General features: G+C 56.3%; 4 protein-coding genes and 1 long non-coding RNA gene across 15 annotated transcripts; 2 read left to right on the forward strand and 3 right to left on the reverse strand.

The window, feature by feature from the left end:
• The first annotated feature begins 18,631 nt into the window (after positions 1 to 18,631).
• Positions 18,632 to 34,832, forward strand: Lrpap1 (LDL receptor related protein associated protein 1). The gene is made up of 8 exons (XM_046423548.2): positions 18,632 to 18,870; positions 24,581 to 24,725; positions 27,713 to 27,837; positions 28,932 to 29,052; positions 29,682 to 29,840; positions 31,604 to 31,686; positions 32,859 to 33,035; positions 34,448 to 34,832. Exons 1-8 carry the CDS (start codon positions 18,655 to 18,657, stop codon positions 34,508 to 34,510), a joined length of 1,089 nt encoding a protein of 362 aa, XP_046279504.1. The 5' UTR covers positions 18,632 to 18,654; the 3' UTR covers positions 34,511 to 34,832.
• A 5,033-nt stretch (positions 34,833 to 39,865) lies between these two features.
• On the reverse strand, positions 39,866 to 71,010 carry Dok7 (docking protein 7). 3 transcript variants are annotated; one of them, XM_046423544.2, is made up of 10 exons: positions 70,850 to 71,010; positions 70,734 to 70,779; positions 62,864 to 63,094; positions 60,909 to 61,109; positions 53,234 to 53,353; positions 51,087 to 51,206; positions 49,152 to 49,879; positions 45,669 to 45,711; positions 42,874 to 43,026; positions 39,866 to 42,537 (listed from the first exon to the last, which is right to left on the reverse strand). In XM_046423544.2, exons 1-10 carry the CDS (start codon positions 70,901 to 70,903, stop codon positions 42,401 to 42,403), a joined length of 1,833 nt encoding a protein of 610 aa, XP_046279500.1. In that variant the 5' UTR covers positions 70,904 to 71,010; the 3' UTR covers positions 39,866 to 42,400. The 3 variants fall into 3 exon arrangements, with proteins under 3 accessions (XP_046279500.1, XP_046279501.1, XP_046279503.1); XM_046423545.2 differs by having other exon boundaries at positions 70,874 to 70,998; XM_046423547.2 differs by lacking the exons at positions 70,734 to 70,779; positions 70,850 to 71,010 and adding an exon at positions 63,838 to 63,868.
• Positions 71,011 to 77,014: 6,004 nt separating this feature from the next.
• Hgfac (HGF activator) lies at positions 77,015 to 84,023 on the reverse strand. Of its 6 annotated transcripts, none has more exons than XM_046423444.2 (14): positions 83,858 to 84,022; positions 83,194 to 83,326; positions 82,927 to 83,023; positions 82,713 to 82,792; positions 81,946 to 82,068; positions 81,654 to 81,785; positions 81,342 to 81,452; positions 81,046 to 81,220; positions 80,698 to 80,783; positions 80,103 to 80,358; positions 78,839 to 78,978; positions 78,472 to 78,612; positions 78,234 to 78,382; positions 77,015 to 77,256 (listed from the first exon to the last, which is right to left on the reverse strand). In XM_046423444.2, exons 1-14 carry the CDS (start codon positions 83,969 to 83,971, stop codon positions 77,077 to 77,079), a joined length of 1,917 nt encoding a protein of 638 aa, XP_046279400.1. In that variant the 5' UTR covers positions 83,972 to 84,022; the 3' UTR covers positions 77,015 to 77,076. The 6 variants fall into 6 exon arrangements, with proteins under 6 accessions (XP_046279400.1, XP_058428430.1, XP_046279398.1 ...); XM_058572447.1 differs by having other exon boundaries at positions 80,103 to 80,382; positions 80,701 to 80,783; positions 83,134 to 83,326; XM_046423442.2 differs by having other exon boundaries at positions 83,134 to 83,326; positions 83,858 to 84,021.
• Positions 84,024 to 85,704: 1,681 nt separating this feature from the next.
• Positions 85,705 to 200,955, reverse strand: Rgs12 (regulator of G protein signaling 12). Of its 4 annotated transcripts, none has more exons than XM_046423449.1 (18): positions 200,878 to 200,955; positions 178,883 to 180,836; positions 161,312 to 161,428; positions 129,001 to 129,022; positions 106,494 to 106,663; positions 105,866 to 105,958; positions 105,080 to 105,223; positions 103,918 to 104,097; positions 103,497 to 103,650; positions 101,612 to 101,688; positions 99,863 to 100,057; positions 99,576 to 99,649; positions 98,964 to 99,090; positions 97,686 to 97,782; positions 96,190 to 96,269; positions 95,619 to 95,772; positions 93,555 to 94,121; positions 85,705 to 86,147 (listed from the first exon to the last, which is right to left on the reverse strand). In XM_046423449.1, exons 2-18 carry the CDS (start codon positions 180,737 to 180,739, stop codon positions 85,942 to 85,944), a joined length of 4,314 nt encoding a protein of 1,437 aa, XP_046279405.1. In that variant the 5' UTR covers positions 180,740 to 180,836; positions 200,878 to 200,955; the 3' UTR covers positions 85,705 to 85,941. The 4 variants fall into 4 exon arrangements, with proteins under 4 accessions (XP_046279405.1, XP_046279406.1, XP_046279408.2 ...); XM_046423450.2 differs by lacking the exon at positions 200,878 to 200,955 and adding an exon at positions 200,476 to 200,634; XM_046423452.2 differs by lacking the exons at positions 161,312 to 161,428; positions 178,883 to 180,836; positions 200,878 to 200,955 and adding an exon at positions 138,557 to 138,987.
• Positions 91,531 to 93,459, forward strand: LOC131423371 (uncharacterized). The gene is made up of 2 exons (XR_009224839.1): positions 91,531 to 91,654; positions 92,561 to 93,459. It is a non-coding gene; the product is annotated as an uncharacterized LOC131423371 (long non-coding RNA).
• Positions 200,956 to 214,935: the final 13,980 nt, after the last annotated feature.

The following is a 214,935-nucleotide window of genomic DNA, read 5'->3' on the forward strand; positions in this document are numbered from 1 at the left end:
TGTGATATGTGTGGTTTGCATGTATTGTTTGTGTCTGTGGTTCTTATTGTATTGTTTTTGGGTCTATTACTTGTATGGGTATCATTTGTGGGGGTGAGTTGTGTGTTCGTGTTTAGTGTGTGTATGGTTTGTGTGTGTGGTAATGTGTGTATTTTGTGTGTGTGGATAGCTTATGTGCATGTAGTTTATGTGTTCAGTGTTTGTGTGCTGGTTGGTGTGTTTGGTTTGTCTGCGTGTGATTTGTGTATCATTTGTGTGCACATGTTTGTGTGTACGGTTCATATATGTAGTGTATATGTGGTTTGAGATGCGGGTCGTGTGTATACACTGTGGATGTGTAGAGTCTGTGTGTGTGGTTTCTGTGCATGGTGTGTGTGTATGGTTTGGGTGTTGTTTGTATGTGTATGTGTGTGATACATGTGCAGCGTGCAGTGCTGTGTGGTGTGTGTGTAGAGTGTGTGTGTGGTGTGTGCAGTGGTGTAGTTTGGTGTGGTGTGTGTGTGTAGGGTGTAGTATGTGGCTGTGTGGGTGCACACAGACACCCAGAGGGAACAGAAGGCTAAGGGGGAGTTCTGTAAACTGGGCCCACTGTGCCGACCCCCACATGCTCTCTTTTCCAAGAAGCAATCTACCCGCAGCCCTGCTTGCCTCGTGGCAGAATACATCACATTCCTCAGCAAACTACCTGTTATCTGCAAGAAAAATGCAGGCCTGAAATCATGTCGTAAAAGGAACCCAAGTTACCCTGAAGGGAAGACCAGATCCTGAAACTCTAGGAGATAAGGATAATTCCCCTAACCATAAAATCTGTCATCTCTAACAGGCTCCAATTAGAACCGGCAGCATGGGCAAGGTGACCTAGAGAGGTCAAGGCAGCAGGGACTTTTGTCTCATGTCATCCTGCAGTCAGTCAAGTCAAAAAGGTGGACCTGGGAGGGACTCTGGAAACTTCCCTGGGACCCCAATAAATCTGGAAGGCAGGAGGGGTGTGCTGTCCCTCTCCTCTCTGAGAGGACCCCCTCTCTCCCTTGAGAGTGTCCCTTTTCCCTTCCCCATCCCCCTGAGAAGCTCATGCCTGTTACTCTGAGTGATGTTTCTGGATTCTTTCCAACTTGATGGCAGGAATCCGAGCCTGAAGTGGGGCCTTTGCACTGCCTGTTTCCCAGAAGTGCCCGGCCTATACCACTTCTTCCTGCAGAAGGTGGCACCTCAGATGCTCCTGCCCCTGCCCCCTGCCTTGAGGTTCCCCACTGGAGCCTCAGCCCCTCGGCTCCCAGGGGTCTGCCCCTCTGGGTGCCCAGGGTGGGCCTCACATCACAGCTGTGATATACAAGGCTGCGCAGCCTCCACCGCCTGGCTTCCATCTACAGAGAGGCCGCTGGGGAGCCCTTGCCAGTGGAGGCCTCTGGTTAAAGGGTCAACGCCTATGTGACCAGGGCCTTCGTCCCTCGCGGCTGGACAGCCCCCTGCTCTCGCTGTGGGAAAGTGATGCTGTCACACTCCTGGCTGGTGGCCAATGCCGAGTGATGACTTCCGTCTCCATACTTTTCGTTCGCTCTCTTTATTATGAACGTCTGTCCATACTTAAGAGCAATTTGTCTGTGTCTGTCCACAAGTGGTCATTTTTCTATGGAGTGTCTGGGGCTTGTCCAGTAGGTTTTAATGGTTTGTGCACCCAGGGAACAGGAGGCAGAGGGGCATCAGAAATGACCAGAGGTGACATCCTCTACAGAAAGGCTGGGGACCCACTGGTCTCTTTGGCTCCTGAAGCAGAGCAGAGGGAAGGAAAAAACGTCACTTCGGGGATCCAAGCCCAGGCCAGGCCGGGGGCGGGGCCAGCCACACCCACTGCGCGACCCCACCCCGGGCCAGAAGCCCGTGAAGCAGCCTGGGCACCCCAGGTTTCTGGGAAGCCAAAGCAAACCCTCTCCAGAGAAGGCATTTTAACCCCAGGCCTCAAAGCAATCCCACAGACACACCCAAGGAGCCAGGGCCTGGGCACCAGCTCCGCGTCACTCCAGGGAGAGGCTGAAAGTAAGCCGGCAGACACCATGAGAATCATCACCTGATAGGAGGGGCTACTTGTCAATGAGAAATAGACGGGCTTTAAACATCAGTCTGTTGCGTGTGTTTAAAGAACTGAAAGATCAAAAGCACAAGGGAAGGGCAGAGACCACCCAGACCCAGGAGCAGAGTTCAGGAGGCAGTAGACATTAAAATCAGGCTGAATCAGACACCCCAATGGGCCAGCCGGAGGGAGGGAGGAAGGGCTCCCAGAGCAGGACACAGAGGCCCAGGCCCGGGACTAAGAGGAGCCCCCCGAGCTCCCAGCCCAGGCCACCAAGGGCAGCGCAGGGGCGCGGTCAGAGGAGGATGGTCAGAGGAGGATGGTGAGCAGTGTCCAGTCAGGGGCACTCCTAGGGGACACTGGTTTCAGAGGTAGGGGAGCAGGACAGAAAAGGGGGAGCCAGGCACAGCTGGGAGTCTTCAGCTGGTCCCACAGGAGGTGCTGGATATAAGGCCCACCTTGGCGTTTGGACACCCAAGTGAAGGAGTGGCCACTAGTCAAGGGTGACCCTCAGAGGCCTGACTCCCAGCAGAGAGCCACACTGGCGAGGAGCACCCCCTGCTGAAGTTGTAAAGGGCCCAAAGTTCTGGGTGGCTTCTCCACAGCCAATGGAAGCCGGAGATGCTGGAGTCCCACCTAGGAGGCCGGGGAAGGTAAAGGCCCATCTGGGGTTCCAGACTCCCAGATGCTATCGAGAGCACCTGGCACCCAAAGACCCTCATTGAAGGACCAGTAGGGCTGCCCTTCAAGGGAAAGCAGCACAGCCTGTAAGCCCCATCTAGGACTGGGTGGGGAGGGAGAAGGGAGTGAGGGCCACATGGGGAGATCCAGGGTCCCACTGTGTGTCTGCCCCACTCCCCGCAGGGCTAAGAATGGGGGCCAGACGACCACACACCAATCAGATGCCAAGGACTGGAGCAGCCCCAAGTCCCCAGGCATGGTCAGCCATGCTGGGTGCCCAGACGACAAGCCCTCAGGGACGCTGGCACCAGGACATGACCTCATCCTGTGCTGTTCCAGGGGTCTTGTTAAAGGAGAGTGACCCACAGGCACAACTGGAGGACCCATGGCAGAAGACGCCTAGGGGCACCGCCGTCCCAGGCAGGACAGACAGAAAAGGCACACTAGGGAAAAAGACAGGGAACCTGGATGAAGCCTGGACTTCGGCTGCTGACAATGCACCAGGGGGTCATCCGCGTGACCAGTGTGTCCTGCTAACATAAGGTGCTGACGTGGGACCAGCCAGAGTGGTGAACGTGGGAACTCTGCACTACCTTCACAGTGCTCAATGGATCAAAGCTCTCACTAAAAATCAAAGTTTAGAAACTAGAGTGTAAAATAAAACAGAATAATTTTGTTTGGTGAGCCTCCCGGGTCCTTGCAGAGCCCCTGGGTTCCCGTGGCCACAGCGCGAGGGGAAATGTAGAGGGTGCACCGTTGTCGGTACAAAGGGGCTCTGGTCAGTTTCCTTAATCCTGGGGGCGAGCTGCTCCCCTGGACCCCAGAGGCCTTGGGAAGAGGCTCCCAGACTGTTCCCCCCTCCCGAAGGGTGTCCCCACTGCACCCACCTGCTGCCCTCTGGCACAGTGACGAGGCATAGGTGGGTAAGAGGCTGGGGAGCTGGGCTCCTCCCCGTGCCTCCTCTTGCCCACCACTCGTGGCCCACCCGCCGTGGCAGGGAGGAGTGGCAAACGGGGGTGGGCTCCACCTGAGCTGCATTCACTGCCCTCTGCAGCCAGCAGGGCATGGCCCTCTCTGCCTGAACCTGGGGCCAGCTGGTCCCTCCCACTCCGGAGCTGGCCTTCCCTCCAAGCTAGGACCTCTGACCAGGCTGTTAGGAACAAGGGCTGAGCTGCATCGTGACCTCTGAGGGCACCTCCTCTGTAGAGAATCATTAAAAATCACTTTACAACTGTGTTGCTACAGAGATGAATATAACCTAGGCTGCATTATATTTCATTCTGGTTAAAAAAAATTCAAATGTTTTTGTGGCTCCTAAGAGTCTCGCAGACCCTGGGGCCAAGCCTCCAGTGCCGACGGGTGGCGGGGGGCTTCCAGCTACCTACTCCTTGTCCTTTCCTCAGATGGGAACTCAGAACAGAACCACGGACTGTCTGCTGTCCCCAGAAACTCTCCATCCCTGGTCCAGGCTGGGCACGGCCAGGCCTGAGTCACCAGACCAGGCGACTAGTCTCCCTGGCAGCCAGAGAGAGCTGAGTGGCGGCCGAGCCAGCCCAGCGCCCAGAGGGACTGAGGTGCCCCGCGGCCACGCCTCACCAGACCTTCCCCAGCCACCCCGCTCAGCTCCAGGCTCTGGCAGCTACACCCAGCCCAGCTTGGAGCTGCCTTCAGGCCCCAGTTGAGGGTTCCCTGTGCTGATGGTTTGTATTTCCCTCCAGGAGAGACAGAGGTAGGAAGAGGGCATGCTTGGTGGCCATCTCACCGCTGGCCCTGTACCTCTGGGCCGTTGGAACAGCTCTCCAGCATGGCCTGACCCTGGCAGCCAGAGGAAGTTCCGAGCCTTCACCCTGTGCTCTCTGAATCTCCCAGGGTCCCCTCGGGGCCCAGCCTCTGGATACCTGGTACCAAGGAGCCCGCAACACAGGACAGTGAAGGGAGAAGAAGCTGGACACCTCCCAGCAGCCAGCTGTTCCTGGCCCCCTGCCGTGCAGAAGGACTAGGGAGAGGACACTGTCCCCAAGCCCATAGCGGCCCTCAGCCATTGGCCCTTCTAGTTCCGCTTTCCAACTCTTCCGTTCACCGACTGGCCCCAGAGGACTCACGAGGCCCAGGTCCCCGTCACCCGACCGCTACCTTCACCCGGCAGGAACCCAGGCAACCCTGCGCAGTTCAGGTGGGCCTGTCCCCTTCCTCCTGGACACCTGGCTACGCCCTCAGGGGTTCTGAGGGCCCACCTCGCTCTGAGACCTCCGTTGTCGGGTGGAGGGTGGACTCTACCAGCCCTGCAGACACCTGGCCTCGTCCGCGCCTCTGGCTCTCTAGTTTCCACCCACTCCTTTTTGGTCACTCCCCAGTGCCCTGGTCCCCTATGGGAAGGGACAGCCTCACAAAGTTAGGGGCTTCGCTTTCCTCCTACCCTCATATAGGCTTCGTCCAGACTCGCCTGCCACTCCCCTGACCCTCACCCTGACCTTAGGACCATCCCCTATTCCATCTGCCAGTGCCTCCCATGACCCCTTCCCAGGTGGAGGTGGCCGCTACTGTCTGGGATGCTATTCCTCACACCAGGAGCCCATTCACATCCGCCTCAAACCCCCTCCCTTGTCTGCCCAGTCACAATGCGTCTCTCTCTCTCCGCCGGGGATTGGAGCCCTCTGGGTGGCGGCCTGAGGGCCCAGGACAGTTACCAGGCGCCTTCCATTCCCCAGCGCTCTTCTTCTTCATCACACTCCAGTGTCATTTGGGTAAGTGACTTCCCTCCCCCACACAAGTCTACTCCTAGAGACAAGTCTCCTCTCTGGAACTTAGATCTTGGCCCAGCACCAAGATTCTTGCCCATCCCTTCCCCTTGGTGAGTTCCCTCTCAGGCCTTGGTTCTCAGACTGCAGTCGCCATGGGGAACCCCCAAATCCCACCCGACCCTCCTCTCGGCTGCCTCCTCGCCCCCTTAGCCCCACTCTGTTTGGACCCTGATCTAAAGGCCCATCGACCAATTCAACCTTCCAACCTTCATGACTTTTTCAAGTGCTCAGGAAAATGGAAGGAATCCCTATGAGCAGCTTTCTCCTTTCTCCACTCTAAGCCTTCCCTTGGCTCCTCTTGCTCCCCGCCCAGCTTCTACAGCTCTGGACTCCTCCAGAGACCCTCCTTCTAGACAAACTAGGGACCCAGAGCTCTCCTACATCGTGAAGCCCTGGGCAGCACCTCCCTGGCCAAGGATTCCAGACCAGAGTCAAAGACCCAACCGTGAACCACCTTCGGTCACAGGACTTCCCACCCCTCACCCAAACTGGGCGTTCTAGAGTCAGCACCACCCGGCAGACACCCCACACCCCTAACAAGGGTCCAGACGCCACCCCTTCCCAGCAGGAAGAAGCTACAGAAGATTGATCTACGTCTCTGTCCCTTAAGGGGCCCAATAACAAACAAAAAAGGGGGGAATGTGAGGTCCTTGCTTACATCTGGATGGCCATCTTAAGTGGCAGCTGCCATCTTCCCACCCAAGGGCCTTTCTGAGAAAGGCTCACCACTCCCTCTTACCAACCCCATTCTTAACCGGCCACATTAGGACCCACCTGGCTCTGATTCCTGAGCCTCCCCATGAAAGTCCCAGAACTGAATCCCGCGTGGCCTCTCTCCTATGGAGACGTGGCCTTTATGTGCAGCTCTGACGGACCCTCGTGTGGATCCCTGCCTGGTCTCCCTCTTTCGCTTCTCGCTCGCCCGTCTCCCGGTCCCTAGCTTTCCTTCCCATTCACTCTGAGGATGGCCTCCCCACACCACATGCTGACAGATGTCCTCTTGCCCATAGCCAGGACTCATAGCGGCTCTGAGCATAGCGTACACACTAACGGTCCCTGCACCCTGAACAATAGGAGCTCTGATTGACTCTGTTTCAAGCACCTCATTTTAAAAGGAAGCAGCGCCTGGTGCACTTTTCTGACGGCCTGCGTGTACCATGGCAGAAGCCATTTCCGTTCCCACTGGGCGCTCGTGGGGGCTGCAGCCTCTGCTCACGTCCGTGCGTCTCTGAGGGCCGCTGGGGTACCCAGGAGCTCCAGGCTCTGTCAGCCTTCCTGTCCTTCCCCTTGTCTTACGGAGCTGGTGCTGCCGGGTGCCTGCAGCTTTAGCCTGCACTCTCGGGTCACGAGGCTGCAGAGATGATCTGTGCCTGGTGGTCATCTGCACAGGTGACTGACAGGTCAATGCTATTGAAAGGAAAGCTGAGTGCTCCTCCAGCTCCCCTGAGACGACAGGCTTGGCCTGCCCCACGGCTCCAGGGGAGGCGCTGCGGTCCATCAGGAGGCTCGGGATGAGAGGAAGCACTGGCCAGAGCCTTTACTGGGGCTCCCGTGGGAAAGGCACCGCAGGTGGGAGAAACAGGTCAGGACTGGCAGTTTGGGTCATTCTGGGGGGCTCTGGGGCTGTTCCCAGTTGTCCAGCACCTGGACCTGGGCTGCTCTAGGGTGAGGTGAATTGGGGCCAGAGTCAAAGCCTGCTCTGTGTGGTTCTGGGCATGGGCTCCAGTTGTTGGAAAGATGAGAGCAACTCTGGCCACGAGTTTGGCTTTGTGCTTAGTGGATACAAAGCAGAGAAACCCCAACTGTAAGAAAACAGGGAGGAGGAAGAGCCAGAGGGGCTGGTGGACAGGAGGGTGAACTTGGATTTCCTCTCCTCCTTCCCTGAGTAAATCAATCCTCAGCCAAAGCCAGGAACACTCTCCTGCACTCAGGTCCTGTGGACATCCCAGACACGGGTGAGCACCTGATGAAACCCCATTTCTCTTCTTAAGAAAGTCTCAGCCACCCGAGAAGAGAAGGGCACATTGCTCATCTGATAAAGCCCCAGAGCTGTAATCCCAGTTAATGAGGAGACGCTGAAAGCCCGCCCTGCCATGTTGGCGAGGAGACAGTGCTCACCAGCACCACTGCTGTCCAAGGTCAGCCTGGGCACAGCAGAAGCACCCTGAGTGCATTAGTGGAGTCAAAGTCAGAAACAAAACTCCCTGTCCGCACAGGTGACATGACTGCAAGTGCCAAAGTGTCAAAGAATCCACAGAGAAACTGGGAGAATTTACAAGGAGTTTAGTAAAGTTACTGGATTCAAAATCCATATGTACAATTTAGTTTATTTTCATGCATTCTCAATAATGTTGGAAAAATAGAATTTTACAAAAAGTCCCTTTTAGTAGCATAAAAATATCAAAAATCTAGGAATAATGCATATGTTAGTCAGCTTTCCTTTGCTGTGACAAAGTACCTGAAATGATCAACTTATAAGGAGGAAACGTGTATTTAGGCTCATGGTCTCAGAGGTTGTGATCCATGGTCACTTGGCCCTGTTGCTTTGGGCCTGTGGTGACATTCATGGTGGCTGGAGTGCATGGCAGAGGAGCTGTTCGCCTCAGGAAGCAGGCAGAGAGGGGAAGGGGCTGAGGTCCAGTGTCCCTTTGAGGGTGCACCCTCAGTGACCCCAGTACTCCCACTCTGCCCCACCTCATCCCGACCCTGTGGCTCCACAGGCTATGAGTAAGCCTTCAATACCTGGCCTTTAGGGAGTATCTAAGATCCAAACCATGACATCCACAAAATCACTATAAGGAAGATTACAAGATGTTATTAAATAGATGCTTTAAATGTATGGAGATACCATGTTCATGGATTAGAAGACTCAACATAGATATTCCCCAAACTAGTTCTATCCAAGTTGATTTATAGAACCAAAGAAATTTCTACCTAAACCCCATGTTTTTTGTGGAGTTTAAAATTAGTATGGAAGTGTGAATCCAATCAAGTGAACGTCAGTTGCACACCAGGTACTGTGTCTTGGGACTGTCCGACATTGGGTGCCTGAGAGAACACTGCAACCGTTCTCTGCCTGGTGGAGCCACATGCTCACAAGCCAGACACACAGTGAACAATAAGTGATAAATAAGCAATTCTACAGTGTGGGAGACAGACTCAAGATGCTGGCAGGGTGGGCTGGATTGCAGAATGAGCAGGGAGGCCGGAGTTGGCATCGCTGAAGTGGGCATTTTCAAAACACAAGATCAGCAAGGCAGTCTTGAAGAGAGAAGAGGTAGGGACGCGTCCTGTCAGATATAGGACAGCGTGGAGTCCGCACGCGGAAGACGAGGGAGGAGTGAGACTTTGCAACAGTGGCTATGGGCCGACAGGCTGTGGCCAGGAGGGAGAGTGAGACGAGATCCTACATAGAACTGTCCTCCACGATCAGTGTCAAGTGCGATGGAGGCTACACGGGAAAGGCCAGGAGAGCACAGTCCGAAGATGACCTGGGAATGCATGTCTGCCCTGGAGCCTGGGGATTTCTTAAGAAAGACACAGAAGCACAAAGAGAGGAAAATCCTGACGATCACAAGCATGTTACCATGTCTGTTCTTCAAAGGGGACGGTGGTACGAGTGGCACCTTGGGAGAAGACAGTCGTGACTGAAACCCCCAAGCCCTGGTGTCCAGGGTGTGTGGAGAACTTCAGGAAGCCAGTGGGAGAGGAGGAACCCCAACGGAGAACCCCCAAGGAACTGGACTGGGACTTCACCGGGGGGCAAATTTGAGCCAGTGACACAAATGATAAAGGACTCCAGTGCACTGGTCATTGATTTGTAAACTAGCAACTGCAAATTCACCTACAGTGGGATGCTGTTCCAGCCCACCAGTGGGCAGCAGGCTGGGCGGGGGGACAGCACTACACTGCCCACGGCAATAGCTTTGGGAAATAACGCTCAACTATCTGTCAAAGCTGAGGAAATGCAAACCATATGATCCAGCAATTCCATTTCTAGGTAAATAAATGCCCCCAAAGAAATTTAAGCTCATGTACACCTGTTCTTAGCAGCATCGTAGACAATGCTGCTCAGAAACAAAGCACACCTGCAATCCCAGTGACTTGTTTCGATATAGAATTCTCCACAGTGTGGATATGTTCTGTGCTATAATAGCACTTTGTGTGGGGCCACAGCTGAGCATCTCTGTGGTTCTCACTTGGTCACCATGGACTGGACAGGACTGGCTGGAACCCAGAGGGTCCACCACTCCCCCTTGCTTCTTGTTGAGGGAGTAAATGACTCAAGATTTTTTTCAAGTTAAATTGAGAAGTGAGCCTGGAGCAGGCCCTAGGAAGATCCTCTGGGGCCTGCTGGTCTTCCCTGGGCCCAAGCCCCATGCCAGGGCTCCAGGTGAGAAGCCAGCCCTCCACCTCCACCTGGCCATCTCTGACCTGACAGAAGGCCCTTCCAGACTCTCCTCACTATGCTGACTGATGCCCAGAGGTGGAGAGAGCTCTGAGGGTAGGAGGAGATCCTCAGATTCTGCCCACAGCACCCCATGAGGGCTGCAGATGCTGACAGGTTCCCTTGGATCAGGGATCTCGGCAGCTACTTCAGACTCTCGAGGCTCTGATGCCCTGCTCAGGACCCCAGCCAGATGTCCCACCTCCTTTCTGTCTGGGGACTCTTGTTAGACCTAAGAGGCTCGGGGGCCAGGCCACACAGGTGAAGGGAACCTCAGCATTTATACTTATTTTTTTATTTTTAATATTAAAGGATAGTTTAGCCCAAGAGCAACTCTGACTTTACAGTCATTGCAGTATGGTGATCATTTCCTGGACCTCGCATGTAGCTCATAGATTTACATAAGCATGTGCAGTTCTTTAAATTCTTGCCCCAAACTGTGAACCAACCTTTGGAACATATTCTACTAATGTTATCTTCTGTCTTATCATCTACCCTCAGGCCTCTGTGGAGTTCTACCTGCATTAGAAAGGAGAGCCCCACCTGTCCACAGATGGCTCCTGCCTGCTGAGCACAGATGCTCTATAGGTGACCTTGGGCGCTCCTGGGAGGGAGGCCTCTCCTTGAGAAAGGAGAGGTGAGATGCCTTTGCTGTGCGGTGGGACACTTCCAACCTGGAGCAGACCCGTGCACAGGGGAAGCAAGCCACCCCCCTGGGTGGAGTCTTTCATCTGCAGTTTCTACAGAGGCCTTGGTGTGTGAGCCCTGGGGCAGGGCCTTCCTGGGTGTTCTGCCTGACACACAGCAACTGGCCAGTAATGTGACCTAAGGTCAAATCCCTGAGCGTGGAAACAGGCTTAGAAACAGGGATCTAAACCGGAGGGGCAGATGAGAGGAAGGAGGAGCCACACCAACCCAGCCCCAGCCGGAGCTCACAGCCTTCTGACCTGGAGGAGTGACCTCACCTCACCCTCTAACCCTCAGCCTCCCCTGTGAAGGGTGCAGCCCTGCCCTCACCAGATGCTCCCTGCAGAGTGCTCGCCCTACCAAAGCTGGGGGTACCTGGGGCACCTGTTGTTCTCCCACCCTGAGAACAGAAGGCCTGCTGCAAATGCCTCTCAGTCGGGCTGCTGAGCCCAGGGAAGCCTGTGACCTTCCTGAGGCCACACAATGCCACTCTCCTCATCTGAAAAGGGGCCACTCCTGTTGGAAGTGAGGAAAGGTCTTTCCCTTGTTGACTTGGGCACTGGGCCCCTTAGCAAAGCTTGGGGGCTGTGGGCAGCACCAGGTGCTCCAAGGACAGTTCCTGATGCAGCAGCCTGAGCCCCCACCTCACCCTGGGCCAGGGCTCATTAACTGCAGCTCCCAAAGTCATATTCACAGAGGAAGGACCCACACACCTGTCTCTGTGGGGGAGGCCAGGGAGTGGAGGAGGATGAACTCTTACAAAGACAGCAACTTTTTTAAAAATATGTTTTCAGTAATTGCTGTTCCGTGTCAAGTTTCAGCCTGGTGGGAGTTTCATGTCGGAATTACTAAGTAGGAGTTCTTAACAGACAAGTTAATCACCTGTGTAGGGGCGAGGTACAGAGCCAGAGTCCCTGTGCCAGGGGAGGGGCTTCCTGGGGTCTGCCAGCCCAGGGATTCTAGGCAGGGTGGAGAGCCACCGCGGGGGTGGGGAGCAGGGGCAGGAGGCAGGGGTTGGGGGGACCACAACCCTCCACAGCTGCACACCTTGCAGGGAGGCTTCAGGCCCACCCTGTGCCTTAGGACGTCCATGCCCACATCTGCAGAAACATGAGGGAGAACATCCTTTGACCTGAGAGGCCTGGAGCCTGGGACAGGCAGTCTAGAGCCACCTGCTCTCTCCCGACCTCAACTCCAACCCTCTTTAGCAGCAGCAGATGCCACCTGGGTGTCTCCTGGTGCTGTTCTGGATCTGAGGCAGGTAAGAGATACTCACCACCTATTCCAACACCACATTGTCACCAGGGGCTTTGTGGCAGATTTGGCATATACTATGACAGGACCAGGAAACGAGGGAGGAATTCATCATGCATCCCTCTACCTATCCACCCACCCCCCCATCCATCCGTCCATCCATCCGCCCATCTGTCTACCCAACCATCCACCCATTCACCCATTCCACATTCGTTCATGGAGACCAACTCTGAGTCAACCCTGGGCTAGGCAAAGGAGACCAAGGTGCAGGAAACACAGTCCTTATGCTCAGAGAACACTTAGGCCAGCGGCAGGGAGCCGTGGACAGAAGCACCAGAGGAAGATGCCAAGGCCAGTATGTGGTCCCCTCCTGTGGGGACAAGTGAGGGCCAGGGATGTTTGTCTGATGGAGAAAAGACTTGTGGGAATTTGCAGTTGCCACTGAGAATGTTTGGTGTCTACCATAACAGCTGGGAGGGGCAAGGAAGGTCTAAGGGATCGCCACGGGGGGGGGGGGGGGGGGGGAGGGGGTGGGGGGGGGTGGTGTCTGGTATGGTAGAATAGAGCAGCAATGCTCAGTCCCAGCTGCAGGACTGTGAGGTGTGGTACTCAGGACTTCAGCTGGAGAGAGGAGGTGCTATCTGCTGAGTGGGTGCTCGGAGCTGTGTTCCTGGTAGACTTTATAGCTCTAGGCCACAAAGTCTAGGGCATGGTCACGGGAGTGGGTAGCTGAGTAGCTCTGAGGTCCAGATCATCAAAGCAGAGCACCCAGGGTTTTAGAGGCTCAATCCCCTGAGACCTGAAACCACCAAAAGTGATAAGAGAGGAGTACAAGCTGTCACCTGTGCACCATGAATTGGAATGCATGCTGCTGTCACACGCAACTAAGTAGAACAAGTAAATTTTTTTAAAAAAAAATTTTGTTTAGAAAGAGGAGAATTACAAAAATGAAGATTTGAACTGTCGGTATTTTTAAAATTTGAATGTTTACAAGATTTTTTTCTCATTTACTTAATCGCTAATAATGTCGAACATTTTTTCACACATTTCTTGCCTATTTGTACTTTATCTTTTGAGAGGTGTCTGTTTTGTTCATTTATTAAATGGGTTATTTGGTGCTTAAAAAAGAGAGATTGAGAAGTGCTAGAGGTTGGTGCTGAAGAAGGCCAAGGTACAGCCGAAGGTCTGGGGTATGAGGAGGATGCTCACTGATGGTCACGAGCTCAGGAGGGCACCGGGGAAGGTTTTGGCACAGTGGGATTCACCCAGCCATAGCTGAATGGACTTCTGGGTGGTGATTGTGGGCAGGTGGAGCCTGACTGGAGGAAGTAAGTGGGGGGAGGGGGAGTGGCCTTGAACTATATTAGTCCTGGTCCCTTCCCTCCCTTATCTGTGTCCCATCTTCCCGCAACCCCAGGAGCAATGTTTCTCAGCCATGACCTTCTTCCACCATGTTCTGCCTCACCTCAGGCCAAAGCAAGGCAGTGACCATAGACTGACACCTCTGAAACCATAAGCCAAAATAACCTTTTTATCCTCTAAATGGTCCTGGTCAGGCATTTTGATCATAGCGATGACAAGCTAACACAGGAGAGGTGGGAAAGGGATCAGAGAGGGGATACACAGAGCTGCATGGTCAGGGGTCACCTGGGGGGTCTGAGCTGGACATTCAGAGAAAGAAGCATAATGAGATTAGCCCTAGGGTCTGGAGTGGCAAGGAGTGGTGGGAAGCAGTGAGGCTCTTGGGTTTTGCCTGGGGGGGCAGCTGAGGGTAGTCTTACTTCAAGGACCCACTTGGGGTGCTGGCGGAGGCCTGGAAGCTGGGCCCTACATGTCTCCAGGCAATGGTGGCTAGCAGAGGATGGTGGTGATCTCAGTGCCCACCCAGATGCCCTGCAGCAGCTGGATCACCTACCCCCAGCTGCCCGCTGCTCACAGCTGTCTCTGTGGGGAATTGCCTCAGCCAGAGGGAAACTGCCTGACCTAGGAGGTCAGTCTCCAGCATGACCCAGTGGCCTACTGACAGGAAGGGGACACACAGTGGCCCTGGCCCCAAACAGGGCGACTGGGAGATGTGATTCCTACCTCTTAGGCACCCCTTGGATGAAGCTGAAGAACCCTCACACCATTGAAGCAAACAAGTTCCCTTCACCTGGTCCACTCCACCCTCCACAAATCACCCACCAACCCCATCTCAGACCCTGCTTCCTACACAGAGCCCACCAGCTGCATAGGCAGAGGCCACGCGTGACCTGGGCTTTGCTCTCCCTTGGGGCCAGCCCCTGCTGTGGTGCTGTGCTCTCTCCCTGGCCTCCCTCACCTGGTCTGCAGCAGGACTCCTCCGGGTGTCCCTCCACCTGGCTGCTGGGAGCTGCCCTGGGAGCTCCACCTCCCTGCCCTCCCTTTGAGAGGTGCCCACCCCATCCCAGGGCGTCCACTGCTCCGTGTCAGCTCTCTCTCCTCTCTCCTGACCCCTCTTCTGAGAGCTGGATCTACTTGGCTAAATGCCCTGGAGAGCTCCACACACATCCAAGGGAGGGTACCCTCCCTGCTTAAAATGTAAAACCGGCCTCTCTCTTCCTCCGAACACGCTCTTCCCCACTGTTCCCTTGTCCTGGGAACGTCCCACCTGCTGCCTGGCATCAGTCCAGACTTTAGTCACTGAATTCAGTCCCTTCTACCCTCATATGGCTGCTCCACCTTCACCACCTTGGGGCGTCTCTCTCATCCAGGTCACCATCATCTACCACCTGGTCTCTGTGCCTTCTACATGAATCTGACCTGGCCACCCCCTGCTCAGGACACTTCCAGGGCTCCCCATTTCCTCTGGACAAAGTCTTCTCTCCAGCAGCACCCTCAGTTCCTCCAGGCCAGCCTCTGCCTGAGCACTGCCCTGCCTCCTGGCACTGTGTTCCCACCACAGGACCTGCCTCGTGGCCACCTGGCACTCACCTGTCCATGGTGCCTCCCTGCCATTGCCTGGTGAGAACAGCATTTATATTCCAAACTCAAGGACAAAACAAATTGTTCTTTGGCTGTAGTAGGATGAAATCCAGAACCAGTTCTCATCCACCTGACCACTCAGCAACAATACTGGGGGCTCCTGAGAGTTGCAGATGCAGGTGCCCACTGGACCAAGTGCCCTTCGACAGCTGGAGTAAGCCAGCCCCCGACACCTGCTTCTGAAGATCAGACAGTCCTGAACAGCGAGGTGCATTCTGCTCGGAGAGTTCTGCTTGGAGACAGGCCGGCAGCCCTGCTCCTCTCCTGGAGCAAGAAATCAGCTGGCCTGTGGCCCCTTCCTTCACAACTGGACAGCCTCACTCTCTGTCCTCATGGGGGCTCTCCCGCTGGGGCTTTCTCAGGGCCATGCTTGTCCACTTTCCACATCTTTCCCCTACCACTTACAGAGCCAGGTTCTACGCAGAATCCTCAGCACCCAGCAGGGGCTGGGCATGGTGGAGGCTGGGGCCTCGAGACAGTTGAGCTGAATTGAGAAAGTGAAAAAAATGTTAAGCCCTATAGGATGAGCCCAGGAAGAGAGTAGGCCCTCACCTGGACCCCTACTGTGTGTCAGGCCTCTGTACTCTTGCATTAACTAAGGTGATTTTGTAAGATTTTTAAAAATATATAATGTATACAAATTAGTCTTTCAATGTGAACACCCAATTTGAAGAATGACAGAATGCACATGCGTACCCACCACCCAGGTCAAGAAATTATACATGGGCAGTACTTTAGAAGCCTCTCTGCACATCCACCTCCTGCTATCCTCCTTCCTCCCCTAGGCCAGGGAACCACTATTCCAACTTGAATCATCACCTGCCTTATTCACAGTCTCATCAACTGTGTCTGCATCTCCTACCCAATGGTGCTTAGTTCTGGAAAGCTGAGCAGGGCACCCAAAGGTGGCTGTACAAGAAAAGGGGTCCCAGGACCCTACACCACCAGAAGACCAGGTGAAAGCCAAGGAGAATGAGGCTTTCATTCCAGTCTGGCCTCCATTTCTCTGTGGGTTCTCAGGGGCCTTTCTGAGGATATCAGGAGCAAAGGACAAAGGTGACTTGTCAGAGCCAAGACATTTGAAGGCTCTGATGTGGTCCAAGTACCAATGGTCAACAGGAATATGCACAAGAAGGGGCCAATCTGGAGCCTCTTCTTCTGTAGCTCTCAGGACTATGGTCAAGAAAAACATTATGTCAGGAGAAATGGGTGGCCTCTGCAGTTCCAAGCATCAGGAACTGGGGAACACGTTCACGTGAGAATTTGAGCCAGGCCCACGTGAGCATTCTGTCTTTAGGTTTAAAAATGTGAAATAATGGTAAAGACAGCATTTGACCTGTCTATCCCTTGAGTAATCTCTGCCACAGGTCACCCTCCATGACTATCCTTGGGGGATTCCTTTTCTTCCCTCTCTCATACGGGATCTTGTACTTGTATCCACGTCTTCCTCTTTCTTGTTTTCTCACTTTGGTGGAGCACTTGTGTGTGTAAAATGTCTTTTATTGAAAGACTCTCATTAAGTACTCTCATATTTTCTTGATAGTTTGCTTGGTTGGGTGTAGAATTCTAGATTGGAAGTCATTTTCCTTCCAAATTTGCAAGTTACTGCTCTGCTGCTTTCTTACTTCAAGTGTTGCTGTTGAGAAGCCTAAAGACATTTCTGCCTTTTCCATGTAGTTATTTTTCTCCTTTAGAGCTTATAAAAATCTTTTTGCCTACAATGTTCACAAAAATGTGTTTGGGTGTTAGAGGTCTATTTTCACTCATTGTGAGCAATTTGGTGGGTCCCTTCAACCTCCCAACTGTTCACCCCCTGTAGGTCTGGAAACTTGTCTTAAATCATTTCTTTGATAGTTTATTTCTCCCTATTTTATCTGTACTTTCTTTGTGAAACTTTGTTAATCAAATAATACTTCTCCTGAATTGGAGATCTAATTTTTTCCTTATTTATTCTTTCTTATTAATCATCTCTTCCTGATTTTAATCCACTTAATCAGCATTTTCTTCAAAATCTTCCTATCATTCTATTTGGCTTTTGGTTTCCAAAACTCACTGTTCTCTGACCTACATATATTATTTTTATATATTATACATAACATTATACATTTTATACATATATTTTCTGTGTGTGTGTGTGTTCCGTGGGTCTCTGTGAGGATAATAGTGATGGTCATTCTTCCCAATTTTTCCTGTGTGTGTTTTTCCCTTTGTTTGGTCTTGTTTTGTTGTTTGTGGTGCTGGGGGTCCATCTCAGGACCTGTAAGGCAAACCCTTTACCACCAAGCTACACCCCCAGGCCCTACCTACATGGTTTGTTTTCGCCCAGTTGCTTTTTTGCTGTTGTCTGTTTCCATTTCTCTTCTCTTTCACATGAGGAGCTACCCTTAAGAGTTTTAGAACCCTTAGCTGACTGCTCAAGACACGGAGTGAGGGGTTTAAAAAGCTGATGGGAAGCTACCTGCATGGTACCTACATCTTCAGACAGGCAGTCTAAACAAACAAGCAAACAAAACCAGCCAGTGTCCACACACCCATATGGCTCCCACTTGGGAGAACAGCTAGACAACATTGCCAGACCCCGCTGCATCAGGTGCAGCCCTCTGAGCAGACAGGGCTGGCCTATTTTTCACCTCCCCTGGGGTTCCTCAGTGGCCAGCAGGAGCCTGGGATGCTGTGTCCAAGTTGGGATCCTGGACACTGTGTCGAAGACGGAGCCCTGGACGCCGTGTTGAAGACGGGGGTGGGGGGGTTGGGGGGTGGCTGGCTCCCAGAAGCACCCACCAGAGCCCAGCTGCAGCTGGTGAGGAGCGCCTGTCCTTCAGACCTGAACCAGGGTCAAAGTGAACATCCGTTCTCACAGGGTCTACGCTGATATCGTGGTCAGTCTGACCTAACCTTAAAGCGGGTATTAACAGCGGAACAGTGGGCTAGCTGCTGGCTCCCAGAGAGGAAGGCCGAGCCTCCCCTCCTTCCTGGGACAAACAAACAGCTGGACAAAACGACACGATGGCTCTCAAGACAGGGCAGCCCTTCCTGGAAAAGTATAGGACGCAGCTTTCCCCTACAGACGCCCACCCTCGCTTTGTCCTCAGCGCCCCTTGGCCCTGAGACCGTCAGGATGTCCTCACCGCGGGCTCTCTCGGCCCCCAGGCTCTACTAGACCCTCAGCCCCTACTAGACCCTCAGCCCCCTGGCCTCCGCATCTGTGGCTCCCTCCTTCCCTCTGGCTCCCACTCTGCCCCAGGGCACCGCCAAGCCCCGACGTTCAGTCGGTGGATCTACTGAAATGTGGCAGGTGGGGACAGCGGCCAGGTCACGCACACTGGCAGGGGGACTAGGCTGAGGGAGGCAGCGCTGCGGCAGGTGCGCGGCAGGTGCCCCCCACCCAGCCCCGCCTGGCTGCCACGCGCCCTTCCTCTCGGCGAGGGGCGGCCCCTGGGGTCCCAGGGCGAGAGAGCTACGCCCATGCCCGGCGGGGACCAGCACACGGGCGGAACCTGCCGCGCCGCAGGGGCCGCGGACTCTCCAGCGCTCGGGCGGGCAGCGGCAGAGGACCCCCAGCCCTCCAGGCTCCGCCCCCGCCCGCGGTAGGTTGCTAGGAAACGCCCGGGCGTCGCCCAATCAGCTCACTCCCAAGAGGCCGCGCGGGGGGTGGGCGGGGCCTGGGAGTCCGGACAGGCGGGCGCGAGGTGGGGACAGCGCCGCAGACGAAGATGGCGCCGCGGAGGCAGAGGGTCACAGGGCCTTGCGGGCTCCCGCTGTCCCTGCCGCTGCTGCTGGCGCTGCTGCTGCTCGGGCCCTGGCCTGCGGCGACCCACGGCGGCAAGTACTCGCGGGAGAAGAATGAGCCCGAGTCGCCCGCGAAGAGCGAACCCGGGGAGGAGTTCCGCATGGAGAAGCTGAAGCAGCTGTGGGAGAAGGCCCGGAGGGTGAGCGGGGGCCGGGGACGGTGGGCTGGGGCGGCCGTGCCAGTCAGCCCTGGCCGGGTTCCTGCGGCCCGCAAGCTCTGCCTCCGCGAGGTCAGGTGGGCACCTCCACCTCACCTGCCTTAGGAAGGGGACCCTGAGGCAGCGAGACTTGCAGAAGTCCTGGGAGACCTTGGGTGTAGCTGCGCCGCCTTTAGTGCAGCTGGAGGCCCGCCCCCAAGGGTACCCACCAGCTTGGTCCTCGCGCGCCAGCCTCCTCTGCCCAGCGAGCTAGTTATCCCGAGTGAGGCAGAGCTAGCCTTTGGCCTTTTGCAGGCCTTTGCCATTTGTTCCACCCTACCCCTCCCTTTATGGAGAAAGAATTAAAAGAGGTGAGGTTGGACACGGACGTTTCCAAGAACAGCAGAAGTCCCAGGAGCAGGCTGGTGCTGGTTAATTTGGGTGAGGGATACAGAGAGGTGGAGGGTAGGTCAGCTTAGAATTCTTGAAACAAAAGGCCCAGGGAATGCTAAACTGGAAGTTAACAGGTATCTAATCAGATCTCTTCATTTTGGAGATAAAGGTACCAAAGCCTAGAGGGGAAAAGGCATCCCAAGGTCAGCCATCTTCCTAACTGGAATGACCCTTGGCCAGCCACACTCTACATTAACATAAAAGCTATTTCATTTTTTAGGCATGGGCTCAAGTGTATGAAAATAGTTATTTACAAACTAAGACTCACTCTTCTGGGTCTCAGGCTCTTCATCTTTAAGTAGAAGGAGGTCAGATTAGCTCTTCCTTTAAGTAGTCCAGTTTTAGCATTCTTGAGTAAATAATTTGCAAGATAAGAATAAATTCTGGAAGAGAGCAGACTCTCTGGCCGTGGAGGAAGAGTAGTGAGGGAGGATTGGTAGGCTGGCTGCAGGGGACGCTGCAGGAAGGGGAGTTGTGTCCAGTGTGTATAGCCCTGTAAGCCCTTCACAAGATGCTCCTGTCCCAGCTTCATTTGCAGCCAGTGTCCTGAGGTTCTGCTGGAGAGGACCTCGGTGTATAGTGTTTGGCCTACAGAGATAGAGATGGAGACAGCACTGTAGGCTAGAGAAGCATAGTGGTTTCCTGGAGGAATGGGCCAAGGACACAGTGGGGTTGGATGTGGCAGGATCATCTGAGCAGCAGGGACCAGGAAAGTCTAGAGCTCAGAATGTGTTTTCACTGGCCCCCGCTGCCCACTGTGACGGGTGTGCTGAGCCAGCCACTATTGGCTGGGTGGAGTTTCCTCCACAGGGTGAGGTTAGAGAACCAAGAAGACACTAGTCTGAGTTGGAGACAGTGTTGGGAAAATGTACTCTGGTGCCCATGAACCCAGAGGCTCCCCTTGCTTTGGGAGCTGGCCTAGGCCTTCCACTTGCCCATCTAAACATGCCCCAGGCCAGCCTCTGCATCTGTCAGCCTGGGTGCCTTTCTTAGACCTCTGGCAGGTCACCTGTCCCCATACTGCACTGCAGCATCTCTGGGTTCTCCTGTGCTTCTCCCATACCTGATTTGCTTCGGTATCAGGCCAGTCTATTCTCCACTGTCTTCTGTGGTCACTGCTGGGAGCCAGCTCCCCTTGGCCCTGTGCAGGCCTTGGACCACATGACCTTTCTGGTCCCTCTAGCCCTGAAATTCTGCAGTCATGTGTGCAAACCTTTTCCACTGAACCGAATGGGAAGTTCTTCCAGGGTGGACTTCTGTGTTAGGGCATCTTGTGTGTCTTCCCACTTCCAGAGAGCCTTGCTGGTTTTCCTTCTAGACATGGAAGGGTGGTGGTAGGAGCTGTGGCCAGGTACTGAGTCGCCTCAGGGCAGCCAGGAGGAGTGTTCTGCTCAGGCCCCTGTAGCCTTGGGTCCAAGGTGGGCTTAATGCTTCTACTCCTACTACTAAGAGCGCTGGATCCTGGGGTGGACAAGGCAGGTGAGTCTGTGGTCAGCTTGAAGAGGGTGTTAATGTGAGGCAGAAGCTCACATCACTTCTCACCCACCACCTACCTGCTGCTTTAGGTGGGAGTGAGGGGTGCTGCAAGGCCCTTTTTGAGTTGGGGTCTCTTTGTATTCTGTGGCAGAATCAGATGGAGCATGGGGGACCAGCGTTCTCAGCCTCGTGACCTTCCTTCACTGGCCAGAAAGATTTTGTCCTTTCTTATTTGCTTGACAAAAGCATTATGCATTTTTTGGCTTTCTAAATATATGGTTGTATCATAGCAGACAACACTATATAGCATGTCATAGTATCTGAGGGTCAGATAATAAGTGTGACAAAGCCATGTGCCTCACCCTCATTCTGACCCTCTTCTTGAGGAGGTCAGACCCACCCTGAGACTCCTGTGGGGGCAGAGGTGAGAAGATACAGAGAGTGTTTCCATCCTGGGAGACAGTCCATCCTAGCTTCGTACCCTGACTGAAATCACCCCGTCCCCACTTCCCAAATGTCCCTAAGCAAGCTGAGTTCTGTGGTGTTGTGACACACCCAGTGTGTTGCAAGATGCCAGACTCCCAGCCCAGGGCTGTCCTTAGCTGTGGGGGAGGGGTGCTTCTGTGGCAGCTGCCATGTGCCCACAGACACCTGGGGCTTCTCTTTCTGAGGAGCAGGCTTCCTAGGTCTGAGTAGCACCCCTGCAGTAAAGGTGCACTGTCACCCTCAGCCTGGGAAATGGGTCTTTAAGCTCAGAGTTCCTATTTCTGACACAGATGAACATCTTTCACCTCTGACACAGCCAAAGTAGGTATTGTCCTTAAAGGTCAGGTGTGCAGAGCAAAGGACCCAAGAAGCCCATCCCTGTTGCCAGATGTTTCCATTTCCTCCTTCTTCGTGCCCTTGGAAGGGCCCTGTGTCACACTTCTCCAGGGACTCCGAGGAAAGGGTGGTCACAGGACTGGCCATGGCCTTCCTGCCAGCAAGCCCTTTGTCGAGGGACTGAGCAGCATAAGAGGGTGCTGCATGCCAGCTGTCTGCAGCGGCTTGCTGCTTGGCCAGTGACTGCCTAGCCAGCAGCAGCGAGGTTGCCTCGTGGTCAAGCCAGCACGTGGGCAGCACCTGCTGCCCTTTGGGAGTTGAGTGGCCATCTTGGCAGCATGGGTGCTGGGCACACCACCTGCCCTGTCTGAGCTGTGCTCTGCACATCTCTGCTTGGCAGAACACACAGCCCTGGCCCCAGGGGCCAAGGTTTGAATGGACTCCAGAGACTACACATTCTGGGCCTGGGTTTCTGGGGACGGGGGATTGAAAAAGCAGAAGGGTCTGGAAAGTTCCAGAGCCCCACTGGCTCCTAGGCACACAGAGGATTCCTGGGTGGCACTGGGGCTTCCAGGGAGAGTGACAGGCAGCTGGGCAGCTCCCTAGGGTTTGTGCTCACCCTCCGGGCCATTGGAGGTGGTGTCTAAAGGGCAAGTTCTGTCTTTCCATGCTCTGGGCCGCCCCCTGTCTGTCTCCTGGTTGTCAGTTATTTACTCCAGGACTTAATATTTGACAGAGTCTGCTTTTGTTGTGTTTGTTTATTTTTGCAGTGCTAGGCATTGAACCCAGGACCTCATGCATGGTAGGCACGTGTTCTCCCCCAGCCCTAATGGATTGTTTTTTGCATTTACTTCTCTTTAACTAGTACTTCAAACTTGATGTGTTAACGTCTAACTTTAAAGAGAGAAAGGAATCCTGAAGTGAGAGCCAGGTGTTTGCACGTGACCTGCTTATCTCCCTCCCAAGTGGAGCTGACAGCTGCTGGTTTTGTGGCTCTGGGCACTGTACCTTCAGCCCTGAGCTTGTAGGCAGCTATATGTCAGAGGACAGTGGGCATGTCATGACATTTGAGAGATTTGGGTGGTAGGTTTAGACACTGAGGTTTGGGCCTGAGAAGAGAACAGGTGACCCTGGAGCAGATGGTGGCCCCCCTGTGCAGTTCCGCTTTTGCATCTCACAGTGTACCCTCCCATGTTCGCCCACTGACTGTCTCAGAGCCCTGGGAAGGTGGGCAGGGGGTGCGAAGCCCACCACAGTTTGCAGGTGAGAGTGCTCGTGCTTGAGTCTTGGAGGAAGGCTGTGGCCCAGGTCCTCAGCTCTGCCCTCCAGCGAGGCACCAAGCAGCATTGGTGAATACCTGGACCCTCCCCAACAGCCCCAGAGAGGGCAGATCTGGCGTGAGGGCACTACCAGCCCTCCCTGCAGAGCAAAACCAGAGCCTCGGGCTGGGCTGTGGCTCAGCAGTAGAGGGCTCACCTAGCATGTGTGAGGGGCTGGGTTCAATCCTAAAAATAAACAAATAAAATAAAGGTATTGTGTCCAACTATAACTAAAAAAATATTTATTAAAAAGTAAATAAAAGACCTGTCTATTCTTGCTCCAGAGTTTTGTGTCACAAATAGAAAATAAGTAAATGTGGGCTTGGGATCAGAAACAGGACAAGGGGGAGCCGCTGTGCTGTGTGGTGGCTGGGCGTGTCAGAACAGAGTCTGGCTTCCTCTCCTGTCTGTCCCCACTCCACCCTGCCTCCAGGGCCTGTGTCCTGCTTCTCTGGGAGCCCACAGATGAGATGCAGTCAAGTCATTCCAGGGTCTCAAGGGCACGCTGCAGATGGGCATCCAGCCTTCAGCAGGGGCACCCGATAGAGTTCAGAGGAGAAATTATTGGACAGGCAGGGCCAGGTCAGAGGGTGTTGGAGACAACAGAGAGAGGGGTTCAGGGTCAGCAGAGAAGTCATTCATTGGAGAGTGGGTCCTGGATGACAGGAGGGAAGCACCAGCTGTGGAGGGGCGGAAGATCCCCCAGACCCTGCCCCTTTCCCTGCTGCAACCGGCCAGGCAGGACAGGTGGGTTATACCTGCAGGGTTGGCTTGCCAGCAGGTAAATGAGGGGGTTATTATTAATATTATTTCCACTCGAGATATCTGGGTTCCCTTTCAGAAGTGTCCTGGGCTCACAGGAAAGCCTGATACACGTAAGAGATGGGGATTAAGGGCCCTGGGAAATGAAGTAGGAGAATCAGAGGTTGCAGTTGTTTTGGAGGACTTGTAGGGGTCTCTGCTGACCGTCCCCCTCCCGTTGCCCAGGACAGGCTAAGCATCTGGTAGGGAGTCCAGTTCATACCCACTGCAGGTGCTCGGGATCTGTGTTCCACATGGCCTGGCTCTGTCTCAGACGTGGCCAGTGTCCTGGGACAGTTGTAGTTCTGCTTGATTCTGGTTTTTTAAATTTTGTTTGGAGGACTGGGGGCGTGGCTCAGTGGTAGAGCACTCACCTAGCCTGTGGGAGGCCCTGGGTTCAATCCCCAGTACTACCCTCAAAATATATATGTTATTTGGATTTTATTTTCTGTAAATTCAGTCTTCTCTGTGGCACTTTCAGTTGTTTTTTCATAGTTGTGCAGCATGAGCAAAAGGTAATGCGTTTCTTTACCAGGCCCAGCCCCTCATTGGTACCCTGTTTCCCTGGTGAAACTCGCCGTGTACCAGCGGGGAGGGAGGGAGGGAGGGTGCCTGTCACAGCAGCCCCAGCCTCTAGCAGCCGCCATCAGGGGCAACCTCTCCATGGACTGGGGTTTCTAGAGCTCGGGCCTGGGTGGAAGGCCGGCTGTCTTTAGAACCTCTTGCCCATGGCCCCAACTCTGTCCCCTCTTGTCTGGGGTCTCCTAGTTGCTCCCCTTCTCCCAGGTCAGCCTCGGGCTGTGTCTGCCTTGGTCACACATTGCTCTGTTCTTGTTGGGCAGCTGCATCTCTCTCCTGTGAAGCTGGCGGAGCTCCATGCCGATCTGAAGATTCAAGAGAGAGATGAGCTCAACTGGAAGAAACTGAAGATCGAGGGCCTGGACGAGGACGGGGAGAAAGAAGCAAAGCTGATTCGCAATCTTAATGGTGCTTGTTTTTCTTCTTACAGTGGGGGGGCGGCTGCCCAGCCTCAGCTTGCAAGCTCGCCCCCAGGGGCACCTTGGCCGTAGTCTCAGGCCTGTCTGTCCCCTGAGTGCTGTTGGCACGCTGGAGGAGGACCAGGATCAGAGTTCCAGACACACAGATGCCCCGGCGGCTGACGGCCCCGAGCTGCATGGCCTGGAAACAGGTTGGGGACACGGTTCACCCAGGCAGCCCGAGGGGGATGCAGGTCCCCTCCTCAGTCCAACAGGAGACTGTTCCTCCTCAGGCCTCACTGAGGTGCTGACTCCGGTCCCCCCTTAACAGACTCAGGGACGGATATCCTGTGTGGAGTTTTCTGCCTCCAGAGCCAGTGCTGTCCCCAGCCGTCCCTCTCCCTGCTCAGGCCTTCAGAGCTTCGCCACAGTACGGTGTCTAGGTGCGCCATGGCCCAGCCTCATTTCTCCCATTTTACAGGCCAAGTTCAGATTGTGTATCAGGAACACAAAATCCACATGCAGCAGCAGAGGGCCATCAGGCTAGAGGAGACACACCTGAGATGAGTCGGGACAGATGCACTTCGTGCAGCATGTTGGGGAGGCCACCCTCTTGGGCAGGGCAGGAGCCTGCTGTGGAGTTTCCCGCCCCAATTCCACCCCATCAGAAGGAACTGGGCATGTATAGGATGGAGGGCCCTGGAGCTGCCAGAGCCCTTCCCTTCCAGAGGAACCAGCCCTGCCCTGGTGGACAGGAGTCCAGGCCCAAGAGATAGAGGAGCCCAGGGCTCCAGGGAGGTGGGTTAGTGACCATCTTCCCCCCTTGCTGGCTGGTGTCCTCATTGGGAGTGGCTTCTTCCAGCCTAGTAAAGTCCAGGCCCATGACCCATGTAGGGCAGAGTTTTCTGCTTGGATGACACTGGTCTCTGGTGCCTGGCACCAGCCTTAGTGGAACTCTGGAAGCTGACCCTCCTGAGCACTCCTGGAGAGGTCTTGTCCAGGAGGTGGGTGCTTGCTGATGCTGGCCACTCTCATGGCCACACAGGCCCACTGTCTTCCAGGTGTGGTCTGTGGACCTGCTCTCCATTCCCTGTGCCATGGTCGTACAGCACACCCAGGGGGACTGTGTCATGCAGTGTCCAGACAGGAGCCTGGGATGAGAAATGGGTACAACTGGTAGGAGCACTGGGGAACCCCATCTCCACCAGCTCTGCCCTGGGCACCCTAAGGACGTACCTCACTGAACTGCCTCATCTAGACTGACAGTGGCTCTTTTGGCAAAGCCCACATGGGCTCTGTCCTGAGAGGGATGGGTCCTGCCTGCACAGCCCTGTCTGCACCTATTGTTCACCCCACACACAGCCCACGGCCACCTCAGGAAAGGCCAGACTCCGTGCTCTGTGAGGCCTCCTGCAGCCTCAGCATTCTGGGATTCCACCTGAGGCAGAGCCCAGCACCCAGAACCCTCCTCAGTCCTGGTTGCTGAGCATAGCCCTGGCCATTTACCTGTGGTCAGGAGTCTGGTGGTTCCTGTGCCCTCAGCCCTGAGCCACACCCCACCCTCTTCTCTGGCTTGGGCTGCCAGAGCTGTCCAGGGGAGTCAGGAGTGTGAGGCCTGGGGTGGCTGGGCTCTTCCTGGAGCTGGGAGCAGTGGTGGCCTGGGCCAGTCAGCCGGACCTTGGAAACAGGGCAGGCACTGGCTTTCTGAGGCTGGGGTGGCTGAGCAACCTTTACTTAATCAACATTTTTGTTTGTTTTATTTTTAAAGGCAGGGTCTCCTACCTGTGTTGCTCAGGCTGCCCTGAACTCCAGGCTCAGGTGTTCCTCCCACCTCAGCCTGCCAAGTAGTTTGGGCCTGGCTTAAGTCATTTTTAAAGTCGTTCTTAGAGATAAAAGTTGCATGTGATGGAATCCAAATCTTACCACAGGGTTTGACAAGTTTTGCTGTGTGTGTGCCCCAGTCGGACCCACCCACCCACGCCTAGGCAGCTCCTGACCACTGTCTGCAGTGGAGTGAGGCGTCTGTAGGCTGCCTGACACTGAGAGGACCAGGGATCCTGGATTGTAACGCCAGAGTGCTCCTGCTGCGCATGCTGGAGGCCCCCAGCGGCCAAGCTTCCAGACGCATGGAGACCTATGGTCTCCTGTCTGATCTTTGGAAACTCCCTTCCCCTCTTCTGGGCCCAGAAGAGGGGAAGGGAGTTTCCAAAGACCATATATAGGCTGGGCCAACCGGATGGGCTGTGGATTCCAGGGGGGCCTGGCTGGCAGGGGCTTGCCCACAGAGCCGCAGTGGCTGAGTGCTGGCATGTAGGCTAAGGGGTCAGAGCCCTGACTCTGAAGAGCTGCTTCCTGGGACAGGAGACCAGGCCCCAGGCCCTATTTGCTCATGTCCAGAGCACCAAGCCTATCCACAGTAGGGTCAACTGTCTGGCCTTCCCTGCTGTGTGCTAGTGACCAGAGGTACATGTCCTCATGGGGCAGAAAGACTGGTGTACGAGGCCAGTACGTCCCTTGGGCTGGGTAGCAGCAGACATGCTGGCTGGCCTCCCCTCCCAGCTGCCCCAGAATCTGCCAGGAGTTCTGGCTCTGCCTTTCCCCTGTAGATGAGCACATCATCAGGGTTGTCAGGCTCCCTGGCCATTGCCTGACCCCTCAGTGGACTGTCTGTCCTCACTGGGGTTGGTCAGAAACTGGGAAGTACCACCTGTCCTTGAGACCCTGTGGCCAGTGGCCCGTCCAGGCCACACCTGGTTTTCCCACAAGCCACCTCTGTGTTCAGGAGGACGTTAGCAGGGTGTGTCCACGGGAGGAGCCAGGCCTGTCCTCCTGGTGTTCGTAAGCACTGGGGGCTGGTGTGCGTGCTGGTCCACTGCGTCTTGCATGGCCACCCAGCAGCCAGGGTGAAGAGAAAGCAGGCCAGCGCCGCCCCGGGAGTCTCTGAGATGGGTGGACTGTTGGTCAAAGAACCGTGTGGAGTAAAACCCTCCTCTCTAGTTATCTTGGCCAGGTATGGTCTGGACGGGAGGAAGGAGGCCCAGATGGTGCACAGCAACTCACTCAGTGACAGCGCCCAGGACGACGGGCTGGGGGACCCCAGGCTGGAGAAGCTGTGGCACAAGGTACCCATCCGTTTTTCCATGACCGCTCAGACCTGCCCTGATGTTAGGCATAGGGCATGGGGGGTGGGTCTCGAGCTGTCGCCCTGCAAGGCCCCCGTCCCTTGCATGGCGCTCACTGGGTGGGGCCCCTCAGGAGAACGCAGCTTTCTTGGGACAGTGCTGCTCTTTGTGATGGTTCTCCTCCCTGCAGCTCAGCCTCTGCTTCCTCTTTGGAACATGCCTGTGCTCTCTACAAAGCGATTCTTTTGGCTTACAGCTCTGAGGCTGAAATGTTAAGAACGTGCTTAGCAACGTTATTAAATTGCACAGGTTAAAACACAGCGTGACTCATTTCTTTCCATTTATCTATTCATGGTGGTGCTGGGAATCGAACCCAGAGCTTCTCACGCTAGGCAAGTGCTCTACCACCAAGCTACCACCACCCCGTGGCCGCGTCCTCTGCCTTAATTGGCCTGCAGAGCTGCTGCTGTGGGAATGCCCCTCAGCCTGGTGTGTGTCCGTGCCCCGCGCGAGTGGGCTCTCTGTGCTGTCTAGGAAGGCGGGTCTGCTGGGCTTGGCCTGGCATGCTGTTGGGGCTGCAGACCTCAGAGTCGGGTGCTGGGTGGGGCCAGGTCTTGGGGTGTGATGGTCTGGCTGACCATATCAGGGTGCTCTCTTGCTTTGGCTCCCCTTCCACCCTGGTTCTGAACAGCTTGTCTGGATCACGCTGATTTGGTTCAGGGATTGGAACTCTGCGCCAGCCTGTTGTCCTGGGTTGTGGGGAAGGGGGCAAAAGGCAGATGGAATGGCAAGGTGACCAGCCCTGGGCCCCCAGGGAGATGACTTTGCTGTGTTCACCAGCCACAGCCAGGAGAGGGAGTAGGTGTGGGGGACCCTCCTCAGGGTCCTCCTCTCCTCACCTGGCCAGCATGGTCACCATGCCCCACCAAGTCTGGGCACACCAAGGAGGAGGGACCTTGCCCAGCAACAGCTATTCTCCCTGGTTTGGGTTTTATTTTCTGATGTACACACCTGCAAAGAGTCTGGGGGCTTATGGAGAACAGAGGGATGGCATACCCCACCAGGGGACTTGCTGCTGGTCCCCTTCCCTCTAGGCGAAGACCTCAGGGAAATTCTCCAGTGAAGAGCTGGACAAGCTGTGGAAGGAGTTTCTGCACCACAAAGAGAAGGTGGCTGAGTACAACGTCCTGCTGGAGACGCTGAGCAGGACTGAAGGTACCTTGTCCACCTGCCCCACCTGCGCTGCCACACTGCTCCATGCAGTGACCTGCCCGGGGCCACCCGCTGCCCTTGTCTTAGGTTTCCACCCAGTTTTGTGAATGGAAACAGGTTTGTTGTTGTTGTTGTTTAATATTTTATTAGTTGTTGATGGACCTTATTTTTATTTATATGTGGTGCTGAGGATTGAACCCAGGGCCTCACATGTGCCAGGCAAGCGCTCCACCCCTGAGCCACAGCCCAGCACTAATGCTCCACTCAGAAGAAGCTTTGGCAGCAGCTCTGTGGCCACCCTGGCCTCCTCTCCCAGCAAGCAGGCAGCTGCTGCCTCCTGACTGGCCAGGCCTTTCGCCCTCAGAACTCCCCCAAGTAGGGACCCTGAGAGAGAGCACATTGGAGGGCTGGTGGGGCTGTGCCGTCTTGGGTGGCCTCCAGAGCTCTGGGTGCACTGACGTCCACCTGCAGTCACCATGGACCCAGGTGGTGTTGTTTGAAAGGGCCCATCAACTGACATCACTGTCCCCAGAGACAGCAACTCTCCCAGGGGTGTGGTTTTCGGCAACGCAGTGGTCCCAGTGCCAGGCCCTCGGGAGGCCCTCACCAGGCATTGTGTTCTGATTCCACAGAGGTTTATGACAATGTCATCAGTCCTTCTGATCGGAGCCAGGTCAAGGACGACGTCCTACACAGCAAGCACAGTGAGCTGAAGGACAGGCTGCGCAGCATCAACCAGGGCCTGGATCGCCTGAGGAAGGTCAGCCACCAGGGCTACGGCCCCACGGCCGGTAAGCTCCGTACGCGACCGGCACCTGTCCACGGATGCTGGCTGTAGCAGTGGAGGGTGCATCTGGCAGGTTGTGTTCTCAGTGCTTGGGGGACTGGCCCAGGGGCTTGGGGCCCTTGTCACATGTGCTCCTTGACTGTTAGAGAGAGGCCGGCCCAGGGTCCACTTTCCCAAGCTGTTCCGTAAGCATGGGTGCCTCTGCCCGGCCAGCCCCGTCCCTGAAGCTGACTCAGGTGGTGGAGCAGTGGCCCCAAGGCACAGCCCCTCCCAGCAAGCCTGGCTGCTGGCTTGTTGCAGCTGTGTCCTCCAGGTGGCAGCAGGCTGGCGGCTCTCCACCAGTCTCTTCGTTCTGGGTTCTTGTCTCACGAACCCGAAGAATGGAACCCATAGACAAGGAAGAGTGAATGCTGATGCAAAGACGTGGGATTTATTGGAGTGGGAAGAAAAGAGGCAGCTCTCCCACAGGGCGAGGGACAAGTGGGCTGGCCCTTGGGTGTGCTCATCTAGGGCTCTACGGAACATTGGGTCAGTGCTCTTGGTCCAAGTTCTGCTGCCCAGGTCTTGGAAAGGATCGGTGCTGTTGGTTGGCCATCAGTCTGAGCTTTCCTGAGTCTGGTCTGCCCCCACCTGCATGCTCTTGCTGCATATTGGGCCTGGGGCCAGGGGGCGTGGGTCAGCCACCCTGGTTTACCTTGGCCCTGGCTCACTGAGCCTCAGGCCCATGCCAGTGTGGCAGGCTCCACGAGGCACAGCCCGTGCTCCCCCCATGCCCACCCCATCTGCCACCCCGGGACAGGGGCTTGGCTTCACTGGGACACCACCTGCAAGGCCTCCCAAGACGAGAGGCGGCACCCAGCACAGGGACGCACGTGTCCTGCAGGGCCAGGCCCAGCTCCGCTTGGTTTTGTTCTACTCCTGCCGTCTGCGTGCCCTTGGGCAGGAGTGTCACTATCTCTCCCCCACCTGGACACAGCCTCCTGTGGAAGTGATAATACCACCTGGCAGATTTGCCATTCCTGGGTTATTAGGAGCCAGAGGGCTTGGCCACAGTGGGCATGGTGGGTGGTGATGCTGACCCCTGCCCCACGCCCCCCTCAGAATGTCTCCTCGTGCAGCTGCGTCCGGCCAGCTCCTTGGTTTCTCCTGCCCTTGCACCTTGTCCTCCAGCCCTCTCCCCACAAGCCAGGGCTCCCTCGGGTCCTGGGCAGGAAGGTCAGCCGGGAGGAGGAGTAGCAGGCACCATGTGGCTCACAGGCAGGCCAGGTGAGCAGAGGCTGGTGACCCATGCTGGGCAGCTTCACTGTATCCCCAGTGGACCCAGCAGGGTCAAGGAGCCACCTGGTGTGCTTAGGAGCAAAAAGGTGAACAACCCAACCCCCACTCTGGACCTGTCTCTGATGGACAGCCCTGACCAATGCCAAGTAACTTATGCACAGCCCCCAACCCACACTGCCCCTCAGAGGCATCCAGGAGCAGCTGGTGGTTCCAGTCATGGGCAGGGCGGCCCAGGTTCTCAGCCCAGGAGAAGCACCCTTCACCAGGGGCCACATCACAGCCAGTCCTTTGAGTGACAGACCAGGTGCCCAGTGTGCCTCAGGAATGCTCTGAGCATACCCAGGCTTACGTGTGGTTGTGTCCAAGCCTCAGCTGTGCGCTGACACCAGGCAGTCACATACACGTGTGCACACCCTATCCTAGGGCTGAGCAGGCTCTGTGGGCGCAGACACAATGCCCCTAAGACAGGTGGCTCCTGCTCTTTTGCAGAGTTTGAGGAGCCCCGGGTGATCGATCTGTGGGACCTGGCCCAGTCCGCCAACTTCACGGAAAAAGAGCTGGAGTCATTCCGGGTAAGGAGGCCCTGCTGTCTGTCCCACTGTGCCCACTGTGTGCCCGCCTGAGTTCCTGTGTAGGGCGGGGCCTGCATACTCGTGTGTCTGTCCCCACCAGCTCCCTCTGGCCCTCGTCCCCTGCTGACTTCTGCAGCCCTGGGTCCTGGTTGGTGGCCAGGTGGGGCTGTGTGCTCATGAACGTGCCTCTCAGGCCAGTGCAGCCCCATGGCCGAGGATGAGCCATGTCTGTGCCTGGGTGGTCTGCCTGGCTGGCCATGCTGTGAGGAGAGGACCACTGGGCACTGAGAGGGGAGGTGGCCCGTGTATCCAGTGGGACAGGGGCTGTGGGAGGTGGATGGGGCGAGGTGTCCAGAGAGGAGACGGTAAGAGGCTGCTCACCAAGGAAGGGGCTCTGGTTCCTTTGAGCCATGGGAAGCTAAGCAACTCGTCACTGTGGGCTGTCCTGGCAGAGCCGCTGCAGGCTGGCGGGTCACCTGAGGTGGGGGACAGGCCTTTGGGAGGGCTGCTGGTGCTGAACCAGGGGGCTTTGGGGGATTGTGGGGGCCCATGGGACTCTGTGTCGTCTGAGTGTTCGGGACGTGTTCCATGTGTGCACCTGGGGTGGCTAGGCCCAGAGGGGGACGGCTGCCAGCAGGGAGAGTGGTCATGCACACCTGCCCTCGTGGCCCCGGGAAGAGCCCTTAGTTTCCGCGGGAGAGTCGGGTCGGTCACCCGTGGGGAGAGGGCCTTGGCCAGTTGGAGATGGGTAGGGTGACCAGGATCTGGGAAGATGGTGCAGGAGGGGGCGGGGGCTGCAGGGAGGGAGGGAAAGGCACATGCAGAGGCGACCGAGGAAGAGCCCAAGCACCAGGTGTTGGTCTGCAAATGGGCCTGGGGTCAGTGCAGTGAAGAAAGTGCAGACGGGGACCAGAGGCCCAGGGTGACACCAAGGTCCTCGAGGCCATCAGGCTCTGGTGGGGCGTCCCTCTCCTTTGGAGACCCTTAGCTGTGGCACCGTGGCCGCTCCCGCCCACACTGCCCTCAAGCATGCTGCTTCATGACTGCCGGCCACAGCAGCCTGAGCCACTTCCTGCGATGACCCGGCTCCCAGTGGGACCATCCTTGCCTAGAGACAGGCCCTCAGGTGCCCAGGGTCACATTGGAGAAAAGTGAGTGTCAAAACCTTCCAGGAGGAGCTCAAGCACTTTGAGGCCAAAATCGAAAAGCACAGCCACTACCAGAAGCAGCTGGAGGTCTCACACCAGAAGCTGAAGCACGTGGAGAGCTTCGGCGACAGCGAGCACGTCAGCCGCAGCAGGGAGAGGCATGCGCTGCTACAGGGCAAGACCCAGGAGCTGGGCTACAAGGTGGGTGCCGCCTGGCCTGTGCCTGTCAGCCCATGCAGGGCCGCCCCCACCCACATGGCCGCCCCCCACAGGCTACAGGGCAGCTGCCCTGAGAGGCCTCAGGAACCCGCGTGCATGGAGCCTGGCCTCCTGGCCCACAGAGTGCAGGCCCTTGCTGGTGCGACCCAAATCCGCCACTGCTGTGTCCTGTCCAAATCTCGCCACACTGAGTCGAGACTGGGATGGTGCTGGAGGACCACTGGTGGTGGACCCACAGAGCAGGCACCTTCCTTCCTCCCCCAGGAGCCATTCCCACGGGACACCCTGGGCGAGCTCAGTGAGCAGGGACGCAAGGTGGTGTGGGCACTGAGGATCCAGCACCAGGCCCCATGAAACCAGGAGAGACTTTGCCCAGGGAGTGGGGCTCAGGCTGGGAGGGGACCTTTTACTGCCTGCAGGGTCTGAACCACAGGGCTGTGCTTCCTCCTCAAAAATCGGCAAAGCCTGAGAAGTTAAGTCATGCAGAAGTGCCAGGAGGGGCTGGGGATGTGGCTCAAGCGGTAGCGCGCTCACCTGGCATGCATGCGGCCCGGGTTCGATCCTCAGCACCACATACAAACAAAGATGTTGTGTCCGCCGAAAACTAAAAAATAAACACTAAAAATAAAAAAAAAAAAAGAAGTGCCAGGAGGAGGGGGCTAAGTGGGGAGGAGCCAGGCGCCCAGTCACCGGTGCCCATCACTGCCATCTGAGTGCAGGTGTTGGCAGAGGGCTCGCCTGCCAGGTGCAGTCCTGACTTCCCTTCCTTCCACGGAGGGCAGTGCGGCCTTGGCTAGGAAAGCCTGTCACCAGCCAGGCCTGGCAGCACACACCTGTGTCAGAGGCTGAGGCAGGAGGATCATAAGTTCAGGGCCAGCCTGGGCAACTCAGGGAGCCCCTGGCTCTAAGTGGGTTGTGGCTGTAACTCAGCGATAAGCACTTGCCTGGTGTGTGCAAGGCCCTGGGTTCAATGGCAGCACACAGCCGTCAGTTGTGCTGGGGACGCCAAGAGGAGACCTTCAGCCAGGACTGATGCTGAGCCGTGGCGGGGGACAGCCAGCAGGTGGGGCTCTGTGCAAAGTGCAGATCCCTGGGCCTGGAGGCGGGGGACGGTCCTGAGGGCCCTTGTAGCAGTGGGTCCAGGGTGAGCTCACCCTCCGTGCAGACGCAGCCCACCACAACGTCTCCCACTCAAGCTTTTAAGAACAAGGTGGACGCTGGGAAGACCTATTCCGCTTGTCAGGATGGTCTGCTTCCTGGGGGCACGAACTGGACAGTGTGTGATGAGGAGGGCAGGGCGCGGGCGTCTCTTCAGTGTGCTCCTGGGGTGCGCAGTCGCCCTGGGTGTGGCACTCCTGCCCTTCTAGTCCAGCTGATCATGTCCCTGTTTGCAGGTAAAGAAGCATCTGCAGGACCTGTCCAGCAGGATCTCCAGGGCACGGCACAATGAGCTCTGAGAGCGGAAGCCCCCTGAAGGTGCCAGGGCTACGGTGGCATCGCCTGCATGGACAGACTGGCCGTGATGATGGCAGGCTGATCCCAGGTGCCGTGGCAGGGAGGATGTTTCACAGGCCCAGTGGAACCAGCGTTCTCCCTCCCACATCTGGCCTGGCCTCTGGGTGGATGCCTCCTGTTGTCTCAAGCAGAGGTGGCCATCATCACCCTGGATAGGACTGGAGTCCAGCAGCCAGTTGGACAAAGGTCTCGAGTGCTGCTCGGTGTGGTCTGCATCAAGACCCTGTGACTCTTCCCCTGGAAACATGTACAGAGTCCTGAGAATCAGAGTGTGGTGTGTCCGTCCTCCCATCGTCGCCTGGTCTCGAGGTTTGTGGCCACGCACTGGCCAGAGCCAGCATTGCTGCACTACTTCAGCACTTCCCCAGGGCCCTGGTCTCCTCCTCCTCTGGCCCAGGTGGCCTCTGCTCCCCAGGTCTCTGCAGTCACTCTCCCCCCGTGCCTGGCATGGTTTCGCCTTTAGAGTGGAGGTTCCAAGGCAGACGGCAGAGGAGGAGCCCAGGATCCAGGAGGAGGGCCTGAGCCTGTGGCCAGGGTGGCTCCTTCTTCCTCTCACCTCTGCAGCCCTGGGGACTTGGGAGACCCTGACCGGTCCCCACACCCAGCTTCAGGGGGCGTGGTCCCCGTATTTGAGCCTGGAAGAGGCTGGCTGGGTCTGGCAGTGGCTAGGTCTCAAGAGTTGAGATCTGTCCCTCTGGAGGGTCATTTAGTCACGATTTGTAAGAAACAGAAGAGGGCGAGCCCGCAGGCCAGAGCACACAGGTAGCAGGGCAGAGCGAGCACAGCCCCCGGGCCTTGGGCAGTGCATAGTCTGCTCACCCACAGGTCCAGGCCAGCTGGGTGTGTCCCCCCAGGAAGTGCTGGGTAACAGGCTGCCCAGAGACCTTGGCAGCATCCGAGGCCAGGAGGTGATTGTCTGCAAGGTCTCCACATCTGCCTGTCACACTCAGGGCCAGCCACATACTCAGGTACCCAGCCAGTGCCCCACGTGCAGAGACTGGCCCTCGTGGGGTTCGCAGTCCAGGGTGTGGGGGTGCATGGCCTGACAGGGCTGGGCCTGGGACGTGGAGGAGCCAGAGGACACCGGGGTCAGTCTGCCCTCTGCAGAGCCAGCAGCAGGGGGCTCGCGTGCCTTTGAAGTGTGCAGGAGAAACAGGCTGCTTCTCCACGGCTGCTGACCTACGGCCCCGCCACGAGGGTCAGCACTGTGGCCATGTCCTTTTTCACATTCTGAAAGAAGGAAAGCACACCAGAGTGCACGCACACCTGGGCGGTCTCCCAAAGGCTGTGTAGAGCCTCCTCAGCATGAGGCTGCCCAGGTGTTCGCTCTCTTCTTCTGTCATTCTGACAAGATTTGCCAAGGAGCTTCGTCTTGGGTCTCCAAGTGGTCGGCATAAAATGCCCCGTGTCCGTAGTGAAGTGCTGACCGTCGCCTGTGGGTGGGGCCCATGGACTTCTGCTCCTGTTACCACTGAGGCCCCTTTTCCTTGCTGGTGCTGGCTCTGCTCTCCTTGCCTACGGGTCTCCGATGGAAGCGTGGCCCCTCAGTCAGGATGTGGAGGCTGATGCCCCAGGGACACACCCAGCAGAGGAGCGTCCACCTGTGCACATGGAGCTCTGAGCACTGGCAACTCCCCTGCCAGTGACCTTCAAAGTAAGCACAGCTGCTGCAGAGGTGAGCGCATAGGTCACACCCTTGGGCCACTGTGCAGTTCAGGAAATCTGAAGCCAAATGACAGACACCTTTAGAAACTGAAAAGGCCACGTGGGTCAAAAAAAGATCACCTTTGAAATTGAGAATCTCCTCCAGTGGCTGTGGTGCGCACCGAGGAGGGAGGACCCGGCGTCGACACTGGGAGGCCACCAGCCTCAGAGGCTGTGCGGGAAGGGTCAGTGCTGGGCGGGTCACGGGGACTGACTCCCACTGGAGAAGCCATTTGCCACAGCAGACGATTCACATCTGGGGCAGTGGGGACCATTGGGGGCAGGGGCAGCAGGAGCCCAGGGAGCTCCCTGTACCAGGACTGGGCTGAAGGTGCTCTCTGTCCAAGCATACACGGGCTCTGGTCCTGCAGGCCATCAGGTCCCAACCGGCCTCAGGCGAGAGTCCGGGGGGGGGGGGGATCTGGCCATAGGAGGCCAGGATCTTCTGGGGGTCAATACCAGACCCCTCCCCCACCCTGGGTGTGAGAGGGAGAAGGGCGTTTTAACAGGATCTGACCAAGGGCCCACCCCAGCTGCCCCTGGATAAGCGCTACTCACTCGTGTAGGAGCCTTGACACAAGCCCAGCAGAGTGCTCCTGGCCGCCCTGCTCTGCCACCCTGCAAAAATAACCCTGAATAACCCTCGAAGAGTGACCTGGGTCCCGCTTCCCACCCAAGCCCCAGAGTAGCTTCTCATGGATCCTGGGCAGCCGCTCCCGGTTGGAAGTAACAGAAAGCCGGCCCTGCAGGGAGGACTGGCAGGGAAGGCCAAGCTGCCGCTGACCCCTGCAGTGTCCATGGTGGCCCGTGAGCTTGCTGGCGATCATAGACGGGACGTCCTGGAGGGTCTGCAGCCCTGGTGGCCCCTCTAGACTGCAGAAGAGAGAGAGGAAGCTCTGGACTGAGGCCGAACGTCCCAGGGAATGCAGCTGGGAGTGTCTTGGGGGAAATTTAACTTTGACCGTCCACAGAAACCACGCGAGAAGGGTCCTGATCGAGTGAGACGCACGTTCACAGGAAGAAACCCAAGCCCAGGGAAAACTAAAACTGGGTCTCATCAGAATTTAAAATCTCTGCTTATCACGAGATGTTGAGAAAGTGGTGAACTAGAGACTTTGGACACGTCCACCGCCTGAATCTGAGGGGACTCTGCCTACGCAAAGGCCTCTGCAGCTTAGTCTTCCAGATGGACAGGGAAGCACACAGGCCCTTTTCCATGTCCACGTGGCCAGCACCGCGTGAAGAGGCGCTGGGTGTCAGCAGTTTCTGGGGGGGAGGCAGTCCTTCCGGTCACCACAGCCCTGGGCTGGACGTGCCTGGACGCAGCTCTCTGGTGCCATGTGCATAGTAGTAGGAGTCTGGAGACTGGGCCACTTGAAGATCAAATGCCGCCCTCTCTGTGACCTGCAGTCCACTGTGGCACCCAGCAGCCTGCTCGTGGTGGCCAGAGCTTGGTGGGTGGCCTGCTAACACGACAGCCTGGACGAACGTCAACATTTGCTGAGCTGGAAGAAGTTACCACGTCTCCAGCAGTGGGTGCCAACGCAGTGGTACCCCCTGCATGGGTATTGGCCAGGACGGTGCACAGGGACTGGCAGGTGGTAAGTCCCAACTGAGGAGGTCTCGGGTCGGTGCACCCGTGAAACTAGGAGGTCATAAGAAGTGTCACAGAGTCGGCTCTGAATGTTCAAATGCCTGGAAGAGAAAATAAGGTGCTCCGAGGTTAGAGAGTAGGGGGACGGTGTCACCGGAAGACCAAGGACAGGCGAGTGAGGCTCCAGAGGGCAGCCGGGGACCCCGGGGCCTAGGCGCACAGGGGATTCCAGAGGGTGGAGGTCAGACTGACAGGTCACTGTGGAAACAAGTCTCCAGAATGCAAGGTCCCGGGTAGCATGAAATCGCAACTGAGGGTTTGAGAGCCGTGGAGGCGAAGACCGTTCCCAAATAACAGGAGGGGAGAGCTCCAGGCCAGCTGTCAGGACGGCACTCGTCCTCACAGTGACCCCAGGGGTTCAAGGACAAACTGCAGCCCAGAATGGTGCCCCGGCCAGCAGTTAAGGGTGTAAGGAGTCAGATTGTATTTCCAAGCAATCTCAGACTGACCCACGTACCACGTCTTGGTTCGCTGCTCAGGAAGTGCTCCCTGAAAGACAAGTTTTGGGGACCCACTAAAAGGAAGCCCACCCAGGAGAGGTCATGGGCCTCCGGGGCCTGGAGCAGCAGTGCAGATGGCGCCCAGGAGCCTGGACAGAAGAGCAGGCTGCAGAAGAGTCGCAGGGCAGGTTGTGCAGACCACCTTGGGGGGCCACACCATGAGAGGGCAGCGAGCGGCAGCGTGAGTGCGTGGGAACCGCTCTCAGGGGAACATGCCGAGCAGCAGAGGGGCACAGTGCCTGCCTGAGTCACAGCGAGCACACAGAGCAGGGCACCACCACAGGGAGGCCGACAGCGCCAGGCCAGGGCTCCCACAGGCCGTAGCTTGGACATGTTTGTATAGTGACAGATGCAAATGCCAGGGAATCGTGAAGCCGCTGGACGTGGGAGCGGGGACTGCTGACTCTTCAGTTCATGAGAAAAATAGCTGATCACAAGACACGGGCAGGCGTGGTGGCCATGCCTGTGGCCCAGGAAAAGGAACGGGCCTGGGGCGGTGTCTCGGTTGTAAGGCACCTGGTGAGTCAGGGCCAAAGCACGCGCACGGTGACAAACCGCACCATCAGCTGAGGTTTTGTTTGGTCGGCTTTTAATTTTGTTTTGGGGCCTGGGGATTGAAACCAAGGGTGCTCTACCACTGGACCACACCTATTTTTTGAATCAGGGTCTCAAAGCTGCCCAGGTTGGCCTCAAACTTGAGATCCTCCTGTCTCTACCTCTCGAGCTGCTGGATCACAGCGTGGCCATGGGCCGGCTCAGGTTGTCCCTTGGTCCAAGAGGGCACGAGGCAAGGGAGAGGACGTCCCGGCCAGGGAGTGCTCCTTCAGCTCCAGCCTCTGCAAACGTGCCCCGCCTCGCTGGCTGTGAGGACGTGGAGGTCACCTTGGCCCTGATGGCCGAGCTTACATGGACCTAGTCTTTGGGAATCTCCCGTGCTCTGGCGCTGTCCACGTTTACAGTCAGCTACGAGAACAAAATCTAGGAAAGTCAGAGATGTCAATCTTCCCAGCCTGGCACATCCTTCGCACACCCGTCTGGCCCTGCGGGGTGAGCTGCCTGCCCACATGGGGCAGGCGCGAGGAGGTTCCACACAGCTGCCTTGTCTGCAGCACAGAGCACCCGAGTGTCCAGGCCACGGTTGCACCTGAGCCCGCATAGAGGACAGGCCACTGGCCTGCTCTTAGACACCCTCATCGTGGGTCTTCAATCCACGTGAGACAGTGGTTACCTGGAGCGGCATGGGAATGAGCTGCCCTAGGTGTAGCTGGCGGTCACCACTGACGGGGCTAAGACACAGCCCCTCCCACTCCCACCAGTTCGCGGGGCCCTGAGCACGTTCTTTAGACCCGACTCTCTCTTGCTCACGTTTGTCAGGTGAACCTCCTTCCCACCCACCACCCCCAGCAGCCTCCTCCCCAAATAGCTGTGGCCCCGTCCCCTGCCAGGGTCCTTCATCCCTGCTCCGGCAGGCCCTCCTGGCCTCTCCTGTAGGCAACACGTGCCAGCTCAGGCCCACCTGGGTCCACAGCCCTATGGCCTTGGCTGGCCAGAGCCTCAGATGCCTCCTTATAAAGTGGCAGGATGCCAATTTCTGTCATGGGTATGAGCGGCTCTACCCAGGCCTGGGTGTGTGGGCGTGATGTGGCTGTCTCCCCTCTGCCTGGGAGTGTGATGTGCAGCCGGGCGGCCAGCAGGGGGCCAGAGGGCAGGTTCAGCTAGGCCTGGCCTGGCCAAGGTGCCACAGGGAGGGGCTAAGCACACATGGGTCTGCAGGAGGGCTTCTGTGAGGGAGGGTGACCTCTAGCTCAGGCAGCCTTAGGGAGTGCTGGGGACCCTGCCAGCCAGGATGACCATTGGAGGCCAGAGCCACATGGCCAAATGCCTGACCTTCCTCTAGAGCTGGGTGGGGTCTGGAGCCTGACCTCAGGGTCCTCTCTGCAGAGCTCTTGCAGCCAGGAGGTGGCGCCAGGGCTCTCAGGTGACCATGGAGATCCCAGGACCCTGGCCTTCGTCTTGAGCCTGGGAAGGGGTCCTTGGTGGGATTCTGGTCCCTGGGCTCTATTGGATGCCTATCTGGCAGTGACACACTGGGCTGGCCTTCACATTCCCCTCCTGTGCTGTGTCCCTCCATGTCACCTCATCCTGGTCTTCCTGCCCTGGGTCCTTGCAGGCTGCAGACCCAGGCCTGGTCCCTTTTGAGCTGCTCCACGGGAGGACTGGAGCACTGGGGCCAGGCACACACAGTTCCCATGGTGCAGACCCCAGCTTAGCTCAGAGTTTGCAGGGACACCCTGCCTGTCCCCATGCCTGCCCTCCATGCTGGCTTGGGATCCCATCAGCAACTCCAGGAGTATCAGGGCAGGTGCCTTGTCCAAAAGGCAAAAGGGCAACTCAGGTCAACTTAAGTGCCCACAACCAGTGACCCACCAAGCCAGCATGGCCGTGGATGGAGGTGACGGTGCTGTAGACCAGGAGGCGGCCCTGCACACGGTAGTGGGAGGCCCCAGACAGGCAGAGGGTCCGCACTGGGCCCCCAGTGGACAAGATGGCCACGCTCATCTTTAAGAAGATCTGGGCAGGGGCAAAAGGGATCTTCTAGGCCGGGCGCCTGTCCCCACCGTGTTCTGGTGGGGCAGCCTCCAGGGCCCCCCTCCAGCTGACCACAGTTGAGCTGCTTCCCCGACCTTGGCTTCCAGAGTCCACCTGCTCAGCCCTTGTCCGCTCAGGGGACATGTGCGGCTGGCAGAGCAGGGAGGGATGACCTTCCGGGACCTGCCGACACCCGGAACCCCAGAAGAAGAGGAGCGCCAGCTGCCTTTGATCCCCGTAGGACCACTGGGGCCTCCTGGGTGGGGAAGGGAGGGACAAAAGAAGAAATAGGACCAAGACTGGCTGTGGCTGTCCTAGGGGAGCCCCTCACCCACAGCACCAGCACTGTGGGCTGGGGCACACACAAGTTTACACCTGGAAACTTCCCGCCAGTGTCTGAATCACGGAATTGCCACAGACTCCCCCAAGGCCATGGGCGCATCTGGAAGAAGTTCCCACGAGGAGACCTGAACTCAGCTCCACTGAGGGGGAGACAGCTCCCTCCACCCCTACCCCAGAACCCCCAGCCCAAACATGAACCCACCTTCAGGGAATTACACATGTTGAAAATAGAACAGGGCCCGGCGTAGGGCACACATGATCCCAGCAGCTCTGGAGGCTGAGGCAGGAGGATCGAGAGAGACCCTGTCTCTAAATAAAATGCAAAATAGGGCTGGGGATATGGTTCCGTGGTCGAGTGCCCCTGGGTTCAATCCCTGGTACCAGAAGTAAATAAACAACGGGAGAGTGTTGAACTTCATATGACACAGAGGAGCCCTGAGGTCAGTCAGTCCTACACAGGTAGGAGTCCCACTGGCACTGACCAGTGGGACAGCCCTCCTGTTCTTGCTGTGGCCTCCATCCCAGGGCACAGGGCATGTGGCCCAGCAGGTGGGAGCCCTGGGGTGGCTCAAAGGCCACACTACAGGGAGCCTGGGGCAGCAAGTCTCAGGAGCTGCCTGCCCTGTCTAGGGACATGCCTTTTCCTGGGACGCGGCTGTCACCTGTCATCCCAGGCTGTGGAAGCTACTCTCGAACTCTCCCCTGGCGACTCCAGCCCCAGGTGGTAGAGGTGCTGTCAGGGGCCTGAGCAGCCTCAGCAGCCCGTGGTCCAGAGGGACGTGTCAGGCCAAGGGAAGGGTCAGCCCTGGACGCCAGTGAGGAGGGAGACCTGGCCAGAGGGAGGATGGGAATGAACCAGCGCGGGCCCAGGTCTTCCAGCTGGGTCTGGGCACGAGACCAGTCGTGCCCTCCCCTGCAGCTGGGAGGCCAGGAGTCGGCCTCGACCCAGCCCACAGAGGCCAGGGCCCCTCACAACGAGGGCTCCCCACAGAGCGCACGGCCCACCTGGCTGGGCCAGACGTCCAGCTGTCCAGGTCTGGGCGTCACTGCCGGGCCCCCTTCCTCCACTGCTCCCGCTCGGACAGCCGTTCCTCCCGGGCCTGCGCGTGCTGGGCCCCCACCCGCTGCGCCGTCTCCGTGGCCGCCAGGTCGATCTGGGCGTAGTGGGCGGGGCCGGCCCCTGCGAGCAGCCCGCCGGCCGTTAGCAGAGAGCAGGCCAGGGCTGGCACCCGCCCAGCTGCCCAGCCCAGCCCGCAAGTGCTCATCCCCTCGGTGACAGGGGCTGGACGGGTGCCCTGTTGCCACTTCCTTCCCTCCCACACCAGTCCCCCAGCCAGACAGGACCCGGGCCTGGGCCCGCAGCCTCAGAGGGGCTCAGCTGGACGTTGCTGGGGGTCAGGGCTGCCCTGGAAATGTCACCTGGGCACCAGTAGGAAGAGCTCCCTGGCCAGGGCTGATGTGCTGGGGTCAAGCCCTGAGGCTGGCCCAGCTCTGTGGGTCTCCCGTGGGGACCCACCTCGGACGCCCAGGCCGGCCTCCTGCAGCTCCAGGCCCATGTAGTGCAGCCGCTGTCTGGAGGAGGGGCTGACGGGGAGGTTCACGTAGGTGGGTGTGCTGCTGCGCCGCCTCTCCAGCCCTGGGCTCTCAGCAGCCACAGGCCCTGGGGGTCCTGGAGAGGAGGGACGGTGAGTCCTCTGAGGTGCCCAGGGCTGTGCCCACCCAAGGACTGTCCAGCAAACAACTGCCCCTCCCACCATGGCCCAGCCCCTCCTCCAACCCCCCACCTCTCCTGGGTCTTGGACCTAGCCTGACTCCCCCATTTCCTGGACCGTCCACCTCTGGCTGGGCCCCCCCCATCCTGAGACCACCTGGCCTCCATGGATCCCCGACACCAGCTCTCTGTGGGTCCCTCCACCCTCACTCTGTCCTCCCAGGCCTCCAAATCCCCCAACCCAGGCCAGGATCACGCCCCCGTCCTGTCCTCGCCCGACCTTCTCTGTGATGTCCCTCTAGGACCTCCTGCCTGCCACAGGCTCTCAGGACCCCTCTGGATAGGTGAGTCCCCGTGGGGACTTTTCCTGAGTACAGCTGGGACAGAGGGGACTCTCCGTGCCAGGCAGGGAGGGCTTGTGGTTGAGTCCCAAGTTAACAGGCTGCTGGGATGCACCCTGGCCCCTTCTCCACAGGCTAGCGTCCCACAGGGAGGACCCTGGGCCACAGAAGACCTGTCCCCAGGGTCCCTGTGGGGCAAGGACAGCCACATGGGATGGGGTGGACAAAGCGCCACTGAAGGGGGTGGGCAGATGAAGCCGTTCCCTCGCTCCGTTCCTGGAGGGCCAGTGTCCCAGAGGCACAGCCAGGCCCAGGACTCAGACCAAGGCAGGCCCTGCCCCAGAGCACAGCACCCCAGGCCCCGGATTCAGCTGGGGACTGCCAGCACCCGCAGTGGGCCTGCTTCTGAACCGCCTGCCCAGGAAAGGGGCCTGGCTCTGCCAGTCTCTGGCCAAGGGTGCTGGGCTGCCTGACCATGTCCCTGATACAGGCCCCCTGGCTTCTGCTGTCCATGAAGTGCCACCTGGAAGTCCACACGTGGGCCTGGCCCTCCTCCCGTGACTGCCCCCAGTGAGACTGGGTTGGATGTGCTGCCTGCTGGCTCCCAGGGGGAGGCTGCGGCAGAAACCCCAAATTCCCAAGCCACACAGCCAACGGCCAGGACAGGGACGGGGCCCAGGTGGGTCAGGTTGACCACCTGTTTCCACCTGAGCAGCCAGGAGTCCTCGCCCCACCCGGCTCTGCCCAGGATCCCTGGGGACCTCTGCTGTAGCGGGACCCTCTCAGGATAAGACTCCTTTAGGAGGACGTGCAAGCTCTGCCCGCCCCCCGGCCCTTCCTCTTCCTGAGGCAGCCCACACCTGCGTTCCTGGAGGGGCGCAGCTCGGGGAAGGGCGCTTGCTCGACGCTGGAGAGCGAGCTCCCAGGAGCAGCCCCCAGCTGTCTCAGACGCAGCCTGCACTGAGCGGGGGCGGGACGGTGGCCTCCAGCGAGGACTGGACTCCCCACCACCCTGATGCAGCCCTGGGCCCGACAGCAAGGAAGAGACCCCACTCAGGCCCACCAAGGCTCCAGAGCAGAGAGCAGGAGGGCAGGCCCGGGGCAGACTGCCACGCTGTGTGCAGGGGCACCAGGGGCCTGAGCAGAGCCGAGCCGGGCCTCAGCCAGAAAGGGTGGCTTCTGCTCGTCATGGTGACCACCTCATGGGAGTCCTGGCCGAGCAGACTGGTCCCCTGCTGGAGATCTGCTCCCCAGGGTGCAGGGAAAGTGCCCTGACACTCACACCCTGTCCTGGTCATGTGACATCAAGCGGCTGCACAGGACCTGAGACAGGAAGCTGGCTGGCTTGGCGGGGGCAGTTGAGTGTCCTTCGTCCTTGTCAAGCAAGGCCGGGCTGAGTGTTTCCAGTCTCAGAAAACCTGATCCAAGGTGAGGGGTTTCTGTAAACCCTCTGCATTTGTCGAGCGGGGACTCCATCTTGGGCACAAAAGTCTCCTCCTGGGACACCAGCAGCCATGGAGGGAGAGCCAGGGTCAGCTCGCTGCCTGCCTAGCCGAAGCCCTGTTTGCCCCCCGCCCCTGGCTTCGAGGACAGGCTGGGCCACACAGTCCCACAGCTGCCGCAGACCATCCCCACACCAGGGGCTGGACCCAGCCTTCCTTGGAACAAGGGCAGGTGGTCTGGAGAGGGAGACTGAGCTAAGGGGTGCAGGCTAAGAAGGGGTGCATAGCAGGAGGGCAAGGGGCCTGAGCGGACGCCTGGGCCTGTGGGCAGGTCTATTAGAGGCCAAGCCTGGTCTCAGAGCCTTTGAGGGCCCCAGAGCTGCCCTGCCCCTCACTAAGTCTCCAGGATACATGGCCTCCCCGGCAGGTCTCCCTTTCCCCTGGCAGCTGGTGACCCCTCGGGTCAGTGCTTCCCATCTGTTCTCTGTCTGCTGAGGGCTTAGGAACCAACTGCCCCAAGGCTGTGAGTCCCAAATTTCAGACCACGGTCCAGCTGCCCACGGGCTGCCCCAGCAGTTGCTGCTGAGAGATGCCCCCGCCATGCTCAGGGGCCACCTACCTGGGCTCCCCCACTGCCCCCTCCTGTGCGAGGACACCCCACTACCCACTTGCACCACGCTGCCCAGGGCCGGCCAGCCACATACTGCCCTGCCCACCAGGCCTGACTTTCCAGCTGGCCTGTCAGCTGCCCGTCTAACGCCCGTTTCCCTCTCAGCAGGGCGCTGTGAGGAGCTGGACTCCAAAGCCAGGTGCCTACCTGGATGGGTCATCGTGGGTCCAGGGGGTGAGGCAGCCGCTCCCTAGACCAAAAAGAACACTGGTCAGTGTGTGCATCTGACTCCCTTCATCCTACCCCTGGGCCCCAAAACCAGGACAGAAACCCCAAGAGGGACAGGTCAGGGGGACTGGGCTGCCTACAGGGTAAACCAGCCTGGGGGGCAACTCCTTATCTTCCAGGCTCTGGGATCCAACTGCCCACTAGCCCTGACTGCCCTGCTGGGTGGCTCCAAGTGACAGCCAGCAGGGGAGCTGGAGGCCTCAGGCACTTGGGGACAGGGGCACTCTGAGCCGACTGGCCAGTATAGGACCCCCGGGGCAAATCCAGTCCCCACTGTGGCTGACGACTTAACTGGGACACATCAGCCATCTGGGGCGAGCAGCGCTGAACAGCTGCGGCACAGACGCGGGGTCCACAGTGGCCACACTGCACTCAGCCTGCGGCCCTGCTCTCAAGAGCTCCTGGTCTAGAGAGCCACCTGGAGCCCCCCGTGACGTGAGCAGCCCCCGGATGGGCAGAGCATGACCAGGGTACAGGCAGACCTGGGAGGAGCTGTGGCAGGTGGACCACAGCACCGGACCCCACGTCCAGCTGCAGACACCCTGAGCCCTCAGGGAAAGGGCCCTCTCGGTCCAGGACCCCAGCCTAGGTGGCCAGAAAGATCCCATATCCCTAACCCTCTGATGGGCAACCTGGCAGGAGTGGGAGCTGGAAAGCAGGCCAAGGCACCCAGCGCTGGCCCAGGCCCATGAAGTGGGTGGTCCCAGACCCAGGCTGGAGCCATGCCCCTGAGCGAGCTGACTGGCCAACTGCACCGGCTGCTGTGGGCTGGGGCCTCAGGACGAGAGGCCGACACACACTAGCCTCTGAGGGCACCTTGATGCAGCCGCCGGCCACCCGCCCCCAGAGGCCCATCAACGGGCAGGACCGAGTCCTCAGCAGCACCCGCACATAGCATTCACTCGGGGGTCCAGTTCTGCAGGGTCAAGCCAGACCCTGGTGTGGGTGGAGCGCAATGGGGACAAGCACAGGCAGGTCACCTGCTCCCCACACCTGCAGCAGAGCAAGTGTGACTGGCAGGTGGCTCAGGAGACAGCGTCTGCCAATTGGATGTCCCCAGCCCTGAGAAGCCCCAGCCCACCCGTCACCCTCCCATGGGTGAGGAGCCAAGGCTGGTGGCTGGCTGCTGCTCAGCAGCGGGCAGAACCTTGGGCAGCTGAAGACCGGCCAGCCAGTCACCCAGGGACAGGGAGTGAATGAAGGCAAGGTTCCTGCTTCGTCCTGAGACCCCAGCCCTGCCCTGCAGGTCCCCGAGTCCTGGGAAGACTGAGGGACACTTGAAGGGGCACCTGGGTTCTCCTAGGCCACTCATCTCACAAGGTACCACAGCCCCCAGCAGCCCCCAAGGGCCTCCTTTGAGTGCCCTCCAGCCCAGCCCCCACCTGCCCAGGACCTTAATACAACTCAGGTCTCCTCAGACTAAGGGTGGACACGAGAGGCCCTGGCCAGACTCCAAACTCCCACTCCCTCCCTACGGCTGGCCGTGGGAGAGGGGGCTCAGGGGCCACAGTAGCCAGGACCAGGCTGTGGCAGAGAGGGCCTCACTTCCAGGGCCCCAGCTCCCCAGCCTGGGAGACCCATTTTTTTCTGCAGGAAGACCACCCTGGGTGCCTCCGGGCGACTCCTGTGACCTCCAGTGGACCCTCAGTGCAGCCCAGTGAGGCAGGCCCTGTCACCCCATCAGAGGAAGAGGAAACTGAGGCTCAGAGAGGTGCCGTGACTCGTGGGGCCACCAGCCAGCAGATGGTGTGTGTGGTCCGAGCTCAACCCCCATGCCTGTCCTTCCCAGGGGCCGCTGGGGTGAGCCCACTCCCCACGGCAGAGCAGGCTCGACAGAACGGGCAGCGGAGGCAGAGCCCCGAGGAGCCCCCACGCCAGACTCACAGGGCCCGGGAGGTCAGCAGCCTTCCTCACCTGGGTGCTGGGAGCCCCGTCCTGAGCCCGAGGGGCTGCGAGGACCCCACTGTGGTTCCCAGTGAACGTGCAGGAACGCGCCACACGGCACACAGCCGCACACCTTGCACACCCTCCACACACCCAGGCCCAGGCTCCCGGGAGCCCCCTCCCCGCCCGCTGCACATCCCTCGGGCCTCAGCTGCAGTCTGAGGCTTGGGTTCCCTAGGGGGGGGGGGGCGGGGAGGCGGGGAGGCTGGCCACACAGAACAGACGAGGCAGTAAGAAAAGAAAGTTTTATTTCCAGTCGGAGAACGTGTACAAACAGTGTCAGGTTCAAAAAAGCAGAGGAGCAACAACAGGTCAGCCGAAGAGGAGGTGAGAGGCAGGCTTCCAGGCAAGCTGCCCGAGGGTCCAGCCCGCTGCGGACGTGCAGGACACAGCCTCCAGGGTGTCCAGGACAGCGGGCGCGGGCAGCCTGGCGTGGAAAGCGGAGCCGGGACGAGGAGCCACAGCACTGAGCCCAGACGGCCTGGGGCACCGCCACCCAGCCCTGACCACCAGCTTCCTGGTCCCAGCCAGAGGGCACAGGGGGCTTTTGTCCACGTTCTGAATTTATTTTAAATGTATACTTGTTGGATTATCCACTCGTTTGCTGACTTGTTTTGCGGTGCCCAGGGCCCTGCAGGTCGGGCAGGTGCTCTACCACTGAGCCACACCCCACTTCCCCTGGGGACTTTCAAAGGGACCCTCTGGAAGGCTGACCTCAAGAGCCTGCGCCGCCTGGAGGACTCGGGCTCCACTACCTCTGCCCTGCAGCCTTTGCCCAGAGCCCGGCCAGGGCTCAGGAGAGCCTGGCCCCAGGGAGCAGAGGGGGCGGCCACAGACTCACACCCCAGAAGCCAAGGAGCCTCCTGAGCGTCAGTTTCCTCCCCGGGGCGGGACGTCATGCCCACCTGTGGGTGCTGCCAGGTAAATATGAGAAGTGACCACACACCAACGGTGCCCAGAGAAGTTCCCCTGCAGAGACGGCTCCCGGGACTGGTGTCCCCAATGCTGGGGGGCGATTTACAAGCAGGGTCTGTGCACTGCAGAGATGACCCGGAGTGGGAGGGAGCAGTGGTCATCCAGGAGTGAGCAGGGGGCCGGATGAGGTCAGTCCTCAGCAGCAGCCCTGGCCACTGGGCGCCAGCACCACCTAAAGCCCCAGTGCCCGATCCTCACTGGAAGCTGGGCCTGGGGGCTCTGCCGACCCCGCCCCGCCCCGCCAGAGCCTCGCTTTCTAGAACACACGGTCCAAGTTGGACCCTCCACGGGCAGCCAAAGCCCCTCCTGGGGGAGGACAGCGGGGACGCTGCCCACCCCACCCTCTCCACAGGTCCAGGGGCTTCTCAAAACGCGTCAGAGCGCTGCCTCTGCAGAGAGGCCCCCTCCGCCTCCTCCTGACCAGGGGCTAAGTCCAGCCCCTCACAGCCGCGGGCCGCCCTGCGGTCAGGGAGGGGGGTTTACCTTGAGTCCTCCACAGACTGGACATGCCGAAAAGAAAGCTGGAGGTGGCCCGGGGTGGGGCCCGCCTGCTTCCCAGGGCTCGCCGGGGGCTGGGCTGGGCAGTGTGGCCTCACTGCCTGGGGCCTCTGTCGCCTGTCCCCGCCGTCTTGTGCCCAGCCAGCCGGAAGGACACCCGGCCAACGCCTGACTGCCCAAGTCCGTGGTCGCGCCATGGTCGGGGCCACCCTGGGAGGCTGCGCTCGGGTCCCGGGGGGCCTGGCGCAGACTGCGGGGCGTGTCATAGTGGTGCCGCAGAGAGGTGGGCACCTGGTACTCCGCCACCCCGGGTGGGCAGGCACACAGGCTGGGCTCAGGAGCCCCTGCGGCTGGCGGCAGGCTGAGCAGCGAGCCGCACTCTTCGCCGCCCGCCCGCCACACGTCCAGGCTGCTGTCAGCGTAGGACGAGAAGCTGCCCGAGTAGGAGGAGTGGCTGCCCGTGGCGATGCCGCTGTCCGAGGAGCTCTGGCGGCCGACCTCCTGCAGCTGCCGCGGCCGCAACGGTTTCGGGGGCAGCCTTGAGGCACCCAGCGTGGCCTCCCCGGGGGCCTGGGCAGCCGCCAGCCCCGGCCCCTCCTGTGACGAGCCTGCCAAGGACGAGGACTGCTCCGGCCACGGGGTGAGCCTGCTGCTGGCGCTGGTGTCAGAGTGGCTGGCCTCGGAGGAGGAGCTGGACAGGCTGCGGTCGTCCCCTAAGACAGAGCAGGGCTCTGAGGTGCTGAAGGGCACTGGACAGTAGAAAGCAGCACCCAGCCTCCCTCCCCACACCCTCCCTAGAGCCCATGCCTCTGCCTGCCCCTGCTGGACCAGAAGTCCCCTGAGGACAAGGACGTCCCTGGGACTCCCGCCCTGCTGCCCTCCTGCATGGCCAGGCCCCTGCCTCCCCTAGTCTGTGCCCCTGGGCAGCTGAATCCATCTTTGCATCCTCCCATCTCAGCTCAGCCAGGCTGACGTCCAGGGCTCCAGAGTGAGAACTCAGGGTGCCCCCCGGGGGAGGGGGCAAGAAAGCTCATTACAACCCTGGGCTCCTGCTCAGGGGGAGGCCTGGACAGGAGGGGACAGGCCCACTCTCCCTCTGTTCATCCCAGAGGACAGGCAGCAGAGGGTAATGGTAAGGCCACCTGAGCGCCCATGCTCCGGCCTGGGAAGACTGGTGTGGCCACCTGACAAGCTGGCCACCCTCACTGGACTGCCCACCCCTCTGTCCATCTCCTGCCACCGTGGCTGAGGAGGAGCCTTGCTCCTGCAGCAGTTTCCTCTGCCCTTGAGACTTTGTCTGAGCACAGACCTTCAAAGGAATGTGCAGGAGGTCTGCACCCAGCACGTGGTGGGCAGGGTCCCCTCAGCACCTGCTGCCAGCACTTACCAAATATCCGTGGGGTAGTGAGTGAGCGAGTGGGTGCACAGGAGAGAGGGAAGGAGTAAGCAGGAGGGAGAGGCATGGATAGGTAGGTGGGTGGGTGGGTGGGAGGATGGATGAATGAATGGGTGGAGGGGTGGATGGATGGGTGGGTGGATTGGAGGGACGGGTGGATGGATGGGTGAGTAGATGAATGGATGGGAGGGAGGATGTGTGAGTGGGTGGATGGATGGGTGCATGGATGGATGGGTGCATGAATGGGTGGGTGGGTGGATGGATGGATGGGTGCATGAATGGGTGGGTGCATGGATGAATGGGTGGGTGGGTGGGTGCTGGATGAAGGGAGAAGGAAGGAAGGAAGGAAGGGGCAGGAGGGAGACCATGTCAATGGAGGGATAATGATTGGCCAGATGGCTGCAGGTTCGGGGCAGAGAAGGAAAAAGTGACAGTGGATACATATAGACGGCTGCCTGACCCCTGACTGGAATGGCAAGCTCAGAGTCCAGTCCCTGTGGCCCAGGCCAGGCCACTGGCCTTACCTCCGCTGCTCGGCCGGCCGGAATGCGAGAGCATGCTCAGCCGCTTCTCCAGCTGCAGGGCCTCAAGGGCTTCTTGGGCCGCTCGCTCCTCCAAGGTTGAGGAGCCCCCGGGGCCCGGGTCTGTGGCAGAGAGAAGGGTCAGTCCCAGGCCACATGCTGCCAGGATGTCCCTGGGTGCCTTTTGCAGCCACACCCTAATGCAGCACCAGTGGCCACAGCTGAGTGGGAATGGCCCCTGGCATTTTGCCAGAAGTAATGGTTGAGAGGCGAGCCATTAAGATGATGTGCACCCGGGGTGGGGGGCGTTCCCGGGGAGTTCCGGTTGGTGTGTGCTGTGCCTAGGAGGGCTACGTGGGTGGCGTTTGCGGGAGTTCGGAAAATAAAGTTTGTTCCTGCTTGAGTGGCTCGTGATTTGTGCCCAGGCAGACTGCGGCAGTGGTGACCGGCTTCAGCCCCAGATCCTCCTGCACTGCAGCCCCAGCTCCGGGCACTACCCACAGAATTCCCCCTTCAGGTCCCTGTGGCCCATCCTGGGCCCCTTGGGACAGTCATCCCTCTGCCCACCTTGGGCCCCTGTGCCCATGGACAGCCCCAATCTCCAGCTTGGGTCCCCTGTCCATGAACAGCCCCCTGAGCCAGCTGTACTCCCTCGCCACCCCACCAAGGTATCAGGCTCTCTCCCAAACAACCGGCCCTCTCTGTCCTGCCGACCCCCTTCCACAAGAGATCTGCTCACCTGGTCTGCTGCACCCCTTCCCAACAGGGCTCCCCCTCCGTCTCAGTGAGACGCCACTCCAGCCCTGTGGCTGCCCGCTGTGCTGGGGCGCTTGGGCTGAGCCCTGCTTGGCGCCCCAGGCTCCTCGCCACCTGCTGACCCTTGGCACTGCAGCTCTGCTCATGGCAGAGGCCCGGGGATTCGACCTCTCTGGCCATCACCTGTGTGTTTTCTGAACCTGGGAGGCAGGAGCCTTTTCCCACCCAGGCGGGGTGTCATCCCTCGTGGGTCCCACGTACCTGCTGCCCACAGCCAGCCCACCAAAGCCCAAGTCCCTCCTGAACCAGAACCCTGGCAGCCACAGAGCCCCGTGTCCAGACTTGAGGGCACCTGGCAGACATGCTGCCTGTGAGCAGGACAGCAGGGCCTCTGGGGGAGATGCACTGTCCACTTCCAGGCCCTGAGCACACACCACTCGGGTCGGCCTGCAACCTCAGGGCAGGACACCAGCAGGTGGCGCTGCTGCACTGTCCAGGCGAGCCCCAGGGAAGCAGGAAGGGCCCTGGCCTGGGCACCCGCCCTCCTCAGCAGCTCCCCACCTGCAGCTGCTCTGGGGTGGGCAGCTCATTGTTGCCACTCGGTCCTCGTGGGAACCTCTGCTCTCCTGCCCACAGAACGGGGCAGCCAACGTGAGCTCTCTGCCCACCATGTGGCTGCAGCTAAATAATGGACAAGTGCTGTCCCTGCTGGGGCCAGGGGAGCCAGAGCTCATCCTGCCCCGACCTGCTGGACCCTGAAGGAGCCCAACCCTGCTCTGGGCCCCTCAGTACCTGGACCATGTGGCCACTTGACCCAGCAACGTCCCTGATTAGAGTCCGGCTGAAGCAGGACACCCAGCAGCAAGCAAGGAGCACGGTGGGACAAGAAGCCTGCTTAGTGCAACCCTGGTGCCCACCCTGACTGCCCACCCTGACTGCCCACCCTGAGACCCACGCCCCAGCCAAACTCCGGGCTGCTCCCGCCTCCACACGGGGCCCAGACGAGCTATCCTAACCTGGAGCCACAGAGTCAGATCAGCTGCTCACGAGCCAGCGACCTCAGGAAGACTCCTCGACCACCATGGGGGAGGCCTCCAAGATCACAGCCCTGTGACGGCCCAGCCAGGGGCAGCTGTGGCTAAACTGTCCCAACTGCTCCCTGGGGCCAGGCTCAGAGCCCATGGAGGAAGGATCTGCAGGTGTGATCCACACCCCAAGACACACTAGCTGACCCCTCAGAACCCCAGGCTGCCCAGCAGCATGGTGGCACCACCCAGGCCAGGAAAGGACAGCCAACTAACTGGGTTGAGTCAGGATGGCCACTGGACACCAGTGGCCCCACCCCAAGCATGGCCTCCCCATCTGACCTCACCAGGCCACACTCCCGCACACACCTGGGAGGGCTGGCCGCAGCCCGAAGGGGCCCTTGGTTGGGGAGATGCCTCTGACGATGCAGTCGAACAGGAAGCTGATCTGCTCTCCCTCGGCGGAGGACAAGAAGAAGACCCCTGCCCCTGCAGAATGAGGACAGCGAGGCGAGGTCAGCCTGGCCCAGCACGGGGTGGGGGCACAGGGTCTGCAGACGGGGTGGGGCTGCACATCCAGTCAGAACCCACAGGACCCGGCTCCCCTGGCCTGTGAAGCCACGTCCCCAGAGCCCTGGACCTGTCCCTCTGCACCCAGGAACCCCACGCACACTTCAGACACACGTGCTGTCACGGCGGCCACAGGCTGCAGGCACCAGGCCTGAAGGGCTCCCCACAGAGCCATCCCCGGGGCACGGGGCTGTGGCTGCATCTGGGCACTGCCTGGGGACACGGCAGGGCAGCTCAGGGGCAGCCCTCTCCCAGGCCTCACTGCGCAGATGGTGCACAGTGATCCTGCACCAACCGGGTGTCCTGCCCTGGACGCACAGTCCAAGGGTGCGTCCCTCCACCAAGGCCGCCTCAAGCCGCCCTCTGCCACAGGCAGTTGAGTGGTCAGCTCCAGCCCTCTGTGCCTCGGTTTCCTCGAATGCACCAGAAGACCAGAGACTCCTTCTAGAGTGGTTCTGAGGTGGAGGAGGCGTGTCCAGTCAGGGCTCCCTCCGGTGTCCAGGAGCGGGGCTCACATCCCAGAATGGCCACCACTGACCCCAGTCACACCAGTGGCCCTCACTTCAGCTCCTCACCCACACAGAAGGCATCCGCCCCACAGACGGCCTTCAAGTGGCCAACGCTGACCTCCCCACGGTGAGCAGCCTCCCTTCTCCCCAGCCTTGTCATAGAAAGATGCACCTGAGGTCATGGCTGTGCCTGGGCTGCCTCCCTGCTGCCCACTCAGTAGAAGGAAGGACCCGTGCCATCAGCCTGGGGTCACTTGGGCGGAGGACCTGCTTGCAGAGGCCTGGGCAGTGAGTCAGCAGGGAGGCCCCAGGCCACGTGCCCCGCCCGGCTCGGGCGCCCAGCCGGCCCAGGGTGAATGGAATCCCTCGCTGGCCGCGTGAATGGGAGGCCAGGCTGGCGGCACCCACCTGCTGAGCCCGGCACGTGGAGCGGACACTCAGCACAGTCGGCACTGGAGAAGCCCTCCCCTGGAGCCTCTGCCCAGGGCCCAGAGAAAGGCCCCAAAGCTGCGCAGGACCAGGCAGGGGCAGTCCAGACACCTCTGTGTTCAAAGCTCTGCCTCCCAGTCGCTCTCTGCCTTCACTGAATGTGGGCCGTGAGGTCCAGGGACTTGGCCCACCCCCCAGGGCTCCCGGGCCTCTGGGTGACCATGCTAGGGTAAGCAGGGGAGAGCAGCCCCCACAACTGTGGACGCTTCATCGCGTGATACCTCCAAATCAGGAGACTTATAACAGTACCATTCTTGCTTTATATGAGGAGACTGAGGCCCAGAGAGAGCAAGCTACTTATACATGGTCACACAGCCCAGGTGGACGCAAGCCCAGGTCAGTGGGCCCACTGAGCAGTACCTGGCACCACAAGCTTCTAGTCCTGCTCTGGGCGAGGGGCTGCTATTGACAAGCAGAGTGGCATGGGTTGAGGTGGTGCCCTCCTCGATACCCACCCAGGGGGACAATGGACTGACTCCGAAACTCTCTGATGAATAGGACTTTCGAGCTGGGCAGTGGAACAGGAACGTGCCCCAGGAGGGCAGGCCAGCAGGCCAACACAGGCCATCTCACGGGCCCACTCCCTGGCACCCTGCTCCCCCGCCACCCCACCCGCATGAGGCTCCGCCAGCCTGGCCCAGCCCTCACAGAGGGCCTGGCCTCTAGTCCCAAGCTCCCCGACAGCTGGCACAGGCAGCAGGACACTCAGTCCCCCGACTATAAAAAGCCACATTACGGAAGGGTGAGCCAGTCCTGCGTCCACTCAGCCTGCAGAGTCCTGCCCTCAGGAGATGGTCACTGGGCAGGCCCTGCGCACAGCAGCCGCCAGTCCGGGCCCCAAGTGCCCATGTGGCAGTCCCACTAGCTACCCCACCATGGCGGCAGGGTTGACTCCAGGGGCCTGGAGGACGTCCATCTCCGAGGGCCAGTCTACCTGAGCCCTCAGAGCAAGGCAAGGCCTCCCAGGACAATTGCCACCAGCCACTGTGAAGCCCCCTCTCGCCACCCACCCCACAAACACGCCCAGGCTCCTGTCACCCCCACCAGGAGGCGGACTCACTCCCCTTGGCTCCTGGACTCCCGTTGACTGAGGCTCAGGTCACAGAGCGTCCGAGGCCCGTCCCCAGCCCCGGCCCTTCTCGGGAAGCCAGCAGTTCACCCAGGACGCTCTGGGGACCCAGCACTTTTCCCCACAAGGCGCTTCGTCTGTCCACAGTCCCAACCCAAGGCCGACACCTGGTGGACAGGGACCACATCAGAGTGGCCCGCGGCCCCCGGTGCCCTCTGAGAAGCAGCCGCCCCACGAGCGGCCGCCTACCCTGCTGCAGTCACCCTGGCCCTGGCAGCCCACCGCCAGCCCGATGCCACGGCCCGAGTGACCGAGTGACCCCAGAGTTAAGGCGGCCGTGGGGTCCACGGGCGCAAGGTGGCTCCTGCCTTGTGAAAGGTGGGGAGACAGAGCCGGGGTGGGAAGGGCCTGGACACGCGGGGCAGAGCGCCAGCCGCCCCGGCTCTGAGGCAGTTCCTTGCAGCCACAAGACGGACACCCTGCTCCGGCCACGAGGGGAGGAGCGGCCACGGGGGGAGGAGCGGCCGCGGTGCTCCCTGCCGGGGGTCATGCTGCAGGGTCTCAAGAGCCTCCTCCGCCCCTGGCCTGAGAGCAGGTAGGGACGCTCCCCTTCTGCTGAGGAAGGCCACGGTCCCCTCCAGATGCCAGGCACAGCTTGCACTCATGATGACGATGACTCCTACCCATGTGCTTCCTTCCTGAGCACAGCATGGCAGTGCCGCCCAAGACCCTGCCCGGCTGGGGGCCTCCGTGGACCCTGCTGACCAGGGTGGCCTGCTGGCCGCAGGAGTCAAAGGTGGGCCTGGCTCTTACTGTTCCCTGTGTCTCCCAAGGGCCTGCTCCCAGCCCATCCTCCGAAGAGGACAAGTGGCCCGCCTTGGGCAGGTGTGGACAGGAGGGACAGTGGGACAGGAGCCTGGGGGCCTGTCTCAGCCACGCGCAGGAGTGATGCAGGAGCTCAGAGCCCCCTTAGCCAGAGACCACCACCCAGGTACCAGGGGCCACTCCAGACACTTGGGAGGCTGAAAAGTGACCCTGGAGTGGAGCCACCCAGGGGGCTGAGGTGACAGAGGGTCCTGTCAGTCCCTCAGGGGCTGGCCTGAGGGTCTGCCACATAATCATAAGGTCAGAGCACAGGCTGGCGCTTTGTGGGCACAGCTCATTCCCCCAGCGTCCATGCTAGGGAAAGAGAGAAGCCCAGAGAGCCCGAGAGGCCGGTGGATGCTCAGACCAGTCACACAGCATCTGAACCTGATGCGACTGGGCTCTGTGTCCACACCTGACCCACCCTTGAAGACGCGAGCTAGGTGCACCGCCCACACGGCCCCCGGAGGCTACACAGCCTTTCTTGGAGGGCAGGGGGACACTCGTCCTGCCCCTCAGGCCACCTTCCGCACAGCAGTCAGACTGCAGCCAACCGGCACCAGGGGAGGCCACGATAGCCGGCAGGTGTCGGCACTCCCAGGAGCTGGTCCTGCTCCATGGAGCCCCGCCTGCTGCCTGCTGTGCCCAACAGGGCCTTTTGTTCCTCGAGAGGGACTGGGGGGGGCTGGCCTCCCCTGCCAGCGCAGGCTCACCATAGACAGAAGCCACCTTGGGGAAGGGGCAGCCGCCACAGTGCTGTCCTGGGGCTCAGGGACAGCCTCTGGGCAGTCACAGAGACTCGGGGCAGCCATGGCCTGCCCATGTCAAACCGCCCCCTGAACACCCAGGCTGCCCTGGCCTCAGTGTCCTTGTCTGCCCAGTGGGATGGCCCAGGGGGCTCCCCCCTGGACGACAGCCAGCTCCGAAGACCCCCTGGACACTGGGGCCCTCAGGCAGCCAGGCAGCTCTAGGCCTGGTGGACTCTTGAGAGCCCGGCAGAGAAGACAAACATGGGGACAAAGCAGGGGTCCAGAGCCCAGAGCCCTGAGTCAGCAGGGCCACCACTCTACACAGATGGCCTCCTTCACAAGTGTCATTTCACAGCCAAGAGCAAGGGGCCGGGGCAGGGCTTTGTATGGCATGTTTGCACCCGCACCTGTCCCCTGCCCAAGGGCAGAGCACCAAATGGGGTGGGGGCTCCACAGGAACAAACTGTCCCTCCCAGCCCCTGTCCTGGACCAGCACCTCAGCAAGAGCCCGTCCCCCTCCGCCCGCCCTCTCCCTGCCCGTCACCACCTGCTCAGTGTGCCTGGAGCCCCAACAGCTGCTCCGGGGTCAGCCTCACCTGCTCGCGCTGGACCACAACCAGAGCCTTCCTGGCCCCAGCCTCTTCCTCCAGACCTGTCTGCACCTGGGGCCTCCCACCTGCTGGGGCTCTTCCCTGACACCCAGACAGCCCCACGCAAGGCCCGGCCACAGCCAGCTCCCGCCCCTCCCAGCCACCCTTCTCTTGCAGTCCCCCAGCCCGTGGCCCCATGGAGACCATGAAAATGTGCTTCAGGTGTCAGAGTCACCCGTGGCCTCAGGTCTCAGATCATGACCTTATAATATGCCACCAACCGCCAAGTGACTGTGACCCTAGCAACATGGTGCTCGGCACAGGGTCCATACTTAGAAGTGGAAGTAGATCAGTGTCCTCTTAAGTGTGTGCCCTGTCCGACCCAAGAGAACTCATCCTGGGGACCCTGTAAGGAGGAGTCAGGTAGCAAGAGCGTCCGGGTGGGATCCCCGAGGGGCAGTCACCAAGGTGCCTCTGACCACAGGCTCGGAGCAGCCTGGGATCTGCCCAGGTGGCTGGATTGTTAGCACCCCGGGGTGATGCTGGCCGTGGCTGGCTGGGCTCACGTGGTGTCGAGACCCCCGTGCAGCCCTTGCTGGGGTCCTGAATGGTCCTCTCTGAAGAACCTTCTCGCCACCCCAGTGCCTGGATCGCAGTCCCCTGTCTCCCAAGGCCTACCCTCCCCAGGGCCCACCTCTCCGCTGCCCACCACTGAGCCTGGCTGGGGGTGTGGCCAGGAGCCTCCCTCCACCTGGGTAAACAGGTAAACAGTGGAGAAAAGTAGCCGCCAGGCCAGCGTCCCCTCTGCCCTCTGGATCGCTGTCTGGGGTGGGGGCTGGAAGGCATCGTTCCTGGAGGTCACAGGGCCGGGCCGGGGCCGGGAGAGGGAGAGGATGTTAATTCTATACCCCAGGGTCTTCTAGGAGCTTCCGATGACCCCTCCTCCCTCTCCCGCTCTCTGGACACAGATGCTATGTTTCAAATTAGAGACATGGTGTCTGAATGGTGGCCTGTAAAAGATGTGAAAGGGTCTTTGCAGATGTCATTAGGGTAAGGATCTCAAGGAAACCACCTGGACCACCCAGGTGGGCCCTAAACCCGGTGACACTGTCCTTACAGGAGACAGAGAAGACAAAGGCAGAGGCCGTGTGACCTGGCCACAGTTCGGCAGGCTGTGAGAAGGCGGCCAGTTCCCCAGAGCCCTAAGTGAGGTCCTGCTGGCCTTGGATTTGGGATTTCTGACCCCAGACTATGAAGGTCACCGAGTTTGTGGTCACCTGCTACAGCAGCCCCAAGACATGGACAGATGCCCCAGGGCCCTCCTAGCCTGCAGGTCCTCTCCAGGATGGCCAGGTCTGCCCACGTGTGGCAGGTGACGACCCTCGGCTACCACCAGCAGCCCACGCTGCACCCACGTCTCTGCTGGGCCGAGGGAGTTTGTGGCATCTCAACCCCAGTCCACCACCAGAGCAGCCGCCAGCCTGTCCCACTGGAAGGAAGGAGCGAGCAGAGTGGCAGGGCCCTCAGCCTGCCCTCAGAGCCACCACTGGTGACCTGCGCACTCCAGGGCTCAGCTCTCAGTGACCCATGGGTCTGAGCAAGGCCTGGAGCTGGGAGAGACAGAATCCCAAGAGTGTCGGAGCCGGGGCCAGGCCGCCCGGCACCCAGAAGATTCAGTTGCAGGCAGATTCTTGCAGCGCGGAGCTGACCCAGGGCCTTGTGCAGCACAGACATTCCCCTCAGAGTTCACCTGGTTTTCTGGAAGCCCACACGCCGGGCCTCTGCCCCAGGAGCCACTGGTCCATGCTGGGTGGGTTATGGGGGAAAGGGGCCTACCCATACCAAGAGAGAGGATTCCAAATTCTGAGGTCTAGAGGAAAAACACCCAGGGGGCCCTACTCCGTCCTGTCCAGGACCAACCAGCAGGTCTCCAAGGAAACAGGCCCCGCGCTGCCCTGTGGGAGGCGCCTCACCAGCACCACCACTGACCGTGGCAGCCGATACCTGGGAACTCCACGGAGAAACAAGGACACAGTCTCCCTGCTCAGATGCTTGGAGCAGCCTCCAGGAAACCCCCGTCAAGGGGCTCCCAAGGAAGAAGAGGCTGCCCCGAGTCTGAGCCATTTGGGGCCAAGCAGGCAGCACCCAGCACCACCTGCGTCCACATCTGCATTCGCTTTGCCCAGAGATGGAGGTGCTGCTACAGCCTGTGGCCAGTGAACCCTCATGGACCCAGCCGCACCGAGCCAGGTATGTGGTGCCTTACGAGTACCAGGTGAGGGCCACGCCCTTCCCACCCACCTCCCATGCCAACCGCACTCCTGACGCGGCCAGGATCTACTCCCTTTGCCAAGAAGCTACGAGAGTATGAGCAGGGTGGCTGTGCACTCCAACACTCCTCCACCCAGAGGGGTGCCCATCAGGGCCCGGGAGCCCAGCTGGTGCCAGGCACACACTCACCAGGCCCCACTCCTCCCACAGAGCACGCTGACTGTGGTCACCCAGGCCCCACAGGAGGCCAGGCCCCAGGAGGCCACACCGCATGACAGCCAGCACAGACAAGCAGCCTCTCTGGAGAGGGGACGAGGGTTCTCTTCCCTCCTGCAGTGCCTGCAGGTCTGCACGTGCTGATCCATCTGCCCAACTCGGCCTGTCCCCACAGTGCCCCAGTGGGCACCTCAGGATCTGAGTGAAGTACCCTCCCCTCAGTACCCACCACCCACTCAGCCAGACGCTGGCCCTGCTTCCCCCTGGCTGGTCACTCAGCATGGATCAGGGCCCGGGTGTCCAGCCGTCACAAACCTGGGGCCCAGGCCCACCCCTTCCCACGGCCTGGCCATCCCACTGCACAGAGGACAGCTCCAGGTGGCCCAGGGGGCCAGTGGCTGATGTGTCCAGGAGGAAACTTGGTCCTCAATGTGTTTTCTGCATGTGGCACCCACGGGTGGCTCACTGGCCCTCGCAAAATGCTTCCATTAATTTTTTTTTTTTCCCATTCAATCTGAACAGGAGGCTCTGCCGCTCGGTGACCTCACACACAGGCCAGGAATGGCTGAGACCCTGGGCCTGGCTCTGGAGACCCAGAGGCCCTCTGCTCCCTCCCCCAGGCACCACAGGAAGGAGAGCAGCCCCAGGGCCAGGCCTCCTGAGTGTGGCCCCGGGGTGGATTCCCCCGGGTTGGGCCCCATGCAACCACGTACTTACAGTAGCCACACCTGGTCCCGCCTTCGAAGATGAATCCACTCGGCACAGCCCCGTAGCGCCGGAGGTCAGGCAGCTTCCACTGCCCCACAACGGCCGGAGGGATGTCCCTGGCCAGGACCAGGACGTCATTGCAGAGGTGGAGGGTGGCCGGGCCGCTCTCCAGCTTGGTGCCGGGAGCCACTGTCACATGGAACCTGTGCACTGGGGCGGCAGGGGCAAAGCGCATCACCCAGGGAGGGTGGGCACGTGGCACCCAGGCCTGGGCAGGGGAGGCCCCGGCAGATGCTCTCCTGGCCAGTGGACCACCCAGCTGGGCAGCACAGGAGGCAGTGGGGCTGCCTGCCACGGCCCACTGACCTCCCCTCCCATCTTTCAGGGGCTGCCTAGGGTGAGCTCTGGGAGGGGCCTGACCTCTGGCCACCCCCTCCCGTGCCAACCACACAGTCATGGCCTCAGGGGGCTCCGGGGAGGACAGGACCAATCAGCGCGGGGTCAGGACCTGTGCGCAGCGCACCTCCCTGGAACCGCCCCGCCCTGGCAGCCATGGACTGGGAAACCTGCGCTGGAGGCCAGCCTGGCCGTGGGTGCTCAGGAGGCCACGAACCTTCCTCTGGGTGGTGGTCCCCTCTCCTCCCCTGGGGGAAGCGGGGTGCTCCTGGCCTCCCGCCACCCCAGCTGGGCCCCTCCCCTGCAAGCTCCTGAGAGGAGGACCGCCGTGAGCTCCCCCCGCCTCCCTCTCTCCCCAGGCCACCCCACCTCAGAAAGTAGACCGCGCCCTGAGTGACGGCCCCCTGCCTGCGGGTGCCCAGCCCTGGCCCCAGCCCACCCCATCTCCTTCCCCAGCCACAGGGTCCCCAGCTCCTCCAGGCTGTGGCCTTGACCATCCCCCGGAGCCCACCCCCCCGCCCTCTTCAGGATTCCTCTCAAGGTGTCTCCACAGGTGCCTGGGCAGCCCCCCTCCCCAGTGGGGTGGGCACTGCCCCACCCAGATAATGGGCCATGGCAGAGCCACGCCAGAACCCCACTGTGAGCTTCCTGGGAAGGCAGGGTCCTCTTGCCAGCTGCCCCGGGTCTGGCCCCAGGTCGGGCAGGGTGGGCAGCTCACGGTGGGCCTTGAAGTGTGACTGTGGTGTGTGAGAACTGAAGTCCTGCAGAGAGCCCAGGAAGGACACCCAGGTGTGCAGACGGACGGGCAGAACCTGCCGTGGCTGACAGCCTGGAGTTGGCTCACCCTGGAGGGGCTCACCTGGACGGGTGGCCCCGGTCTTGGTGTTTCGGAGAACAAGGCCTGAGAGGCTGTAGTGCTTGTCACTCGGACCTTCAGTGCCCAAGGCCCGTGCCTCGCCGGGCTGAGTCCTGGCTCTGCCATCCCCCTCCTCGCGCGGGGCCCGGCTCAGGCCTCCCCTCCACACTGCAGAGCCCCAGGGCCCCAGCTCCAGGTGCCCTTTCCCAGGGTGGCCCAGCTCCGTGAAACTCCTCTGTGGGCAGCTGCTGCCTCAGGCACACGAGCTCACTGCCTGTCCACTGGCCACTCAGCCACCGCCCTCCTCCCTGCCCAGCCGTTCCCACCCTGACTCTGGCTCCCGGGGGGCTGGTGGCTCTGCTCTGCACAGCCCAGGCTCACATGGCCCAGGAGGAAGCGAGAGCAGGACTTTGGGAGATGATGGGTGGCAGCTTGGACCAATGGAGCTGGGCCAGGGAGCTTACAAACCCCGCAGCCCCCATAGAACCCACCCCGATCCTTGGTCTGATCACCCCCAGGCAGGGTCTGGCTCTCCGGGACCCCTCATCCAGAGCACAGAGCTCAAGGCCCAGCAGGACAACATTTGAGGTGTCCACTAGCTTCCCTTCATTTGTGTGCAGTTCCGGGTCTTGTCTGCCCCTGCAGTCCCCATGGGAGAGGGCCCCGGTACTGTGCGGGAAGCCCTCCCCGGGGCCTCCATCCGGGCACTCACCCTCACCAAGCGCATAGCGGATGCGGGCATCCCAGGCGCACATGGCCTGGCGGCTGTCGAAGCCCAGCATGACAGCCTGGGACAGGCAGACGATGGCCAGCGTGTGGACCAGACCCTCATAGGGCAGGCCAGGCTCCAGGCCACAGATGTCCTCCAGGGTCAGGCTGCTGCGCTCCCGGAGGCCCTTGGCACGGTCAGACTTGTCCTTGTAGGCCAGCATGAGCAGGCAATCTGCAGAGGAGGCAAGAGGCCATGGAGCGTCCACCAAGATGCCACTGCCCACTGCCCCCATCCTCAGCACCCCCTGGGAGGACATGGCACAGCTGGAAAGAGACTGGGGCTTAAGATGTGACCAAGAAAGCCATTCATCTACCCTGCCCCCTCCTGAATGACCAGCAAGCCCCCTCATCACTGTGGCTGGGCCTGGACTCCACCCGGATGACCACTCGGCCCAGGCCTGTGAGCCCACCCTGGCCTAGGGTTGCAGGAGCTGTGGTCCCTGACTTAGGAAGCAGGCACAGTGCCTGCCCAGCTGCATGGGCCTCCTCCCTGCTCTGAGGCCTGGGCTGCACCCTCTGGCCTGACGCGCCGACGCCTGCTTCCCCTCCATTCTCTTGGCTCCCAGGCTGTGGCTTGAGCCCAGCCCTGGGGAGGAAGAGGAGTGTCACTGGACCATGGGTCCCACCCGAGCAGCGCGGCAGGCCTCCACCTGTCCCCTGGCTGCAGGGACAGGCCTGAGTCTCACCTCCTGGCCCCTCCAGGACACTCGGGTCTCCATCGACATGTCATTGCCAACACTGCCACTGCTCAGCGTGGCCCGTGCCCACCCAGGTCCCCCACAGCTCCAGGACCCCAGGGTGCCCAGTCTTGGAGGAGGGTGTCGGCCTAGGGACCTAATGCAAACACCAAACACGTTCGCACTGACACGACCCCAAATCCCACATGAAACTCAAGGAGTCAAGCCCCTCGCCCACCTGTAGGAGAGGGGGTCGGAGGTGCCCAGCCAGGACAGGGCGGTGCCGGCTCAGGCCCTGGAAGCAGACACTCCTCTTTAATAGGCCCAGCAAACCCATCTGAGACCCCAGGCCCCAGGTGATGGGATGCACACACCGCTGCGGCAGGATCCCCCACACAGCCCTGAGCTCCCCTACCTCCCTCCCGGCCCAGCTTCTCGAACCAGGACCAGAGACCCAGCCTGGAGCCAGGGACACCACCAGAGGCCCATGGTCAGCAAGCTTTGTCTGTGAGGGCCAGAGGGTGACAGTCTGTGCATTGCAGGCCACATGGTCTCTGTGTCAACTACTCAAAGCTGTCCTCCTAGTGACAGAAGAGTGCAGGCCAGTGGCCCCTGTGCCCACCTGGAGGGTCACTTTCAAACACAGGCTTGTGGGCAGCGGGACTTTTGCCGCCTACTGGAGAATCCTTCGCTGGCACCTCAGTGTGACAACATGGAGAAGGAGGGCCCCCAGGTGAAGAGAACCAGAACCCACAGAGGCCACCTGCCCCCGCGCGGGGCCAGCAGGATGCCTGCAGGCCAGATCTCAGGCAGGACCACGATGCCCGGGCAATGCAACAGTGAGTTCTCATGGGAATGTCCCCGTCCCATCACCAGAGCACCAAGACAGGCACAGGCAGCCTGGCAGCCCGTCACCACCACCCACAGGCAGCAGGGCTGAGTTCCCTGTGCTGCTTCCAATAAAGCGTGATTTACAAACAGGTGGTGCTGGCTTGAGAGGGCACCTGCCCACCCCCAGGGAACCCTGCCTGTGCCCCAGGCTGCGGAGCAGGTCTGCCCCCCCCCCCCGGGGAGGTTAAGCCTGCACAAGGACCCCACCCTCGCGGAGCCCCCTGCAGATCTCGGCCTGTCCTTGTTGGGCTCTGTCTAGCGGGCCAACCTGAGTCTGCCCCTCAACGCACTTCAGCTGAGGCTGGGTGCAGGGTGCTGGGGTCACCATGGAGGGCAGAGCCCAAGGATGAGGCCCAGGGCCCAGTCCTGGCCACCCACACCCACAGGGGCACACCCACAGTGGGCTGAATGTCTGTGCCCGCTCAGGCACTGATGTATCTGGAGGCGGGGCTTTGGGCAGAGCCTAGGACGTGAGGGCAGAGCCTCAGTGGGGGGGGCTTGTGAGGGAGGACCTGAGGACCCCTTCCCCGGGTGAGGGAGAGGCAGCAAGGAGGTGCCAGCTGGGAACCAGAGCAGCCCCTGCTGGGCAAGAGCCCATGGTAAGGAGGGATCCTGTCATTCTCTGGCCACCGGGGCTGTGCGGCTGTTACAGCATCGGCAGACAAAGGCGCACACACACGTGTGCTTACTCTCATGCCTTCGAGTACACACACTCCCATGCACACCTGGGCGTACACACAATTGCACACTCTTACACACTCACAAAAATGCTCACTTACGAAGCAGGATGGCACATGTCTGTAATCCTAGTGGCTTGGGAGGCTAAGGCAGAAGGATCCCGAGTTCAAAGCCAGCCTCAGCAACAGGGAGGCACTAAGCAACTCAGTGAGACCCTGTCTCTAAATTTAAAAAATATCAAATAGGGCTGGGGTGTGGCTCCATGGTGAGTGCCCCTGAGTTCAATCCCCGGGTGCAGGTGACCAGGTTTCAGCCCCACCTGCCTACCCCGTCCTCAGCCTCTGAGCCTCTGTTTTTCCCCTGAAAGCTGGAGAAAGCCCAGCTACAGGGTCCAGGCACTAGCTGGGAGCTGGGCCTGGCCACTGAGGCCTCTGAGAGTCTCCACACAGGGCGGCCAGCAGCAGCCCCACCGCCAGGCCCTCAGCACAGAAGCCTGAAGGACTCGGGGCTGAAAGGCAAGTGACTGACCCCGGGCCCCCCACCCACGACTTCTGCCCTGGGCCGGTGGGCAAGGTGGACACCCAGCTGGGCTGGGAGTGAAGAAAGACAGGAACACTGAGTGGGCCTGGCTGGGTCATTCCCCCACTCGGGCCCCAGGGCCCACCCGCGGTTCATAGCCCCTTGTTTCCTGGCTCCGTCCTGGCCTGGGCCTTCCTGCAGCCCTGAGCCGCGAAGCCCAGCTCCCACAGAGCTGTCCCAGGAGCAACACAGACAAGCCAGCACCCAGGACAATCGTCATCAAAGTGCTGTACAAGGAGGGGGCAGGTGACCTCAGGTGGGGCAGGGAACCACCTGTGAAGGCCCAGCCCTGCAGCTCCACAGGAAACAGTGCTGTCTTAGAGGGAATGGCCAGTGCATCCCAGAGGCAGGCAGCATGGCCTCTTCAGGGCCCAAGGGCTGGGCAGCACTGGAGACAGGGAGGCAGAGTGGGCTGCCGTGCAGGCAGCTGCTCAGGGTCCTGGCTCCAGAGAGCTCCAAGGGCCCTGGGCCCAGAGGCTGGGCTGGCTGGTCTTTGAGCCTCTGTGTGGCCTGGCGTGACGGCCGCCCCAGAGCTCCTGCCCCCAGGCGAGAGGCCTGCCCACACCCTGGAGCTGGCCACATCGCTCTCCCAGCCCCCTGGACAGGAGACCACAGGCCCTCTAGGATGAAAGGAGATGAGGGTGAAGGGTTAAGGGGCCTCTGTGGATCTGCGGGGGAGGGATGCCTGGGAGGCTGCTGGGGGCCAGGATGGGGGTCTCTCCTGGATGAGAGAGGCTGAGAAACCCACTGGACACGGGGCAGCAGCTGGACAGGCGTCTGGAGATGTAAAAATAACCGGGAGTCATGAGCTCACAGAAGCCTTGCAGCCAGGGCTGGGAGCCCAGGCAGGAAGGGAGAGGCAGGGCAGTGGCCTCCCCGTGGAGAGGAACTGCAGGGTCCAGTGGCCAGCAAGGAGGCCGCAGGAAGGCAGAGAGCCGCGGCTGCTGGACCCGCACCCTGGAGGTCAGAGTGACCTTGAGGCAGTGTCCCTGGAGGAGACTGAGGGACCCTGCTGAGCACACAGCAGCCTGGGGCAGCCCAAGAGGCCCGGCAGGGGCCGAGGGGCGCTGACCTGGTTGGCTTGCTGGGGCCTCCCAGGACACACAGGGCAGGCCAAGGGCACTCGGGAAAGCAGCACCCTACTGTGCTCACAGTGGTCACCCCCGACACCACAGCTGGCACCACAAGAGAGCCTGGAGGTCACCAGGAGTGGCTGGGGCTCAGCACGCAGGCCCACAGCCCCGGCTGCCCCCTCTCCGTCCACCCTCCCCAGACCCTGGGCGTCGGCTGGCCGAGCGCTGCTCTGAGCTGCTCAAGAAAGATGCTGGGCAGGGGCGCAGCTCTCCTGGCAGGCCCACGGGGGCCGCGCCAGATTCTGGGCCCAGGAGATCCTGTTCCTGGGATGGGGCTTGCAGGAAGCTGGGCCCTGGGTGTGGCCCTGTTTTGTGATGGTACCATGGGAAAGGAAGTCTGGCCGCCAGCTCACCCCTCCTTAGCCAGGGGCTGAGATGTCACCTCATCCCCACAGGGAAGGGGGCGGAGTACAAATGACCCAAAGCAAGAGTCACCAACTTCCGAAGTGACCCCAGGGCCCACAGGGCCTAACACCTGGAGGAAGTGGTCAGCAGAGTAGCCAGCTGCACAGGCCAGCAGTCCCAGGCAGGGATCAGGCAGCACAGGTGGCCCCAGGGCTCCGGGCACACATCCCGAAGCTACCTGTGCCTGTACCTGGGTTCAAGGTCTTGTATCACCAAGACCATGTAAACGGGGGTCCTCCTGCAGGCAGGGCTCCCCAAGCTCTCTGCCCAAGCCCCAACCCCTGCAGACTGCTGGTGGGTGGGCCAAGCTGGGGACCCAGCCCTCCAGGAGCAGAGAGCAGAGATCACAGGCAGCCAACAACCAGGGGCGACCCACTCCCTGGCTGCCCACTCCCTGGCTGCCCAGCCACTCCCACAGGCCCATGTCCTGGGCCAGATCCTTCAGGTTGAGAAACCTCCCGGTCTACAATGCCCCAAAGGCACCGCCAGCTCCGGGACTCAGGTCCCTCGTGGGGGCTTCCCAAGCAAGAGGGATCACCAGGAGCGGCTCACGGGCAGCCTCAGAGTGGTGCCCCTCCGGGTCCCAGTCTCAGTGAGGCCCAGCCAGGACTGAACCCCGATGCCCTCGCCTAGAGGCCCAGAGAGGGGAGTGGACGGCCCTGCGCCGGGAGGCAACCCCAGCCTTGAGGAGCACAGTCCCACGAAGACTCCCTAGGGTGCTGCGGCAAGGGTCCTGTGCTGCCCACCTGCTAGCCTGTCCTTCCTTCTCGGCAGCCATGGGGCTTGGCTCTTGCAGACCCGCCCACTAGGCCTCATTAGGAGAGGCCCCCCAGGCTGCAGTGGAGAGGCCTGAGCCCACCACGCACGCACCTCCTGCCTGACGCGGCTCGTGGCCCTCAGAGGGGGGTCAGCATTTTAAACCCAAGGACCTGGATGCCTCTGACAGAGGACGCCGGCCGTCCTCTCCCCAGCACCCAGGATCAGGGGTCTGGAACCTGGGGAGGGGCTGGGTGGGGTGGGGAGAGCCCTTCTCCAGTGAGGACTGTGGACTGGACAAGATGGGGGGGCCGCAGGCCACCAGTTGGGGGGCGGTTGGGGGAGGGGCAGCCGTAGAAACCAGAGCCAGGCTCCAGGACGACAGGACAGTGGCAGGGCAGACGTCCATCCACAGAGGCACCACCAGTGCCCACCCTGTCCCCAGCCTGGCTGCACAGTCCCCTGGGGACAACTGACCCGGCCCTGGTTCCCTTTCCTGTCCTGCGTGCCTCGGGCACTCTGCCTCCTGCTGCTGGGCACATGGAGAACCCAGAGGTGCCGACGCACTGTCCCTACTGGGAGACCTGACCCAGGCACCCTCCACCCCCGGTGCCCCGCAGGCCAGCCGGCCCTGCCCCCTGGGAAGCTCCTGTGCTCTGAAGAGGCACCGCTGCACCCCAGGGTGCTCTCCCACTGGGCACCTGGGACAGGGCTTTCTGGCCTCTCGGGGTACCCAGCACAGGCACTGGCCCACCCTGTCCAGAGAAGCACCGTCCCCACAGCAGGCCCCAGCTTCTGGCCACAGCTGGCCAAGGCCTTCATGCCTGCCCACTGTGGCCTTTGCCCCCACAGCCCTCCATACCCGGTCTGCATGCTGGGGTCTTTACTCCCCGGATCCCCACTCTCCTGTACCAGGGTCAGGGCAGGGCAAAGGCAGGACAGCGCAGGGTCAGGACAGCACAGGGACCAACAGAGCAGGGTTAAGGTCAGAGCAGGGTCAGGGCAGGGTCAGGGCAGGTCAGGGTCAGGGCAGTGCATGGTCAGGACAGGGCAGGGTCAGGACAGGGCAGGGTCAGGACAGGGCAGGGTCAGGGCAGAGCACGGTCAGGACAGGGCAGGGTCAGGACAGGGCAGGGTCAGGACAGGGCAGGGTCAGGGCAGAGCAGGGTCAGGACAGGGCAGGGTCAGGACAGGGCAGGGTCAGGACAGGGCACGGTCAGGACAGGGCAGGGTCAGGACAGGGCAGGGTCAGGCCAGGGCAGGGTCAGGCCAGGGCAGGGTCAGGACAGGGCAGGGTCAGGACAGGGCAGGGTCAGGACAGAGCAGGGTCAGGACAGGGCAGGGTCAGGACAGGGCAGGGTCAGGGCAGAGCAGGGTCAGGCCAGGGCAGGGTCAGGACAGAGCAGGGTCAGGCCAGGGCAGGGTCAGGACAGGGCAGGGTCAGGGCAGAGCACGGTCAGGACAGGGCAGGGTCAGGACAGGGCAGGGTCAGGACAGAGCAGGGTCAGGACAGGGCAGGGTCAGGACAGGGCAGGGTCAGGACAGAGCACGGTCAGGACAGGGCAGGGTCAGGACAGGGCAGGGTCAGGACAGAGCAGGGTCAGGCCAGGGCAGGGTCAGGACAGAGCACGGTCAGGACAGGGCAGGGTCAGGACAGAGCACGGTCAGGACAGGGCAGGGTCAGGACAGGGCAGGGTCAGGACAGAGCAGGGTCAGGACAGGGCAGGGTCAGGACAGGGCAGGGTCAGGACAGAGCACGGTCAGGACAGGGCAGGGTCAGGACAGGGCAGGGTCAGGACAGAGCAGGGTCAGGACAGGGCAGGGTCAGGACAGGGCAGGGTCAGGACAGGGCAGGGTCAGGACAGGGCAGGGCAGGGCAGGGTCATGGCAGGGCAGGGTCAGGACAGGGCAGGGTCAGGGCAGGGCAGGGTCAGGATTTGAAAGACTTAAGAAACAAGAAGCCCGTGGAGCTGGAGCCCCTTGGAAAGGGGGCTGAGGCCCAGGCAGGAAGTGACCGTCCACAAAGCCTGCCCCCTCTGCAAGCATCCCCTTCCAGGGAGGAGAGATGCCACGGTGTCCTGGAAGACCCTCTGGCCACACGTGTGGCGGACGCACGCCCCCGCCAGCCCCCCACAGACCCGCAGCCTGGGCGGCTCCAGGGCACCTGTCTCCCGGGACAGCTGCAGCCGCGCCCTCGAGTGCGAGCCGAGCGGGGCGCAGAGTGGCCGGCCACGGGGGCTCCGCCTGCTCCCCCCAGTAGGGGCGCGGGCTGCGAGCGGGACCATCCCTTCTCCCCAGCGACCCGTGCCCCCCAAACACGGTCAAGCCGCTTTCCTGGGACACAGCAGGGCTCTTCCCACCTGGCCTGGCCCCTGGGAAGGAAGGGGACGTGGGCCCGGGCTCTGCTCTGAGCGCTCCCACGGGTGCAGTCCCGCGCAGACCCGGGTGCAGGGACGGTGCCCTGCAGGGCGTCCTTGCCGCTGAGGGAGGCTACAGGGTTTTTTCCCCTGGCTGCTCCGGGGCTAGGGACGCGGCCTTCCGGGCCACCCGGGGCGCCCAGGCTGCAGGTCCTGGCCGCCCAGCGTCGCGCGCCACTCTCCGGTTACCGCCAGGCTGGGTTTCAGGGACCGCGACTCGGCTATTTCGGTCGGGCCAGCGGCGCCTGCGGGGATGAGGCCCGCCGCCCGCTCACCTGCCACCGGCGACGGCTTGCGCAGTACGAGCCACCTACTCTTCCACTGCGGGGACAAGGACAGCGTGAGCGGCCGCCCATGCGCGCCCCGCCCCGCGCCCCCGCCGCTTCCCGACCTTCTTGCCGTCCCGCAGCTTGACCTGGCCCTCCACCAGCGCCGCCTCGGTCATCTTCTGTCATGGTTCCGCCGCCCGCCGCGCCCTCTCCCCGCGCCTTGGGCGCTGGAGCCCAGGGTCACTTTCAAAATAGCTCGGGAGGGCCTGGGCTGGGCCAGGAGGGCGGGCCTCGGCGCCGCGGGCGGGGCAGCCAGGGACCTGGGGCGGCGGCGGCGCCGGCTCCTGCTGCCAGGTGGAAGGAGCCTGTGGCACGTAGCCTGGGCGGCTCCCCACCCCGCTGACCTCTGCCCATGGTTCCTGCCCACCGGCAGTGTGGCCACCTGCAGTCACTTGAGGCAGCCCCAGGCAAGACGGTGTGTGGGACTTCCCTTCCAAACACAGAGCGGGCATCGTACTCGGGAAGCAGGCTCCCAAGTCTGTCTGCAGCCACTCTGGTGTCACCACTGTGCCTCCCCTCCCCAGCCCAGGGCATCACCAGACACTCCTAAGGACAGAACGACCACTGGCCCCGCGGCCCAGGACACTCCCCTACCCTGGGCCTCCCCCGCGCCCAGAGAACCCTGCCCAGACAGGACCCTGTTCCATTCATGCTCTCTGCACAGCAAGCCCAGGGGCTAGGTGCGTGGTGGTTGGGGGTGCAGGGGCTCTCTGGTTACCTGTCCCCCCATCCACTCTAGTCCCAAGTGACTCAGGCTTCAGGCAGTGTGTACCTGGTGCAGGTGACTGCCAGGTGGTGGGTGGGACCAGGACCCACCCTGCCACTTCAGTGCCCCCAGCCTCTGTGTCTGGTCTCCCCTAGTCCCTGTCCAAGAACTGGACCCACCAAAGGCTGACCTGCACCCACCCCCAGCACAGAAGGACATAGAGAAGCCACACTGCTCCGTAAAGACCCTTCCCTCAGCGCCCCCGCTGGCCACCTGGCCTCTGTGCTCCCGGGTTTCCTGTCCCCCAGGCCAGCAGCTCTAGAGGGCTGGCCAGGTTCTGCTGGAGCCCATGTGCTTTGGGGACCTGGCGGGTCGGTGCCAGGGGACTCCGCATCTGTGAGCCAGCCCCAAGGCCAAGGACTCCAGGACACCAGGTGTCAGGGAACAGCCCGGGGGGGGGGAGGCTCCCAGAGAAGCAGAGAGGCCGGGTCCATATGCAGGCCGAGGCAGTGGTCTGGTAGGAAGGAGGTGAGGGTGACAGTGGCCTACCAAGGGCATGTGAGTCTTGGTGTCGCCCGTCCAGACACCGCAGTCTGGGAAACGGGCTCACGGCCAGGACTGACCCACTTCTGCCCACCCCAGAGCTGGGCTCAGCCCTGGGTGACCCTCCTTGTCACCCCTGGGGGTCTGAGAGAGCAGGTCTCAGGTGAGCGTAGGGCTGCTTCTGATGCCACCCAGGGGTCTTGTTGGGGCCTAATGCAGGGAGGGGGTCTCAGACCCAGGAAGCGCCCTGCACCCCCATCACCTGTGCACCCCAGGGAGCGCTTGCTGACCACAGAGTTCCTTTCATGCCCTCTGCACAGCAGGCCCAGGGGCTACCCAGGACAGCCCTAGGCCTGCAGGGCCAGCTGCCGGATGGGGGCTGTAGCCACGGACACATCCGCTGCCGGGCGCCTGGCACTTGCTCTTCCCTGCAGGGAGGGGCGGCGGCTGCTGCATTCCCAAGTGCTGGCCCTGGCCCAGGCCCCAGCCACGCCTGGCAGCTGCACCTGCTGTGCCCTGGCCCCGGAAATGCAGGCACCGTGGGGACAGAGCCCCCTCCCCCACTCCGTGTGGCCCAGAGGACAGCGCTGTGCCAGGGCTCTGCCAAGCAGGGAGGAGGAAGGGGCTGGCCCCTTTCCCTGGGGGCCGAGGTCTCCACGACCCTGACTTGGCTCCTGCCCAGCTGGCCCCGGCTGTCGGAGCGAGGCCTGGTGCCCGTGGTGGAGCCCTCCTGCCCCAGGAGCTGGCTGGCAGGTGTCGGGCCTCTGGAACCGCAGAGGGCAAGCCAGAGAGATGCCGCTTCAGGAAGGGGACAGCAAAAACGCAGGGTCACACCCTGAGACAGGATGACCGCCCAGCTCTGCACACTGCGCAGAGGCTAATGGCGGTGATCACCGTGCTTCCTGAGCCCACAGCCACGGCGCCACTGCCAGGCGCTACAGATGGGGACATTGCCACCAAGACCACGGCTACAGGGCGCTGCGGCCCTCCATTGGCTCTGCAGCCATGGAACTCCCCGGACCCTGGTCCTCCAGCCTCACCTGGCCACGGCTCCTTCCCCTGGGCTGACGTTGCCACCATGAGCCCAGGGACAGCGCATATTGAGAGTCTTCCAGAGTCACCATGGTTTCACACACACGAGGAGGATCGGGAGGACCAGGCTAGGCTGCTGTGCGGGCATCTCCAGCTGACCAGGGCAGGCACTGTGCCCCTGTCCACCCACTTGCTTGCCCTTCCTTGGGCAGGGCCATGTGAACGGCTTTGGCCAGTGGAGAGTGGGCAGAAATGATGACCACCACTTCCACACCTGGCCATGAGACACCCCGTGCCATTGTCCACTCTCCCCTGGTCACCTAGTGAGATGAAGAATGACCAGTGGCCCCCCACCAAAAAAACTAAACCCCATCTGTCAGTGCTCTGGCCTCAGCATGAGTGCAAGGGTGCCGCAGGCCTGAGTGGACTCCGGCCCACAGCCTGGCACCTGCTGGGACGGCAAGGACCCCTGAGCCCCTCCCTCCTGCACCTGCCAGACGGCTGCAGAAGGACACAGCAGGGAGCAGCCTGCAGCAGCTTGCTGCACCCACACTCACCAGCACCCCAGTGGCCTCCAGCCCCCGACAAACCCCTGCGCTTTTCTGCTGTGACAACCACTATGGCCGGGTGGACGGTCCTCTGAAGGCCTGCTTCCCAGCCTGGCCACTGCTGGGTGTGGTGGCCCTTTTTAATTTAGTATTTTACTGGTGCATATTGAGTACGAAGAGCAACGTGTGGGCGTCACTGTGGTCACTTTGCACACATGGAGCACAATCCAACCAGGTTCACTGCCCACCCCCTGCCTGGGCCTGGCTTCTGCTCCAGGAGCCCCCCTTTGCCCTCCAGCTCCACACGGCCCTGGGACCTTTAGGTGCAGGTCTCAGGGTCACTGGGACGCAGCCCCTGCCTCCCCTTTTGTGTCTCAGCCAGGAGGCGAGTGGCTCTCCCACACTGGCACCACCACAGGCTCAAGGCCAACAGACCCAATCAGCATCCACTGGAAACCAAGCCCCGAGCTATGTTCCTGAGCGTCAGAGCAACAGCCAGCCAGCCTGGCGGGGCCGCGCCCCCGTGGGGTCCATGTGTGGAGCCAGCCTCAGAACTCGGGCGGCAGTGTTTGGGGAGGTAGGAGGGGAGGTGAGGCCGTGAGCACAGGCCGCGTGACTTCATAAGGAGAGGAAGAAGAGACCCTGCGGCAGTCGCCCATCTCGCTGGGGGAGGCCCTGCCTCACCAGCTGCTGAGCTGCTGCCAGGACACTGAGCTAAATAAACCTCTCTTATTCAAAAATTTACCGGGTCTCGGGAATCAGTGATAGCGACAGAAAACAGCCTAAGACAACATAAACAACTTTATGGTAATACATGTGAAAAATGAGACAAATTCATAAAAATATGACTTCCTTTAACTAGCTCAAGAAGAAATGAAATCCCCAGCCGTCACTGTTTCCATAGTGCCAGGGTCCCAGAACTCCTACCAGCTCTGAATGAGTAGCTACCGACATCCTGTAAAGAGAATGCCAGGCAGGAAACTGCATGGTGCCTTCCAGTGTCCAGAGGACCCTCAGCCTCACACAGAATCGCCAAGGATTTGCTTAAGAAAGGGAAACTCTCAGTCTTATTACATGAGCCTGGTGACTGTAACTCCAAGAATGTAAGAGTGTAGGTCACTCTCACTCCTAAACGCAAATGCAAACCCCCAAACAAAACACAGGCAGATTTAAGAAGTGAGAAAAAATGATGCCTCCTGTGTCCTCCAGGGCCCCAGTGGGCTGGCGCATGGAGGGACTGTCAAAGAGGCTTTTCAACAAAGGCATGGTCAGGTGGGCCACAGGGACAGCTTAGTGACCTTGGGCAGTCATGAAGAGAAGCAGGCACCTCTGCCCGACCTGAAGACTGGCCGTACCAGGACGCTGGGGGAGGCCACTAGTCTGGAGAACAGCAGGGTCCTTCAGTGAGGGACACGGCCAGACGGGGCACTCGTCTGCTGGGGCTGCTGCAGTGACATGTGGGTGGAGGGTTTCCAGATCTAGAGGCTGGGCTCCGGGTGTCCAGGCTCATCGCATATGCAGCCCCGGGTCTGGGCCTGCACAGTGCCACCTCCTTCCTACACCCTCCAGGGACTCCTCCATAGTGTCTGTGTCCCAATCCCCTCTCCTTAGGAGGTCACCAGTGGGACTGGATGAGGACCACCCTGGTGACCTCATTTGTGTAAAGACTACCTCCAAACATAGGCCCAGTCAGTGGCCTTGGGACCAGATGATGGCACATGATCCCAGGGCCCAGTCCAGCCCCAACACCGAGGGCACAGGAAACATCTCCTCTGACCTCCTGCTGGCTCCCCAGGGCCCCCCGGACACAGAGGCTATAGCCCCCTGGCACTGGTGCTGGTCAGTCCCAAGGCCCAGTCGCAGGGAGGCATCAAGTGGATGCTGATTGGGTCCCTGGCATTGGGCCTGTGGTGGCATCAGTGTGGGAGAGCCACTCACCACTGGGAAGTCACCTGCCTCAGCCCACTCGGCTTGACTGGAGGACAGCAGTCACGGCAGGAGAGCACCCTGTGGGCAGGAGCACCCACTGTGCAGCTTCTGGGAGCACCATGCTCACCCTCATCACTATGGTTGCCGCCAGGACTGTGGCCAACCTGTGGTGGCGGGGTCACCCGCCGCCCATGTTCATCAGCCCAGGAGGCCCAGGCCCCAAGACTGGCCCCGCTGCTGCCCTCCCAGGGCCAGCGCTCTCCCTCGCTCAGACTCTGACTTCCAGGGCAGTGAACGTCCAGCCCACTGAGGCCTCAGCAGAGGGCTTGCTCCTGCCTCACTCCCTCTGTAGCTAGCTGTGGCCCTGTGAGCCCTCCGGGCAGGTAGCAGCCCAGTGAGGAGCCCCCTGAGGACCCCGCCTGGTGGCCTGAGAGAGGGGTACAGTCTGACCAGCACAGCAGGGAACGGCCCCCGGGCGGCAGCACAGAAGGGGCAGGTGTGCAGACCCCACAGGTGTGGGCCGGGCACCGTGGTGGCCGGGAGAGAGGCCCTGCCTGTCACAGGAGGCCGGCAAGGGCAAGGAAGGGTTAGGGAGGGAGGCCACCAGCGGGCACTGGGAGAAACTGCCCGTGGCAAACCTGGTCCAGGCAGTGCCCTGAGCACAGCCATCTGCTCCCCTTCCCAAGGCCACAGGTAGGGGGCAGGAAACTGGCCTTCCCCTGGCTTCTGGCTCCATTCCCAGGGGCCTGCTGGCCTCAGCCTGGCCTTGGCCCACGTGGACCCCACCCTGACTTGCTCCACGGAACCTCACTGTCCTGCCCCTCACGCACAGGGGGGTTTAACGCCAAGGACTTTGGGAACCCGGGTGGACCCAGCTCCCCACAGCCCCTGGGGCCCTCCCCTCGCCCAGCACCCTCTCTGGCTTCCGGCCCACCTCCTCCTTCCATTCAGATGAGCCTCGGCGTCCTGCCTGGCTGGAGTCAGGACTGGCTCCTGTGAACTCTGTCCTGGCAGCAAGCCCTGCCCACGGTCCCTTTCTCCCCTGCTCCCTCTGAGGGGTACAGCCAAGGGAAACCCAGCCAGGCTGCCATCTTGAAGCCGAAAGGCGTCCAGCAGCTGTGCCCTGTCTGCCTGGGGGTTTAGCATTCCCCCACTGCTTGGCTCAGGCCCCTGTCCACAGCCTGAGGCCTGGACTTGCTTCCCATGTGCTGCCCTGTGACCACCCAGGGTGCCTGGACCTGACCACATAGCTGTCGGCAGCTGGCCCTGCGGTGGGTGTGGCCTGGATGCTGCCCGGGCCATAATCCCCTGCCTGAGTTGCTGGGCCATGGGGCCAGGCCCTCCTGGGGGCTGCAGGCTCCAATCTCTACTGAGGACCATGCTGGCTGCTGGCCCAGGTCACCCCATCTGCAGCCGCTGGCCCAAGCTGTGGCCCAGGAGGGCCGGGGAGGCAGGAGTCACAGAGGAGGTGCCAGGAGAGGTCTTTATTGTCGGTGAGGCAGGCAGTGGGAAAGGACGGCTGTCCTGAGCTTCAGGAGGGCGCTGTAGGCCGCTTGGAAGGCCGTATCCGGTCACTGATCCAATCCACATAGTTGGCCACGCGGGTGTACACGCCTGGCTTGCCGCGCCCACAGCCATCGCCCCAGCTGATGATGCCATACAGGTAGGCCACCCCGTTCTTCTCACAGGCCAGGGGCCCACCTGAGTCACCCTGGGGCAGAGACGTGGCTGGGAGCTGGCTCGGGGACACCTAGCAGCAGCTCCACACCCCCACCCAAAGGCCCCCAGGAGTGTGAATCCAGGAAGTGTCTTCTGCTGGTGACAGAACTGCCCCAGAAGGCTGTCTGGCAGCATGGGGACGGAGAGCAAGGGCATTTCTGAGGAAGAGACCTCACATACAGGTCACCTCATTCCCAGGCCACCAGAGGGCCAGCTCTGCCAGTCCAGGGGAGCCCCCTCGCCACTGCCTCCTGCAGCCTGCCGGCTGCCCCTCACCTCCACCAGCAACACACTCTCAACCTGGCCACCCTCTCCTGCCCAGAAGCATTCCCCATGTGGGCATCTGCCTCTCCCACCACCTGAAATGCTCCCTGCTGCCCTCAAGGCCTGTGCAGTTCTCAGGACAAGGGCACCCACCCCACACACCAGGAACCATGTGTCCTGACAGCTTGGTACCATGTGTCCCTGCCCAGCCCCACCCCTCTCCACACCTAAGCCCTGCAAACCCAGAAGAGAGATCTGGCCTGGGGCTGCTTCCCCACCTAGGACCTGGCCTGCTGAGCAGTCCTTCCAAGATGGCCCTGTTGACGTGGAGCATGAACGGGATCAGGCCGCGGAGGGGGCAGACCTTAGCTACTGGTTAATGGCCTGAGCAATGAGCATGTCTGAGAGACATCTGGGCAAAGGGGCGTGGGTGGCCTCGGGCAACTGACATCCTGTGGCGCCCCTAGCCACTGGGCGAACCTGGGCTTTACTGGTGTGGCCTGAGGCCTCTTGTCATATGTTTGAGGACAGGGCTGTGAAGACACCTGCCCTCTCTAGAGGGGCCAGGCAGCCAGCCATCCTGGGGTGCTGGCCACCAGCCCAGTGGGTGTAAGTTCTGTCCCGGACCCCTCCAGCTCGGAGCTCCAAGGGGTAAGCAGGTCGACCAACCCCACGTGTCCAGTCCCACTGGGCAGCACGGCTCACCTGGCAAGCGTCGGCCTTGCAGTCGAAGTAGCCCGCGCAGAGCATGTTGGGGCTGATGTCGGCACCATGGACCTCGGGGCTGCGGCACTTGTGGTCAGGGACCAGGGGCACCAGTGCCTCCCGTAGAGAGCTGGAGTAGCTGCTCACATCTGCAGGGCACGGCGCTTTCAGCGTGGGCCAGCTCACTATGGCCGACCGCTGCTCCCCCGGGCTGGCTCTGGGGCAGTCCCCCACTCACTCTCATCCACATGGCCCCAGCCTGCGATCTGGCACTTTTGTCCAGGGGGGAAGGAGACACCAGGCTCGGGCAGGCAGATGGGCTGGACAAACTGGGAGCGGACCGCACAGCGCTCGCCCTTCTTCTTCAGCCGGATCAGGACTGAGCAGGAGAGAGGTCAGAGGTCAGCCTAGGAGGGGTCCAGGATGGACTGAGTCACAGGCCAGGCTCCCTCCAGCCCTGGAGGCCACAACAGGCACCCTGGCTGCCCTGCCCAGACCCCTCCTCCTCTGGCCCCCAGTGTCTGCCCGGCCAATGGCCCCTGCCCTGTCCTTGCTCTGGCTTGGCTGCACAGAGAACACCCACCCTGCTGCGCCGTGGAGCTCACCAAGGTCATGGTCACTGGGGTTGAACACCGAGTATAGGGAGTAGGGGATGTACTTCTCGATGCCAAACGTCTGGGTCACGTCTGTGGTGCGATTGAAGAAGTGCTGGCCCAGCACCACCGAGACGCTCTCCCTGGGGGGACTGTGTGGGGTTGGAGGTCCTGGTGGCCACACAGACCTGGACCTCTCCTCAGGCCACTTGGTCAGCACCCCCACCTGGAACTGGGCCCCGCTGGCCATGGCTGCTCAGCAATGGCTGAGGTGCGGCCCACAGCCCCAGGGAGAGGCCTGCAGTGGCCCTCGCTAGTCCACTGGACCGTGAGTTGGAGAGAGGAGTGGTGGGGTCGCAGCCACCCCAGGCCTGGGCCCGGGAGCCACAGGGCGCTGCGCTATCTCCAATAGCCCAGTGACACCCGCGGGCACCCAGGCCGATGTGCTGAGACTGCCCAGGTCGGTGGAGACCTGTCCTACTGAAGGCCCTGTCCCAGCTGGACCTGGCCTGTGGGGTCCCAGATATGCCCCTCGCCACTGGAGGACACAGAGCCCAGGCCCCATGTCAGCCCCCGACCGTCTGGGCCTCAGTTTTCCTCTTCAGGACAGGACCTGCACAGTCCCCCTGGACCCTGTTGGCAGGGGCACAAGGTGAGAAGGGGCCTGTCTGCTCCCTCCTGCCCTCCAGGCTGGGCGGTGGGACCTGGGCTTTCCTTCCCCGGTTGGTCAGCTTCCCTGGGTGGAAGGCAGGAGGGCTGCTGGGAGCCCAGAGTGGGCCAGAGCTTCTCCTGTCCGGCGGGATTCCCGGAGGCTCCAAGGTGTCTGGTCACTGCCCTGTCCCTACCAGCTGGGCGCCCCTCAAGCACCTTGGTGATAGGAGGAGGCAGTCGTTCCCCCCCTCCTCCCAACCCTGCCTGGAGCTGGGCTCGGGGGTCTACCCGGAGGTGCCTCTGCAGGAGCCTTCCACCCTGTCCCAGGGCCTCCCAAAACCCCGGGGTCTCTGGAGCCTCAGAGCTCAGCACGAGGCCAAGCGCCGAGTCCCAGTGAGGCGGCAGGGACAGGTGGGAAGGCCCACGGAGGCCCAGGACGGGTGGCCTGGTGATGGCAGTAGGAGTGTGCAGGGTAGGGCCGGAATGGGATGGAGGCCAGCGTGGCGGTCCTGTGGTGGGCAGTGGGCGCGGGAGCAGTGAATGGCGGAGTGGGATGTGGGTGGGGGATGGGGGATGGCTGGGATTCGTGGCCCTGTGGGCTGGGCTCAGGGCCAGGGCCACTCACCTACTGGAGAAGCAGTGGGCAGCAGACACAACCCAGCAGGTGTGGATGAGGCTCCCAGCACAGAAGCTGCCCCCTATGTAGATGGCAGCCAGCCAGGGGTGGGAGCCAGGCAGGGAGGAGGAGCCGCCCACGATCCGTGGCCTCAGGAATGTCCTCTTCTTGTGCCTCTTGCCACAGGTTGGGCGTCCAGCCGGGGCTGGCTCTGGCAGGGTCACCAGGACCTCAGGGGGCGGGGGCTGGACTCTGACCAAGGATTCTGGAGCAGAGGTCACCAGGTCACCTCCATAGGGTTCTCCAGGGCAGGGAGGGCCTCCTCAGCCCACCCCTGCTCTGGGCATGGGCCCCCTCTGAGCCTCAGTCTCCTCCCCTAGGATGGGAGAACACCGCCCAGAGGATCTGCCACAGAGTGGCCAGCACCCTCGGGTGCTCCTGTCTCCCCTGCAGCCTGGGACACCACCACCGACCCCAGGAGAGCCAGAGACCCCAGAGGGCAGTCCTGGGGCATGGGGCCACTGGGAGCCGCCCCCAGGGTCAACCTGTCCCCTGACCTCAGGGCCTCAGGCAGCACCACCCACTGTGCCCTGCACCCTCGCACCACAGGAGGCCAGGCGGCAATACTCCCAGGAGAGCGCGCTGTCCTTCACCACGTAGCACCACGGCCTCTCATCCTTGTCCGGGTTCCTGCAGGGGACAGGAGGCACACTGCCACTCAGAGAGGGCTGGGATAAGGGAACCCTTGGGAACCCAGGCCGGGGGCGCCTCACACCCAGAGCAACGGTGCTTGCTCCGCAGACTCCAGCCAGAGCGTCTCTGCCCAGCCTCCTGAGGGCAGGCTTCTGGGCAGAGGCTATCAGGCCATCTGGGCAGTGCTGGTCCCAGCTGGGTCCTGGGAGCCACCCACCCACTCAGAGCAAGGTGCCTGTGGTGGCCACCGGGTGCTGACCGGCAGTAGGCGTGGGGGCCCAGGCCTAGCAGGGCGGCAGCGCCCACCGAGTCCACGTGCAGCTCCTGGTACAGCAAGTCGGAGTTCCAGGCCAGGCAGCCCAGGCCCGAGGCCGCAGTGCTGGCCACGCCACGGTACTCAGTGCCATTCCCCAGAAAGCAGCGCTCTGTGGGCACTGAGAGCACAGCAGGTGTGGATGAGGCTCCCACACAGGACAGGTGTGAAGCCACCCACAGCGGGGCCTCCCTGACACCACCCCAGGCTTGCTCCCAGGGCAGAGGGCCAAACCCACTCACCAATGTTGCAGAGCCTCCCAGCATAGCCTGGCGGGCAGGCGCAGACGCTGGTCCCGGTGCCCAGGATCAGGTGGCAGGTACCTCCGTTCAGGCATGGGCTGCTCAGGCAAGCTGCAGAAGGGCCCAGAAGCTAGGCCCAGCCTTGAGCTCCTGCAGGGGCCAGGGCCCGGGTCCTTCCTGTGCCCTTGGTGCTGGGTGGCCTTGGGCAAGTCCCTTCTGCTTGGGTGGGGAAGGAAGGCCTGTCGGGGGCTCAGGGACGTGGCTGACCCTCACCGTGGGGCCCAGGCCTGCCCGGAGCTGGCCACGGTGTACCTGTGTGGTGGGCATCTTCGCACCGGGCCTGGCCGCCCACGCAGTCACACTGCTCCACGTGGCCCTGGTGCACGCGGGCCCAGCGGTCACCCACCTCCAGGTACTCATAGCGGGTCTCATCGAAGCACTTCCCTGGGGGCCACACAGTGAGCCCCTACTCCCTGCACCACAGCCCAGGCAGGACCCCACCCTGGGCCCCCCAACCACTCTCCACCCTCCCTGGTTGGCTCCAGGCCCATGGCCCCCATGGCCCCCTGGCCCCCGGGCCCCCGGGCCCCCAGGGCCTACTCACCGATGTTGCAGTTCTTGCCAGTGAAGGCCAGGGGGCAGGTGCAATGATAGGACACGGGGTCTTGGGTGCTGGAGCACGTGCCCCCATTGAGGCAAGGCCCGGAGGCACAGGGGTCAAGGGCAGCTATCATCCAGCAAGAGAGGTTGTGATGGGGGCAAGAGTCCTCGGGGTCCCTCTGTGACTCTGCTGCTTGCCAAGGGCCTCCATGGGCCCCCACTTCCAGCTGCTCCCTCTGGGTCCTGAGGGTACAGGTCCCCAGGGGGGCACACAGGCCTCCCTTTTCTCCCCAGCCCTCTACCTGGCACCTGGGCAAGGTGCCCCATGGCTCTGCAAGTGGCATCCTAGAAGCTGGCACCAACACTGTCAGGCAGCGCGGTCCCCTGCCATGTCCCCAGAGATTCACGAGCCCCAGACCTCCAGCCTCACGCCCTGGGCCACCTGGCCCCACCCTGCGTCTGTCCAGGGCTTGTCTGTGGCCAGAGGCTGGCCTTTGCCATGAGAGGGCGCCCCAGCCCCAGAGAGGACGAAGCCCTATCTGAAAAGGTGCCCACACTGGACCCAGGGCGGCTGGCTCCTTGGCTGGCAGCCATCTCCAGGGTCAAATTGCAGCCGCTCCTCCACACGAGGCAGGACCCCTGCCCAGCTCAGCTGTCTCCCTTGGTCCTACCCCCGCTCAGCACTGGGACCCTGGCACCCCCAGCTCACACACCCCACCTCAGCCCCTCCTAGCTGGGGTCAGGCTGTCGCACCCCACAGCCTGCACCCACCTGGGTCCTCCAGAGGCAGGACAACCTCCACACAGTAGCCCCAGGCCCTGTCCCGGTCATAGTTGTGAGTGGTCGCACACCTGGGAAGCAATGCTGGGGGTCAGTGGGTCCAGGCCACAGGCCCACCCCTCCCGGCCCTGCCTGGAGCTCCAGCCACTCTTCTTCAGCGTGCCAGACCCGGGGGGCCTCAGCCCCCGCCCCACCTGGGACCCACCACTTCCTGCGGGCGCTTCCCTCCAGGGTGCAGGAGTGCAGCATCCGGCCTCCATAGCGGAAGGGGAACCTGCAGGGCTGCCCGGCCTCGGTAAGCACTGCAGGGGCGGCAGGCCAGGGCTCCAGTCCTCGCCGCAGGGCTCCCCACCCCAGCCCACCCATGCCCACAACCACCAGGTGCCGTGGGAAGCTTCCTCTCCCGACCCACCTTGGCTCCCTGGGCCACTGCGGGAGGGAGCCACCCTGGTTGGGGACTGGAGCTCCCCACCTTGGGGTCCCTCTGCCTCCACCTCTGCCTCTGGAGCACTTGTTGCTGGGATCTTGGGGGTCACAGAGGTCACAGGGATCATGGGGCCCCCAAGGGGGGCTGTGGCATTAGGTTCTGGGGGTTCTGTGCCATCCTAGGAGGAACCAGAAACCAGGAGGGTGTAGGGGGAATCCCAGTCCTGAGACTGCTTTGTGCTGGGAAGCGAAGTGGAGTAGGGTCTGGGGCCCCGGGACACTGAAGTCTCTTCCGGGCCTGTGTCCTCCCCATCCTGGACTCAAGCTACAGCCCAGCCCAGGTATACCGCCCCTCAGGGTTGAACCCTGGTCAGTTCTAGGGAGGACAGGAGCAGCCGGAGCCCCTCAGAGGCCCCTCGCTCCCCACCTCAAACACTGGGACCTACCGAGGCCGGGGAAGGGGCCGAGACTCACTGGGGCCCAGGCCACACAGGGACCCCCAGCTCCAGGACAGCACAGCAAGCTCAGGGACCCAGTGCCCCAGGCTAGTCCAGCTCCACCTCAGCCCTGAAGGCCGACTCTCACCCCCCAGTCCCCTGGGCCCCAGCCCATTCCCCCTGCCCGGGGAGCCGTCCCTCTGTCTGAAGCCCAGTAGCCTGGGGTGCCACAGGGAGCCCTTGGCCACACTGCCTGGGAGCAGCGGTGCTCACCCCTCTGGCCTGGGGCTGGGTCCCCCGAGGAAGCAGCAGCAGCAACAGCAGCAGCAGGAAGGCACACAGCCCAGGTGGGGGGCAGGGGCTGGGGACCCAGGCCCAGCGCCCCATGGCTCCTCCTGAGTTGGCGAGAGGGGCAGCGGGAGGCGGGAGCGAATCGGTCAGCGCGGGTGGGGTCAAGGCCATGTGGGAATGATTAACCCTGGCTACCTCCCATGTGCTGGCACTGGAGACGGAGCTCTGTCCCCACCTCCACCCTGCCACCAACTCCCCTGCCTTTGCCTAGGCTGCCCCACCAGCCTCAGCCTGTACTTAAGATCCCTTCCAAGAAGCATTCCCCAGACAGGCAGGTGGCGCTGTGGGACTCCCTGGCCAGCGCTGGGCCAAAACTGCGGGGGGCTGGCCTCTCCTGTTGGTGAACTCTTCATGAGCTTTGAGGGTCCAGGGCCGTGGCCAGCCACACACAGCCCGAGGGACCTGCACCCTCTCCCCACACCACAAAAGAGGTACGGAGGGTGGGCCATACACCCTGCTGCGTATTGCAAACAGTGACCCCAGAACAGGTCTCTCCTGCCCCCTCCTGGACAGAGTAGGCACTTCCTCCAGCCCCTGGGCTGCTTGCAAGGCTGTCTCTGGGCCCAGCACAGCCCTTCAGGCCTGGGCCAGGCACCAGGGGTCCCGGGACAAGGCGGAGGGGCCCTGCCCCACAAGCGCGTGACTAAGGGCTGAGGGCAGAGCTGCCTCTGGAACCTCTTCTGAAGTTTCTGAGCAGCCAGCAAGGTGCCTGCAGTTCCCCACAGGTCAGAGGTTCCGCTGGCAGAAGGATGGCAGGAAGGCAGACTCCCCCCTGGGCCTGGGGTTGGCCTGGCGCTGAAATTGTCTGACGGTCCACCCCAAGCCCCACGCTCTCCGAGCCTCCATTTTCCCATCTGTGCCGAGGGAAGAACGAACACTGGTGAGACCCAGCCTGGCACAGTGGATGGGGGACAGCAAGTGCCAGGCTCTCGCCTTCTATTCTGATGCCTCCCCTGGACCCCTGCCCAGAGTGCTGTCCACTGGGAGCCACTCCCTGGAAACACCCAGAACCACTCAAGAGGCCTTGCTGGGAGCTCTCAGGCGCCGGTACAATCGCCCAGCTCTGGCATGGTGTGCAGGACGGGCCTCGGGGCTCCCACTGAGCGACCCGGGTCCAGGGCACTGCGCCTCTCGGATTTGCTGACTCCTCCCTGTGGCTGGCCCTCCCTCCTCCCTGGGCTCCTGCCACACAGGGTCTCGATTCCGACCAGACTCACTGCGGCCTTGGCCTCCCCATTTGCCCGGCACTGTCCAGCCTCCTCTGCAGGCAGGCGTCAGCTCAGCTGGCTCCCCACAGCCCTCTCTGGGCACCCTCCAAGTGCATCTAAGGGCAGGAGACTGGGCCTGCAGCTACAGGGTCCCTGCTGTGCCATGGTGGGGGCAGTGCCAAGAAAGGGACCTCAGTGGTCAGCTGAGCACAGCTCCCACAAGAGCCCTGGCTCCACCAGCAGTCACCCTAAAGAGGGGAGGGAGGGACAGACACAAAAGACCCTGGATCGGGCAGTGGGGCACGCAGAGGGCAGGGAACTTGATGTGGGAAGGCTGCCCCTCAGTGCCACAGGCTCCACCTGGAGCCCGAGGTGACCTCTGTTCTCTGCACATCAGAGGGCAGGAGGGCCTTCTGCTCCTCACTGCCAGGCACCGTCTTCTGGGGCCCTCTGTCACCTCCTAGACATCTCCTGCGTACGCTTCTGGAGTCCCACAGGAACGAGGGCTCCCCGAGCTCAGCACCTCTGTCCCCAGCACTCAGCATGAAGCCGACACGTGGCAGGTCTTCAAAATGCTTTATTGGGAAGAGTCTGAGGCAGAGGGCAGCACGGGGCTGGTGGCAGGTGTCTGAGGCCAGGCCCTGCGACGAGGTGGTCCCGCCTTCTCCCCGTTTGGCTCCTGAGGGTGTAGTGGCTGAGGGGCACACGCTCCAGGTGCCCCTGAGAGGTCCTGGGCCGGGTGGTGTCCACGTGTGTGGAGGTCAGGGCAGGGTAGCTTGCACGGGACCAGGAGCAGCTTCAGACATAGGTGGCCCGGTGTGTGCTAGCCGGGGGCTTGGCCGGCTCACCTGGGACGGGGCTCAGGCCAGGGCGTCCTGACATCAGGGGCCCACCAACCCTCGCCCCCAGCACGTCACCGCCTAGCCTGGCCGCCACACCAGTGACGAGGTCCACATCGATGGTCCTGTTGACCGGGAGGCCTCGGCTGCCACGGGCCCTGCCTCCTGTCACAGGGAGGAGAGAGGCTGTCACCTGCCTGGACCAGCCCTAGGCTTTCAGGACTTGCCGATGGCCCTGCACAGACACAGATCCCCTCAGAGCCACCCCAGGGGCAGGGGACCTCCAATCATGGGCCTCTGGGCCAGGGGCAGGAGCTAACTATCCCCAGTGCCAGGTTGGTCTGCAGGTGCCACCTGCCGGCACTCTGTCCCCAGCCTCGACACCCACAGGCCCTGCTGACAGTGAGGTTGGTGCCCTTGCAGACAGCACTGTGCAGAGCAGCCGGCCAAGAAGCCATGACCATGAGGCTGGTCTGGAGTGAGGCCCCAGTGCTGCGGGGACCCTGGGCAGTCCTTGCCATGGCCTCCCGTCTGTCACAGGACTTTCCAACACCTGTACCCCACCCTCGTCTGTGCCAGGCCACATGGGGCCCTTTCCTGCAGTCTGCACCCCTGCACCCTGCCCATGTTGCTGGGTGGCCATGGTTTGCTCTGCCTTGGGCACCTTCCATGGCGCCACCTCATTCTCGCGGTGTGCTTGATGCCCTCCTTGCCACACTGCCTGCTACCAGGGCTGTAAGTGGGGAGAGGTGAAAACACCAATGTGGGCTGCTGTGGCAGAAAGGGCTCCGGGATGACACAGAGGTGGCCGTGCCCTGGGTCTAATCAACCTCTTGCAGCAGAGTGGGAAAGTTGTGTCCACGAGAAGCCCCCGAACTGCCTTGCCTGCCCGATCACACCCCCCAGACTCACACCCGCCAGCCTCCCTCACCCCTCTGCAGCTCAGGACAGGGCCAGGCCACCTACTGAGGTCCCTGTTACCTTGCCTTAGCTGTCTACTCCCACCTGGGGCCTGTCCTTAGGGCTTGCTCTCAGGGTGGGGAGGCCAGGGCCATCTCCACCCATGGGCCTCACAGTGCAGTGCAGGAACTCTCGAGGCAGCTCACAGGCCAGGGTGGAGCAGGGCCTCGGCCTGCTTCCAGCTGTCCCCCACCTGGCCATCTGGGTGTCGACTGGCCTGGCTGCCTTGGGCCAGCTGCACCGCCACAGACGCCTCTGGTCCTGAGTGGCCTCGACCATTCCCAGTGCCTCCAGCCGCCTGTCCGTTCCCCCACCCTGCCCTCTGCCACATGATCATCCCTTCCGTGCTGAGGCCCCTCTTTCAGGCTGCTCAGCAAAGTGGGTCCCAGTCTGGCTCCTACCCCAACCCCTGCAGGCCCTGGCTAGGCCCACCTCCTGCCAGCCACCTCACCCTGGGGCTACTCTTTGGCATCTGGCTGTCCCTCAAGGATGGAGACGTGATCATTCCAGGGTGGGTCCCCAGGCAAGTGGACACGGTGTTCATGGAGTGTGACTCAGTTTGAGATTGGCATCAGCTCCCTGCACTGAGCACCCTAGAAGGCGGGCAGGGGGGCGCTGCATGGGGTGGGGCCCAGGAAGTCCCAGCGACCCTCTCCTCATCTAAGGGGGGAGGCTCCTGCCCACAGGTGAGCCCTTGGGAGCCCTCCCCAGTTCCAGGGTCTGTACTGGCAGGTTGCTCCACACCCCTGCACCCCACCTCACCCTCAGCCCCAAGCTTTCTGAAGAAGCTTCCACATGGCCTCACAGAGCAAGTCCTGGCCTGTGGGCAGAGGGCGTGGTGTCCCTCTGAAGGTGCCCAACCAGTCCTCTCAGACAAGTGGAGGCAGCAGAAGAGCCTCGTCCTGGCCTCCACACGTGCCAGCACCAGCTCTCCCAAGGGAGGCATGGCAGAGACCAGAAGCTTCTCCCAGCCAGCCCCATAAACACTCCATTAGGGCCAGCTGGGACCCAGCCTTGCCCCACCTGTCCCCTGCTTGCCCCCAGGATCTAAATGCCGGGTTATAGGGTCAGGATGGGCATGGCATTTGCCTAGAGTACTGCTGGGCTCTGAGAGGGCCTGGTCCCCACACAAAGCAGGAGGCCAGCTCTCCCCTTCATGCCCACCTGGAAGACAGGCCCTCCACCCCAGGGCAGTCCTTGTGCTAGAATGGGAGGACACCTGTCGGCAAGGACAGGAGCTTCTGCAGGACGGAGGAAGTGCGCACAAGGAGTGGCAGCCATAGCTTGCCCACCTAAGCAGTAGCAGCCCCTGCCTGACTCAGCCACCAGCCGGTGCCAGGGCCTGCTGGCTGCTGGGCTCCTTAGTGCTCCCAGGCAGGCACAACAGGACCCCGTGAGGCTTGAGGGGCCACTTGCAGCTGGCTACGTCCAAAGTGGCCTTGCCTGCTGGTGCCAATCCCTTCAGAACCTCTGCCCCACACTCCCAAAGCCCAGAGCAAGGCAGCTCTGCTGCCCATCCCACTGCCCCAGGCGACTCTCCCTTCCCCCAGACACTGCCCCCAGGACCTCTCCTCCTGCCTGCAGGCCACCTGCATGTCTCCCTGCCCTGAGCTGACCCAGCCTGTCGCTGCTACTCAGCTGCCCCAGGAGCCTAGAAGCGCCCCCACACACACACACCCTTGGGGCACCCTCTTCACCTGCCCAAGCACACCCGCACGTGGGCTGCCTGTGGCTCTGGGCTGTACCTGGGCTGGCAGAGCTCAAGTACCCCTGCCCCAGCCCAGTGCTCCTGGCCCACAGCTGGGCCCTCACAGGAGCAGCAGACAGCAGGGCCAGGCAGGCTTGGGGTGTAGGCTGAGCCCTCCACCCGCCAGGTTCTCCCAGGGGTCCCGCTCTGCTGCCCATCCCACTGCCCCAGGGGGCTCTCCCTTCCCCCAGACAGTGCCGCCAACTCTGCCACCATGCTCCCAATCATCTGCACAGACTAGTCCTGACACCTCCTCGGTCCCAAGTATCTCCATCAGCCAAAAAGGGACAGGAGGCCTTGGGCATGGCTGAAGAAGCTCATGAGAATAGAGGGAGGAAGGGCCAGCAGAGGGAGCCAGAGGCTAGGGTCCCTCCCATGGCAACCCATCCACTGAGGCCTGCCAGATCCTGCAGTCCCCATGGGAGAGAGTGGCCACTAAATCCCTACTCTGGCTCAGGACTTCCAAGCTCTCTGCATGCCTCCACAGAGGCCCAGCCCAGGATGGTGACAGTGACAGTGGGCTGGGTTAGAGCTGCTCACTCAGCAAACTTGCAGGGCAGATCCACAGCTGCACGTGAGCTTGCAGCTAGAGGGTGTGGTGGACAGGGCTGGGGGGGGCAGCTGAGGGGGCACCCAGCAAACCCACACTGGGGAGGGGCTACAGACAGGAGCCACCGGGGGAGGGGGAGGAGGAGGGCAGGTTTCAGGGTTGGGAAGAGCTTATTCCGGAGAGCACGTGGGGTGGGACAGGTGGCTTTGTGGGCCACTCACAGATTTGGGTCTTTCCCTTTGGGATCATCCTGGACGTCTGAAGGGCAGGTGGAGGAGATGTGGTGGGAGCAGCTAGGGACCAGGTTGTCACAACCCAGGCCAGGGGCTGGGGACAGTGGATGGGCCAGTTGGTCAGCCCTAAGAATCAATGGGGAAGCCCCTGGAATGGGCAGGAGGCCTGGCCATGGCTGAAGAAGCTCATGAGAATAGAGGGAGGAAGGGCCAGCAGACCCTGGGCCCAGAGTCCTGTGGCAGCCACTGGGCAGAGTTCAGGTACAGGAAGTGCTTTGGCAGACTGGTAGATGGCCGCCTCTTCCACTGAAGACCAGTGGCAGCTCGGGAGGGTGAGGTCTGAGCTGTGTTGTGGCTGTCAGGGGCCACCAGCCCCTCTTGAGACACAACGCCTGGGGACAGTGGCTGGACAGGGCCTCCCTCAGAAGTTCCGGACAAAGCTGAGGCCAGGCAGGCCCGTCTCACGCGGGCCTCAGTAGGCCTGAAGCTGCGGCTGGGCCAGGGAGGTGTCTAGGCAGAGGCAAGGGGAGGGCAAAGAGGGACCCGGCCACACCTCCAGCCCCAGGATGAGGGCATGACCCCTGAACCTTGATCTTAGGCCTTAGTCCCTGCTGGGGGGTGAGTACCCACGTGGAGAGTCCTGGTGGGGAGCTTAGCCACAGGATCTCAGGGACATGACCTGGGGCCCTGCTGGGGCCCGAGGTGCTGGGAGAGAAGGGCAGGTGGGGTGGTGGCCATGAGGGGCCAGACCCCAAGGAGGTTGAACCTGGGAGCCGGGTGGGCTCCGGGGAAGAGGTGCCTCAGTGGGTCTGACTCAGCCTCCACCACCACAGACCTGCATCTCACTGGGTCAAAGTGCCTTGGGTCATAAGCCCAGAAAAGCTGGGCCACACAACCCAGCAGCCCCGGAGCATTTGCTGGAAACCAGGCAGACACTGATGGGAAGGTCGTGGGGTGGGGTAATCAGAGCAACAGTGGGGCTGGAGTGGGGCGCAGGCAACACAAGTGCCACAGTGCCACAGAAGCCAACGTGAACACCAAGAGCAAGGCAGCCTTCTGAGATTTGCCCAGCACTTGGCCTTCAACCCTCTGCTCCTGGCCCACACGCCCTCGTGAATGCCTCAACAAAGCTCTTCCATGCAGGACCCAAGACGGCTGATCAAGGCCGGGCCTCTAAGCAGGGGACACTCCTGGCTTTTCCCCACAGTGAGGTGACTCGGGTAATTTGGAGTTTCCTGTGTCAAGACAAAAAAAATCGCAAAGCCACAGGGACTCAGCCAGGCACACACGCCCACCACACAGGTGTGCGCACGCATGTGCGCACGCACACACACACACACACACATGCTCTGCTGACACACCATGTGCACACACACCAGCCCATGTACCCCGGAGTGCCAAGCTGGGCTCCGACCCGGCTTCCACTTGACATCTCCACCTCACATGCCCAAGCAGAGCCTGGGGCAAGGAGGGGGCCTGGGTTATTTGGCAGGCAACGCGCGTGCGGGGAAGCGAAGCCTGTCTTCATGCAGGTGGCCTGCCCCTGGTGACAGGGTCAGGTGGGAGTCCTGAGGACATGGCCACACTGCCACATTGTATTTCCCTCCCTGGATGTCCATCGTGGCCACCACGTCATTGAGAGGAGTCACAGCAGTTAGAATCAGTGAGGGCACCCGGTGGAGCCTGGACCTCTAGACCTGAGCAATGGAGTCAGAGCGGCGAGCAGACTCATGCTGCTCGCAAGTAAGGTGCCTGCATTGTCCCTGAGAAGACAGCACAACAGCACGTCCCTGCAGGCCCCTTTCCATTCTCCAAACCCAGTCAAGTTAAGGAAAATAAGGGCAGGACACATGTCATCTTGAAGGACGTGGCTTTCTCTGTGTACAGGAACTAGGGCAAAGGAGTGCCATCCAGAGAGCGACGTCTCACATGCCCAGCCGCTCCTGGGGTGCTGGCTAGAAGCGCACACTGCCAGGCGCGTGCTATGACGTCACTGCTTCTGCACCTCCCTCCCCGAGTGAGGCCGGGCGTGGGGCTGAGGGCATGTGGAGAGGGCACATGCCACTTGTCCAGCCAGCTACCAACAACAGGGAGGGAGAGGAGGCTGCCTGGTGAAGCTCTGTGAGGGACACGGGGCTGTCAGCCTGTCCCACTGAACTCCTGGAGCAGTCACTGGTCTCTTGTAAGCTTTCCCTGGCAAATCATACATGTCCCATGCTGTCCCTGGCACTTTCTTTGGCCTTTCTGCGACCTCCCCCACTGACCTGGCAAAATTAGCGAGGAACGCCCCATCGGGAGGCTGAGGACACTGGGCTTCCTTCACCACAGGGACAGGCTTCTGTGCAGGGCATTCTCCCACAGAGGAGTCTAGCCCCAGCACCCCTAGGCCCTGCAGACCAGGGTCATTGCCTCCAGGAAGACTAGGCAGGCCATCAATGCCTACAACTGTCCAGCAACCCTCGGACAGGCTGGTGGGAGCTACAGACCTCTGTACTGTGGCCAAAGTCCCACACTTCCTCTCCTGCCGTTGCCATGTCCAGGACAGAGCCAGAGGATCACCCTGGGTTCCTCTCTCCCGGGGTGCTGGGGACTCACCCTCTACACGACTGTACCACCATCGCCCTCTGCCATGAAATGCCAGGGATAAGCCAGCAGCAGCCGTCTGGCCAGGCACCATGCTGCACCGCTGCCCAGGCCAACGGCCCTGTGTAGTGGGAAAACCACGTGCTCTGGTCCTGCGCAGAGGCAGCCCAGCAGCCAGGCCAGGGGCTAAGGTGTGAGAGGAGGGAAGAGGCTCCACATTCAGTTGGGGGTGGGTCTGGCTTCTGGAACAAACTGGACGACTTCAGCCTCCCCATCCCCCAGGCAAGGAGGGCCAGAGGCAGAGGTGGAGACGGGGCTCTCTGGCAGAGGAACCCTGCCCACCAGGCTCCTCCTCACTTTCAAGCCCACTCAAACCCGTCACCAGGCTGTGTTCGCAGGCACATGTGAGATGCTCAGGAATTTTGTTCAGTGAATGGTATCTTTTAAAAGCTAGTCTGCTGAGGTCAATCCACTAATGTCTCAAAATGTGTAATACTTTCCCTAGATTAAACTACCTCTGCCGTTTTCTAAAGTGGAAGCACATTTTCAAATAAAGAAGAAAGGAACTGTAAGCCAGACCAGACAAGAGATCTCGAGTTTATTGCTCCTGGAAGAGGAGACACAGGTGGACTGCAGACAGACAGAAGAGCAGAAGGACAGCTGGCGCCCGAGGCGTCGTGAAGCCCAGCCCACAGCGCGCGGCCCTCCTGAGCACCGGGCTGTGTGGAGAAGGGACACACATGAAGACTGCCCCGGGCGCCCATGGAGTTGGCAGACCTGATCCTGGGTACCCAGCCTGGGGCGCGGGAACCCAGGACAGGCCACGGTCGAGGCGCTGGGCGTGGTGAGCACATGTCGCCAGGCCCGGGCCCACCCCCTGCCGGCTCCAGCCTGGTCCTGGCAGCTGTGGGGCGTGAGTCAGCAGGCCGAGCTGCTCACCTCCACACTCCAGCCCACGCCTCCCTTGAGGTACAGCCGGCTGCGGGAGGGTGGCCAACGCCATGAAGCAGGGCGCCTGGGCCAACTGGCTCAGGGGACTGGTGGGTGTCCGGCCTGCCCACTGAAAGCTTATCAGAGCCCTGGTCCTCCTGTGAGCCACGGGGCCTTTGCTCTCTGGCTCAAGGTCAATACTTTTTTTTTTTTTTTTTTTAATCTTGAAACTGAAACACTAAAAACGCCAGCTCTGCAGGTTTTACTAACAGAAGTCCCAGCCCTGCTCAGGGTGTCACTGAACCTGGGTTGCTGCTCCCATGGCACCTTTGCAGAGCAGAGGGACTATGTACCCTTCAGTGACCACCCTGTCAAGTGCGGACCTCGACTGCTGCCCCAGTGTCTCCTTTCAGAAGGCAAAACCATGAGGAGAGGGCTGCCCCACGGAGCATCTCATTAAATGAGGGCCGCGTACCACGGCTGTTCCCTTTTATTGAACACTCGAGTGAACCATGGGGGGGGAGCAAGCAGGATGGCACCAGGGTGCAGGGGTCAGAACCTGGAGGTACCTGGTCTTGGAGGTCCGGGTGTGTCCTGGGGACTGGGGGATGGAGGCAGCAGTGTGCTGTTGGGGCTGCTGATGTCCCCCTCCCCCATTAGGGTCAGGTCAGCCACATGCTCATCCTCCACGGTCTGGATGTCCCCAGCCTCTACGTCCCTTGACTGCCTCCTCCAGATCTGCGTAGTGCCCTCCTGCCCCTGGGGGGCACAGAAGGGCTCTCCAGGAGTATTCTGTCCAGGTGCAGTAGTCCCAGGGACCCCAGGGGGGCTGTGGGCGGAGCCAGGGCTGTGGGTGGAGCTGGGGCTCTGGGCAGAGCCAGGGCTGGTGGCTGGGCTGTCGCTGCAGTCCTGGGCTGGTTCCCAGCTCCCAGAAGGCTGGACTGCTCGCTCCTGGCCACAGCCCGCCACGGGTCTCTTGCTAAAGCCTTTGGCCGGGGCCGAGGTGGAGAGGGCGAGCTCTGCAGAACCAGTAGGCAAGCGAAGGAACTCGGGCAACACCAGGTCTTCCTTCCTCAGCAGCCCACGCTGGTCATCTGCTCGGTTGCTCTGAGCTTTGGAAATGAGCTCAAAAAACTCTATTGGAAGAAAATCCACATTGGCCCTCTTTAGAGAGGTTCCCCGGAAGCATGCCACAGCACAGCACACCCACAAGGGCGCTGCAGGCCGAGGCAGGCCAGCGCGCAGTGCTGCCTCCTCACAGGACTGAGGCTGAGGCCCGGCTGGCAGCAGAGCCCTTCTCAGGATGTGGAGGCAGCTCCATACCCTGAGGACCAAGCTATGCACCGGGCCTGAGCACACAGAGCCTGCGCTTCCCGCGTATGTCGTGGAGGAGGGCAGCCAGTGCTGCCCTGGCTGTGGGTCTCTGGCTAACGTCCAGGGCCCTTTGACACCTGCGCCCAGCTCCTTTTTGAGGACAAGGTAGAAGTGATGGCCAGACGAAGGCACGACAGAGCAAGAGGCCCCAGCTACAGCTGAACCCCCGGACCAAGAGTGGGACAGCCAGTGGGGTGGCTGGGATGGATGGCCCTCAAATCGCCTGCCACTCAGGGTCACCACCTCTGGGCAGAGGGTAGTGCTCCTAAGCCGTGGGAGAGAAGGGTTGTCCTGCCCAAAGCTGGCTCGGGGCAGACGGGTGCCCTGGGCCTTGCACCTGCCCTGCCTCTGTGGAAGTCCTGGCTTAGTCACTGGGTCCACAGACCCTTCTTTGTCGGGCTGGATTTTCACTGTAACTCAAGTTCACAAGTTCACCTTTTAAAAACGGGATTTCTGAACTGAGCTTTCTCTAGTACTTAAATTATACTCTGCATTTGTAAACCTTAAGACATCTTTTAAAATTCCACATTTCCATAATTCTCAGAAATGCACACATTCAAAGGGTGTGTGTCTTCTGCCTGGTGGCCACGGAGGCCGAAGGAGTCCTGTTTTTGCTTTCTTACTGTGAGGTTGGACTCACAGAAAGCTGGGACGAGCCAGCTGACTAGCAAGGACTCCCTGGACTACGATTCAGGTCCCAACAGCAGTGCTGGTCCGCTGTCCGTGATTCCCTTTGTTAGGAGCTTTGGGAATAAAAACAAGGTCCACCAGGGCTCTCATCTCCCAGTCTGTCTTCAGGGGTCGCCTGCACCTCTCCTGGAGGCCCAGGGTGGGGTGGGCTGCCTTCTTCAGGGCCTCCACTGGCCAACAGAGGTCAGCAAGCCCATGGCCCTCCCAACTGGCACCCCCACCTCCCTTTCACTGGCATCCAGTTCTGCCTGGTGACCCTCAGTGACATGGCCCCCTGATGCCAACTTTCCACCACCCGAGATAGGGCCCTGGTTCGTGTCAGGGGTCAGGCTGTGGGGGAGCAGGCTGCAGCGCAGTCGGTGCTGCTGGGCACAGCAGGGCCCCCTGACTCCACGGGAGGCCTAGCTCTCAGCCTGAAAACTGGGGTTTCAGCAAAGTCATAGCACAAGCCTCAGTGTGACAGGTCTGCAGTCACCAGCTGTGGACAGGGCAGAGTGGGCTTGGTGACTGTACTAGAAACTGGTAGTGCATTTACTAAAAAACGTGCAAGTTTTAAAAAGTACACATACCCTCTGCTTCGTCCAAATTAATTTTCTGATATTTTTTTTTCCCAATCTTTGCAATAGATTCTTCTCTCTTTGAAAGCCGGGGATCCCTAGCATTTTTTCCATTTTCTCCTTTTATTTTAATAGAATTAGACTTGCCTAGTGTTCTTTCCTCTCCCTGCATTAGAAGGAAAGTCAAAGTTCTACTCACATTCCAACACATGACAACACATCATTCACCAGGCATAAGGTAAAGGCTCGGAGGGACGCGGTGCGCTGGGGCGGAGCTGCACGCACCACCGAAGACCAAGGGCAAGGGCAGGTCACAGAACGAGAAGCAGTGAGGCCCAGCCACCCACCACAGGAGGGGAAACCCAGCCTGCTGTTCACAGGGGCGGAGCCAGGCCCGGCAGGGCCAGGGGGAGACCCCCAGGTGTGGTGCCAACCCTGCGCACAGAGCCTCCGCCAGGTTAATGGGTGACAAGGGGGCTTGTTGGGGAGAGGAGGGGCCAGGTGCCATGGCAGTGGGGTGGGAGCTAAGAGCTGCCCCTCTGAGAGGGGCGGGGGCTGCAGGGCCGAGCGTGTGGGGAATTACCATAGCCGCGTGGTTTCTGGGGCTGGAGTTCACTGCCGTGCTCCCTCGGCTGGGCACACCTTTCTGCTTATCTGCGGGCGCTGAAGGTAAGAGGTGAGTGTTGGGCTGCACCCTCCACACCAAAGCTGCAGAGGCCAAAAGGCACTCATACCCCTCATCTAACCAGTAGCTAAAGCCAGAGACCCACCACCTCCCGCTGCTGCTGGGTGAGGGCGCCGCACGGCTTCTCTGCGAATTTAACAGGGGACTTCAGGAAGAGTAGTGTTGAAACCTCATTTTGTATGCCATTTGGCATGCACACTCTTAACACAGGAGTGGTGGGCAGACGGTGACACTGGGCATGGCCCCAGTGCCCCTGGAACACTGCTCTCTTGCTCCCTGCTCAGCCTCATGAGCACACGACTCCCCAGAGGCTCGGCTGTGCAGATGCCACAGGCCCCACAGTGCCTAGCCCTGGAGGGAGGCGCAGAACCTGCCAGGCAAGGCTGGTGGCCGCCCTACGGGGGCTGCACACAGCACTCAGCCCACCTGGCTCCAGGGCTGGGGCAGGGACATGACACTCTCTAGAGCTCAGGGCAAGGAAGTGCGAGTGGGACAGGAACAAGTGCCCTGCACCAGGCCCCGTGTGACCCACCTTGTGGGAGTCACCTAGGCCCAAGCCCCAGAGAGGAAGGCACGGCCAGTTGCGTGAAATAGCTGTGTATAAAGCAAACTGCTCCACACAGATGAGCATCCGTAGTTTTTAGAAAGTTCCCCAGGAGACAGGCTCCCTGCTATCCCTGCATTTGGACAGTCCTTTGGGCCACACCTCTGCCTGCAGCAGCTACAAGCAGGCCTTCCCCTCCTGGACTAAGTAGCTTTCCTTGAGGACTCCTCAGTTTTCCAAAAGGGTGCAGACTCCTGAGGTGTCTGGACAGAGAGGCCTTTGGCATTGAGGTGCCAATGGGAGAGCTCTGTGAACACCTGCCTCATGGCACATATGGGCCATCACAGTAGGACAAGCCAGGAGAGCCAGCCTCAGCCCCTGCTGGATAGGGCCAGAGGGACAGGCCCCAGATCAGGGCACTAGGTGAAGGACCAAGGGGCCCAGACCAGGTTGCATGGCCCTCGGCATTCCTGTTTTGGAGTGACTAAGGCCTCCCAGGAAGAGAGCACCTTCTAGTACTTTCTAGCTACAGTGCTCTGACACATGAGCATGGGGGCAGGGGCTGCCACCCCTTCCTATAGCTGAGAAGATGCACCCCAGGCAACTGGGCCTCCTTCTGCTGGTCCTGCTCCTCCTCCACGCAGGGCTGAAGCAGTCTCCGTATGAGAAATGCTGCATTAAGGGTCCTCTGCCATGTTGGGGTCAACAGGCCCTCAGGAGGTCCGCTGGTCCTCAGGAGGTCCTCAGCCCCAATGCACACCATCAGGGGTAGCATTAAGAGACCACAGCTGCTCAGCAGCTGGGCGGTGGGCTGGGCCCAGCAGGCTGGTGATTTGCTGCCTGTGCTCACCTTTTCCTCGGGAAGGGTCCTTTTCCTCTAGGACAACTCTCTGTCCATCCAGACTCGATATGGGGGCACCAAGGTCCAGGGGCTCCTTCTCTCCATTCTAAAGGCAGAAATGGTGCATTGAATTATTTACTCAGATCGGAGCTTCTGGGATAGTTGCTTCTTGACCGCCTCTCACGCCAGCTGGCCCTGGGGTCAGGGCTGTCTGCCAGGGTGAAAATGGAAGTGCAGTACCCAAGGAGCTGGCATGTGGCTCTGCCCACCAGTCACTAGAGGGGAGACTGGAGACCCCTGGTGCATGCTGGAACACCTCCTTCCGCAGCTGAAGGTTTGCCAGTACTCAAAAACCACTCTCGGCTATTGATCTCAGTTGGCCTAGGTCTCAATACGACTCACAGCCTCCACGTGACTAGAACCACTCGGCCCGTCCCACACACCGTCCTGAGAGATGCCGAAAGCAGCATGTGCTCACTGCAAAGCAGAGAGCAACAAGCAACCACAGGAGCAGCTCCGACTCCACAGACCCCAACTCTTGTCTCTGGCCAGAGCTCTTTTCCTTCACCAAAACCCCTGCTTAAAAAAGAACACTTGAGCTTAAAGTTCGGCACTTTCAACTCCCCTCAGTCAGGAGAGCATGGAGAGTATCAAATGCATGTTGGGGCTGACTATGGGCTCGGGAGGGGCTGGCCAGTGCCCTGTGGCCCCCAAGCTCCAGCTGCAGCCTGCCCTGTACTGACTGCCTGAAAGACAGAGGCAGACTCCACACCACAGCACTCAGCCAACACAGCACCGCACAGCCAGACAGCTGACTCCGCTGCTGGCCAGTAAGTGCCCATGGGGACAGGACTGGTGTGGGCTGGGGAAGGGGCACTGCTATCCTGCTGCCCAGTGTTCCTCTCCCTAACCTCGTTCACACGACAATGGGGCGGGTGGACCTTTTCCTGTCTATAAGGGGCAGTTGGGAACTGGGACAGTGCGCTGAGGCCTAGCAGAGGGCTGGCCTAGCAGCTGGGTGGGGTGGGAGGGCTCTGCTTTCTGGCAAATCTGCACATGGTTGTGTGCGTGTCCCTCTCATTATGGTTTCCAGGAGCAAGACCACAGGGCAAATAATAGACCTTTCCAAAATGACCACGGCACAAATAAACAACAGGCATCTCCACTCAGTGAGAGCAGCACAGGGCACGGTCCCCTGACCAGGGAAGACAGTGCTGAGGCGAGTCATGCTGCTCTGCCCTCGTCCCCAAGGAGCAAGCCCCGGAGGCCACAGCAGGCCACACTCACCAGCCTCACCAGCAGGCTGCCAAGGTCCAGGCCATACTTGGCCACCACTGGCCGCAGCACCTCTGTGACAGGCTTGGTGGGCTTGGCCTTGAGTCCCACCGACCGGTTAATTGGAACGAGATCCAGCCTGGGGAGGGAGCATGAAAACACTCATAAAGCACTCATACCCATGCCTGCTGGGAGACCTCGGGAGCACCAGTGCAGAACCACGACAGTGTGGCAGGCCCAGCCACTGGCCCAGCCTGCTGTAAGCACCTTCCTCCATGCAGGAGCCCAGTTCTTTCTGGTTTGTGGAGCTGGGCTGAGCAGGGGTCACAGAACTCGTCCTGCACAGACATCCAGAGCTTGCGGTGCAGTCTGGCCACCTCACACGCCCACCAGGCAGAGAGTGCCTGCCTCCCTTGCCCTCTGCGGTCTTAGGGCCAGAGCAGCCCATCTGCAGGACACCTGCATCCCACCCGCCATCGTCAGCACCTGCCGGTCCTCACGGCCTGTCACAGGACAACCGCACATCCACTGGGGGAGAGCCCAGGCCAGCAGCACGGCTGGCAATGTGGGGAAAGTCCTGAAAACCAGAGGACTCTCCAAATGGCACATGCATCATTCTCTTACCGAAACAAAGTACGCTTTTCTAGGCGCAGGTCCCTCGAGGCTAAGATGCTGCTGTCCTGATGCAGCACCAGTGGCTTGGAACAAAGAGACCACAGTTAGAGGGGAGCACACAGCTGTGCAGAACGAAAGGGCAGCTTCGAAATAGCCCTGCACAGCGAAGGCTGTCCCTCTCCAGGTGCCAGCCCCATGTCACACGCAGCCACTCCCAGCAAGCCCACCCAACACAGAGAAACCAGACAGCCAAACGCACTTAGAGGAGCCCATTGGCAGGTCCACATGGCCTGTACCTTGTCCCCGCCCACCAGGAAGAGGTCCACAGCAGCCCCGTTGATGCCATGTCGCTCACAGAGTCCAGCCAGGACCTCTTTGATGGAGAACCCTGCCTTGACGGCCACGGCACAGGACGTCCCGTCCGGGAGGTGGACACGACAGTGCTTGGCAGCCTTGTCTCTCTCAGGTGCAGAGGTCCTGCTGGTCTCTGCCTACGGGGCAGGGAACAGGCAAGTCAGTCACAGGTGTAGGCGGAACCTCCTGGAGCTGATCCCAGCCTGGCTTAGGGACCCAACAAGCTGTCTGTCCCACATGCAATCCCCAAGATCAACCCCACTGTTACTGGGTTTTCTGATCACTGGGAAGGAAGGGCACCCACCTCTCAGAACACGGGCAATGCACTTTACAGGCTGTCAATCTAAGCAAGACTGTCCTGTGCGGACACAGAGCCCCACATAGCTAGGGTCACTGGCCACATCTCATCCTGACCAGGAAGCAGACAGCCACATGGCAGCTCATGGTACCAAAGCAATGAGGACAGGCCACCTGAGCATGGCACTGGCCCTCCCAGGTCTCTCAGACCCTCTGCATCAGCAGTGCCCTGCAGGCGTCCTTCTGCTGGCCTGATGCCACTTCATCATCACCAGCTCTGCCTCAAGGCCTCAGAGTCCCTTTCACCAAGGCACTATTTCAGAAAATGGGCCAGTTGGGACCATTTCTGAACAGTGCCCTTCCCTGTATCCGTTCAGCTGTTTCCAGGAGGAGCATGGCCACCCTGGATCCTGGGTTGGCAGATGGGGCTGACAGTACCAATGCCAGTCGAGGCCTCCAGAGGCCGCTCTGCTCGGCTCACGCTTGGTCCCTGAGACCCCACAGTGTTGATAAGGGAATAGCACAGGAGTAAGACTGGGCTGGCTGCTGGATGATGGTGAGCATATAGTCCCATGGCCAGCCAAGGGTCAGAATGAGGACACCAGCCACCAGGCCAGGGGACCAGAGACTCGCATGAGGCAAACCTAGTCAGCAGGACCACCCAACTGACCCACAGACAGCACAGTAACAAATGATTCTTGTTCTGAACTATCCAGGTGGCAGCAACAGTTAACTAAGGGCTGGAAACCCCTTAAATAGTACTTAGTGTAACTGAAGAAGAAATGACAGTCTACATTAATTAATTCCACTTGACAATTTTGAATGGCAGGATGCGGCAACCAATAAGGTTTCCCAAAATTCTTGTCAGACAGAAGCTAAGAAGCTAGCAGATCCTAACCCATGCAACCAGCGCCTTCCACACTGGAACCCGGGGCCAGAAGGAGCACAGAAGCAGAGAGTGAGAGACAGCTAGAGTGGGGGTCACCGGCTGTGCCTGGCTCCCTGGGTGGGCTGGGGGAGCAGAAGCACTGGAGACCCTGCAGGCAGCGGTACAGACAGGCATGCTGGAGTTAACAGGATGGCGGCAGGGCACCTGGGTTCAAAGCAGCTCGTTTGCTCCACGTAGGGGTTCAACAAATGTGAACTAAGTTAGAACAAAGGGTTTAAGAAATAAAACCAACACTAACTTAGTCCTTCAGAAGCACCCCTCCCCACCTACCAAATAGTTTTCCACTCTGCCTCCAGAACCCAGGAACCCGGGGTTGGGAGAGCTGCTCTTTGCTGCCATGTGCCCAGCTTGTGAAGTGATCCCTGGGCTTTTCATGAGACACACTTCATCCATCAGCTGGTGGGTACAGCCTGTGTCCCTGAGGCGAGGGGAGGTGGTAACTCACCAGGTCCAGGCTCCCTGACGACGACACAGAGCCCTGGGACTCACGGCGGCACAGGCCTCCATTGGCATGAGGGGAATCTTGATGAGGGAAACAGACTCAGATGAGCCCAAAGCCACAGGTGTGTCCTCCTCACTACACACAGAAACCCCACCCCCACCTGCTGCCCATGGGCTGAACAGGTGACAGGACAGAAAGGAACACCAGCACTTCCTGCTCACAGAGGCAAAAGCCTGGGCTGACACAGCCCCCGAGCTGTGCCGGATCACCCCTGTGCCCTGTGCCCTGCACCGCCCTGTGTGCTCCAAGCTCACACCCCAGTCATGGCAGGTGCCCCACAGAGAGGCTGTGTGTCTTCAGTCACATGCAGACATAGGCAGCTCTCAAAGGGCCATTCCTGGGCCTACATAAAAGTCCCATGGACAAGAGAAGATAGTTAGCTGATGGCCACTTCTTATCAGTGATCAGTCCACATCTTCTGCAAAGTCCTACAGAGCCAAGAATGGACCATGGCTAACAGCACTGACGATCTCTTAGGCTAACCTGTGCACCAGATAACTGGACAGAGAGGACTTCTAAAACCTGGGCCTACTCCTGAGTCAGGCTGGGGGTGGTCAGGGCTAGAAATCAGTAAAACAGCAGGTCCCAGTGACCTCCTAGCCATTGGCCCACCCCAAAGTGGACTTCCAGGCTCTGTCCAGGCCCTGTTGAGGCTGAACTGGAACATCTGAACTCTGGGGAGTGCCAGCCATCGGGATTTTAAAAGACCTTTCCAGATGGTTCTATGGGCCTTGCCAGGTGTGCAATGCACTCTATGGGGCCCACACTCCCCATCTCCCAGGAACTCGGGAGCCCCAGCCCCACCTAATGACAGCATCCGTCCCACAGGTGGCCCCTTGCTGAGGTCTCACTGCCTTTGCTTTGAAAAGACCACCTGCCAGCATGACCAGAGCTTGGGGCTGGCCAGGCCCCCACCTGCTAGGGTCTCCCAAAGGACAGGAGTGAGGGTAGCTCCAGCAGCTGCTCTGAGGGAAGAGGCAGCGAGTGCACCAGCCCCTTGGCACAGCTGTGGAGGTCGGGGCCTCCTGCTTGTCTCCCTTGGGCACCCTGTCTTGTTCTTGGGGTCACTCGTAGTGTTTACTGCCCAGTTTAAACTAAGGGACCAAATGCTTAGTGTCAGCCCCATTCCTTCAGGCCGGATCCTCATCTCTGAAAAATGATGTTTCTCTAAAACCTCCAGGGAAGAGAGTCCTCCCAGCTCCCTCGGCCTCCTCACTACCCGGAATCGACGGTTCTACCTCTCTGTGCCTGCAGCATGTATGCTCCCAGCCGGCCGGCCCATGGCATTAGGGACACAGCGTAGCCAGCAGCCAGCAGCAGCCTGGGCTTCTGAGGCGGCTGAGCACTAATGAGCCTGCCTTTCACCCTCCAGTCACCACAGGACTCTCATCAGTATCAGAAAAGTCAAAGGTAAAAGCATCTGGAATGGGCAAGCTTCTATAAGGTCTACAATAACCAAGAGCCATGCCTGGGACATGCTTCAGACACCTAAATAGCCTCACATCTCTAACACACGGAGAAGGCGCATGGGAGCACACGCTTAAAAGAGACCTGGGCAGAGAGCCAACTGCCCCTGGGTGAACAAACGATGGCACACTTGTCTTCTCTTCTTACTTGATGATCTTTCCCAAATTTTCTAACAAACACCTCTCACTTTGACAGCAAGAAGCAGCAGGAGAGGGACACAGAAGTGGGGAAGTTCCAGAGCTGGCCTGCTTCCCTGTCTGGCCCCTTCCCAGGCATGCACCCCCACCCTGGCCTCTCACTGTGGGACACAAGGGCTGCATCCCCGGGACAGCAGCTGCAGGCCCTCTGGACGTGCACACACCGTTGGCATGGTCCCCATGCTCCTTCCTCTTCTGGGACCGCCCAGTGCTCCTATTCCTTGACCAAGAGAAAAAGGCCCCTTTCCGTTTCTTCTCACTGTCCTCGTCCCCCACGTCTTCATTCAGGGATCTTCCTGATTTTGACTTCCCACTTAACTGTCAGCAAATGGAAACTTCAGTTAAAACAATGCGGAGTTATTTTAATATTACATGAAGTGCAAAAGGGGCTGAAGCCTGAGCTGTAAGCCTAAGGACTCTGTGGAAACATCTACATCTCTGCAGGTCAAGGGGCAGTCCTCGCACCATCGCAGCATCACCACGTCTCCAGCTGGTGAAGGGACAGGCAGGCACAGCCTCACTCCCACTACCTATGCAACAGCCCCTCACAGGTATGCGCCCGTGGCTTGAGGCTGGCCCCAGCACCTTTTTTGGAGTGGACACGCTGGAGTGGTCGGAGCTGATGCTGTGCTTAGAGGCAGGGCTGCTGGGAACCTGCTGTGAGTCTGGGAGGGCACGGCCTTCCACCTCAGCCAGGATGCACTCTTGATACAGCTGGGATTTCAGAAAGCGAGTGTAGCTATCAAACTTCATCAGGTTGAAAATCTGGGAGCAAATGCAATGCCACACAGTTAAAGGAGGAACTGAATACTCGTCTCTGACCAGGTCCCAGGTGGCCACGGGTTTACACCCACCACCTGGCCCTGTTCAGGAAGGATAGCATCTTAGCCCAACCCCGCGGGCCCGAGGGTATCCAGGCTGATTCTCCTGCACTCCTGCAGAGCTCACTCTCTCTCTTCACAAGACAGCTTTTCCTTCCTCCCTCTGAAACAAGCCATGTGAAGCCAGCAGCTGGGGATCCCACAGAGGGAGAGCTGCCTGGAGAGGACCTGCTTCCTTCTAGTCAGGATGTCACTCTGGCGAACCCACAGCACAGCCTCCGGCAGGGGCAGTGGAGCATACAGCTGGGTAGCCCTGGTCTCATCACATACTCTCCCAAAATTAAACCAAGGCCAACAGACAGCCCCTGGCTGGTGACGCTTTGCCTTCGTGATGATGCCAGGTGAGCTGTGTTCCAGTAAGGTGGGCTCAAGCTGCCTACTTCCAGTCTGGATCCGCCCCTGGTTGAGTGCCTGCAGTGTGGTCCTCTCTTGAACACTGGGTGGCAGCAGCAAGCTGCAGCACCCACTCTGCCCCCACCAACACAGGTTGACACCAAGGATCCATGGTGTACCAGGTGGCCGAGCACAGGTGTTGGGTAGGTGGGGTGCACTGGTGGTTTTCACCCACACGGGTTCACCGGGCCTCGACCCTGCCCTCAGTCAAGGGGTGTCTGGATGCATCAGCCCGGAGCACGTGATTCCCTGTGCATGCACACACGCCTAGGCACAAGCGCCAGGCCTCTGTGGTGCAAGCTTCTTACTTTAGCCCAAACGAAACCAGCCACTTTCACCTGAATTCCCCTGGGGTCAAAGCTACCCACCCATACCCAGGCCTGTCAGCAGCTCCCTGGCGAGAGCTGCGGCTCCTGCCTCTGGCCTGGCTGGGATTCTGGCTGGGATTCCTGGACAGGGCCCCGCGACATCACCTGGAGCTGCTGCTCCTTGAACATGTCTGGGTGAGGTGCGTTGAGAATATCGTCGGCTAGCTGTGCCTGGCTGTCGATGTTGACAGGGGTGGTGGCTTTGCTGCACAGGAATTTACTGAAAATCTCCCGGGCCCTGTGGGAAAGCTGAGATGGCACAGAGCCTGAGCAGGAGCATGGCGCTCCCCAGGCCTCCCACCATTTCCCTGCAGTACTCCTGAGGCCACAGGAGCCCTGGGACCAAGACCCATGCTCATGGGCCCCAACCAGTATTTCTGCCTGAGGCAGTGAATAAAGGCAGACCAGTGAGAACCACAGAACACATTCCCTGTAAGCTTCGAGTGGCTGTGCTCAGGGTGCCAAGACTCAGCAGCTCCCCTGGGAGGGACCCTCACCCCAAGGATGGCAAGTGGGAGTCATCCAGGATACCCTGGCACAGTGGGAACAGGAGAGAGTCAGGAGCAGACACAAGGCCCCTGAGTGAGGGCAATCCTCACCCACATAGAAAAGGTTGCCAAGGCACTGTCCCAAGTGTCTCTTCAAGTTCCCTTTTAAACCATGCCCTTTGCAACATGTGGGGTGCACAAAGTCTGTGGCAGAGCTTGCAGCTCAAGGCATTTGTGCAAACCGTGTTTAGGCAAATTAAAAATCACACATACTTAAAATCTCATTCAGAAAAAAAAGTGGCTTTCTTCAGCTCTTGTGAAAACATTCCTTCCTCAGCAGCTCGGGCCAGGCCCGAGCTAGCCCTTGGAGCCACCCTTGTGAAGCCCTGGCCTGCAGACCCACCTCCTTCTTGTCATGTGCAGGAACATGGTTGAAGTATTCACAGGCCTGCCAGAATAAAATGTTCTCTTCACTGAATTCCTTCCTTAGGAAATCCTAAGAAAAACAGCAGAGGTGAGCAGACCCACCCGGATGTCCCCCTCAGGGCTGGCCTGGCCTCTCCCAGTGTCCTCTCCCTTTGCCTTCTGCCCTTGAGCAAGCTGCAGGGCCTCTCGCTACTGACCCGAGGCCCTCAAGAAGAAACTGGGGAGCTCTCAGCACTGAGAATGGTGGCTCTGGTCCAAAGTGACCTTCTGGGGAGTACAAGTGTCTTCATAACTGGACCTAGCCGCACGCACCTGGCTTCCAAGCACTCGGAGAAGCCCCCAACACCCATTGCTATAGATGTCTCAGACAGGGAGGGGAGACCCCAGACCCTGAGGGCCTCGGGACAGAGGGCAGGGCAGGAAGGCAGGCTGGGCCAATTCTCTGTGTCCAGCCCACCCTGGGCTAGGTTGAGGAGACGCATGCAGAGGGCCATTCGGGGCCTACAGGGTGACATGCTCTCTGGGGTCTGAGGCAACTGGCCAAGCCCTGGGTGGTAGATCCCACCCAAGCAGCCTCAGCAAGGAGTCCAGATGCCCTTACTCACAGAGAAGTAGCGAACACCAACAGGGTCCTGCAGCAGACGCTCGAACGACACAGCCCAGCTGGCGACCCTCCTCTCGCGCAGGCGCCGGCAGCTCTGCACACTGGGGAGGCTGGCATTGCTGCTCAGGCTGTTGTTGCTGACGCAGTCCTTCAGGTCAGCACCCGTCAACTCTGCGAGACCAGCACAGGTGCACCTGCACTCCTGCCCTGCTCCTGCCCAGAAGTGCTCCCCACACAGGTGGCCACAGCACCCACACCCAGCTCTATTCTCTACAACACTCGTTCAGTCAACAACATGCTCCGCATCTGCAACCTGGACACTAGACACAGCATGCACAGAATGCACTCTGCCTCTCGGGCTGCACACGCACCCTCATACGCACTCACAATAACAAACCACGACCATGGGGGAGAGGGAGAAGCAATAGCTTAAACAACACAATGCACACACACCCAGCTCTCGGCACATGGCAAGGTTGGACCTCACAGAGGCACCATGGAGCAACAACGGTGGTGGAGCAAGGGCCAAGTCCCCCAGGTGAGGTCCTGGCCAGCACGCTGGGACTCCTGCAGCAGAGCCTGACTGGCAGATGCTCACCACGCACACAGCTGCAGCTTGGGACTTCTATGCATGCTGCACTCGTAGAAGACCCTGGGGTTTCCACAATGCCCAGATCTGCGTATTCAATTTCATGTCACTTGATGTCTCAATGACTGGTGATCACAAGTGGAAGGTGCCCAGAAAGCCCCTGTCCATCCCCTTGTCCACCTGATGGAGCGGTGTGGCAACGTCCCCACCCCGAGTGCGCAACCTAAACTCAAGAGGAGGGACGTGGGCCAGTGTGCGCGGAAGCTCCAAGGACCTCACACACTGCCAGAGAAAGTGCCTTCTGCACAGGCAGGGTGCATGCCACGGGGCGCTGTCCTGTCAGGTGAGCCCAGGCACGTTTGGCAGAGGCCCACTAACGCAGGCACCTTGCACAGCGTTCTCACAGTCTAACGAAACGTCATCATTTCACGTGTGGCTCTTCATCTGTTCTGAACGACAACGGCCTCGACCTGCTGTGCAGGGTAGGCCATCCGGGCTGGCCGGCCACGCAATCAAAGCCACCAGAGGAATTCCCAGGGAGTAGTAATGGACTTGAGCTCCAAGTCAACCACTGAACTGCCCTTACAAGAAAGGACCGTCCAGAGGTGGGAGGAGAGGCGGGAGATCTGGGAAGCAAGGGCAGTGGTGAGGCCCAGCCTCTCTGCATGGCCCATCTGTAGACAGTGGAGGGCGTCAGCCATGCCTGCCACCCCTGCCACCCCGCTGGGCACTCAGCCCAGGGCCTGGAGGGCCTGAGGGAGGCCCTGCTGCGGAGAGGAGAGTTCAGAGAAACACCGTCCGGTGAGGAGCAGAGCCAGGGGTCTGACCTCCAGCCCCAGAGCTGAGTCTGCAGAGCAGTGAGTGCCCAGCGCAGGCCACGCCTGGCACAAGATGCTCAGAGCTCAACCAACAGTGAGACGAGAAAAAAGAAAAGTCAAAGAGGAGTCACGTAATTCACACTGCTACAGAAAAGGCTCAAAAGAATTTACGTAATAGGACCAGAACTCACCCAATTTCATGTTTTAACCACCATGTCATCCATGCTATTTTTGAGATAAATATCCATGTAGCGTTAGCCACCAGAGTGCCTAAGGACAGGAAGGAAAGCTGTGGCCAGGACGTGGCACACAAGCTGTGGGCGGCTCATCTGGAAGACACAGGGCTCACCACAAGGGACACTTTTGTGGCAGGGTGGTGCCGTCAGTGCAGCCAGCACTGCCGGGAGCCGAGGGCACTGCAGGGCTGTTACTATGCTGGCCTCTCTGCTTTGCTTAAAAGGTCCCAACACCCCAGGCTCCCCGACACAGAAGGCTCTGCAGTTCACACGGGCACAGCACACCCATGAATTCAGACTCACTCACACACCCCCACCCTTCTCTGGGGCTGGGATCCTGGCAGGGGCTAGCCCTCTACATTGGACCCCTGTCCAGCAAATGCACATGCAGTATCAGAACAGGATAGGCCACATGTGCCCGCCCCTGAGGAAGACTAGACGTGGGAAGACGGAGGCACAAAGCAAGCAGGCCATGTGGCAGGCCGGCTCCACCTGCCACCACCATGTGCCACTACTACACAGTACCTGTGAGAGGGCCATGTTTGGGGGCAGGGGTGGGGAACAGGCCATATCTGAGGAACTCAAGCTATACTCCGTCCTTCCAAGGCACCGAAGCCAACCCAAGTGGCCCAACAACTTAGACGTGAAGGAGAGAGTCAGAGAGGGGGAGAACCTGGAGACGGTGTGAAATACCAGCTGGGAAGAGCGCTGGGGGGAAGGCACAGTGTCTGTTCAGACAAGACCCGAGCCAGGTGCTAGTGCCGGCATCTGAATCTGCACATGGAAATGCCACAGCTCGGACCGAGGATGGGTGTGAAGCTGCAGAGACAGGGGAGTAGCCAGCCACGCAGCAGGCAAAGGCTCCTGTACGCGTGACACAGGTTGGACCTCACCATGGTATGTTAAGGTGGATTCCATTACAGACCCGACGGGCCAAGAGCAGGCTCAGCCAGGCTGTGCACAGAGGCCCGGCCTGCATGCTGGGGAGCATGAGCTGAAACCCAGGGCCACTGATCCAAGCCCAACAGAAGCATGTCCCCACACCCCAGCTGGCATGTAAGCCAGAGGTACTTGCTAGGCATCCAAGGGCATGAACAGCCAGGGCAGCCTGGATACCACACCCAGGGACAGAACCAATGCCGGCACCGCACAGAGGCACCCACCACCAGAACACTGCTGTCGAAATCCTGACCTGTGGGCACGCACTACTTTTTATAAAAAAATAAAATCTGTGAAAACTACACAAAGGACAAGGGGTCAGTGGTGTCCAGTCTCTATTGGGCTAAATGAGCACCAACCCAGGAAGAGGTGTGTCCAGAACCCCAAAAGCAAAGTCGGACCAGAACTCACACACTGCCGGCATACGGCCTGCGGCAGCTCAGGTCCCCACACAGAACGGGGGTGAGGGCATCACCTACCTTTCAGTGTTTTGTGCTGACGAATGAGGTGACTCTTACAAAATGCAACACTGTGTTTAAAGCACTCTGCATGGTGTGAGCGCCCCAACACTTTCCCTCCTGCTGCTTCTCTTAGGCCATAAAGGTTGCACTGAGAACTGAGGAGGGGCAGAAGGGAACCTTGGGGAGCCAGCAAGAGCCTCCTATTCCAGGTGCACTCACGCAAAGGCCCTGTGGCAGGAGAAAGTGGTACATGGCTAGGGTTTCAACCAGGCTTCAGGGGCCAATGCACCAGGAGCAGAAACATTGGTGACACCAGGCACCTTGGCAGTGGGGTGTCACCCTAAACAAGGGAGTGCTGGTGTTCATCACAGGCCCCTCTAGCTCCTGTGGAGGGTGAGCTCGAGGCTGCCAAGGCACAGGCCCAGCTGAGGTGCTGGGGGCCTGGACAGGAAGCAGGGGAAGATGGGGAGGGCTGGCCCAGTGGGCTGCAGAAGGCCCAGCTAAACCCTATAAAGGCAAATGGAGCTTTCATTTCTCAAACGAAAGTCGTTTTGATTCCAGCAACGTGTCCTGTTGGAAAGCACCCACCTCCCTGCTCATGGGCACAGCTACTGGAGGGCACTGGAGCCTCCACAACAGAACCTTGGCCCTTCCCAGCCAGCCCCCAATACCGCCTGCCAGCAGCTCAGCACCCACCACTCCCTCTTCTATCTGGGCTCCTGTCCACACCCCTTGACACAAGCCCAGCCACCTCGGGTGTGCTGGCAGTGGCTCCGTGAAGACTGCAGGATGTGCTCTGTTTGGGAATCAATGAACACAGACTGGTTCAATACTGAGGTCAAAGGGAACCCCTATCTTAACTCACCTCATTTTCATGAGAGTTGGCAAACACTAATAACTTTCTATGACTCATAAATAAATACTGACACTTTGCAAGCTTAACTGAGTAAGAAACTAACATTTTGGAAAGAGCAAACCACTAATCCCTGGGTGTTCTGGGATCACATTCACCAAGTGACCCCATAGTGTGGAATCTGCATAGATTCTTGAGTGCATCCATCCTTGCCCTTGGGGTTTCCCAGGTTGGACATGATGCAAGGGTGCAGGCCAGCACCCAAGGGTGCAGACACACACAGGAGGCTGGGCACCTGCCTAGCAAGCAGTCACCTAGCTGCCACGAACAGGACCACTGTCTGCTGTGGTCAGGGCTGTGGTGCAGGTGCAGGTGCCCCCAGTCCCCAGTGCTGTTAGAGGTGAGAGCAGCCGCCCAAGCAGGCCTTGAGCCCAACCTTCCTGCACGGTCACCAAGCAACTACTCCTATAAATCCCCCTGATGTGACACTGCGACAGGACATGGGCCTCAAGTCCAGCACCGCAGCCTGTGGGAGATGGTAAGAAGGGAGCTAGGGCAACAGCCTGGCCACCTCGAGCCGATGGCCGCATCTCCAGGATCCCACAGGCTTCAGTGGGAAGTCAAAGGCAGTTAGTTCCCCCATAATAAATTCCTGCAGAATTCCTTTAGTCATAAGAGCTCATCCTGAAATTTTTTATTCTATTTGGACAAAATGGGTACCTGTGCATACAGAAGAGTTCAGAAGAGCCGGTGGTGAAAGCACAGTCCCCAGCTCCTCTCCACGTGGCTCAGCCCACAACACCAAGCTGCCTCCCGGCCAACGCCCACTTCAGCTGTGAACTTCAGTCCACAACTGTCCTCACCCCACGGAAGGGAGTGCACCTGTATGCAAGGCCCAGTCTGGGGCACCAAGCAGCAGTCGGGCACAAGGAAACACCAGGCTTCCCACCCTCACTCAAGACCAGGGGCTCGTGCACCATGTCTGGCGGCACCCGCTGGGACTGCAGGGTGGCTCTAGCCTGGGGTGGAAGCACGCACTTGCTTCCCAAGGCAGGGAGAGCAGGCCTGTGCCCAGCACGTGCAGTGCCCGCCAGGCTCTGTGTCCGCTCTCACTGTGGGCATTGCTTTCGATTGACAGTCTAGAAAAGAAATGCTGTCCCGAGAAGAAAGTCTTACAGCCTGCTTCACATCTATAGAAACCAGAAAAGCTACCACGTTCATACTGGGGTAGACATGCAGGCTACATGTTGCAAGTCTCTGTAATGCCTTGAGATTCAACTTAACAGTTAATCTGCAACTTGTGCTTCAGCCCATCACCATCTCCCCAGGGTGTCACCCTCACCCTAACCCGAACTCCAGGAATGCTCGAACCTCAGCTCCAAGTCCATCACCACACAGGCGCACCTGCAGGCCCCGCCCCAGCTAATGCTCTTGGAAGCCGCAGACCAGCCTGCCCTGACAACCACGACAAGGTGACAGACCAACAAGGGGTTTTACCTGGGTAGAGCTGATAAGAGCCACTGTGATGCCACTTAACCAAATACTTCCAGCCACTCACTGCAAACCACCCCTCAGAGTCCATGCCAGGGCTAGCCGGCACAGCCCCCGCAGCCCAGGGCAAAGCTCGAGACCCCCGCGGGGACATTGCTCCTTAGCTCAGCTTCCTGGGTGGGCAGGTGACTGCAGCTTCTCCAGGGCTCCAGGCAGCCAGCTTGACAAAGGCAGCCCAGGCCCTTCAGGGCTCCTGAGAGGAGGCCGAGCCACCACACAAAGCCTCAGAAACCTGCATGCATAATTCACTCCAGACCTCAGGCGTTGCCAGCCCAGCCTGAATTATTCAGGATGGCGGAGCACAGGGACAGTGACCATGCCGTCAGCCCACACACTGAAGGAGGGAGCCCCCTTCAGTAATTTGTCCTCTACAAAACCAGCAGCAAAGCAGGAAACAGAAGCACTTACAGCTCTCCACGGCGAGGTGTCACACTCTCATTTCTGTATGTATATTATATTAAAATATCTTAAATTAAATAATCACAAAATCCATCTTTCCATGAGAAGATGATCCCTGATCCCTCATGGTCTGAGGAGCATGTGTCGTCTTAGGTAGGAAGCACCTGCACCAAAGGGAACACTTCCCCAGCACCGTGTGCTGAGTAGTGGCCGGGTAACAGACACTTCTCAAAGGACAGTCTGCTGGGCCAGCACTCCCCAGGGAAGAAGCCGCACAGGGTCGCCTCTGATGCCTCTGTCCTCACCACCCAGGCCCCAGTCAATCCCTGGGGTCTCCGAGGTCAGGGCTTGTCCTGCAACACCACAGGTGAGGGCTTGGCGACTTTCTTCTGTGAAGGGTCTAGCAAGAGCCATTTCCCATTCTCTGGGCCGAGGTCTCTGGCGTCCACTCCAGAGCAGGGTGACTGTGCTCCAGTCAGCCTTTACTCTCTAGAGCGGCACTGGCCTGGATTTGGCCCAGGGCCAGTCACTGAGCTGCACACTGAGCGCTATGCTCCGCACTGGACACTGCTCCACAAACAGCTCTGGGTGGTGGTAAAAAGCTGCTGAACCAATCTCCACACTTCCTATGGAAACAACACTGCCAACGTTCCCAGTGAAGCTCGGCTCCATCAGGCTCCCTTCCAGAGGACGCGCTGCTCAGCTGTACCTTTGTAGTGGCACCCCCACCTCCACAGAAAGTCTTAATTAAGCTTCTCCAGAAATCTTCCCCATAATTGATTTCAGGACTGTCAGCACAAGAATCTCTACAAAGGAGTTCGATGTAGTTAAACTCCCTATTTCCTGATGCTCTGTCTTCCTTGGCCACTAGCCTGGAAGAGATCAGCACTCCAGGTGCTGAGTGCCCTTTACTAGTTTTTCACAAGCATTTACGGACTATCTAACATAAATAACAACATACATAATAGTTTGTAGAGTGTGTTCGCAAATGCAGAGTGTGCTAAGAAAAACATTCTTTTAACTAGGCCTCTGGCCTTGGGCTGGGGCTTCACAGAGATGTTTACATTTCAAAGATACAGAGAAGAGGTTACTGATTGGGCTCCATGGTCACAGCTGGCAGGGGAGGGAAGAAAGGGAGAAGTAGCTCTCCCCCTTCTCAGCTGCTGTCCTTGAAGGGTTAACTTGCCCAGAACAGGGAAAGAAAAAGCTGCTTTTCCTCCACGGTGTCTGATGGCACTTACCATGAGGCCACTCTGGGGCAAAGGCATGTGCTGATGGACTTGGTGAGAAGGCTCAGGGGGATTTTATGTGAACTTCTGAGCCCCGCCCCCCCCCCCTTACACACTGGGTATAACGTTCTGAAACTGCCTGAACTCGCGGTTAGGGGGAATGATGGACTACAGCGAAAGCTGTGCCCTCCGAACCTGGCTGCAGCCACATAAAACTGTTTCCTGCTATCTTTGGTGTCCTGCCTCGTCTGTCCCCTGCAACAGCTGAGGCACCTGAAGACACCTCATGGCTCCTGGGATCTCAGGCTGCCCCGCTTACGGCTGCCCCTTGCTGCTCTGGGGCCTTGCACCCTGTGCCAAGGGGTCTTGTAGGCTGGGAGGCCCACACAAGCGAATCAGAGTCACCTGAGAGGGCGCAGCCAGCACAGTCAGGTAAAACCAGGTGGCGTGGAGCAAAGCTCTGCCTGTGCTCGGCTGGCCTCACCAGGGTGTGCTCCCAGCCCTTCTCTGTGTTCTAGAGCTCAGGGGGAACCAGTGACCTTTCAAGACAGTCTTGATCTGGGCTCGTCCGGTGCTTCCCTGTGACTCTGCAGGAGCACCCAGAAGCGAAGCTGTGCCTTCTCCCCACCTCTCCTGGGGAGGAGCCTGATGTCACTTTATCACACTGGGGGCCACTGCTCCAGCACATGGTTAGTGCCCCATTTTTTCCCCTTGTAATACAGGTCAAGTGTCCTTGGTTCCCAAATCTGAAATGGGAAACAATTCAAAAAACCAAACTTTCTGACCAGGGATACGGCATCGCAAGCAGGAAAGTTCACACCTGACGTCCCGTGACGGGGCACACTCAGGTGCTGATGCACTAACTCACTGTCTGAAATCATCTCTAGGCTCCTCCCCAGGCTCTCTTGTTATGGACAGGCAATATTCCAAAATTTTAAAAATATCTGAAATCTGGGGCTGGGGTTGTCTGTGGCTCAGAGGCAGAGCAATTGCCTAGCATGCGTGAGGCATTGGGTTCAATCCTCAGCACCACATAAAAAATAAAATAAAGATATTGTGTCCACCTACAAGTAAAAATTAATATGAAAAAAATTCTGAAATCTGAAAGACTTCCTTCTGTCCCAAGTTTCTGTGATGAGGGCTCCCAACCTGGGATCAACCACGGGAATCTGAGCTGTGGCTCGCCAGCCTGTCCATGGTCTGCTTTCTCTGAGGGTCCCCCACCACTCTCCTCCTCCTCCGTTCTAGCCTGGTTCTGTAGCAGGAAGGTCCTGGTTATCAGTCCACTACACCAGCATGGACTCCACTTCGTCCGCGGCTGACGCTTCCTGATACCTTTCTCTTTTGCTCCTCAGGCAGCCCCTGTGTCCTGCCTAGGAGTCATGGCTGTGCTCTGTGGGGGCAGCAGAGCAGAAGCCTGGAGTCCACTGCACTCTCCCTCTCCAGCCCAGAGGCTGGTCTTCCCTCCAGGTCCTGATTCTACATACCAGACGTGGGCACACTGCCGCTGGGCTTCACTGCTCCAGGCCTCAGGGGCAGGCTGAGGGGACACACGCATATCTCCACGTTTACCCCTATGTAAGCCTGCTGGAAGCCACGAGTCACACTGGCCCTTGCACCCTGGGTGATGCACACTCACACAGCCTAGAGAGCACAGAAAGTGACCAAGAGCTGCTGGCCACGCCACCAGAGCAAAGCTGCTGCCCAGGGTGGCCACCTGCTTACCCTTCTCCAGATCAGGAATGGAGCGCCCAGGCTTAAAGGCACACCTCTCAGAGCTGCAGAGCCCTGCCATCTGCTCAAGACTGCCAAGTCCACACTGGTGCTGGGGGAGCCTGGTGGCCTCGGGGAGGCAGGCTGTGAATGCCTGCAACAGGATGTCCAAGGTGGCGACACTCAGCCCTGGGAGAGCCGCGTGGAGCCCAGGTCCCAGTGACCCTCCCAGCCCTGACCCTTCACACCACATCACATGTCATCAGGGGAGATACCAACACTTTGGGGACTCAGGGCTGGAGCACAAGAGGAGGACCCTGGACCAGCGTCTCGATGCAACACCACAGCAGATGTGTTCCACCTTCCTACCTTCACACTCCTGCTGGCCAGTTTGGACATGGAATTCTGGACCTTGCCCAAGTTCCACATGGAAACCTGGAGGTGTGGGGAGGGCAGTCCTGGCTGCTCAGTCCCCTGAGCTTTCCCCGGGCTCCAAGCTCACCAACTACACACCCAAATCCTGCTACATACTCTTGCAATATCACCCTTTGGGGCTAAGAGTACCTTATGCACTCCCCAGTCACCGACTGTGGGATGCTTTTCCTGTCTACGTAGCAAGGCATTCTCCCAAAGAGATCTCCCAGGAATTCTGGTGAGGGCACAGGTGCAGGCTCACCCAGCAGAAGGAGGGCACAGGAAGACCCCCCAGTCAGGGCAGGCCCAGGAAGGCCGCCCAGCAACTCACCTGAACAAAACTGCCGGTAATCACAGAGCCCAGAGAGTAACTGAACAGAAAAGCCTCAGAACACAGTTCAGAAACTGCCGTTCTGATTCATTCCCACTGCCCATTTCCCAGTGAAGCTGCTGAGGCTTCGGACACTCTCTTAACTGCCTGAGGTCGGGACAGTGATGGAATGGAGCAGGGCAGCTCCCCACTCCCCTGGGAGCTTCCCAGTGCCCCATAGCCCTTCCCACCCAGCCCCGGACCCTGGCCAGATTTCACAACCCTGCAGGAGGATAACGCTTAAAAACCACAGCAGCATGCTGTGAGACACCACAGGCCCAAATGGGAGAAACCTAAACCCTGGGTCTGTCCTGGACCTCACCAGAACCATCTGACTTATGACCGTCCCGTGGGGCCCAGCAGAACAAACTCTCGGCATGTGGCAACGCGGCGAAGAGTGAAATGGCAAGCAGATGGGCCAATGCCGTGGGCTCGGAGGCTGCCAGAGTGGGCAGAGCGGGAACTGAAAAGGGTCAGTGTGGGAAGTGTCAAGCAGGGAATGAGACAGCGGACCCGCCACTTGTCACATTGCATTTTTGGAATCCCAGGCTTGGAGCCAACATCTGCGATCATGAGTGGCCCGCTGACTGAAGGTGGCATCTGACCACAGGGCCTTGGATGCACTCGGAGGATGCGGTACATTTCTCAAAGATAAGACCCAACTGGATTCACGTCTGCTGGTTTGAACTGAAAAGAACTACATTATTCATTGGGTGGTTCCCTCATGAAATCCATTTCTTTCATTTCCATGAATACAGTGAGCTAGGTTCATGAAGACATTCTTCTCTCATTCTCTCTCTACGGCCACCCAGGGAGTTGAGCCCTGTTGGCACAGCCTGCTTCACGGGGGGGGGGGGGGGGGGAGGGACCCTGTCCCCTGCAGAAACACAGGCACCCAAATGCTGGCTCACAAGGAAGACTGACAGTGGTCTCGGCACTGCTCCAGAGCCAGGGGTGGCTGCAGCACAGGTGACTAAGCCCACGGCCTCAAGACCTGGGCCTGCATGGCACCCCACAGGGCGGGTTGGCAAGGACTGCAGGAGGGCCACACTTAGAGGCCACACCTTCAAGATGAAAGAGTGACAATGAGAGGCACAGACAGTGCTTGTACAACCAGTCAACGGTGGCATTGTTAGCTATGGCCTTCCTGGGGCCTGGATTTTCTGGGGTGGTTATGACTTCACATAATTTCAATAATAAAGGTCATATGTTAATATGCTAGGTGTAAAACAAAACATAATGTGATCTTCGTGCCTTTTTTTGTTTGTTTTTGAGACACGGTCTTACCATGTGGCCCAGGCTGGTCAACCTCAAGACCCTCCTGCCTGAGGCAGGATGTGCCACTAGGAAGCCAGCCACTCCATCCATTTCCTCCCAGCGCTGGTAGGAGGCGGGAGATGAGTAAGTGGTAGGCCTCATCTCTGGAACCACTGGCTTCTGTTGCCCAGTTTCCCTGGGCACATGGTGGGCAGGTCACACGGCCTTCCTGTAGTATGTGGTCATAATGGACACTGACTTGCAGGGCTGTGTGAGGACCAAGTGGTAATAACAACTTGCTGACTTCACAGGGACGTAGTGAGAAGGCCACTCACTGTTCACTAGGCTGCAAGTGAGCTACCTGGTGCTCACGAGGCTGCAAGTGTACAAGATGTGTATGTGTGCAAGTGTACAAGTGTGCAATATGTACAGACTCTTATAAGACCTGGCACACAGAGGGCACTCAATAACGTCATCTAATAAGGTCATCTGTTCTAGACTCCAGCTAGCAAGACAGTGCAAGCCGAGAGGCACATGACTTCAAACTACATGTGTCTTGCAGCTTTGATAGAAAGTATTTCATAAATATGTATCAAAGCTGCAAAGTGAATCTAAAATCTCTATTGATCATCACCTAAAACCCCCAGAGAGAACCCAGCTTATTAACTTGGTGCTGATTCTTCCAAATGTCCTTTCACACTGAAACACATACATGCTCCCGCTGAGGTCTGCTCTGCGAGCCCTTCCAGCTCAGGTCCTGTGGCTGGAGGATGATATTGCTGATGAATAACAACTATTTAGTTTCTTCCCTTCCGAGTTTAAAGTTCATATGCATATTATTCCTGTCTTTTGGTACTGGCCAGGCCCACCATGCAGAGCTAGCTGGTTGCTGAGACAGGGACACTCTTGTTCCTGGCTCTCACAGCAGTGCTCCTGACACCTGACCGTGGGCTCTGAGAATCACCTAGCCCACCCCCTTGCAGCGTGAGGACCTGCTTCTGTGCCTGTGACACTCCACCCTCCAGAGAGCCTTCCCCAAGGCAGGACTTTGTTTTATTCCCCACATAACCCCAGTGTCCACAGCAGTTTTCAGAATGGAGCAGGAATAATTGTTGAATGAATTCATGGGGACAAAAAGGAGAACTTCCTAATCTGCCTTCCTCACACAACCTGTGGTTCCTATGAATGCACTTTTAAAAAAACACTGGTGGGTTCAATTTGCCCATATTTTATTCAGGAATTTTCCATATTTGCAAGTGAAACTGGCAGTAACTCACTTTTCTTGCGCTGGTCACCACCAAGCTTCAGTCCAAGCCTGCTTTGGAGAGAGCAGAGCTTCTGGCCTTGCAGGCCGAAGGCAAAGCTCAAGGCACCTACTGCCCCCCAGGGTGGGCTCATCCCGCCCTCGGCTCTGAGGCCAGGCTGCACACCATGTGGTGGCATGTGCTCCTGCAGAGCAGCAACTTTGGGGACCGTTGTCTTGTTCTGCCATGTCACCCCAGGGCCCAAGTATGCCACCCAGACCCACTCCAACAGCCTGGTTCCTGGAGGGGAAACACTGGAATGAACCGAAAACCAAACTGCACTAGGCATGTCAGAGGTGAACTTTTGTTTGAAGCACCAGGTTGGGACTGCTTTTTATTGCAATGTCAAGTGTCCCCAGCCTGGCCTGGGCACAGAGCCTCGGGAGGCCTCTGGCTGCTGCTGCCACGTCAGATCTGCCTCCTGGGCCGGCTGACGAGCTGCTTTTCTATAAGCCGTCCGACCTTCTGGCCATCAGTGCGTCAGCAGGAAGTAGCTCACAGAATTTTCTAATCACTTCACTTTTCCTCCAAGGACAGTCAGCACTGTCCTTGTCTTCTCCCTGATTTTCTTACTTGTAACTGCCAACGACGTATCTTTTGTTTTGTGTTTTATTCTGTTAATTTCTTTCTTTTCTTCTTTTTGGAGACTGGGGAACCCAGGGCCTGGTACATGCTAGGCAAGTGCCCTACCACTGAGCTGTATCCCACTTTTCATTTTGAGACAAGGTTTCTCTTACCTTGGGACCCTCCTGCCTCAGCCTCCTGAGGTGCTGGGGTTAGGTGTGGCCACCGTGCCTGGCTTCCTGCCTCCTTACATTGAATGCTTATTTTCTGTATTTTCAAGCTTTCCCCCTAATACATACACTTAAGTCTACAAAATTTTCTCTGAAAACCACTTTGGCTATATTCCACTGGTGTTGAAATGAAGTGCTATAATTCCTAACCAATTCTAATTGCACTAGAATTTCCATTTTAATTTGTCCTTGACCATGGATTATTGATGTATGGGTTTTTAATTTTCAAATGTATGGATATTTTTTGTTATCTTTTTGCAGGACAGGTGTCTACTTAATCACACTGCTATCAGAAGGAATGATCTGCCTGCTATAAGTATTATTTTTTTTAATTTGGCAAGTGTTCCACTTGCCTTTAATGTTCTCCATTGAGACTGAAGTTCCCTGTCTGCTCCTTGGCCTTCAGGTGCTCTGTGCTCTGCACCCCCAGCCCCTGCGTGTGCCCTGGGGCAGCCCCTCCTGCCTCCCACCTGTGCCAGGCCCTTGGCTCTCTGACTGTTCATTCACGCCGAATGATTCTGACAGTAATATTCCAATGCCAGTTTTCTTTTTTCATATCTCCCTGTTATATCTTCTTTCATTTAATATCTTTAGTCTTCTTGGGTTGCTTTGTTGTAAGACTGGATTTCTGAGACTCTTTTTTGTTCTGTTTTGTTGGTACCAGGGATTGAACCAAGGGCGATTTACCACTGAGCTACATCCCCAGTCCTCTTGATTTTGAGAGCAAGTCCTGCTAAGTTACTTAGGGCCTTGCTAATCACTTGCCATCCTTATGGATCAGCTCCGGAGGCATGCGCCCCTACACCCAGAGCTCTTCTGACAACCTAACCCGCCTGTCTCTGTGCTCTCTTCCCATCTGCTGATCTTGTCATCCTCTCAGGCCCTGCCTTAGGCTCTCTTCTACACCCCCACCCCATGCTCTCTAGCAATTGCTTCCCCATCCATTATTTTGGAAATGCACTAAAACAACCACATAACACTTTAATAGCCACGCCTACATAGCTGTCCCACACCAGGCATGTTTCCAAGCACCTGCATCTATTCATGCTTTCAATTCTCACAGATGGGTAGGATGGCTCCTATTGCCCCTGTGCTCCAGAGGCAGGCATTGAGGCATGTACCAGCAAACAGCAGAGCTGGGATTCGAACTCAGAGTCTTCTTACGCTCGTACCTGCCCCTCTCGGCTGTCTTCTGGTTTCCAGGCCTCTCCCACTTCTCTCCTCTCTCTCCGCGCTAGGAATGGAGCCCAGGGCTTTATGCATACTAGAGAAGCCCTCTACCCTGAACCACACCCCCGGCTTCCCAGATGTATTACAGGTCTCTCAGACTCACCTTTTCTCACCATACAAGCACATCCCACATCACTGATATTCTGATGACCCTCAACCTACACCTGCAGGCAGAGAATGACAGCCGGTCTCCAGCCACCACACAGAGTGACAAACAGCAGAATCCTGGTGACTGCCCACATCCATCTCTCCCCACCTGATCCTAGTCCTTCTCATTTCTGCAAAGATGGAGACCCAGCAGCCCCCACCCTCTCACAGCATCTCCAAAATCCTGAGGCCCAACTGGGGACCCCTCCTGCTTGGCTCCAGTGGCCCATCTGAGCACAGACACACAGCCACTCTCGCCCAGGCTCCTGCCCACTGCCCTACTGTCCCTCCCACCTCCACACTAGGCTAGGGCTGGCATGGAGCTGGCCAGCCTCACCGTCCCCCTCACTCCTCTGCAGCCTGCACCACCTCCCACAACCCTCTGCCTCCGTCACCCGGAATCTTCTGTGGCCTCTCATGGACTTGTCCCTGATGTGACAGTGCCCTTAAAGTCAGTCCTTGCAGAGTCTGGCCCACTGCTGGCTCTTCTCTCACTCCACAGCCAGAGTCTACTGGGGGGTGACACCGGGCCTGAAGTCCACTCAGTCCATGCTGGGGTCAGGTGCTTACAGGGGTCGTTCATCTTGAAGAGATGGTTTGTTTAATAGGCAAACAAACCAACTCAAATTTAGTGTTTTCTCCTGGGGGACAGGACTCAAGATCCGCAGAGGGCAAGACAGTGAGTGGCTACATAGTGAAGATTATGGATATCCAACTACACAATTTTAGAAACCCATTTGTCCTACGCTCAACCACACGACCAGCACGCTAGCTTCATACTAGAGGTTCTAAGCATAGAAGTTAACTAGTGAGATCAAAATAAACACACAGAAACTCAATTTACCTTCTTCTTTGACCAGGTCTGAGACGGCTCTCCCTCTGGCTCCTGCCTCGAGCCACCCAGTGGGGCAGCGAGGTTTACACAAGACTAGCAGGAGAGAGAGAGAGCACGCCAGAGAATGGTCTTTTAATGGGGAACAAGAAATTCAGGGGAAAATTCCATCCAATCAAGGTAGAGGGGACAGCATTCCAAGGTCAGGGTCAGTGACTGGTCTCAGGGTCAATGGTCAGTCACACCCCCACACGGATGGGCTCTCACACCTAGAAAGGGTGGGGATTAGTTCTGACACAGTTTAGCTGGAATGCCTCAGACCCAGTCAGGGAGGTGCCCAATCACGTACGAGAACGGCTTCCCATACTACGCCAGTGGCTGCTGCAGCTTGTGATGACATTTCTGGTAAAAGCACCACACATCGATTCCAAAAGGGCTACACCTCCACCAGCTCACAGAAGCAGATGACTTCAGAGGCTGCCAGAGACTCGAAAACAGAATCCACAATCTGTAAGGAGATGCACAGGCCAGGAGTGACCCAAGCAATCTCGGGAGCTCCACACCAGGTAGCCAGACGTGCCACAGAGTGACAGTGATTGTGAAAGAAGTCCTGACAATAGACAGAGACACCACCCAAAAGAATCAGGAAGGCCAGACACAGACCCACAGAAGATCACTTGATCAAGGCGCAGCTTCAAGTCAGTGGGGAAGGACCACCATCTTTCCAATAAAGGGAGCTGCTGAGCAACTGGATGCACATGAAAACGTGCCCCTGCCCCTGCCCCTGCCTCCCACCACACACAGGAACCCACGTCAGGGGACCCAGAGCTCACGTGCGAACGGGGAAGCAGTAGTAGTTCTACCTTCGTGGTCTTGGGAAGGGCAAAGAATGCTGTAGAAAGGCCTAACAGCTCTGCTCAAAGGGAGAACCATCCGTGGGTAATTTAGGAACTTCTGGTCATGGAAAGAACACTAAGATAACAAAAGGTAAGCCACAGAACAGCACCCCAATGTGAATTTAACCCAAATGCAGGGCTTATCTGTCTACGTGAACTCAACACAAAAATCACTTTCAGAATTTATGTTTTTCAATTTTCTATGAATCCCTAAGACAGACACTATGCAGGAAAACCAGCAAAAGCCTTGAATGGGGAACAGTCGATGACCAGACATGTGGAAATTCACTAGTCCTCAGAGAACTGCAGATCTAAACCACATATGAACAGCCACAGTGGGCACAGACAGTGCCAGCCTCAGGTGGAGCCCTCCCAGCACCCTGCTGCACCACACCACTCGGTGGCCCAGCTGACCACCGCAAAGATGCCAAAGATGACCACCAAGACCTGTGCAGCTGGCAGCCTGATCACACAGAGCCCCCAGGAGGCACGCACGCAGTGAACACTGGTGCACTGAACAGGACATTGGCACAGGTGCCAAGCTTCTCTGACACATGAGCACACAGCCCATGAGCCCAGGGCCAAATAAGGGAAGCCACCCCCCAGAGCATGCAATGCATCACCATTGTTGTTGTTGTTATTTAAGTTAAAAAAATAGGCAAAACTAGGCCTGGTGCCAGCACTCAGGTCAGTGATCCCCTAAAGGAGTGGGGTCTCGGGGGCCCCTGTCTTTTGTTGGGGGCTGAATGCAGGTGTGCTCGTGACGGTGGGTGCAATTTGCAGTACATAAATTATTCATCAGTAAAAAGTTTTCACTGCTTGAAGAAAAGTTCTAAAAAGAATGCATCTGGAGTGTCGGAACAAGGCAGCAGCATGAACAAGGGGAGAAGAAAGGCCTTTCTAAATTAGTGTAATTTGCATAATGACATAAATTAAGGGTTCTAATTAGACATTTGTTATCCACGTTCCTTTCCAGCTGTTATCTATACTTGACATATTCAAATCGGCCAAGACTCAGTTCCAGAGGACTGTCACTGGAAAAACCCTAGGGCTGTCCCCCAGGGGAGGTTCTGCACTGGGCACAGAGGCCCATTGCCCCAGTTAGTGGAGTGGAGAGCAAGGCGGGGACCTGTGCCTTCATTTTACCCCAGCACCTGGGAGACTGACCAACACAGAAGGAACTCTTGGGATAAGTGATGGACATGCAGGGGACAGAGATGCCCAGTTCAGCAGAGGCTGGCAGGGCAGCAGGTATCCTGGAGCTGTGCCTCCTGTCCTGGCCCAGAGCTAGAAGTACTGAGAACCAGGCGAGGCCAGGGACCTGAGCACCTCCTCTGACCACTCCAAGGTAGGTCCCCCAGAAGCCCTCTCCACCTCTAACAGCAGGATCACCGGACCAGGACTCAACTTTTCTTATGCCTAAGCTTCATGAAAGAGAATTCAACTGATAAACCCTTGGAGAAGGGAGGGTACACACCTGCATCCAGGTGGGGTCTCTAGGGAGGATGGGGAATGAAGCCAGGAGGGGACTCCACAGTCACTCTAGTGCTGTAGAACCAAGTCCTGAAGCAATCCTGCCCAATGTGCAGACATTACATATGGGAGGGAGGGAGAGACGTCCACGTGGTCACTGGCTTTATTACTCTTAAAAGTCTGTTTGCCTGAAAAAAATGCTTTCGTGATATAACTATTAATAAAAACTCCCTCCAAAATCTTGCAGAACTAGAAAGAAATGAGACGCCAGGAGGCCTCCATGCTTCTCTGAGAAACCCCATCTGACTTGAGCACACAGCGACACACTGTCGGTAGCCACAGCGTGCTGAGCCATCCAGAAGTCCAGAAGCAACCATGAAGAACATGATGCAGGGAGCCACACACAGGGCTCGGGTTGAAACAATGCTTTCACATGATGTGTTACAAATTCACATTCCATCTCTACTATTTAGCAGATATTTTTTGAAAAGTGTGTAATTAGGCTCTCTGTTTTTTTAATGAGAAAAAAATGTGAATTCACTAAGTAATTCTATATACACAGCCATGGTGCTGCTCTCAAACTTTTTATATCTCCCTTTGTCTTTCATGATTTAACAGAATGTAGAGTCACTTGCCCAAAATATCAGTGACTATAATACTCTACTATATGTTTCAAAGATGAACACAGCTTAATTCCCTCAAAGTCACTCCAGCACCAAGAGCCGTCCTCCACCACCAGGCAGCCATCTTTGAAGGTGCTGGGCCTGCCACCCCAGGGTGCTCCGCTGGCAGCAGGGACCTGCTGGGAGGACTTCCTCAGCCTTGGGGCGCAGAGGAAGGCACCCCTCACAGATTCTGGAGCTCAGCCTGGGGCTGTGGCTTCCTGTGGTGCCCAAATCTTCAGCCCACAGCCCAGCATGGAACTGCAGTCAAGGAGCTCAGGCCAGCATGGAGTGGGGCAGATCAGGTCACTCTAAGGACAACCAAGGGCCCCAAGGAGGCTGTCTGGGTACAGCAACACAAGTTAAGGGGAGACCTCCAAATCTCAAACCCCTAGCACAATGAGTCACTTCTAAAGCCGAAGCTAAACTGGAAACATAAAGCACTTGGAAAACAGCCTTGGCCCCAGGGAGGGCCAGGACGGAGCCGGGCTGTACTGTGGGACGGAGGAGGGGTGCCAGGCCTGGGGGGAGTGTGCATCCCCACACCTGTCCAGATCCCACTGTTCACAGGCACCTGACAGGAGTCACCAGGCTCAGACCTGGAGTGTGAGGCTCTCCACTCCCAGGAGAGGCGGCTCAGCCCCATCAGGTCTGCTCGGGAGTTTGGAGGAGAGCCCTGGCCGCGCCCGGAACACTAGGAGCAGGTGGGATGAAAACAGGACGGCATGCCCACCATCGACTTCTCCATTCCCACTAAGCTTCCATTTCAAAACCAAACCAAACAAGCCCTGTCACCACAGCCACAGCTGCCCGGGAGCCAGGAAGAGGGCCTGTCCTGACCGTCCAGGAAGACAAGAGCAAAAGCAGGGAAAGCCAAGGAAGAATGGAAACAAAGGTTTCACTGACAGGTGTCCCCGGCCAACTGAGCCGCAGCAGCCACCTGGAGGAAGACAGGTGCCATGGCCAGGAGAGCCAGGGCAGCGCCCCAGGCTCCATCCAGCCAGAGGAGCTGCACCTGTGCTCATTTGAGGCTGCCGCCCACCCGAGGTGCCTGGATGCTCTGGCTGACCACAGCACAGTCGTCCTCAAGCACAGCTCTCGTGCTGCCCCTGCACTTGGCACCATGGCCAGCCCTGACCTGCCTCATGGAGGCCACTGTCTAGAGGGGGCCGCAGCCAATAGTGCTGGGAGGACAGCAGGGTGGGCTACAATTCAGAGCAAGCGGCAGATGGCGGAAGCAGGTTCTGGGGACGGGAAGAGCGGGGCAGTGGGAAGGGCAAGGCCTTGGGTGTCTGAGGGGCCACTGGAGAGGAGAGTGGGGCAGCAGCACCCCAGCAAGAAAAGGCAAAAGCCCTGGGGAGACTGCAGAGGTCGGTGGATGGACTGCCGGACAGGGAGGCAGAGACAGAGGTCTGTGTGGAAGGGCTGAAGCTCCATGGCTGGGCAGAGCCCAGACCCAGGAACCAGGGCTGGGAGACTGTGGGGTCGCAGGCCTGGAGAGAAAGCGGAAGGCAAGCTCAGGCAACTGCACGGCTTAGACAAAGATGTCCCATGGACATGCCACGGTCCCCTGAAAGCCACTTCCATCTACTGAGCCCCAGCCCTCGGGGCAGACTGAGCTCCATGGCAATCGAGCGCTGTGTGCTAAAGCCCCAAATCAGAGAATCGGAAGGTTTTTCTTCGCATCAACAAAGGGCGGCCCTCCACCTCCTTCCCCATTTCTCTTCCTCTCTGCTTTCCCTGCAGAGCCAAGTCCGGCCCAGAGCCTGGTGCTTGCTAGGCCACTGCAGCCCCTGGCTGGCCCACACACCTGTCCCACATTTTACATGTTCTTAACTTGAGACCTTCCTCCAGGTTGACCTCACCTTCCGTTTGGATAATTTCCCACAAGGCAGATCACTGGGAAGCCTTTGAATACTAGAAGGTTCTTCCTTCTCTGAGCCAGAATCTGCAGCAGTTTGCTCTGACCCCTCCTCTCCTGCCTCCCCAGGTGGTCTCTGGCCCCAGAGGCAGCCCTTGAAGGCCCCTTTGCTGACAAGACTGCAGGAAAGGCCTTGTCCACCTCCTTAGATGGGAGCTGTGGAGCTGGGGGAGGGCCAAGGGAAGCACCACACGGGCCAGGGCCCAAGGGGGCAGACCGAGTCCTCTGGCTGGCGCGGCCGGCACTCCATTAGTCACCACAGCCAGCGGTGAGGAGGCAGTGGCGCCCTGCCCTGCCCTGCCCTGCCCTGCCCTGCCATGTGAGCAGGCCCTGTACGGCTGCTCCCAGCCCCTGCAGGCGTTTGGAACACATTTTTCCCACAGAAGCAGTATGATACTGCGGTTCCCAGGCCCCCTGCATGAGCTTCAATCTACCACCGACCAGGACTGTAAAAATATCTCAGCGCTTCTTTCCGCTGGCCCTCTCTGCAAGCCCTCTGTGCGTATGCCTGTGGGGGCCTCTGGGACACCGCAGCAAGCCAGGCTGAGGTAGCACTGGGACAGGGCCTGAAGCCCAGCAGGCGGAGGAGGGTGAGGAGCACCAGGGCAGGGAGGGCAGAGGGCCTGGCTGCCTGCAGCACTCCTCAGGCCTGAGCCCCAGCAGTGTCCCCAGTATCTGTACCTCCATCAACTTCTTGCTCTGCCTTAGTGTCCCTACCTGGAACAATGGCAGGTAATAAGTCCTCGTGAAATTCACAGGTACTCTGAACCAGGCAACTTTGTTTTCACTCTTACAATCAGAAAAGTAAGTGAGGGTGGGAAAGTATTAGCATTTTTAAAAGCGACGAAGTAAAACATATGGCTGAGTACCACTGCTCTGAAGCCCAGGCATGGTCGCCCTCTGTCCTCCCTGGCCAGAGCCCACCTCCACCAAGCAACAGGGCCCATCCCTGCAGCCCAGGGCCTGCGGCAAGGAGCAGGGGCAACAGCAGGGGAATCACCAGCCAGGACACCACTTCCCCAGAGATGGCCTAGGGAGCGGGGAAGGGGGGGACGAGCAGCCAGGGGCTTCCCACGCTTGGAAAAGGAAGCTTGTAAAAGTTACAGCAAGATGCTGTAGCGAGACTCCCAGGGTTCTGTCCGTAGACAAAGAGGGGCCGAGAGGTGAACAAGCTTATAATGACTGAACTGGACTTGCTCAGGAGCCTCTCTAGTTTATACATTCCCTGCAAACATGGATGTCTTCTACGAGCAGAGCAGGGTGCAGGTGGAGGACCCAGGGCGGCCAGAGCCTAGACACACAGCTGCCTCTTTTCTTGTATTAAGGAAGTTTCCCACCCCCAGCTTAAGGCTGATTAAATGACTCAGAGCACTGCACAGAACACAGGAAACACAACTCCTTTCATGAGCTCCAGGACCCCTCTGGTCTGGCTCCAGGTAGTAGCACGTTTGTAATTCAAGACACATTCATTCCACACCTCCCACAGAGTGCCCCCAGCAGGCCTGGGCCACCAGCACCACACAGGGGCTGCCTCCGGTCTCACACTCTGCCCTCCAGCCCTCTCTAAGGCCCAGGAATGAAGTAAGCCGTGGAAGGACAACCAGAAGTTTCCATAAAACTTCATGGAGCTCCTCTATAACTCACAGTCCTCACTCCCACACCTGTCCCAGAGCTGGAGCTTGTGCTGTCATCATACCCAGCACAGAAGTGAAAATAAAGTGTGGGCACCTGTGGGGACATCAGCAACTCACTCTCAAAGACTGAAGATTATATCAAAACCACAGAAGACAGCAGCAGAAGTGAGCATGAGGGTTTCTACAAGTACTATAGGAAGCCAGGGGGCTGGGGCAAAGCTCTCCAGGCAATTTTGGAGAGTTAAAAAAAAATCACTGAACTAAAATTATAAGGATTCTTTGGAGACATCTAAGTGAAACAAGACATTTCTGGCTATTTCCTTTTTGCATCAATCCCAGTGAAAGAATCCCACTTCAAGACAGAAAGCAAGTTTTCAATTCTTCACCCATGCTCTCAGTTCATCCACTAAACTTCTCCTTAGAAGGGCATTTACTGACCGAGTCTCCTTCAAATTTCCAGAATTGCTCAAATTCATCAAGCTCTTTGAAATCCTAACTGGCTGGTTCAACAGCTGGTTGTATGGCCAGGAAGCAGCACAGCATGCTTCAACCTGTCATACAGGTATGCGATGCCACACAGCCCAGGGCAGCCATCTGCCACTCACTCGGGGAACACAGGCCACAGCCACCTGAAAGTGGCCCCCAGCAAGGACTGACAGCTTCCCACAGGTGGACAAGGAAGGGTAAAGAAAACATCTTTCTTAAGCACATCAAATGGCAAATACATTTTTGAGATTTAAAATTTTCATTAAAAAATAAAAATACACATCAGAAATCGTAACTTACCACCATCAGACACAGTTGCAGACTGAAAGAAAAGAGAGAGAGACATGAGTTAATGAGGCCGCATGACAGCACTCAGGGAACAGCAATGTCCGCAGACTCGGCTGGCTCCTGGAGGCCTATCCCCAGAGGTGTGGAGACCAGCCCAACGGCTCCGCCAGTCAAGCCTGGCTCCCACCTCCCCAGCCAACTCCGCCCCAGCCAGACTCCAGCAGGGGGAAGTCACCGTCATTACCATTTGAAAAGAACAAATCCCAGCATGTCTGACATCACAGTCTGGGGAAAGGCCGCAATGACGACAATTTGCACTTGGGTGTGGAGCTCAGTAATTAACACACTCATGGAGGAGGCTCCACCAAGTGCCCACTGGCCTCCAGGTCCACTCTGGGCAGGGTGGGGCTTGCCTGCACTGTCCCCCTCCAAGCCCAGCAGGAGGACCAACTCCCTGTGGGACAGGTCCTGGCCAGAGGAGGTGGGACCCCCAGGTGCTGGCTGGGAAGGAGGTGTGTCCTGCCCCCCCTGCCCCCCTAGAGGGTGTGGGAGAGTGGCCATTGCAGGCAGGAGGGAGAAGCCTCCACGGAGAGGGCATGGGAGAGCTGTGAGGCTGGAGGCAAGGAGGAGACTGCTTTAAAGGGACAGGAACAAGGACAGCAGGGCAGGAAAGTCAGCCCTCGGGTGCTGCAGGAAGGACAGACATTCAAATGACAAAGCTGCCAGTGGTTCTCAGAGGGAAGGCGGCCAGGCAGGCAGGCACATCTGAAGAGGCTGGTGCTCCAGAAGACCCGACTCTCACCCACAGAGTCCTGGCCCCTGACTGCACATGGCAGTGTCCACTTCCAGCTTTCCTCTTGTCACACAGGATGGAGGAAGAGCAGATGCCCACTCGGTGAGCAGTGGGGCCACTGAGGGGTGGCCTGCTTCACAGGCACCCACATACATGTCTGAGAACCTACCTACCATGCCCCATGCCCACCATGGGCCACCCCTCACCACAGCATAACCCTGCATGACACCAGAAGCAAACTGTGCCCATGGGGAGGAGAAGGAAATGTGTATTGCCACAACCAATTAGAAACACTGTCAACACTGGAAAGTAAACTTAGAATGTAACTTCCCAAATAAGGAGGTGGTTCACTTCCTGTCCCACTTGTGTCCCACAGAACCCAGGTTCTGTGAGTCTGGAAGGCTAAACAGAGAGGGCAAGGAAACATGCACACACACCCAGAATCAGAGGGCACTCGGGGGCCCAGGAGAGGCCGGGAACAAAGTGCTGACAGGCAATGGGCATGTGGTGTCCACCAGAGGTCCGGGAGGGGGACAGAGCTGTAGCACTGGCAATGGTTGCATAACCTGCAGGAGGCATTCCAAGCAGTGCCACAGATAAAGGTGATGTTCCACAGGCACTTCTTATAAAGTAATCTTTATTTTTTTCAAATGGTTTTAGGTTTATAGAAAAAAGACAATGCAGAGACAAACATGCTTGTTAATGGGAGGACAGGAGCTGGGCGCAGTACAGAGGTGGAGGGGGCGGGGGGGGGGGGAGCTCGGCATCAGACACACAGTCTGGGGGGTGTCAACCGGGCAGAGACGCGGCTCCAGGCAGCAAGCAAGCACACGCACTCTGGCAGGAAAGCCCTCCGGGCCCATGGAAGTAGGCACCTGGGAGCCCGCGATGGAGAGTCAGTAGAGCAGCGGCAGAGCCCAGACACTGAGAGACCTGTGCGGACGTTAGATAACCATGAAACCACAGAGAGCAGCAGCCAACCAAAATGGGAAGCAAGGGGCAGATCTGAAGGGCAGCCAGTCTCATGATAAAAGCTGCAGCTGCTGGAGCCCAAGCCAGGGGATCAGAAGATAGTGCTGGAAAACCCAGGCTGGTGGCAGCAGAGGGTTGGGACCCAGAGAGAGGGGACAGAGCTTGTGTAGCAGAGCACAGACGGCAACCAGTCACAGCAAGTCAGAGCAGGAGGTCCAAGGCCAGGGAGGCTGCAGGAGGGAGCAGTAGCAAAGCTGGGTTCCAGGGAAGCCCAAGAGGACAGGCAGCCAGCCCTGAAGAGCCCTCAGGGAACGCCAAGGATGCCCAGAAGAGCTCAGGGGTCACTAAGCTTTGTTGGCAATTTGCAGGAGACTGGAAGTCTCTGGGCCATTGCCTCTGCCTCCCATGAGGTGTTTCCTCCCCTCTCCCAGCTCCCGTAGACATTCCAAAAGCACTTTTCAAGCCCGAACCTCCAAGGAGCCATGGGCTGGTGGACACTGTGTTCTGGGGACTCGCCTGTGGGCAGTAAGAACTAGAGGTCACAGGTAATCCCCCACCCCATGGCAGTCTTCCCCAGCACCCTGATTTCTGCACTCAGCACCTGAAGAAAGAGAGAGAGACTCTGCAGGAACTGCTCCTAAGGCCTACGAACAGGCCACAGGATCACTGGCCGGCGCTGGCCCTTTTCTCCTGGCTTCCTACTTCCCTGATCACCACTCGATCCTGGCACCTGGTTACATATCAACCAAGTGCTCATCTGGAAAATCAATGGGGACACATTTCCATATTACTTGGACAAGACCACTGTGCCCCTCCAAGGTCACATACTTTCAGAGAAACAGCTGACAACTTTTCCTGATGAGGTTGATTTGCAAAGAAATAATCACAATTATCATTAATCTAATTACCTTTGTTTCATGTCTAATATTTATTCTATTTATAAGAACACACCTGGAAGTGACAGGTTATGCCTCACACAAACCAATACCCAAGTCCCTGCACGAGAAGTGCCAGAGTGGCCCTGAGGGGCTCCCAACGCCAGCACCTGTGACCAGGACAGGAAAAGCAGCTAAGAAACATCTCAGGGGCTGCAATCTGAAGCAGGTAAGTGATGTGGATGAATATTTAGTGCCTATGAGGGGACAGGGCAGGCAGGAGGCACCTGAGATTCAGGGAGGAGACAGCACTGCGCAGGGAGCAAGTGCTGAGAGCAGGGTAGAATGGGGAAGAGGAGGCAGCATCCCCAAGCCACCCCTGTCACCAGCAACAACACGGCAAATGTTGACCAGATTCCCTGGGCCTAGCTGGCAGGGGACATAATACAGAGTGGCAGAGATTCAGGGAGTCCCAGAGTTTCCAAAGCACATTCAAAAGAATAAGTAGGACTTGCTGAAGTTCAACACAACTCCTTAAAATACGGATTCTGGAACACTTGTCTCTTGAGATGGTGGTGAGCACAGGTACCCGCATAGGGGGCACCGTCCCACCTGTGCTCAGCACAGGGGTTCTGGGGATTGAACCCAGGGCGCTTAACCACTGAGCCACATCTACAGTCCTTTTTTATATTTTATTTAGAGACAGAATCTCACTGAGTTGCTTAGTTCCTTGCTAAATTGCTAAGGCTGGCTTTGAACTCACGATCCTCCTGCCTTGGCCTCCCAAGCCTCTGAGATTTTAGGTGTGTGTCACTGTGCGCGACTTTTTAACCCTTCACCATTTACAGTCAAAGTAATTCCTTGCTGGCTTCTGGGGGGCCCTCTGAGGAGGGGTCTGCCTGTGCCTACAGCTGCTAGGAAGCACCCTTCCTGCCCTCTGAGCACCCACTCTACACAGGGCCTGCTCCTGGCTCCCTGAGCACACGGTCTTCAGCTCCAACTACACTTCTCTAAGAGCCATCCCATTGGTGTGAAGGGTCTTGAGCAGCATATCAAATAATCAAATAACAGAAGGAAAACACAAGGGACATCCCAGGGTCTGGGCTGTTTCTGGAACCCTGTTTCCAAGCTGCACATCTGTGTGTACGTCAGGTGCACCTGTCCTACAAGGTGCGTGACTCCCATCATGGGTGGTGTCCAAGGACTCTGATGGCCACTGCAGGGAAGGACCCAACCCTCTCTGTAGCCTGCATCTCCCCTACCTCAGCATGGAGCACCCTGGCCTGGCAAGCTTGCCACCTGGACTCAGCTCCACTGATGTCCCCTGGAAAGCCTTCCTTACTACCCTCTAGCCACGCCTGGTCACCTGGGGAAGTCCCCACCACTAACATGACGACTGTCCCCGCAGAGCAGTTCTGGTGTTGCTTAGCGGTGGTATCCAGGAAGGGCCACTCCACAGACCTCACAGGAGCCTGGACAGAGGGCTGCACCGTGTGGCTGACCTGGCACCAGGACACTTGGGGTCTTCAGCCCACAATGCAGTCACCGCCCGCTCTCTTCCTGTTCTCACCCCACACTTGCACGTGGCACACGCGCGCACGCACACACACACACACATTCTCTTTTAATAAGCAAGCAAAGACACAACTGGAGAACAGGTTGGTAAGGAAGAAGCGGGAGGAGGCACATGTCCAGGCTCAAGCCTGAAAGTTCACAGTAAGAGCTCTGTCACCCCTAGGTTTTCTAGTGTTAGGAACAAGAAGCAGTGCTGTATTTTGTCGAATGCTTTTTCTGCATCTGTTGAGATGATCATATGATTCTTATCTTTAAGTCTATTGATGTGATGAATTACATTTACTCAATTCCTTATGTTGAACAACAACCTTGCATCCTTGGGATGAACGACACTTGCTTGTGGTGCACGAACTTTTTGATATGTTTTTGTATGCAATTTGCCAGAATTTTATTGAGAATTTCTGTATCTATGTTCATTAGAGATGTTGGTCTGAAGTTTTCTTTCTTTGATGTGTCTTTGCCTGGTTTTGGTATCAGGGTGATATTGGCCTCATAGAACGAGTTTGGAAGTGCTCCCTCTTTTCCTATTTCAAGAAATAATTTGAAGAGTATAGGTATTAGTTCTTCTTTAAAGGTCTTATAGAACTCATCGGGTTCTGGGCTTTTCTTAGTTGGTAGGCTTCTGATGGAGTCTTCTATTTCATTGCTTGAAATTGATCTGTTTAAATTGTGTGTATCCTCCTGATTCAATCTGGCCAAATCATATGACTCTAGAAATTTGTTGATGTCTTTGATATTATCTATTTTATTGGAGCACAAGTTTTCAAAATAATTTCTAATTATCTTCTATATTTCTGTAATGTCTGTTGTGATATTTCCTTTTTCGTCACATATGTTAGAAATTTGAGTTTTCTCTTCTTTGTTAGCATGGCTAAGGGTTTGTCAGTTTTTGTGATGGACAACATTTCCCTACGTACATGTATGAAGACCCGAATGGTGTGAATATACTTTGGCTACAACCAGAGATATGAAAAATTGTGCTCTATATGTATAATATGAATTGTGATGCATTCTGCTGTCATATATAACAAATTAGAATAAAAAGATAAAATGAAGAAAGAAAGAACTCTGTGATCCCAGAGACACCAACTTCTGTTTAGGGCCACCCAGTGACAAACGTTAGCATGAGACAGAGGTGTGAAGGTGGAGTCCGCGCTGCAGTGGCCAGCGTGGCCTGGCCACCATGGCAGTCAGGGAAGGGAAAAGCGTGTGTGTGTGTGTGTGTGTGTGTGTGCGCGCATGCACATCCCCCAGAGCATTCACCCTTCAGGAACATCAGAAGAAACTAAAATCACGGCAAACCCCACAATGACAGCATCTTTCTAAGAACATGACATCAAATATTCCTCTCTTGCCCTTGGTGAAGCCTCAGCTAATTCACTGTGAAACTTTCAAAAATCCAAAGGACACTGACATGGTGACACGTGCCACAAGAAGGCTTGGTATTCATTGTAACATTTTGGCTTTGAAGTGCTGTTCACTTGACAACAATTCTTAGTTGAAACAAAGAATGCACAGTCCTTTTACCTGACGGCTTACCCAGTACAAAGATGAGAATCAGCAGAGGGAGGGGAGGAGAGCTGCAGCAGGGCCTCAGGACATTTGCACGAGGTCCCAGCACAAGGCTGCACTCCCACGGCAGAGCTGTGGAGACCAGACACCTACAGCGTCTGTGCAGGAAGCAGCCCTTCTGTGCAAATGGCATTCCTTGCCCTTGCTGGTGCCTATGGTTTGAGGCTGCACCCCTGAGGGTAGGGTCCAGGGCCAGGCCCAGGATCCAGCACCTATGCCAACCTTCCAGGACAGTTAGGCAGGAGTTGAGCCTCCCTCCCATTAGGCAGTCCTCTGACCCCTTCCCAGCAACTCTGGCTGGGTCCAGGATTGACCCAGTGTTCTGGAGGTTGTGAGGTGCAGGTCAAGTGTGGCCTCCACGCACAGAGATGGGCAGTATGTGAGGAACCCAAGGGGGAAAGCTTCCCTCACACACAAAGCGCCTTGAGCACCAGCGAGCTCCACACAGGGCCTTCTTGAGACTCTAGGCTCAAATGGCCAACACTGGAGCCCAGCAGGGGCAGCCCCACCAACAGGAGCTGGGGAGGCAGGGAAGGCGGCCGTTGAGAAGTGTGGTCTCTGGGTGCAAGATGGGCACTCAGAGTGTGGGCGAGGCTGGTGCGAAGCGCTGAGAAAGTGTAAATGTGGGGTAGATTTTGAAGGTCAAATCCACAGTCTGCTGACGGGAACTGTTAGAGTTTGGGCCAATGCCAAAGGACCAGCTCTGCCCTCTTCGGAGATGGGGGAGGAATCAAACTGAGGTCCAGACACGAGTCCAGACTTTGGGATGTCCAAGTGGAGATGGACAGGTCTAGGGTCCAGGGCAAGGGTGCCCACTGCAGAAGCTGAGGAGGAGCAGTGACAGGTGACCTGGTTTCAGGGTCAACAGAGACTAGGGACAAACTGTTCTGACAACAGACAGGTAGAGTTGGGGCAACAGATGCATGGGGGGCTGCACCCCCCAGGCAAGGACACAGACACTGGGGCCAACTGCACCCTCAGTCCCGGTGCTCTGGCCTCAGCTCAGCACGGTCAGTCCCACAGCTCTAGGCCACAGCAGCTGCAGCAGGACAGCACATGGGAGAGGCAGTGGTGACAAAGCCATGGGAGGAGTCGGCTAACTCTGGGCTAAAGAAGAGATATTCAGTCAAATGCAAAAAGACGTCGCGACAGTCCCCTGAAGGGCACCTGCTCCGCTCCTCTCACGTCCCACCAGGGGCACGACACCATTCCATGCCACCCAGCGATGGCTGCCATTCTCAGCCCCTCATGCAGACATCTGAAATGCCCACTTCTCTAGGCCACCTTCCACCTTCCTTACTACCTTTTCACTTCCCCAGGCTCCAGCACGGCCCACCCCTTCCAATGCCAGCCATCCACCTTCCCCAGGCCTCAAAGCTCTCTTTCTGTGTGCTGAGCATGGCCATGGCTGCCCCAGGGGACTCAGCAGCCCCATCTCCAGGTGGAGCCCTGGCATGGCTACCTCCACAGTCCTGTCCACCTGCCTGAGGAGACAAGACTCCAAGACGCCGCCTAGAAAAGAACAGTCGGCTTCTCTTCCACAACATGACCCCTTTCTATTTTCAAACTATTACAAAACCCAATGCATAAAGGGGGAAAAAACTCTTTGGACCCTAGAAAGTTCTTTTCCTGACACTCTAGCCACTCCAAGGTACCTCCCCAAGCCAACAAAAGTCAAGACACTCCAATATTATACCTGATATGCCTCAAACACCGAGACAGCCTTGAAAACCAACCTCTACCCAGCATCCAATACTGCGGGGCTTGTACTTCATGAGTGAGGAGAAGGACAATTTGGGGCACTACCAAACCAGGCCTAGCACCACCCACCCACCACCAGTCCCGGGTGAGAGCAGAGGAGGACAGGCTGGGAGTTCCCCCGGGGCTGTGCCTGCCTCAGCCCACTCAACGCTGGGCCTGGAGCTCTACCACTCCTGGACAGCTGGCCACAGCGGGGGGACTGCTGGGCAGTTTCAGTGCAGGCGAAATCGGGGGCTTTCTTGTGACAATTCAGATTTCTCTTGGGCCGTGGGTATTAATGTCCCCTCCAGTAGTCCTTTGCAGAGGCCAAGACTGGCAGCTAATCATGATGGCTTCCTCTCTTCTAAAGAGGCATGAATGTCTTCAATCTACACAAGGTGGGAAGCCGCGGCCAGTGAGTCTGACCAGCAGACCTGGCCCCAGCTTCAAAGATGAGCCCCCTGAGGCAAGGAGGGAGGAGAAACTCACCTAGGACCACAGAACGGCCATCAGGAGCTGCTTTCAACAGTCCCTTCCACCTTACTTCCCTGCACCTGTGGTCGCTCAAGAACCAAAGAGCCAGTGCAGTGGATGACCTGGCCCCTTCCCTACCACCAGGTCAGGCAGGCAGAGCCATGTCAGCCACCCAGGAAAGCAACACAGCAGGGAGCCACTGTCTGCTGCTTAAACCTGGACCTTAGCAGCCATATTTTCACACGCTCACATGAACAACTGGCTCATTTGCTGGTTTAAGCATTTGTGAAAATTTTAAAAGGCAGTCCAAATCATTTACATAGGCAAATACAAAGGCAGATTTTCAGTGGCTATTTTTTTTAACTAGAAATAAATAACAAAATTGTATAAAACTTGCCTTAATGTAGTATTGAAACGAAAGTTCTACCTACATTTGTACAAACAGCTCACTGGTTAGCTGGTCCAGTAAGGATGGTCAACTCCAAGCCTCATTTTCTCACTCAGTGTGAAAGGGAACTCACCCACTTCCTGCCCAAGGACCAGTCTGGAAGGCAGCTTGGCTGGTACAGGCAGTCAGAGCCCACAGGAGCCCATGTACTGTCACCGGCTGACCCACACCCTGTCTGGTAGATCCACTCCCCACCTACAGGGAGGGGGCCAGTTCATTTCCCTACACCCGACACCCACATGGGTCACTTTTGAACTAGGAGTTTCTCTTTCATATCTCTGCAGAAGACCTGAATCAGATGTTAGGGGAAAATATCAAGATTAAGCAATTCCCAAAAAAGGAATTTAAAATTGGTACCCAGTGTTGGTGAGAACCTTCTATACATGAATTTTTTTTAAAAATTCTTTAATTTTTTTTGTAGTTGAGATGGCAGAATGCCTCTTTATTTTACTTGTTTATTTTTATGTGGCGCTAAGGGTCAAACCCAGTGCCTCACACATGCGAGGCAAACACTCTACCACTGAGCCACATCCCAGCCCTATATGAAATTACTCTTCTTACTTTTTTATTTGCTCTCAAGCCTTATAAAACACTTTATACCACATTCAACTTCATAAGAGCATATGCTAATCAATCGTTAAATAAGCGTGCTGGTAGTAACGAATGTATGGCATGCAGCACTCAACGCCTTAAAAACATAAGCTACAAAGTAGTAACTTAAAGAGTACGATGACTTTCATGTATTTATTTAGGAATTTAACATTTCAACAAAATTAATTCGCTCACATCTTTCAAATCTGTTAGAGGGAAAGAGACACTGACACTCTGCAGGCTGATAGAGCACTGGCAGCTGGGCTCCAGGGCTTGAGGCTGGACCCCACTGAGCACCTAGCTCTGGCCAGGGACCTACAGCCCTGCATGAACTCCACAGTGCTCTCTCCAAGCTCCACAATGCAGACCTGCAGACCCGAGAACAGCAGTTGCAAATTTGTACTTGAAGTCACTTGGAAATTCCACAGCTACTGTTCACAAAACAGGCTGAAATAAAGCAGAACCAGGATGCCAAGCTTTCTTACCACAATCCTGTTTAAATGGCAAGAAACAGCTGGAAAATCTTACCTGCTGGTCAGTAGAAATGTCCGCTTCATGTGACAACCCCTTTTCCAAATTCATTGCAAGACAAGAAAACTTCCGCAGCGAGTCAGGCACCCGGATCTAAAATACACCCCTGGACACGGCAGCATGCCTGTGCATGTCAGTAAAGTTCAGACGTCTCTGCTGAAGTTCCATGTGCTCCCTCCGTAACCCATGGCAACGGGACCCGGAGGAAGCTGTGGTCTGCAAGGACTCAGACGCTATCTCAATTGTCTCATGCATAGAGAAAAGGCCGTTTATATAAATCACGCTGTGAGATCATTTTTAAAGTATTTCCTCTACCAAATCAGAAGAATAGCACTTTGGCCGATAGGGGTATTTTCTCAGTCAGCACAACAGCTGCAGAGAATTTGTTTTTTTAGCAGCGCAGTGCGGCTTGCAACCTTAATTACCATTGCCACCAATTCTATTATGAGCCTGTTCCTTGTGCACCCGCTTCCTCAGTGGCGGCCAATGGAACCCAGCACATTCCTGAGAACCTCCACGCCACCTAGAGCAACCAGCTGCACTGTCCGCCTCCCACACAGCTCAACAACTAAGAGCTGTGATGGACCCTAGCTTGAAGAAGGAAGGAGCACAGAAAGAGCACTGCTTCTAGCACCTGGGTGTCCTGCAAATCCCTGTTCTCCCGGGACTCCAGGGGAGGTGCTCGCGCCAAGAGCCTCCTTACTGCCAACACCTCTCCACGCAGGGCCTGAGGGTCTGGCCGGGACAGGCTCTAGGAATCCCCCAATCCCAGACTGTTCCGTGGTGCACCCTAAGGAGTGGCAAGGCAGTGCCACTAGCCTATGGGCTGGGACAGGGCCTTGAATTTAGGTCAGGCTACCAGCCAGGTGCACCCTGCACCTACCTCACCACACCTGAGCTTTGCCATGAGAGAAAAGCTCAATCCCAGCACGAGCATTTAGGGAGCCGAATCCACATCACGGTGCGCACCATTCCATGTAGAAACCTGCAGCAGCTGCCTGCCAGGGTGACCATCACAGACCCGAAGAGGTGTCAGCTCAAACCGCCCCTGACAGACAGCTCTCCAGGAGAGCTACAGCGACAGGGGAGCAGCAGGCGCATTCACTGAGCACAGGAGGAGAGGGGAGAGGGCAGGGCAGGCCTAGGGCTCACAGAGGACAGGCCAGGAGCCAGCTTCCACAGCCAGTGTTCCCCTCTGCCAGACCCCATGTAGCCACGGGGCAGAAATGGCCCAAATGGTTCACCTCTCCCTCTGCAGAGCTGCTCCCTTCTTATAGGGGGCACCACCTCTGCTGTCACCAGCCCACCAGCTGGAGTGGCCTGGAGCTCTCTTCCCTGGCAGGGCCTCACAGGTAAGCACCACGAGCCAGAGGGCCTGTGTCACACAAAGCAGTCAGGTGGCGAAAGCCTCGCCACACACAGTTCCCAGGCCCTTGGACAATGTCACCTCCCTGCCCAGTGCACAAGTTGTGAAAGCCAGTTCATACTGTAAACCCCCCACACTGCGGCCCACCCCGACAGGAGGCCCAAGGCTGGGATATCCCCTGCTGAATCCATGCACGAGGGCCTCTGGCCAAGCCTGAGGGGTTTGGCGGGCTCCTGTCAGATCCTCCCTTCCATGAGCCCCTGCAGCTCCCTGCCCAGTGCACACAGGAGCATACACACACGCCTGCACACACGCACACGCACACACACACAGATGAAGCAAGCTGCGGGTCTGCAACGGCAACGGTTGGTCCTCATGGGGGTCAGCTGGACCTGCGACCAGTCCCAGGCGTCTCCCTCTCTGATTTCTGAGAGGCCATAGAGTTCTGGAGGAGATAGGGGCCTGCAGGCCAGAGCAGATGACAGCAGCATCCTGACCCCACAGGCCCACCAGCCCCTGGTGACAGCCACCAGTGACCAACACCCACCCAGGCCAGAGCAGCAAGTGTGAACAGGGAGACCTTCAGCTAGGGCCTCAGGAGCAAGCCTCCCAGAGGATCACTTGAGTGCCAAACTTAACTCATTTCAATCATGCCAGACAGAAGAACCTGTGTCCCAGCAGGTTTGACCAAGGGCTAAAAAGCAAGAAACGTGATTCAGTCTTTGCCCTCGGACAGCCTGGGTCCCTCAGGATTAAGTCCCTCTCCTTTCCTCCCCAGCTGCCCTATGAGACTACCCTCCCCCTCCTCTTCCGGGTGAGGACAGTCTTAGGAAAGAGGGAGGTGACACCCGCAGCCCCAAGCCATCCTGCTTATTTAGAGTAGCAGCCTGCTGGAAACCAAGCCCAGGAGCAGCTGATAGCAGACAGCCTGCCTCCCTCCTGCCCCAATGTGGGGATGGTGTGTTTTTCTGGGTTGGCTTCAGACCCTGAGCCCCGGGAGCCCCGAACAGCCCCGCACAGACCCAAACCAAGTGTGGTTCCAGCACAGAACCCTAGGAGGTGGCAGCGATGGGCCTCGACAAGACGGGGAGAGGTTCACAGAAAGCGGGCCAGGCACCAGCCAGAAAGCATGAGTCATTCTCGCCCTCGGCTCAGCCTGCTGCCTCCTACACAGCTACCTGGAGGCCAAGGAGTCAAAGCCGCCATATGGCAGACCCAGCCAGCACGCGTGGGTCCAGCACCCGCCCCTCCACAGCACCTAGAACACACGCAGCAGAGGAAGCACTCACTAGCACCCAGATGGCTAGAAGTTGTTTATGCCCATGCCTTCCCCCAGGCAGGGACTGTCCTGGGCAGGGAAATCCAGTGCAGGCTCTAGGGAATGGGGGGTAGGAAAAGCTCTGGGCCCAGGGTGAAGCCACAACCACAGGGATGGGGGAAGCGACAGCATCACAAGTGGGAAGGGGTGAGCAGCAGAAGTGAGAACCCACAAGAAGTGTCCAGGGCCAGCAGGAGGCCTGGCCAGCCAAAAGTTCTGGTGAAGACAAGGGCTCCTGTGAGCACGGGGCCTCTAGGCCTGCCAAGGAGCACCTCCTGGATTCTGGACACCTTGTAGTGTTCCCCTGCCTCCCCCACCCCACCCCAACCTTGGACACAGGGCCTGTCCCCTTAGTGCCCTAGCCTCACTGGGATTCCTGGCTCCTTCACCCACTCCCGGGCACAGGGGGACCACAGGGAGCAGGAGCACAGGCTCTACTCAAGAGATCTAAACCAACAGGGACGAAGAGCTGCCCGCATCCCAGCAACTGCCGAGGCTGAGGCAGGAAGATCACACGTCTGAGGCCAGCCTCAGCAACTTAGGCAGGCCCTATCTCCAAAGGGCTGGGATGTAGCTCAGGGGTGAAGCACCTCTGGATTTAAACTCCCATGCTGCAAAAAAGAGCGGGGTGATGAGCCCAGAAAGCAGCAGATACAGGGACATACAGGTGGCCCCAGACACAGGCTCATCTCCTGTGAGACGGACGGTCAGACCTCAACACACTCAGCTGTGCCCAAGACGTGCCCCGAGCTTGGAAAGTGGAGGAGGGGCCTGGACTACAGGAGGCTGATGAGGACGGGAGCAGAAGAGGCTCAGGAAGCACTGTCTGCAAGTGCAGGTCCTGGACCCCTTTTGCTCTTACCCCAGGAAGCCTCCAGCAGTTCAGCCAAGGGCCTGGGCTGTGACCCTCTATGGCTGTTGTGGTCCCCAAATTTCCCCAATGTCCCACCTTCCATCCCTCATCTGAGTGTCACCAACTGGAAAAATGGCAAGAAATAAGTCAGTCTGACCCCTCACCATCCGCACGGCTGGTGATACAAACCTCCTACTCCCCTCCCCAGGGGCAGCCCAGCAGGATGGAGGCCACCCCATCACTCACCCAGCCTGATGCTGCTCAGAAGCCTGTACCTCCACCTCCCGCTTTCAACAACCTGACCAGGAGGCCCACAAGGCAGGGGTCCCACGTGTTCTGCTCACTGCTGTGTCCCAGATCCAGAACAATACCTGGCACTTAGTAGATGCCCAGCAAAGAGTCACTGAATGAGAAAACACTCAAAGCAATGAGAAATCCTACTGCATGCCTCTAGGCTAGCCAGACTAAAGAAAATTAAGTTAATCTCCCCTGTAAAACGTAGACTGTATGTAACTTCTAAGTTAATTCTCCTGGAAATAGCAAAGTATAAATTCAAGAAACAAGCAAAGAAGAGCTCATTTTGAAATGTCTGTGCAGATTCACCCCTGGAGAATGGGCTGCTAATTGCCCAGAGCCCCAGAGGTGAACAGGGTACAGGGACAGAAGGAACCAGAGCAGCCAGCGGGTAGGAAAGCCACCGCAGTCTCACATGGCCTCCTGGGCCTCGTCCAGGGTTCTGTCCGCTTTGTGCTCGGGCTTCTGGCTGCTGGGCAGGAAGAGCAGACAAGGGCAGTCCACTTGGGACCTGTGCTCACTCCTCCCTCTCCCCCTCTCTACCTCCAGCTTCTCCCTTGCTCCTGACACCTGGAGCCAGCACCTAGACAAGTTCTGACCAAGGCATGCGCAAGGCCTGGGCGCCCCCTGCTGCCCATTGCCCGCCACTGCCAGTCCGCCCAGCACCTGGCGCCAGACACACACCTACATGTGCACACACACACACACACTCACAGAGGCACCCAGCTCCTCCCAGCACAATGCTCTAGGGTGCCATGGTTTTAAGTGAACATAAACTCCTCAGATCACGAAGGACCAAGACAGTGAGGGCTAGATGACATGGGAGGCAGGGGCCTCAAATGTATCGGGTCCGGGATGTGGGCTTCCCCTAAGAACAGTAGGCCTGGCCAGTGGGTAGTGTCTTAAGCCAAAGGAACATCTCACCAGGCAGAGAGAGGGGCCGGGCTGGTTACTGAACAGTTCAGAGCAGTCGGGAGCTGAGGGCCTGGGTCCTGCCCCGACTTCACCTCCTGCAGAAGCAACGGGGGCTGAGACCAGGATAGCAAACCTGGGGGAAAGGCCACGGAGACACCTTCTGCTCTGTGGGCAATCCTACACTCTGCCTTGGCCACTCCCTGGGCAGTGTGGCTGGTTGCGAGGCCTCCCTCTCAGCAGAGGGCTGGGTGTGACCCACGGCCCAGAGCAGCTGGCGCTGCCTCCCCGCTGTGCCTTGCTCTTTCCCCACTGCTACCGCCGGCCTGTTCCTGTGAGGTCTGTTTGTCCATTACACACTGCTGGGGAGCAAATCCGCTGAGCCCAGGACCTCAGCTGGGCCGAGCGTTGCGTCGCTGCCATGCCCAGGAACAGCATGAAATGCCAGGAGGTTAGAAGGCACTGGGGAGTCCTGGGAGGGCAGCAGGACCAGCCTGGCTGTGGCTGCTTCTCGTCTGCCACCCCCACACCGCACGGCCTTGGATTCGGTGCTCAGACAGGCACCTTGCCTCAGTTTCCCACTGTGTAAGGCAAGACCCCAACCGACCCTGCAGGAGTTTCTTTCATCAACAACAGGCTGCCCTCAGACACGGCTCGCACCCTCTACCACCACCACAAATGGGATCACGAGCCCAAGAGACCCTGAGAAGAGCCAGGCCTCAGAGAGTGACGGGACAGCTATGGGGCTGAGTATGACCAGTGCTGAGTTCACAGAACCACAATTATTAGCGCTTGGCAGCACCTAAGAATGTCACATTTCAAACCATGGGCAATATGGTCAGGGGAGTTGGAGACCCCGGGCCTGTCCCAGCCCTTGTGGGGATGGCCTGGGCCCTCTTCCTGCTGACCCCAGGCTGCATCACTGTCCCCAAGCCCTCAGGCCTGCTCAGGCCTCACGGGCAGAGCTCCTCACGTTCTCCCTCCCCCCCATCCTGGCCGGGGCCAGCACTTAGCTCCCTCAGAGCCACCATCAGCCTTCTCGGGATGGTTCCTGCCAAGCCTGACCAACTGTTAGGGCCTGAAGAGGAACAAATGGCCTCTCAGGGGACCCACAGCCACTGCTGGGGTTTGGTCCTCCTCGGCCTCCAGAGTGCTCCAGTGCACAGTTTGCTGTGACCCAGACTTCACCTGGAGAGACGTCTCCACCCTTGCCTCTACAACTCAGTGGCACTTGTGGGTGGCGCTGTCCTCAGGGTGGAGGTCTTCCTACATCTGCTCCTCAGCCTTTCTATAGGTTCCAGAAGGCACACGACGTAAGGGCTGCATCCTGGAGACTGCTGGTGGCCCCAGCACTCAAGGAGAACACCCCGACTTTACCCATTTCCTACCTCTTGGTCACAGAGCCCACCAGAGTCAAAGTTGGGGCTCCCCAACAGCCAAGGTCACAGCCACAGGCTGGTGTCCCAGGGAGATGCTCCCACTGCAGGACATGTGCTGCCACACTGCCATTTATTTCATTTATTTATTTTTTTCATGTGGTGCTGAGGATAGAACCCAGGGCCTCGCAAGTGCTAGGTGAGCGCTGTAAAGCTGAGCCCCAGCCCCAGCTCCGGGCTGTCACACTGTCGTGCCCTCATGCTTCTCACTGGTCAGCGAGCTGCCTCCAGCCTTGGGAGGCCACTGACCAGGAGGCTACACACAGCAAGACTTTGGGCTCCAGAGGCTGAGCCTCAAAGCAGAGTTCAAAGGAACAGAAACCCTGAAGCTGATCTTAGCAAAAAATCTCTCAAACTGTTCTCTTTAGAGCAGTGGCTGCGCCCTGACGAGGGCAAGGGCAGGATAACAACACTGGCCTCTCTTTCCCCGCTAAGTGGTGCAGCCCAGGTGCACAACCCCTCACACCATATAGGAGCAGGTGGGAAGAGGAAGGGAGCCAGCGGTGCCAAAGACCCCTGCAGCAGTGCTGCTCAGGACGGCCCAGGGAAATGCACGCACGCACACGCACGCACACGCACATGTACACGCACACACGCACATGCACATGTACACGCACACGCACATGTACACGTACCCGCATTGCTCCCGGGGCAGCAGAGCACTGCTGCTGTGCCACCACAGCCTGGAGCCCAGCCCCCGTTTGCTCCTCCCGGCTCCAGCTCAGTGCAGGAGCAGGGAGCCTCGTGCAGGCGCAGGGCGGTATCTGCCAGCACGTCCTGGGCAGGGCCGTCTCTCCCGGGCCCTCGTGAGCCCTGCATCTGATCAGACCCACTTCTCGGGGGCCCCCGCCTGGGCTGAGGCTGCACTTGGAACAATTCCATGCAGCATGGCGCAGCTGCTTACAGCACTCCCTTCTTATTCTTGTATTATAATTCTTTTTGTTTCCATAGAATGGTAATAAGGTCCCCATCTTGTTTCTGATTTTAGTGATTTTGAGTCTTCTCTTTTTTCTCCTTATTTCATTTAGTTAAGAATCTGTCACTTTGGTTGATCTTTATAAAGAAGTAACTTTTGGTTTCACTGATTTTCTGTTTTCTCTGCTCATTTGGACGGTCTCCTTCCTTCTTCTAGCTCAGGGCTTTGTTCCCTCCTCCTTCCTCAGTTCCTTAGGTTGGTCCTAGACGTCACCATGGACAGCTGTGACTCTCCCCTGGTACTGCCTTCACTGCGTCCTGTGAGTTTTCGTGGGTTGTGTTTGTTTGTGTGTGTGTTTTCATTTTTATTTATCTAAGGTGTTTTCTAATTTTCCTTGTGACTTCATGAGAAGTTAAGAATTTTGTACATCAAAAGATAATATCAGCCGGGCATGGTGACACTTATCTGTAATCCCAGATACTCAGGAGGCTGAGTTTGGTCCTCCTTGGCCTCAAAAAATAAAACATTTGACTAGCATAACAGAAGCCCTGCATCCAATCCCCAGTACTGTGAAAAAAAAGAAAGAAAAGAAAAAATACCAAAAGAGTAAAAAGGCAATTCACAGACAGGGAGAAAACTATTGCAAAACATATATGTGATAGGGGATTAATATCCCAAATATATTGAGAGCTTCCACAACCTGATTAAAAGTGGGCAAAGGACTTGAATAAATATTTCTCCAAAGAGGATGTTCAAATGGCCAGTTTTTCCTTGTTTTTCCACAAGGAAAGACACCCAACATTATTAGTCATTAGGAAAATACAACAAGAGGCCACCCCACACCCATGCAGGTGGCAACTAGCAAACAGAAGGAAATGACAGGCATCAGCCAAGATGTGACCTGGCAGAACCTCATGCACTGCAGGAGGGAATGCAAATGGCAGAACCTCGGTAGAAACAGTATGAAGGTCCCCCCAAAATCTTGAATTGACAGCAGGGACATTTGTTTCTTTGGTTTTATAATTTTTTTAAATTTGTTCATTTTAGATATACATGACAGCAGAATGTACTCAGATTATACATCCATGAAGCATGACTTCCCATTCCTGTGGCTGAACCTGACGGGGAGTTCGGCTGGTTGTGTATTTACATATGAACATAAAGTACATCCGATTCATTCTACTGTCTTTCCTATCCCACCCCCTTCCCTTCATTCCCCTTTGTCTTCTCCTTGAACTTCTATTCTTCCCTGCTGCCCACCCTTATTGCATATTATCATCTGCATATCAGAGAGAACATTTGGCCTTTGGTTTTTTGGGATTGGCTTATTTCACTTAGCATGATAGTCTCCAGTTCCATCCATTTTCTGGCAAATGCCATAAACTCAAAATTCTTCTTTATAGCTGAGTAATATTCCATTATGTATATATACCAGATTTTCTTTATTCATTCATCTGTTGAAGGGCACCTAAGTTGGTTCCATAGCTTAGCTATTGTGAATTGAGCTGCTGTAAACATTGATGTGGCTGTGTCACTACAGTATGCTGACTTTAAATCCTTCAGGTGTATGCCAAGGAGTGGGATAGCTGGGTCAAATGGTGGTTCCATTGCAGGTTTCCTGAGGAATCTTCACACTGCTTTCCAGAGTGGTTGCTCCAATTTTCAGTCCCACCAACAATGTATGATTGTACCCTTTTCCCCACATCCTCACCAACACTTATTGTTACTTGTATTCTTGATAATTGCCATTCTGACTGAAGTGAGATGAAATCTCAGTATAGGTTTGTTTCTCTCTTTTTTTCTTTTTCTTTTCTTTTTGGATGGACACGTTACCTTTATTCTGTTTATCTATTTTTATGTGGTGCTGAGGCTCAAACGCAGTGCCTCACACGTGTTAGGCAAGTGCTCCACCACTAAGCCCCAGCCCCAGCCCTCTCAGTGTAGTTTTAATTTGCATTTCTCTAATTGCTAGAAATGTTGACCATTTTTTTCATATATTTGTTAAGCGGCTGTATTTCTTCTTCTGTGACGTGTCTGCTCAGTTCTTTAGCCCATTTATTAATTGGGTTATTTGTGGGATTTTTTTTGGTATTAAGTTTTTTGAGTTCTTTATATATTCTGGAGATTAGTGCTCTGAGGTGCACCTGACAAAAATTTTCTCCTATTCTGTAGGCTCTCTTTACATTCTTGATTGTTTCCTTTGCTGTGAAGAAGGTTTTTAGTTGATACCATCCCTTTATTGATTCTTTTTATTTTATTTTATTTTTATTTTTTGGGTATTGGGGATCGAACTCAGGTGTGCTTAACTACTGAGTCACATCCCCATCCCTTTTTGGTATTTTATTTAGAGACAGGGTCTTGCTGAGTTGCTTAGGGTCTTGTTAAGTTGCTAAGGCTGGCTTTGAAGTCACAATCCTCCTGCCTCAGCCTCCTGAGCTGCTGGGATTACAGGCATGCACCACCACACCGGGCCCATTTATTAATTCTTGATTTTACTTCTTGTGCTTTAGGAATCTTGTTGAGGAAGTCAGTTCCTAAGCTGACATGGTAGAGAATTGTGCCTACTTTTTCTTCTAGTAGGATTGGGGCCTGTGGTCTAGTGCCTAGGTCCTTGATACTCTTAGAGTTGTTTGGTGCAGAGTAAGAGACAGGGATCTAATTTCATTTTGCTACATATGAATTTCCAATTTTCCCAGCATCACTTGTTGAAGAAACTGTCTTTTCTCCAGTCTATATTTATGGTGCATTGGTCCAGTGTGATACAACTGCATTTATGTGGGTTTGTCTGTGTCTTCTACTCTGTACCATTGGTCTTGTGTCCCTTTGGTGCCAACACCAAGCAGTTTTTGTTACTAAGGCTCTGTAGTATAATTTAAGGTCTGGTATTGTGACACCTCCTCCTTCACTTTTCTCGCTAAGGGATTGCTTTGTCTATTCTGGATGTCTTATTTTTCCAAATGAATTTCATGCCTGTTTTTTTTTTTTAATTTTTATTTCTATGAAGAATGTCATTGGGATTTTAATAGGAATTGCAGTAAATCTGTATAGTGTTTTTGGTAGTATGGCCATTTTGACCATGTTAATTCTGCCTATCCAAGAACATGGAGATCTTTCCATCTTCTACGGTCTTCTTCAATTTCTTTCTTTAGTGTTCTATAGTTTTCATTGTAGAGGTCTTTCATCTCTTTTGAGAGCTTGATTCCCAAATATCTTTTTTTTTTTTTGAGGATATTATGAATGGGATAGTTTTCTAAATTCTATTTCAATTGATTCATCACCCACAATTGATTTATGGGTGATATTTATTTATGGTGGTGGTGGTGCTGGGAATTGAACCCAGGGCAGCCTTGTGCATGCAAGGCAAGTACTCTACCAACTGAGTTATATCCCCCGCCACGGGGTGTTTATTTTATATCCTGCTACTTTGCTGAAGTCAATCATTTATTCGTTCTAGAAGTTTTCTGGTGGAATTTTTTGGGTCTTCTAAATATAGAATCATGTCATTGGCAAATAGTTTGAGTTCTTCTTTTCCTATTCAATACCCTTGATTTCTTTCTTTTGTATGTTTGCTGTGGCTAAGGTTTCCAGGACTATGTTGAAGAGGAGTGGGGAAAAAGGGCATCTCTGTCTTGTTCCAGTTTTTAGCAGGAATGCTTTCAGTTTTTCTCCATCTAGAATGATGTTGGCCTTGGGTTTATTGTATATAGCTTTTACAATGTTGAGGTATGTTCTTACTCCCTAGTTTTTCTAGTGTTTTGAATATGAATTGCTAAGAGCCACAGCCAAGTAATATGATGCATGGCATTTTTGGTTGAAAGGTGACGCCAGCAAGCCATTGAGATGATATGATTATGTTAAGATTTGCATTCATATAGATATTGGACTCCTGCTGTTCACCTAGGCCTGCTATGGGACTCCTGGAGAGTTCCCATTGGTTGGGGAAGTGCGGTAGGTAGGAGGGAATTCCGGAGGAGGAACTTCCTCTTGGAATCCAGGAGAACGCCGCGTGCGTGGGTCGGCAATCTTCCCGGGAGCGTACGGGGCATTGGCGGCAGTTTCAAAAATAAAGTTTGTTCCTGCTTAAGTGGCTCGTGATTTTGTGCCCAGCCAGACTGCGACAATTGGTGGTCCGTGCGGGGGACGCCTGAAGCTTGGAGGTGAGTAAAATTGCTCGCCCCTGAGGGAAGGCGAGAGAATGGGTGACCATTTCAAAAAACAATGTGTTCTTGTTTTGATTTATTTTGTTTTTGTTTCAAGCTGCCTATCCCTAGAATTTTCTCAGGCAAACTGGGAAAAATGGTTGGCTCAAGGTTTGAAGTTGTTCGGCCCTGAGAAAGAGAAAATTGATACAGCGATGTTTTGTTCCGTTTTTGTTTCATTCTGTTTTGGTTTTGTTTTATGCTATCTTATTGGGTTGCATTACCTTTATAGTAGATTAGAAACTAGTAAAAAACAAACCGAAAGACTGTTAAGTAAATTGTTAGAGGTCCAGACTATGGTAGAAAACATGTTAGGTCAAGCAAAAGAGAAGGTCTCTGGAGCTAGTCAGACAGAGGAAAATTTAAAGGAAGAAAGCTTAGAGGACAAACAACCATCAGGGGGGGAGTTACAACAGGAGGCTGCTACTAACTCCGTTCTACCACCAGAGGGTGTAATTCAACCAACAGCTCCATCTACAGCTGAGCGGCCCTCAACTCCCGTAGTTGATGGACGGAATCCTGAGGCAGGACCTCAAAGATTAGCATGCCCTGTACTTGAGCAGGCAGGAGGGCAAGGAATTCACAGTGCTTTAGATTTTAAAACAGTGAAACAATTAAAGGAGGCTGTAACAACCTACGGCCCTCAAGCACCCTTTACCATAAGTAGGGTCGAATCTATTACCAACTTGGACATGACACCAGCAGATTGGGCTAACATGTGTCGATCTGTGCTAAATGGAGGACAATATTTGTTATGGAAGGTTGCCAATGAGGAATTTTGCACGGAGACAGCTAGGCGAAATGCAGCAGCCGGTTACCCTCAAAGAAATCTAGATATGTTGTTAGGAAAAGGACCTTATGAGGGTCAACAGCAACAAATTGAATATGATCCTGGTGTATACGCACAAATTGCTGTAGATGCGGTTAGGGCATGGAAAACTTTACAGGGGCATGGAGATTTACAAGGACAATTATCTAAGGTAATACAAGGAACTAATGAACCTTACGCTGAATTTGTAGATAGGCTTATTCAAACAGCTTCTAGAATATTTAGGGATACAGAACAGGCAATGCCATTTATAAAACAACTGGCTTATGACCAAGCAAGTCGTTGCTGCAGAGAGGTCATTAAGCCATGGAGACATGAAGATTTAAACACATATATTAAATTATGTAGAGACATTAATGAACAAGGGCAAGTCTTGGCAGCAGTACAACAGGCTTTAGATGCCAGGCCAAAAACATGCTATAATTGTGATCAAACAGGATATTTTAAAAGGAGTTGCCCCATAGGAGGAGGGTTTAACAAAGCTAGGTATCAAAGGAATAGAATACCGGGTACTTGCCCACGATGCCATAGAGGGAAACATTGGGCTAATGAATGCCGTTCTCAAACCACCATAGAGGGTATTCCATTATCAAAAAAAAGGACAAGGACCAAGTGTTTACCCACGATATCGTGGAGAAAGGCATCAGGCTCCATTGCCAAAAAACGGACTGGAGGGCCCAATGCTCCGGGGCCCAAAACCACAAATATACGGAGCACTGGAGGAACCCAGTAGCACCATCAAGGTAGTGCCCAGGACACATTATCCATTAAATCCCTCATCAGACAAACTAGAGGGAGCGCAGGGTTGGACATCTGCGCCTCTGCCAGAGCAGTACTAACTCCAGAGATGGGAGTTCAAATCATTCCCACAGGAGCAAAAGGACCTCTTCCCCAAGGAACAGTAGGCTTATTATTGGGACGCAGCTCTTCTACTCTAAAAGGACTTATGATAAGTCCTGGGGTAATTGATCCCGATTATGAAGGTGAAATAAAAATTATAGCTAGTTCTCCAAGAGGTATATCAGTAATTTCACCAGGAGATAGAATAGCACAGTTACTAATAATACCCAGCCTACATGATAAATTTTCTAGTCGTACTGTAGAAAGAGGTTCCAGGGGATTAGGCTCCACAGGTGTAGATTGGACTATGCTGTCTTTAAATTTAGATTCTCGCCCCATGCTAAAACTAAATATTCAAGGACATGAATTTAATGGACTACTGGACACAGGTGCTGACCTTAGCATCATATCTCGTCAAGAATGGCCAAAACATTGGCCATTACAACAAGCCACTCAAACGCTTCGAGGCCTAGGAGTGGCGACTAATCCCCATAGAAGTGCAATGATATTAGATTGGAAGGATCCTGAAGAATGTGAAGGAACTATACAGCCCTATGTATTGGATCATCTTCCTATAAATTTATGGGGACGAGATGTCCTAGATCAATTAGGTTTGACATTAACAAATAACATCAGTCCTAACGCGCCCACTACTAGGGCTAGACAAGGCTTTAGGAAAGAAAAAAGATTAAGAGAACAAGAACAAGGTATGACAGCACCAATTCAAATAGATCAAGAAATAAATAGACATGGATTGGGTTTTCAGAAAGGGCCACTGAGACAATCAAAATTACTTGGAAATCAGAAAGACCAGTGTGGGTTCCTCAGTGGCCCCTGACTAAAGAAAAGATACAAGCAACCCATGACCTGGTCAAACAACAATTAGCGGAGGGACATATACAACCTTCCGTATCTCCCCATAATACTCCCATTTTTGTCATTAAAAAGAAATCTGGTAAATGGAGATTATTGCAAGATTTAAGAGCCATTAATAATGAGATGGTTATTATGGGACCTGCTCAATCAGGGATTCCCCAATCGTCTGCTTTACCAAAAACCTGGTATGTTTTAGCTATAGATATTAAAGATTGTTTTTTTTCAATTCCAATTCATCCTGAGGATAGTCCACATTTTGCATTTACTATCCCTGCACTAAATCATGAAGGTCCTGATCAGAGATATGAATGGAAAGTACTCCCTCAAGGGATGGCTAATAGTCCAACTATGTGTCAAATTTATGTTAACAAAGCAATCCAGCCACTTAGAAATCAAAATCCTGAACTACAAATATTTCACTATATGGATGATGTGTTATTGGCACATAAAGATAAAAACACATTGCTAAAATGTTATGCCACACTTACAAACTTATTAAAAAATTATAATCTAGAGATAGCAATAGATAAAGTACAATTAAATTTTCCAATTAATTATTTAGCAGTTCTATTATCCTCAACCATGGTCCGTCCACCAAAAATTCAAATACGAGTAGATCAACTCAAATCACTTAACAACTTTCAAAAGTTATTGGGAGACATAAATTGGATAAGGCCTTATCTAGGCATACCAACAGGAGAGCTAGGACCTTTATCTGATATCCTAAAAGGTCCATCAGATCCAAATTCACCCCGCATGTTAACGCCTGAAGCAAGAAAGGCATTAAAAATCATTGAAACATATATGGAAAATATGCATTTGGATAGAATTGATATAAGTTTGCCTTTATTATTTATTGTACTACCAACAAAAAATATTCCTACAGGAGTATTTTGGCAAGAAGGTCCATTATTGTGGATACATTTATCTTATTCTCCTAACACTATTCTTACTATGTATCCAGAGGCTGTAAGAATAAAAGCAGCAAAGGGAGTGTTTGGGATTTCTCCCAATAAAATTATTACTCCGTATACTATGGATCAAATTGATGAGTTAGCTAATGAGTTAAATACTTGGGCAATAATCATGTGCAAATCTAATGTTTCATTTGATAATCACTTACCATCTAATCCTTTGTTGTCTTTTTGGTCTAAACATCCAGTAGTTTTTCCAAAAACGACAAGAAAAACCCCTATCATGAATGATCCAAATATATTCACTGATGGGTCAAATAATGGTACAGCAGCAGTAGTTACCCCTGATCAAACTTTTACATTTTTAGTACCCAAACAATCAGCTCAAAAGGTAGAGCTTAATGCAGTATTACAAGCTTTTATGATGTTTAAAGATTCTGTTTTTAATTTATTTTCTGATAGTCAGTATGTAGTTAATGCTATAGTATCCCTTGAAGATGCTGGTAGGATTTCCCCTTCCTCTACTGTTTTCTCTTTGTTTTCCACTATACAAAGTCTAATCTGGGACAGAAAAGATCCATTCTTTATAGGACATATCAGGGCACATACAGGATTGCCTGGAGCCCTTAGTTTGGGCAATGAATTAGCAGATAAAACTACACATGACATACATATTTTCTCTACACTAGAAGAAGCTATAAACTTTCATAAAAGGTTCCATGTCAATGCTAATACTTTACAAAAGCGTTTTAAAATAACTAAAGAACAAGCCAGACATATAATAAAACAATGTCAAAATTGTGTGACATTTTTACCACAAGTTAATCTTGGAGTCAATCCTAGAGGACTGATACCTAACCATATTTGGCAGATGGACATCACATACTTGCCAGAATTTGGAAAATTAAAATATTTGCATGTTACAGTTGATACTTCTTCCGGATTTTTGATGGGCTCCCTTCATGCCGGAGAAAAAACTAAAGATGTTATAGCTCATTGCTTACAAAATTTTGCCACTGTGGGCGTTCTAAAACAGTTAAAAACAGATAATGGTCCTGGTTATGCTTCTACCTCTTTTAAACAATTTTGCTCATCATTTGGCATTACTCACATAACAGGAATTCCATACAATGCACAGGGACAAGGCATAGTTGAAAGAGCTCATCAAACTATTAAAATGTATTTATTAAAACAAAAGGAGGGAATTGGAAAGGGGTATATATCCCCCAAAGATAAACTTAAAATAACCCTTTTTACTCTAAACTTTTTAAATTTGGATTCATCAGGGCTTAGTGCTGCGGAAAGACATTTGTATCCAAAAAATGTACATAAGCCTAAGGTACTTTGGAAGGATATTCTAACAGGACAATGGAAAGGTCCTGACCCAGTGATTGTCTGGAGTCGGGGCTCTGTTTGTGTGTTTCCACAGGGAGACAGCAGCTGATTTGGATTCCAGAGAGATTAACCAAAACAATTTCTACAGACCAAAAAGAAGATGATTTGACTCAAATCCATAACAGCTGATATCCAGAACTCCAGCTTGGCTATTCTTACATCTGCGACAGTGATTAACCAGGATGCTTTTTTCAATATCTATTTTATTATTGCTTTTTCCCACATCATAAAGTTCTATTTTATTTTTGAGCTCATACAGACCTAGGTTAATGTTTTTCTGATCAGTTTTATTTTTTGACTGTGGAGCTTTTTAAACATTGCAATGGAGATTTCACCCAGGTAAAGCTATAAGGCCTTTACTATTGTCTTATGTGTTGTATGTTACGTGTGCACACTTCTGTTTTGTGTTGTATGTCTGTATGTGCGTATGTCCATATATCATACATGAGGAGCGCTCATGAATAAATGGATCCGAATTTTTTTTATTATTCACGTGATTTTAATGGTTTAATTTAAATTGGGTAAACAGCTGTTGAGGATTGTTTTAATATGTGTACAAATAAGCAGGTTAACAGATCTGTTTGTTTACTTTCACCTTTCCTTTTCATTATATTTAATAATTCTGTTCAGGATAACGTAAATTGTTCTGAAAATTGTTTTCTTTGTACCTGTTGAAATGTTACATATTTTTTTTTTAGCATCATTGTCAGAATTCCTATTTTCATCCCAGTGCCGGTGAAGACAAAGATGAAACCAAACTACAACTTCTTCGATAATTATCACAACAAACTGTATAAATTGATACATCAATGAATAATAACTCAACAAGTAATGCTCAATCAATGAGTTGATTTATTTTGGGAGGAAATGGACATATTGATAGATTCCTCTGCTTTGAACTGCTTACAGAACTTGCCTGGACTATGTATCACTTGTATGAATTGTGATCTATCTGTTGATGCAGTGAATTATGGTAGTGCTGGCGTATCTTTGCTGATGTGTCACCAATGATGCAATTTTTCCTAGGAGCCATCAATTGGCTTGGTGTCGTGGCATTTCTGTATCCTCCTCCCTTCTACTAGTGATGGTCTAATTTTGGGGGCCAACAGAGGTGAGGCAAAGAACCTCACCCCCCCACTGGTGCATAAGCCTATCCACAAGTATGGCTATATGCTGGACCGGTAGTCAGTGACGGGTATGATCCAACTGCAGTGGTATCAACCTAAGACAGCAGGCTGACGCCTAAAGGTCAGTTCATCCAATGACGGGTAAGAACCATATGTTGAATTGTGCTGGGAGCCATTAGCCAAGTAGGTATGACAATTTCCTTGCCAGCGTACCCCATGTTGCTTAGTGGAAGGACTCATGGAAATAGGACATTTTGCAGTGACATTGCATGTAGTGACCTTGCTCAAGGACCAGGGCGGATTAGGGTGTTCCTGGTTTAGGATAATAGGGTTTAGGGCGTTCCAGGTTTAAGATTATTCCTGCTAGGAATAGGGCGTATCCTGCTGCCTGAGTTCCCCTTGAGTTCTCACGGGATTCAGACAGTATATTTTTGGGAGACAGAAGCCCAGTGGATGTGGATTTGGGCAGAGAACGTGGATTTCCCCAGAACGTGTTTGTAGACGGCTGGTGTGAGTTCGGGAATAAAGAGTTGCTGTTTGAATCTACAAGCTGTGTGGTGGCTCGTGATTGTGTGCCCAGCCAGACTGCGGCAGAATTGGACAAACCTAACAGGCACGGTCCCTAGCCACATTGCTTGTTGCTTAATTAAACAGAAGGGGGGAGATGCTAAGAGCCACAGCCAAGTAATATGATGCATGGCATTTTTGGTTGAAAGGTGATGCCAGCAAGCCATTGAGATGATATGATTATGTTAAGATTTGCATTCATATGGATATTGGACTCCTGCTGTTCACCTAGGCCTGCTACGGGACTCCTAGAGAGTTCCCATTGGTTGGGGAAGTGCGGTAGGTAGGAGGGAATTCTGGAGGAGGAACTTCCTCTTGGGATCCGGGAGAACGCTGCGTGTGTGGGTCGGCAATCTTCCCGGGAGCACACTGGCGGCAGTTTCAAAAATAAAGTTTGTTACTGCTTAAGTGGCTCATGATTTTGTGCCCAGCCAGACTGCGGCAATGAATGAATGCTGAATTTTGTCAGGTGCTTTTCCTGTGTCTATTGAGATAATCGTGTGATTCCTGTTTTTAAGTCTGTTGATGTGATGAATCACGTTTATTAATTTCCATATGTTGAACCAACCTGGCATCCCTGGGATGAATCCCACTTGATCATGGTGCACTGTCTTTTTAATATGTTTCTGTATGCAGTTTGCCAGGATTTTATTAAGAACTTTTGCATGTAGACGCATTATGGATATTGGTCTCGTTTTCTTTCTTTGATGTGTCTTTGTCTGGTTTTGGTATCAGGGTAATACAGCTTCACAGTGAGTTTGGAAGGGTTCCCTCCTTTTCTGTTTCATGGAATAATTTAAGAAGTATTGGAGTTAATTCTTCTTTGAAGGTCTTGTAGAACTTAGCTGAGAATCTGTCTGCTCCTGGGCTTTTCTTAGTTGGTAGGCTTTTGAGATGGTGTCTTCAATTTCATTGCTTGAAATTTATCTGTTTAAATTTTCTATGTCCTCCTGATTCAATTTGGGTAGGTCATATGTCTCCAGAAAATTTGTCAATGTTTTCTATTTTATTAGGGTATAGATTTTCAAAATAGTTTCTGATCATCATCTTTATTTCAGTAGTGTCCGTTGTGATATTTCCTTTTTCTGTAAGAGTTTCAGTAATTTGAGTTTTCTCTCTTTCTCTTTATTAGCTTAACTAAGGGTTTATCAATTTTATATACTTTTTTCAAATAACCAACTTTGTGTTTTGTTGATTTTTTTGTTGAATTTTTTTGTTTAAATTTTCATTGATTTTAGCTCTGTTTTAATTATTTCCTGTCTTCTACTGCTTTTGATGTTGATTTGTTCTTTTTCTAGGGCTTTGAGATGTAATGTTAGGTGACTTTTTATTCTTTTAATGAATGAGCTCAATGCAATGAACTTTCCTCTTAGCACTGCCTTCATTGTGTCCCAGAGACTTTATATATTGTATCACTATTCTCATTTACCTCTAAGTATTTTTTATTTCATCCCTGTTTTCTTCCAATATCTATTGGTCATTCAGTAATGTATTATTCAATCTCCAGGTGTTAGAATAGCATCCATTTTTTATTTTATTATTGATTTCTAACTTTATTCCATCATGATCTGATAGAATGCAAGATATTATCTCTTTTATTTTATTTTATTTTTTATGTGCTGAGCGTTGGAAAGCAGGAATATTTGGACACCCAAGTTCACAGCAACACCAAGGATCCATCAGCAGACAAATGGATGAGCAGAGTGAGTCTTCCCTGCAGAGGAATATTACCAGCTGAAGGAATAAATTTAAATTCTTACGGGAAACTGCCATCCTCAATCCACAATACGGATTGAGGGCTTATTTCACTTAGCATAAGTGAAATAAATAAATAAGTGAGGGCTTATTTCACTTAGCATAAGTGAAATAAAAGGGTGAATACCGCAGGACTCTACTCATGGTCAAAATCCCTGCTTACAGAAAGTAGAGGGCTTGCCGGGTGCCAGGAGGAGGGAAGGGGAGTTCCTGTGTAATGGGTTGAATTCCAGTTAGCAAGACAAAAAAAGTGGTACAGATGGACAGAGACGGCAGTGCCTACGGTGGACGTGCCTAAGGGCACTGAACTGCACCCCTTCAATGGTTGAAATGGCAACTTCTGTTCTGTGTACTTTACCAGAGTCAAAAGTAGAAAAAAATATATTTGGCTACTCTCAGCCTTTTACACTTCGATGATATTTTGTTTCCACTGCCATGAATATTTTAGAGTCATTTTCTTAAGTTCCACAAAATACCTGCTGGTATTTTGACTAAAATGCATACCCTCGTTTTCTAACTGTACTCATAACTGGCTCCTATATATGAACCACACCTCCAGGGCAGCCACACAGCTGAGCAGGAGAGTGCGGGCTCAGTGTGAAGGAGGCCCTGAGTCCCTCCCCAGCACCACAGGCATCAATAAAAGAAACCAAATGTCTAGCAACCTTGCTCAATTCACTCACTACTCTCTACAGACACATTTGGGTTTTCTAGGTTGCAATCATATCACCTGAGAAAAACATTTTCATTTATTCTTTGCAAGCTTTTTTTAAAAATATTTTTTAGTTGTAGTTGGACACAATACCTTTATTTTATTTATTTATATTTTATGTGGTGCTGAGGATCGAACCCAGGGCTCCCACGTGCTAGGCAGCACTCTACCACTGGCCCCAGCCCCAGCCCTCTTTGCAAGCTTTTTAGGATTCTACTGTTTTTACCTTCTTAGGACATTTAACTAGGACGTCCCACAAAAATTTAAATAGAAAGGTGAAGCAGACGCCTTTCTCTTGCTCCTGCTCTCCAAGGACAGACTGCACAGGACACAGGCCATGGGTTCCCACACCTTCTTCAAACTAAGAGGCCCTCATTTCTGCTGTATCACGTTTTGTTTGTTTTGCCACAAATGGGTTCGGAGTTTTATCAAGTGTCTTCCTGCCTCTACTGGCAGTAGGCCTTTCCTACCTTACTCTGCTAATGTGATAAGTTATAGTGATTGATTTTCAAATATTCAAAAACACTATACCCTTAGAATAAAGGTGGTGTTTGTTCCCCTTTTTGTAAACTGCTGGATTCCACTAGCTAATGTGTGGCTTAGGATTCTCAAGGCTACTGTTGGTGAGCTTGCTTGAACTTTCCTTTCTTCTAGTGTCTCAGCAGATTGGTACTAAGATTATGGTGACCTCATAAGACCAGTTGGGAAGTAATCCTCTTTTATCTGTTGTAAGTTGAGTTGGTTAGTTTCCTGTTTCATAAACTGCTATTCTGACCATTGTTACTGTCCAGCCATGACTTCTCTGGCCCTTGTCCACACTTATGATGCCTTCTACCTCCTTTCCTTGGTGATCTAGGGGCGATGAACTTATAAGCACAGTTGTGCTAAGTCCCACAAGTTTAGACAGATGGTATTTTCATTATTATTCGGTTCAAAGTGCCTTCTCATTTCCTCAGAATTTCCTCTGACCTCGGGTGGCTCTGCACTGTGCTGCTCACTAAACAGGCCCACAGAGAGCTCTCTGCCGCTGTCTTTGGTCCACTCCCAGGTGGCAGAGAAGATGGCATGGCGGAGCCAGGAACCCAAGTTCACAGCCAGCCTTAGCAACTTAGCAAGGCCCTAAATAACTTAGTGAGACCCTACGTCAAGATTGAAAAAAAGGGCTGGGGATGTGGCTCAGTGGTAGAGGACACCTGGGTTAAAGACCCAGTACCAAAACAAAAGAGGTGGCACAGGTGATGGAAAGCCTGAGAGCAACAGAGTCTCCGCACCCAGGCTTCTGCCTGCGGAGGGGCACTGAGGACCATGCCCCAGCTGGGCTTTTCCCAAGACTGGAGGCAAGAGACCCAAACAGCCAGCCCACTCACTTCCTTCTAGCACTGAGGATGTCAGGGCCCAGGCCTGGGTGACCACCTCTGAGGTGTGAGAAACACGAGCAGTGGAAGCCCACCTCAATGACTGCAGTGACCACAGTGACCTGCGGCCCTCCACGCTGAGCGAAGCTGCACACACATGCTTCTCCCTCTCTTGGGCAGGGACCTGGGTCTGTCTGGTTTGTCTCTCAGACAGCATACCTGGCAGAAAGCCTCACTGGAAGACAGGACAGCAGCACACAACAGCCCTGCCCTCCTCCCTGAACAGTGAGTCAGAGCAGCCACAGGGGCAAGCATGTGGCCGTGCCCCTCGCCTGGCCCTTCCTTCCATGGGACAGTCCGGCACAGTGCCACTGTGTGCTCATGGAGCTGGGCAGGAGAGCACTTTGCATGCACTTGAAGCAGAATGCCACACCAGGCCACAAGACAGCAGCAGAGCTAAAGCCGGGTGAGCAAGTCTTGAAAACACAGTGCAGCATTTTAAAAGTGGTGGAATAAGGCATACAGTGTCTAGGGCCATGTCCTGCCCCTGCCACCAGGTGGGTTTGCATCGTCCACCTGTCCACACCTGCTAAGGCATGACCGGTTCCCTGTGCCCTAGTTAGCAGCACTGCATCTGCTGTGACACATGCACCCCTCCTACACAACCATGTCAACTGGTGCCCTGAGGACAGGAGCGGGGTGGGGGTGGGGGGCTTTGTGACTTGTGCTCAAGTTTTCTGTAAAACTGAAGTTGCTCTCCAAAAATAAAATTCACTATTTGTAAAAAAAAAAAAAAAGATGAAAGAGCCACCCAGAACAGTGTGCCCTCAGGACCAACTCCTTCCTCCAGGAAGGCTCCTGGGATCAAACGAGCTCCTGTCTACACAGCGCCTCCTACGCCAAGGGCCACGGAGCCTCACAGGCACCTCCAGGGCAGCAAAGGTCAAGCAACGCTGGGGAGCTGCTCTGGGAAGCCGTGGCTCCCACTGAGGAGGGGAGGTCCAGGCAGGCCAAAGGACGGAAGGACGCATCTCTAAGGCCAATTTTCAGCTTCAGGGTCTTGAGCAAGAAGAATTAACCTGACCTACCTCTAGGTCATCGAGGGACCGTGTGATGCTGAACCTCTTGGATCTTCCAAATGATCTCCGCGCAGAAGTTCGTTGAGAAGTCTGGGTGAACCCAATTCCCCGTCCAAATTTGGAGCCCTAAACAACAGCAACAAAAAAAGGCGTGTCAGGTGGTCCTTCCAGAGCAGACATTCAGCTCTTCCCCGCTGCACAGGACAGTGGAGTCGAGGTGTAACTAGACTTGGTGCCACCCAGGGTGAGCTTCACTAGTACATTTTACACAATCAAAAATAAAGCTGAGGGGCTGGGGTTGTGGCTCAGCGGTAGAGCGCTCGCCTAACACGTGCGGGGAGCTGGGTTTGATCCTCAGCACCACATAAAAATAAAATAAAGGTATTGTGTCCAAACACAACTAAAAAAACAAAATACGTTTTAAAAATAAATAAAGCTGAGGGGCTGGGATTGAAGCTCAGTGGTAGAGCGCTTGTCTGGCATTTGTGAGGCACTGGGTTTGATCCTCATTACCACATAAAAATAAATACATAAAATAAAGGCACTGTGTCCATCTACAATTAAAATAAATTCTTAAAACAAAACAAAACAAAGTCAAAGGGGAAAGAGATGTCCCAGGACTTCCAGATATTTGCTCTGCCAGTTGCCAACTGTCTGCTCCAGATGACACCTCCAAGCCCCACTCTCTAAGCCCGAAGGCACAGGACAGCCGACTCCAAAGAGCCAAAGGAAGAGCAGGGAAGCACTTGGGGAGCGGGAAGCATGGTGCACAGGCTGCTCTCGCGAGCCCACAGGCCAACCAGCAACGACGCCTGAAGCATGCAGCTGGTAAGACTGTGGCTCTTCCCCCGTAGGACTCGGGGAGACTCACCAGCAGTCCCTGGTGCCCAGCACATGGCAGAAACTTCCCGCAGGGCCGCCAAGCAGGATCCCCGGACACCTGCAAACCTGAGACTGCCTCTGTCGGAAGGAGGTCACCAAGCTGTTTGTTGTACCTAAAGATTGTGCCCACCTGAGGGAACCCCTGCAGCAACTCCCTGTAAGTCACTAGGGGTTGAACTCTGGCTCACTGCTGCTTTCTCTGAGCCACACAGGAGTGACATCCTGGCCCACAGACCGACCCCTGTCACCCCTGCTGGTGACAGAGACAGCAAAGGAGCAAGGCCCAGCCTTCCAGGGTCCTGCAAGTGCAGCCACGGTCCACCTGCCCTGGTCCATGCGCCCCACCCCAGAGCACAGCCCACCTCCTGCTCTGCTCCCCCCACCCCCAATGCTCTTCCTGGTGTTTAGATCCAGACCCCCTGCACGACCCCCACACTGGGCCCCCATCCTCCTCAGTGTCAGGGTCTGTCCTTTTCCCACATGACCACCCAGCCCCACACTTGTCCCAGCCCTCCTTGGTCATCCCAATGCCAAGTGTCTCCAGTCACCAGCTTCTGCCTTCCCACCTTCTTTCCTAGTGTCCCACCCAACACTCTTTACCAGGACCTCTAGCCCACCAATGCCAGGTGTCTCAGAGTCCCTACCCCTACTCCTGTTCTCATATCCCCTCAGCCAGCCCAGGGCTAGAGGCCACCACAGAAACCCTACCCTTACACACAAAGTCCTCCCACCCCCTCCAAGAAATAGAAAGTCTGGTGGTCCATTTTCAGAAATCAGTATTTAGCCTTAAATGTAAAATTGGGCTGTAATAAAGGCAGCTGGAGGAGAAACAGAATGGAAGGTACAGCAGTTAACTCACACAACAGCATCACAGCCTGTGGATGTGGCAGATCCCAAGTCCATGCCCTCAACTGCCCCTTGACAAACAGAAGGCCTGACCGACAGAGAGGCTCTCTCCGTTAAGAAATGGTAACTTAGTAAGGAAGTGAGAGCAGTGTCCGCGCCAAAGGCACTAGATCCAGAAGACTCTCCACCACAAGAGAGCAGGGAGATGGGAACACTAAAGGTATATTTCCTTAAACAGCCCAACAGGAGACAGGAAACGAGGCGATGTCAGAAAGACTGTGCACCCCATGGTACTCAGCCAACGAGAAACCAGGGAGGGTCGCAGGGCACTAGGAGACAGCAGGATGTAATTGCTCTGGGTGTCCTGCCCCCCCCCCCCAGCGCCACTCCTGCAAGACGGACAGTAAAGCTTGCTTTCTGCTCTGCCTCGGGCCTCTCAGTCTGCTCTTTGGGCTGGTGGGGACAGGTGAGCCTGTTTCTCACATCCCCTGTCCCCACACTCACTGGTAAAATCCTAGCAGCGGTCAGACAGGCTGCAGAGCAAGGGACAGGCAAAGCAAGGCCACACTGTGGGGACACTTGATAAAGGCCATCAGAATGAAGCACACAGCTGGATGAACCAACAGTGGGGACTGTGAACAGAGAGCAGCAGGAGGAAACAGGAGGGGAGGGGACAGACTGCAAGAGAACAGCAGGGCGAAGAGGGCATGAGGCTCTTCTCTCAGAAGGGTGTCGATGCCAACAGGAATGGGATCCAACAGGAATGCACACGCCTTTCACCTGAGGGTACAGGGCAAGAGCCCCCGCCATGCTGGGTCACCCACCAACACCCACGACCAGCAGGTCCTGAACACACACCAGGTCCCAGCCAGGGGACACACATGAATGCTGACCCATGGAAAGAGTGGCAGAATGTGCTGGGCACACAGAGAGGAGCCACAGACAGCCTCCTGTGACAGATGCCACAGGAACACAGAGGACCCTTGCAGTGGAGCCCAGGAGGGAACCAGAGGTAGCACCTCCCTAAGAAGCTGATGCGTCCTGGGGCAGAGCAGGCAAAAGGGAGGCTGGGGGGGCAGCCCTAAAGGGCAGCTGGAGGGGCGGGGAGTGCTAGCAGGCAGGGGAGGACAGCCCTGGATGACAGGGGGTAAGGCGCAGCCTTGGACGGCAGGTGGGGGGAGGCTCTGGACAACAGGTTGGGGCAGCCCTGGAGGGCAGCTGGGGGGGCATCCCAAAAGGGGAAGGTAGGGGGGCAGCCCTGGAGGGCAGGTAGCTGGGAGGGGGGCAGCCCTGGAGGGCAGGTGGGGGGCAGCCCTGAAGGGCAGGTAGGGGGGCAGCCTTGAAGGGCAGGTGGGGGGAAGGGCAGGTGGGGGGCAGTCCTGGAGGGTAGGTGGGGGGCAGCCTTGAAGGGCAGGTGGGGGCAGCCCTGGAGGGCAGGTTGGGGGGCAGCCTTGGAGGGCAGGTGGGGGACAGCTCTGGATGGCAGGTGGGGGGCAGCCCTGGGTGGCAGGTGGGGGGCAGCCCTGGAGGGCAGCTGGGGGGGGGGCAGCCCTAAAGGGGAAGGTAAGGGGGCAGCTCTGGAGGGCAGGTTGGGGGGGCATCCCTGGAGGGCAGGTGGGGGGGCATCCCTGGAGGGCAGGGAGGGCCAGCAGTACCATCTTCTGGGCAAGCAAGGGGCCTTAGGCCCAGAGGCTGTGGCTGCCAGGGTGGGGAAGCACCCTCTTTTCACCCTCCACAGCCAAACTCTGAGGAGAGCCCTCCAGAAAGCCACAGCTGACCCAGAGGGCTTCCTTTCAGTTACAGGCAGCACAAAAGAAAGACCAGCAGGGGCCAGGGTAGAGCTGAGCACCACAGGGCACCTCACAGCCATGGCCAGGTCAAGTTCACTCCAAGATACACTTGCACAGGAAGACCTGTGTGTCCCCAGCTGAGGAGTGGACAGCCTGCACAGGCAGCATATCCAAGCTGAAGCCTGGGGAACCCTTCCTGCCAGGCCCCTGGAGGCTGGGTGTCTGCACTGACGTGGATTCTTGCCTCCTACTGGGGGCAGTGAACCTGTGGCTGCAGTGCAGGCACAGAAGTGTCTTTATCGTGTGTCTGCTCCTGATGGCAGGCACGTCGGGCCACCTGCCACAGAGGGTCTGGTGTGACAACTGAGAAAGCATTGCTATGGACATGGCATTACAGTCTGGCTAGGGAACCGGCACTCTCTCTGGCCTGGGCTGTGTCCGTGTGCAAGCTCAGGTCCACACCTCACCTGCCCTCGTACTGCAATAGCCCGCGTGCCAGGCCACCTTGCTGGCAAGTAAAGAATGTGAAAGAGTCTCAAGAAACACTTGTCAGAGAAATTCATTTTTCAAAAACTTGCCTAAAGCTCATTCTAGGTCTAAAAATATATCTGATCTGAAAGGCCAGCATCTTGAGGCTGGCCTAACCCCTCCTGACCACCCACTCATATCTGTGGGTCTCCAGTCATGCTCTGCTATTGCTGAGGCTGCAAGGCCTGTCCTGCCAAACAGACTTCCCGGGGCCCTCAACCCTCGTTCCCTCCTGTACTAGACTGCAGGCCCTGATCTAGGTTAGACTCCCCAGGGCCCCTCCTCTGCCTTTCCTGCCCACCACCGAGACTGCACACTGCCAGCATCTGCACATACCTGCTGTGGACTGGCACGTCCACAAGAGTGGCAGGGACCTTTGGCTTCAGCTTCTGTCTGTTCCCTTCTCAAACCCGCCGCCCAGCACAGTGCTCAGCATCCAGGACTTGATGAGAGGACAGAGGGGAAGGTGCTGAGTGGCTTAATGAAGCTGAACAATGTGGGGGCTGACTGCCCAACAGCTGTTGGGGAGGACCACCCAAGTCCAAGGTTAGCCGAGCAGCCATGCAGATGGCTTTGTCACAGCACAAGTAATAACATGTGAAACATCCCGAGTCTACTGCTAACCAGAAAAGGCTACAAAATCTGTACGAAATGAGTCTATTTTGTACAAATTATATAGCTATTCAGTACTTTCTGCATTTAGGGGAGTGGGTAATTAACCCATGGCTTTGTGATAAGAAAGAGCTTAATTTTTAAAACTCAGGTGACTACCCAGGAAATTCTGCCTGGGACAGCATGGCCACACCTGCAAGCTGCCCTGCTGCAATCGGCTTGGGGACCTGTACCCCAGTGCAGGCAGGGGGAAGCCTGCACCCAGTTACATACAGACAGGTTGTGAGATTTGGAAATGGAAAGAAAGAAAAAATCTAACAATCCAGCAGACAGACAGACATTCCTACAGAAAGCTAAATCAACTCTGGGAACGAGTGCAAGTGACTGAAGTGACACTTCACCTACAGGGTAAAAATGGCACTATTTGTTGTTTTCTTAAATTGACAGGTCCCCACATGAAACAGCTAGAAATGGGGTAAGGGTCTGCTGACCCCTGCCCACTGTTCTGGGGCCAAACCATCAACCCCTCTCTGGGCCAAAAACACATTCTCCCCTGGAACCCCCCAATGCAGGGCAAGAAGTGACCAGGTAACCAGCTAGTCCAACCCTCAGGAAACAGATGAGAACAGAAGACACAGAGAACTGCCAAGGCCCAGGAGGGCAGCTGATCTGCCATGAAGTTCAGATCCTTTTGGGGGGTGGAGGGACACAAGGCATTGAACCCAGGGGTGCTTAACCATTAAGTCACATCCCCAATCCTTTTTATTTCTTATTTAGACACAGGGCCTCACTAAGTTGCTGAGTCCGAATTTGAACTGGGGATCCTCCTGCCTCAACCTCCCGAGCCGCCAGGATTACAGACGTGTGCCACCATGGCTGGCTCCCAGATCTTATTCTATTACTGCACTGTGCTTTTTGGGTTACTTTTATAAATCTGTCATTTAATGCACATAACACAAAATGTGCCATCTTGATCACTTGGGTAGCATCAGGCACTTTCACAGAGCTGTTCAAACACCACCCTCCATCTCCAGAGCTTCCCATCTTCCCAAACAGAAGCTCTGTTCCCCGAACACTAGCTCCCACCACCTCCAACAGCCCCTGGGAACCACCACGCTATCTGCCGCATGGGCACCAGGACTCCGGGCCTGGGATGTACTGAATCAGGTGTCTATCCCTCAACAGCTTATCCTTCTCAGTGAAGTCCTCAGTTCCACCCTGCCGTGGCACGCCTCTGGATGTTCTGTCTGAGGCTGAATCGTGCTCCACAGGGAGAGTGGGCACATTATATTTCCACTCCTCTGTGGGGGACACTTGGGCACTTCTTGCAGATGACGCTGCTGCACACACGGTCCCATCTCTTGAGTCTGCTCTTAGGCTTCCAAATACACCTCAGACGTGGAATTGCTGGATCATTTGGGGGCTCTACTTTTAGGGAACTAACACACTGTAATGGCTGCACCACCGACATTTCCAACAGTGCGCAAGAGTTCTCACCGTTCTACCTCCTCCCACACTCTTATTACCTAGTTTTAGGGCAGCAGCCATCCTGCTGGGAGTGAGCTGCGCTGGTTTGGACTGGCCCTTGCCTGGTGGGTAGTGATACTGAGTGTCCGTTCACCTGCCACTGCCACTTGAACAACTTCTTTGGAGCAAGGTCCATGCAGGTCTTTTCCCCGCTCTGTAGACGGGTGTTCACCACCGTCACGGAGTGGGGCTTTCCTATGGCGTCTGGGCTAACCCACACCAGCTGTGCTGTTGGCAAGTGTTTCTCCTGTCCTGTTTGCTGCTTTCCACTTGGGTGGCTGAGCCTTTTAATAAATGCAACTTTTTTAAAAAATACTTTTATATGTATGGACCTTTATTTTATTCATTTATTTATAGGTGGTGCTGAGAATCGAACCCAGTGCCTCACACATGCTAGGCAAGTGCTCTACCACTGAGCCCCAGCCCCTAAATGCAACTTTTAATGTAATGTAACTTATATATATTTTTTTCTTTTGTTGCCTCCACTGCTAGAATTCAAAATGCCTAATCCAAACAGATTGAACCCTAGACCACAGTCCCTGCAGGGCCAGGCCTATGTCTGTCCTGGCCCACTCCCCCGCACCCCCAGTGATGAGTACATAGAACTCATCAGAATTTACTAGGCAAATAAACTCTAAGCAGAGACCATTCAGCTTAACATACACACCAGGTCACCTGAAGGTTTTCCAGAGAGGCGACACAGTAGATCTGAGAAGTGAGATTTAAAGCTGGAGGATTTACTTCTCCAGAGCATCAGGCAGGTCCACTCAGGGGAGCCTCCCCCCGCCCAGCGTGTTAGCAGAGCTCCACCTGAAGGCCGGCACGGCTGGACGATGGGGCAGGCAAAGGGGCCTGAGACACCACAGAAGTCGCCTCCTCTGGGGCTGCAGAGCCAAGGGAGGAGAGGGGAACAGTCCAAACTCCAGGGAGGGGCCTGGGCCAGGCCTGGACCTCTGGGGGCCCTGTCTGCCCACTGGGGAAGAAGGAGGACCCTGGGGCTGGAGAGGAAAGAACTGACTTGCAGGGTGAGGTGCTGCCACGATACTCTACCTGCCTGGTGCCCTCTAGCGCCCTCTGGAGGCAGGGCCAGATAAGGATCCAGCTGGGGAACAGGACCAGGATGCAGAGCCCTGGCCAGTCACAGAAGCCAGGCTTGGGGCTAAGGTGTAGCGGAGAACCAGTACTCCCAGTTCAGTCTGTTAGAACAAACCTCCATGTATCAGGAAAAATCATAAGCCCCAAATCAAAACAACTGCAGAGTCACCCAGAGGCCCTTTCAACATAAAACTAGACAAGCGCAGCAACGGCTTTGGAGTGTTGTGCGTCTAAGCTGCTGAAGGAAAGTTTTCTGGCCACAGTGAATCACCTTTTTTTTTGAGGAAGACGAGAAAAAAACTAAGCCTTCTATCAAGAGAAAAAGATGAATATAAAGGAAAGGACTTAACTTTAAGTAGAGACAGAAAACTAAATTATGGAGGAAATACATCACTGTGTGCCGGAAACCAGTGTGGACTAGGACCTCTGAAGATGAAAAAAGACAGGCGTGACCGCCCCAGCTGAAGGATGGGAGAGGAGGGAGACGAGCCACCTGGCCCCCAGCACAAGACAACAGCTCAGGCAGGGAGGCCAGGAGCAGCCGCGGCTCCCAGGCCCGGCCGCCAGGGCACAGCAGGCTGCACCAGTCGTTCATCCAGACCTGATTCCTGGGCCCTCGTGAGGGTCTCAATCTACTGTCTGCCTACGGCTCCTGCAACAACCCACGACACAGGAAAGCAAAGAGCTTCCATGGAAGGGCAGAAGCGCTGGCCCTCAGAAAGCTGGCTGCACGACTCGAGGACGCAGAACTCACCCTAGAAGAGTGTGTGTGAGCCAGAGTGAGAATGCGAGATGACAGTGTGGCAGGGTTTGTGTGTGACTGTGCAAGTCTATGTGTATCGGTGTGTGGGTATGTGTGTGTCAGTGAGGGTGTGAGGGTGTAAATGTGTGCGTGATATGTGTGAGCACGTGAGACAGTGTGTCCGTGTGCAAGTGTATGAGGGACTATGAGTGAGACTATGGGTGTGTTGAGCTAGAGTGTATGCTTGGGATACAGTGTGATTGTGTGAGCGTGTGTTTGCCTGTGAGCATGACAGTGCGTCAGTATGTGTATGTGTGTGTGTCACTGTGGGAATTGTGTGACTGTGACAGTGCGTCTCTGTCAGCATGCAGGAGTGTGTGAGTGTGTGGATGCATTAGCATGTCAGTATACACGAGTCTGGAGTTTGAGAATGTGACTGAGTTAGTGTGTGCTGGTGAGTGAAGGTGTCTGAGTGTGAATGTGTGTATTTTGAGTATGTGAATGGAAGTACATGTATGTACACCAATATGCTTTAAGGAGAAAGTGTGAGTGCATAGAAGTGAGTGTGAGAGCATCTTTCAGTGCATTGAGAGTATATGAGTGTATAAATGTATAAAAGTATATGTGCCTGTATTGTGTGTGGCTGTGAGAGTGAGTGTGTAAATGTGAGAGACAGAGTGTGTGTCTGGTTGCGTGAGTGGGATGACGTGGATGTGCAAGCATGTGAATGAATGAGCATAAGAATGACTGGAGGAGTTGTGAATGTATGGGTGTGACAGACTAGGAATGTGCTAGTGTGCAGGTGAGAAAGAAAAATATGTGTGAGTGTGCATATGCATGAAAGAGACTGTGAGTGTGTCTGGGATTGTATAGTATGTGTTATGATGTGAGTGTATGTGAGCCTGAATGTGTTTAGGACTGTTTGTGTAGATGTGTGTCAATGTGTGTGTGTGAATCTGTGCTTGTGAGTGTGTGCTAGTGTTTGTGAGTGCCTGAGTGTGTTTATGTACAAGTGTGTGAGAGTATGCAGGCCTATGTGTGAGTGGCTGTGTATTTTTGCGTGTGAGTGTGCCTGCATGTGTGTGTTCACGTGTTTATGTGTTATAACAGTGTGTGTGCACATACATGTGTGCGTGAGCAGTTGCTTTGGGATTTTTACGGTACTGGGTTGAACCCAGGATTTCATGCATGCTCAGCAAGTGCTGTACCACTGTGCTACATCCCCAGGATTTTTTAGTTTTTACTTTGAGACAGGATCTCACTAAGTTCCTTAGGGCCTCACTAAATTTCTGAGGCTGGCCTTGAAATTGGAATCCTCCTGCCTCACCCTCTCAAGTTGCTAGAATTATGGATGTGAGCTACTGCATCTGTTTTTGGTTTTTTCCCCCATAAATAAAATATCTAATATATAAAAAAAAAAGAGAGAGAGAGAATGGAGGAAAAGAGAGGGAAAGAAAGTCTACAATTAATTTTTTTAAATATTTTTTAGTTGTAGATGAACAAGACATCTTTATTTATTTTTTTATGTGGTGCTGAGAACTGAACCCAGTGCCTCACGTGTGCTCTACCATGAGCCACAACCTCAGCCCTACAATTAATTTTATCATTTTATGAGACTAAAACCTTGATACCAAAGCCAAACAAAGGCAAGGAGAAAAGTGAAAATTACAGTCTCACTCATAAGCACAGGTTTTTAAAAATATTAGCAAACCAGTAGTCTCTCCCTCTGGTCCACATTCTCCCTTGAATGTGTCTCTGCTTTTCTAAATAAATCTGTCTGTATCTCTTTAAAAAAGAGATATCCCCATTCACCAGGATGTGAAAAGATCTTGTTCAAGTCTAACACTTGAACACTATCCTTGCAATTTGCCTCATTAGCATCAAATGTAGGAAACCCACACCATCTCAAGGAATGTAAAATTACTCAGAAAGAAAAGCTAACAGTAAACACCTATTCATAAAAACAAGTATTAACAAAGAGGAACAGAAGGGAACTTCCTAACCCTCAGCCAGGCGACTGGACACCAAGTCACGACCGTCGCACTTCTTAGACTATGAGAGCTAGCATTAATGTTTTATACAGGTAGCAGCAAAATTATGTAGGGTACCTAGGAGTAAATAACCCTAAACAGCACCTTTAATCATGGGTGTTCATGATGGAAATCATAAGTTTTCTGAGAGAAAACCAAAACCAAGGGGATACCATTTCACAAAGAGGAAGGCCTGTTTCCCTACAGATGTCGATCATCCCAAACTCACCTGCAGATGGAGCTGCAGTGGACATGAGGATGCCCACGGGGCTTGTGGCCCAAGCAGAGCCACCGTGAGGTGAGGGTGGGGGTGGGGGGACTTGCCTGTTGGGCACACAGACTTTGTAGAAAGCTGTAATGGTGTCTGAAAGCACACGGGAAAGAACAGGGAACCGGGGGACAGAGCCCTCACATATACTCATGGGGTCTCTGGCAGAGGGCAAGCAAGGGACCTGGGGAAAGGACACAGAGCTGGACAACTGCTCCTCCACAGACAGCGCTTCCCTCATCCCACTGACGGTACTCATGCAACGTCAAGTCCAAGAAACTGAGAGGAGGAAGAAGAAGAAGCCCTTTCTGACCTGGGGTAGTAATAAGTTTGTTACTTACAGGCCGGGGCTGGGGCTCAGAGGCAGAGTGCTCGCCTAGCATGTGTGAGGCACTGGGTTCCATCCTCAGCACCACATACAAATAAATAAATTAAATAAAGGTCCATCAATGACTAAAAAATTTTTAAAAAGTTTGTTACTTAACAACACAAAAGAAAACCTTAAGGGGCTCCCACACTTGGCTACATTCAAATTAAGAACTCCTGGTTGCCAAGACACACAGGGGGTTAATAACACTAGGCACAGACTGGGGACCGATCCATGGGCAGCATTGTCAGCAAAGGACCAGCAGCCAGTGTCTACGGCCCATGAAGACGAGGCCACCCTGTGGTAATGGGCTAGAGGCGCCTCAGTAAAGAGGAAGCCCAAACCTCCAACATGAAGGGAATGGAATCAAAGCTGTGGCGAGATGCCATCCCACTACTGTCGGATGGGCACAAAGCTACGAGTCTGACAACCACCCCCAGAGATGGCACAGAACGGTCACACAGCATTACTAGTAATTTGTGTGTGTGTGGCACACACACAACGTAGTATTACATAGAGAATAAACTGCAGCCACACATACTACCTCAGACTCATCTTTGAAACTGTGTTGAATGATGAAAAATCCAATTGCAGCTAGGCTCAGAGGTGCAGGCCTGTAAACCCAGATACTCAGGAGACTGAAGCGGAGGGTTAGAATGTCCAAGGCTAGCCTGGGCAACTTAACAAGACCCTGTCTCAAAATAAAAACAGCTGGCCAGGTGTGGAGGTGCACACTGTAACCCCAGTGGCTGAGTCGCTGAGGCAGGAGGATTGCAAATTCAAGGCCAGCCTGGGAAACTTAGGGAGGCTCTCAGCAACTTAGGGAGACCCTGTCGCAAAATAAACATGTTTTAACAGGGGTCTAAGGACATTGCTCAGTGGTTAGGCATCCCTGGGTTAAATACCTGGTACAAATAAAAAAAATATGACTAGGGATGTGGCTCAGTGGTAGGGTACCTAGTACCAGGGGGGGGAAAAATCAAGTTGCAGACTGCACCATGAAGGCATTTTGATACGGCTCAAGAAGCAACAAAACCAATTAATATACTGTTTGTGATTCAAATACAGACTCTCCTGGTTCTGGCAGGATGGAGTGACCCCTTGGCTCTGAACAGTCTCACCTCTGGAAACCAGGTGAATGGACAGAACCACCACCATCCTCTGCCTACACCTCTCTGTGCTCATTCCCCCCACCTCAAGGGAGCCCCACGCTCTGATTCCAGTCAGCAAAGCCTCATGCCTTCTGCTCCGGCCTTCATGCCCTCCCTCACGCAGCACTCTGCACAGGCACCAGACGGTCCCAGAAGCCAACACATCTCCCGTTCCAAGATCTGGGGCACCGTGACACTGCGCAGGATGAACTCCGGGCCAAGTGCTTCAGGGCCCAGAGACAATGGGGCACAGGCACAGGCACAGGCCCTTCCTACACAGCCCTGAGGCGTCTGGAAGGAAACCTGGGCAAGGTCAGCCCCACCCAGGGAGCACTGTCACACAGGTGGGGGTCACAGCTGCCTTTCCCCAGAGATGGACACAGCAAGGACTGGGGCGCGGTCTTTCGCTGCTCTCCAGGTACTGTTCTCACCATCTGTTTCCACACTCGCTCTCACGGTGCCAGAAGTGCACACCAGCTGTCAGTACACCCAGGACTCTCCTGGTGGATACCTGAGGAGCCATAATTAGCTATGCCTAGGAATACGGCTATGGCCAAGGCTCGCCAGCTGTTCTTATTAGAAGAATTAAAAGAAAAACAGTTACTTTTTTTCTCCAAGGGGATGTTTAAGTAAATTAAACATGTTCACAGTCCCATTGTTAAAAACAGAACCAATACCAGATAGAGCTTCTTGTCCCCTCCCAGCTCCCCCTGATACCTGGGGTAGCCAGTGTTACTGATCTGAAGTAGTCCCTCCCATTTTCCCATATATTTACATATATATATATATATATATATATATATATGCTCACTTAAAAATGGCCTGAGGGTGAGGCTGGGGTTGTGGCTCAGCGGTAGAGCGCTCCTTTAGCACGTGGGAGGCCCTGGGTTCAATCTTCATCACAACATAAAAATAAATAAAATAAAGGTATTTTAAAAAATGGCCTGAGGGTGTTGAGACTGTCATACCAGTCAGGGCTTGCTGTCATGACCTGCTCTCTCCACACCCTGGGAGGCTCTTGGTCAGGTCAGGCTCCTCTACGGCCTCCCTCCCTCCACGCTGGCCTCCCTTCCTCTCATAGCAACATGGGTAGGGGCAGAGTAGCTCAGCCTGCTGTCCTCAATTAAACACAGCAGACCGGGGCGCAGCCATGCTAAAAGCGTAATGTTAAAATGTGCCTGTGTTTATATAATTCAAATTGAATCCCCAGCTCTAAGCCCAGCATCACATCTGACGTGGACCTCATTCAGGCATGTGCAAGTCAGCAGCGAGGCCAGCTCATTTTTCAGCCGCTTCTAGTTTGTAATTATTTATTAGATCATGTTTAAGTCCTTCTCTGATGTTTAATGCCACAGCTCCCCACACTCATGGGGTTCCAGCAGATGGGACTCTAAGTGCGGCCTGAACACCACAGGGCACCTCAGTCCTGCTGTCACAGGGCAGGCCAGCACTGGCCGTCAGGACCCACGTTGCCCACTTCATCCTCCAACATCACTCCTGCCGCTGGCACAAGCAGAGCTGTCACTCAGGATCTGGCAGTGGCCACTTTAAGACATGGCTTCAACCAATCCAAAGGGGTGACAGGATAGGCTGAGCTGTGCTCCCCCAAATCCACACGTTGAACCTTGACCCCAAACCCAGGGTGACTGTGTGCAGATGTGGCCTTCTCATCCAGTCTGACTGGTGTCCTCATGAGAAGAGGAGGGACTCTGTGAGGACACGGGGAGACACCGCACACACTCCAAGGAGAGTGGCTTCAGGAGGAGCCAGCCTGCCACACCTGGACCTGGGAGGCCCACGCTCCACTACTGTGAGGGCGAGCGCCCACTGCTCGCGCAGCCCTCTGTGGAGCCCCACTTGCCGAACACTGCCCCTCCACAGCCTGGCCACACAGCCAGTGCAGGCTAGCGCACTCACGCTGGCACGGGGCACCCTCCTCTCAGGACCTGTGGCCCCCGGGGCCCACAGGGGTTTCCAAGTGTCTTCTCCTGCAGCTCAGGACCATCCCTCTGCCCTGGCCCTCTCCTGCCCTGTAGGGAAGTCCTGTCCACTCCAGCCACCCAGGAAAGACAGGTTTCGTATACTCTTGAGCCAATAAGAAGCAGGTTCTGCTGGGGCACAGAGAACTTAGGACATCAAGGGGAGTCTTCCCACACCCCCCTCCTGACTGCCACCGCCCCTCCAGCAGTCCTCTCCCCTCCAACACAGGTGTTTCAAGCAGGTGGAGGGGGAGGAAGGGCACTAGTCTGGAGGAGCCGGCTCTCATGGTAGTCTCCACCTCTGCCTTCCACCTGAACTCTAGCAGCTGGGCAACTCGAACTGACCCATTCCCCGGAGGTCAGCTATCTGCGGTTCAGAGAGAGTGCCTAAGGAAAGAACACCTTGGCAGGGCTCACCCAAGCCTGGGGCTCAGCCATCCTGGATATGGTATGCTTGCCACCCACTAAACACGGGAGCTTGCAAGGCTGCCCAGCCAGAAGTTCCCCAGTCACAGGAGGCACCCAGCAGGCCATGGCTGGCTCAAATGAAAAAGTGGGGGGGTGAAATACTCAGGGAAGTTAAGAAGCCCCAACCTGCTCCTGGGCATCTAGAAGGCCACATGTCCAAGAATGCCTGAGAAGGCCCCAAGTTCTCACCTCTGACCTTGAGAAGGAAAAGGAGGCCAAGACAGAGTGCACACTGAGCCGTCAGCTGGGCCTAGGAGACCGGCTGCCAGGTACCTAAGGAAGCAGCTGTCCAGCGGCTAGCTGACCACAGAGCTGGCCAACCTTATGGTCACGTAACAGAATACACTTCACAGAATCGGTTCAGAGGAGTCACAGGACAACACAACAACTGGCAGCCAACTGCTGGGACGCAGTTGAGGAGCAAGTGTCCTCGCCAAGAGAGTCCTGTCCTGGGGGTCCACCTGGGCCACCCTTGGTGTATGGAAGACCTAGTGTGTGCAGAAGGGGCGTGGATGCTGTGTGGCCAAACAGGGTGCGTACCAATCATCGACACCCCACCCTCCCTTCCTTGCCCAGCCTCTGATCCTCGAGCTGGGCCCGGCTGACCACCTTGTTCCCTTCCCCTCGCTGGGTTCTGTCAACAGAGGGGCTGCAGGAAGCATCCAGGTTGGGTGGGTGTTCCTTCCTCCTGGGCTTTGCTTTCCAGGTGGTGGTGGGTGGATGGCATACGGTGGTCCTGAGATGTCCCTCTGGATGACAGTTCCTCCTTGGCAGCCGGGCCCTCCACCCTCCCAGCACTCAAGTCACTACCGTGCAGCCATGCTGCTCCTCAGAGCTCCATTCGGCCCTCCAGGGCCTTCTCCTTTAAGGGTCCGCATCTCTTCCTGGTCGCTTCTCCAAACTCAGCCCTCTGCATGCCTCTGGCCTTAGCAAGCTCCTCCCTCCCTCAGCAGCGGCCCACCTTCCCCAGGTTTTTATACTGCCCTCCCCTGTTCAAGCTCTCTCCTGGCTGGACCAGACTGACTCAGCCTACGCTGTGCACTATGATGCTCTCTAGCCACCGCGGCCCCCACAGGAACTCACGGCAGCTAAACCTGGCCGCCTGACGCGTCCACAGTCTCCAGCATCTCCGCCTTCCCTTCTCTAATTCCTCTTGCTCTTCCAATGTCCAGGCCCTTGCTTCAGTCCCCGGCTTCTCTTCTGCTTCTCCTGCATCTGTGGTGGCCTCACTATAGGAGCCGGTCACTACCACCTGCTGGAGGGACATCAGGACCCATCTGATGGCCACCCTATTACCCCTGGAAGCTTCCCCACTGGGGGGCTGTGGGAATAGACCACACTGATGACATGAAAAACCCACTTAGCAAAGTGGAAGGCACAGACACATGGGGAAAGTACAGCAGAGCCCAGCTGGATACGGTGGGATGGCAAACCAGACCCGGCTGTGAAGTGGACTTATAAAATGTGACGGTGAGAAACCAAAGCCTGGGAAGGAAGAGCCCAGTTCCCCTCCCCTCTCTCAGTCTTTCTCCAGAAAGTCTGATTGACCAGGTCCCTACCTTTTGGGTTGTAAATAACTTCCCCTGGGAGTCTGACTACTACCCTCTGAAGTGTAAGCACACCTGTGGAGGCTCCAGGCTAGGGGCAACGCAGGAGCAGCCAGTTCTTCCCCTTATCCCACTCTGTAAACAGGCTTCCCACTAGAAACCCCATGCACAACCATATAGCAGGTAGACTAGAACATTACGACTCTAGACAGCCTATAAATGTTGTGAGAAACTGCGGATGGGACGTCAGAATTTGGAGTTTTGTTTTCCTCTGGGTCAGCAGGAGTTCTCCTCCTCTCTGAGAGGTGCATGCCCCTTTCGACCAGTCCGCTTCACCAAACAACAGGGCATTTCTGCTGTGGCCAGGCCAACTGATCCTATTGCTTCACAGCAGGGCTGTCTTCGGGGGTGGGGGGTGACTTGCCAGCACTGAACTGCCACCCGGCGGTGGGCAAGCCTCTCAACATTCATGACGCTTCACTTCCTTGCCAGTAAAATGGAAATAAAGCCACCTGCTTGATGGATTAGAGAACTCCTGCCAAGGTGAGATCAGGCACTGGTGCTGTCGTAAAGCAGTGGGCACTGTGCCCGAGTCCAGCACTGATGCCCCAGCTCCCCAGAGGCACTCCATCCTCCCGCCTCAGTCCAGCCTGGGCTGTGGCTCCCCACTTGTCCAAGGCAGCTGGCTCAGTGGGGACAGACTAGAAAGATTCCCAACTGGCTGACCTCCCTGAGCCTCAAGGGTCAGTCAGTTCACTTGCTAACCAGACAAGGACACATGTGTCTCCCAGGCATCCCGAGGACCGTAAACCAGGACCGTAAATCATGCAAAGCACGACACTGTCCTGTGCTTAGGCCACCCCGCTTCGTGTGATGTGTGCAAGGGCACCACCGCCACAAAAAGCCAGGCGGGTCTGGGTGTCTCTCTCGCTTACACAAGAACAATGGAGAACATGTTCTTAAATATGTGCCCAAGAGACCACCAACATCCCATCTCAAGTGAGTTTCCAGTCCCTGACCTCCCGACCCTCCCAGGGAGAACAGCCCCCGAGGCCAGCCCTAGGAGTGCTTCTGCAAGGAAGGCAGAGGACACCTCCTTGAGAGTCCCATCTGGGGTTCCGAGCTGCCAGGGACCGGAAAACACAAGACCCCCACTAGAACAACCTATTAAACATGCATTTCATTTTAGTTTTAGAAAATAAAAAGAAAAGAAATCAGGTTGAAAATCCATGGGACTACAACAGGTTTTCTTTAAAAAAAAAAAAAAAAGTCTGTCCTCAGACACACTAGCATTCCCCACAGTCACTCTCGGGGGAGGTAAAACTACAGGAGAGCCAACGTCTCCTTCAATAAAGTATTTCATAACAAGAAAATCCCAAGGGCTGGAGGGGACTCAGGTGAGAGAACAACATCCCATCTCCAGGGTGGCACCCCAGCCAGGCCTCCGCTCCACGCCTGCTCTGGCTCCAACCAGCCAGGAGCCCGCAGAGGGTTTCAGCAGAGAGAGGAACAGGAGGAGGGCCTTGCCCAGGCTGAGAAGTCACCTTCCCTCTCATGCCACTTGCTGACCAGGCTCAGGGCCCAGGCAGCAGGAGGATGAGAGCCGTGGAGAGCCAGGGCTCCTGGGCAAGGCAGTCTGCCGCCTGAGGCGGAGCGAATACGCTGTGGCACCTGCCAGAGGCTGCGGGATATGAAGGCCCAGTTATGCCACCAAGCGTATCTGACCTGCACTACCCCGGCAGGCTTACCTTTTTGTCTTCTTTGCTCCTTCTAACATTTCTATGGGGCCCAAAAATGTTTTGCATTCCAAAGGTCTTCCTGGGCCAGTCCCTCTTCTGGGAGCTCAGTGGGGCCTGCGTGAAGCTGCCTTCCACCCGGTATCGGTCTGCGGGGATCTTGCTCATGGGAGGGGGCAGTGTTCCACAGTTGACACTGGACCAGCCATCCGTAGAATCTGTGTATGACTCCTGGTCGCTGGCATGCCCACACTGCCACTCCTGGAGCACATGGACCGGAAGCCACCGCTGGCTCAGACCACAGCCAGCACCGACAGCACCCCTCTTGGAAGGAGGGACAGAACTCCGCAAGGAGGCTGGGGGCACCTCCATGTGAGAGGGTGGGCCTAGATGCTTGTTTAAGTCCCAGAACCTGTCGGTCTGGGGACCAGCCTCAAATGGGGAGACCGCCTCAGGGTCACGGCAGAAGGCCCCATTCCAGGGCACACCCCAGGGCTGAGAGCCCCTCCCGCCTGCACCCTCCCACCCAGGGCCACTGCCCGGGCTGTGCCTGCTCGAGCTGGCACCCAGGTCTACCACGAGCACCCGGTTACTCTTCTCTTCCTGGTTGAAATTCCCAATGCCGCTGTCACTGTTGCTGCTGGTGCTATTGTTCTGGTGAGCATCAGCGTCCCCGTCCAGGAAAGCCCGGGCCCGCACACCCTCGATCAGCTCGCCCATGTCTCGGTATAGGACAGAGATGAACTGGAGCACTGGAAGTGAGGACGCTGGGAACTCCAAACAGCCACTGGTGTCAGGGTCGGCCGTGCAGGCAAACCCAAACCGCCGCGCAATGCCTTGGTGGACCTTGTGATGAAATAAGTCTGGGTCCACCATGAACACGTGGCAGGACGTCCGCAGGGCACCCTCCTCCTCCTGCACCAGGCTCCCGTCATCACTGGTCTGCATGGTCACCAGCCCAAAGAACCGCCTGTCGTCTGGGCACACAGCACTGAAGGCCAGCTTCTCAGCTGGGTACTCGGCCACCACACTGGCCTTGTCTGTGCACAGCTGCACACAGTCCTGCATGACCTTCATCGTCACCAGAGAGTGGATCTTCTGCTCTGCCCGCAGGCGCCGCATGCAACCACGGATGGCCTGCAAGCTGTCGTACTCCAGGTTGGAGCTTGTGGAAGGGAGCTCGATGGAGCCTAAGTAGCCCACCACCATGGCCACGTTTAAAATACTCGCATCCAGCCCAAAGTCATCGTGACCCCCTAGTCCTACGCTGAAAACCGAGTCGTCCTTGATGACTTTTGACACTTCCTCCTTGGAAAGCATGCTGGGACGCGGTGCACTCAGTGCCTCGAAGCCTGGGTCCAATCGTGAGGCGGCAGACTCCGACAGGGACCTTTGCTGGAGTTTCAAGGGCTCTGAACCACTTGCACAAAGACTTGGATTTTCAAAAATCATATTGAAAATCCCACCCGACTGCATTTCCTCCACAACTCTCTCTGCCCTGTTGATACCTAATGCCTTAGAGTCAAGTTTGGGCTTCAGCCAACCTTTCCCCTCATAAAGTCCACCCTCCTCATCACTGGAGCAGGACTCCAGGTGGCCGACGCCCTCGCCAACCACCATGCGCAGGACACCAGAGCATTTCCCGATCAACTTCACCACGTCCTCGTGAGAGGCTTTTCTCACGTTGATTTCATTGACAGCAAATATCTGGTCTCCAGCTCGGAGGCCAACGAAGTCGGCGGGGCTGCCCCTCATGACGCAGCTGAGCACACAAGGCGCCTGTCCTGAGAGGGTGAACCCGTAGCCGGCTCTGCCACGGGCGACCTCCACACTCCGCACGCGCCTCCCTGGCTCGCCAGCCCTGTACATCCTGAGGCACTCCCAAGACGGACAGCATGTCGCTAAGCCGGGGGATCCATGCTTCAGGGGTGCTCGAGGCTACCACATTTCCTCTTAAGACAAGGCCCTAGGAGGAAAGAAAACACTCGTTATCAGCAGGCCATCGCCACCACCGAGGAAGAAAGAGTCCACAAGGAACGCCCGCCCGGCTGCCACGCGAATCCCACAGGAGGGAGCAGCAGAGTTCACGCCGCTGCACCTCAAAGCGGGACTGAGGGCTGGGGTTGTGGCGGTAGAGCACTCGCCTGGCATGCGCGAGGCCCTGGGTTCGATCCTCAGTACCATATAAAAGTAAATAAATAAACAAAATAAAGGTATTGTGCTAACCAAAAAAAAAAAAAAAGCCGGACTAAGAACCCTCCCTTCAGCTGTGAAGTGCCTCCCAGGGGTGACCCCTGAGGAGGTTCGTGCAGGACTCCACAGATTAGCCCCCCACATGTAGGTCGGGACAGAAACAGGCCCCACTGCACATTCCCAGGAGCCACCGCGGGCCATGTGTGACCAAGGGTGCCCGTTGGGTGGCAGAGATCAGCTGAACAGCAGGGCTGTCCTGGGGTCAAGGCACTAAAGATGGCTCCACCCAACATTTGATTTGCTCATGAATCCCCTCAAAGCATTTCCCTCAGGAGACAGGGTCACTTATGTTCTCTCATATCCCACAATCCTCCCACAATTAACTTTTTTGAACAAAGTGTTGTGTGCAGAAAACACATTAGTTTGAAACAACCTCAATTTATAAAGCTACAGAGGACACTCAACAGAAGAGATAAAACAACCACCCAAAACAAGCAAGGAAATGTAATGCTAATTTAATTATTCCAGGGCAGGACTTCATCACTCAAAGTACTGCATATCACTGAAAACAAATCTGCGTCAGGGTCCCCAGACCACCCAGGGCCAGTGGCCACCAGAACTCCCAGGCCTCAGCACAAAGGCACACGCACAGCTATGACTCACTACAGCAAAAGGGCTCCAAGCAAAATCCACAGCAGGAGATGGCATGAGGCGAAGTCCAGGAGCCCAGATGAATGTCCAGAGTCCCCTCCTGGGGGAGGTTGGGGACGTGCTTGACTCCCCAGCAAGGAGCTGTGACGGCAGGTGTGTAAGTGCCAACCAGGGAGCCCAGGAGAGACTCAGTGTCCAGGGAGTTCACTGGGGCTGGTCCCCTGGGCACCTCGGAGGGTCTGTGCCAAACCTCCAGACTCCCAGAAGTGGGGCAGGCGTCAGCATAAACCTCACCATCTACACAGACCGCTGAGGTACAGGGGCCTCTCATCAGTCAGGGTGCAGAGGCCAGCTGGGAGCCAGCCTGCATGCCTGTTCTCAATGTATCTCAGCCGCCATGAGGACTCTCCACCGCACCAGACCCTTTAAAACCAACACAGCCAGTGGCTACCTTGTGAAGCTCCAGAATACAACATGGTACATGACTTAAAAATCTGTTGTTAGAAGGGATTCTTGTGTTTGGGGATAAAGTTTCCTGTAACAGAGTCATAAACAGAAGCTGGGAGCCAGCTGAGGGTGGAAGAGCATGATCAGATGCTTCCAGGAGCAGCCTCTGGTGACAATGGACTCTCAGGATGCACCTCTGAACAAAATCATTTTTTGAAATGTATGTGTGAAAAAAGCAATTTATTTACAAATACTGTATTATTTAATATCCAAATGGTGCTAAATTAGTAATTTAAATGTTAGGACTAAGCATTTAACTGACTGGTATTCATCAGTAAGAACATACCTACTGGGGCTGGGGGTGTGGCTCAGTGGCAGAGGACACAGCAGCCACAAGGGCCGAGGTTCCAGCCCTAGGAACAGAAAAAAAGAAAAAGAAAGAAGATGGAAGAAGAAATAGAGAAGCTAACAAATTTAGTAAAGTTATCAATAAGTGTGTTGAGGACTCTTTGCTGGATCCTTTTAGGGGTGCAATAGCTGAATAACGTTCCCCAATAGGTCCACATCCTAATGTCCGGTGCCCATGCACATCCCCTCCCATGGCAACGGGATTTGCAGATGCAATCAAGTGAAGGTCTGAGATGGGGGACCCCCCTGATTATTCAAGAGGCCCCATGTAATCCCAAGGTCTCCATGAGGGGAGTCAGAGGGCCCATCAGAGGACAGGCAGACGGAGGGATCTCAGGATGGGCCCGGCCAAGGGATGAGGAGCCCAGCCCTGCCCACACTAACTCCAACCTGGTAGGACTGAGCTGGGACCTGAGGAGAGCACGTCTGTGCTCTTCAGCCACCAGCTAAGCTGCGCTGTCTCGGCACCTGAGGGGTGGGAACAGCATACACAGCCTCCTAAAACATCCCAGAATCCAGTCGACCCACGGCAGACACAATACGCCAAGGCCACTGCCGCTCCCAGGGTGACTGCAGTTTGGTCACTGGCGCACACTGCTCATGGCCACACACTCTGTGACCACAGCCTCACCTCATCCAGGGACAGGAGGCCTATTCCTTCTCTACCAGACTACAAGAGTCAACTGAGCAGAGAAGCCATCGGACCTGAGGCACAGGGTGCCGTCAGCTTCCCTGGTCCCTCCCCTCAGCCTGGCCCAATCAGCACAGGAGCTATCAAGCCGGTTTCTCCAACTGGGACCCGTGTCCCGACCACCATCCAGCAATGGTCAAAGCTGCTGACCCTGGCCATCTACCCAACACCCATAGGGCAACACACAAACACCAGGAAGACATACACCTGTCCCCAGGGACATACCACACACAGAAGACACTGACCATCCCTGTGTCCAGCCACCCTGTCCCCTACCACCCCATCTAGCAGCTGGATCCTAACTCCAGGTCCCTGGGCCATCCTGAAGAGCACTATTGAGGCCCAATCTCAATCCCTACCCGACAGGTCTGTCTGGCCCAGCTAGACCTGACCACCAGGTCATCTTCAGGAGGCCACCAGGAGGATGCCAAGACACAGCAGGACATGGTGCCAAAGGGGATGATCTGGCAGATTCTTAAGTCTCAGGACAGGCCCCAGCCAAGGGATAAGGAGGCCACTTCCAGGCCATTTAACTGTCATTGATATTCAATGCCTTCTGCATACTTTTATCCCTTCAAACACAAATACCTGCATCAGACAGTCCTGTTAAATCTCCCGGGGACCAGCTCCTTGGCCACACATTCCCAATAGCAGACTTGCCACCTACCATACAATGGTGTTACTAAGCCAGGCCTGGGGCTGCAACATGAAGAACACAGTCCCTCCCTACAAAGACCTCTCAGCCCAGACAAGAAACCCTGGAGGCAAGTGACACTTCTGACCCTGAGGGAAGAACCAGCCCACCCACCTGCTTCTGACCCTTCTGCAGGTCAGCAGAATCCCCATTTCCCCAGACAGAGCAGCCCAGCCGTTCCCAGCCCCCCACTCCACCCACCCAAGGCCTGTCCCCTGCTCCTACCCTCAGGGACCACCTCCCCATGGCCCAGGAGTCTTCTAAGCTCCAACCCTGGTGCTGCTGCCCCCTTGCTGTTACCTCATCAGGCATCTACACCAACACCTTATGCCAGAAGCACCCTGCCCCTGGCTGGGGCCCTGCCTTGCAGCCCACCCCGCCCAGACAGCTGCCTCCTCACTCGGGAAGCCTCCCACCTCTGGACCTGTCCTCTGCTCATGGCCACACACTCTGTGACCACAGCCTCACCCTACTTGTGCGCTTTCCTGTGACCATCTGAGGTCCCTACTGACCCTTTCACTTCTCCCACTCTAAGGCCCCCTTCACCCAATCTAGCATCCCTCCCAGGCATCAGCTAGGAACACTGCTACCCACCCCATGTCCCTCACACCCACCCAGGACACCCCAACCTGTAGGAACTGACCATGGCTTTTCCCAGTCCTGCACTGAGCAGATATTGCTGTGGGGCATCTGGCCAGTGGGCCCTAGGTTCCCTCTGAAGTCACTCTCTCACCCCATCAGCCTTATGGCCTTTCTCTGTTCTCCTCACAGCAACATGAACCCTGTCCAACCTCCTAAATCCAGTCTCCCTGCCCTTCCCATGCCACCTGCCGCCACCTCCTCCCCGTCTTACTGCTGCTCCTGCTCTGGTGGGCTTCTAGCATGGGGCCCAGCTCTCCCATTGCTTGGGGGGGTCTTGGCACCCAAGGCCAGTTTTCCCTCAGCGTATCTCCTGCCAGCACACAGCACAAATGAGTCCAAATGCTCCCTCCCTGGTGTTCCCATGGATGATGGTCATCTTCCCAGAGAGAGGAAGGCACCAGCCCCTGGGAAGTCCCAGAGAGCACTCCCCAGCCTAAGCACACGCAGATGCAAGAGGACACAGCCTCCAGAAGAGGCCATCCTGGACTGAGGATGTAGCTGGAAGGTAAAGGACTTGCCTGGCATGCATGAGGTCCTGAGTTCAACTCCCACTACAGAGAGAGAGAGAGAGAGAGAGAGAGAGAGAGAGAGAGACAGAGAGAGAGAGAAAATAAGTATTGCTGGACACAGTGGCACACACCTGGAATCCCAGCGACTTAGGAGGTGAGTTCAAAGCCAGCCTTACAATTTAGCAAGGCCCTAAGCAACTTAGTGAGGCCCTGTCTCAAAGTTAAAAATAAAAAGGGCTGGGGATGTGGCTCAGTGGTAGAGCACTCCTGGGTTCAGTCCCCAGGACCAAAACAAAAAAGCCAAGAGGCCTCCAGACAAGAAGCCAACGCAGCAGAGACCACCTGATCCAAACACAGGGCAGGAAGGTCACAAGCACACACAGGCTGGGGTGCAGCTCAGGAGGTGAGGTGCTTGCTTTGCACACACAAGGCCCGGGTTCAACCACCAGCACCACAACATTAAAAAAAAAGGCACAGCCCAGAGCCAGGAGTGGGGGACATTACAGAGAGACAGGAGACCAAGGGGACCAACCTGGGAGTTCCTGGGAAGGAAGGCATCTGTTCACCTAGAAAGGTGGTCAGAGGGCTCCCCAAACTGGGAAGGGAGGTGTGGGCTGTCTGATTTAAATTGAGGTTATGTGCTGAATACAGAATTCTCCCTGGGAACCTGGCAGCAGCCAAAATTAAAGCCAGTTTCTAGCATTTGGTAGGATATTTGACCTCATTTGACTTAAAAAGAGAAAGAGAGAGAGAGAGCTGAGAGAGAGAGAGAGAGAGAGCTGAGAGAAAGAAAAACCCAAAAAGTGGTGGAGGAATCTTGAGGCCACCACAATATCCACCTCCTGTACCAACTTCCTTAATCCATTCACTAGTTTCTCCCTATTCTCTTGGAACTAACTCATTGATCATTTTCATAATCATTCTTTGAGTTCTGCTATGGTTCAGATGAAGTGTCCCCCAAAGCTCACAAGTGAGACAATGCAAGAAGGTTTGGGTATCCCAATCAGTGAATGAAACCCCTTCCCTACCCTGCAATGCAAGGATACAGGCCACTGCATTAAGGCCCCAGGGACAGAAGAGCGGCACAAGCCACCAGTTCTGCCAAGACTCCAGCAGCAGATTGCTCCTGAGGAACAGGGCTGCATAGCTGTGGAGACCAGTTGGGAGCCACTGACCACTGAACTTATAAACAATGATCAGTGGTTGCCCAATAACACCTGCCTGACTAGTTGCTCCAAAAATTAACAGCCTACCTCCCAGCGCTATGAACAGGCAGGACTGTCTATATCCAGAGAGCCAAGCGCAAAAGTCCCACAAAACAGACCTTCTAAGAGGGCACAAGTCACCTGAGAACACGCAGGCCAGGCCCCAGCAGAGGTGCCACCTATGAGGTGCCAAGGGTCTGCTGGGTGACGACAAAGGATGAAGCACTGGGTAGGGAATTTCAGCAGGACCACACCCCGGACATCCCCAAACACCAGGTCCAGCCCACAGTGCCCCAGGCACCTCACACCTAGACCCCCTGGGTAAGGAGTGCAGATGGTCCAGCTCGGTCCCAGGCCTCCAACCTCCAGCAACTCCTGAAGGGCAGGGCAGCCGGACACGCAGCTTTTCCATCCCCGCCTCAGTGCAACTGCCCACCTCTAGCTGGGAAGCTCCCAGACGCACCTCTCGTGTCTGCACCTGTCCTGCTCAGACTGCTGAGACAGTGAACCAACTTGCTCTCGTCCTGGAGCTCCCACTGATGCCACTGTCTTATTCATCCACACTGAACTGTGCTGGCCCTTGGGCACAGGGCTGGGGGCTTGCCGCAGCTTGACCACACCCTGTCCCATGCCCCTCACCAAGGGTCAGCAGATGAAGCAGAAGCAATTCTTCAACTAGGTTACAGCCCCTCCTTTAGCAGCCACAGACAGGTGCCCACACACACTGTCTCCAGGACAGTCTTCCTATTGATTCCTGATCACACCAACCGATCTCAAGGTAGTTCAGTCAAGGGGTGCACCTCTAAGAACCTGATCAGCACCCACAGTGCTGCTGAGCTCCCAGTTCCCCAGCATGCCCATGGGGCCCAGATGCTCCAGGGAGGGAAAGTGCCTCTCTAAAGACCTGGAATGTGAGATGACAGAGTGGTTCTAAAGGGCTTCTTGTCAGGCACAGCTTCTTAGGTATGAATGCAGCACCCACCCCCTCAGTGCCCAGGAGCGCTTCAGAGAGTTCCAATGACACAGCCAGCTGTTGTGCCCACGTCCACCCCACATCAGTATGAACACCTCCTCTGTGCCAGGCACTCTTCTAGGCACAAGGGAAACAACAGGGACAACAGCCCGCCCTCGGGGCCCTTGCTGTAGAGCACATGGCGGCAGTGTGTGGACAGTGAGAACCAGGCAGCAAGCCAGGCGAGAGCCCACTGGCTCACACCCCATCACCCACCTCCTCTGCACTCACCTCTGCAATGTTTTCCCACCCCCACTCCACATGGGCTTCCACCACAGGCTCAAATCACAGTGCCCTGCTTCCCTGCCCTGATGTACACACATGTGCATATGTGGTCCCCTCAGGGTTTCTAGAGACCTGCTCTAATTTGAACGTGGTTTGTCCCCACCAAAACTCACGTTAAAGCCTAACTCCACAGGGCAAAGTTATTGAAAGGTGGGGCCAAGTGAGAGGTGATGGGTCACAGGCAGGAGTGGGAGCAGGTCTGTCATAAGAGCTAACGTAGTCCCCACTCCTATTTCCTCTCTTGCCATATGATGTCATCTGCCATGTTATGACAGTCAGAAGATCCTGACCAGAGGCCAATCGGATGGGGCCACTCGAACTTGGACTTTCATACTCCAAAACTGTGAGTCAAATAAACCTCTTAAACTTACAGAGCACCCAGCCTCAGGTATTTCCATTATAGCAGTGGAAAAGGGACTGAGACAGAATCCACAGCAGTGTGTGGGGGCCGAGCAAATCCCTGCACTGAGCAAGTACTCTATCTGCAGCTGTTGAGCCAGGGATTGAAGGGGTGTTCCAAGAACCAGTTAAGCTGCAATGTTCTTAGATCTCTCCATGTGACAGAAGTTATTATTTTTGTCCACGTTACAGTCTGGATCCAAAGGCCCATGTGGGAAAGGCTTGACCACCAGCCCATGGTGCTACTGGGAGGTGGTGGAACCTTCAGGAGGTAGAGCCTAGCAAGAAAAAGTGAAGCCATTGGGGTGTGTCCTTAGAGGAGTGCTGGGACCTCAGCCCCTTCCTGTCTCTTTGCCTCCAGACACACCAGGCAGACAGCGCTGCTCCATCACGCTCCCTGCCAGGATGTGCTGCCTCGCCACAGATCCAAAAGCAGTGGCGCCCAATAACCACCAACTGGGACCTCCAAGGCTGTGAGCTACAGCAGACTTTCCTCAGGGGACCCACCCCTCACGATCTGTGTGCGGGAGGCTCACAAAAGGCCACGGCCCAGTACCAAAGGTTGGTGGGGACTACATGGTCACCATGGGAGAGCCTGCGCCTGATGGACATGAGGCTGGGAGCCGGGAGCACAGGGCTTCCAGCTCACAAGTTGACAGCAACCTTGACCAGCTCACAAGTTGACAGCAACACTCCGAAAACAGTGAAAGGCTAGAGGGGGAACCAAACACGAGAAGACTGATGAGAGCCCACCAGGGAACATTTCCCAGGAGCCTACAGCAACAGGGACGTTTAACCTCCAAGAAAGGAAGCTAGGGCCCACCTTCACTCTCTATCCTCAAACCCCACCCACCACCCCTAATCCCTTTACCTAGCTGAACCCAACAGATGCTGCCAGCCCACCTGCCAGGATAACCAGCAAGGGAGCCGTGGATCCCATCCACCCCACCCCAGGATGCTTCCCGCCAGCACACAGCAGAGTGCTACAGGGCTGGGGCAGCCAGCCAGACCACTCCCCTGCCCCACTGGGTTGCCTTGCTGCCGACTGCATGTGACCCACATGTGCAGACAGCACTGCCTTCCCAGAAACAGAGGAGCAGGCGACACCCTAGATGGATAAGCAAGGCAGGGCAGAAGCCCCCAGTTAAAACCCAATCACACAACAGAATTTCAAGGGCACAGGAGAGGGGACCCTGAGCAAAGATGACCTGTTACCACACCTGTTTTCCATCCCCCTGGGAAGCACACCTGCACATCTCCTCCTGTCCACATGTTCTCTAGATGCACGTTACTGTCATCTACCTCTGCCATCCGACCCCTGCTCTGAATGGCCCATGGCCTCCATGGCCCTCATGCTCTAGCAGGCCTTGTCCAAGGAAAGCCCTGAGGAGCACAAGCTGAGAAGGACATCACCAGTGGGGCCTACAGGAAGCTCACGGGTACTGTTCCTCCCTGCAGGAGCCACGTGCAGAGAGCTTATCTGGAGGAGAGTCCAGGGCATAGCTTTGGCCTGATAGAGTGTCGCCAAGGAAATCTGTGGGAGACCTATAAGGTTGTTGGAAAAACCCATGTCTGCAGAGACCCTGCCAGCTGTAAGTGAGGGGTCAGGAGTGGCACCAGAAGAAAGCAGCCCCTGACTCCTGAAAATTCTCCTGGCAGAGAGCAGGCTGGGAAAACGGCTCAGTTGCAAACAGGTACTATCTCTGAGGAGGCGGCAGGACAGCTGGGAGAGGGGAACCAGAAAGACAGAAAGCTGGGTGGGGGCTACTATTCACAAACCTTGAGGTCTAAGGGACTTCCAAAGAGCGAGTCTGGATTTCAGGATCCCTGTACCACAACTCCTGTTGACCTCCCACTGTGCCTCACTTGAGCATCAAGGTCTCCACTGGTATTCTGTCTCCACCATGACTGCATCCTGGGTGTGGGTGGGTGGGCTGATAACTCACCTCAGTTTCATCTACAGATCAAAATACAGTGCTCTCCAGGAGCCAGGCACCCCATCCACTCCTGAGCAGACTGAGCTGAGCTCAGGGGAGGGCCCAAGGGAGCGTGCTTGGTACACGGGAGGGACCAGCAGTGAAGAGGGCTATCCTGCCCTTGGCAGCCCTCCCCTTGGGTACAGGCCGACCTAGCAACAAGCTGAAGGAAGCCATCTTATCTTGTGATAAGACGTCCCTCACAAGATCAGGTTACAGGAGGACTGTGGCTTTTGTCTTGCTCATCCTCTCCCTCACCCAAAGGGCTCTGAGTGGCCTTAATAAGACACCTGCATGACAAGGAACAGACGCCTTTCCAGGAGCCAACGAGGCAGGACGACTGCCAACAGCAGTGCTGGCAACCCCAGAGGCAGGTCTCCTGTCACCGCCAACAGCCCCAAAGTGAGCTTGCAAGGGCTCCTGTCCACTACCGCCTGGCCATCACCTTGACCATAGCCTCACCAAGGCCACATGGAGATCTCTGACCACTACACTGTGAGCTAATGAGCACTGGCTGCTAGAAGTTGCTCTTTGTGGACAAATTGTGTAGAAGTAGATCATGCAGCTTGCAATGCAAAATATGAATATTATCATTGGGTATGCTACCATTCCTACTATAAACACATAAAAATAGTGTATTTCTTTCTAGGTAGCAATGCATAATTGGGTATTTTCAAAAGCGCTCTCCCAAGGGAGAGAAGAGGAGATCATGAACTGAAATTGAATACCATGCATGTAAGAGTTTATTGGGATGAACCTAACTACTACGTATAATGTATAACTATAAAGTTCTAATTTTAAAAAATAAAAAAGCATTCCCCAAAATCATGTCTGTATTGTGATGACCAAGGACACCATGCTGCATGCACCAGAAACAAACCAACGACAGAGTGGAAGATGTGGCCCAGGATGTGCCTCTGGCTAGCTGCCTGGTCGACCCCAATCTCAGTCTCACCACCTGAGTGTGCATCCCATTTGACCAAAAAGAAAACCAATGCACAGCACACCCTAGGCCAAGCACATGGGCAAACGCACCAAGCTCCCTGAGAATCTCTACCAACAAGAATTACTCCCTCCGGGGGTGGGGATGTAGCTCAGGTGGTAGAGTGCTTGCCTCGCATGCACAAGGCCCTGGGTTCAAAAGGAAGGAAGGAAGGAAGGGAGGGAGGGAGGGAGGGAGGAAGGAAATTACTCCCTGTTTCTTGGGGTTGGGCTAATATCCTTGACAAATTCATATCTCCAAGCAGAACATGTGTGACCGGGTCTGGGAGTAGGCCAGCAGAAGAGCACCACATGCAGTGCTCCATGCAGCACACCCACCGGGAAGGTCCCTGTGTGGGTCTTTTAAAACTTTCAGTTCTTAGGCTTTAACAGTCCAGGCCAAGTGCCAGGGACACGTGTGTCAAGTGCATCAATCCCGGTCTCCCAGAGCAAGCCCCATCCACCCTGTCCAAGTCAGTCCCAATCAGACATCCTCCCGCCACGGCTAAAGAGAAGCATGGAGACTCATGTTTAGAAAAGAACTCACCCAGGGGCTGGGGAAGTAGCTCAGTTCATAGAATGCTTGCCTCCCATGCACAAGGCCCTAGGTTCAATCCCCAGCACTGCCAAAAAGAAAGAAAAGAACTCACCCAAACAGTAAAGCAGTTCTCAGACCACGAAGCATGGAAAACATGAATTCAAGAATGAGATAAGAGAGAGAGAGAAATTAAAGACAGGTAGCCTTAAGCAGGTCTTGCTTCTCTGGGAATATTTTGCCACTGTTAAAGCCCAGGGACACCAAAGGGAGTGGAATTCAGAAAATAACACAGCAAAGAAGCAGTTACACTGACGGCGCACTCATCCACACCGAAAGCGGAAGCACTGGCCAAGCTTAGCTGGCCCCTCTAACCTCGTCCACAGCACATCACGGGTGGCTTTGCTTGTTCCTCAGGGGGCTCAGCTCCCTGCTGTTCACCTCCCCCAAGAGCAAGTCAAGCGAGCCAGCGGCACAGGAACCAAGGCAAGGAGGGGCCGACTCCCGAGTGCCCAGGGCCCTGGTGGAGGCCCAGCATGCAGGGTTTGTGGAGACAGGACTCCAGCACTACTCCAGGAAGCCTCACCAGCTCCAACCCACCAGCACTTTTCTTTGGGTGAAGAAAGTCCAGATTTAGCAGAAAAGATACTATCTTAAATTACAAAGTTCTGTTTTTCTGGTTCAAAAACATTTAAATTTTACATCTCCTTGAGTGATTCTAACCCTTTATAATGTAAAGTTTACATCAAGCAAAATCCAAAGTCTAACTATTTGACAGAAACAAGCTTGTACAAGCTCCCTGATCCAACAGAAAGAAATAAAAATCAAGACAACTGGCGATTAGAAAAATAAAGACCCCAACTACATGACCCCATATTGACTGGGTTCACACGTACAGCACGGACGGCACATGGCATCCGTCTGCAGTGTCAGGAGACAGACAGACGCACAGGGTAAACCAGCATCCACTGTGGCCAGGTGCTGCTGCCAAAAAAAAAGCCGGGACTCTCCTCAGTTACTGCAGGACTCTCCATGTGCTGGGCTCCCTAAGACACTGCAGTGACCTACTTGGTAAATGACATTAGGTTCTGCTTCCCACAGACCAAGGACTCATGGGGGTCTCCTTTACTGCAAGAAAAGCAGCGCACGCTAGGCAGACAGCAGCCGAACTTCTGACGGGAGCCAGGAGAGAAAGCCAGTGGGAGAGGGTGGGTGGGCCCGTGGCAACCAGCACTCACTGTGGCCCAGGGGGCCTGGTCCTCAGCCTGCTCCTTCAGTGTGGCCACACCTGATACCACCCACCCCTGTCCTCACCTTCTCTCTGGTGAATAGCCACTGCTTATCGACCCTTCCCAGAGCCTCTCCCCCTTGGGCCACCCCCACCCTCCATATGCCTCCCACAGCGATCTTTCCTCATGGCCTGTGACTTTTCTGCCCATTCACTGGGTCAAACTGTTGAGTGGCTTCTGTGTCCATGCCAGGTAGACAACCAGAAATGGCCCCACCTCCAGGTCCAGCAGCCACTGGGGAACACAGACGAACAGGCCGAGACCATAATGCCCAATGACTACAGGCAGGGACAAGCAGGAGGGCATCGTTTGCATGACTTCTGAAACTACCCCTCTTCCTCCTCCCCAGCACCCTAGCACCCCAGCTCAGCTGCACCCTCTCCCGGAGACCCCCACCTCCACCTCCCTTTCTCTCCACACCCTGCTGAGCACCTGCCTGCAGACCAGGGCCTGCACTGTGCTTCGCTGTGTGTGGCTTTGAACCACTGCCTCCAGCTCTCCACTTCAGTGCTGTGGGTACACACAGATACCCTCAAGAGTGGGAGGACCCATTCCTGTGGGCAGGAACAGGAGCTGTCAGCCACAAGAAACCAGAAGATCTGGTCACTTTAGGACACCAGCCACAAAGGTCCCAAGACCTCAGAATCCTGTGAAGTTCAGAAGTTCCCACTGCAGAGGCTGCAGCACACAGACCCGGCTCACACACCAAGGCTGCAGCAGGCTCCCAACTCCTATCCACCCCAGCCAGCCAGGGCCCATGCTGGCATGAGCACCCCTGCCAGCCCCTTGCACTTGCCTGGGCCTCAGCTTGGCAACCACCAAGCTTCAGGACAGACAGAGACATGCTGAAGCCACTGTTTTTTCAGGACATGGTCTCTACAGCTGAGGGCACCACAGTGCTACTTTTGATCCCAGAAACAAATACTATTTCAAAATCTTTGAAATACTGAAAAGTAAACCATCCCAATTTTTCCTGTTTGTTTTTATTTGATTGTCTGCTTGTACTTTATTTCTATTTGTGGTTTTCAGACCTGTGAAAAACAGGACTATACAAAGAGTTGATGGATTTAGCAAACAAAAACACAGGCTGTGCTGCCACATTTGATTTCAGATAGACGATTAATAGCCCTTTAGTGTAAGTGTGAGCAGTAGGATTTCCTCCTGCAAGTCCAGCTGTCCAGGGTCAAGGCTGTGCTCCAAGGCTGCAATGCCTCTTCCCCATCACCCCTGTCTGGGAATCTCACTGCTCACCTCCCACCTGCTTCCTTGCACAAAGTGCATGGTGGTGAGCACAGGACAGGAGCAGGCAAAGCCACCACCGCAGCCTCCTCTCCTCAGCCCAGTGTCCAGGAGAGACGCCAATCAGCTATTCTCATCAATACAAGGGTCTCACCTGAGGCCTCCTACCACCTAGCAATCCACCCGTCCGCCTGCACCTAGTCACCCCTACCAATCCCAGGGGAAAACAGGTGCTGCCACTATTCACCTGGGGCCTTCAGAAGTCAAGGGACTCCCTAGCTCTCAGCATCTTACTTGCTCTCAAGACAGCAATAAGATCTTTGCAAACATACAAAGCACCATCAAGCATGTGCAGGATAAGCTGTGAGCTTGTCCAGCACACACAGCAAGACCCCATGGGAGCAAGAGACATGGGTGGCCAGAGGAGGCTCCTTAGGCAAGAGGCCTGTCCCACTATGATCCAGTCCAAGCAGAGTAGTGGGATGAACTGTGACAGTATTTGAAAACAGTCTTTCAGCTGGGATTAAGTCAAGGATCCTGAGAAGTGGCGATAATCATGGGTTATCCAGGATGGCACTAAACGCAATCACAAGTATATTAAGAGGAAGCAGAGGGAGGCCTCACTGAGAATGCCACGTGGAGACAGAGGCAGAGACTGGAAAACTACAAGCACAAGCCGAAGGATACCTAGAGGCACTTGGAGCTGGAAGAGGCAGGAAGGGTCCTCCCTCAAGCCTTCAGAGAGAGAATGACCTTGTGGACACCTTTGACCTTCAGAACTAGGATGAGGTAGGTTCTGCTGATTAAGCCTCCAGTTCCTGATACCTCCTGACAAAAGATGCAGGAAACTCATATGAGGGATGAACTCAGGGGGTTCCCCCGCTCCTGGACCAACTGCTAACCCCCACAGTAAGGAAGCCACCCAGCTGCTAACTCCTAAGTCCACAGCAGTGGTGTGGCTCTGACTCCCCCCAGGGCTGGACTCCAGGTGCCTAGCATAGTAGGGGCTCTGGCTAGTGGCAGTCTGGCACCTCATCCCAAAGTGCCTCCCTGGGAAAATGCTCCCTGGGCTGCAGCTCTGGACAGTCACACCCATTGCCATCTCCCACAGCATGGCACCTAGGAGCTCCCTGACACCAAGGAGCTCAGCAAAGGCCCAGGAACCCTGGAGGGCATGCCCACTCCCAGTGTTGGCACCACAGCAGAAGCCTTCCAAGAACTCCCTGGGTGTCAGCCCTACCCCTGCCATCTTCCACACATTACCCATTTAATCCCCACTGAGGCCTTATTATTAACCCTCTTTCGGACCTCCCTCCCACCCCTTAGAACCGGGTCTTGCTCTGTTGCTCAGCTGGCCTCAAACTCCTGGACTCAAGCGCTTCTCCTGCTTGTGCCTTTCAAGTAGCTGGGACTAGAGGAATGCAACACCACGCCTGCCCTCCTTTACAGGCAGGAACTGTGGCATGGGAAAGTAGCTTGTCCAAGGTAAGACAGGTGATGAGGGCAGGTGTAGACAGGGTATCTAAAGGTACTGACTGTGTCTCCCCTTCAGCTCTCAGCAAGCCTAGACAGAGCCAGAGCCCAAGGGCTGTCTGCCTCTGGAAAGGCAAAGAACCACCCACAGTTCCTATCCTTAAGGAGACAAGAATGCACAGTGCCACTAGTCAGATCCACCCACACCTGGGAAGGCACTCTGACCCCACTTCGGACCTAGAAGTCAAGCCAAGAGCAAGAGCAGCATGATTCCCAGTTTGGCTTTCCAAGTATGAAACAAGAAAACTGCCAAAGACCAAGCCCTGGCTACTAACCAAAATGCCAAGAGGTCTATTAGTAAGTTGACAAATTTTCACGCATTCTCCCATGCTGCTACACCAATTTCAAACCAGGGCTAAAATACATAAACCAACCACAATCACACATTGCATAACAATGTCTCAGTCAATACAAGGCTACAACAGTAGTTCATAAGATTAAAGCACCAAGTGACATGGTAGCTAACTCAGTTGATGAAGGTATACGCTATGATGTTTGTAGGACACGTCACCCAACAACCTGCTTCTCAGAATGTCTCCCTTTAAGTGACACAAAGGTGTACTTAAAAGGTCCAAGAGTGGGCTGGGGATATAGCTGAGGTGATAGACTTCTTGCCTCACATGCACAAGGCCCTGGGTTCAATCCCCAGCACCACAAAAAAAAAAAAAAAAAAAAAAGGTCCAAGAACACTATGAAATCGGGCAGGGACTAGAAGGGAGTTATCTCCAAAAAGAGGGCTACACAGGTAAGATATGTTTGTACAAACAACTGGAGCCCAAATAAAAAGTCACAATCACCCCCAGCTTAAAGAGTCGGACAATGGAGTTTGGGAAGGTAGGGCATACTACAGAGTGAGAAGCAATTCAGAAAGGAGGTAGCTGAGATGGTGAAGCAACACTTTCAAAATCCTGAGAGACAGCCATCCATTTAGAACTCTTTTTTTTTTTTCTAAATTTTTTAATATTTATTTTTTAGTTTTCGGTGGACACAACATCTTTATTTTACTTTTATGTGGCGCTGAGGATCGAACCCAGCACCCCGCACATGCCAGGCGAGCACACTATCGCTTGAGCTACATCCCCAGCCCCATCTAGAATTCTATACCCAGATAAACTAAAAGGTAACTGAAGAGTAAAATAAACATGTTTTTGAAATCAAGAACAAAAAAAAAATCTATGTGGTATTTCTTGGGTATCAAAAGACTAGAACTTCAGCAAAATGATGAGTGAGCCAAGTCAGAGAAGAGGAATCCAGGAAAGAGACCCAACACGGAGGAAAAGAGCACAGGGCAACCCCAGGTGACAGGTGGGCAAAGGTCTCCAAGAAATCAGGACAGACTGCAACAGGAAGGGTCTCCCAGCAACACAAGCAGTGGGTGGCTAGTGTGGGGATATGAGGAAAACCAGCTCTGACAGATCAGTGCTAGCAACACACACGCACAGGGCTATGTGCAAAGAAAACTGTGCTCCAGGGTCCTGCTCCGCTCAGGAATGAGCAGTCCTTAAGACTCATGAAGATGTGGGTGATGGTGGCTAACTTCACCAAAAGAGGTGATATGATACAGATGGGACACAGGGGAAAGGAGGGTGGGCAGAGAGCTAATGTTTCCTTCCACCTGTGAGAGGAAGCAAAAGATAAGTCTCAAGTAAATTCTACAAGGGCAGCTCGAACCCCAGGAGATATCAAAGGACAGAACAGCATCTCTGGGGGCTGGGGCAAGTGACACAGAACAATAACATTTGATTTTCAATCCAAGAACTTAGCTTTCTGCCAAGTGTCCTGCAAAGAAAACCCAAATTGCTGCTCAGTGACACACAGAAAGCAGAAAAATATATGTAAGTGGCATGTAGCGTGTGCCTGTCCTCAGTGTGTACCTCTCAAGACTGCATGAATGAGGAGAAAGATGGGGAAGGGAGCACATCGGAACACCCCCAAGAGTACAGGGTTGGGGACAGCAGGGCCATGGAAAAGGAAAGAGGAAAAAAAAATAGAAAGGCCATACCGCGTGCTCCTTTCTCATTCCTTTAACAGCAGACCTTAAAAAATACAGGGAAAGGGCCTCCAACCAGGGCTCCTGCCCAGAGCCCACACCAGCACCTCCATGGATGACTCTGGGGAGCTTCTGAAATAGTGCTCCCTGAAAATCATAGGTCAAGTTGCACATGCCAGGGGAAAGAGCTCATTTTTGAAGGAAGAGGATTGTTTTCATCAGCTTGCCAAAGGAGACGGTCCCTGCCACATCCCAAAAGAGCAGTCAGATCACTGCAGGGACCCTCACAGTTGGAACTCGCGTCCCAAACAAGGTTTATCTTCCTAAGACACCAGTTTCCAAGAAGGATCCAGCTTCCCCTCAAGGGCAGGGCAGTGCAGGTGTGGCAGGGCCCTTGGCAGACCCATCCAATCTGAGGAAAGCAAGTGAGACCATGCACCCTCCACACAGAAGAGGGAAAACCACAGGAACATTCAAAATGGCATCAGGAGCGATGAGTGGGGCTAAACAGGAGCCTTAAAGATACCCAGGTCCTTGGGCTGGGGTTGTGGCTCAATGGCAGAGCACTTGCCTAACAAGCGTGAGGCCCTGGGTTCAATCCACATAAAAATAAATACATATAATATATAAAAGTGGTTATTAAAAAAAGATACCCAGGTCCTGATTCCCTGAGACTGTGAATGTTCCCTCTTAGGACAACAGAGACCTTGCAAATGGGAATAAATTAAGGATCCTAAGATGGCGAGTGGATCCTATATTATCCAGTTGTCCTAAATGCAATCCCAGCATCCTGACAGGACCAAGGCAGAGGGAAAGCAAAAAACAGAAGAGAAGGCCACGTGACACAAAGCAGCCATGAGCCCAGAAATGAGGCCAGCCTCCAGCCATGAAGAGGAAAACAGAGGGGTTCTCCCAGAGCCAGGGGAAGTGCCTGGGAGACAAGCTCCGACTTCTGGCCAACAAGTTTCTGTTGTTTTAAGCAACTAAGTCTGTGGTGCTTTACTATAGCAACAGCAAACTAATTCAAGTGCTAATTACAAAGTAAACAAAATGTTTACAGGAATTCCACAAATTCAAATGAAGCGCAAAACTTCCAAGCCTGCACCATGTTGTGTGCGCCAGCTGCCCAGAAAGCTCCAGGTAACTTAACAACTAACCTGTACAGCGCTTCTCTCTCAGCACAACGCTTTGCTTGGCCCACTCCAGATGACCAATAAACCAATAAAAATAAAAAACAATGGATCAGAAACCCACAGCCCCAACCTTCCCAGGAGATAAGCTGAGACTTTCCTTCCTTCCTTACTCTGAGAGCTGAGACTCAGCACAGCCTTGACTCCCTCAATCTCCACCTCCAGATTTCCCATAGGTCCCTGCCTATGGCAGCCAGGCTTGCTGGGACCCAGCCAACGCCTCCAGGCCTCTGTCTCCAGGACCACACCGTCCCAACATCCAGCGCCACAGCCTCTCATGCTGGCAACAGCCCCTTCCTCTATGAGACCCTACTCTAAAATAGAGGGCAAAAAGTGAGCCAGCCCCGCCCCTGGATCCCCTCCCCTACAGCCTGCAGGACCCAGGCAGTGCCTCCCTCATCACCTGCTGACCCTCCCCATGACAATGCACCTTGGCACCCTCTGGCACCAACCCTTGCCCTCTCCCAACCCCCCACACCTCCAGCCCAAGTCAGGAGCCTTTCCTCATCCCTGGGTTTTGCCCACCTCACGGCCCTGTCTTGCCTGCCTCTGCTCCTCTGTCACAGAAGCCTCCCTGCTTGTCTTCAGTCACTTAGGCTACAGTCTGAACCTGGCTGAGAGTAGGTTCCAGCCTCAAGAGATATCACAGCAAAGTCTGGACTTGCAGCTTTCAAAGAAGACCAGGGGCAGAGGTTATGGCTCAGTGGTAGAGCACTCCCCTAGCAAGTGTAAGGGGTTCGATCCTCAGCACCACATAGAAATAAATAAATAAATAAGATGGGGATATTGTGTCCAACTACAACTAAAAATATATATATATATAAAAAAAAAAAAGAAGACCCAGACCCACATGCACCCGCCCTCACCATCCACAGGTGTGTAGGGACACCTGCCCCACTGACCCTGCCTAAGCCCTGCCCCTCAGTCAGCATGGCTTCTCCATTTGAAGTGCTCCTAAAACTCAGGTCCTGTGTCAGCCCTGTGCACCTGATATCCTTCATCTAGTCCACCAAACCACTGGGAAAGGTGCACATTTTTATTCCAATTTTTCAGGGGGAGAAAGCTCCCAATGTTTCTAAAGATGTAAACACAGTCTCTCCAGTTTAGAATCAGTTTTGCCCTCCCCACATCACTTCTGGGTACAAGTCTCAACTCCCTTCAGGGTTTCCAAGACTTTTCTTAAGGTGGTCTCCTGCCATCAGCCACCCTCCTTAGGCACCACAGCCTGCCCTGTGCATGTGCCTCTTCTCTGTGAATTGCCAGCCAACTGCCTGCCACTGCCTGCCCGGGAAGGAAGCCCAGCCACAGAGCCCTAAGGTGCTGCTATGAAAATAACTGACAGGACCATGCTGCAGGTGGGACAGAGCCTCCCAACCCTGGAGCAGCCCCACAAGCAGGCCAAAGAGGAAATGGAGGTACACAAGAGCTGACCACCAGCCCAAGGGCACATCCTGGGCAAATTGGCCAGGAAGGTGAGAGGCCAGATGGTCCAAAAGTGGGCCAGCTCCCCAACTACACTCCAAAAGTCTGAGACTGACTCTGTGTCTACTCCACAACTCTGAGCCCCCTCTGTCTACACTCCACAACTTTCTGTCTGCACTACCCCACTCTGAGCCCCTTCTCACTGCACTGCCCCACTCTGAGCCTGCACTTTCCCACCACTCTGAGCCCCCTCTGCCACACGGCCGCACTGAGCCCCTCGGTGCACGCCGCAGTCCCCAGCCTCGACGGCTGACCTGCGTTCCTGCAGTGCACTTGCAGAGTTGGGTCCCTGGAGACGGCCGCTGCCCAAACAATGCGGCCGCCCGCTAAGTCCGACGAGACTCCGGACCGGACCCCAGCGCTGAAGCCCGGCCAGCTTCCGGGCCGCGTTCCACCCCGCACGGCCCAGTCCCGGTCCCCCGCCCCCGGCCGGGCCCCAACTCGGAAGCGCTCCCTGTCGGGCCGGCGGGACCCCCTGCTGAGGCCCGCGGCCGCCGCCCCGGCCCCGCGCGCCCCGGGCCGCGCGAGTTCCCGGAGGCGCGGGAACAAAGGAGGCGCGGGCGGCGGCTCAGGAACAGCCGGGTGGGCGGCGGCGGGGACCAGGCGCGCGCCGCGGAAGACAGCAGGGCGGAGGCGGCGCGCCGGCCCACACCTACCGGGCCGCGCCGCTCGCTGCCGCTCGGGCGCCGGGCCGAACGCGCCAACGGTCGCCGCCGCGAGGGGCGGGGCTCCGGAGGGCGGGGCTGGCCGGGTGGGGCTCCGGGGAGGCGGGGCTCCAGAGAGGGGCGGGGCTCCGGGACAGGCCAGTGGGAGGGGCACGAGGGGCGGGGCGATGAGGGGTGGAGCTCCGGGACGGGGAGCCCTCAGGAGGTGGGGGCGGGGCTGGAGCAGACGGGAAGCCGGACCACAAGGGGCGGGGTCAGAGGGAAGAGCCCGCGAGGCGGGGCGGGGCCTCTGGGTCGGGGCGGGACTTCCGCCGCGCGGAGGCGGAGCGCTTGTCCCGGCGCGGAGCGGTCACCTCCCCGGCCTCCCGCCCGCTGCCGCGGTGTTCTCCGCCCCGACGCGCGCTCCGGCGACTCCAGGAATGCCTTTAGTTTTCAGTGAGGGCAGTGAGATGGGAATTGTGGGTCTTTACGGCCAGAAGCGCGGCGATGACCACGTCCTTCGGGCGGCAGGGCGAGGCTGGGTGCGCCCCCCGGGGAGGGGCAGCTCTGGGTTGGGGTGCTCCTGCCCGGGCCGCCAGAACCTCTGGGGCTGCGGGCCGCCTTTCTCTACGCCGGGTTCTCCGCCCTCTGCCCTGACCTGTCCAGATCATCGTGGCCTTATTCACCCCAAAGAGATCTTAAGGGAAAGTGAGCCCAGGACTGTGACGGTGCCCCTGGTCCCTCTGCTTGTCCTCTTCCTCCACTATCACAGTTTCTTTAGAAATTCTGTTCCCATTTAGTTGTAGTGACTGCTCAAAGTATTTTCAAAAATTTTCAGTCCACTGGGCCTTTTACTGCAATATCTAAATATGGGGGGAAATCGAGCCTAGGAATCCCCAGTGGCTGGGTTCTGATCTTTTCAGTTTGGCAAACAGCATTCCACCCTGGCTAGATAGAGCCTCCTGGGCTGCATATTAAATCATCATCACCAATGCACAGCCATGACTCTCAGCCCCTCTGACTGTATACAATTAATGAGTGTAAGTCAGGTTTCATATTCCCCTTCTGTGCTTCCAGAATGACCACCAGGCTCTGCAAATGCCTGGCTTCTTGTCAGTGTGCATCTCGCACATCAGCCTTGAGTTTCCACAAGTCATGCCGTACTGGCAGATATACTGGCCATGGTGTGCTCTGCCAAGCACTGAGGCACTGGGGCCAACTAACTGTCCAAAGCAGAACCCAGTCTGTGCCCTGAAACCTGAGGGGAGGGGCAGGAAAGCAGGTTGGCAGCACCCCACCCCACCAGCCCCTTCCTGGTTGTGTCACCAGCCACCTCCCACCTCTCCTGAAACTCTCCAGCCTGTCTCAGCCATCTCCTTTGACCTTGCTAGGCCAGGATACCTTTTTCATTCTCTTGCTTCCTTTGGCCAGTGCCCACCTCTCTGTGCCTTCCTTCTTGCCCTCATCTCTTTATCTTCTGCCTTTTCTCTTCCCCACTCACTGCTTGTCCACTCTCCAAATCTGCATCCTACCCCAAACACTCAGTGCAGGCCTCTCCTGTTTCCTTCCTCTTTCAAGTGTGTCATCTGCCTCATTTGGCTTAAATATCCATATATGTGTCTTTTCTCTCTCTCTCTGTCTTCCCATGGCCACCTGCCTGTCCTTGAGCCCTGGACATAGAAACAGTCCCCTGCATGCTGTTATCTGTCCTGGACACCATCATTTCCCACATTGCTGGGCTGCTCAGAGTGACTCACATTGTTGAGCAGAAGGCCAGGAAACTTGGGACGGCTCAAGGGGACAGCCACCTTTGTGTTTAACCTGTCTAGCTTATCAGACAGGGATTTCAGAGTTGGGGCAGTGACATAGGTATGAAATGACTTTGCAAAGACTCCTTTTGTTGCTGGGATGAGGTGCAGGCGGGAGGCGGTATAAGGAGCTGAATGGCAGCCCTTAAAGCCTGGGCACACTGATGACTAGAGTAGACAGCCACCTTGACCTGGACGGAGGGAGGGCTCAGGACACAGGGATGAGAAGCATCAAGGTGGACTTACAGGCAGCCTGGAACCCCCCACTGGAGTAACTTGGAGGTCTCAGATGTCACTGCATCCCCACTAGGTCAGCAGGGTACTCAGACCTGCCCTGCCTGGCGCAGCCCACTCTGCTTTCCCTCCAGGAGGGGTCCCATTTGAGCAATGAGGTATGGCCACCTGACACAAAGAAACGTTCTCTGAGGAGGACATTGGGCTACGTGAAATAAGCTAGTCACAAAACGCCAAAACGGCATGACTGCCCTTTCCTGGAGCACTCGGCCGAGCGCTGTGCCGAGTGAAGCAAGCCAGGCACAGAAGGACAAGTTACACGTGACCTTACTCATGGAATCCTGGAGAGGAACTTGGAGAGAGCTGAGTGTGCTGCCCAGGGCTGGACAGGGATGGCTGTGTGTCTGTCACACAGGCACTGGTTTCTTGTGCTACTGGAACTTAGCTGCTTGGTGGCCTAGTCCCTGCAAGTGGCCCAGGAGGTGACTCAGAGCACTGGGCCCTTCTTCTTGCCCCTTATGTGGGGAATGACATGCACAAATCTCTGGCATGTGAGTCTCGGCACCTGGGGTCTCAGGCATGTGGCCAATGCCAAGCTGCACGACCTCAGAGCCACTGCCTTCATTTAAATCCTCATTCTGCCCCAACTAGGGGGTTGGCTAGGCTCTGCCTCAGTTTCCTCACCTCTAAAGCAGAAGAAGAAATAGCACCCCAAGGTGTGCAGCTGTCGTGAGAGCCCAGTACACGTGTCCTCAGTGCTGGGCACACGGACGCACTGTGCAGGATGAGCACTTGTCCAGCCACATGACCAGTGAGGCCCACACCTGGGCCCCTGCAGCACCAAGGCTGTGCCTGGCGCCCACACTATCCCTGGGATGAGGTGGCTGGGGACACTCAGGGCCTTCTGCACCCGCCTGGGCATGTGCAGGATAGGGATTCGCTTAACACCCAGCTGGAGCCTCAGGCAGTGGCAGCCCTGATGGCAGGAGGTGGCTTCTTTACACTGGGGCTTCTTCATCTCTCCTCGTCTTCCTGAAGGGCTCACAGAAGAGCCCCAGCAGTGTTGGAGACCCCGCTGCTCTGGTCACCCAGACCCTTGAAGCAGAAAGCAGAATAGAAAAGATCCCCTGGCGGTCCCCTGTGTAGCCAAGCTTGGGACCCCAGGTAGCTGGTGTGGCCAAGTGGGGAGGCCAGTCCCTCCTGCAGTCCCTCACACCTCCACCCTGGCCCTGCTCTTTGAGCACCAGTTAGGCCATCCCGGGCTCCCCCACCACTGCACTGCCAAGCCAGCTGGGCCCCAGCTCTGCCCTACAGCATGGCTACTTCCCTGAGTCTCCCCATCAGTCCAGGCCATGCCACCCCCAGCCCCTGACAGCATTCTGTCCCCACCCTGCTCAACCATCTTCTCCCTCCCTGCCCCCACTCTTTTTGGAGTCCTTAGCCAGCACCCTAGCTCCAACCTGGCCTGCAGGACACTCAGGAAATCACATCCCTGCTGCCTCCAGCTCAACCCCCACCTGCTCCCATCGCCTCCCTGCACCTGCAGGGTTGGTGGTCCCCAACCTCAGCCTGAGGCCTCGCGCCCCTCCCAGTGCCCGTCTGCAGCCACTGACGGCTCTGGCCACCTCTGGAGAAGCTCATGGAGTAGCGAGCAGGGCTTGGCTGGCTCACAGAGTGCCCAAGCACCTTCAAGGTGGGTACGTCAGGATCAGCCAGCTTTACAACAAGGGCTGCAACTGAGAGCAGGGGTGTGCCTTGAGCAGGGGTTCAGCCCACCCTGAGAGGGGGCTGGAATGTGGCTCCTTAGCTGAGGCAACCCCTGAGATGACCCGTATCCTCAACAGGGGCCATGGGGGGGGGGCCTCAAGGACCCCGCTGTCCCTACCTGTGCCATATCTCTATTCCCACAGCCTGCAGGGAGAAGTCCAGGTCCCCAGGTGCCTCCACAGAAGTGGAGAGGAGCAGATCTCCAGAGCCCTGCAGCCTCTGTCCTCAGTGATGTCAGATGACAAGATCCCCATGAAGTCAGTTTAGAGATCGGATTGCTTTTCACCCCTGCCTCCTAGTGCTGGGGATGGAACCAGGGACCACACACACCAAGCATTTGCTCTTCCCCAGACGGAGGCTGTGAGAGCTGCAGGTTGTAAGCCCAGGAGACTTGTCCAGGCAAGGCCACCACAGACGCCCCTCAGGCAGTGCCTCTGAGCCATGGGGGTGTTGCCTGATATCCCAGCATGCATCCCACCCTGGCCTTGCTGCAGGCCTGAGCCTCCTCCCCAGAGGGGCTGCAGGGCTGCCCAGGCCCCGGGGGCCACCCTGCTCCAGGTGCCCAGGATTCGGAATGAGGCAAAGGAGGTGGTCTCCAGCTCCAGACCCAACCCCACTCTTCCTGTTGCATTGGACTAACCAGCACGTTGCCCGTTCTTTCTTGCCCGTGCCACGGTTGGAACGCCCCCCCACACACACACAGGGCAGCAGCCTGTCCTCTGGCGGTGCCAGGGAAAACAAATGGGCCTTGTCCTCGGGCTCAGGACGTCCAGGGCGAAGGGTGCAGCAAGGCCACACAGAGTCAGAGGCGAGAGGCGAGAGCGTGGTGCCGCCCACACCTGCCCTCTGGAGTCCTATCCCAGCCCCCACCTGCCCAGTACCCCTTGTCCCCACATCCACTCACTCCCAGACAGCTCTCCACCAGAGCACTGGGGGCGAGCAAGCCAGGGCAGAAGGCTCAGCAATATCTGCAGCTGCCCGGGCCCCACCCAAAGCTGCAGGGCCTCCCTGCCAGAGCCTCCCTCCACCACAGCCAGCAACACGGCCCCAGGGAGTCCTGGGAGGGGGCCGCTTCAATCCAAGTGCCCCAAGAGTGTTGTGACACCTGTACTAGGCTCTCCGAAGAAAGGGAAGCAAGAAGAACATTTAGGAGTGACCAATACTCGTGTGTGCGTTATCTGTGTGATAAAACCTAAGACAAAACTGAGAAAGAGAGGAAGAAGTTTGCTCTGAGAAAGTCCCTGTGAGGGCAGGGGTGGCAATCCGAGGTTCTCGGGGAAGCTGCAGGGTACAGTCCAGGGAACAGTGGAGGCTGTGGCTCGAACCCAGGGCCATGGGCTGCAGAACCGCTCCTCCTCAGGGGCGCTCCCTGTTTTCTCTTGAGGTCTTTTGACTGATTAGATAAGGCCCACCCCTATTATGGCGGGCAATCTGTTGTACTCAAAGCCTACTTACTTTTTTTTTAATCAGAGCTTTATAGTTATACATAGTAGCTGGGTCCATCCTGAGAAGGCCTACTGATTTAAATGTCATCCTCCACAGCAAGGTCTTCACTGCTGTCTGCTCACACACTGGATACCATGGCCCAGCCACATGGTCATGTAAATCACCTGACATCATCTTAGAGGTTGGGCCGCTCAGGGGTCTGAGGACCTGGGCTATTACTGAGCTCCTGTGCAGCCAGCAGACACGGAGGTGGAGTGGGGGTAGTGTTGGGAGAGGCTGAACAGCTGCACAAAACAGATCCAGCAGCAGCCCACCTGCCCCGCAGCCCCAGGTGGTCCTGCTCGCGGCTCTGACGTCTCCGTGGAGCCCAAGCTTGAACCCACCAGCCCAGCAGCTTCTTCCCCCACCACAGAGGCCCTAGCCCGGGCAGATGCCATCTCCCTCAGATGGCTGTGTCCCTCCTCTGTTCCGCCCAATGCCCCCGGGACTGTGCCACCACATTCCACAAGCTCCTGTACCTCATGGCAAGCTTGTCCCAGGGTGGCCTCTGCTTCTCCAGGGTGGAACTGATCACAGGCCTAGAGGCAGAGAAGGGCTTGGTCCGGTCCCTTTGGGAGGCTTAGCGTTGAGGTCCTTGACGTACTTAAAGGCAAGTGAGGGCTGCCCCTTCTGGTGGACTTTGGGGTTTGAAGTTTCATTTCACTGCTTTCTGTCTGCCTACGCCCACCTGTGCCCTCAACCCTGCTGAGGACCCGCTGGGCTCAGCACTTCGTGGGAGCCGTGTCAGCGAGCTTTCCATGGGGCCCTCCCGGTCCTTGCGCACCTGTCCTGCTTGGCAACAGACAAGGAAACCCTTCAGCCACCACAGCACTCTTCAGTCTTCCCCGTGCCCTCTGTTGGTCATCCAAGCCTGCCATTTGTCCTTGTCTCCATGGATGCTCTGGAGTGGCCTGGTCCCCATCGTCTCCACCCACGTTCCAGCCTGAGCACAGCCATGTCCCACCCACAGTCTGCATGTCCTTGTTTGCTTTCAAGTCCCAGAAGGCATGTTGAATGCTACAAACTGCTAGGAGTGGTGGCGCACGCCTGTAATCCCAGCTGCTTGGGAGGCTGAGGCAGGAGGATCTCGAGTTCAAAGTCAGCCTCTGAGGCTAAGCAACTCAGTGAGACCCTGTCTCTAAATAAAATACAAAATGGGGTTGGGTTGTGGCTCAGTGGTCCAGTGCCCCTGGGTGTCAATCCCCAGAACTCCCCCAAAAGAGACTGCTGTGTACTAATGGAACATGTGGGCCGCCCCAGGTCTGCTGCTGCGTCAGTCTCCTCACTCTTACTCTGCTGCAGACTGGACACAGCGGGAGACGTCACAGAGCTCCTGGGTCCTGCCCTACTCCTCAGAAAGTGCTGACCTGATTAGGTTTTAGGAGGAACACGACTGGACTCAGACTCCACACACAGTGTGCTCTGCTCAGGTCACTTCCAGCCGCTGCACCTCGCTGCCTCCTTTGGGTCCCGTGTGTGCAGCTGATAGTCGGAGGAGGTGAGGGGGCGCTTCCCCAGGCCTCAGCCCCCTGCAGGCGCCTTCACTCTAGGGTGTGCCCACCCTTCCAGATGTCCTGTGAAAGTCCCACAGCTAGGCATGGAGCTAGGTGACAATGGGACTGACAATGTTGGGAATAAATCCTGGCGTCTTCTCTGTCACCTACTAGATCCCGTGCTGTGGGGTGACCTGCACACAGCGTCTCCCTGAGGGGAAGGGGTGTGCTGGGCCCCAGGCCAGGAAGGGTCTGTCCAGAAGAGGCAAGGTCTCCTGGGAAGCTGCCACTTGTTCCCTCACCTCAGAGTCCACGTCTTCCCACCCACGTGTCCCAGCGCACTGACCTGCCCCCTCCCAGTTCCTGCCACTGAGTCCACAGGCCAGTCCAGGGGCTGGTGCTTCCCGTGCCCAACACCAGGGTGTCTCCAGGGCCTCATCCTCCTTCCCAGGCCTAGCCACGAGGCAGCTCCCCGCAGAAGCCCTGCTGGGCAGTGGGTCCCCCCGCTGCGCAGACTTGTTCACGCAGACACTGGTTCTCCATGTGCCTCACACACAGACCCAAGGCTTCTGCGTCCAGGGTAGGGGCAGAGTAGGGGCAGGTCCCTCCCAGCCGGCTGCCTCCTGTGCAGGCCAGTACTCAGGAGCCAGAGTGAGAGCTCAGATGGTGACCACGCAGACGCCAGACCGCACAGGTGACAAACAGAAACAAGCCTGAAACGCCGGGCTCGCTCTTTGACAAAAATTCCTTTAAAACAACAAAAGCAGAGAAGCTGCACTTTTTTTTTTCCTGTCAATAAACAACAGCAAAAAACCACAGCTGACAAAGTCCTGCTGCCTGCTCTGGGACTGGGTGGCCAGCAGAGCTGCCCCTGATGTGGACACACACCAGCCAGCGGCAAGAACACGGGAATCCCAAATCCACTCTCCGCTGAACCCTGCGGCTGCGTGGTCCTGACCAGACCTCCCACGTGAGGCGCACTTCCTGTTCAACTTGGCGAAACTTCTCCTGGCTAAGCAGAAGCCACCGTCACTGTCAGGAAAATTCTGTAGGCGAATATTGACAGTTCAGAAGGAGCCTCCAATTCTGTGCACCTTGGTCAGACCTTGTTAAGGGGGTCGCCAAGGACCCGTTACCAGTATCAGAAAATAGTAACCTGCTTGAATTTCATCATAGGAATCTCTACAACTCACAGCAAGGTTCTACCTCCAGCCCAGCGCAGTGGTGCGCACCTGTAATCACAGCAACTCAGGAGGCTGAGGCAGGAGGATCACGAGTTTGAAGCCAGCCTCAGCAACTTAGTGAGGCCCCAAGCAACTCAGTGAGACCCTGTCTCTAAATAAAATACGAAAAAGGGCTGGGGATGTGGCTCAGTGGTAGATCACTTACCTAGCACATGTGAGGCACTGGCTTCAATTCTCAGCACCCCATTAAAATAAATAAATAAATAAAGTAAAGGTATTGTGTCCATCTACAAATAAAAAAGAAGGGACTGGGGATGTGGTTAAGTCCCCCTGAGTTCAATCCCTGGTACAAAGAAAAAAAAAGATTTCACTTAAATCAGTATATAGATTTATACAGTATTTCTAAAATAAATCTTCCTTTCAAGTGTTATTTTTTAAATATCAGAATATTCCTCGATTCGTCTATGGCTCTTCTATTGATTGCAGAGTCATATCAAGTGGTGGGAATCACCTCCACAGACTTAAGGTCCTGGTCACACAGTCATCTCATTGTTATGCACATCTCCTTGTTCTGATGTCTTAGATTTTACTAGATGCTACGATTATTGCATAGTTCACATGAAGGGGTTTGTTTTTCCAGTGGGGAAAAAAGCCATTTTCAACCCAATTAAGAAGATATGTTTAATTTTGTAAAAGATGAAATTGTCCACTCTGTTTCTTCTTCTTTTGGGGGGAGGCTCTTGCTAATGTCATCAACAGCAGTCAGCACACAGAATGACTGGAACCCAGCACATTAAAGATGATCCCATTTCCCGCTCATCTTTGTCGGAGAGCGTTCCGCTCTCCCTGAACTCTTCCCATGCAGCGTGACCACGTATAAATCAACCTGATTGTGCTCCGCACTGAGCTGAGTGCCTTCTGTGGTGGGTGGTCTCAGGTCACATCTGACACACGCTGAATCAATATGCAGAGCCACCAGCCACAGGCGATGGGCTTTCTGGGGCACATCACCACCCTGGTGCCCCCAGAGCCGCCGCACACCCTTCACTTCCCTGAGCACCTCCTCTATCCTGGAGCACGGCCAAGGAAAGACGGGACTTCTCCCCGAGCGTCAGGAGACCGCAGGACAGGCTCTGGTGAACAGGTGCCCAGAGACAAGCTCCTGCAGGCAGCAGCAGCCGCTGGCACGCCTGCACCAGGAGCCTGGTCTGTCTGAGCAGACGGAGGAGCAAGCCAGCCACTACCTGGACACTGCAGGACGCCCAGGGGCCGGCCAGGCCAGGTGACACATCCTCAGTCCAGCCAGCCACCCCCGCCTCAGGTTCTACCAAGGAAGTTGGGACAGGTGCCACGGCCCGGATGGAAATCAGGTGGTCCTCCAAGTCCCCGCAGGGCTGGGTTCTGGGGGCTGGCAGGTTACATCCACACTGAAGCAGATGTCCCTAACCCTGTAGCCCACGTCCCTGGCCAGTCTCGGACAAGACCTGAGAGGGCTGTCGTGGGGGGAGGCAGATGACGGGTAATTAGAGGTGTGGCCCGGCCCCAGGGCTGGGGGCTGCTGAGTGCTGAGCCCCTTACCCTCACCAGGAAAGGCTGGGCTTTCTGTGGGAAATAAGCACATCAAAGCCAACATAGCCAAGTGCTGCCTGTGTCCTCCACTGTTCACCTACATCCAACTCTGGAGTTGTATGCAAAGTCACAGGCACGCAAAGAAGTAGAGAAAACTGACTCGAGATAAAAATCCTCTTTATTGGAGAATATTCTGCTGTCTCACTTAACTCTTCCAATACTTCGTGAATATTGTGTACATCAATTCTATCTAATTGCTCTACAGCATTTAGCTGACGTTCTTTCTGTGGTTCCAGGGTGATTCGAAGGTCAGATATGACACACACTGTATCAGATACTGCTTGTCCTTGTTTGCCTTCAAGCCCCAGAAGCTGGGTGCAGTGGCACATGCCTGTCATCCCAGAGACTCGGGAGGCTGAGGCAGGAGGATCACAAGTTTGAGGCTAGCCTCAGCAAGTTAGTAACCATACACACACACACACACACACACACACACACACACACACATGGTTGAGTTCTTATCAGAAACAAAGAAGCCCAAAAGACAAGAGAACACCTCGGAAGGACTGGGGAAAGCTGTCAATTGAAAATTTTATATCTAATGAAAACATCTTTGAAAGATGAAGATCAAGTAGAGGTTTTCACATTAAAAAACAAGCTGAGTGACTGTTGCCAAAGTCCTCCCCCCGGAGGAAACACAGAGGGGCTGTGGGCTGAGAGGAAGCAGCACCAGGCAGAAACACGAAGGGGGGACACCAGGAAGGGCAAACAGGGGAGCCTGTGAGAGCCTGTTTTCACTTTTACTTAATTTCTTTTAAAAAACCGAACATTTAAAGCACAAACCACATGCACTTGAGGTTTAGAGCACAAGCCCGTGCACGGCACCCTCGGCTCAGCACAGGGAGGGCAAGGAGAGTCGGGAGGTGTGCACAGCGCACAGCAGACAGCACCCCCCTGGGCAGAGAGACCGGGCGAGGGGTTCATTGAAATCCCCAGAGCAACCGCCTCCAAATAATAGTAGCTAAAAAACCAGCAAAGGAAAAGAAATTTTAAAGATTTTTAATCATTTAATCCAGAGGAAAGTAGGAAAGAAGGGAGAAGGTACAAAGGACTGGACAAAGAGAAGGGCTCACAGACGGACTGCGCCCAGCAACAGCAGCACTGCATGCAGGGCCCCGGCTGGCGCTCAGCAGGAGGACGCGGCCTCCGTGTCAGAACCAGAGCCGCCTCAGGCCCGTTCAGCAGAGCAGGCTGAAAGTCAGGGGTGGAAGGAGAAGGCCGGGGGATCTGGAGAGGCGCCTCTTGACGTCCTGAGGCCAGACTTCTGAGAGCAAGAGAACCGTCCGACAACCAGCTGCGAGTTGGCAGTCAGCCTTACTCTATCACAGATTATTGGGAAACCCCAGTAAAGTCATCAGTGAGGACACAGAAGCCTGCACACCACCACCCGGCACCCAGGCGCGTCACGCGCACAGCAGGACACTCGCAGCCACAGGCACCAAGAGAACCTGCTGGGCCCTCGGCCGACCCAGCTGACCCTGAAGAACTAAGGCACACGCTGGGTCTCGGAGAACAGAGCCAATCATGACGCCTAGACAGGCACTGGCTCCTGAAAATTAACACACTTTTAAATGACTCATAGGTCACGGGCGGGGATGGTGGCTCAGGGGTAGGGGCTCGCCAAGCACGGGCGGGACCCGGTTCCATCCTCAGCACCACATAGAAATAAATGCATTGTGTTGTGTCCGTCTACACCTAAAAAATAGATGTTTAAAAATAAACAAATAAGTAAATAAATAACTCACAGGTCAAAGGAGAACTGACAAAGCAGTTAGGCCACATTTATATTTGCGTGGAGAAAAGATGGTTGGAAACGAGTGGCATAAGCTTCTACATTAACCCAGAAAATGAAAAACAAATCAAAATTGAAGTAGATATACAGAAGGGAATAATAAAAATAACAGTGGGAATAACTGAAAGAAAAAACAACCAAACCATAGAGAAAACTAAAATACCAAAAATTGGTTTTTCAAAGTCATTTATGAAATTTACCAACCCTCAGTGACAAATGAAAAGCAGGGAAAACAGCAATTGCTGACATCAGGAGACGACCAGAGTCTACGCGGACGGTCCTCGGTCCTCGGCCAGCACGGGTGACTTCATGACAACTCGCAGAAGCCACACCACAAAGCTGCTGGAGAAGATCAGAAAGCTCGTGAAGCCCTGCATTCATTAAAGACAATGAACCACAGCTCAGTGCCTTCACAGAGACGGACGGTATGGAGTCCGCAACCTCCTGTGCAGTGTGCCAAAAAATAAGATGGACGGATAGATGATGGGCGGACAATGCGTGTGGTAGAAGGTCACCCTAGGAAGCCAGCATTGCTGGTCGTTACGTCATCCTGTCCATTTTTTCCTGAGAGGTTGAAATTTTTACAAAAATGTTTTGGAATAAAAGCCAGCATTTTCCACAAAGAGACTTCTCCAGGAGCGAGTCGACCATGGAAGAAAGAAATAATACCATCCTTACACAATTCTTTTCCAGAAAATAGAGAAAGATGGGATGCTCTTGAACTTATTTTATAATGGCCTGCACAACTCCGAACGCAGACCTGACAGAGACGTCATGAGGAAAGGACAGTACCGAGCAGGGTGCCTCATGAACGCACACAAGTCCTCAGGAGAGCACTACCACTGACACACAGTCGGAATCACGTGGGAGTCACCCACGGAATCAAGGTCGGCTTAACATTCGAAAAGCAACTCATGAAATTCAGCACATGAACAAAATAAAGGAGAAAAACCCTGTGATCACTGTCACGCAGAGGTGGCATTTGTCACCATTCAACACCCATTTATGACAAAAACTCAAAAAACTAAAAATAGAAGGTAAGCTCCTCGATTTAGAAGGGCAGGGGCAGCCACTGTCACAGCACAGGACTTTACCACTCGTCCTGGGGCTCTGGAATGTGGCAGGGGCGTCTTTTCACCGTCACATTGTAGGCCCAGCCAGGGGACCAAGGTGAGAAAACAGCAGTCACAATAAAAAGGAGGAAATGCCAAGGAATCCCCAGGAAACAAAAGACCTACCCAACCTGTGAGGACAGAGGGTGAGCTCAGCCACCAGAACTAAAGTAGGGTACTTCTAGATACTAGAACAAATGACTAGAAAATTGAAGACTACGAACAGATGTGACCAGGCCTACTCCAGAGCTCTTGGAAGGGAGAGGGAGCCCTGCTCGCAGCCCCCAGCTCAAGCTGTTTCCCACACCAGTCTCCTTCAGGTCAATCTAGGGTTCAGTGCTGTCTCAATCAGAATTTCAGCTTCCTTTTTTTTAGGGGGGTTGGAAATAGATAAGTGATTGAAAATGTATGGAAATGCAAAAGACATGGAATAGACAAAACACGTTTTTAAAAGAAGAGCAAGTTGGAGACTTTCATGATGTACCCTCAAGACAGCCTATAAAGTGATTAAGGTCACGGGCACACACAGAAAATGGGACCCCACAGCGTCTGGAAATGAGCCCACCCTTGTTCTATGAAGTGATCTCCAATAAAGGAACCAGTAAAGTCAGTGGGAAAGGACAGACTTCTCACACCCGATTCTGGAACAGGATGGTCCTATGGAAAACACTAGCTTGATGCCAGTTCGTATCAGGCCATCTGAGATGGCTCACACAGCCAAATGTGACTGCAGCTTCTAGAACAGTGGGTGGAAAAGCAGCTTTGGGACCTTAGTGAGGATGTCTTAGGACACAAAACCGGAGCCATAAATGAGAAGTAAATGACAACATTAACTCCTCCCGTGCAGCAGAAATGGCGCCACAAGTTCTGGCGGCAGCCCCTCGCCCTGCGCTGCAGCTCCTGGGTCAGAGCAGGGGTGGGCACCTTCTGAAACCTGGTGTTGCAGAGGGCCCCTCAGACCCCCTGTGGTACTCCAGGCTGCCAGGCCTGGGGTGACATCCCCCGGGGCACTGCTCCAAGCACAGAGCTGAGGGCTCCAGTTTTGGGTCTTCAGGGGGAGATACTTGTGGGGTCCCTACTCCCAGATACAGTCCTCCACCCGGCCAGGCCAGTCCCAGCTCTCCGGAGTCTCCTTTCTCATCCTACAGGATGGCTCCAGAGGGTTCAGTTGGCCCAGACCCACCTCCCACAGCCACCCCCAGGTATCTTGGCTCCCAGGGGTGGGGCTCCCCAGGACAGGGCTCCTGCTTACAGGCCAGCGCCCCCTCAGGGCCCGGCACAGTGGAGCGTTACTATTCCTGCTGTAACCTAAGCAGCTGCCCATTAAAATTCCATTAGTTTCGAAGGCCTGAGCTGCAGTTGATATTTCTAATTATTGTGAAATTAAAATTGTCCCTGTAATTTAAAGATAATTGCACCAAATGCCAGCTGGTGCCCTGGGGACTGCACTGTTCCCCAGCAGAACTTGGAAAGTCTCTTGAAAGTTCTGTGAACAGGAAGAGACAAAGGCATTTTGGGAAATGAGCGAGAAGGGGTTAGACACACAATTGGAATCTTAATTTCGAG

This window comes from Marmota monax, unplaced genomic scaffold (genome assembly GCF_021218885.2).
Source record: "Marmota monax isolate L192 unplaced genomic scaffold, Marmota_monax_Labrador192_F-V1.1 WCK01_AAM20220418_F8-fsc00009, whole genome shotgun sequence".
NCBI classification, from domain to species: Eukaryota; Metazoa; Chordata; class Mammalia; order Rodentia; family Sciuridae; genus Marmota; species Marmota monax.

Bases quoted from the DNA above. Each gene is read 5' to 3' on its own strand.
- Lrpap1 (XM_046423548.2), top strand. From the start codon at position 18,655: ATGGCGCCGCGGAGGCAGAGGGTCACAGGGCCTTGCGGGCTCCCGCTG. The intron at 18,871-24,580 runs GTGAGCGGGGGC...CTTGTTGGGCAG, and splicing joins TGTGGGAGAAGGCCCGGAGG to CTGCATCTCTCTCCTGTGAA. The intron at 29,053-29,681 runs GTACCTTGTCCA...CTGATTCCACAG, and splicing joins GACGCTGAGCAGGACTGAAG to AGGTTTATGACAATGTCATC.
- Rgs12 (XM_046423449.1), bottom strand. From the start codon at position 180,739: ATGTACAGGGCTGGCGAGCCAGGGAGGCGCGTGCGGAGTGTGGAGGTC. The intron at 105,959-106,493 runs GTGAGTAAGGGC...TGTTTTTCTTAG, and splicing joins TTGGTGTTCGCTACTTCTCT to GATTTCCTAAGGAAGGAATT. The intron at 100,058-101,611 runs GTGAGTTACCAC...CCTGCCCCGTAG, and splicing joins CGTCAGGGAGCCTGGACCTG to GCAGAGACCAGCAGGACCTC.
- Hgfac (XM_058572447.1), bottom strand. From the start codon at position 83,971: ATGGGGCGCTGGGCCTGGGTCCCCAGCCCCTGCCCCCCACCTGGGCTG. The intron at 83,024-83,133 runs GTGGGTCGGGAG...CCGCCCCTGCAG, and splicing joins CAGTGGCCCAGGGAGCCAAG to TGCTTACCGAGGCCGGGCAG. The intron at 81,786-81,945 runs GTGAGTAGGCCC...TGTGGCCCCCAG, and splicing joins TGGCAAGAACTGCAACATCG to GGAAGTGCTTCGATGAGACC.
- Dok7 (XM_046423544.2), bottom strand. From the start codon at position 70,903: ATGACCGAGGCGGCGCTGGTGGAGGGCCAGGTCAAGCTGCGGGACGGC. The intron at 63,095-70,733 runs GTGAGCGGGCGG...CCTCCTCTGCAG, and splicing joins CAAGCCGTCGCCGGTGGCAG to ATTGCCTGCTCATGCTGGCC. The intron at 49,880-51,086 runs GTAAGGCCAGTG...GCTCTGTCTTAG, and splicing joins CGGCCGGCCGAGCAGCGGAG to GGGACGACCGCAGCCTGTCC.